Here is a 269842-nt window from a genome sequence, read left to right as displayed (position 1 = left end):
GTGCAGCGGCATATTACGAACCCTCGGTCGCAGAGCTGGCCTGGGAGGGTTTTGCACTCCCCAGTCCACGTCCTCCCTCCCAGTTGTTCCATTCAGCTGTTCCCCTGGCCGCTGTCTAAGCAAAACTGTTGCCTCATCAGAGAAGGGGGGAGGGGGGCATTTGTTTTCTAAGGGACTGGTTTCATTTTTTTTTCCCCAAAGCAGATCATTTCTCAGAGGCCGTTTAGAGTACAACTACATCAGCACAACTGAAGGTGCAGTGAGCTCCTAGAGAGGCCAGGAATGTTTCTGCTCTGCTCCAGTGACAAGAAAACGGGAATTTCTTAAGCCCTCTATGCCCTGGGAGGATTCCTATCACAGCACCATGCTTGGATCATGCAAATAACCGCCGTAAACCAGTTTATATAGCATGCATCTAAATGCAATAATCTCTCAAATGGTGGGTAGGAATCTAGGGGGCAGAAAAGTGGAACAAGTTTTTAACCATTGTATTTGTTGGCTTCCTGGGGGACAGAACTGGCTCTCTGAAGAGCCTGACTTCTGCATTTTCCCCATGAATTGATCATGCTGCTGGGACTGAGCTTTCCAGTTGGTACAACAGGGAGGATGAGACAAAAAGCAGTTTCTCTGCTAGCACACCACTTCTTTCTAAGCTAACAATTCCAGAATGGGCTTCTACCATCTCTTCAGACTTTGTGAAGAAATCAAAGAACATCCTGAAGTTTCTATACAGTTTTAGCTCTCTAGCATCCTTTCCAATACAATGAAAAAATGGAAAAGAAAAAAAGTGTTATCCAAGCCTGATAAGGAAATAGAGATCTTTTAAATTCTGACCTTTCTAGACAGGATTTATATCTGATAGACAAGAAGTTCTGAGGAAAACCGTAGGAGAAAGTATTCTACAGGACTTCTTTCTCATACTGGCTACACTTTAAGAGCTTCAAAGTCCACCATTTCTGGTACTGAGCCCAATTCAGAGATGATTTAACAACGACTTTACAGCAGGGACTTTTACTACGTTTGATCCAAAGAGAGCTCTTGATCAGTCACCCCACTAAGAAACTCAGCAAGGAGAGGGTAGGTACCAATTCCATGTCTGAATTAATGGCCAGAGGTTCACCAATAGAGAAGATGAGAATAAACTCAAGCTGCCAGATGGCTGATTCATTCTTCCAGGCAGGAGATTCATATGCTCATGCCACTTCCTTTTCTTTGAGGGCAGCGGAATAGGAACCCCCTCTGCAATTACGTTTCCTCTTTTCTATTTAAAAAAAAACAAAAAAACAAAAACACCACCAATCCCGCAATTCTTTACCATTCCTTTTATTTTTTAAAAGGATTTGCTTTTGAGAATTGGAAAAACAGAGTTTGTAATGCTGGATTTGTTGCAAGGTGAGGTGGTAACCTTGATGGCCTGTATTAAATAAGCCACTGCCATATTTTTATCTGTTTAGTTGGTACAGAGGGGAAAAGCAGTTTTCCCAGTCAGATTTTGTTTCCCAGATTTTTGAAACTGGCTTAGTCACTCTAGGGAAATCTGCTCTACATCCTTTTGGAGATGAGCTATTACATAAGAAACAAAAATAAAGACCAAAAAATGGGTTACTTTCCCATGATTTGCAGGACGGAGTTTGCACATCAGTAGCTCCTTCGGCCTTTCCCTGTCCTGCGCATAATTTCTTCCTTTTGCGATGCACATAAGTCTCCCCGTACCCCTATTTCTCGCCAGGCCTTTCCAGAACACCCAACTCAAGTCTGGATTTTCTGTGATCTAGTGAGTTTCCGCCTACCGTGCTCTCAAGACTCGTAAGGGAGCACACAATCACGGTTTGTTCCATAGCACTAAAAAGGAAGTAAGTTTTAACTCCCTGTCATTATCAGCTCTAGAAATGAATAAAACCCCAGTAAGTCACAAATGCCTTCCTGCTAATTGCACTATCAGCAGCTTTATTCGCTCGTCTGTGCCACTCATTACCCAAAGCCCCACTGTCATTCCCCTGTTTGAGGTGAGGTGCTCTTGCTATGAGATAAAACCATCTTAATCACGTTTTAAAGTTTTCACCACCAAACTGTGTAAAGGCCACCCCAGATATTGGTAGGAAATAACAAAAAACCTTTCTCCTAGCTTCAGTCAAGAGGAGTTGCTTTCACCTGAGGCATCGCCTCACCTTACGTACGGGAAAGAGTAAGCGTTACCATTCAGGCCACCTCTCGCGGATCCGGGACATGATCTGCTCCAGTTTCCAGACGTAGGGAGGTTTTGGGAGACACGACCATGACGTACTTGTGTCCGGTAGCTAAGTCCAGGCAGGGGGATCACAAATCAAGGACCATTTTATGAGTCAGGCCCTGTGACAGCATCAGTGACAGAGTCTGTGGAAGAAGCACAGGAACCAGGGAAATATATTTCAAGCTGGGTAAGTGGAAGGGCACAGTTAAAGGCAGGAAACTACAGACTGTGTGACAGAAAAAGGGCTGGGGTGAGAAGCAGGCAAGAACTGCAATAAGGGCAAGCGGGCAAAACGGCAGCAACTAGCACCGAGCAGGGGGAGCAGCTTTAGCTGAGCGACAGCTAAAAAACAATCAGTGAAACTCCATCGTACTCCTGATGTGCGGGGCAGCTCGGCTGTCAGGAGCGTGCAGTTCTCGGCTGGGTGGATTTCCTAGGGCCTCCAGCCCCCCCAGACTGACATGGAGCCAGGGGAGGAGGCTGGCTCATGGTTAGGTGAGGTTAGAGTGGAACTGGGACAGAAACGTCGTTATTCAGCTCAGCCTCTCCCCAAGATCATATATCAAAACAATTATAAACAATAAAGTCAAATACATTTCTGTTTAAGCTTTGAAGAAAATACTGTCACATGGATGGGACAGCTCTCTGCTGTATTTGCGGGCAAACGCCAGGTTTGGATGATGACGATGGATTGGTTTATCTGGGTCTTTTCCCCACAAACTACCAAGGCTAGAACTAGGAGGGTTAAAGTGGGAGTAGTTACAATGGGGGTTATTTACATGACAGATAAGGTTAAGGAACAGATTACTCTTTCAGATAATAAGCTTGCAGGGTTTTCTGGGGCAGACCTACCACATTCTCAAGATCCTACATTATATCCCTAACATGGTTTCCTTTGGTTTAGATTTCATCAACAACTAACTTCTGAGAAGTCTGAAAGGATCCTTGAAGTCTCCTCCTTCCAGTTGTGTCTGGGGCTCAAGGCCATTCCTGCTGCCTCAGCTCTCCGACACAGTGGGAAGTGGAAGCAAAACAAAGCGTCATCTTATCATTAGCCATGATTTAGGGTTTTTTTTGTAAGCGGCACGATGCATAACAAGTAGCAAGGAATACAACAGTTTATGACATCTTGGTGGCGTGCACAGATGTTCAAAACCGTTACGATAAAAATACTTCTTTTAGACCGTAACTTCCTTTAGCATGATTATAGAAGTCCTGCAGAACCTCAGTGCCAGCAGCTGTGACCAAAGTGTTTCCCCTCCATGGCAAAGGGCACTCCCGGGACGCTCGCCGTAAGCGATTCCCAGCCCCGCTCCCCGCCACGTACCCTTACCTCTGTACCGCTGGTTCCAGCCCTGAGCCCGGCAGAGGCAAAGCTTCCAACCTGGAACGTGGGCCTTCCTTACAGAAACTTCCAATTCCCTGTTAAGCCTTTACAAAACAACTTTTAACAAAGGTATAAAAGGACTAAATTGCGATGCAGAAATAGGAGTCAAATTAATGTTATTTTGGCATATTCTAATTTGCAAAACACAAAGAGACATTTGAGGCAACAGTTATTTTTCTGGTGGCTTGTACCCAACCAACAGAGCTCCCGTACTGACTCCAGGAACATCACACGGGTTGGTTACGCAGGAAAGGGAGGTAAAGTCAATCCTAGACTCAGAAACCTCTCTCTGTTGCGCAAGAGTTAAAAGGAACAGACTACTGTAGCTTGACACCCACTTTTTAAAAGCATGTATTCAGAAGATTAAGTATTTGGCTTAAGTGATGACTCTCATCGTACTGCGCAAAACTAAGTGACCTAAGAGAACTTGTGTAAGGAGTTTTATAGCAAGATCTAACTTTGTAAGATCAAAAAGACATAACATGAAAAAATTTAAATACTCAGGTAATTTCTGGAAGTTAGATAATTCATTCTCCAAAATTTGCAGGTGACCATTTGCATTTCTACTAAACTTGGCTTTTCAGCAGTTATTGTAACGATTCTCCCAGATGTTTTCACAGTGCAACTGCAAAAGCGTATTTCATTTTTTGATAGCAAATGCCATTTTTCAATCTAGGAGCAAACTCCTAATTCAAGTCTCTCTTCAATATGTCTCTAGCAATTCTAAACTTAACAAGCATTTTATCTCAGCCATCATCAATAGCTGTCCAGGCTATCAAACTGTAATTTAATAATTATCCAAAGGTAACCAACTAGTTTTCACCTACCTTGAAATACTACATACTTACAACGTGATCAATACCATTTTTTTCCCCAGGTTTTCCTCGGGGTTTTGTTTATCCAAGCCATGTATAACTGCATCTGTAGTCTTTCCTGTCCTAGGAAAAAGCAAGTTATCAAAATAAGTTGGTCACAGAGCCATGTTCTCTGAATTAATGCTTGTAGGTTTACTGTAACATCGATGTCAGCATTGCTTAACAGGAATTCCTGGTTTAAAAAAAAAATTAAAATCTGAATTTCAGCAAAGGTTCTTTATTATCACAGGTCATTTGCCTCTTCACAGAAGGCCACGTTATAATTATGGCATACTGCTGTACGGCAACACATCTCTTGAAGCAACGTGACGCAGTGGCATTCGCAGAGGTGGCAAGATACTTTCAACAACCTGAATCAGGGCGAAGGCATGGCAGGGGCAAGGGGGAGAAAAGATTTTATTTTCCTGATCGGATTTCCAAGCTACTCAGTAAAACACACACACACCAAAAAAAATCGTAAGAGGGAGAGTATTGACTCCTACTTCAGTTCCCTGAGGAAGGAAGCCGACCTCACTAGACTGGGGAAGACGGCCATCACCCTTCACCAGCAGGTTCCAGAGCGAAGGCGAGTCCGGCCGTTCTGCACGAGACGGGCAACGAAAAGCCTCTGGGCAGCAGCAGAAGCGCTTCCCTGGCCCACACCTACCCTTCTCACTCACAGGAGTCCGTCGTGCACAAAGCGGAGGGTAGAAAAGAACACCGCGCAACAACTCGCTGTTGGCATGCTTGCCGCCGCAGGAAAACACTGCGAAAACCAGAAAAATCTCCCACTCCTCCTTCACCCTGTGAAGGGCCGACCTTCCCTTCAGGTAGGCCTTAGGCATCATATGCTAGAACTCGCACGCCTTGAAAGGCAGAAGAAATTCTCTTCTGAGTAGTTACTAAACACTGTGGCAGCAAATGTCACCGCCCCTTGTAACCTTTAATCCCAGGATACACCACTTCAGCTTGAGGTGAACGTGGTAATCGCTGACCTGAGCATTGTGGTCATAACTAGCCAGGCAATATTAAAAGGAGTCTTTAAATACTCTAACCTGGAAAAAAAAAAATCTGTAATCATTGAAAATATTTTTATTGTGCTATGAGCTTTAGATCAAGCCCCAAAATAAAGTACAGACAGCTAAGTATCTGTGGAGCGACATGCTACAGCAATCAGAGGAGTAAGTCAGTATTATGTTTCAGGCCCCATGTTTCAAGACAGTGACAAAAAACCTAAATGCATAACAAAAACAAACAAAAAAAAATTGATCTATGGGTTTTCCTTATTTTAGCCTTCTGTTCCTAAATTAGATATGCAATTTCCATGTTTTCTAAACAAAACAGTTCCAGAACACATTATTAAAACCCCTGGTAAATCTCCTACGTATCTACAGCAGCAAATAGTTCTACTGTTGCAAGTAACATGGAAGAAAGAAATATTTTACACAGAAGCTACTAGAAGGAAGTTATTGAGTACTGATACTTGAATATACTCCATAGCTCTTCCTTCCAGGCAATTCTTTTATACAAATCAACTCCCAAGGAATTGCTGTCCTGCTACTAACCTCCTTTTCAGAGCACCTGTGCTTCTCCTCCCTTTATTTGCATCCTTCCTTTCCATCTCTTTTAACACTCAGCCCAGGATCAGTGTCCATGGATTTTCTTTTCTGTTTCTTTAAGATACTGAGAATCAAAGTAATTTGGAAAAAACATCTTCCTAATTCAAGCTGTCAGAATTTGATGACTATGCTAATTATTTTTTCACATTTAGTCTGAATAGAACTCTGATTATAGTTTTTTAAAGAACCTAAACCTACAGAACACTTGTCGTCTCGCTAACAGGCTTTTAACCCTTTAATGTTCCTTAGTGATTAAAATTTGAATTGCTATTATATCTTGTATAACATTTATCAAAAAGTTACAATAAGGGATAGAGTAGACCTTTTAAAAGTTAACAAGCTTTAACACAAAGCCTGTATGCTATTTGCTTGCATATTATTTGGACCATGCGTTTGCTCTCCATTTCAGTTCAGAAGGTACAATTTGTGACCTACTCTCAGGCTCTTCTCGGACAGTTTACATACTCTACTTACATCCAAAAATCATCTCCTTACTAGGATTTAGTTTTGTAACAGTTCTAAGGAAAATTCGGTCAATCTCTTTCCCAGACAGGGCTTTGTTGAGCCGCACGCCAAGTCCTGTGGCCTCGAAGCTTGATCCAGCTCACCCAGATCCTTCCCTCACGTGACTTTGGTCAAGGTTAGGTAACAAACCATGTGCTTAAGCAAGGCAGTGTAACGTGGTTCACAACACTAACTAAACAAGCTACTTCAGGCAAGGTACACCAGCTCAGAAGCAAGCCCCCCCCCCTCCCCAATTTCCCTTCAAAAGTGAAGAAACTGCCCCCTGTAAGTGAAAATGGGAGCTGGGAAGGAGCCTGTCGACTGCCAGTCTGTGTCTGTCCTGAAAGCTCCCTGTATGCATGAACTGCCTGGAACACTGAACTCTTCACAAAGGCACAAAAAGGCAAAATAAAACCTTTCTGTGCCGAATTCTTTATGAATTTCTAGTTATTATGTATTCCTAAGAACCAAATTCTAATTTATTACAAAAAATAGCAACATTAACATATTTGAATTTTATAATTGACAAACTTCAATTTATACAAACAATGTATTTTATTTCCTCTCCAATTAAAATATATGTTATCCTTAATAACACTCAGGTTAAATTAGTAACGGTTGAGTTACAAAACAAAAAAGCCACAGAAAGCAACCTTCTGTTATGATTTTTTTTTTTTGCATGTCAGAATCAAATATGCTGATCAAGGATCAAGTGGGTTGCAGTTTATTTTAAATAATCATAACATTACACCGGCATATAATCACAGCACATGTATAAAAAAATAGAGAAAGTAGACATTACATTTCTGTTTATTGGATTGAAAACTTTTATCATGTGAAAAACTATATTCTGTTTATTCTATATTCTAAATCTATTAGTGTGTAGCACTCAAAGATAAAAATATATACACAGAACACATTAGTAGCTCCGCAAAATAAGGAAGTCACATAATTAAGTAGAGTGATCGTAAACCAGCTATACTTAAATACAAAGCTGTGATGCATTTTTAATTGGAGAACAGAGGATCAGTCCAGTAAGAAATAGTTTAAGTATTTTAAGGTGAATCTCACTAGAATAGTTCTTAACTTTTGAATTTAAATGCCTCAAACTGACAAGAACAAAAACTAAAGATTTCTAACATTACTGGTGAATTATAAAAAAATAAAAGCAAGCATTTTCATGGAGAGAGTTTCATCTTCTCTTATGAAAAAACAGACAAACAGAAGCACTGCAACGTATTAGCAGAAAAATTACTTAGGATAATGCTAACTGTTCAAAAACACAAGAAAAGAAAATCAAACAATGAGCACCTTTTTCTATAGGGGGGTGATTTTAAAATGAGACCGCTCCTTTCATGAAGGGCACGATGTACGTAAAATCTCCTTCATTTCTGTTGAGTTCTCTTAAGAAATTGATGTACATTTCACATACAGAGGGATTTTTGTGAAAAATGGACGGCTAAAACCAGTTTACTGAAGCCAATTTATACATCCAAACCAGAAAACAAAACAAACTGGGGAGAGACGAATTATGTATCAAACCAGACCAACTTACAAAGTAGCAGTAGCAAACCTAAGGTGAAATCTTTCAGCAGCAGGTTTACGCATATTCTCTGAATTATGTCACATCCAAGGTCCCAGAAATAAGACGTTTTCAATCTTACGTAATGTTTTGGAGAAGCTAAAATCTCAGATATAATATACATGTATATAATACATTTTTAAATTAATTTACCTATTTACAAATTTTATATAGAGCCTAACTCTTTATACAAGTCTATTTGCATAACCTTCACTTCCAAAGTGAAGCAAAGGAATGATCACATAAATAAAGCTTTGCCAAATCAGGTCTATGAAGTTACAGAATATAAATATTTGCCTTTCAATACTGGTTTTTACATACATATTGGTTTCTATATTGGTTTTTACATACAAAAAATTCACTTAAGGAAAATAATTTTTAAAGTGTTAAAATGTATGTAGAGTTTGACAGCAGAGAAATCTAAATACTGCCATATGATTACATCCTGGAATTAACTACATTTTTTACGTTACATTACACATAAAGCAATAAAGCAGGAAACATTTGCATTCACACACTGTATATTTCACTAATACATAAAAATTTCCTGTCTTTTCACAATATTTGTACGACACAGAGGGCATTCATTAAGTCCTTGAGCACATTCCTTACAGGTAACTAGGTGACCACAGGGAATGAGGACGACTGATATGTCTCTAGCCATACAGATTTTACAAAGCTTTTCTTCCTGCAAGCGTCTTAACTTCTCTTCAGTACTAAGATCTGAGGAAAATAAACACACAAAAAAAGAAGTTAACATACTTAATACCATTGAATCTCTGGGGTTTTTTTTCTTTACACACAAGGACAAGGTTTTCTTCATATGATTTAGAGGTCACACCTTTAAAAAAATTACAAGATGGAGAAAACCAAGCTACAGCATGGAATCCTCCTTACTTTTTTCCTGTCTCATCTCATTACATCTCCCAGGCCAACACAAGCAGGGAATTCAGCTATTTATATTTGCAAGAGCTTGAAATATCCATAGAATTTAGGATATGCATATTTCAATCACGAACCATTCTTTTCACAGACTTCCCATTGACAGCTTTCCCAAAACTTGTACAGAAGGTAAAAGAAAGGCTCATTGATACTGGTGAAGTAATCTGGATATTTTCCCCCCCCAGAGTGTCCCCCCACTGAAAATTATGAGGATGTGATTTCCTTCCCTGCCCCCCATTTTCAAAATGCCCATATTTCAAAAGCTTAAAATTTTCTAATACAGGATCGATTTTGCATTGTACATGAGCTCTTTGTTATTCCAGTATGCCCCATTTGAAAATGCAAACTTCGAAAGCCTTCCCCTGCCACTTGGGGAAAGCTCTGCAAAGCCAACCACAAAAACAATGTTCATCTTCATTGTAAGTTCTTTTTACCCCATAATGTCCCTTAAAAGTCTTATTAACAAGTCTGGGCTGCTAAGATCTCTGCCTATCATGCCATCCAGATGGTCTTTTCCCTCCCTATGAATTCACCCATACGCTTGTCTTAAAATACAAGTCTCCTGAGTTAGAAATCTTGGATTTGGTGTATTTGCAGAGCGTACCACAATGGCTTTCTGAGAATAACTGGAATACAAATAATTGAAAAGAAGCACCATCTAGAAGTACACTGTCGTTTGGCCAAGAAGGAAAATGCTACTATGCCATGCAAAATTTTATACTGAAAAATAAATAATCCCCACAAAGATTTTTCATTTTGAGCATACTGAATATTTGACAATATGTTGCTGTGTCCGTTTCATTTTCATCTATATTCTTTTTTTTTTTTTTAATGTTGTTATCACAATAATTTCGGCTTTTTAGTTAGCATGTATAACCTCTCCCAGAAGCATGAGTATTTCAGTATTATACACTTTTGAGGTTTCAATACTATTTTATATATATTTATAAATGCTGCTACTCAAATATTTTTAACACCCTCTTTGTTCAGCTTTTTGATGTCCAAAAATAAATCTCTTGAATTGTAAGTTACAATACTGTAACTTCACCTTAAGTAAGACTTGGATCAGAGGGTAGAATAAACAGAAAACAGTAAGATATATTTCACAGACCAAAGAGCCAATATGAAAGTACACACAGAGGTTTTGTAATCGAATAAGCTGATCTTGCTCAACTGGGATTTCATTTGGTTCTTCTTCCCTTCTATCTTCTTTTTGAGCACTTAAGTCTGCTACCAGATCCTCAACAGATGTGTGACTTTCTCCAGACATCTGCAATTTCTTTTCCATGGTATTCCTAATCTCAGACAAACTGAAACCCATGTCTATGGCACTTTGTACCAGAGGATTCTGTAAGAGATGATCTAAAACAAGAAATTAAAAACAAAGAAACAACAATTTAACAAGGATTAATCTGATTATCAGACAGTATTCACTACAGTATTCTAAGACACCTTTGCAACTATTTAGCCATAGGAACTATATTTCCGATTTGAGTATTTTGCTAGTTGTAAAAACTTGCATTGTCAAAACACCCAAAACTGCAGATTTGCGATGTCTCCCATCCTAGCTTTCCCAGTCTCCCTTCATCTATTTACAATATAGAAACTCTCCTAGATTTGCTATTCAAATCAACTACTTCAACTTCTTAAATAAAATGTCTTCTATAATTAACATCACAAATTCCATAACTGAACATTAACTGAAATTAATTCAAAATTCCAAGGCACAATAGATACGTAAGCATTTGGTAACATTGCATGAATTCCAATTCAGTTCAGGGAAGAAAAAAAAAATCATACATATGTAGAGAGAAACCAATAAATAATTTGAATTTACAAAACCAAAACACAGCACAATCAGCAAGCAAGTAAGCCTATCCATGATAACATACAACACTACTTTGGGAAACCATTTTCCAGTCTGTTGGACCTCACCCTTCCTTGTTTCAATGTAATTTTTTTAATAGATTTGTCAGCAATGTGTCTTATTTCCAGTTCTTCTATTACATGTAAATGACTAATTTCTTCTTTACTTAACAAGATTGTTCAAAGAGCAAAATTTTTTAACCTAATTTCCACTTTCATAAATGAGCAATGTGTGAGAGATTTCTAAAATAGGTTTTGTGTAACCACTTTTATTAGCAACTGCTATCATTCCCTGTGTTGAAGCTGCTTGACTGTCTTCCTACTACCCCTTTAGCTGTCTTGTCTTTTTTATTGCTTGGTATTTGTGAAAAACATTGCAGGAATGTGTAATACTGGAAGACATAACAAGCTATTTAAGCTTTCTCAGCTTCCTAGTCCTTGCTGTTTAACAGACCCACTCTCCCTGCCTCATGAAAATCAACGATTGTTTCATTTCTTTAACGTTCATCCCACAGCACTACTAATTCAATACTCAATGCATACTTAGTAGCTATAAAACTAAGACCACGTCCTATATGTACTTCTTTGATGGTTTACAATCTTTACGTTACAGTATTTATCTAAGCATGATTAGATTTCCCCTAAGAGAAATAAAATTCATTCTGCTGTTTAGAAGCAATGAAGCAATAAAAAAGTATCAGCCAACAATTTGTCTGTCATGCTTTATTTAAAAATATACCAGGGTTATGTTTAAAATTAACTATTTCCTTTACTATACACGCAAATATGGATATTCCAAAATAGGGGAGTTGGTTCTTATGGTGTTTGGGTTTTTTTAAGCAGATACCTTTAGGAAGTATTGTTCCTTCAGCAGCTTCTGTCTGAAAGTGAAATATAAACAGACAAAATTACAATTCTGAAGAAGGTAGAAAGAAATCTCTAGGGTTACAAGACAGAAAATAGCTATCTGACCTCAATTATTTTATTGACTAAAACTATTAAATCTGCTCTGAACAACTCCAAAGGGATCACTGTTTTGTTAAGTCTTTCATATTGTTTTAAATTTTCATTTTAACACATCTTTGCTATAATCATATTTACATGATTCTTAAGTCTATCAAATAATTCTACAATAACACGTTTTTTTATGGTTTTACTTTTTTAGTGACTGCATACAAGTTTAACAATACTCTACCAACAAGAAAAGAAAAATTATCTACTACACTTGAATAAGGAAATTATTCATCATAAACCTCAGGCTCCCAGGCTATAAAAAACCCAACACTTGTTCAGTACCAAACACAACATATACAGGGTACCCTACCTGTGATCCATAACCCAACTAAGGAGAACTGTGAGATCTAAAAATCCTAAATGACAGAACCAAAACATACTTCAATGTCATTCACTTTCTGCCAATGAGAGAAGCAGCAGGAGGACTAAATGATATGCAGATAATTAGAAGAGTAACGTCATAAGAAAGTTATGTTAAGACTATTTTCTATATTAACAAAATATTTGATAAGCAAGACACTTACTGTTGAATCCCTACATCCATCTCTTAAGTGAACATTATTTATAAATTCTAGCCCCTTTTCTTTTCTCACAAATCCGCACCTATAAATAAAAATATTTAGTTATAATAAAACTGCATAAGCAGCAAACAAATTGACCACATAACTTTGGAAAGCTTCAGTATGTTTCCCACATCATACAGAATGCTTGCATTTGAAACCTCTAAATGTTTAGTCAACATCAGTAATGTCATTTGAATATTTCTAAAAACATCTTAATCACTTCAGCAGTCCTTATCTTTTTCACATTTCTGTTGAAACAGAAACCTAAGACTTGTTGGCCGTGACAGCTGATGCCACAGGTTTACAGAAGTAAAGACTCCAATGAAAAACAAACAAAAGGTTAAAATGTTGGTTCTTTTAGAATTTTGCAATCAAAGAAAAGCAGTCCTGCTCAGATAGGTGCCTTACGTGCTTTCTTTCACTATTTTCTATTAACAAACTATTCTATTAACAAAAACTGTTAGTGATCTGAGAGGAAGCAATAAATTCTGACATAATTTAAGCAAACTAAACCAAAATCATACCCATATAAAAACAGGAGTGAAACGTAGCAAGTAAATCTGTCTTAACCATTCACTGCACCAAGCCAAGGACTTGGAATGGCATGTCTTTCAAGTGGCAGAGACTAATAATTAAACGTTGCCTGTACCACTATTGAAAAATGGATCAACTAATACATAAATACTAACTTCCAGCTTCCAGAGAGCCTTCCACCACAGAGGACAAATTTGGCAGTTAACACATAAAAGACGTTGATAAAATCAATGTTATACGAGTAAGTCAGTCTTTGGACAGCTTTTATCCACCTGTAAGAAACATGTAAGTCATGTACCTGTAAGTCATGTACCTGTAAGTCATGTACCTGTAAGTCATGTACCTGTAAGTCATGTACCTGTAAGTCATGTACTATTCTTCCTATCCTCAAGATAGATTCTAGACAAAATTGGAAATCTTTCTGAAAACTACTTCTGGGTCTGGAATCCTCAATCCTTTAAAATTATGCAGAAGTATGCTTTGAATTCAATACCACTGCAGGCTTGTTTGCACCATAACAGAATTTTTGTAACTTATGTCAGGATACAAAAATGACTAACTTTGGTATGTATGAAGCTAGTAAAATAACAATTAGAATGCAGCACTTGAATAACGATGAAAAAAACAATCAGATACGTATTCACAAGTCTGCTGAGACATCGGTTAAGTCCAGACACACAAATTTTCTCTTCCCTTTAATAATTCCTACAAACAAGCTGACACACAAACAACACTGACTTAAAAGTTATTCAGAAGGTGCAATTTCAGGGCAACCTTTCAGCCCGATCACCTCTAATGAGTTAGTTGTGCCCTCAGCCTCTTGAGATTTAGTTCTTTTTCCCACCCTCCTATCTCTCAAAGACGACATTAGGTTAATTTGAGGCCTCCAATATAACTTTAAAGCATATGTTGATGATTATACAGGACTACAGAAGGTAGAACAGATGGAACAACAACAATAAGGAGCAAAAAATTCCTTAAAATCTTTTCTACTTATTGAAAAGAAAAAATATAAACCATGGAAGACAACTGATAATCCTTTGGTGCCTACGTGACAAAAACGAAGGACAAGGAAATGGAGAAGGGCAACAAAAAAGTTATCTTCATAAATCTAAGGAATGTTAAGCCATAGGCAACCTTCTGAAACCTTTATTAGTATGCTGTCATTACAATGTAGTATACTGTAAATAAGACTCAGACATGCAACAAGAAACCAGTAAAAATACCTTACCCAGGAAACCATTTGGCATGTTGATCCCACGGGTCTTCGTTTTTCTTCCATTGTTGCAATCCACCACCACAGTGGAAACACACAACATGATCACCATTACCTGAGGAAACACACAAGAATAAAGTTACATACTTCTAGTAGGCATAACAATAAGTTTTCAACTAAAAAGTGACATTATTAAGAAAAAAAGCCATTTATTTTATTGATTAGCAATTGTAACTAAAAAGAACTCGGTTTTAAAGGAGGACACAATACATACAATTTGAAACAAATGTTCAGGAGAAACCTGAGCTTAAAAAAATAAGTCACATGAAATATTCCTGAATTTTATTTCAGCAAGTAATTATACAGATAAAAAACAAAAGCTAAAAATAATCTATTATCAAATAGCTCAATTCACTGGTAAACAAGCCATGAAGTAGTCTACCACAAAGCATTAAGGATCTTTATGTGCCTTTTTGGTCCTCCATTTCACCATTAAGATTAATGGGCTCTATACAGGAGTATAGCCAACTGAGGAGATGTTAGGAGAAATTGCATTCTGTCTGTTCTAGCACTATGCCTACTGCAATCAAAGACTGCGCCAGAAACTACTTAGATATTGTGTTTATGGAAATGAGAGGAGGCATGGATAGATTTTTCCTACAGAGCTAAATCATTCTCAGGCCACAGGAAACACTTTTCATAGAAGTCACTTGAACAGCCATCACATCTGATAAGCCGGTGCCCCTTAGTACACCTACACACTGCAGGCCTCACTTTGGCTGTGAGAAGCTAGGTACTTTTAGGAATCCAAAAATAAATCAATACAAACAGTTCTACTGGGTACAAATATTGCCCATATATCACCCATACAAGGATATATCAAAGGTTTTATTTATGGCCACAAGTAGAACAAATGGGATCAGATTAAAAAGTTCTTCTGAGAGCTACTAAGAAAGAAACCAATTAAGATGAGAGCAAGAAATTATCCTGGATAATCCCCTTTTCTTTGTGACCTAATAATAGCAACACTTTGCACTCATACAGCATCTCTCGGTGAAGAATTTCAAAGAGCTTTAACAGCACTGTGTGATTCAATCTAATTGGGAAACCAATGCACAAACGGAGTCTTATCCAAGTCACACACTACATGTCTAACAGTAAAAGCTCTTCCACTAGAGTCCCTGTCTCCATGAAGCTTTTACAGTAGGTAGTAATGGCATTTGCCATAGTTTCGAGTGTCCAAATGCTGTGACAATGCAAACGTGTTAACTAAACAAAATGGCACACAACCTGGATCGTCTTGTTCACAGGCTTCTGTACGGGACACTGGCCCACTCCTTAGACCTAAGGTAGATATCTGGAGGACAGCACTTCATTTAAAAAAAAAAATATTAACTTCATTCATTGTCATTGTGAGAGATGTATCATGAGGGTTTTAGTAGGCAAGGAAAACACACTTTAATGTTTTACTGCTAAAAATGAATTTATGACCAAGTTTATACTTTGCTATTAAAAATACTTGATCTAATGTATATCATTTTACACAATAACTATGAAAAGTAGTTTACAGAGTAAAGAAATTCTGGCAAATCATTCCATATTAGAATAACAAAATGCTTAGTTTTTCATAACAAGACACTCATATAAAATTTCTTTGTAAAGATATTAGCCATTTTAAGGTCTGGCTCACCTATGCTATAGAACCCAGCTGCAGCAAGTTGCTCCTTGTCGACAGGATATATCCAAGTGAAAAATGTTTGTAAACGTCTTCCATATTTTGCCATCGATGGATTCCTTGGATGCTGTGCATTGTTCAGACCACCACTTGTCCCAAACTCAGCTGGAATAGATTCACTTGGAATATTTCCAACATCCCGGCCCAGGACAAAAAGGCATTTGGGAAAATGCCTCTTGTGTTCTGACCAAGCTCTGTCACTGGGTTCCCACTTTTTTAGTTTTCCACCACAACAAAAGCATGCCACTTCATCACCAACACCTGTATAATAGAATCCAGCATTAGCTAATTCCTGTGGTGTCAACTGGCTGTTGAGTGGCCAGTTGTGAAAAGACTTTAATCTCGTCTCTTCGCTGCACATGGCAGGGTTTTTAGGATACAAATTATCTGACATATCCACAACCTGTCTAGTTCTCAAAAGGTAATCTGCCTCCAGATCAGATGGGTCAGCCAGAGTACACGGGAGGGTTGAATTGCTGGAACCGTTTTCAGTTCTATGCTGGTAGTTCTGGGGGAGAGGATGTACATTATTTTCCAGAGAAGTAGATTCAGTAATAAATTTGCAATTTGGAGAAAGGTTTTTGTGTCTCTCAACTGCAGAATCCCCAGGCGCCCATCCTTCAATAGTCCTATGGCAACTGAAGCACTTCACTTTGTCACCTTCTCCAGTATAAACAAAGCCAGCTCGTGCTAGTGCTGATGCCGAAACCGGACAGTCAAGTGGAAATTCAACAAAAGTTCCTAGTCGGTAGTGTTCTTGTGCCCAGTCCTGGTCATGGTCAGTGTCTGGAGTGGCACAAGCTTCCAAATTACTTGGGACATTACACATCATCTCTTCATAAGGATGGCTCTCCTTTCAGATTTCCTAAACAAAGAATAAATGTTTTAATTTCACAGACAGAAGAATAGATCACACGCATATGCAAGCCTGAAAACTGGCTAAATGAAACTAGCCATCTTTATGCATTAAAATAATGGTTCTTCCTTCCCTGCCACCCCTGCTATGCAGAGGCAAACACCAGAACATTATTTAAAAAAAAAAAAAAAAACCACAAAACAAATCTGTAAAGGCAGGCAGGAAGATCATGAAATTTTACAAACCAATAAAAATTTACCTGGAAAACACACAGGTTTACACATTTATAACTTTAAAAGTATGTTCTACTTGTTAACAAACAAACATTGCAAGAATGAAATCAACAAAATACTTAACAAAAGCTCTGGGCAAAACCCTGCCAAAGGGCTTCCAAGCCTGAAATACAAAGTTACTGAATTTAAAATACTGATCTAAGCCAGACCACATTTGTAAGATTTTGCAACCCAGGTCTGAAACACAACTATCTTTATTTTTCCCCAAACGAAGGCCATGACCACCCCATGCCCATTACAGACGGGTATCAACTGGTAAAACGATCATTAAAAAGAAAAAAGCCTTTGGACTTGTGTTATATTGTAAAGACATACATCTCAGTTTTCGTCTTAGCAAAATACCTTGTGAAGTAAACTATTAGATGCTTCACTGGGGCATTTTACTGAAGCGCTGTGTTCTGCTTGTAAGCTCAGTGTGTCTGCCTACCCAGCACTAGCGTTCATGCCCAGCATGCTGCTTCCACTTTCCCATGCCCTGCTTACACGCTCTATCCCAAGCTCCTGTGCCTCTGCCATCACCTCAGCTTTTCCTCCCCGAAGGAATGCCATTCTCCTTACTACCTGTCCCACATTCCTATTCCTGCCTACGCTTTTCCAGGGCGAGTACCGACTGCTAGCCCTGCCCCGCACCTTCCTGCGCCGGAAGGCTGCTAAGACCACTCAGGTGAGCCCCTTCTTTGACGAGGATGAAAGCAAGCAACTCTGTTCTCACAGGTGCTGTGCAAGAACCACAAACTGACACAGTCATCACCTTCGTCCCAAGACAGATGAAGTCAGAGCACAGTAAAAAATTTATCTGTTGTCCTGACAAGTGCAGTGATAGTATTGACTTAGAAACTCTTGGGTTAAAACACAGGCTACTGCTGACAGACATCTCAAACTCCTTTATTAAGTGGTAAATTAAATTATGATGAGACTGCCCAAATGGACTTCTTAACACAAAGCAATAATAATTCAGCAATTTACAAAAAGAAATGCATACAAGGAAGAACAGAATATGTATTTATTTGAACAAGTGTCCTCTTCCATTTTCTGTATGAACCCTGAAATGTATCTATATCCAGTCCTCACCTTTATAAGGTAGGCCATCAGGCAAAAACTTAGCGTCCTCAACACCTGCATTAATATTGATTATACTTTCTGTAACATCAATGCAGATGTTACAATTATAATAACTGCTTATATAATATCAGATTTAGCTTCTACAGGAAGGACAAAACCTTTTATAAAGTTCAGAAGGGGAAGGGCAAAATTAAAATGACTACGCATTGCAGGATGGCTGCATCCTTTGCCAAGATGACAAAGATAATTAACCTATAAGCAGGCTGAGAAAATATGACGTTAGAGACCAAGCACGCTTGCTTCATGTAATCATGGATATAAGACTACTTCTGAGCACCAGCTTTAATTCTTTCTGTAAGTCAGGTCGTGACTAATGTAGTGACACTATAAATTACACTGTGGTTTTCTGTTTTAGCTTAGCACATTCAAAAATAGCTTCTGAATAAATTACATTGACTGACCTACAAATCTGACCTATATGCTTGTTTTGACTTTGAAGGGCAAAAAAACCCCCCAAAACAATCAGTGATTACATGTGGTAACATGAAAGCTGTTACAATGCACATATTTTTTAATACACACATGTATATTGAAAACAATTTTTATAACAAAAGTTTAAAAGGTCATGTTTATTTCCTTTTAAAAATCTTATTTTAAATCCTCTAGGACTGTTTCTTTAAAGATCGCAAGTGACCTTATGGGTCTATAATCCTTACTACTACAGTGCATTCATAAAATAATTTGTATTACTCAAATACTGTCACCTGCATACTAATTTTCTTATCTGCATGCCTAAAACAGTTTCTTCAAGAAGCTAAACAAAGCCTACCTCACATCCTTCAGAGACTCCTTTTCTAAACATCCATTGAAAAAACAAAATAAACATATACGCTTTCAATATATCGATAACAGTATATCTTAATTTCTCTTTTATTTATACCGAAACTAGTACAGAAACAGTGAAAAAACAACTCATCCTATTTAAACTTTTACATATTAACTTTTTTTGGTTTATATTTACTTTAAAATCAGAGGAGAGCTTCTACATCCCTCTTTGATCTGTTGCATACAAAAATAACTGCGGCAAATCAGAGACGATCCACTCAGCCATTCTGTGTAATTTGCCCTCCCCGTCCTTAGTGAAATTGGGGATAAAGACAGACCAAAGTTCAAGCCTGACAGATCTCAAGAATTTACCGGAGACTCAAAGATCACCCTTGTTTTGTGCTTTTTTGTTCCCTATGCCATAAGAGGTGACCACACATTACAATGATGACTATGATATATGAAATTAAAAACCAGTTAAGAGACAGAATTAATCATGCCCCCACTTCTTGTAAACTACCTACACGTTCTAACCACCACTTAACTGCTCCATTATCAGAACTCATCTTAAAATCTGCCATTCTTAAAAAGAAAAAAGTCTGATACAGTGGTATCATACACATAAAGAATAAAAATAGATTAATATATACCAGGTGCATACATATCTATATTTATATAAAGCCACCTTCATTATAACATGAATGCACTGCTTACAGTAAGTCATTATTTTTCATAGGCTAAAGACGACATTTTACCAAAGCAATCTGAACAAGTACTGTATCTTAAGTAAGGCCCAGATTCTCCAGTGCCCTCTGACAGGGATGATTTTCAAATCATACTTACACTGCATGAGCAAGACTGGATCTTGCAGTCCTTTTTTGGACTCTCTCACTAAAACTCTCCCCCTCCAACATCAGAAAAATTAAGAAACCTCTTAACATTTTTTTTTTTTTGTAAATAAGCTGAAAATTCTGAAAATATTTATTTCATGCAATTGGCAAACATCTACTTTTTAGATAACTTCATTCCAAAGATACCACTTCTTTTAAATCAGGCTTTGTTTTCAGAGTGCCTATAAACATATAATGTTTAATTGTGCGTTTTCTCCTCTTCTCCCAAAATAACTTCTCACCTTTAAAAATACCAGCTGCAGAACTCAAAATACCACGTAGGTGGTGCATCTCATATATGACAGACTTTCTTAACGGAAATAACAGCCTGAGTTTTAAACTATTACTTAAATCAGTTTGTACTAGTTTTACTCCACTAACTCTGTTGATCCTCTTGGTGTTTCCTGGAAAGATATGTGTGTGTTTTAATGACACTTAGGAACTGAAAAGGAAACACTTGAGCAAAGACACAAAGAGGGAAGGAAAAGGATCAAAGACTAAACTGAAATACTAGAAATCAGGATGGAGATGCTATTCAATTAACCAATATGTTCTCGGTTTTATTGATTACTTTTAATTACCTGTGAATGCCAGGCAAAAATAAACTAACAGAACTACCTAAAATTCAGTATCTGTACCACCCTCAACTGCAATGGAAATCACAGGATAGTGCTTTTCAGCCAGATCAAACAGCAGTATCTGAAGCAGAAAAAAAAAAATAATCTCTATGTACTGTACTGGAAGTTCTAACAATTGAGGGAAAATATAATTGGAAATAAGCATTAGGATAAAACTAAAAACCCCTATACCATAATGCATTCATCACTCAGAACACTGAAATTAGCGCCTTTATTCTTTCAAACAGTTTTTTCTACGGTGCTATGAATACTTCAATACTCCTGCTGTTAACACAGCAGGTTAAAAAAAAAAATTATGTCCTCAACATGGCAATAACCAAAATATCTACCACATTTGGATTCTCTGGAGGTAACCAATCTATCTCAGTCCTCACAACCAAAACAGCGTGAAAAGCACATACCAAGAGAGCAGTAAAGACTGACAGAAGGTCCAATTGCCACAGATCAATTTCAAATTATATCAACCACATTATTTAAACTTGATCTTTCGGAGCAGAAAGATTCAACCATCACTCTAGAAGCCTCTCAAAACCACATCTAAACACTGCAATGACAGAAGCAGGACAAATCCCTCGCAGGTATCTGCTAGCTGTAACAATGCTCCATCCGCATTACAAAGCCCTTTCCTTACTAAAGCTCCTCTAAACATATTTGGTGTACATTTCAGTGTAATTTTATCTAAGAGAAAGAAAACACTAGCATATTTATTAAGCATTGAGGCAAACTCTTCACCCATGTAAGTACTGCTTTAAATACAACATTAGTACTACTTTAAATGCAACATCAAGTTTAATTATTTCTATTTCAAACAACTCTTAAAAGCAATTGTTCAAAGTGTAAAATTAGAACTAGCTTAGGAATAGTACTTCTACACAGGCATTTTAACAGTTGCCTTACTCCAACTAACTGGAGTAATGATTTAGAACAATATCTTGCACCATAACAGCATTCAAACATTAATTGCAGAAGAAAAATAACTGAAGGTAAATTTTTGAATAGTTTATGGCAAAGAAACATAAATCCATAAAAAGCAGCTAAGCAGAGTACATAAGACTTTACATACCAGCAGCAAACCCGTGTTCAGAGAGTATACTTTATGCATACGGAAGTTAATTAAGCCTTTCTGCATAGATTTAATTAATCACATGATTTAAAAGTAGAAGGTCCAGAAATGCTAAAGTTTATCTTCACTTATAAAACCCAGGAATTTTTTTAAACTATTATCGAAGCATTAAATATCTTCTTATATACATAGTGAGCAAACAAAGCCTATTTTAGCCTTAAAGACTTCCAGAAGCTGAGCCAAGTTTAATCCTGCTTTTAAACATCTCAAGGTATTTGTCACAAGACACCTCCCACTTGCAATCTAAAGTACTAATTTATGTAGCCTATTGATTACGTTTCAGAAGAAAAAAAATAAAGATAAGAATTTATAGCAAAAATGTTAACTTACTCAAAATGTAGAATTGTACACTGTGGTTTTGCAAGCCAAACATGTTCATTTCAGCTTTAAAAATATTAACAGGTATGATTTTATGCAAAAATACAGTATCGTTGCATTACCTAGATCTGAAATACTTCAAAGGCAAAGTACAGAACTCGCTTTTCTCTTTCAAGTAAATTTTATTGGACATGATTATTTCCATCCTTAATCCTAAAACAGATTGGCATTATAAGGAGTTATTTTTAATTCTTCCGCATGACAAGCATGGCAGTAACCTCCAAGTCAGAAACCCACTTGCACAGCCTCGTGGTCCTGACCAAAGGGTACATAAACACGGAGCTTCTACTACTTGACATGCTGACTATGAGAGCAATGTTAGTGTTTGCTGTTGACTGAATTTTGAAATGTGAGAGTAGTGCACCAAGCAAATATCAAACAGAACATACTGTACCAGCTGACACACAGATTATGCATATGTCACTTCACTGAACTTCACTTTGTGCCTGCTCAGCTCCAATTAGATCAAGGAAGGTGCATGCTGCTAACTAAAAGCATACTTATAAAGATTAAAACCACAAGAAACATAGCATTTATTTAAAGTGTTTACAAATTTTAGCATACTTACATCTAAGTATCAATAGGCATTTTAAAAAAACATTTTTTTTACTTTATAAAGAGGGTATGTATCTACACAACACCTTTTTCATTCAGCACCAAAGCTTACATAAATTCATTAGCTCAGCTTCATTTGTCTGTTTTTCAAACAGGTCCTGCTTAGCTTCCCATCAGGGTTTATCATCATAGGAAGTCAGTCAGCTGCTCAAGGTTATAGTAGGCTATCAGATCCTCCTAATTCTTGAGTCCCATCACAAAGACTTTTACACACTTTCCATCTTAGAAATAAACAGGCCGATAGAAACATACCATTTGAGTATGATTTTCATAGTGTATTTTTCTTCATGAAGAAGTCATATGGGTATGGAATAGAGCAATAAACAAGAAGAATGGCTTCACAGCAGTGTGCTCAGTACATGAGTGGGACAAATTTGCATCTGCCAAGGGCAGAGAAAAAAAAATTGTTTTTGTGAACTTCCAAGATAAATGTCTTCAGAAGAACTTCAGCTGTACATATGAGAAGGAGTAAATACCAGCTGCTATAGAAAACACTGGCATGATGCAGCCTGAGTACATGGTCCTACAGAGATGTCAAAAGTCAAACATAAGACATAATCAATCAGAGCCATTAATAAACATATAAATCAGTGTTATTCAAAGTGAGGAAGGGCCAGGAGTCTGGAGAAAAACATTTTAGCTCCACCACACCTTGCTAAGTGTTTAGTACAAAGCAAAGTGTGAAAGATGTTGGCATATTTAATTTGGACACAGGAAAACCTATCTAAAGCAAAGGTTTAGTTCTGACAGCTGCTGTCACTGAAATGAATTGCCTACAGATGACAGTACCTAAAAATAAGGTGGGGACAGGATGACACAAACCCAAAAAAAACCCACCAAAAAAATCCTCAAAACCAAACAAGAAAAAATCCTACCAAACCCAAACCTCAAGCATACTGAGGAAGAGGTGGAAAGAGGGAATAAAAGTAGAGAACAGGAACATCAACACCAAGAGCAAGAGACTTCAAATAACCCCCCACCAAAACAAAACAATTAAAAAAGAACAATCCTGACAGTCTCAAATTTCTGTGGCAGTTCCAGTAAGATGAACGTTTTATTCATGGCATAAGCAGGAATATAATGAAATATTTTTCATGAAAGGCACTATATTCCTGTAAATCATACAGAAGTCTGTGTATGATTTAGCTATGAATTTTTAATTACAAGGTCACTTGAATTGTACCATTTAAGCTTATTGAGATTCTGTAAGTATTCTTTCAGTCAAATCACAGGGAAAGAAAAATTGAGTAATTTTTACATTTCTGGCTCCCCTCCCCCTCCGACACTTTGGAAAATCAGCCTATTAGTTTTTCCATCCTGTTTCCATATCCCCTACCAGTATCTTACTTTGCTTAATTATTCTACTGTTCCCCATCTTAAAGGCTTCTTAACACAACTCACTGTGAAAATACACTTCAAATTCAGTACTGCAACACTACCATATAGAGGGAACTGGAAAAATCAATTTTTCAAAAGATTCTTAATTTTTACATTATACAGTTACATTTTAGACATGCAATTCAAGTGATAAAATCTACATTTTATATCTTTTTATGTTTTAACTTAGGACATTTAATTAATTAACTACTGTATTATTAACAGAAATTTGATTTAGATTCAAATTCTTCCTTAAGAAATTGAGGCTAAACTTCCAGAACTTTTTCCTCTAATAGGAAACAGCTTGGAAGTTGTACTTCATACAATTTGAAGCATACTTGCATCCATGAAAGCCTACCAAAACGTTTGGGGGGCTATGCAAGCTATGCAGTTCCTACTCTCCTAAAAGTAGAAATGACAAGCTACTTTTGTCAACTATGAAGCAGATGAGCTAAATGAAAAAAGTTTAAATCTGTGATTATAAATTTAAGTGTATCATTATAGAAATGTAACCTCTACAAGTTGAGTTACTGCTGTTTTGGTTAAGAAACAAAAGATTACCCAGTCACTGGAGGTATATTAAATAGAATAGCCAATAGTAAAAAATGCCTAGCAAAACCTGCAGTGCCCTGGGATGCACCTCCTTTCCTGAGTATGAGCTGTGCTCCAGCTTTTAGTGTGACATCCTTTTACAAATCATTTAAACTTGTAATTGTAGAAAAAAAAAATGGAAAAAGAGGGCATTTTTCATCAAGGAGACATGGGATACAGGACTTTAGCTACAGTAACATGATTAATACCACAGCAAAACTGCTGAACCTTCTGGATTCTAAAGAAAGAAGTTGTAAAACCACGTAAATACAGAGCACCTGTCACCTCCTGCCTCACCCACTGGTGAGGGTGTTCACCTCCACCCAGCTCATACTCCCGACCGCACCAGCACCACTTAGTTCATTAGTCACATTCATTTAACGCAGCCTGATGCAGAAGCAGCATCATGATACTTTGATATCACTAGCATGAATGTTTTGTATATATCTATTGTTACATAAATGCACGCAAACATATATGTACATATATACACACAAAACTCATCTTGTAAACTTGGAAATCTCTCTTGAATTATCCTCTGTATTTTAAGTTTGTTCAGAAAATTGGGATGACTTGGGGATTAATTCTAATTATAATATTGTACCAAAAGTGAAACATGAAAGTTGCACCTGTTGAAAACACTCTGCTTGCCTTTCTATTTAATAAGAAACTCTCCAAAACATAGGAGAAGGACACGAACTGTAAGATATGTGCAGCTTCATATTACATTTTCTTATAGGAGTGACATTCAATTCAAGTTTTGCAGCATGCCTTCTTCAGCCTTAACATACTTTCAACCTTCACGCACAGCTACTTTTTTCCAACCTTCATGCACTGCTACTTTTTCTCATGTTCAAAATTCTTGCTATTTCTGGAGTCTGACTCTCAATCATTATGTTCAGGATATTTTGGACTATAACTCTGCAAGACAGATCATGTGCTATGAAAAATAAAAAGCAGCACTGTACACTGTTAACTCCTGAAACAAAAAATTGCAAATAGTTTTGTCTCTAAGAAACTAGTATCCAATCAGTCCAAGTTTAGTAATAGATTACTCAAAGCAGACACTAGTTTCATCTCTATTTTCCACCAATCTTTAGAACAAATTCCATATTTACATTCCTGTTGGCAGAAAAGACAAGGTTAAAAATTTTCCTTTTCACATAACCTTCAGCATAGTTTACGAAGGCATGACTCCAAAACTACGATTAAAAAACCCCCATATTTTAAAATTGTATGCTTTGGCCAAGAAATCCAAATTAAAATATATTCTAAAGTCGGAAGAGTCCGAGGTCAGGGAAAGTCTGAAATTCAGATGTTTACTGAAACCAGCAAGGGACCTAAGATTGGGAAGACTCCAGAAGATCCAAAGAGAACAAAACAACATCCTGGAATTAAAAACTAGAGGACAGCAAAAAGGAGAAAGACTGTACAGCAGATGGAATAAGATCCAATGATCCAGCATTCTCTCTCCTAGGAAATTCTGGATCTGATTATAAATTGGATTTTCTGAAACTCTGCAGCTGCCTGCAGCTCTGCAGCTGCCTCACCCACCCTGGGAGGATGGTACCAGATGTAAAAGCACTATCACAGGTACACAGAGACCTGAAATTAAATCCATCTTCATACTTCAAAAACTGAGATATGAGCACATATTTTCTCACTGTTCTGATAACAAACACAAGTCTGCCTCATATCAGTGGGAGCAGTCAAAAGAAAACCACAGCCAAACCACAACCATCATCAGAATTTTTTACTTTTGCTTCTAGTTACAAAGGGCAAGGTCAGAGGAGGTACAGAACAATCATTAACTTGTTCCTTTGCCCTTTTTGGCCAATGCTGTAGGTGCCAAGTTTTCTACAGAAAGAAGTAGTTGGGTGTTCTTTAGAGGGCCTCAAAGAAAATTGCAAAACCATCAAGTAGGTAGCAAATTGAAGCACTTAGGAAAATGAAAAATATCCAAATAAACGCTTAATCAACAAGCCCGTCACATTAAAACTTTCTTTCTTAGAATACTTCACCTTTGTCTTCTCTGTTACGTGGAAATTTGTTTAACAATAAACAAAGAGTAGATTAAGTTATTGTATATCCTACTGTTCTTTGTTGAGGTATTAGAATAACAAAATATTGGACAAAAAAGTGATTTTTTTTCCCCCCAGTTGGTTGCTTTTCCTTCCAAGGAAGGATGTTGTAGTTTCTAAGTGTTCATTTAAGAAACAAAGTCTTCCTACTTAACTATATGAAATATTGAAATCACAATGTAAGATTGTGCCAATGAAGGGATAATGAAAGCAGTTCTGCAAAAATATCTAGAAGCAGTTTCAAAAACAAATCTATACTTTTTAGCAGATGCAGATTAATAACAGTTAAAATGACAGAAACTACCAAGACTAAAAATAGTTCTTACACATATTATAGGGCTTCTGTCAGGAAGATGGGAGCATCAGATAGACAACAGTACATAAATACACTGAACTGTTAAAGAGAAATATAGCAGCATAAATACATAGCTGTTATGCAAAAGAGAACTGCTTGAAGTTTGAATTACAGCTGAAAAAAAATGAGTCAAGTTCTTCCTGTAGAATTCTTAATAACTACTGAATTCTTACTGTAGAAAAACTAAAAAAATAAAAAAATTTAAAAGATGCATTTTTATTAACAAGATGCAGAAAGAGCATTCCAGAAAGTGATGGGTCTATTAAAAAAAAAAAAAAAAGAAAAAAGAGCAGGCAAGGGGAGACAAGACACTATTCATATATGTCTAAAGTACCAAAGACAATCACAAAAGTGCATATGGGCATAGCAATTTTTCCTCGTATTTATGTAAAGAGAACACAACATTGAATGTTCTACTCAGAGGAAAGTCGCTTGTGGACTTTCAAGCTGGCAGCCCTCTGACTTCACGTTTTATCCGTGCTATTAACTCACTCAAAATGTAGTCCCAGGAAAAGCTGTGGTTCAGTATGACAAGCTGCCTTATCAAGGGCACTCTTACACATCAAAAAATAACCCCAGATCAACAGACGTTATCTGACTGCAAAATCTCCGAAGGTTTATCAGGCACTACAGAGCCAGACTTTTCAACAGTAAGATAAATTTTTGGTATGGCAGCTCCTTGTAAGGTCTTCACTGAGAACGCCCACACTAATACCGAATTTCTGGGGGCCTTTTTGGAAGTACCTCTACGACTGTAGAACAACGGAGATGCCTTAATAAAACCCCAGCTGGACCGCGGTACTGCCGCCAGCGCAGCCCCAGGCAGATCAGCGCTCCCGGCTGGGCCCGTCTCGCCAGGAGCCCACGGGAAGCCCAGGCGAAGCAGCTACGGGGTGGCCGGCGGTACCTCCGGGCGAGGTTGCAGCCCCCCCGGCCTGGCAGGACGTTGGCAGACCCGCCCGGAGGGGCTGCAGGCTCCGGTACAGGGTGACCCGGCGGGCGCGCCCCCGTTCCCATGGCAACGCCTCCTCCGGCTGGCGGCCGCCGCCACCTGCGCCACCGCCGCCCGGGAGAGGCCAGGGACAGCGGCGACCCCGCCAACCCCCGGCACCCCCGGCACCACCTGCGTAAGGGGCGGGAGGGTCCCGGGCAGCGCGGAGGGACCGAGCCCCCCGCCCCGCGCGGGGAGCCCCGCCGAGGTGCCCGGGCCGGCGAGAGCCGCCAGAGCGGGCAGCCGGGGATCCCGTCCCACCCTCTGCCCCGGAGTACCCACAGCCACGACCTCGGCCTCCTGACAACTCACCGCGCCACGTCCCCCTCCTTACCAGTACCGGCTGCAGGAACCGCTCAGTGGCCACCGCACGCCGAGAAAATGGCGGCTCCCGGCAGCCTCCCCGGCCCCTCTCCGCGCCCAGAAGAGAGCAGCGCCCCCTGGCGGTCTGGGGGGGGTGGGCGCGGCAGGCCGGCTCCCGCCGGCGGAGAGCGGCCTGTAGTGGCAGGGGCCGGGAAGCGCAGAGCGGCAGCGCCCGCCGCCGGCACTCCTCGCCTCAGCCCTGCTCTTCAGTCGCCTCAGGTCCTTCGCGTCTCCATCCCCTCAGTGCCTCAGATCCCACCGCGCCCCGGCCTACCCGGACCGGCGGCTCCCTCTCCTCCCTCAGAATCTCGAACAGCCCCTTCATTTCACACCGTCTTCTCCAGACGGTTTCTGGTCTCGAGCATGTTAATCCCAGCGCTCTCCTTGCTCGCACCCCTTCTCCCCGCCATGACGGCTTGTTTTGACTTAAACCTGTCGAGCCCAGGGCAGTGCAATGCGGCGGGGAGCTCCCAGTCGGCCTGACACGGCTGGTCTGCAGCCCGCGGGCCCTGCGATTCTCACGGATGCTGTTGCCGTCCAACTGACAGGATCGATACTAATAAAGTCACAAGTTTGACCTAAATGAGGTGTGGTTCTTAAGAACCACCTGGGCTGAAAGATTGCATGACAATACAGTTATTTATTCTGAAATTTATAGGCTTAACTGGCTGTGTAAGGGAATTGAGAAATCATTCAGCAGTCGCTCATCTTCTGAGCACTTAGAGAAGATGTGAGATGCCTACGGGCGATGCCTCTCAGCATAGCTTGGGCTGTGTTATAATTCTTTCTTAATCTTTGCTCATAAATCATAGGGATATTAAAGCAAAGCAGGTAGTACTAGTTATTAATAAGTTTGCCAGGGACTGGCCTTTTTCTTTCTTCAGATTGCGTTCTCACTAGCTATTATAAACTTCATGTATTTGGACTAGATTTTACCAAATCAGACAGAAACCTCGGGCTATTTTCTTTGGCAGCTGTAGCCAAAATCACCTAATCATTTTCATGACTTAAGATGGTTCTTGTGCAAGATTAAAATACTCCATTAACCTTTTTCTCTTTTTATTAGAAACTCTGGTGCCATCATGATTGATCCAACAAATTTAAATGTAGACAAGATACTTGGCTTTATGTAGGGAACCTGCTTCCTGCTGTCCTCAAGAAAAGTCCGCTACTTGGAGTAACGTTCTCAAGCATTGGTTTTCCCATTGTGCATATGATCAGTAGCGACTTAGTTTTTTCAAATCATACATCTCCAAAGACTTGTGGCAGATAGTTTGGGACAATTTCAGGAGAAGCAGTCTAATTATACATTGTGCCAGAATGTTTGCAGATTCCAGGGCTTAGACTGAAAGTCCTTTTGGATAAGGATTGTTTCTCACTTTAGGTTGTCCAGCACCTACCAAGACCCCAATTTGATTCAAAGCTTCTAGTTATTATAAGTAACTATAGTAACTTCCCTTACTATAAGTAATGAAATAGTAACAAACTCCCTCTGGTTGATTAGAAAAAAAATCATAATGAATATTCAGTAATCAACAACAATACTCAATAACTTAGGATGGAAGTCCACATACCACTTGCTCTTTGTTCAGTAAAGAATGACCCACAACCTAAAATCTCACATTTACTGAAGCAGCCTAATGGTGATGCTGAGCCTATATGAAATAACATAAAAAATTTCCCTGAACTAAAGGAAAACTAGTTCAAAAGGTCTGAGGCTTTGGAAATACATTGAGAGTAATGAAAACCTATCAGAAAAGATATCACTACAGATAGGTTCTTGTTAGTATTTCTCTTAAAGAAAACAACAATTTGACTGCAGTGCTATAAACCTTTTGTAATTTGTTATTGTAAAGATGTGGTTATGACCATGATTAACTTCAGGCAAAGCCATCTACTTAGCTTACAGTCTAGGTTAAGTCCTGTAGTTCTAATACTTACACTTGTTGTTCTGCAAAAATAAAAAAAAGATATATCTTTTACAGTGAGTCTTAAAAGTAATTGTATCCTTAGACTTGTTTCCATACTTCTGGCATCTGGTGAGGTTACTATGGCCTTGACTCCTTCATGAGAATAAATGACTTTTCCAGTCCCTCACTGGTAATGCCTGGGCCAATTCCCAGGGGTTTGGCATTTCTCTCAGAAATCTTCAGGGTATCTGTATAGCGTAAAACCAAGAAATGGAGTAATGTCTAAACAACAAAACTGTACTGAAAAGGCAGACTGTTTTTCAGGGAATTACTACAAAACTATTATTTAAGTATTTCAGGGATGTTTTTTTAATATGAACAGAGATGGCCTCAAGAAATGTGCTATGGAAACAAATTGCTTTAGACACACAACTGACTGAAATTTGAAAACACACCTCTCAAGTAAATAGTCTAAATCTCTCAGTCTCTTCTGTAATGTATGCGCATACTATTTTTCTTTTTTCATTTGTATTCCCTATTTCCTTAAGAAAAAAAAATCAAATGTAAACAGCTTGAGCATTACAGGCAATATTTGTACGAGCCAGACAGAATTTGGATGCCTAAAAATGCCAAGATGATAACTGTACATGTTTCACTACCTGAGAAATAGCTTTACTGCAGAAATTCACATCAATCTAAACTCATTTCACATCAGCCCAGAGCAAGATCACTTATTTAAGGATTATGGCATAATGTGATACAGTAAGAGGTTTGTACCTTAACACCGCAATGTGAACATGAATCTTATCAATCCTTGTCATACCGCATTATTAATACATTCATTAGTAATTATTTTCACAAAGGACATTGCTCTGTTAAAGTTTTGCTATTTGTCCAAATGAAGCAGATTGTTTTCAGAGGTCACAAGGTGTTTTTACAGTGACCTACTTACAAGTTTTGACGTCTAAATCGAAAACTTTGATAAAACAAACCCAAAAAACTCCAGCACCAATACCTAGAAGAACTAGAAGATAAGAAAACATAATGGAAAATAAAAGCAATAAGGACAGTTAGGCTCATAAAATGTTTATTTTCTAAGCAAGCTAGTTCTTTGTTTTCTGTTGAGTTTAACTGACTTAAAGTTCAGTTTGAATAAAATTCTGAATCAGCCAGTGGAACTATAAGCCAAAGTACGGGCGTACTGCAGAGCCAACACAATGCCTCTGGTGACCCAACAGCATTAAACCTAATTGCATTACTTCAAAGTACTTTTGATTGCAGATAGAATTGTACAACAGCGGTACCTGAGCTACAGAGAGTAATTAAACTTTGAAGAAAATTTCAAACAGTATCTTTGTCAACACAAAGTGGACGTAGACAAATGTTCGTATTTGCAGTATTCCCTCGTTCATTTGAAACGGAATTAACAAAATTGTTTCTAAAATTTATTGGGTAGTCTGTATGAAAACAGAGAAAAAATTGAGTTTACTGACTTCATATAGATGTAGCCTCGCTAAGCTTTCCTGCCTGCTTTTTCGTGGAAGGACTGGTAGCCACTACATTATGGACCTTAACTGACCACAGAACAATTTCATACTTTGAGTATCTTTGTCTTAGTCTTGTATTTTACTCTCAGATAAATTGAATTAAAAAAAGACCTGAAATTTTACAGAGATGCAAAGAACCTTGAGTGAGGTAAAGAAATGCCCCTTGCAATCTGATTTCTATGCTTCATTGAATTATAATCAATGGATATAGAAAATCATCTGACCGTGTAGAAGTGCACATATGCACGTGCACAATGTAGTTTCTGTAGTGCTATGTCCCTGCATGATTATATTTTTTTCAGCTCATGTAATTTATGCTATGGATAAGTAAAGAACCAAGCCAGTTAGCTTGAAAAGTACAAGCTATATAGTGTACATGGTGATAATTTACATACTGTTCTCCCAAGCCCAGTACTGCACAGCATGCTGGAATCATAGTTGTATATATTACTACATAGGGTTGATTTAAACTGCTGTTCTTTATTAAAAATGTCATTTAAAAAAATAAGCACAAGTCAACCCAGGAATCTGAGGTGTCTGGAAATGGTGGTTTTGGCTGCAGCTCATTTGAAAAGGCACATTTCCTTAACGAAGGGCAGTACTTGGAGGGATAAAAGGCAACTTCCAACCACTGCATGTGTCTGGCTAAGGGAAGTCCAATAGGTGGATTTGGGGGGATTTTCTGCAAAGTGAGATTTCAACATCCTTCTGCTTGGGGGTTTTGGCGGTTTTGTTTTGGGGATTTGGTGAAACATGAACATTTTGTAGCTTGGACAAATTTAAAATTGGACCATTTCCAAATGTTTCAAATTGTTTCATGCAAAGATGATCTTTTAACATCCTTCTGGGGGAGGAGTTGGTAACATTTTCAAGATTAATGTACCTTCTACTAAAATTTCTAGTACAATTAAATAAAAAATTATTTTTAAAGTACTATTCCAAATCTTTAAATATATATTTTGGAATAATGTGGAGAATTTTAATTACATTGCAGAAAACTTCATGAAATTCAACCAGGACAAATGCAAACTCCTGCATCTGCAAAGGAATAACCTCTAGCAATGAAAACCGCTGGGGACCACCTGCCTGGGGAGCAGCTCTGCAGAAAAGGACCTGAAAATCTTGGTAGACATGAACCAGCAGATGGAGATGGAGAGGGGCTCTTCACAGTGGTGCATGGTGGAAGGGCAAGGGACAATGTGCATAAATGGAAACAAGAGGTTTTCAGTGGCTATAAGCAAAACCTTTTCAACCATGAGGACAGTCAAGCAGCCCCCCTCCTTGGAGGGCTTCATGACCAGACTGGATAAAGCCCTGGGCAACTTGATCTGACCTCACGGCTGAGCCTGCAGGAGGTTGGATTAGATTGCCTCCTGAGATCCTTTCCAGCTTGGATTATTCTATGAGTCTATGATTCAAAAATATAAGAAATCATATAAAACTGAAAGATCATACTAAAAGTATGATCTCTTTGAAACTTTCTTTACACAGTCGTGCTAAAGATTCCGACCAGTTCAAAGCTGTTTGAGTCAGATAAATACAAACTGGATCTTTGCAAACAGTTCTTTGACACAAACTGTTTAGTCAATAATGGGTCATGAGTCACAGAGGTTCATATGGCAAACCGTGTTTGTTGATATATTCCCTAAGAAATTAATGTAATTTCTTATTTCCTACTAATCTCATTGACTCATTAATCGGTCCATTACTATCAGGTTAATGAATATAGTGAAAAAAACTGTGAAATCCAGAGCTGGAATTTCAGAGGTGCAGCAGAGAAAGAAAATCATATGCAGAAAAATGACAAAACAATGTCTTAACTAGGAACATTTTCTTATTAATATGACAATAGAAAATTGAATAGCTGATAAGTAACAGATGCCTGAAAGCTGTGTTTTTCCCTTGAATTGCATCCAATGTTCTTGCTACCATTGGAAGAAGAGATGCAGTCATTTGATGGGAATAGGAAAGCCTTGCATTTGCCTGCTGGTCCACAGAAAATAAAATCTGATTCTGTCTTCCAAAAGAGTATGACACCCATTCTCTTTCTCCACAGCACTTACTATTACAGCACATTCTTCGTTTCCTTTCATTGCAAGCAGGTGATATCATTCTCATTCCATTTTAGTGAAGGTAGTGGAAAAGTCCGAAGGGAAGTTAGAGATAACTAGAGGTTTCATCATAGTACAGAAATAGGAAAAGTTGAAAAAACATGATGAGCTTTTTCAATTTCAGCAATGAAATCTTAGGCAAGACAAACTTTCCTATAACTCGCAAATCCATTGCAGATCAATGCAATAAAATACCTTCTCATTAAAATTAAAAGCATCAAATAATGGTGGCAATACTGAAGCCAATAATATGTGGCCTGTGGAAAAGTTAGCATTCAAGCATGTAAAAACCCAGTCTTCTTTTGATGTCTTGGTATATTGCTAGCTGAAACTACTTCTAAGTTCACTTGCACGTGGTGTCAAATCAGGGACAAACACAGAGTGTTTACTTTCTTTCACAACTCACTGAGCAGGCGAGCAAAGATAAATGCCAAATTTAGAGGAAAATGGTAAACATGCAACTAGTGATTTATTTTAGTTCTGTTTGAACTGATTAATGCAAGAAATAATTATCTAGAGCTGGGACTTTGGACTTAGCAAGCATGTGGCATACAACCATGTACATGGTTGTCTATTCATAATTCCTTCATGTTGGAATATTAGTGCTGGCACACAGGTACTATGTAAGTCTGTGATATAATAAGTAGACAAAGTTCAAGACAATGCTTGCTTATTCCCTGCATGCTTCCACATGTTATCTTCATGGGAGAAAAGAGGCAGAGAGGAATGAAGAGGAATGCTATAGTTAACAAATGTGTCCCTTTGAACTGATCACCTTGGTCATTCATTTTCCCCACATCCCGTTGATGATGTCTGAAAATTATTATTTATGGAGCGAAGTCAAAATGATCATCCAAATCTTAGCAGGGCAAACTTTTCTGTATTTCTTAAATGCTTTATATTGCTGCTTAAGTAGAAGGTTAAAATTATATTCTTCATGTGTCAAAAGCAGGTGTACTTAATCAAGTATATTCCAACTTTGGATTCACTCAGAATCAAAGTACCAGAAGGAGAAGCAGCAGCAGAAGAGAGACCAGTGGACAACGTGCCACCAAACTACTTTCCAGGTTGGGATCTAGAATGAAGAATCAGGACTGACAGTTTCAGAAAAAGCTTCTTTGCTCCTAACAGTCTGCAGACCCCAAGGTTTGGTCTCTGATCAGAAGGAAATACACACTGAAGTAGAGTGAAATGTATTGTCAAACCAGTAACTGCTCTGCTGCTTACCAAACCAAGTTCCAATTGCGTTGCTCCAGGCATTGCTCCCAGCACAGTTTTTAACAAACAAAGCCCCTTCTTCACAGGCTTTGTGTGGAAGAGCTTACTTAGTCTTTCTGCCTTCCATTCTTCACCAGCAGGTGCCTGAACATACACAGAACCAACAAGTTAAGATGAATGTGACTGTTCCAACACCGTGACCAGAAGACTTCCAGGCCAGCAGGGTTTGGAAATGGAACCTCGATCTATGGTTGGCTCTTGCCTGTGTTGGAAAGTGGGTAAGAAAGGCAAACAGCAAACAACTCTTACTGAAACAACCCTGCTTTCTGCTAGCTGAAATCAAGCAAATCTTTCCCAGTGTGTTCCTCCACATCCACTGTTCTTAATTAAATCTGGTACAGTTTATAGCTCAGGATGATGAAGCGACACTGAGTTTAGCTATGAAGACCTCCCCCCAAAATTGTAAGATCTGTTTGACAATCACTATCTGAGAATGTTTCTCCTTTCACTTGCCAAGCTGAATAGAAACAGCTGGTACTAGATAATCTTTAGGATTCTTACTTGCCTGAACTGTATTTACCAAATAGAAATCATCTGGAAAATGTGGAAGCAGGCCTTCTTTGTACCCTTTTTCTTCCATGTGAGAATTTAGGAAACGTACCCAGAAACAAAACAGGAACAATCGCCAAACAATGACTGATTTAAAAAAAAAAAACAAATCAGGAATTTAGAGCAAGTAATTCTTTCATGACATGATATAAAAGTCAAGGAATAAAGGACATTTTATTCCAAGCAGTCATTCTTAAATGTCTATGTAAGAAAAGTAAAACACTCAGAGCAGATAATAAAGTTGTGCCTTGTCACACAAATTCATGGAGTGGGTTAATACAGAGGAAACAAGCTGTTGGACATTTTATCTCTTCTGCTTTTGTACGTTCCCAGCTCTCCTAATTGGTGTCTGTAGTATTTATTTAGAAAACCAAGAATAAATACATTTTTATAAGATTAACAGTAATTTTTTTCTAACGATGTACTTGCTGGATAATACATTACACCCTTGAAAACCTTGTCTTTGCTGTTAAGCTAAATAACTTCCTACTGCTGTCCAGCTGTTACCATAGCACCCAACGCAGGCATTTTCTTTAATGTAGTTGGCACAAAACATTCAGATTGCTTCTTTATTCAGGCAGGAGGCACCAGTAGGTGACTGAAGACTGCAGTGTGACATATCATGCCTTTGCAGTCATCATCATTTTTCCTTCTTTACAAAATTTTATTTTATCCCAATATTTAAGAAGGTAAATGTCAACCTCTGGAAATAACAGAAGGAAAGAAAAAGCTGTCCAAGCTTTTAACAAGGGTCTCTGACTCATTTATAGCAATCTTAGGATGCCTGTGACACTTTTTATGGCACACGAAAGCCTCATGAAAAGATGGAGAATAAACCTTAAAGGCTGTTTTATAGAACTAAAATATAGATCTTACTTTTTAACCTAGGAATTCCTCACAATTCAGCTAACACCAGGTAGTACTAAGAAAGCTGTCCACCACATAAGCAAGCATAAGACAAAATTAAACATGATTGTATAGCCTAGGAATGAAGACTAGTCTGTGTCAATAACATATTAATCTGAAGAGGAATTGGTACATACTTATTTTCAAAATATTTTGCTTTGCCTGTATTAACGTATTAAAATGTATGAGTGTCTATGTTTTAGAGATTATATATCATGCATCTTTATTAAGTAGAGCAGATTTTTTATAAATCCTATCACAAAATGCTTTCTATAGTGCTATAGAAATATTGTGGTATCAGACTTTTCTCAGAGTAGACACCGGTTGCAGCAAGGAAAATTCCAGTTTGACTCAAGGAGAAAACGCTTCGATGCTCAATCACCTCCTTGGAAGTATTTACAACTCTGTGAGAAACCTACTGAAGTTTTTAGGCCCTGCTTCAAGCAGGGCTTTGGAGCAGGTAGCCACCAGAAGTCCCTTCCAGCGTAAAAGTATTCTAGGATTCTGTGACTGTAAAAGTCATAAAAAATGTAAATGGCTGATATAAATATATATACATGTAAATTCAATATCTAATAGGAAATGTGTAATAGCTAAACTATCCACACGAGAATTTCTAAAATATATCTAAAATACATTTTAGCCAAGTGCTAAATAACTTCATTTAGGTCTTTTATAAAGATCTGTATCTGTTTCTTCCCCCTCCCATATCTATCTTAAACTGTATCAGTAAAGTTAATGGAAAAATGGCAAGCAATTTGAGTCTAGAACAAATATATCTCTAAAACCCAAGTACATTTCATTTGTAGTGTTATACTTTTACATATGCTTATCATTCTTTTTTTGTTATGCTGTAGTTCTAAATATGAAATGGGAAATATTTAGTCTTTCTTTTGATGACAATTTCTGAGAAAAGACTTCATTTGGACTTATAAGAAAACTGTTTCACTTCCTATGCTTATTTAGTATTTTTAATTGTTTATACTAAAAACCTGAAAAGAATGTTTTGGAACAGAGAATTGCAATGTGTTGGAAAGTGTAAATAATTCTGAACTACAAATCAATACATTTACATATGAAAAAAATGTAATATTTTAGGATATTACTTTGCAAACCTTTATATAAGAGTAAAATTTTACTCATGTCTAGTCTGCGCAAGCCTTGGCAGGTAAAATTACTCACCAGCATAAATGTTCACAAGAATAGGCTCTAAATGGATTGTAAATAACTTACAAAATATCTACCACACAAAAGAATTGCAGCATATCAGCGCCCACAGCTGATGCGTTCCATTTACTGTAAAAGCTGTACCATTCATCACAGTTTCGCTATCCCATTTAGTTAGTACAAATGAAATGAATAGAAGACATAGAAAATGTAGTAATGCTGACTTGGTAAAATTGTTTGACAGTAGTTGACTGTACTTTAATCCTAGGCCTAATTATTCCATAATTATTTAAGTATTTAATAAGCTATTTAATTAATAGCCCAACCCTTACAATAACAAAATACTCCTTTACTGAGTCACTGTTGAATGGTGGATCTACAACATTCACAGGTTTTCTAAAATTCCTTTCAGTGACATTCACTTTGTGAAGCTTTAGAAAACATGAAACCACTTAAAACTCTCATCCTTTAAAAGCTGAATCACACTTCAATGATATTTTAAGGACATATATTCTAAGATTCAGATATCTGAATATATTTGTAGGTTTCAAGTCGCAAGCGAGTGCCTGTGAGAGAAATGTACTGAACACAGTTCTGAGACCCACCGAAAGCCACAGGAACCAGGCAGCTGACCTGCTTTTGCAAAGTCTTTTTATGGTCCCAACTGCATCTTTAACAGCTTTGAAAATCTGTTCTCATGTCATTAATTAATGTGGTCAGGAACTAAACTGTGAATGTTATAGAATATTACTTCTTTATTAGAGCTACGTGGCACTCTGCTGCTGTCACAGATCCAGACCACAGGCATTTGCTACAAAATGTCACTGACTTTGAAACAGTAAAAATTGGCGGTGCACTGTATTGGCATGCTATGAAGTCAATATTTAAAAAAAAAAAACCACACGGGATCTTTAAAAAGAACGTCATAGCTCTGGCCAAGAGAGAAGGAAGACAGTATTTTTGGTGAAATGGCTCTCAGTGATAGTCGAGGGATCTATGCATTTGCAGAAGCAGTTAGTATTTTGCAACATGCAACACTGAATGTTTGTCTCTTTTTACAACTAACTTGTCCACTTCAAAACCAAATTTAATTATGTAACCCTATATTTCAGTTTACAATGCACTAATTTGTGTCTGTTACGTTGTTCTATTGTTGAGTGACAAAATCCAAGTAAAACAGAAGTTGGAGTTTTGCAATTTATAGTTATGACACTGCTGTCATGTTGTTTGCATTAGCATATGAAGATACAAACATCCCTGTGTTACAATGAAAAGAAACATGAAGTTGCTATATTGACCTGAAATAACTTCTCCTACACTTAGAACTCATGATCAATGACATTTATACTGAAGTGATTATTTTATTGAAGCAAAAGTACATGCTTCTCATAGATTTGATAGCTATTATTTATTACTAGGCTATGCTCAATTAGATTTTCAAATTGTTTCTGTCACATAAATTTCTACATTGCACATAATAGCTCCCTTTCTCTTCAGCCTGTTCCAGTTTGTTACTTCACAAAAGAAGTCGTTTAGTTTCCTTGAATAAACTTGGGATCTAACCTTTTGGTCCTGCAATGACTTGCCGGCTTTATTCTTCAGTATTTCTCATGAGTGTGCTTTCATCCTTGTTATGAAGGGAAAATTTCATATGTCCAAATTAAGACCTTGCATAGCTCTGTGCCTACATAAATCCTTGTTCCTAATACTTTTTGCTAACTTCTTGTTTTCTGCATCTCTTAGGCTTATCTTCTCAATATACCTATTGCAGTCTCTAGTAATACCTTCTCGTGTTATTCCTTAGGCTTGTAATTCTGTACCTCTTATCATCCATATGTCTGGTTTTAAATATATTTATTTCATGAAACTTTTAAAAATAACCCATCATAAATATATTACGCACTTTTAAACTGAGCTTATCTTTTATCATACTGCATACTATATGCCTGAAATGTAGTTTTTGTCTAATTTAAAATCTAAGTACTAAGATTGTCTGTCTCTTCCTTTATTACTCGTGTTACTGGAGAGTTTAGGGGCTGTAACGGGTCCCTTTGTAGCAGGTGGTGTAAATACAGATCAAGAACAGCATTCTGTATAGCATACAGCTTGCACAGGGACTGGCTGTGAATAATAATTAAAACAAGACTGTTTCTTCTCTCACTTATATGGAACTGCTGAAACTCTACTGACTTTCTGGTCAGGGCTATTTTCAAAGCAGAACAGCACTTCTACACAAAGTCGAGTGTTTCTGTGAAATGTGGAGAATGCAGCATGCAGCAGAGAAACCACAGCAGTGCCAGCACTGAAACAGGCACAAGTGCACTTAGGCCTCATCTTTTTTTTTTTATCTTTTTTTATGTCAAATTTTCCATTTTCTTCAGTTTCATCATATTTGTGAAATGATTTACACTTCAATAGAGGAGGAAGCATGTACAAGACTGAGAAGACAGATGAAATAAAGACTTCTTGACAGGCAAGAGGAATTTCTGGAAAGACTAAAAACACGTGCTGCCTGACCAAATGAAGTATTTCTTCATTCTTATATCCTGATTAGAAACTGAAGGAAATGAAGAACAGCTTGGAGAGACTTACAAAGATGAATAACATGTAATAAAATGGGCACATGTATTAGGGATGATAATCAGAAGACATCCATATAGTTGTTTGTCAAAAGTGATTATATCTGTAATCAAGAGGATGTACCATCTGTGAAAAGATCAAGTGTCAAACATAGTACAATGTGTCACTGATACTCTGAATTTCTGATATCACTGAATTTCTATCAGAGGCTGTAATAGAATAAATAATGCAATATAATCAATCAAAGAAATGTGTACTTGCAGGTTTAGGGTTCAATACTGTATCTTGTTTCATAAAAAATTACCCCCCAGAAATGTTACATTAGTGTGATCATGTGAAAAATGTTCAAGGAAAGTTAACACATAATTAGAGACAGCTTAGATTTTTCATAGTAATTTTAAATAAAACCTTGTTTTTACAATTTTTATTAAAAGAATTTACTGAATTTTCTAAATGTACTTAGTGTATTTAATAAATAACAATTATTAAATTAATAGTAACTTGTCGGGGGTAATGAAAAATTTTTTGATTTTCAAAATATTACCTAAATCACAATTGAAAAATGAATTTGATAATTGTGTTGGGTTTGCATGGCAAGGTTTTGGTAGCGGAGGGGGCTACAGAGATGGCTTCTGTGAGAAGCTGCTAGAAGCTTCCCCTGTGTCTGATAGAGCCAATGCCAGCCGGCTCCAAGATGGACCCACTGCTGGCCAAGGATGAGCCCATCAGTGCCTCTGTGATAACATATTTAAGAAGGAATAAAAAAAAAAGTTAGGGAGAGCTCTTGCAGCTGGAGAGAGGAGTGAGAAGATGTAAGAAACTCTGCAGATACCAAGGTCAGTGCAGAAGGAGGGGGAGGAGGTGCTCCAGGTGCTGGAGCAGAGATCCCCCTGCAGCCCATGGTGAAGACCATGGTGAAGCAGGCTGTCCCCCTGCAGCCCATGGAGGGAGGATGAGGGGGTGTAGCGATTCCACCTGCAGCCCGTGGAGGACCCCACGCCGGAGCAGGTGGAAGCACCTGAAGGAGGCTGTGACCCCGTGGGAAGCCCATGCTGGAGCAAGCTCCTGGCAGGACCTGTGGATCCGTGGAGAGAGGAGCCCACGCCAGAGCAGGTTTGCTGACAGGACTTGTGACCCCGTGGGGGACCCATGCTGGAGCAGTTTGCTCCTGAAGGTCTGCACCCCATGGGAGAGACCCACACTGGAGCAGTTCGTGAAGGACTGTAGCCCATGGGAGAGACTCACATTGGAGAAGTTCGTGAAGGACTGTCTCCCGTGAGAGGGACCCCACGCTGGAGCAGGGGAACGATGAGAGGAGTCCTCCCCCTGAGGATGAAGAAGCGGCAGAAACACCGTGTGATGAACTGACCGTAACCCCCATTGCCCGTCCACCTGTGCCGCTGAGGGGGGCGGAGGTTGAAGCCAGGAGTGAAGTTGAGCCTGGGAAGATGGGAAGAGTGGGGGGAGGTGTTTTAAGATTTGATTTTATTTCTCATTCCTCTACTCTGTTTTGCTTAGTAATAAATTAGATGGATTTCCTCTCTAAGTTCAGTCTGTTTTGCTCGTGACGATAGTGAGTGATCTCTCCCTGTCTTTATCTCGACCCATAAGCTTTTCGTTATACTTTTTCTCCCCTGTCTAGTGAATGAGGGGAGTGATAGAGCGGCTCTGGTGGGCACCTGGCCCCCAGCCAGGGTCAACCCACCACAATAATTCATTGGTAAAAATGCTGTGACAAATGATGAAGAAAATCTGCTTTTTATTTTGAGAGATAAAACCTCTTTATCTTGCAACATGGTTCACATGGGATGCTGAGGTAGTTCATCATCATGGACAGGGGTGTCTCAAGTTTGAATGACTAGGGTTGGATTTTTCGCACTTCCAGATATTTAGAACAACCAAACACATCTGTGCACCCCCCTGCCATGCACTGTTTTGCTTAATGCTTTCCAAATATGCAGAGCTTGAATTACAAATAAAATACTCTGAAAGACTAGTTGAAGGCCACATGAGCTTCAGGTGCATGATGTTCTGAAAATCATGCTGTCTTCTTTATTTCTCTTGAACTCTTTTAAATTCTAGTTTGGTGTGTTAGCTCTCTGTTAGTCAGTCTTAATGTTGGCTCTGCTGCTTGGGTGGCAGTTGCTCACACATCCATACGAAGCTACGCACTACTTACACGCTGCCATGCTTTGGGCCACTGTGAATTAGAGGAAGAAGTTGCTTCCATGGGAAGGCAACATCCCAAAAGAGTTGACGCGTTTTCTACTTTGCGCTGTTAGAGAGGTGGCAGATCAACAATGGGCACATGCATGCTGTCTGCTTGTGCTCCCCATTAACTCTCAATCTTAAATGGAGACACTTTGGCCATGGAGTTAGAGAATTTTACAGTGGTTTTTGGAGAACAAGTGATGCAAAGCACCACAGGATTTGGGGAAAGAGCAGGGCGTTAATGCCAGTGCAGAATCTTGCTTTTTTTTTAAAAAAAAACAAACTCTCATGGTTTTCAAATTGTGATGCTGAGAAAAGGCGGCTCCGGGGAGATCTAATTGCAGCTTTCCAGTATATGAAGGGGGCCTACAGGAAAGATGGAGAGGGACTGTTTATCAGGGAGTGTGGTGACAGGACAAGGGGTAATGGGTTTAAGCTGAAGGAGGGTCAATTTAGATTAGATGTCTGAGAGAAATTCTTTACTGTTAGAGTGGTGAGGCACTGGCACAGGTTGCCCAGAGAGGTTGTGGAGGCCCCATCCCTGGAAGTGTTGAAGGCCAGGTTGGATGAGGCTTTGGGCAACGTGGTCTAGTGGAGGGTGTCCCTGCCTGCAGCAGGGGGGTTGGAACTAGATGATCTTTAAGGTCCCTTCCAACCCAAACCATTCTGTGATTCTATGAATCTGAATTGTGACGTCAAGATTTGAAAAGTAGCAAGTTTTTAACTGTTCTTAACTGTCAACATTCTTCTAATGGATTGAAATATAATTAATGAAGTTTCATGTCACATACACATTAAACATCTCACACGCTCAAGCTATCTTGCTGTTTCTTGAACTATGCTTTTATAAAAAGTATTTGTAAAAATCCTTCCTCGCAGTTTTTTTTTTTTAACAAATTTGGTGAAGCGAGCTGCGTGACGAGCTCCCACCCAGCTCTGCGCTCCATCCCCCATTACAAATCCCGCCCAGGTTCCCCCAACCCACAAAGATTGTAACCCGCAGGCTGGGCTCACCCCACTCGGGGCGATCAGGGGCTGCCCCGCCGGGTGGCGGCTGTGGGCGACCTGAGGGGCACAGCTGGCTGTAAGGGAGGGGAGGGGGCGAGGGCCTGCCGGGGCACCGGGCCGCTGAGGCGCCCGACGGCGGCCGTTGGAAACGGGCGACTGTGGAACCTGCCGCGCGGAGGGGGAGGGCGGGGCTAACGGACGCTAACGCGCAGGCGCGAGGGAACGGCGCGCGCCGTCTCCCAGGGTACGGCGCGTCCGCGTCCCGTCGTTCCTCGCGGGCCGTTGCGTCCCCTCTGACCCGGGCCCGTCGCTCCACCATCCGGGCTCTCGGCGCCACACGGGGAAGATGGCGGCGCTGGTCCCTGCCGAGTGGATAAAGAATTGGGAGAAAGGGGGCAAGAACGAGTTGTGAGTGCGGGGTTGTGACGCGGGAAGGCGATGGGGCGCTGCAGGCCGCCGGCCTGCGGGAGGGAGAGGGAGCCTGGGCCTCACCGGCCGAGGGAGGCTGATGGGGGGGCGACGAAGAGGTGGGAGCGGGCGGGGAGGACGTCGCTCGAGGCTGCGTCCTTGCTGCTGCGGCTTAGGGACGAAACCCTGGCCGGGCGGAGGGCCCGGGCCGCCTTCCTATCCGTCTCGGCCTCCTTTGTCGGTTGCTAACCATCTCCGCGGAAACTTGTTCCCGGTAGCTGGGCCTAGCTCTCCAGGCGCCCGTTGCCCGCGGCCCGAGCGCCCCCTTCCTGCCTCTGGGTCAGGTTTATCGGGTGTCGGGCTTCCCTTTAGCCGCCCCCCCGGGGTAATATAGAGCCTGAAGCGTTCTTGCTTCACTGGCTCCACGGTCTTCACCCTTCTGGCAGAGGTCGCAGCCCCCGTTCTCACCTTTCTGCCTTTTCCGGGGTGACTAGCGCTGTATTCTTTGATTCAGGCAAAGTAGGATCAGCTAATGATTGCTGTTCATCCTACAAGGTAACCTTTGTGTGCTGAGGGTTCTGGTTGCAGCTTCCCAAATCAATCCAGGTGTGCTAGGAGCTTTCCCTTTAGGGCCTTCTGTGTATCTGTTTTAAGCAATCTTAACTTGGCAGATTCACTCTCTGTGCTGCCTGCTGTGTTTCAGGAGTACACCATTTTGGGGGGTTACTCACCAGTTTGTCGATTTCATGTTACTATGTCAGCTGGACAAGGGTATCCTGCTACTAACTGTATGTTTTTAAATGCCCATATTTTAATTCTTTGAAGCGCTTTTGGTTTTTGTTGTAACTAAAAAACCCTACAGTTTCAAATTTGGGTGTTTGGGGGATCACATTGAGAAACGCTTTTTGATATTCACTCTTTTTTGTTATTTTCTTTTGTTCATTTATTTTTAAAAGGTTGTGCAGCTGATCTTCCCTATGCATGAAGGAAAAGGTAGTGAGGTAGAGAGCAGAGAACATAGAGGCACCCTGCATAAAACACTGTTATCCCCAGACCCTCCATTTTGTAGTGAAGGGCCCCCCCCTTTACAGCCATGTCATTTTTGGCCTTGAATTGTGCTAGGACCATTATTGCATTAGCATGTAATTTTAACATGTTTTGATGTGGATGATACAAGGCCAGTGATAATTTCTTATGTACTTGCATTTCCAACAATAATAAAAGCGTTCAGGAGCCCCCAAACAATGCTGAGGTTTTTAATCTCCTGCTTAAGATTTTATGGCAATAGCTGAATTTGCATCCAGCATAGCAATATTTGTGCAATAAACAGTGACCTTTTTATTGAACTTCAGTGTTTAGAAACTTCTGTATGCATAACAAAGAATAAAATCTATAAACATTTACTGATAGCTTTCAAAAATGCACAAATGACTATAATAAAACAGATGGGCTTTTTATATGTAACATTATATACATGTAGATGCACTTGCTAGCTTTTCTGTAATGGTTATTAAGTCATTTTTGCTTGAAGTAGTCACATATGATTATGATATTTGTAACTTACCCTGTTATGATCCCTGAGGTTCTATAGAGTTTGCACAAGGACAGAAATTTCATAGTTGATCGTATAATGGCAACTGCATTGTTTGCACTGAATTCTCAGAACTTTTAACTGTGTAACAGGCAAGTTAGCTTAGCTTTTGACCATGATAAAACCTTTTATGATTCTCTGCTGTCCCTAGAGTAGTACTTCTTAACCATGATGGCAAGAAAGTGTTACTCTGCCATGGGACGGATAAAACAAAATGATAGGCTAAATTCCTGGGGTTTTGGCATTTACACCTCATTGGGAATACTACTTAAATAAAGTTCTAGGCATGATTTAGAGTAGTTTGCAAAAGAAGCCATGCATTTTAAAAGAAATGTGATTGTGTCTGGTTAACAGTTGTTTTTGCAGTGATAGCTTTGTAAGCATGTGGAATATGTATGAATTTTCTTCCTAGGAGCAAAAGAATATATCTGTAGCCAATATCTAGAGAAATTTTTGGGAAACTAACTTTTTTTGGGGGAAATCTTCAGTGTGTAATTTTGGTTTTTTTTTCCCAAAACTTCCTATCTCCTGTTTTACTGGAGGAAAATACAATTACGATGTTCTCTGTCCAAAATAAAACACATGAAATATTTTTAAACATTACATTTATTCCCCTTTTACTTTAAATAATGATACTACTTATTTTTATTGAATTATTTATTTAATACAAATATGCCCAGAAATATAAATTAGTTCTAGGCCTAAGTCAGGGCCACAATTCCAGTCTCAGGGTTTGTGGTTCGAAGTTAAGATAATGCATTATATTGATAAACGAGTTAGAAAAGTGGGGAGGGGAAGGATACTGCAAAAGGACAAAACTGACAATTCTAGCAAATATAGGACTTTCAAAAATTTTAGAAGTGGGGGGTTTTTTGTTGGGTTTTTTTTTTATTTAGTCTTTGGAAGCCTGGTCTAATAAAGGCCACATATGAAGTCAGAGTACATTCACTCTTTGTTTTGTTTTTTAAACAAAGTGGTGGACTTATTCACAGGGAGACAATTACCAACTTTGAAAAGTGAAGATTACAGAAAAAACACCCCTCGTAATTAGCAGAAAGAAAAGTTTAGGTCTTACAGAAAAAATATTACTTGCTGGAGCATGAAATGGCTTACATGATCTGACTAGATCAGCCCAAGATAATATTTTGGCAGTTACTAGTTACCTAAATAAAACCACAATTTTATGTTTTGGGGAATATGAAACTGTATTGAGAGAAGTAATTTGTTTTTATTTGGCATTTCAGCTTCTACTGTGATTAATAGTGGATGCTTAAGATGATCGCTGTATGTTTTCTTCCGTGGTTCTGAGTGGTGCGGTGGTGGAGTGCCTATGCTTGAAAGCATAGAGGATTTGTAATATTGGTGTAGCCAGTGGGAGATGCTGCTATTGGGGCAGGGGAAAAAAAAAAGAAATTTTTGATTGCTTTGTAAAGAAAACAATATAGAGATTTTTAAAGAAGTCCGGTAAGGACATCAATTTTAAACTGACATCTTTTGCTGTGAAAAATAATGAACTTTATTTTTGCTGATGTGATCAGTTTGTCATGATATAACAGTAATGTCAAAAAAACCAGAGGGTAAGGATTTTGTTTGTCTTAGAGTGTCATAACGTTAATTAGTAAGGCAGCGTCGTAGAGCTTAGGTAGCAGTGACCATTCACTTCCTAGAAATTGTTCAGAGGCCTTGTTCAAAACTGTATGTGCTTTGAATTTAATCCAGCTACTGATGTGTAATAATACCTAATACAAATACATAAATGTACATCAACTGGTAGTTTCAAGTGTTCTTAGCTGCCAGAACTATAAATTGGTCAGGATGTCGTCATCTTATCTGTCATTTTTTATTTTGTTCAGACCCTTCTCTGTCTAAATAGAATTTAATAAACTATGTGCATTTGTTTTGCTACTGCCAGATATTGTGTAAAAATTGAGTTGGAATCTATGTGTGACTGCTTATTATGCTGATCAGTCTAGACTCCTTGTAGACCTATTTGTGTGTTCATATACTGTCCTTTGTAGCCAAATTGTATTGTTTTGTATAGTGTCTTTCACAATAAGATGCTGGTCTATGGCTGTAGCCCATATGGACGTTTATAATACACATAAAATGGCAGGCACTTACTATTAGACTGATACCTTACCTTGTTTTGCAATAGATTAAACACATCAAAGACCCTTTAGTGGGGAAGTAATGCTTTAGTAATGTACTTGGCTGGCAGTTTATGCAATATGTTAATCCTCAAGATAAATTGAAGAAGCTTAATGTTCTGTGAATGTGAAATTGTGAGACTCGATCTTTCAAGTGCTCCCAAGATGTTTGTTACTTTACCTGCACCAGGACTGTCACAGTGTTGAGTAAAAGGGCTGAGCGTCAGGAAAAAAGAGTTGTAGTGCTGCCATCCCGACTGCAAAATGCGATTGATTGTACTTTATCTCAACTAGAGAACTACCCACATCAGTTAAATTATGCATATACTTAAATGTTTGCAGAGATACGCACTTTGTGATAATTACTGCCATATACTATGTGTGGGAGTGTAATTGAGGATATAGGACGTTGTGTATGAATTGGGAGGCTTAGGTTCAGTTGCTGGCTCTGCCATGCAAACTTGTTTGATAGGTGCTCAACGCTGCTTTGGAATTTGTTGTTTAAGCAAATCTATCCCATCTTAGTCCAAAACAAATTTAATTTTGAAACTTTGGTTTTCAGAAATGATTCTGTGATTTTTTTTTTAGCATTATTTTTACTTTCTAGGTTATTCTGGTTTTTAAATTGTATTTTACATGTATTGCACAGTTTTATCCTCAGATGAAGGGATGTAGGTTTTAGTAGAGTAGGGAATTTCTCTTACAGCAATGAACTAAACGATTAGAATAATAAAAGTTTTGAACAAACTCTTAACAAACAGTTTGGGTCTTTTGAACTGAAAAGTGGATGTGATAAATTTCCATTGTCCTGTTTAAGTATTGTTGTGGCTTTTTTGTCATACTAATGTTGACATTTTTATTCTTGGGAATGCACAAGTATTTTGATTTTAATTTATGATGCACTCAGTTGAGACTAGATGAGCTAATCTGACAGTTTGGTGGTACTGGAAGGGGAGAGCTTCTGCCTTGTCTTCATTCACCAGGGCTTTCTTTACTGATGCTTATCTGACCTCCTCGTAAGCTGCTTCAACTTGCAAAGTTGGCAGAAGACTTGTGTCTTGACCAGTTTTGTTAGTTTTCTGCCAGGTTTATCAGTTTATTTAACCGATTTGGCTGACATGAGAGGGCTAGAACGGTGTGGCCAAGAAGGGAAGAATTATTGGTGAATGTGTCCATTTCTGCAGGCATAGGCCATTAAATCAGCTCAGCTGTACTGCCTGACAGCACCTTCAGAAAACGTCATCCTCCTTTGGAGACAGAGCACCTGTATGAAAGAATCTAAGCAAACAATTATTAATTTAGATCCAGAGTAATGCCAACATCTACTACTACCAAAACTTTCCCATGTAGACTTTCACAAAAAGAAAAAAAAAATATTTTTTTTTCCAATTTAATAATTCAGGGGTTTTTAATTACAAATATAAAGCAAATTGTTTTACAGACTGATCTTAAATAGGGTTTCTTGTTACATTGATCAGACAGATTTGTGTCTTGAAGTAATGTGAAGTTGATAGTACTATTTTGGTATTGCTGGAAAGAGAATTGGAAGAGGTTAAAGCTCTTATTTTGTCTTAAGATGTGCTTAAGAGAACTTTTCAGTCCAAGCAGACAGGGTTGTTGTTCATGTAACCTGGTCGATGATATCACCTTATGACATAGGGGTCAAAGTATGCATCTCAGTAGATAATTTTTTGGAATCAGGTAGTTTACTGTTATTTATGTACAGCTTGTAGAAATGAGTGCTTATAGGGTAACTTTATGGAGGAGTAGTAATTAAAATTTAAGAAAATCTGACTTATATCAAATTCATGCAGTCTTGAGGGACAGCTGGGGAAAAAAAATCTATTGCTTCAAAAAAATGCACTTCCATTCATGAAAAATAAAATAAATTACCGATTTCCCTGTTTTGCTGTCTCTGTTCTGGTTATTTCCAACTATACTGCATTTTCTTCAATAGCATTTGGAACATCTTAGCCATGCTATTGCTTTTTGCTGAGCTTGCATGTTTCTGCTGATTATATTATATGTGAAACTGCCTGTTTTCCAGTTGTCTTTAAAGGGTGCATATACCTTGTATTTGCTAATTATAATTATTTGATTGCTGGAACAGCTATTTAGTCCTGCTGGAGACATAATTATCTGTATAGAATGCAAATAGAATGAGTAACTGATTGCTACAGAATCCTTTTTCACTGTTTATTTTTCATGATAGGCCTCTGCAATAACTGCACATACCTGCTTTATTTGAGAACATGCTTAAAAATCGCTCCCACAGGAAACTGTAATCTTGCCATCTTATGTAGGAATACGATGTAGCTCTGATACTGTCTTCAGTTTCTGCACATGAAAGCCTTTTTGATGAAAAGCATGTGAAACTTTTGGTTGAAAATTTGCAAGTGTGAAGACAGTTCTTAAGATTTTCATTGGTGTCTGTTACAAGATAGGTACATCACTACCTTTTTCAAAATACTGTTGCTTTTAAATGTGAAACTGCTTTTGAAGCCTCATGCTGGGGTGACAGTAGTAGAGGAGAGGGAAAATCCTTGTAGCTTGGAAGGATGTCCATTTCTAAGCTGTCAGTGTAGTGGAGAAGCTTGTTCTTTAAACGTTTATTCTATAACACACAGAACTATTATTTTATTTCATGGAACAGTCTGTACAGTATTTAGTGTACTTTTTACATATGGCTGATTTGGTTGAGGGAGTCACAGGAGTGACTAAAGACAACGTAACATGGCAGGTCTTTGCATCCTATCCTGTAGAGTCTTAGTGACTAGAATAGATAAAATTCTGTCTTACCATTGATAAAACATTGCATCAGGAAACTATGCACATAGTTTAACGTTAAAAATTTTTTACAAGCCAGAGTTTAAAAATGATCATAGTCGTAGTATTTCTATGAGAAGCATTTCCTCATTAGTTAATAAAAGTAGATTAATGCTAGCACTTCCCGCTTCTTTTCACATACTAAAATTGCCTAGTATCTCACTTTTCTCTGTGTAAGCAGGTGTAATGTTAGGAAGACTATTTTTTTTAAGTGTATGATATATATGTGAGATCTATTGGGACTGTTGTATTTCTTTGTGTAACTTCTGTGAATTAGTGTTTACTCTATGAAAATTGAAATGTAGTCAGCCATTTAAGCTGTCCAAATTTAAAGTCATTTCAGCCAGAACAACAACAAAAAGAGTCCCCAAAAATTTGTGTGCTAATATCTATTTATATGGTGGTTTTAATTTTTTTTAATATTTCTTTTATTTCAGTGTGCAACTATGTCGCACTCTCAGTGAAAACAAAAGCCATGATAATATGGGTTTCAGAGGTAAGTTGTGTACTTTTTGGTTGGTTTTTAATTAAATTTTAAAAAGCCTGGAAACCATTGATGATGGTACCTCTGCATGTATCTTCTTGGAACGTTTATATACAGTGACCATTAGTGCATGCTAAAAGTGGATACTGCAACTAGTAGGGCAATACAAACATCCACAGCTAGTTTTGTCTTCAGACATACAGGTGAGAGATTTCTTAGGCAGCAGTAAGTGGTGGCAGAATAGTCCTGTATTTGGTCTGTGCTGTAGAAAATGGAATTCCATTTTGCAAACTCAACATACAACTAGATTTTATTCTAAAAGTTAAATATATGCACACCAATGTATGCAATTATGATTGTATTCTGCAGAAAGTAATTTTTACAACAGTATCTGAGTTACAGACTTTCTGCTTTGTTAGTGAAAGACACTGCTGTCTTTAAGTTTTAAATTCTCACTTTAAGAAATCTTTGGTGTTTAAAGAAAATTTAAATTTTTGTTTGCTTTGCAGAATCTGTTGGAAGAAAAGGTTCGATATTACTAAGGCCACAAATGTGCTGTGCTCTTTAGATGGTGTTTTGGATTCTTGCTAAAATAATCATGAGAAATTTGTAATGCAGAAAAGAAACTAAAATATTTCAATGTAAATTATAAGTAATATTATTAAGTTAGAAGAATTTATTGTTCAACAAAGCAAAATCAGTATTCTCAAAGAAAGGTCACCAGATGTCTGTTCTAGGCAGAGGCTGACAATTTCTATATGCTGTTTTCTTTTTCTTTTTCCTTGCTGTCAGGATCTAAAAGATCCAGTGGGAATGACTAGATAGATACATGCAGTGGTTATATTGGAGGAATTAATAGAAATAGTTGAAGTCCTTCTGGTGATAGAAAAAAACCTCTCAACGTATGGATAATCTGGAGTGAGGTACAGAGGTGCTGACTGCTAAGAATTTGTTTGAGTCCACATGACCTGCGTCGTGTTCTGAAAATTGCTCTGGCACTTGCATTTCTGCCTTTTAGTTCCAGAAAGACATTTATTAAGCCCAGTATACCACAAGCTTTTGGAGACAGGTCAGACAAATTCTCCACAGTGTGGAGAGCCATTTGCAGAGGGAAACCTGAGGCTATGCTTATGGCTGGTTTGGGTTCATCGTAAATTATGAAATTGGGTACTGCACCAAACTGTCCTCTTAAATTGGTCTTCAAAGTAGTTGTGTTTTACATAGAATTGATGTCTAAACCAATCCTGCTATATTTAAGTCCTTAGCAGTTAGTGTTTTTTCTCAAAAAAACCTGTGATAGGTAAAATTAACCTGCCCATTTAAGAAAAAAAATCTGCTTTTAATTGACATACAGTGGTTTGCAGTCACCAAGTTACTGAGTACTTGTTTTAAGTCATTAAGGTCTGTAACTTGTGTACTCATTGCGAATAGTGCTTATATGAGCAAACCACATGGTACAAATACAAGGTGAAAACATGAGATTTTACTATTTTTCATATACTAAAAAGTGTGGCAACATTGTGGTGTATTATTTAAGAAGAGTTCCTTACAAGTTTACCATAGCTGTTTTTGCAACCACCATGTTTAACACTGCAAGTTTTTTCTCAAATGCAGTACCTCTGTTTAATATAAGCTTTTGTAAAACATCATTCTTCAGTTATGGGAGACTTTCCTTAAAAAATAATAATAATAAAAAATCCTTGTTAAGCATTTTTTCTCCAATTAAATTCTACTTTCTCCTAGAGGAACGGTTTTTGAAAGCATATCTGTGATGAGATATGGTTAAGGAAAAAGTACTGGAATGTTTTATATTGCCACACATGTGTGTGGGTATGTATGTTTAATATGATATTTATGTGAGTTATAAGTTTAAAATGTCTTTGTTAAACCAACTGCCAAGACTCAGGTTGTTACGTGCGGGACTGTAGTCTTCCATCCCATTTTACTGTTATTCCATAAACTCTCTAGGGAAGGTGGATCATCTCTTTCTATATGCTTGTGTGAAGTCTTAGATGAAATTTGAGCATCAATATCTATCAGTAGTAATACAGTAATTCTCCTCATTGGTAAGAGAATCATATCCTCTTTACTTGCAGAGTGTCTGAAGTCTACAGCATTATTGTAAACATTGCTTTAAAAGTTCAACCAAGGATTACCTAATATGTACTTTAATCATTTGTTTTCTTTCAACAGATATCCAACAGGCTTTGTATGAGCTTGCATACCACGTTGTCAGAGGAAACTTAAAGCATGATCAAGCCTCCAATGTTCTTGGTGATGTCATAGTAAGTATATATTTGTAATACATGCATAATTACTAAAGTTTTAGTTTGTTATAAAAGTCTGAATGAAAATCAAGCAGGATAATATTCAACAGACTGGTTTTTCCATGTCTAAAAAGTCATTCTTGTCAAGTCCTTTTTCTTCATTTGTGTGCACTTGATATATATTTAGTCTGTCAGGGTTTTGTTTTTTCCCCTCCTTTTTGTGGTGAGGAATAAATATATTCATTTCAGTATAAATTAAAAATCAAATAATTTTTAAGGGCATATGAAGACTGAAGTTTTTAATAAATGCTAAAAATAGATTTCACTTGCTTATGCAGCATGTCTGTAATGCCACCTACTGGTTTTTGTAATTTACATCTTTCTTACAGTAATAGTGTGCATGTCTGCCATTTTATTATTGAGATGTCTAAGTCCTATGACTGCCTCGAAAACAATGTATTAGACCTAGCTTTTGTTTGAAAAATGTTTTTCTTAAAATGCTTCGAATAAATAGAGAAAATAGGGAAAACAGTATTTTCCTCTAAACTTCTAAGGTTACCAAATGTTGGTGTTCCTAAACAAATACAAACAAACAAAAAACCCAAACAAAAAAAAATTAAAAAATATTTTAAAAATTATTTCTTCTTATTCTTGTAAGTTTTTAGATTGCTGTTTTGGCATGTATAGAGCATTAAGAAAAAATACCTTTTTCAGTAATCTATTCTAGGATAGACTTTTTAGGTTTTTAAACTTCTCCATTGGATTTGAGAGAAGTCAAGGCTGAAGTGCTGTTGGGGTAGCATGTGGTAATGATTGGCCTTTAGTTACTGTAGGAAATTGTAATTTGTTTGGTGCCCTGTACGGGGTGGTGCAGCTCTTCAGACAGGGAGTTCCAGTGTGCTAGCGAAAGGGAGGTAGTAACCAGAGGGGTTTGTCCCTGGCCACGAGACACTCTTTTAAATCACATTAAAATGTTATCTTATTTCATTACATATCAATAATTAGTACAGCACTTATGCTAGATATTAGTCAATAATTGACCCTCTTCATTATTAATTCATCCAAATTATTAATAATATAAACCAGCATTATTAATTAATCTGAACTTTATGATGAAGTGTTATTTTACGTAATGGAGTAAGAGTTTTCTAAGTGTAGCTATTGAAATTTCTGTATTCACTAAGCATGTTCCTTTTTCTTTTTTAGGAATTTCGGGAAGACATGCCTTCCATCCTAGCTGATGTATTCTGCATATTAGGTAAGTTGGGTTCCCTTCCTTTCAGCATTACGACAGATTTGGAGAAATTCATGCTTTGTGCTTTTGCTTGTTCACTTCAGGAAATTTCATTAAATCTGTAAAGTGTGACTTCTCTTTACAAAATACATGTTGATTCTTCCTCAGTGTATCTGTATCTCAGTTGTTAATGTCTTTTCATTCTGCTTTGTTCTGTTATAGTTTCCAGAAGTTTACCTATTAAAGGCAGTGGAAATTGATCTGCTAAGAATAGTTAAAGGAGCTAGCTTGCAAGAATGTTGGATGTTAGCTAATGGAATCAGTGACTAGTGTTGTTATCATTCTTCTAATTATTTTAAATAAAAGTTGACTTACTGGTAGGTAGATACTCTGTTATCAGAATGTATTCTGTGAATATTTTTATCTGTACAGTCACTCTTAGTGCAAAGGAGCATGTACTAATTGTCTGGAAATCTAAAGGCAAATGACATCATTTGCCAAGTTATGTTCTACAACGTAAAGCCAACTGAGCAGGCTTTAAAGATGTGTACTACTACTTCTGGTAATAACTTCTGGATTTTTATATTGTAATGTTGATTCAAAGCTGTTTTCGCTCATGTTTTTAGAATTTTAATCCTGAATACTTTTTTCCAGATCATAGTTTAAACTGCTTGCAGTTTCTTTCTTGTTCTATATGTCTGTTTATTGGGGGGGTGGTTTTGGGGTTGGTTTTTTTTTTCTCAACAAATTTCAGCAAATTCATTTCACAGTCTGCTTGTTGGAGATTCTGGTTGGTTCTGTATACTGAAGGAGTGTGACTTCTCTGCTGCTGGTGCAGAGGCACCTAGTTAAGTTTGCACATGCAGCCTCATTTCTATAACATCTAAATGATGAATTTTGACTTTATTTTATTGATAAACATTCATTCTCTCTACTTGTATCATCTTTTTGTAATAATTAGTTTTTATAATGCAGTGTTATTCTGATAACTTTTGGTTTTTTTAAGCTGGGTTAGAAAACTTAGATTTTGCTTCTTGAACTACTTGAATAACTGAAACTAGTGTATCTGTCTGCCCTTTTATCTCTCCTCGCCCCCCCCCAAATTAGTATGTTGCCAAATGCCGTGCTCCACTAGTAGCGGACAAATAAGGAGCTAGGATTCAAACTCTGGGACAAAGAACATTTGACAATTTCTTTCTTCTTTTTAATGAGTTTTCTCTAACACTTTTTCCCTCTACCAGTATTTGCTACTACAAGGATTTTTTTTTTCCCCTAATGTTGTCATCTTATAGTTAATATGTTTCAATATGTGAGAATTTTTTGATTTATCCACTTAATCCACTCATCCACATTCCCTGGACTAATTTTTTTTCTGCAGAATCCTCTTTGGCTGAGAGTCTTTGCTGCCAGGGTCCAGCCTGATCTGGCAAGTCTGCCTCCATGGCCGCCCTGTTACATTATGGGTTTTCAGTCTGTTTGGGGGCTGCTTTCTCAGATTTTTGTTGATGTTTCCTCTATGGGTCTAGTTTTCATGTGGCTATGCGTGGGGATTTTATTGTGTGTGGGTGGGTTTTTTTGGTAATGTCTGCCTTGCATTCTTTTACTGAGTTTTCCGCTCCCTTTGCAGCTCCTCGCTTCCTGTCATGATGTGCTTTTTTTAACTACTTCAGACAGGTGTGCTTCCTTTGCCATTGTTTTATGGCCTGTCTTCCCACAGGAGTGAATTTATGAATTGCATTCAGTAGTTGACAATGCAAAAGAAAAGAATGGCAATACAGAATGATAGCTAGTAAAAAGACTGCAGACCAGGCAGTAAATGGTAGTTACTCTGAAGACACAGGGAACGAGACTAGAACATTAAATTAATGCTAGGAGCACGCAGATCTTTTCAGCGATTCATATGTCTCTTCTTTCATGCTTATTATTGATTCTTAATGCTTGCCATAAACCTTATTGCAACAGAGTGAATGACAAGTAAAATTATTATGGCATTCCTCTGGTTTCTGTTTTAACTTCTCATGAGATTTGTGGATGTGTGAGAATTGTCATCAAAATATTATGTGAACCTCAAGGTGGATGAGTAGTCGGAAAGTGGCAAGAAGCTATCATGTTACTAAACAAGCAGCTTTGCATTGTGTTATCATTAGCATTTATTGGAATATTTATAAAAAAAGAAACTCTTACAAATTCCACAAGTAATGATTTCTTTTTTCCTTTTTTTCCATCTTCTTTTATACTAGATATTGAAACAAGTTGTTTAGAAGAAAAAAGTAAGAGGGATCACTTTACCCAACTGGTATTAGCCTGTTTGGTAAGTTGCGCTTAGAAAGTCTTCTGGTAAAAGTATACACCAAAATCTGACAAGCAAGTTTTGAAGCTTGTTGTGTTTTGGTTTTTTTTTTTTCCCCTTAGGAAAAGACTATTAGAATGTTTTCACAAACTCCCAAATAATTTAAAAATGCATATTCAAAGCATTATGGTAAAGTAATACAGTACAGTTGTTCCTTGAATTATTTAAAGAGTTTTGAGAGAACTTAAATTTTCACTCTCAGTTCAACAGAAATTTTGCTTCTGAAGTATGTTTCAGGTTGGACTTCTCCTTTATGCAACCTCCTCTGTCTTTAGAAATGTCATTCCTAACCACATGGAATAAGCCTGATTTGTAGGAAAATTCAGCATATGAAAATAAAGCTTTTCTCCCAGAATCAGAGAGAATGGGTATAAGCTTTTTAAATACATAGTTCTTGGTAAAAATATCCCTAGATGCTATGCAGTGTACGCTTTGTAACCAGCAATTAGGTTCTAGCGCTTGTTTCTTGAAGGTGCTCTTGTATATGAAATCTACCACTGCAAAATTCCAATTTCAGTTAAATAGTTTCTCAGTTTTGCCCACTTCAGTGTTTGAAGCAGAATGCATTTGGTATCATGGTATATCATGATATTTTAACTTTTTTCTTTCTAGTCAGAACATATATGTAACCTAAACTAATAATCAGATGATTTCTAGGTCTTTCTAGTTGACAAATTTGATGTATGTTTTTGGTGTTTTTTAGTACCTTGTATCTGACACTGTCCTAAAGGAGCGTTTAGACCCAGAGACACTGGAGTCATTAGGACTTATCAAGCAGTCTCAACAGTTCAATCAGAAATCTGTTAAAATAAAGACAAAACTATTGTAAGTTTTGGGGCAAGGGTGGTTTGGGGAGTGGGTGGGGAGGGGCAATGGTAATTAGTCTGGTAACAATGTGCAATGTTTCTTTTCATAGAAAACTCATTCTTCTTTAGGAAATGTGTTTTGTTATACTTTAACTTGTCACTGACAAAAGAAACTCATTAGCCCTCTTAGCTTTCAAACTCTTGAGGAATGTAAAATCTTTTTTAATGTCACCTATTGCTATGGCTTTTGGTACAGTGATTCATATGTGCAGATTAAATACCTAATATTTAATTTTATTTGTGACAAATGTGAACTTACAGAGTATAGGAAAATTATTGCTCTTGCATCAGTTAAGCATAGGCATTTGTTTTCATAAATAAGCAAATGTAGTTATGTTAGTTTTGGCAACACAGTTTATATTTTTGTGGGGTATGTTTGGTTTTTGTCTCTGCATCCAATGTTTCAGTTTCAATCTCGAACACCACTTGAACTTGAATAGGTCCTTAAGCACGGACTGTTACAGAGCAGTTCTCCAGCATAGTGGAGAACAAGCTTTACTGTTAAGTATAAGCAGACTCTTACTTTTAAATGGTCTGCATTTGAAATAAAAGAAGAGCTGGATTTGTTTGTAGAATGCTCACTATCTTGCAGGTTCCATTGTACTGCATTCCATTATTTTTGCAGTATCTCGAGTAAATTACAAGTTCTTAAAAATGTGTTCAAAATTAGCAGTCTGTATAACAAATTTAATATTGATAAGAGCATAAATAAGCTTCACTGTGGATGTGTGTTGCACAACAGTGTTTAATTTCTGTTTATTTGCAGTTATAAGCAACAGAAGTTTAATTTGTTAAGAGAGGAGAATGAAGGTTATGCAAAGCTCATTGCAGAACTGGGGCAAGACTTATCTGGAAATGTCACTAGTGACTTAATCCTTGAAAATATCAAATCTTTAATAGGTAAGGAATTTGCTGAAGGAATATGGGCACTGGTTTTCCTACATGGTCTTAAGACTACAGAGAGTGACTTTAGACTACTGTTTGCGATCACCTGTGGATCAAATAATATGTCATGCACACGTGTAGTGCGATAGTAACATGTATTGGTAGATCACCTTGGATAGAATTATGACATTTTGAAGTTCCTGTTTTTGTGGAAAAATTAATTTTGGGAATGTTGTGTAGTTAGACTTAATTTAGATACTGAATTTACGGTACAGCTTCAAATATGCATGCTGTGATTTTGATTCGTTTCAGCAGCATTTTTTGAGGGTGTGCTTGTCATCTCTTAGCAGGCAGATTGGAGCGTAACAAAGTAATGCTTTTTGCTATTTAAGGTACTCAATTCAGTGCATGAATGTTCTTTAAAAGAAGTTGAACAAGTGATTCCTTAAGAAGAGAAATGAGAAGTAGTAAATGTTCTAGTTCTGTTTGCGATTTGTCTGTATTTCTAAGTTGAGTCTTGGCGAGAGTGTCACAATCGAAATGCAAAATACATTAAAAACAGGAAATATCTGTAATTCCCCATGTTTTACACTTTCTTTTTGAAGAAGGAGTTTTATACGATATCTTGATGTCTGCACCAATGCCTGTTACATGTGGTGCCAGTGTGGTAATGGTCAAAAGGCTAATTTCTGTCATAGAATCTTGTCTGAGACTGTCAAATCCCTGTAATAATACTACTTGTTTTGGAAGAGAGCTAGAGAAGAGGATGGGTTTTGCTAGTTATTACAGTAAAAAATACACACTCGATTTGAGGAATTTTATAACAAAACATTTTTCTGTATTCTAGAATTTTAGGAATTGCAAACAGACTTCCTATAAATGGTCAGTTCTTTTAAAGTAGATCCTGGTGTAGTGGAAATGGCTTTTGGGAAGGAAAGGCTGATGCAATTATATATCTGCATAGTGGATGTGCCTGGATAAAACTTCTTATGGCACAATGAATAAAACAGCCTAGGTGTGAATTCTTTTGATATAAGTAATATTTCTGTCTCAAGCATGTCTCACGGAGTTTGGTGGAAAAGTTTATACAGTAAATTACAGGTATGATTACAACATTGGCTTAAGCTGATCTGTATCCTTGCTCTTGCCTCCCTCAAAATAAACAAACCATTCTCCCTAATGATAATAATACTGAATTGACAGGACAGTACAACCAGCTAGATCAGGGTCTAGCCCAAACCAGAACAATTTTTGGGGTGTAAAATAATTTCTAGCTGGCTGGTTTGTGTGACTGCATGAATGTGTGTGCCAGCACCAGGGGAGAGCAAGCAGCCCATGCCTTTTGCTGGCACTGTGATATTAGTGAGGTTGGGTTTTTACTTATTAAATGTTCACCTTAAGATGGTAATTTCTAGTTTTTCTATAACCTGAATTGAAAGTCCTATTTAGTATCTGCCTAATTTAATATTCAACAGAAGTCAAAATGATTGATGCTGTATTTCCAAATGATCCAGATTATTTTGCTGTAGATAAATCCAGGCTCAATTTTAACTGACAAGAATTCACTTTCATGTATTTGTGTTTAGTTACAGAGTGAAGATGAAAAGTAGTAATGTTAAGCTTTTCTACTCTGTTCTTCTCCACTAGGATGTTTTAACCTTGATCCTAACAGAGTTTTGGATATTATCCTAGAAGTCTATGAGTGCAGGCCTGAGTATGACGACTTCTTTGTGCCACTGATAGAGTCTTACATGTACATGTGTGAACCTCAAACTCTATGCCATATCCTTGGGTTCAAATTCAAATTTTATCAGGTAATGCATTTCCATTCTTAATTTTTGGTTTTAGTAGTTGGTTATACTCAGTGTTGAACTGCAGTCAGCGATAACAGATTTTTGCTGCAGATTTTTTTTTCCACATAGAAATGAAATTTTTAAGTTGTAAAATTCCAGTATTAAAAGCAATAATTTCATGATTTGAGTGGAAGTCTCTAATGTATTTTAGAGGAGAGTGCTTAGCATTCTCCGAGACAGACAGCTGAAAATAATCTTGATCTCTTCCATTTGAACTTGTATAGTTATACAAGTATATACAAGGCATTAACAAAGAGATTGTACCTTATCAACAAAAGGCTTGTCCCCAGGAGTGAAGAGCATGTTTGCAAGGGAGTCATGGTTGATATTTGATAAAATATTCAAGTTTTTTTTAAATGTATGGTTAGGAATTGCATATAAGCACTATAAGGTGTGAAGATAATTGAATGGGATTTTTCTGAAAATTCTGATTCTGTATTGCAGTTAGGTCTAGTGGCTTTGGGGTAGTAGCAGTTAAATAACATGATAACAAGGAGAACTGTGGGTTAATGTGCTTCGTCTGAACTTTGAGCAGTTTCTCTTCTGTTTCAAGACTTTCTGCAGTGGTCTGTTTGCTTTTTTTCTTAATTTTGCAATCTCATCCTTTTTAGGATCCGAGTGGCGAGACACCTTCCTCCTTATACAGAGTTGCTGCTGTCCTTTTGCAGCATAATCTCATAGATTTGGAAGATCTTTATGTTCATGTAAGTGACGGTGCTACTCAATCTAATGCCAAAACTAAGAAAATTTAAAAAAGAAAGCCAGCTATTTTACCCTATTCCTAAAACTTCAGATTTTCAGATATTTCAGGATATACTGTGTAATACCTGCATATGTACATCTTTAATATATTTTAAAATTTCCGGTGCTTTCTAATGCCGCATATTCAAATAAACACACACTGAAATATGAATCACTTTTTTTGAATTATCTGTATTGCAATCTCCAGATTGTTTACCTCCTGCTTGGATGGGAGATAAGAGGTAAATGCTTGAGTATGCTTTAAATGCTTGAGTAAGCTTCCTCAAGAACTAGACCCTTTCAGTGTTTTGCTTTACAAGATCAATTTTTGAAAAAAGTGGTAGGACAGTCAGCTCCTAACGTTCTTTGTTTAGTTTAATAGTAGGATATTTTTTTTAAAACTCTTTAACATATTTTTGAATAGGCCTCTCATTCCATCTACAAGAATTCTGACCATTTGTTAGGTTGAAAGAGGAAAGTGGAGTTGTGTTGAGATTTAATCAGAGACACTTATCCTCTCCAGTCTGACAGTCTTATCAACCAACATACCAATTTGGCAGATGGTAAACAGAATGTTACAGTTAGAAAAATAATTTTACATTATACACCAATTTTTAACTTCAGAATATCCATAGATATTTTAAGACTTAACCCTTCCACTGCAATCAAGGAAATGAACTCTCATTACAGCTATGGAAATTTTGGAACCTAGTCCTGCCATTAATTTGTATGGCAGTTGATAGCATTAGTCACAATCTGACTTGTCAATAACTGTCTCTGGCTTCATAGGAGTAATTTGGCTAAAAATGTGTTGGGCGGAGCAAGAGTAGGAGTGCATATCTTAGGTAATTGGTGTGAAGGGATGACTGTGTGATGATAACGCTAGTTTGTTAAAGGAATGTTTGTAAGCTTCCAAAACAAATGCTCAGACTCGAAATTACAGTGGTCTGTGCAATCTCAACTCAGACCGGTATAGTATGGGCATGTGTTCTGACAGTCTCACAGCTGGAATGGTCCCTGCATTCATTTATGCTGTTCACCTTCATCATGTTGATTCTCAGTCTCATTTTTAATCTACTTTCATTCCAAAATCTCTCTGCCAGTCTCTCTGTCTTTGCATTGTTGGGATGGCACTTTTTTACTTTTTTCAATTCAGCTTAATTTAACTTGCTATGGGAGTTTCAAGAAAATAATTAGTGTGTAGGTGTTGAGTGTTAAGTGGTATATATTGTGCGGCTCCTATACAATAGCAGCTGTCAGGATTATTGTTCATATCAAGAATGTTCTCCCCCGCCCTCCCTTCCCCTTCCAAGCCTGTAAGATCTGTTTCCTATTTGTGTATGTATGCTGGCTGCCATATATAATAGGTATTGCATCCTGAAGATGTGATTTACCCCTTGAAATTCCATACTAGGTATTATTTGGTGAATCTTAGTAGATTACTTGTGTTTTCAAATGAGAACAGTGTAGGTGCAAGTAGGATTCTTTGTTCCCCAAATTTCTATAAAATTGAGGAATTCTGTCTTTTCTCTGAAGAAGGTGATGCTTAGTCTTTCCTTTCTGCTGTCAGTTTGGGAGGAGTGAAAACAGTAAAAATCTTCCCTTGTTAAAAACAATAGAAGATTACTGTATCAGAGGTCATGACTCTACAGTAAGTTTTGATTGCTTATATACAGTTAAAGTTTGAGCCCTATTTTAGGAATTATAGAAGTTTGGCTTTGTCAGAAAAAGAGCTTTTCTTCTGTCTCACAACTTGACCTTTTAATTTTTGAGTAGAGCTAGCTTCCTCACCCTGATCATTCTCGAGTATAAGACTATGCTGAGGTTTTAGCATCCTAGGTGTATCTCAATGTAAACCCATCTCAATGGGTTTTAAGGAACAGATGTTACATGTGTTTAACCCATGGTGCTGATAAATAGGCAATTTTGCTAAGTTTTAAATGGTATTCCTTTAAAATAAAGGGCAATCAAAATGTGTGTCTAAGCTGACCTGGTTTTCCTTGATGATGATTTTTTTTCCCTTTATGTGAGCAAGTGAAAATTTATGCTTTTGAATATTCACTTTGTTTTAAGGCACTGAATTCTGTAAATGTTACCATTAAGTATGTGCATAATTGTCACCATATAGCCACAGCTGAATGGTAGATTGGAGAGGGGAAGGGGAGCTTACACAACTACTGGTTGTGAGGGAGTAGAACAGTATTATTTCTCATGAGTCCTTGATTTCAGAATAGTCTGTTAATATATAGTCTGTTACTTCCTTGTTGGGATGATGGTAGCAAGGAAAAGAATCTTCCAGAGAGCGAGTTTATCTGATTAGTAACAAGGAAGGAGAAACTTCTGCTTCGAGCTTAAGTGATCAAAAGTGTCAGTAGGTCACTTTAAATTTCAGATATAATGTCTGTTCTGTTTTTTTTTTTTTTAGCTTCTTCCAGGGGATAATGCCATCATTGAGGAACACAAGCGAGAGATAGTGGAAGCTAAGCAAATTGTCAGAAAACTTACCATGGTTGTCTTATCCTCTGAAAAGACTGAGGAAAAGGAGAAGGAAAAAGAAAAAGAGGAGGAGAAAACCGAAAAGGTTTGTGTGAATAGTTTCCAAGAAAATTATTTTAAATTATTTTGAACTAAACATAATAATTGTTATGAAAACATTTTTATATTTATTTGAAACATAGACAGGTATGGACTTCTTGGAAAGCTTTTGTCTATTCTCTGATTACACTTCCATTACATTGAATGTGCAAAAATGCATGGTTTGGAGTTTCTTCTGGATTTCTCTAGGTTTAATGTTCTTGGTTCAATGGCTAATTAATCTTTCCTCCCTTTTTGTTGTGTCAGCTTCACTAAGTATGTCCCAGCATTCGTATACTTCAGTCTTTAACAATGGTGTTTTCTAGGACCTGTGATAGTATAATCCTAGTTGATTTCTTAAAAATAAGGATGTTAGTAAGAGCTTGTTCCCTATTTCTCTCAATCAAGAATTGGGATGTAAGGAATTGTCAGACTTACAAATGCTGGTGTAATTATCCTGCATCGTAGAAAACGGTTTTAACTGAACATTTTTAATTGTAACTGTCAGCTGTGCCTTCCATTAGATCTGTATCTTTGCATGTGTAAATGAATATTCTTTATTTAAGGTGCTACTATGTCATGTATCGTTCATCTTGCCCTAGGTCTGACTTGTTTCAGTGTGTCCAAGCCTTACTTTAAAACCAAAATTATTTAACCTGTTAGCAACCTTTCAGTTATCTTCATTTGAGTGTCTAAGTATTGTATTGTATTGCTCAAACATCTTATTTAAAACAAAAAGAGTAAAATAAGAGCTTGCTATTTGCATTTTATAAATGGTGTACTAGAGAGAGGGGAGGTGTCCATCAATCTTGACAGCTTCTGTTCTTAATTTTCTGTATCCTCCTGGATTCATTGTATCAGTCTGTTTTGTCTACTAATTCCTATTTGTTCTACCTCATCTTGATTCTGTACATCTCTGCTCTTCCTTCCTCCTTCCAGTTTTCTTGTCTAGTTTGAAAAAATCTAATTTCATTGTTTTCCCTCAGGCAGGTGATTCAGTCACTGCTCTCTGCTCTCAACTGCAGCCACATCTGCTGCTTAAACCGATTCCTTTCACTAGCTTTAAGTTTCTGACCTCCCTCCCACTGGTTATTTCAATATCCCTTTTGATTATACCACGTTGCTTCGGTCCACCTTCTCTGCAGTCAGATGAGGCTGCCTGGCATTCTCTGAAGCTTGTGCATCACCACGTCCTCATGGAGAACTAAACTCTTGATGGGACGTGGGGAGTGTATATACTGCACGTAATGTCAGAAGAATTAAGACAGCTTTTATGGCTAAGCTTTAGAATTAAGAACTAGGGAATTTTAAGCTCTCGCAGAAACTGCGACATTTTTCTAAACGGTTGCTATGACAAATAACAAAGTTGAGCTTGTGATGGGAAAATGGAGAACCGTACTTAAAACCAATTTCTGTGACTCTTTGCACACTGTTGTGCAATGCCTGCTGTTTCTTGAAAAGCTTGTTTCTGCATTAGTATTTTTGTATGCGATTAGCTGTGCAATTCATAGCAATTAGTAGAGTAACTACATGTGAAAGCTGTTGACAGTCTAAATTTGAGTACTTTGTATCCAGTATGCAGTTTTAATGTACAATTTTTGATACGGTACCTTGGAATAAATGTCTGGATAACAATAGTGTTTAACAATTCCTGACTTAACTTTTCTTTTAAATCCACAAAGTGCTTATTTTGTGTGGTTAAAATGTATTACTGTCTCACGACTCAAATGCGAATAATTTCGTATTGGCAAATGCATTATCTACTTTTGCCTTTTAAGATGCATTTGACATAACTGAGTAACAGGGTCACAGAACTCAGCAGTATGACTAGATTTGACAGCAATTCCAGACCAACGTGTCTCTGTGCCATGCATGCTTTCGCTCTTGGAGAGCATGTTGCAGAAGAGCTTGCATACCTAAAGAAGACCCAGTCAAGCAGTGTGCATGTGTGTGAGCAGTGACTGCTGTGGAAGTGAAATAACATACTAACACATAAAGCCTAGAAAGACTGTGTGAGTAGAAACACAAATTCTAATATAGTTAGTAATTGCCTAAAAAACCCAAATCAAAAATTTTGCGTTTAGCATCAAACTTTAACTGGTATGTTCATACCAATTAATTGTTTTCTGATTTTTTTTTTTTTTTTGGTAATAGCATGACTTTAAGAAGTCTATTGTATCGAACATGGATTTCAACCTTCCTGCACTTACTGCACAACTAAAGTTTTTAAACACTTCAGTAGAGGATCAGCATACACTTTTGTTAATATATTGACTTAAAAAGACAATCTTTGGCACAAAGGAACTTGAAGTAGTTACATGGTAAAACAATGTTAGTGTTTACATTTCTAATTGCACATGTATGTTTTTAATCTTTCAGAGGCTTATCTTGTTCTGATGTGCAGATATATAATAATGGAATTTTAGCCTTTCCTTCAGAGAAAAATATAAGATAAACATGAATATAGAATAGTTCTGTGCATTTAGGTTTGTTCTGAAACTTTCCTCTGCGTGTTACTGTGTACTAGAGTGTACTAGACTGTTTCCTATTTTCAAAACTATCAGAAAAATAACTGTAAGTGTTATAAAGTTTTAAAGGGGAAAAAAAAATTAAAAATCCATACAAACTATATAACCACAGAAGCATCTGCTTTGTAATTAATTTTTGTTCTTGTCAGTCTGTCTTGTCTGCTTGCATGATTTAAATAAAACTAGGGTTTTTTGCCTTAAAATGTTTAAACTTTTTCTCCTAGACTTGTAATCTTCCCTCCCTTGGTGTAAACATCATCTTAGGCTTGTAGATACAGCTGGTTTGCAGTCACTATTCCTTACTATTAGTTGTTTACTAATAGACTTTTGCCTTGAGAATCAGGGAAAACCAATTTATAATGATAAAATATGTCAATACCATGCAAAAATGCTTCAAGGCATGATCTTAATTGTAAAACTATTTCCTCATGCCTATGTTGCAAAATGGGATATTTGGAAAACTTCCTGTAGACTTGCACTTAAAACTAGACTTTCCTAGAGTAGGTGCTAATGTGAAACTTAGGACACAGGCAAACAAAGAGACTGGTAAAGGTTTTGGGTTTGGTTTGGTGTTGGTTTGTTTTTGTTTTTTAAACTGATTTTGCAAGAGGAATTTGTGCTTTTAAATTCAGAACAGCACACAACACAAAGGATTCTTAAATGCTTGCATTGTTCTTAAAATGTCATGTAAAGAAATAAGCTGCAATAGATTGTGCCTTTTAAAAAGTACATGATCAGATGTACGTCAGACAACTTTATAAGCTTCTGTTTTGAACTTTATTTTCAACTTTTTTCTTCAATCCTGACACTAGATTCTATGTGGACTGGTTTCTTAATGCTTTTGAAGTGTGCTTATTGTCTAAATAGTCTTCTTAATATTGCTCCTTATGAATAGACTTTTTCATTGATTGTTATCTTGCAGCCTCCTGATAATCAGAAGCTTGGTTTGTTGGAAGCTTTATTAAAAATTGGTGATTGGCAGCATGCACAAAGTATTATGGATCAGATGCCTCCGTTTTATGCTACTTCACACAAGCCTATTGCAATTGCCCTTTGCCAGCTTGTACATGTGACAATTGAACCTCTGTACCGCAGGTAAAGTGAAAAGTAGAATTCTATTGCTACGTAGGGGGAAACTACTATTTATTTATATTATGCACTAATAAGCCTAACTGCATTGATACAGTTCTAAAATTTTCACTTCTGTTTCATGTCAAATGCCACACATCTTATTTTTCAGAGTTGGTGTACCTAAAGGAGCTAAAGGGTCACCAATTTCCTCTCTGCCAAACAAACGAGCACCAAAACAAGCAGACAGCTTCGAGGACTTGAGAAAAGAAGTGTTCAACATGCTTTGTTACCTTGGTCCTCATCTCTCCCATGATCCCATTTTATTTGCAAAAGTGGTGCGCCTTGGAAAAGCATTTATGAAAGAGGTTGGTATGACAGAACAGCTTGTCAAAATTTGAAAAATAGCATTTCCTCTGATGTTAAGAAAATGCTCAAGTCTTACTAATTGTGTATCTATTCAAATACTGAAACATGAAAAATTTCTTTGACTAAGGACAAATTTGGAGAGTATTATTTTAATTCTTGATCATTTTTATGATCAATAAACATAACAAACATTTTGATGAACAGCTTAAGGTACTTTAAATATTCCTGGTTATAAACCTAGTGATAACTAATTTCTCATTATGGTCTTCATCTTTTAAAACATTATGTGTATGGATATTCTTTAAAAAAACTGAACATATGATACTAACTGCATGGAAGCTTTTACACTGTTAGAGCGACAGTGTAGACAATGGGGAACAATAACCTAATACATGTCCAGTACTTAAAATAGTACTTTCTATTTCACCTGTCAGGTTACTTGGGAAGTAGGGGTTGTTGCATCTTCTTAATTAGTGGAGTGTCCCTCTGTTCTGCCAGTTGAAATGCTGCTATTCTTGACTTTGTGTCAGTGACAAATCTCTGGATGCCACTGAGGATGACTTCAGTGTGAAGATCTAAAACACCCAATAAAGCCTCAAGTCGCCAACTTTAGAAATAACACGGCCTCTTGAGATTTGTTATTGTCTTTTGACCATATCTTTACCATGTATATACTGAAAGATTGGTAGTGTGACCTGTTTTAAAAGGCTGCCTGTTGAATTTATATTCTGAACTCCCTTGGAATGTACTCAGCAGCTCAGACTGAGGCTAGTGATTTCTTTTGCTACTTCTCTGGTAATTGGCTATTTAACTAGCAATTTTTGTTTTATTTTCGAGTCAACAATAGAGGGGTTTTTAATTTTTTAAAATAACAGCCCAGAGAAACATTGAAGTTAATAGTTTTTGAAGTAATAATAATAGTAATCATTATTATTAACAAACACACACGCACAAATTAAATCACTGTTTTTGTTACCTAGCTTTTTATTTTAACTTAAAAATGAAAGTTGGAGAGGTTGGTTGATCTAAATGGTACTGACGGGGAAATTTTCGGTTTTATAACCATTTTTCTTAAGACTGTTTTTCAGCTAGAACTAACCAATATTGGAATGTTCAAAATTTACTGTATCACCTGAGGGGAAGCTTTCATGTCCAGCTGCATTTGATGATGCAGAGCTAAGAACAAAGATCATTCTTGAGATTGAAGATTTTTTTTTTGTTTGACTTAACAGATTTTGGCAAGAGAGTTTGCTCTCTTCAGGTTCCAAGATACAGTGATAGGGTGACAGAAGCTATGATAAGTTTGGCTTCCAAGTAGTCTTTGTAATAAAATCACAGTAACTCAAGCATTTCTGTCTTCCTCTACTTCCATGTCTTTGTAGGAGGTACAATTTCTCAGCATCTTCTCATCCAGAATAGTAGATTTCCCAATGATTAATACTCTTGCTTTATAGCATGCTTATTTCTTGCTGGCCTGTGAGAAGATGATAGTTGAGTGATACACTACGTTGCACTGACAATGCAGTTAATTTGGAAATTATAATTTCAAGGGAGTAATTCATTTTACTGCTGTCAGCAGACTGTTAGGACTACTTTGTAATTAAGTTCAAGTACTGAAGGTTTGTGAGAAAGCCCTTGGTTCTGTGGATACATACAGTAAAATGGAGATTACTTGGTTATAGGAATCTCATAGAGTTTTACTGTAAATATATGAATATAATAGTTTAATGTGTTTCTGACAAGAATGAGCAACATTTTAGCTATTTGCTCTAGGTTGGAACTGTGAAGAAATTCGTCAGTGACAGAGTGGTTAAGGTAACATAGGGAAAGTTATTTTTAATGCACTATTGCCATCAGCATGTTCTAGTTATGAAACTACATTTAACACACAGTAGAAATACTTATAACTGGAGGTGATTTGACTGTAAGTTAACCCATACAGTAGTTTAAAAGTTAGACTACTAACATTGCACTGCAGCTTTCATGCTCAAGTGTACCTTTAAAATAATTGTGCACTTACTGGTGTGATAGCTTAATATGCTTTTCATGGTGAATGGAGCAAGAAGAGAGAAAATAAAGTAATTTAATAATGAAGACTAAAAGCTTAAGAGGGAAAATAATCTATGGCTATTGAGAATTGGGTTGGAAGTCCTGGGGTTTTTTAGGTAGAAGGTGAATGCTTAGGGCATTTTTTTTTCTTCTCTCCAGTAAGAAAATTCAGTATTCCATATACAATAGTAAGTTTCCTTGATATTTTAGTTATTACCTCTTTTAGACCAAAAATGTACAAAGCCCCTATATGTATAAGCAATGCATTCCATCTATGCATTTGAATTTTTGTTCAAAAATAGTTTAATGTTGACAGATCTGGAAAACTGAACATTTACTAGACATGTGGCCCTTCAGGTTTATGCTTTTGCTGAAGTAGCCTTGTTCTGAAACTGTGTTAATTATACTACAATTAACATGATTGTCTTTGTTATAGTTTCAGTCTGATGGAAGCAAACAAGAAGATAAAGAGAAAATGGTGAGTTTATTTTGGAGGAAAGTGTTTTTATGCGAGATTGTAATTGAGACCAAATGTTTAATAACTGTATAACTCTTCTTTCTCTGCAGAGTTTTATGCTTTAACAAATGTACGTTACAGACCTTGAGTTTTATAGGCAAGTTTGAGCTAGTCACAGGGTTTTTCTTCTATTCCTGTCCTCTTTTTTTTTCTTTCCTGCATTCCTCAAACCTAATCTTCTTGTTTTAGTCCAGTGCATTCTACTTCTTATTTGCTCAGAATCAACTGGAGTACCTCCAGCTATTTATTTTATAAATCTACTTTTCATGGTGGCACCTTGTATCTTAAAGCATTTAAGAAGTAGGGGAGGTGTTTAATAGTACAAAGGCTTGGTTTTTCTTTATTGGCTAATTTATTTCATTCTAAATTTTCTAATTTATTGAATTACCAAGATTGGTCACAATGAAACCCGAGTGTCCAGTTGAGTTATAACTTACAAGAACAAGTTTGGTTTGTTCGGTTTTTGTAAATCAACAAGCAAACTTTCGATGTGAAGTTTGCGAAGTTTTCGTTATTACTTATTACTCCTCTTTCTCACTTGTCGTGATTTTCTGACTTCCTGAATCATTGCAGAGAAAATTAGTCTCTTCTGGTTTGGGGAGGTTTCTTTTGAGTTTTTGTTTTTTCCTGCTAGGGTTATTCTAACATAGCTCAATGGATAAGAGAAATGTTTAAGAAAGGGCGAGGATGGGATACTGAAAACGTGGAAATTGGTACTGTGCCTTGGGAACATCTATAATGTCTTCCGGTTTTAATCTGGAATTTTGAAAATGGAAGTAGTGGCAAGGAATCCCTTAATACGTTGAAAGTAATTGCCAAAATCTACTTTCTCCTGTTGTGCTTTATGCAAGTCCACAGGATATGCATTTTAAAATGATTTATTTGATTTAAAAATATGGGTGCAACTTGCTGAAAACCTCAGCAGCTTTGCTCAAATACATAGGCAAATAAAATACTGACAGTATATATGGTCCATAAATTATCTAATAAAAGTCTTATGATGGGAGATATTTTTAAGTCCTGTTTGTTTGTTTGTTTTTGTTTAAGAAATCTTTCTTAATCTTGTGCCAAACTTGTATTGTGTCTGCTGAGATGTGCAATTCATGCATATCTGCATAGCATGCATAACATTACTTCTGATATGCTTACTTGATAGTTACTTTGAGTTTTTTGTCTTTATCTCAGGAGATACTGTTTAGCTGTTTGTTGAGTATTACCGATCAAGTCTTACTTCCATCTCTTTCTTTGATGGACTGCAATGCATGCATGTCTGAGGAATTATGGGGAATGTTCAAAACGTTTCCATACCAGTACCGGTAAGTAGAATAATTTGTTTTTATTCTTTGGCAGTGGTTTCTTGAATTGTCAGTATTAAAAAGAGTTTTCCTTTATAATCTTTCAAGGTACCGTCTGTATGGGCAGTGGAAGAATGAAACATACAACAGTCACCCACTTCTTGTGAAAGTTAAAGCTCAAACCATAGACCGAGCCAAATATATAATGAAGTAAGTTGTCTAATTCCATAAATAATTATCAACTGTGATACAATGTATTGCATGTCACCACCTGAAAAAAAACTAAACTTGACAAATACATTCCCTTTCTAATGGCTCAGTAGTTTCACTGATAATCCTTGTTCATGAAGTATTTAATGTACTGTGATTAAAAACTGTCAAATGAGTAAGGGTACAGGCAAATATGTCACTGACAAGGGTATTTCATCTGTGAAAAATGTGCCATTGAATTATTTAAAACCTTTTCCATGGGTATGCTGTTGTTTGATAAATTGGTTTGCTTATGGATATGTCAGAGTGCAACATAGTTTCTCTAGGTATGGAGACTCTTCAATCCAGAGTCTGAAAAATCTGGTCCGAGTTGCTGTAGGTTTGAAAATAGGGCAGTAAGTTGAATTGGATGATTCATTCGCATCTTCAAGTGGGCTCACAACAATTTCGGATATACCTCATATTTAACGTCTCTGACATCATTATCGGGGATTTGGGTTCTCCATTTGTTGTTGCCAAAAGCAAATGCTATGGTGTTATAATGTGGATAATTAGAACCTTTCTACATAGACAAGACAGAATAATTATTAATGGGTAAAAGGCTTTGGACTTGCAGATGTGAAAGCTAGAAACAACGATTTTGATTCTCTTCTTGCTTGCAGCATAGCTAGCATAGCCCATGAAACTTTACATCCCTTCTCTTGTACAGTGGTTTTCAGTTGTGCAGGTGAGCCCCAGTGCTGTCAGCTGTTGTGATTGCTATGTGTACAGTTTCCTTTTGTGTATTGACTTCAGGTTTCATGTTAAGCTCCTATCTTCAGTAGGGAATGCTGTGGAAGTGTAACACAATGAAATTAATATTGTTTTTCAATGAACAGAATGCAACAAATGCAAAATGACTGATCTGTGGCTAAATTAAATTTGCAGGATTGATAAACAGCATCACATGCTATTTTTATATGTGGTATAGGTCCTGCTGACAACTTCAGAATGCAAAGTGCTCCAAGTTGAAACCGGAATACAGTCCGTAGTAATATAGGGACAACTGGTTTGTTTGTACTGTCTGCAAGTTATAGGATCATACATTTCAGATTCCCAGAGGAGTGATATTTCTGTGCCTAGATTTCTTAAAAAACACGTCTGCTAGTGAGAATTTAACCTCTGTGATGACTAATAAGCTGTTTCTTCAGTGGAACTAACCTATTGTTTTAGTATTCTTCTGGCTTGTCTATTGCAATAAAATATGTTCTTTTTTACAGGCGCTTAACAAAGGAAAATGTTAAACCCTCTGGAAGACAAATTGGGAAGCTCAGCCACAGCAATCCTACAATTTTATTTGATTATGTATGTAGTTACACGTATTTCAATACTATTTCATCCTAACAGTAGATATTAAAGTATAGGAGGGGACCTGCTGTCTTTGTGAGAGGGCAGTTCAAACTTCATTATTTTTTACTTTTGATGCAAATGTTAAAATATGGTAATTTGCTAGTAGTGCACAGGTCTGAGATTAAACATGACAATAGCTCTTGAATAACCACAACTGCACAGAAAATTACATCCACTTGTAGGAGTAAAGTATTTCATTTGAGATAGCTGAGGTGAGTCTCAGATGTACAGGGATGTGCTGATCAGGTTATGCAGAATGCAAATTCAAGTTCAGTTGCTCTGGGCAGTTGTATATTTGTGTGATGAAGATACATCAGGTTTGAAGTCCGAAATACACCTACGAAGTTGGGGAGAATTTTTAAGATTATTTGGTGCTACAGAGTGCATGAGAGGTGTAAAAGTATGTTGATGGACCTCCAACTTATTCACAAATGTGACTTGTGATTATTGTAGATGTATGTGATATCTATCAGGTTTTAGATTTTACTTGGAAGAAATTTATACTGCAATACACACACCCGCATGCGTCTTGTATCAATGAGAACACTCTAAAATTTTATTAATACAGTTTACTTGTATTCTTTCATGACCTAGGTTCATCTTTTTTAATAGTGTTTTATTGCTATAAGTAGCAACAAAAAATAATTATACAGGTTTGGTTTTACATGTTAGAGACATATTTCACTGATATCTCTAAGGTACTAGATAAATTAATGAGATTTGCCTATTTATTTGAAAGTGGTTTAGGACCTTCTGAAAAATTAATTTCAAAGGATGTTTTGTGTAGATTTTGAAGACAGACATTGTTAAACAGTTTTGATTCATTATGTGAAAGATAAGGAATACTGTTCCTGTTTAGCTGAATGTCTTTTGTAACTTTCAGATTTTATCACAAATACAAAAATACGATAACTTAATAACTCCGGTTGTTGATTCACTGAAATACCTCACGTCACTGAACTACGATGTCTTGGCATGTATCCTTTTATGTAAATAAATACATCTAGTTACTGATAAAGTTGCAGTTGTAGCCAGATTAAATATCTGTGAGTAAATATCATCTTCAATTGTTTTTTATTCTTGCTGCATTTTGCTGGAATTTTTAGTGAAGTTTGCAAATACCTTTGCACTCTTAGTGGATTGCAGAACGCTCTATTTGTTCTTTCACACTATGAAAATTATACTTTATTTTTAAGGGGTTTCTTTACTTCTTTCACTCCATTCTTGAATGCATAGTGATCTTGTAAATAGTGAGGTAAATACTGCTTTTTAAGTTACCATCTCTTTCTTTTTTTTTTTTTTTTTATATATCATAACTATGTTAGTGGATCCCCAATATCATGCTTGCTATACTTGGATATCATGTTCATATATTACAAATTGTGGAGCTGGAAAAACAGGTCTGTGTAACTTTTGTTTTTACAAATTGACAAAAAAATATTCTCTTTAACTCCACGGAAGACTGTATTATCGAAGCTCTGGCAAACCCGGAGAAGGAGAGAATGAAGCATGATGACACTACAATCTCGAGCTGGCTGCAGAGTTAGTATTCTTGCTTTTTTTTTTTTTTTTTTGTAACATTAATATTTAAAATACTTCACCTTCCTTATGATCCACCATACTGTTGATCACTATGATCGATACTTCACTTGGACCTACCAGCTAATTTTTTTAAACAAAACAACTGGCAAGTTCAATCATTAGGAAAGTATTTTTTTCTTTGTATTACAAAAACACATATATTGCTAATGTTCCACATGTACTTTGTTAATGCTTATTTAATGATCAGTATCTCATGAGGTGCGGTTACAGCTGTTTCTCCTTGCTTCAGGTCTGGCTAGCTTTTGTGGTGCAGTTTTCCGAAAATACCCAATTGAGCTTGCTGGTCTACTTCAGTATGTAGCCAACCAACTGAAAGCTGGGAAGAGGCAAGTATTGCACCACTGATCTTCATAAACTCAATTTTTATAATGTATCATTTGGGTGTTTGCTGATACATGGGCACTCAATGTAGTAGTTAGTCTAGTAGTGGTAAAACTCCATTCATTATAGCAGGAAGGTTAAGAAATTTAAATAGCAGAAAGAATAGTATCCTCTTTAGTACATTATTTTTCCTCTTATTGTATAGCTGTGACATTTATTTTTTGAAATACTGATTTTTCATCTGTAAATCATTTTAATACAGTTTGCTTAACAACTAACCAGATGGAAAAAACCCTGCTGGTCTGTAATATTGTTTTAGAAATTATTGTACATTACTTAAAAAATAAGTATCTGTGATATAAAAGGGTGTGACTGTTACAGTTTTAGTTTTTTCTTTTTCATGAAGTCTTCTCTGCAGGGATGACTCTTAACATTTTAATATTATGTTAAATAATTTGTCCAATTTATTTAATGGGAGTTGAATTGCTTCTTTATAGCATCGATGTTAATCACAACCCCAAAAAATTTTTTTAAGCAAGGTTTGCAATTTGAATCTTCCTTTTCCTTTTATCCTTCTGTTGTCGTCACTTAGTAGTATTGTTTCATTTATTTAATTTTAATGTGTTATTTTTATCACATAGGTGAGTATCAACTTTTTTCTATAATGAATCCCCATATGATTACTGAAAGACAGCTTACCAATGGAGATAACGCAGCATGTTATTTTAGGGTATTTATGTTGAGAAATCTAGTTTTTTCCCTTCCCTGCAATGTAGACACTCAGTCTCATGTGCTCCCCTGTCCCCAATTTGTATTGTATTCTGATGATGGTACAATCACATTGAGCTACAGAGGAAGGGTAAGTAATGATTCTTGTCTTTCCCCAGGATTAAGTATTTTGAAAAAAGACTTGAAGTATTTTGGGAAAAAAAAAAATCAAATTATTTTTAATATTCAGTTTAGTATTTAGGATTATAGAAATAAAAAGGGTTTACCACTATGACCAGTTCCATAGGACTGGAGTATTCAAGTGTTGAATTGGAGTATATGCTGGTATTGCATAGTTTCTAGAGAAAAAACATAGCAAACAAAAATATAAACAATATAAATTCTTTAAATATAAAACTTTGTTTTGGAGGGAATGGGTCAACACTTTTTATAAGTAGGTCACACAAATTTCAGAAGTTACTAGAAAATATTGCTGATTTTGAATGATCATGATACAATTTACTATACTTCTGTTGAGGAAAAGTCATTGCCCTTATAGAATTCAGCAGGAAGTAAAGCCTAGTCTCTGAACGGGATGATTATTGGAGTGTTTTAGGTAAAAAATGTTTTCCATGTTCCAAATAACCTCTCCATACTAATTTGCTAGTAAATTTCTAAGACTGTACTATTCTAGAAATTTTTAATAAAATGTAACATATTTCATGTTCATGAAATAACTGTATAGATACAGTATGATGCATGTAAAACAACAAAAGGGAGCAATAAATGTTACGATTCATTTGTTGATATTTAATAGCACCACACTCACTATTACTTTCAAAAATAATAAAACTGTTCTGAAGGGGTTCTGAAATGCAGCTGTTGAATGCCTGCATTGCTTTTAAGTACCAACTTTTTACTTGCAATAAAGAAATCCTTGTGTGCTCAGCATACTAGTTTTTTAATTAAAAAATAAAATGTTATGTGGTTTAACTTGCATCATAGTGTTGCTTTGTACTGTGTATTGAATGCAATAGCTTCCATTTCTTAAACAAATTGTCTTGTTTTTACCCCACTTTTCTGTTTTCTGTGCAGCTTTGATTTGCTTATTTTAAAAGAGGTAGTACAGAAAATGGCAGGGATAGAGATTACAGAAGAAATTACAATGGAACAATTGGAAGCCATGACTGGTGGAGAACAACTGAAAGCTGAGGTGTGTTCATGTTAAGTTTAATTAATAATAGCTATTGCTTATTAATGGTGGTTCTAAAGACTGTGATTCATGAAGTCTGGCAGCATAGCTGAGAAAGGTGGTACTGCTTTCATCAGAGACCTTCCCACTCCTTGCAGACAGGCAGCCAAGCCAATGTATACATGAGCCTTAATTGTTGTGCTTCACAGCATCTCGTATTAACCAAAGCAGCCTTCATTATCCAGAGTTATATGACAGACCTGCAAATTATAGCAGCCAGTGAGCTTGTACATTGTGCAGTCTTCCTGTTTTAGCCCCGCTCAGGGGGGGAACAACTCCCTGTTGAGTAACATCTTGAACCATTTTAACAGCTAAAACTGTTGCAGCCTTGGCGCCAAAGACCTAGTTGAGTCTGACCTAGACTTGGCCCTCTAGGGAGTTGAACAGCTGTAATCAGAACTAGAATCTGAAATTCCTGTATTGAACAGAGAAGAGACTTTGAGCAGATCACAGCAGACCGAGGTCTAAAAGGCAGTGTTACGATGCCTGAGCTGAAATGTCCTTCTTCGTGTGTAAAAGACTAATTAATAGCATGCAAGACTAGCTAGTTTCTGATTCTTAGATAGAATCATAGAATGGTTTGGGTTGGAAGGGACCTCAAAGATCATCTAGTTCCAACCCCCCTGCTGCAGGCAGGGACACCCTCCACTAGACCACGTTGCCCAAAGCCTCATCCAACCTGGTCTTAAACGCTTCCAGGGATGGGGCCTCCACAACCTCTCTGGGCAACCTGTTCCAGTGCCTCACCACTCTAACAGTAAAGAATTTCTTTTTAATATCTAATCTAAATCGACCCTCCTTCAGCTTAAACCCATTACCCCTTGTCCTGTCACCACACTCCCTGATAAACAGTCCCTCTCCATCTTTCCTGTAGGCCCCCTTCATATACTGGAAAGCTGCAATTAGATCTCCCCGGAGCCGCCTTTTCTCCAGGCTGAACAATCCCAACTCTCTCAGCCTGTCCTCACAGGAGAGATGCTCCAGCCCTCTGATAAGCTTCATGGCCCTCCTCTGGACCCGCTCCAACAGCGAGCATTATACATACATTGCAGTACAGGATCCAGAGAGAGACTTTCATTGATAGACAGGAAACTGTAGTGATGTTAATTCATCAGTATTTCCTTAGTCAGAAGCACACATGGTTTCCGTTTGTGATGCACTATTTCCAAACTTGGGTAACTTTTTCTCTACTATGCAGGGTGGATACTTTGGCCAGATCAGGAATACAAAAAAATCTTCTCAGAGATTAAAAGATGCATTGTTGGACCATGATCTTGCCCTTCCACTGTGCCTGCTTATGGCTCAACAGAGAAATGGTGTGATCTTTCAAGAGGGAGGGGAAAAACATCTGAAGCTGGTGGGAAAACTGTATGATCAGGCAAGTAAAAACACTTCCATTTATAAGAACCCCTCCTTTTCTTTGGTAACTTCTAGTATATCGGCACAATATATAAGAATTCAGTGCATAAATAAGAATATGTAAGAAATTTTCAAAATTAGTTGCAGTGATCTCATCATTAAAATATGAATGTATTAAAGGTATATTAACAAGTGACTTCTGAGTGAAAGATTAAAACATGATTTGTCATAAAAAGTTCTTATTTCTCAAGTCAGCTATTACCTTCTTGTGATCCTACTTTGGTAGAGGAACTTTCTTTTTTTTTTTTTTTTTTTTTTAAAGCAGCAGCCTGAATTCCTTTGTTGCCATAGGCAGTAGGAATTAGTTTCATTTCATTCTGGTAGAACAAAATGCTCTTACAGTTCTGCTGGCTTTTGTAGGGCTTTTTTTCCCTCTTTTTTTCTTTCCTTTTTTTTTCTTTTTTTTTTTTTTTTGCAGATAGAGTTGAGTCAGCACTGAGTGACAGAACTACGTGGCATGGAAAATTTAGCACCTACTCCCCCATGAGAAAATTCTTGCTTTACTATGTGGCGTTAACCTTTTTGAAAAGGGGGGGTGGGGGTGGAAAGCTTTCAAGTTCTCCCTAACTTCACTTTCGAACAAAATAATACTGTTTGCTAACTTTTTGTATCTTTCTCGTGTAGTGCCATGACACTCTGGTACAATTTGGTGGATTTTTAGCATCCAATCTAAGCACAGAGGATTACATTAAGCGAGTGCCTTCTATTGATGTTCTCTGTAATGAGTTTCACACACCTCATGATGCTGCATTTTTCCTCTCAAGACCCATGTATGCACACCATATTTCAGTAAGTAGAACTCTTCTGTTTGCTTGCTGTTAGTTCTGCTATATTATATGTTATCAATATGTGTGCTAGGTTCCTGCTAAAGTTGAAATTTGCTAAATAAAACTTGAGGAAGCTTTATGAGTCAAGGTAGAAAAGAGAAGCTGTAGGCTGGAACAGGCTGTCCTTTGTCTTCATAGAAAATACTGCCCAAGTGTCAGCTTTCACACAACTGACAGAAGTCGTAGCTTATGAAGTCACCTCTTCTGATGATTTGGGTGATCAGTAGGAGTTGTTTCCCCCCCCATTCCCCCAAATGTGTAAGGTTCTTCTGCAGATGTTTTAAATGGATTTTTGCTGCAGAGGAAAATTTTGCAGCTGCCAAAGGTGTGGTATCTCAGGAAGTGTCAGAAATAAATTTGTCCCTGCATCTAAAATGTTAAATATCAAGAGCAATTTTTACTTGGCGTAGTATAACGTGTTACTATAACAACAGGTAGCAGCATCAGTGAAGGAAGATAAATCCGTCCAATGTGGATGAATGCTAAAAGTTCTGTACGATGTTCTTCAGTGCTTTATGTATATAAATGATATTTCACATGTGTAAATGTTTGTTATATAGAAAGATTTTTGAGAAAAGTTAAATTATATTGTTTGTGTACAAAGATTACAAATTTTTCTTTTTTCCTTTTTTTTTTAATCCACAGTCAAAATATGATGAACTGAAAAAAGCTGAGAAGGGAAATAAACAGCAGCACAAAGTTCACAAATACATTACATCATGTGAGCTGGTGATGGCTCCTGTTCATGATGCTGTGATTTCTCTGCACCTTCCCAAGGTTTGGGATGACATCAGTCCTCAGTTTTATGCTACATTCTGGTCTCTGACAATGTATGACCTTGCTGTCCCACATAGTAGCTATGACAGAGAAGTTAATAAACTTAAAGTCCAGATGAAAGCCATAGATGACAATCAGGAAATGGTAAGTTTATATAATTTTATGGTCCAGTTTAAACTGTCTAACCTTGAAAGACTTTTTTTTGTGTGTGTGAAATCTTATATTAAGGTCATTAGATCTGGGAGGTTTTGTCACCTAAGTCATCCATTCTGATTTGTCCCATTCACATAATTTGGATTGACTCTTCCTTACAATTCCTGCATTAAAAGTACCAGTGACTTCACTAAGTGAAAATTAGTGGGAAATCTGTGTTTCAGAAAGCAGTCTTTGACACCTGTATCTGTGGTTTAACTGTTCACTTTTGTCTTAACTTTAGTCAGCCAGTGTTCATAAAATCAGTTGATTACTATAGCTGAACATTGTTTAGTGAAATAGAAAGCTTTTCCAGTATTCTTTAGCATTATCAGGAATTTAATTGCTCTATCTGTAGCAAGTGTTAGTATACTACTAATTGAGTTGCATTGACATTTTATAGCCTCCAAATAAAAAGAAAAAAGAAAAAGAACGTTGCACAGCTCTTCAGGACAAGCTGCTTGAAGAGGAGAAGAAGCAGTTGGAGCATGTGCAGAGGGTTCTACAGAGACTGAAACTAGAGAAGGATAACTGGCTTCTGGCAAGTAAGTGTGTGTAGGGGAAACTCTGTGGATGTTTTCGTAGTCATCACTGTCCCCAGCAATAAAAGTTCAGCTTGTACTAATACCATTAATGTTGATTTTAAAATTTGATCTCTTTACAGGTTGAGGTCTGTTAGCAAGGTAAACTTTTAATTAGAATGAAATGTGTTGCTGCAACTGCTGAGTAGTTGGTTTTCAGGGAGATGTTTTGTTTGTTTCTTGCAATGTCAAGACCTTTTAAATATTGACCGATGTAGAAAATAAATAAAAGATTGACCAATTAATTGGAAAGTTGAACTTACTGTGAGTCCTGTGATTAGGAGCAATATGCCAGTATTTGGGCAGTAACATAAACCCTGTTCAATGACAAGTATTGTGCTAGCCTAACAGCACCACGAAATGAAACAGCATGCAAATGTTTCATATTTCAGATATGCAGGAGGCAGAACAAACATTTTTTTCTCCAACAAAGCCTCTGTAATGTTTCATATTGATTGTGAACTCTACTAGTATGGTTAATCTGAAATGTTTTTCTCTGGTCAGTTTTCTTCTCTGGAGGAACTTTCAGTTTGTAAGTGGAAGTAGTTGTTCGTCTGTCCCAAGGAGCCTAGCATAATCCAGTGGAAAAGCGTTTTATTGTCCGACTCATGTAAGATATACCCAACTGATTTAACGAAGAAACATTGATAGTTAAATCAAGAAAGGGTATTCCCTATTATAAATATTGAATGTACTGGTATGGGCAGCTAATTAGCTACATGAAATTACTGGTTTAAAATTTATTACCTGACTGAAACTTGGTCTAGAGCTGACTGTTGAATTTTTCTGCTTAAGGAAGCACTCAAAAGCATGTAGAAAATTGTTTGTGTAGATATGATCTGTGTGTAAACATGTAATCTTAATACAGGCATTTGTGGGGCATGGGAAATAGCTTATAGTTGGCTCTTGTGTGCTCAGGCTTCAGCTGCAAGAAGTTTCCCAGAATTGTTTCCAGAGACAAACTTAACTTTTAAAGCAGTTTCCTCACTGAAAGAAATTATCTGTCATTGTGCTATATGAGGAAATTGAACAGCACATCCACTGTAGTAGTATTTGTATTATTATTATTATTATTTGTAAAAAAAAAAAAAAAAAGTTTTTTTAAAGACTGGCTTCTTGTGTAGATACTTTTGATAGGGTGGTTATATCATTGAGAGTAGGGTAATTTTTGGCAGTAGTAATCGTAAATCGTAGTTACGTTTTAACAATCATAAACTAGCAATTCTGGCTGCTTGCTTTACTTTGACGCTTTTGAAGTAAAACTTACACATTTGATTGTTCTATGAGCTGTGATTCTCTTGGGTTTTGTTTGGTTTGGGTTTCTTTTGGTAACATGTCAAAGGCTTGTTACAACCTTTGAGGGGTAGATACTAAAATTAAATAAAATCAACTTAAAAATTTTAGTTAAGTAGAAGCTAACAGTCCTTTCTTGAACAAGCTTTATTCCATGAGCATCAGGGAATCGGAGCACAGTAAATCCTGGGTCTTATGACTTCTGCCCTGCAGCCTGTGTGAGAATCCCAGTACAAAACCACCAGTTGCCTTCATGAGGATCATGACGGTTCTTCCTCTGAAGGCATCCATTTGCAGTCTTCAGTTCTGTGCTTTCATCCATATGTTTAGTTTCTCCCTACCTTCCTTTCATGCTGTGCATCCCTCCCAGCTTGTTTGTATGCTCCTTATTAACTGGGCAAGAGCTGCCTGAGTTGCCAGTGGTTAGTCAAACAGAATGGGTAACTGTTGAGCATACAGGACAGTCTTAGTGGTAGAATGAAACTTTCACAAAATGCATGTGTAATAGGTTGGTAGTTTACTGAAGACTGTTCCTCTATTTAAATTCCTGTAATTGTTTGGTTGATTGGAAGAAATGATCGTTAAGGGATTGTATATAGAGAGTGCGGTCTTCCATTGCTATAGAAACTGAGCTGAAAGTCAGCTCTGTCTAGAAAGGAGAAAACAAGCGTTCTAGAGAAATAGCAGATGGTGTGCCTTTCGCTAATGTGCAGAACTTGAGCAGTTGGAGAAGTTTACCAAAGTTTTTTCTGAGCCTGTTTCCCCCCCCCCCCCCATTGTGTAATAGAAGAATTTTCCCTATAAGAAATAAAGATTTGCTACAACCACCCTCCCCCCATCCTCAATCAGTGAAGCTTATTTTGACTTTTTCTGAGCAGTGCCAAAGATGTGTCAGGAATACAAGCGGCCTGATGTACAAACTCGAGAATATGGATGTGTGATACTGAACTTCTTGGGAAGAGAGTAGCTAAGTGTTAACCCATTAACTTTCTTTATTTCTTCCTCTTTTTCTCTCAACTTCTTTGTTTTTTAAGAGTCTACCAAAAATGAGACTATCACAAAATTTTTGCAGTTATGCATATTTCCCCGATGCATTTTTTCGGCAATCGATGCAGTTTATTGTGCTCACTTTGTAGAACTGGTGCATCAGCAGAAAACACCCAACTTCTCCACACTTCTCTGCTATGACAGAGTAAGTAGCTAGAACTGTGTGTGTGTGTATGCACTGAATTACTGTTACGAGCGTGCAAAACCAGTAATCCCCCTTGACTCCCAAAAGAGGTAAACAAAATCATTGCCTATGTTTAATTCTGGAATCTCTGGCAATCAGAAATTCACTTTTGTACTCTAGATTCTACAAAACAAGTTTTCCTACAGCTTCAGGGGTTTATTTTCAAGAAATTTTGGGTTTGATTTATCCTAGTGAGACTAGAATTTCAGAGCAAAGCATTCAGGAGTTGCAACCTTTCAATGGTCTGCATTTCTACAGCCTTATCTAACCCTCCCGTTTTAGCCGTGTGCCCTACTGCTGTAGAATCAACTTTCCTAGGCTTGCCCCCCACAAGCAGCATCCTTAGGACCCTTCTGACCCTGGTGAATGGTACTACAGCCAGTGGACTAATTTGTGTCACTGCTGAGATGTGGGAAGGGACTCCCATGGTGACATGGGGAGTACTTTTGATAGCAGTAGCAGCCGGCATTCCTGGGTCAAATGGGACATTTGTTCAGGTTGTTCTCACTTTTCGTACAGCCGTTCTTTTTCTCCTGTGGAGGAAAAAATGTGGAGAAGATAGATGGAAGAGTCTTGCAGGATGCGTTCAACTCCAAAGTACCAGCTGACTGTACTGTTCTGGGGTATCAGAACCATTCTGGCACTGACTGCTATGAGAAGTCAAATTACTAAATTAGTGGATCATCTGTACAGTTACAACAGATTTGACTGTGAGCTTTGATTAAAAGGATGTGTATGGGGCTGTATTGTAAAAAATGATGGCGAAGATTTGTTTTGATATGAACATTCAATTAAGTTGTCTGGTTTCCTTTGAGATGAGACGTTTGAAGTAGGTATCTGCTTTGATTTCATGGGTCCAAAAGAGCATTCTTACTCATATTCGGTCCATGTTCAAGGTGACAAAAGTAGGCAACTGCACAAGCCTTATCTGATGAACCTCTGCAGGCCAGGAAAAAAATCCTTTTGCATCAGCTTGGCTAGGTGTTTACTTCTACCAGCTCAGATAAATTAATGAATTTGAAACAAAACAGTTACATGCCAATGAAGACACGCTTTAACTATGGAAAGCTGTGTCAGCAGCAGCTATATGCAGTGCTTGGATTCTGGGCTAAGTGTGAAGGACCAGCAGTTGGGTAATAAAGTCTTGAAAACAAACAGAATATTTTATAAGACATCTCCTTCATATTTAGAAACCAGCTTAACTGTGGTTTAGATAAGAGAAATTTTAAATTCTTTTTGGTTCATGTTCCTTTTGTAATTCAGTAAAGTGATTTTAACTTTTTATTACTGCTATTCACAGGTTTTCTCTGATATTATATATACAGTTGCAAGTTGCACTGAAAATGAAGCTAGTAGATATGGCAGGTTTTTATGCTGTATGCTGGAGACTGTGACTAGATGGCACAGTGACAGAGTCATATATGAAAAGGTATGTGAAATTATTAGAGCATGTTTACTTTATGAGACTGTATAATGGCCACTTGTGTAATTCAGCCCAGTAAAAATGGATTTAGTGAAATCATTAGTTAGATTTAAAAACACTATGTGAATTTTTCTAATAGTGTAATCTTAGAATTGGGTTTCTGTAATTAATGTAGTTTTAATAGAAATAATTTTGTATAGTGTCAAACAAATATAGTGACTAAAAAAAAATCTTACATTTCTGATTTTTCTTATGGCTTGTCTTGAAGATAATTTAGGGACCATATGGAAACTCTCATAATACTCCTTGCAAAAGCTAGTTAAGTTGTGAATAATCTTTTCTCTCACCCACAACTAAGATTTCAACATAAATAAGCTTTTAAAAAAAAAGTATGTGTGTAAGTCTTGTAAACTGTGATTGTGTCTTAGTCTTTAGCAGAATCAGTGAAAAAGCTCTTCAGTTGTTATTTTAACTTTTGCAGAATTATTTTTTTATGCTTCCTGAAAAATATTTTTCTTTTTTTTTTTTATGCACGTGTAGGAATGTGGCAACTATCCAGGCTTCCTAACTATATTACGAGCAACTGGATTTGATGGTGGAAATAAAGCTGATCAATTGGATTATGAGAATTTTAGACATGTGGTACACAAATGGCACTATAAATTAACTAAGGTAAATAAAGATGCTGAAAAACTTAGTGTTTTGGAAGCTTTAATAAAAAAACCCCAACTTCATTAGATTTAATTTGTTTTCTAGGCTTCTGTGCACTGCCTTGAGACAGGTGAATATACACATATCAGAAATATCCTGATTGTGCTGACCAAAATCCTTCCATGGTATCCAAAAGTGCTGAACCTGGGCCAAGCCTTGGAAAGAAGAGTACATAAGATATGTCAGGAAGAGAAAGAGAAGAGACCTGATCTATATGCATTGGCTATGGGGTAACAACACCTTACTTTAAGAAAGTGGTTAAAAGTGGATCATGAAAGGCTTCTAAAGACTTGGAACTGTTACAGTCCTAACATTTGATTTTTACCTTATCACAGAAGATTTCTCTATCCTGCATCTCAGGGCTGGCAGTGTGAATGAAAACTTTCATTTTGTGCTGGATGATCACTAATTTACAAGACTCTAGTAAAACACTTTAAATAGTAAAGATTTCCACTCACAAGAGCATAGCTTAATTTTAGAGAAATAGTTTAGCAGCAAGTAGATAGGAGAGTAAAATGAAGAAAGCCAAGGGCTATTGATGCAAGACTGCTTAGATTTTGGGTGTTTTATATGATTCTAAAATGCTTAGTTATGTTTTACATCTTTCTGTGATGAATGCAGAATCATCCATGTATGCATGAGGGGCAATTTGGGTGTCCCTAACAGTTTTAAGTTTTGTCAGTAGGCTATTTCTTCCGTGTGTTTGGCAGATATGCATGTGGTGGTGAAGCGTGTGTGGAGGTAGGGCTGCTTCTGTGTTTAGTGGTTGGTTGGTTGTTTTTTTTTTCCTTTCTTTTGAGCTCATCAATAAAGGGGGAAGAAACTGCATATCAGTTGGGGAAAAACTGTGAAATAAATAACAGATGAACTGTTAGATTAGATCCTCATTTAAAATTCAAGCCATGTTTTGCTTTATGTTTGTGCATATTTAACAATCTGTGCGACTTGCAGCTATTCTGGGCAATTGAAAAGTAGGAAGCCTTTCATGATACCTGAAAATGAGTTCCACCACAAAGACCCACCTGCCAGGAATGCTGTAGCTGCAACAGTACAAAATGGGCCAGGTGGTGCTGGGATGCCTACATCTGTCACAATAAATACAGTTAGACTGGAAGAAGGCACTCCTGAGGAGACTGGTAAACAAACCTATGATTATTATTTATTTTAAGTAGAATTCTTCTGACTTTACAGGCTACTCTCTCAAAATTTGGCTCATTAAACTGAAAAGAAAAGAATCTAAATGTGATGCTAAGTAGGGTCAGTGAGTGTTCTTTATTTTTAGTTTGTTTTGGGAGGGGGTGTTCTGCATTTAATTACCTATTTTAACTGTGTCCTGGTTTTCAGCTGGGATAGAATTAAATTTCACAAGAAGCGGGGAGGGGACATAGCCAAGACAGCTGACCCAAACTAGCCAAAGGGATGTTCTATACCATGTCGACATGCTCAGTATATAAGGGGGGAGCTGGCCAGGTAGGAGGGAACGCTGCTCAGGGATGGGTTAGACATCGGGTTCTGGGCAGTGAGCAAATTGCATTGTGTATCATCTGCTTTGTATATTCTTTTTATTAGTGCTTTTGTTGTTATTTTCCTCTCCCTTTGCTGTCACAGTAAATTGTTCTTGTCCCAACCCACGTGTTCTACTTTTTTCTTCTGATTCCTCTCCCCATCCCTCTACATGGTGCTTAGCTGCCAGCTGAGGCTAAGCCACAATAAACTGTTAGCTACATGCGATCTCACGTGAATATACTTAGGTACTTGTTTAGTTTCAACTAGTAGGATATATATTAACTTGTTGAAATAATGCTGTTCTGTTTTTTGTTGTTTTTTTTTTTTCCCAACAGATAAACTAAAGGAGAAGTCTCAGGGTGTGGTGAAAGTTATTAATAAAGCTGTCAACGCTACACCGAAGGTGACAACGAGCAATGGAAACAGTGCTTCTAATAGGTGAGAAAAACTACTCTGACATTCTCTATTTTCTTCCTTCCAAACCATAGAATTATACTCCAAACTGACCTGCCTTTTCTTTTTTACTTTCAGGTTCCATATAAATTGTTTCCATTTCTTCAAAGTTTAATAAATGAGATTATTTCTTCCAAAATAGACAGCTTTACTGATCTGACACTGTTGTTAAATGCATTCCATTATAGCTAAATAAAGATAAAACAAATGGAACATTTGCTTGTTGCTGTTCTGATAGAGACAGCAAATCTGACAGTGACTGCTTCAGGAGGTTCTAGCAAACGATCAGAAGTAAAACTTTTGTGATAACTAGAGCTGGTTTTGGTTGCATGCTAATTGACTTTTTATTTTTGATGCAGCAAAATTATTAAGGAGAAAGATGATAAAGAAAAAAGTGGGAAGGAAAAAGATAAAGAAAAAAAAGATAAGACTCCAGCTGCCACTCCAGAGATGAAGGCACTTGGGAAGGATGGGAAGGATAAACCAAAGGAAGAGCGGGCAAACAAAGATGATAAAGCAAGAGAGATCAAGGAGAAAACACCAAAATCTGACAAAGAGAAGGAAAAAGTCAAGAAAGAAGAAAAAGCTTCAAAAGAAGAAAAATCCAAGACAGTTGTTACCATCATCGAATCAAAGTCAACTGCAGAAAAGGATAGAGAAAAGGAGCCATCCAGAGAAAGAGATCTAGCGAAGGAAATGAAATCCAAGGAAAATGCTAAAGGAGGAGAAAAGATGCCAGTAGCTGGGTCCTTGAAGTCACCTGTTCCCCGATCAGAAACATCAGAATCTGAAAGGGGTAATTTTGCATATTTAATTTCTGTTCTTGTCTAGGAAAACAGTATGTGTCACTGGAAAAATCACTGAATGTCAAAAAATGCTAGAGATGGTGAGAAAGAATTGCTACATAATAGTTAGCATTTTGGCTTTGCCTTTCAAATACAGTTAGTGCCTAAAGTAGGTAGTCAGGATATCTCCAAAAGGCCGACTCTGTGAATGTGTGAACTTCACGTGTCTTCAGTGAGTGCTCATTTACATAAAGCCTGTCATTTCTTCAGTGTAAGTCTAAATGGTATTTTTACTAAAATCTATTTGTTTAACTGTGGCCATGCACGCTTGGCAAAAATTTAGCACAAAAACTTCAAGCGTGTACTCTGAGAGTTTCATCATAACCTTTGAACTGAAAGGAAACGGGATGTGGAAGATGTAGGCCTGCGTCCTTAAGGAGGACACAGTAAGCTTTGTCAGTTCCTTCTTACATTAAGGGTTAACAAATCCTTACTGTCGATATTTTAAATTCATATAATCTGAGGCTGATGTTGAGTTTTATACTTGCACTACTTAAGGCAAACCAGGTAAAGGAGGGTTGTAATGCTTTTCATTGGGTTCACCTCTTCAGGGTCTTCATAGCAACTCTGAAATTCAGATACAGGCTTACATAAAATGGAAGCTTGAAATGAGCATAATTTTGCAGCAGTTTATTCGCATTACACGTCTCCTGCAAACTTTCATAAAGAGGGTCAAGGCATGCTGGTAACTAGGTAGCTTGAGAAAAAGAAAATTTACGTAGTGGTAAAACTTAGAATTCTAGCTTAAATTATTTTGGTACTTGAGAAAGCCATAGTATTAGATTATGCTCTTTTAAATGTGTTTTAATAATGCTATCATTCTTTTCTTTCCTCAGAACAAAAACGCCGTAAAGTTGATACACATTCTTCTCCATCACATTCCTCAACTGTAAAGGTTAGTATAGCCTGAGGAAGGCAGCACCCATGTTAGGCTCACGAGTTTGGGATGCCAATGGTCGACTTCCTTCAAGTTTTGTGCCAAGTATACACTGGAACCACTGGAGGTTTTATGTTGCATTAGAAAATGCATTCCTTTTCTTTATTGGCGGACTGTCTTTTTTCTATAAAAATTTTTTAATTAACCAAAATAATGCTTCAAGGACCTAGCACAAATTTTGTAAATAGTGTTTGGAAATGGCAAGAGAATTTTTACACAGAAGTGCCTCATTGTTTTAAGCAGTCAGTTTTTTTGGAGTGCAATGGTAGCTACAAGCAAATGAGTCTTTGCAGCAGAGTGGAGCATATTTTTCTGCACTTCTATTGAAGAATCTATAGCACTGAAGATTCCTGGATGATACGGGATGTACGATACCTCTGAATTCATCAGGCTTCTTGATGAGCATCATACCGATATGTGCCTTCTAAGGAGGAGTCTTGAAAGGAGTTCCATTTTAAAGTCTCCTTGGTGATCAGTTCTCCTGTAGTTGTGTATATTCAGTGCGCATGCAGCTTCTGTTGTACCTTCCCTTCGAGGTTTGTTTATTTCCAATGGGTTCCCACCATGTTGAGCCCTGCGTTACGATAAAACCAGATGTGGCAACCAAGCCTACTACCCAGCAAAGAGAAACCCCAAGCATTCAAGCGCAGCACAAAACCATGGGCGTAGCCTACTTGAAGACTCAGGGTAGCCATTCCTTGCTCCATATTTATTTTATTTCTAAACCATCTATGTTCATGGAATCTTTGAATTTGCAGTACGTTGAACATTTAAAACTGTAAGTTACTAATACTTCATCAAGAGCACTGTGATGGATTATGTGGGCCTTTAAACTTCACCATCTTACCAACTTTAGAACAAGCTTTTCTTTTTTCTCTGGTTTTTCAAAGAGTCCATCTTTTTCTATGTAAGATTTACTTGAAAGATTTAGGCTAATTTTGGAGAACTCAAATAGCTGATACTAGTTTTGAGGAAGCAGGTGACATTGATAACTACTCAAAATGACAAAGTTTTGCTTGCCTGTTTTTTGTAAATGGCAATGTAAAGTCATTCTAGAGTGACTTCTACCACGTTTAACTGCAAGTGGAGAAGATACAGGTTTAAAAACATTTTAAACCTGTTTCACCTGTGGTTCAGCTGTATTTAGAGTTGAGACTATTTTTTCTTTATATTTTGTCTTGGTGGGAGAGTGTTTTTTCACTGTTTTATGAAGAATTAGATATAAACACATTTTGTAGTTTACTTAATAATTGGGTCTAGAGAATAGATATGACTGTCTCTTTTTTTTTTTTTTCTTCTTCTTCTCCTTTCTTTTTAAAAAATATTTCAGTTCCTAGCTTTATTCAGTGTACAGTATTAACATAAGATTTATTCCAGAAGGAGTAGCTGGTTTTTGTTTCAAGGGTACGGCCATGCTTCCCAAAGTTCCTCTGGTTTCTGAAAACTATTCCAGCTTACGTGTCATCTCCATTCATTTTCTACAGGACAACCTCAACGAACTCAAGGACTCTTCAGCAAAGGTTTGAATCTTTTAGACACCACCAAAGTTTACTTTCATGTTTTGTTGCAGAGAGAATTTAAGTTTTCATCTTGTGACAAACCCCATCAGAAAATTCAAATTCCATTCCTGTAAATGCTAGTGTAGTAATGGATTTTTTCAGTCTGCTGTATAGAACCTCTGTACAGGAGAAAGAGGGATAGTTATATGGAAGCAACATAATGAAAATCCCCTGAATTTACCATTCTGTCAATATTGTTAAGATATTTTATGGGTCAGTCTCTTTTCTGGTCTTCTCTGAAACTTGTAAATTTACAGAAATGTCCTTATGATTAAGCAATTTATTTGACTGAAGAGGTAATAGAATAGTTAAAATAGTTCTTAGAATAGTTTGGAGGGTTTTTTATACCAATTAAAAAACAGTAGCTGGTTAAAACCAGAAATACTTGAGACATGCCTCTGGAATATCAGTACTCTTTCCCTTTACTACTGTTGTATTCATGATTTAGCGCTATCGTACTATATTTCTAAGCATCACAGACAACCTCCTGAATGATCGTCTTTGTGTGTTTGCTTCCTGTAAACGCACTTCAGATTCAGTATGAAAATGTGTCCTAAAGAATACTTTCAAGAGTTCATAGAATCATAGTACCAGGTTGGAAGGGACCTCAAGGACCATCTGGTCCAAAATTTCTTGGCAAAAGCACAGTCTAGACAAGATGGCCGAGCACCTCATCCAGCCGAATTGTAAAAGTGTCCAATGTTGGGGAATCCACCACTTCCCTGGGGAGATTATTCCAATTGCTGGTTGCTCCCCTTGTGAAAAATTTTCCTCTTGTGTGCAGTCGGAATCTCCCCAGGATTGTACCCATTAACCCTCATCTTTTCCACGTGACTTCTTGTAAAAAGGGAGTCTCCATCTTCTTTGTAGCCACCCTTTAAATACTGGAACACAGTGATGAGATCTCCCCTAAGCCGCAAGGCCGAACAAACCCAGTTCTCTCAGCCTTTCCTCATACGACAGGCTTCTCAGTCCTTCGGGTCATCCTGGTGGCCCTTCTCTGGACCCTCTCCAGCCTGGCCACATCTTTTTTTGTGGACCGGGGACCAAAACTGAACACTGTATTCCAGGTGTGGCCTGACAAGCACTGAGTAGAGTGGGATACGAGTTGAATGACATTTTGAAATACTGTATTTTAGATTCTGCAGCTCTTCTATTGCTTTTTTTTTTTTAAATTCAACCACTTGCATAGTAATAGTCACAAATACTGTAGACTTGCTAAAATATTAGGGTATGTGGCTAATAGGAATGGACCAAATCTTCTAAAGTTACTGTTAAGATTTTTGATTATCCAGTCAGTATCAATGTGTCACTAAATAGCACGGATGTTTATCACTTGGCATTTGGACTTTCTGGATGACTTAGGGGTTTATCCAGGATTACTTACATTCACCTAATTTAAAAATGCATAATGGCTTATCACTTCCTATTTACACTGCTGTTTGACTTGTAGCTCTCTTTACATAAACAAAGTGTTCAGAGCACTTTATATGTTTTAATTGAAAACAGCTCTGATTTTATAATGGACCCTCCGTGATGGGCTTTTTAATTGATTCTTTCCAGTACCATCCATACCTACTTATAGGGAGAGTTGAATATAGGAAGCATCCTTTGATTCTTATAATTGATGAAATTATAGTGTCTATAGATTGAATCCGTATTCTTTCAAAAAACGATTTATCAATCATTGTCATGATATCTTGTATATTTTAAGGTTTTTGAAATTAGAAAAAAATACAGTATTTGTCTTGAGCTCCTATCTATCTGAAGTGTGGTATATGGTAGGTCTATATAATCTTGCTTTTTCCCCTCCCTTACTGTATTAGTCAAGGTTCAACTGGTTAATTGAAACTTCACTCAAGTTTTCATTAGTTAAGCTAAATTTTTATTTAAAACTATTTCTCTTATTAATACATCGATGTGGTAATCAGGCAGACAGCAGAGCTATTTGTAATTAAATGATGAACGAACAGCTTTATTTTTCTCATCAATTTGAAAAGTTTAGAATTAACTATAATGTGTTTGTATAGACTTAGCTGGAAGCCTGTTGCAGCTGTGTGACTTTTCCATGGATTTATTGTTTGTGAAGTGCTTGGGAGAATGGGGGGTTTCCAACCCTCTCCTTCCTCTTCTAAATGCTATTTTCTATTCTCACCTAATGAACTAATTTTCATTCTTCAGTGCCATTCTAACAGACTTAAGGCACTTCTTGACAACGTTCCCTATACATAGTGTAAGACAAGTTCAATGCTTTTCTTTACTGCCCTGTACTTGTTTGGGGAAAGGATGGGATATTCAGAAGCCTGTAAGATTTATGAGTTCAGCTTCCAGTGAAAGTTAGAAGTCTAGTGGTGTTGTATGCCTACAGGCTTCCTTTATTCCTGACTTTGCCAAGTTTCTGGCCAGACTGTTGAAATATTGGTTTACATTGCAGGTTATAAAATAAATGGTGCCAGACTTGAGTTAGGTTTGTGTTTATTCATGGTTTGGCCTTTGCCCAAGTTACATACACCAGTGCCCAAAATTTGGTGTGGTTTCAATTAGCAGCATTTCTAGAAGGCAGATGATAAAGCCTCATGAGCTAAATCCAGCCTTTTCTTGTAAAGGGCGGGGGGTAGGAGGGATGCAGTTTTCCAAAACTTTGCATTGGGATGGTAGAAGAGCAGTGGAATCTGTCATGAACAACCGTGTAAGCTTAAGAAACTGAATAGGAGAAAGCAGAGCTACATGTTTGCTTTCAGACGTGGAAAGCATCTCTGGGAGACATGAATGGGGCTGCATAGAAAAAACGTATTTTCAAGTCACTGTTAAAAGTTGACAGCAAAAAAGGGAGCAAGGATAAATGTATTTGTGGAATGGCAATGTAGGAACAAGAAAAGAGGAGTGAGGGGGAAAGAGCAGAAAGAAAAATATCTAGTAAAAAGACTATTGAAGGTTCAGTCTCTCGCATAGGAGGATAATAAGTAATAAAAGAGACCTACCATTGTCAGTGTGACTTTTAACATAGGACCAGTAACATCAAGTTTTGGTAAGTTAAACATTTACTGGAACTGGAGGAGGACAGGATTAATTTAATTAAAAGAGGAGAATTATTGGAAACAGTATTTGGTTTGGTTCAAGTGATTTCTTGACTAATCTTTCACTTATCTCTTTCTTTGGTGTCCTTTTAAGTAAGATGTCTCTCTAAAGGAAATACAGAGAACATTTTTATTAGAAGATACTATTTTTTCCCAAATAAAATTGGTAGCTTATGGAACTTGGGGAATGATTAAAGTATACTGATTTAAATCTGTGTGTTGCTGTAACTTAAATATAGAAAATACCAAGGAAAGGTCTTTTTAATTTAAAAAGTGCTCTTACTGGTATTTTATGAAAAATATTCCTTAGAAAGATCTAGCTATATAATTGTATTTAAAAAGACAGAATTAGTTACTGTAATGCATTGGTATTTATGTAATACATGTGCTACCTTATATATATTTACACAGTAGCATTTAAACTTTGTCAAGTGTTACACTTGACATTACTGTGACTTGTTTTCTATTCTCCTCTGCGACCCCAGTTTATATTAAAAATATTCAGCTTTGTGAAACTAGTATATCTTAGAGTTTATCAAAACTTGTTAGCAGAGAGTGTGGAATAACAATCTAGAACACGTTACACAGCAAAACCAATTCTTTTTTTGTGTTTGGCTGCTTTTATCACTTGAAGTTTAGGTGGAGTTTTGTATTACTTTAGATGAAAAACCACATTATTCAAAGTATTGGTTTAAATACTTTGTGAATTATGATTATTCTTTAAAAATTAATTAGAACCTGTTTAAGCAACTGTTTCCATTTATTCATCCCTGGCAAGATCGCAAGTGTTAGTCCAGGAATCTGCATGTGCCTTTTCACTAGTACGGTAGTCTGATCTGTTTTGATGAATCAAACAATACTGGTGAATGATGTTGTGTGTATCTGATATAAGTGTTTCAGTTAAGAGAAAGTGTTCTTGAATTTCCAGTGTTGAGAAAAAAAGCTTTAGGTTAAATTATAGATGACAAGTTTGAAAGTGTCTTCAGCCACTTCTTTTTGCTAGTAAAGTATTAATGTTTCATTTTGCACTTTGAGCTACATCTGTTATGTTAGAGTAAGACTTTTTATTTACACATCTAGGAATACATATTAATATTTGGTGATATTGCCTTAATTTAACAGCACTACATTAACCACACTACTCCAACACTGTCCAAGAGTAAGGAGAGAGAAGTGGACAAGAAAGATTTGGACAAGTCAAGGGAAAGATCCAGAGAGAGAGAGAAGAAAGATGAAAAGGACAGGAAAGATCGAAAAAGGGTTGGTGAAATTTTTATGAACTAGTTTAGAAAGTTGGTTTATACTTGGAAAGCTTTCTTTTCAAAGTCCTTGCAGTAATAATTGGTTGCACAGCCTCTCCTAGCAGAAATGATCCATATCAGGGTGGTTTTTCTTTTGTTCTGTTACTTTTTCTAAGGTCGATTTGATTTATGTGAAACTTTTTCCCTTCAAAACCAATCTCAAGAAACTTTACACAGGATGTAATAACTCAGTTACATTTTAGGTAATCAAAAATTAGTTCTCCAAAGTAACATTATAAGCAGGTGCTGCTTCAGGAGGATATTTTTAATCTGCTAACATCTGCATAATTGTATTTGGTGCCAGGATCATTCAAACAGTGACCGAGAGGTACCACAGGATTCAACTAAACGACGCAAAGAGGAAAATGGGACAAGTACGTATTTTATTTTGTGCGTGTGTGTGTGCATTAGGCTTTTATGTGTTGTGAATTACAACTTTCTGTTGTGTTTTTAGCTGGTTCTTCAAAACATAGTAAAAGTGAAAGTCCTTCTGATTCCCCTCGCTTAAATGAAAAGGAGAAGGAGAAGAACAAATCAAAATCTTCTGGAAAAGAGAAAGGTGATTCAATTAAGGCAGAAAAGATGGAAAAGAGCTCCTCTGGTAGCAAAAAGGTAAAACAAGCTATTCTCATTTTGTTGATTTGATTTTGTTATTGTTGACAGAATAAGGCAATTCTTTTTTTCTAAATTTTATTGCTGTTTTATGGCCTAAATTAAAAAAATACACTGTGAACGTGTAGGAAAATGCTTATGGAAATTCTGGCATCTTGTGACTCTAAATATTTCAGCAGTTGCTCCTGGCAGGATAATTTGGAGGAATAGTTCATTTTGACAGTAGCCAGGAAAATTCAGAACTTACTCTGTAGGTTTTGAATAATCGAGAATATTTGCAGACTGGTTTGGTGAGCAAATATGTGAAAGCAGGGTTAATTTCCATATAAACTAGTCTGCTTGTATTCAGATTTTCAAGTGCATATGTCAGCACAGCTTTTTTTGGTGAAAACAGTTAAGTATGTTGTAGGCTTATTTGTAAAAGACCAAACAATAGTTCCCAGTTATTGTAACTCTTGAGTGATAGCGGTTATCATAGAACTGTAAGACAAAGAATAATTTCAGAAATCATGCAAGCTGATTACTGTTGTTCTGACTGAGGTTTTTTTTAAGCTGTGGCCAGTTATAACTTTAAATATGTATAATCCCTCTAATCAGACTGTACAATGTATACTCTAATAAACTACTTCCCATATGTGTGTATTTTAAAGGAATCAAGGCATGATAAAGAAAAAACAGAAAAGAAGGAAAAACGAGACAGTACTGGAGGGAAAGAAGAAAAGAAACAATATCCTTTCACACATTAACATTTCAGAAAAATACTGAAAATGAGCTTTCTTTTATTATATGTAGTAAAATATATTTTTTCCTTAACGTTGAATCTACTCATAAATCTTCAGACAAGCACAGATAATGAAGATTGTTCCAGTCAAGGTAAAAATTTTTGTGTTACTCTGTTTGACTTGATATGTCCTGTGGCTCCTTTTGACTGGTAAAAGATATACAAACAAACCAGCCTGAGTGTGAAAGGGCTGAAATTACCCAGGGTGTAATTTTTGGTTTGGTTTGGGGTTTGGTTTTTTTTTGGGGGGAGGGTGGAGATTTTTTGAGGTGGTTGGTTTTTCTTATTTATGGGGTTTGTGTTTGTTTGTTTTTTTTTTAATACTATCCCAGGGACAAAACCTTTCCCCATCATCGGCATAGAGATTGGACAGATGCTCAATTTATTTTTGGCAAAAAAAAAAAAAAAAAAAAAGGGGTGGGGTGGGGTTGGTAAGCAGTGTTCAGTGTAGCTGCATGTTTGGCATTTTTTCCAAGAAAGGTTGTCATACAAAACCAAAGGTGAATCCATGTGATCCTGATAGTCATCAGTCTTGATAATCTACCTCTTAATTAAGAATATCTTGCCTAATATGTTGGAAACTCAAGGTTTGTATCCTCATTTTATCTTTAACAAAAGCACTAGCTTTTAAACCAAGTTGCTATATAGTGTAGTAAGCCAGTTCATTATCTCTGCTTAATCTTTTATCTGATCAGATTTGAGGAGGAAGAATCCAAAGGAAAACTTTTCGCATGGAGGCATTGACTATTTGCAGAAAGAAAAGAAACTTCAGAGTATTTTGAGTCACCCATATTCAGGCTGGAGCTTTTAGAAAAATAATTTTTTCTTTGAATCTGACAGTGTTCTGAATTTTTTTCAGACCTATGCAAATATGCGGAGAATTAAATTTCGTTTTAGAGATATGAGAGTGGGGTTTTTTTCTCCTCTTTGCATCTGGCCATTTTAAGAGTCCTGAAATATTTCATTTTCAGTTATTTGGGAAGGAACGGAAGGTGCCCCAGTGAACTTAAAATTAGTTCACCTGACCTACCCAGCTTGAGTCGCACACCACTACCAGTCTTTCTACATAACACAGTTTTACATTTTAAAAAGTGTGTATGTTGGGTAAACATGAAAATGACTGATAGTGTTCAACAAAGATCAAAGAATATGGCTTCTCTCTCTCTGTTCACAAATTGTTCAAGTGCTTTATAATTCTTATGTTTGTTCTCTATTTAGAATTGATGCATTGTTTCTGTTAAAATGTTGTTTGTAGATTCTGTGAGCACTCAAAGTGAGAATACTGAAGGTGATACTATATGGCAAAACTTACTGGAGAGATTATTGGCCATGAACTTTCAAAATAACATTGCTCCTTGTAGTGGCTGTACTTGATTTAGGTGTCAGAGAAAGATCATGACATAGTCCCAAGTTCTGTTTGCCTCTAAAACAACAGAGATGAGTCTGAAATGCGTAAATGCTTTGCTGTTGGGAATTCTTTTCCAAGAGGCCTAAGGATTATAGGATGGCTTACAGAATACTTTACAGGAGTGTTTTGATGGGGGTCCAACAAAATAAACACCAAAATTTGAATTCTGAAATCTTCTGATCATCTGGAAATGTCTTCTGAAAAAGATCTCCACATGCAGATTGTGGCCTCAAAGAGCAAAAGGGGGAATTCTTGGAAAAAAGAGTCTCCAGTTTCATTTGGTGACATTGCTCATTCAGGCATTGAAGCTGAGGGCAAATGTGTGGAGGCGTTTTGGGTAACAAAGCTCATGCTGATACTGTGGGCTTTTTGGAGAGTGTTGGTAGAAAAAAAGCTAGGACTTCAGGTTATTGCTTCTTAGTACTATTTCTTTTTGGTTTATCTTCTGGAAATAGAATAGAAAATGCTTCTGTGAATAGCTTCCAAACTGTGAAAATTATGAGCACTCTTTGGAAAGAATTTAATGGAATTTTGCTGACTCTTTGTCCTTCATAGTCACTACTATCCGATCGCTGTGGATGGATCCTAGGGTTTTTTTTTTTTCCCTTTAAATTTTACTTTGGGAGGAAAAAAAAAAAGGCAGTCTTGGTAGATAAAGCTCACTACCGAGGACTTGCAGTTTCTTTAGTAATAAAATGTCAGATTTTATCTTGACTGGCAATTCAATATAAAGTGAGGATTGTCATCAATTAAAAAAGCACACAACTGTGTTTTTATGACTACATCATGATTTAAGCAACAAGTGCTTAGGTGAACGTCAGTCGCACAGTAAAACTCACATCCAGCTATGTAACGGGCTAAACTGGAGCATCCGGCCTAGAATAGTGATGACACCCCATCGTTTGCGTAGTGACATATGACAAAATGCTTTTTATAGCAACACAGTTGTGGAATCTAATCCTATGCTCCTGTCTGTTAAATCTTTTATAACATTCTTCCTAACGTACAACGTCTGACTGCATTTATTTCTTGCCTAATTTAGAGATAGTAGTGTTTTGAGGGGATTGTACTTCTAAGAAGAGTTTTTACCTTCACAAATCACTGCTTGTTTCTTATTTGTGTCTTTAAATTAGTGTCTCATTACTTACAATGCAGTGCTCACATTAATGCAGTTTTTGCTGTGGATTAAACTAGAGCTAGGGAACGAATGACTGATGAAAATTGTTTTATTTCCCCCCCTCATTCTTTGAATTGTGGATGGAATAAAATGCTAAGTTGTGAGCTCAGTATTCATTTGAACAACATCTAATTCCAATTATGTATGCCTTTGTTGCAGGTGAGATTGAAATGGAAAGATACCCAGCTGTGACCAGAAATGTATTTTCCTGAGTATAGATTGCACAGAAATTTGTGAATGAAGAGGACCCATCTGCATCTCCTTAAATTATTCAGTTCTCTGCTTTATTTCCCCGTGCTGAGGATTTAATTGTTGAGTTGTACATTACTGTATTTTAACTTGTTGCTTAGTTTCTTACACATTTATTTTCAGTACCTGGCTGAAAGTGTTACCTATTCCATATTTTAGCACAATGTGCTGCAAACAAACAGTTGCCATAGTGCAAATGAGGTTTCATGTGTACAGAGTTCCACTTTAGGTTGTCGAAAATACTGCCTGAGTTTAGTAATTCTTTCAATCTGAAATGCATTCTTTTAGATGTTTGAAAACCACGAATAAACAGTTATTGAACCTTTTTTGGATTTACCTCATTTAAACTCAGTTTTTATTTATTACTTGGCCTGTTTTTAATATCAGTGACTAAAAAAAAGTCAAGTGGGAGCACTGTTTTCATGCAATGCTTAGGGATTATTTGTATATTGTGTACAACGTTGACTTGTTTAAAGAAACAAAAAATGAACCCTGTCCCTTCCATCCCACCCTAAACCTGTGCTCAGTTGTCCCTCGCCACACCTTTTGTTTGTCATGTTGTTTTTAGATTGATTGGAAATGCTCTCTTCAAAACTGAAATAAATTAAGTTTCAATTACAGCTACAGGAGCTTTGTATTGCTGAACTTTAGTCTGAAAAGTTTCACAATGACATTTTTAAAAGAAAAAAAAAAAGAATTTTTTTATCTGCTGAATTCTACCAGTGTAACCTTTTTTCTAAATAAACAATAGTTTTCTCAATGGGTCGTAAATCATTCTCTGTGTGGTCACTTTATTGCTTTATGTATTGTTACGAAAATGTAGCATCTCTTGTGCTCTTTGTCTACAGCCAATTCTTGTTAATCATGGTTCATTTAATTTAAATCATTATTTTAAAAGATGAGGTCATGCAAGTTAAGGACCAGTTTCTTGGAGGGGGTGTGGAATCTAAGTAGCCTGGAAGATTTAAGTGCTGTAAAGTGATTTTGATAACAAAGACTGAGATTTCTTGTAGTACTTAGTACAAAAACTTCTTAGTACAAAAAGGAGTGTCTTTCAGTTTACACAATCTCTAACAGGAAAGGATGATCGTGTCTTTCAAGGTTACGCTTTCAGACTGACAAGCGGAAAACTCAGTTTGCCTGTTGGGATGCTGTGGTTTGCATTGCTGTCACCACTGCACCGTGCTGGTTTCCGTGGTCTCAAGTCCGCTTTCCTTTGCAAAGCACTGTGGTTGTAGCAGCAATGATACTTTCTGTTGGCCGGATCTTCCCAGAAAGAGGTTCACGGAGGCTTATTAGTGAAATTAATACAAATCAACTTAAGTTTACGTGGGGAGATCGGTCCTTATTGAACGGGCTTGGGAAATGGGGTTTGCTCACGGGGAAGTCTATAAATTACAACTCTGTCAGAGCAAACTAATGTTTAACGACTGCTCTGAGAAACATGCTAACAGATTTAAATGTTCAATATTCTGTTTAGCTGAACTTTTAAAATAAAAGCGCACAAGGAAATAAGAGTAAAGTTTAAAAACTTACCATTTAAAATAGGATTTAATTGCTGTATGCTGTGTTTAAACAACGCTTTTGCTCTATAGTGTCACACCTGTATTGTTTTTTCTCATCCTGCTCTCCCCTTTGTCCAAAAAAATCATATTTGAGGAGCTCAAGTTTCTGAGGGTCGGTTCTTTGTCGAGGAACTCTCCTTGGTGAGAGCCAGGAGCCTGTCTGTGCATCAGCAGCAGATCAAGCTGAGGCAGGCAGTGTGGTTTGGCTCCAGAGTCGGGGTTGCTGTGGAGCTCCATCAGTGTTTGTTTAGAATTTGCCTATAATGACTATTTTAAAAATAGTAAAATGCGTAAGGTACGTTCTGCGCTAAAATGATAGCGCGTTTAACAGTGTCAAGCCTAATAAAACTTCATCATGAATCAGTTCTTTTAACTGGTGGTAAAAATAATCGATGGTTCACAAAATATGTGACAATAGGGAAAATGTTATGCCGAAAACACAAAGACCTTTTAAATAACTGCAATACAGCAATTTCTTTTCTCCTTTTAGAATTTTGTTTCTGTTTAAAAAAAAAAAAGTCTGTGCCTGATGTGATGAGCCTGGGTGTTTTCAGAGGTGATGGGGATCTGCGCCGCGGCCGTGCACGAGTGCCTGAGACTGTTGACACCAACGTAGATGATGGGACCGAGAGGAGCTGGAGCATGTGCTTAAAATCACTGCCTCGTAAGGACTTGTAACCTGACAGGTTCTTAATTGCAGAAGATGATCTTGGTGTACAGGTGCTGTTCACAAAGCAAATTAATTTGTTTTATTCCCAGCAGTGTTTAGAAATAGATTTAATTTTTTTTGGACGGATTCAATATTAACAAAAGCTGACTATGATAAAAACCTAACCTTTTTGCATCAAGTATTAGTGCTATTAAACTATTGAGGTTTCCTTTTCTTTTAAATATTGTAGGGCTTGGTGGGTTTTGTTGGGGTTTTTTTTTAATATTTATTAAATCCAGAGAAAGGGAACTTGAACCAAAATTGGAGCATCCCTGGTCTGTGGTCAGTTTGTGTCTGCAGTAGTTTGGGACTTGGGACAGAGGGGTGTCATCGTGGTGGTTGTGTTTGAAAGTACCGAATGTTAAGAAATTGTAGTGCTTATAGATTTGATCAGTAAAACTCTTCTGATTAGCTTTGTCCTTATTAATTAGAGGTTATCTCTGAATGAATCAGAGAAGATGACAAACCTTTTGTCCTGCAGCGCAAGAAAGACACAGACAAATTGGGAAGGGAATCAGGTAATAGTTACCCAGCTAATTAGAAGTGAGGCAGAATTACTAAAAGGGAGAGTAACCAAGCTAAATACTTAGGTGCTTTTAATTGACTCATTAGGGCAGTCTAAAATGAAATACTTCCATCAAAGTCACTCTAGTCCTTGGGATTTACTGCAGCACAAATGAGATGGCCCCCGGGGAGCTGCCGGGGCGCAGGGCTCTCGCACCAGGCTGGGGTGAAAAGGAAAAAGGGCACCCTGGGGTCTCTGAGCATAGCGTAACTGCACACAAACCAGGAGACTATGTCAGCCCACACACTTAAAGGGGAGTTGAAACAATCATTCAAAATTCGGCTTCGAGGAAGCACAGACCTGCCCTGGCCGCCTGCGATGCCCGTGAGCAGCGGTGGGAGAGGAGAAGGGATGCAGGGGATGCTCGCGCTGCCCCTGTCCCTGGTGGGCCAAGTGCAGGGATACACCAGCAGCGACCTGCAGGAGCCAGAAGGGCGTCACTGAACTTTGTGAAAGCACCTGCTGCAGCTGGGCTAACAGCCATACTCTGCCATGGCCTCGTTTCCTGGCGGGGGCCATAGGAACAGGCTCCTGCCACGTTCGTGTCTGTGGGAAGGTTTTGTTCCCCGAGAAAACTTCCCCAAAGCAAGCTGGTCCCCTTTCTCTGTGGGGGGGGGCTGCAGGCATTCAGCCACCCGTGTGGAGACATCAGAGAGGGTTTAGGGGTGTTTGGCGATGGGACATAAGTAGATAGAGCACAGCTCATGGCGAGGGGGAAGGCCAGAGACCGTGAGTGGAAATTGGGGGGGGGGGCAGCGAGTCCCAGAGGGCTGGGGAAGCGCAGAGAGAAGGGGCTGCGTGGCTGTGAGCGGCACTGGCACCCTCATCGACCCCATCGACCGAATTTGAGAGGGCTGCGGGGCGAGGGGGAGGGCAGCCCCCACAGTGAACCCTGCCATGGTCCTGGCCCGCAGCCCTGGGGAGAACCTGTACCAAGCACCCGTTAATTAAGCCCTGTTTCTGGTGTGGCCTGACGTGATATTCTAATCGCTCTGCGTGATCTGCAGCATCTGTGATAGGTCACAGCTTCAGCTATTTTATAATAAGCTATTTTGCCTGAATATGGCAGACTTCCCTTGTTTAAAGGGCAGGGGAATATTAAATAAATACCATTTATATTTATTTGCCTCAGATCAAACTTTGGCTCTAACGTTAATTTTGTAGGTTTTTTTTTTTTTTTTTAGTAATTAGCCTGCTCAGCCCATATTTGGAATTCAAATCCAATATTTGTTGAAAAGCTTCAAATGATATTAAAATCTGCTCCCTGAGCACACAGCAAACACCTCTCCCTCCCAGAAAATGCCAGCCCTGCGCTGAAAGCTGTCATGGCAGCATGGGTGAGAAAGAGTTGGTGAAATGGAGATGGGTGCAAAAACCAGGGTGCTGCGGAGCCAGAAGGATGGGGCTGGCTGGGACCCACCTTTCCTATGGGGTGCTGCTGGGCTGGGGCTCTTCCAGCGGGGTACGTGTGCTGGGTGAGGCTGGGGGGCACCTGGGCTGGTGGAGGGGGGACCCCTCAGCTCCTCGCAGGACACACACAGCGGTCCCCGAGCTGCAGCCTGCTGGGGACCAGGTTTGGATGGGTGAACCCCCCCGAAGGGATGCCGCAGGAAAGCACCGCTTCCCCCCGTGACCGGCCGCTGCATGTCAGTGTTGCTCCGAACAACGGCAGCGTGCAGCAGACCACGTCCTGCAGCTAAAGCCTCTGAGCTTCAAAGTGGCTTTCCTTGTGCTTTTCAGTAGAGGGACACCACTGAAACTCGTCGCCACGTTCTCATTGCACCTGCAGTCTCGGGGCTAAATGCAACCACGCTGCTGGGGTCCCAGACACCCCCCGCCAGCCCGTGGCTTTCTGGCATGTCCCCCTTCCCTCGCAGTCTGCTGTGTCCTGCTGTCTCTGCAGCGGGGACCAAACCCTTGTGTCCCCCCGGTCCCTGTGGCCTTGACCCAAAACGCGCCGTGCGGCAGCTCGTCAGGGGCCCCGGCACAGACCCTGCTCCTGCTCGCCCGCGCAGGCTGCAGCTCCGCTTTTGCAGTCCTTTAATCAATCTCTTGCGTTATACCATACATTTCCCTACTCCTTACAGCGTATCAAGCATCTGCCATGCACTCATTAATTGGTCAATTACTTTATTTATATGCTAAATGTTATCTAAAGCACCCGTCATTACCAGCAGCATGGCTGTGGTTTGTGTTGCACATTTTTTTTATAGGCTTTATGAGCCTCGCCCTCGCCTTGCCACCAAGGCCTGGGGCGCTTGCAAGGACCCCGTTAACCCTTTGTGGACCAGCCACCAGCTCAGCCCCGTTCCTCGGCCCTGGGCAGCCCCGGGGTGTCTGGGCAGGTCCCCGCTCTCAGACAAGTTTCCCAGAGCTGTCTCCCTTGGCTTTAGCTTGTTTTCCACTGCTGTCTTTGGCTCCTCACTGCTCCTTTCACATCACCTAAAACTAGAATAAAGTAAGAAAGACCTGAAAGTGCAACAAAACAGATGATGGGAGACTCCTGTGTAACTATCTGCTGGGGCAGGCCAGGTGCCACCGCTCATCCGGGTTTCAGTCTTTGTCTGCTGCTACAAATTGGCTCCGCGGTCACCTTTGGGTGTCAGGTCTGCCTGCTTGCTTGCTTGCAGGGGCCAACAGCCTCTTCGCCAGCCGGGAACGGTGCGCTGCTGGAAAGCCTCTGCTCTCCCTCGCCCCGCGCTCCATCGCCTCTCACGGCCCCTTCCCTGCTCCTCCTGCTCGTCTGATTGCAAGTTGCTGCCGAGTGGGAGCTTGTCCTCTTGCTCTTCTGTAAGATGTTCTGTCATCCTAAAATGCCGTTGCCATCATAAATAATTCAGGGCTAACACTTCAATGCTAGAAACCGCAATAAATAAATACTTGGTGCGTGCATGAAGGTTTCATTATCCTGCCCTTCGTGTCAGCCCGTGGAGGCACCACCAGTCCCCCCCCAGCACATCAGCCTGCCGGTGCCGTGGTGCCCAGCCCAGCGGGTGCTGCGGGTGCTGCCAGCGAGCGTCACCAGCTGCGCCAGGCAGCAGGCAGGGCTGGCGAGCCGGGCAGCGGGGATGGGGCACAGGTTTGGCTGTTGTGCCGGCTGTGAGGCGCGTATGGCGGCTCCTTTGCTCAGACTCCGGGTACCGGCGCGGTGTCCGGCTGCTCCTCGCCTCGCGGGGTGGCTGCCACCGATGCCCGTGCCCGCACGCGGGGGCAGCAGGAAAGCACCGTTGTTGGTGAGGCTGCGGCAACGCGGCCACGTTACAAACCAGGCTCAGCAATGCCGCGATTGATGAGCTAAAGACAAGAAAGCCCGAGCACAGAACCAGAGCAGGACTGGGGTGTTGGGGGGGCTGAGATGGGTGGATTTTAGCCAAACCTGCCTCTCCACGGGGCGCCACAGGAGTGTGTGTGTGTGGGGGGCTCCTACTGCCGTGTTGGGGCTCCAGCCTGGAGGGCCTGAGCTGGGTGTGACACGGCAGCAACTGCCCCGACCCTGCCAGCGTCAGCGCACGGTGCGATGCCAGCCCGGGCCTGTCCCGCCGTCCCGGTGCCGCGGGGGCACCGAGCGCAGCTCAGCGACGTGCCGGGGTGCGGGCGCTGCTGCTGCCGCCATGGGCACTGTCCTCCCTGGTACCAATCTTAGATGTATTATGTTCTGAGCTAATATTACTTTGAAATTTATAATATCCATGGAAATATTATCTCTGTACTTAAATCCTCTAGTTTAATTGAATAGAGCTATCATTATCCAGAGCTTGTTTATGTATTGCTGCCTGCAAAATACAGTCCGTTTTCCAGACTGAGATGGTGAATATGAGCACCAAAGAAATTTTGTAATTTAATTTTAATAGCCATGACTTATTATTATTTTAATAACCACAAATAATAATTATTTTTTTTAAAAAAGTGACACTATGTTGCACAAAACCTTGGAAGGATAACTATTCTAGAATAATACAGTGGGGGTTGTGTTACAGCTTGTTATTTTTTTATTTTATTTTATTGCCAGATGTGCCCTTTGCTCTGAGGAGGAGCTGCTAGGGGTTTGGGTTTGTGGGGTTTTTTGGGTTTTTGGTTTTTTTTTTTAGGTCTGTACTTGAACACTGTTGAGATCCTTTTGCTCCCAGTGATGGTTCTGGAAACTGGATGAATGACTCTGAATTTTTCCTTCTATTATTTTCCCCAAAAGTCTAGAGGCAAAGTCACTTTGGGGCGTGTTAGAGCACTGCGTTCCAGGGCTGTCGCACTCGCCCCGCTGCCTTCACTGCAGTGTATGTTGCAAAGTCCAGGTTTTGGCCCAACACGTGCCCTCCGTGCACCCCAGGGGCTGGGGCAGCAGCAACATGGCCGGGACCCACCGCCGGGCACCGGGCCCTGACCTGGGAGAGGTACCGATGCGATGGCCACGCACGTTCTGCCCCGCAGCCAGAGGCACCGCTGCGGGCACGCTCTACACAGCTTCTCTGGTTGGGTTTCAGGGTGCGCTTTGGCCAGCGGGTGCCAAGCCGGTCGCTCAGGTCCCATGCCCGCCTGCTCTGCAGCGCCGCTACCTGCCTCGGACCTTCGCTGTTGGATTTTTTTTCTTTTTCAGGAGATGATCTTTACATCCCCAGCCATCCGGGTGAAGCGTTGCGCTGCTCCGGCTCAGCGCCCAGCAGGTGCTGGGTGCTCACAGGGTGGCATCACCCATGGTGGTCCCCGGAAGGGTGGGAGCTGGTGTCTGATGGGGACCACCAGGCTGGTTGGGCCAGGGGTACCCCCAGAGGGGCTGCCCCCCTGCTGGCTGTGACTTGGGGGCGCGCCGGCTCTTTAATACCAGGATTACTTCCTATGGTTCGCAGTTTGTGGTGACTTGGAAAAACCAAACTGTGGATGAGGTAAGCTCAATAAATTAGAGCTGGGATTAGCTGCAGCGCTGGGCTAAGTTTTTGTGGGTTGTTTTTTTTTTTCAAAAAGCATTGCTGAAAATATGGGAACTGCAGGAAAATACATCCGTATAGTCAACAGTTGAGGAATTTATTTACCCACACTGCTGCCCACGCCAGGGGCAGGGCACAGCATCTCCCGCCCTGCCGCAGCCCCCCAGCTCTCCCCTTCCTTCCCCTTTCCCTTCGGACCTGGCCAAAATCAACCAGCTTCACTCAGCAAGAAAAAAACAAAATTAGGAGGCGTTTGTTTGCAGGGTACCGAACCAGAAATACGCATTTCCCGGCTGCGTCCCTGGCTCAGTGTTGCGGGCGAAGCACCGGCGGCACCTCCGATGGCACCCGAACTAAATACCCGTGGGACACCCCACGTCGAGACAGACAGGCCAAAGGGACATCAGCACGTAGGGACTCGCTCTGCTCCGGTGAAAAGAACAGCGGGCTCTTTATTTTTTTTTTTTCTTTACAGTTTTATTTACAAAATGTATTAAAACTCTTTGTACAACACCTCATTAAAATGAGGCTCAGTAATTGACGCCCACACATGCAGTTTATGCTTTTACAGCCATTAGTTTGCTTGGCAATTTATCTGCTCACTGAAGTGCAGTTTCAACGACCAAAAAATAGGAACTTAAATTACAAAAAAAAAAAAAAAAAAAAAGAAAAAAGGAGGGGAAAAAAATAAAGAAAAAGGAAAGAACCCCCAAAACCCCCAAAGCAAAACAAATAATAATAAAAAAAAAAAAACCTGAAACAAATCATCGTGAGACTACTGCCGAACTTCCGATAGCTTGAAGTTGGTAGCTGGAATTGGTAAGCACTCAACACATTTTGTTTTAGCTTTACATGCAAGTTTAAAAAATATCGAACCATTTACCAAACTCCCTTCACTGGTGTGAAGCCTCCACTCTTAAAAATTGATTTGATAAACATACATCTTTTATACAGCTTTTAAGAAAAATGTTTGTTTTAAATACAACTCATAACCGCACAGCTTTAGCTCGCCCTTGCTGGGGACATGATCGCGTTCAGAAGTTGAAAAAAAAAATAATCACAGTTTCATGAAAAGAAAATGAAAACAAACCAACAAATTTTTGTCAATATCTTGTTAAAAACTCGAACAATAAATTATTCTCCTATGAGCTTTTAAAATTATTTTATATTACATTTTGTTGGAAATACTTATTTTTAACAAGACTTTCCCATATAATCTTTTTCTTTTTTTTTTTTTTTTTTAAATCCTATTAAAAGTTCAAATCTATCATCAGCAAACTAAACGCCTAAGGGTCAGACTGGTTTAAATGAGCTTCTTTTTCATTGTATGTTACCGATGAAATAAAACTCTATAGTAAACTACAGAAAATACATATTGTCGATTAGAGGTAATTAGTATGCAGATATTCCATTGAACGTTTCCCATGTGACTGACAATATGTTTAAAGGTTGGGTTTTTTTTTTTTTTGTCTTTTGCACTTTTTTTTTGTTGCTTTTTTTTTTTTTTTTTAAAAAGATGAAGTTAAGTAGTTTCCAGGCAGAGGTTCAAGGCTGAAACGCTGCTGCTCTCTACAACATTGGATGTGAGTAATAGCGAGCTCCCACCCGTCGCGGTGTCGGCAGGAGCGCAGCGTCCTCGTTACGGAGAGGGCGAGGACAGGAGCATCCTCTCACCAGTAGCCACGAAACAAGAGTTGGCAGGAGCTGATATAATATAACAGTACTAGCAGGAGTCATGTTAGATCGCTTAATATTACTCTGGAACTGCAGCTCTAATTTTGATTTACTATCCTCTTTCCTTACTTCTGTTTTAAACCGACCGTTACCGAGAAGCGTTAGCCGAGCACGGTGCTAGTTGGGGTGAAGCGGAAGCAGGCCTGGGAAAAACTAACCTGCGCTTCTCTTGCTTCATTGCTTGATATTAAACAGTGAATTAAAATGCAAATGCACAGCAAGAAAAGAGATATATGGGCTGAACCTAAACAGCAAGTAGCTTTTCTTTTTTTTCTTTTTTCTTTTTTTTAAAAGCCACCCGATGTCATTTTAATAAAGCACCTGTAGGTATGCCTGATGATAGAGGAAAAAAAAAAAGGAATACAATATTTTCTGCCCGCATTTTAGCTACCTTGTCAAGAAATTAATTTACTGATCTGTAAGCAAGACATGCAGTTCCACAAATTACTTTCTTTTGGATTTACAGATTCACAGTCATTGACCTTAACTGGTTTTAATGCACAGATTCTTTTCTTCAGGTGTTACACCTTCTACTGCTTTACAGAATTGCTCAAATTAGCTGGAGAGTTTAAAGTGGCTCAGAAAAAAAAAATAAAAATCACACCACTGGTAAGTAAATACTGAAACATCTTGACATCAGCTCATACAAGCAGTGACAGGCCAGTCCGTGTTCGCACGCAGCAGATTTCTGAGGCTTTGTGTCAGGAGGAGTTTCATAATTTGATACGATTGGGGTGGCTGATGAAACTGGCTGCGGTTTGCTTTCAGGACACAAGTTCATTTACTGTGCAGTGGTATCAAAGAATGGCTTTTGTTGCACTGATTTTTTTTTTTTTACAAGAATTTTTTTCACATACTAGTATCTTGTTACCAGTCCTTTCCTTTTCTTTTTCTTTTTTTAATTTTTTTTCTTTTCCTTTTCTTTTTTCTCTTTTCTCTTTTTTCTTTTTTCTTTTTTTTCTTTTTTCTTTTCTTTTTATCCTTTCTTTTCATTTTCCCTTCTTCTTATTTCTTTTTCTTCTTTCAAGCAAAGCAAGAATATTTCGGTGATGGTTTGCATTGTTGTGAGTCTCAGAGTCTTCCATAAGGCACTGAAGGAAAAAATATCAGTTTTTCCTATTAAAAGTACATTGCACCATCATCAATGCGTGTCATGCCTGACACCTCGGAGAGAGTACGACTGGCTCAGGTGGTCCGAATCTGTGAAGTAGCCACATTCTTTGCTGCTTCTCCTCTTGCGTGCTGTCAGGGCGAGGATCTACAACAAAACCAGAAAGATTTCATCACTGCCCGGCAGCGAGGGGCAGGGAAGCTGAGCCTGGGGAGAGGCAGAGCCTGTGGGTGATGGGCTAACCGGGCTTTTCCAGAGTCGACTTTCTCAATTCAATTCTACTTCTCATGCTTTAGAAATCACAATTTCTAGTATAGATTTTTGGGGGTTTTTTTCCCTATTGTAGAATTTTTTTTTTTGAGGTTTCCTAAAAGCACTTACCTGACCTGAGTATAGCTTAAAAAAGAAAGGGGAAGCGGTCACTAGCAAGAGAGATGTGAATTCTGATTACAGTGCTTTTTAAAGCAATCAACAAAATACTTTTATATGCACTGAGCTAGCACAATGCTGGAGAGAGGAGTTACCCCCTTCAGCATGAGGCCAGCTATCGCTGTTCCTAGTACAGGATGGTACCAAGCCAGGGAAGAAATTTAAATCACTTATACTCTGAGACTGCCACCAGACGATGTTTCAAAAGCCCTTTTGCAGCAGTCCGCTGATGCACATACCAAAATATCACACACAGCTTAAAATAAAAAAAAAGAAATAAAAAAAAAGAAAATAGAAAGAAAGAAAACCCAGAGGGCTTTAGTTCCCGGCCCGTAGCCGTACCCCTAGATTTTCACACTTTCTGTGCCGTACACGTTGTAGCCTTCTCTGTACGTAGCATAATTCTGGGTGTTGGTGGCGGGAGCAGGTTTGAAGTTCTGCGTGTTCTTGGTGAGTTTCATTCGCTTGGACTCAGCCCGAGACTTGTAGCAGAACTCGATCAGAGCCACCATCATGGCCAGCCCGAGGCCTCCCACCAGGATATAGAAAACCCCGGCCACATTGCTCAGGCTCAGAGCGCTCGTCTTGTCCTAAGAGAAACGAGCCACGCCGTTAGTTTGGCTGCGAGGAGCAGACAGACAGAAAGACAACAGGCTACTTTGCCCTTAGTCCTAGCTGGAATAACTACGCTCATGGCATTTAGTGTCCCGCTCACGGATCGGTGCCGTTCCCCCCGTCCCCGGCAGCCCGGGGCTGTCTCCCACCCTTTGGCGGGCAAAACCCTGGCTGGCTCCAAGGCGATGAGACTTTTTGTTAAATTATTTTTTATTTTTTGGTTTTTTGGCCACTGACTTCCCCAGGCTTTCGGTGTCCTAGAGCAAACCTGTCTATGGCCGAGCATCTCTGGTGGCAAAGGCGCCTTGGGAAAGCTCTGACGGGAAAAGCAGTGGCTGCATAAAACAGCGGGTTTTGCAGAAGGCCATTATAAAACTACAAAAAGAAAACCCCAAACCACTACACACTTGGTTTTGGTGAATGTAGATAAAATTATTGAGATGCTGCTAAACTTATCTACCTTTTTTTTTTTTCCCCCAACAGTTAGGGAAAAAAAACACCCTAGGAAGATGGTCAGTTACTTTAAGGTCAAGCAGCAGAGCCCTAAGCTGAACTAGCACCTTCCGTGACTGCGGGAGAGCACATTTCCGAATAAAACCAGTCATTGTAACACAAAAAAAAATTCTGGCCAGGGTTCACCTTCCTTCAATACATGTCAGATGGGGGAAAAGGCTTGCATTTTTCAAATTCTGCAATCAGTAAATAGAGCTGCAACCCTTTTGCTGCTGGGCGGGCCGGCTGGCTGGGTGCAGGGATCGGTGCCGGCGGGCACGGCGCCTGCCTGGGGGGCAACGTGCGGCGCTGGGCCGTGCCCGGGGAGGACACTTGCTGGCGGAGCAGGAACAGGAACAGCAAAACGTGGTATAGCCAGAATAAAGTATCAGCTACCTTGTGTAAGTGTCTGTGCGTTGCACAGGCAGTTTGGGGAGATGCAGTTGTAGCCAACAGCCTGCCGTTTACACTGAAGATACTACTCATTTACACCTCCTTTCAATTATGTTTTCCTTCTACAGCTGCCGTGCATTCAGATGTCCCCTGATCCCAAATTTATCTCCTACAACAGCTACAGGGTTGTGCTCTGAGCAACTTCCAGTCCAGCTGAAATCAATGACTTTTTATTATTAGCTTTGACAGAACTTGAAACTGTCCTCCAACACAGAGAGGGTGCTTCCAAATGATAGTTTTCTGTTTGAATGATTGTAGAGAGCACTTCCAAAGGCACCAGGGGAGTTAGGCACTCGACTGCAACTGATTTCAGCTGGAGCTGGATTTCTCCTCCTCTTGGTGCCTTCGAAAATGTCCTTTACTCCAGCAAGCCCAGCACTTTCTACAGTGTTCTTCTCCTCAATGGCTCTATAAGGATTTAAAAAAATAAAAAAATAAATAAATAAAAATCCTCTTTCTTTTAACTGAATGGTAAATATTTCCTGCAATTTAAGTGTGCAGCTACTGGGTTGATCCACCTGTCACCTCAGGGCTGGCATCTCCACTGGGGTCTCCAGTGGTCCTGCACGAGGAGCTGCCGGAGGCTGGCCCTGCCGCACGGCTGGTGTGGGACAGGGCACTGCAGCAGCAAAATGGTTCAAAGCAGAATAAAAAAGAATATACAATATTTATGTAATGAGTTACCAATAGTATTTCTAGATTTTTTTTTTAAATCAAACCAATTTCAAACTGAATTGGGCAATAGGGCAGGAAGGGTGGTTTTTTCCTTATCATGGGTCTGGCCTGAAGTTGTCCACCCTTAGCAAGCGCGTGACTGTTTCCCCACCTGACATGTAGAGAATCGAAGTCACAAGTTTGAAACAAAAATGTGTTTTTTCAATAAAACTAGAAATAAGAAAAGATGCTGGCCTGAATAATACACATTGACTGTGCTGAAACTCGCACAATGAAATGAAGATACCAGCTTGGGAGACTTTGGGGGCTTCTCTTTCCATGTTTTTCTAGCAAAATACTCAAATAGTAAAACATACTTACAACTACAGTCTGTTACTGCATAAGAGAAAAATGCTGTCAAGTTCAGAGACTTAATTATTTTTTCTATTTTTTTCTTTCAACCTTCAAAATGTAAATATCAACTTTTGAAAGTCATTCTTTGTATAAACAAACAGTGGGTCAAAATGTGATTGCTAATCAGTACAAAAAGACCTTCAGCGACTGACCTTACTTCCGGAGTCCTTGGCTCCACATTCACCCTTATCGTACCACCATTTGTTTTTCAGCTTGTCTAAGATGCCTTGTTCACTGAGTTTCAATACTGCAAGGTTTACAGGAGTTCTTCACGTGGGAAATAACATAAATAACATTATATTATGTTATTTTATGTTATTCAATCTTTAAACTACTTTAAAACTATACAAAGCGATAAAGCAGGGTTCCTGGCCACAAAGTATTTACACTGCAGGCAACTGGATCATCCCCTTAAGTTAACGCTAGAGCAACGCTATATTACCAGGTCCTGCCCATATCGCTTTGAGTAATCGGCACTCACTGTTAAATGCAGGTAGCAGAAACAAAGCAAGGCCAATTTCCCACTTTTCCACGATCACAGGCAGTCACAGTAGCTTTAAGGATTACGGTGGGTTTGATCTAGCAGGACGCCTGGTATTGCACTAACAGACAGCAAGCCCCGCAAACGAGCCATTGCGGCTTCTTATGGTACAACACCGCTTGCGGCTCCAGACCCCCGCGCAGCCCCCCGCACCCAAGGGGCTGTGCGTGTTTGTGCGTGCACACGTCTGCAAAGCGAAAAACCCCAGGGTGGATGTCACGGAGGGAGTTTTTGCCAGCCCTGCCGGCGGTGGTTTCTCCCGCTCCGGCAGTTGCCGCCGCAGGGGCCGTGCTCGGAGGCACCGCGCGGGCGGCTGCTCTCCCTGGAGCTGCTGCATCCTGAACTCCGCCGGCCCAGGGAAGTGCAGCAGAAAATAAGCAAACACAGACCTTTAGGAAACAAATTAGTGAACACAAAAACGCCAGCTGAAAGTGCCCGGGGTGGGAAATGTTGGCAGGATGCCAGGAGCTGCTGACTGGTGCTAAGAGCCCGCAAGCCCGGGGGCCCTGAGCTTGTCCGTCCCTTCCCTGTGGGAAAGCGGCGCCTGAGGAGCCTTCCGTTGGGTTTTGCAATTTCCATTTCCTCCTTGTGTAATGCCTTGGGGTTTTTCCCGCCCATTTTCATGAGACAGGGTCCCTTCGTTAGGGACACCTTCAGCTCCTGCTTGACCGGCTTTGATCTCTGCTCCATGGCCGTGCGGGGCAGCTGGTAGGGAGGAAAGGGATGGGTCCTTAGTCCTCATCCTCGATGACGCTGTGCCAGTTCGCATGGGGTAACACCAGGCAGACACAGGCAGGGCTGCCCTGCACCATGCCCCGCTGTGGGTCCATCCACGCCTGCGCTCAGCGGAGCAGACGCAGGAGCTCAGCCCACGTGTGCCCCGGTGCCTCGCTCCTCACTCTCGCTGCGCTCTCCCGCTCCTGCCCAAAGTCCATGACTCTGCAGAGCTGAAGAGACTCAGGAGAAAGAGCAGCACAACCTATACAAAATACCTTAATGACAAGCTTAATTACATGGCGGCATTTAGGGAAATGCCACAGGCTGGGAGGGCTCACGGCCCTGGAGCAGCCGGAGCGGCCGGGCCCTGCCCTGCCCGGGGCAGGCAGATGCTGGAAGAAGCAGCTGGCGAAGAAGAGCCCCGTTCCCTCATTTGCCAAGAAGCTGCCTCCGAGATGGCCATGAGACCTGTTGGCAGCTGATGTTGAAAAGCGCTGCCCTCGGAGGTGCTACGTGTCCTTCGGGAGGAGAGCGGGCATCAGGTGCCACCCTGGAGGGCAGCAGCTCACGGAGCAGGGGACAGGTAGGTCGTGGAGGCCATGAGAAGAAGGTGCACGCTCAAGAGCCGAATGCCCCATGGGCTGCACCAACGTGACCCAGCGTGGCGTTACCAAGGCCAGCAGGGAGGGCAAAAGCGGGGAAAAGCCATCGAGGTGGGGAGAACCGCCGGTCCCTGGTCCCAGCGGCAGCGATGCCGGCACTGCCTGCGCTGGCAGAGCTTCCCGGCTGGCCAGGCAGAGGCAGCACCACTCTTCCTGGTCTGCACAGGCTCCGTTTGACACCAGCCAAGATTTCGTTTTTGTAAAATGGCAATTTTAAGCAGCAGCTGTAATCTAATGAAGTATCAATCAGGGAAGGCTGTATGCACTCAGCCGGACACAGCCGACGGGCGGCGGTGACAACCCGCACGAGACGCAACGTGTTGCTGGCTCGGCTCTGGCAGCAGACACGGAGCCCCTCCGCCACGAGCCGGCGGCATCGTCAAAAGCCAGCTGCACGGCAGCTACATTTGCATCCACCTACAGGTAGGGCTATAAAATACCAACGGGAGCAAAGCACGCTCCGCAGACACCGCAAACACCCCGGGTGCTGCAGGTAACGCACCTGCCCCATTGGTTTATGCCGACGGGGACCGGCCAGGTCCTGGCCAAGCCACCCCCGTGGACCCTCCTGGGCTCCTGTGTTGTGACAGACCCCCGGTGACACCCGGGCAAATACGCTACAAGAAGCTGTGCATGATTGCAATGCAAGTCGGTGAAAGCTGAGCGCCTTTACCTATCCATTACAAGCCCCAGCAGAAAAAGTGGTGTGGATTATTGCTTAGAGAACAGCGCTCTCATTTTAAATTTCATTTAAAAACTATCCAATTTGGAGAGATTTTATGCAATACATCTCTCTGCTTTGAAAAGCATTGTGCAGCCGAGAATACACAAACAATAGGGAGAAGGTTATAAACACCTTTTCTCCTATCCGCATATTTTATTGTGCAAATTTTCCCCTCCCCCCAGTCCTATTCCAAACACTATTTTTAATTTGCATGCCTTTATAAACCCCATATGGAGTACAGAGAATTTGCATAACATCCAATACATTATAGATTAGCTTTCACAACATTATACAGTATTGGGAAATGAGGAGGCTTAACATGCTAATTAGGGTACTTTTTTTTTTTTTTAAAGCCGAGATTGCAGTTAATTGCACACACGCAACTCCCCCCCCCAAAAAAAAAGTAGTAAACTAAAATTATCTTAACTAAACAGATGGGAATTTGCCTAAACTGGGGTTTTTCACTATAGTTTGTCATGGCCCTATTTGTCAGGTGAGGTACTGCAATACCTCAGCCCAGGTAGCAAAGAGGGGATTTGCTCCGTCCGTCTGTCCCGGCAGGAGGAACAGAGGAGCGGGACGGGCAGACAAGCTCCGAGGAGCCGCTGCTGCGTGCGGAGGCGTCGCCGTGCCAGGGTGCTCCTGTGCTGGGGGGCCGCAAGGCATCCTGCCCGGCGTGGGGGCTGCCTGGTACGGGACGGGCGGGTGGTATAAAGAGGGACTAGGGGAGGAAAGTCCGACACGAAGCATGAGCGGGCGCGTGTCCTCCCCTGCCTTAGCCCTCCCCGTGCCCCCAGCACCTGGACGTTTGCCTGAGCGAGCTCCCGGCCTCCCTCGGCTCCACTATTTCACTGGCCGGGGCACTGGGATGCGCAGCGCGTTCTGGAGCGCAGAAGCCTCTCAATGTCCTAGAAAAGGCACTAATTTGTGCTTCACAGATGGAGCACGAAATGCAGCTTGTTTGATCAAAGTCCTAAGGAACAATTTTGTCTGCTCCCAGGAAATTAATCCCGTGACCTCTTCACGCACGAGCTGCTCCCCCGTGCAGCAGGATCTGAGCGACCTGATGGTGGGGGGAGGCGTGATGCCTCTGCACCCCGGCCCAGCGCTTCACCCGCAGGGATGCAATGCGAGCTGGTGTGGGATGGACTCCTCAGCTCCCAGATTCCCAGGTTAAGTAAATATATTGAAAAGCGAGCCTGGCTGCTGGTACATCTTCCCGTTGCTCGTCTCTGAGTAGCGGTGTAGCCTTTTTCAGTTTCATAGTGGGAGCCAGGCATGGCTTTGGCTGAGATCCTGGTGGAGGTGCAGCAGGGCATGGCTGGATCGTTGTGTATTTCTCACCATGTGCTTAGCAGTGTGCGGTGAACGCGACTCCTCCGTACCGTGCCTCGGCTTGGAAATCAGCCCGTCCCAAAAAATGGCCCTCGGGCAGCGCCACCACCTGACCCACACCGTCAGGTTGAAGGCTACCAAGGGTCAAAGTGTTTGGTTTGCTATTACAGAGGGAAGTGTAGGGCTCTTCTGGGAGTGAGGGCTGTTGGCTGTAGGAGGAGGATTTTCCATAGCTTGCCCTGGCACCATTTGTTTGAGGGGGGATTTTTTTTTTAATTGCCTCAGAGGCAGAGGAATGGAGAGACTAAATGCCTCAGCCGGGTCCCACACGAGGGCTGTCCCCCAGCTGCCACCTGCCTCCCCAGCCAGCTACCCCGCCCCAAAAATGGCTCAGAAGATCGTTTCCTCAGTTTCTGGGTCTCTCTCTCAAAAGATTTCCATTTTCTCATCTTTTTCCTGGGATAATTTTGTGCTTTCCAGCTGCTATTTTAATTAGGTTGCTGTTGTTGGGCTGTACAGGATATCCTATGAGGTCCTTGGCTCTTTCCCGGGTGGCTTCAGCTGTTTTTCCTCTGCCTTTAATTTATGATGGGATTCTTTTTCATCTCTCCCCCCCCGCGTGAGGTTTCCAGCCCAGCTCTCTACTAGTTTGGTTGCTTTTATCAAAGTAAAATGTTCAGAGGTTTGAGAGCTTGTGCTCTCTTGTAGCGCTCTGTATGCCCAAGAAAACAAGCTGAGGCAATTACGATTAGGATGTCAGTGTTTTGGATGTCATAAGATGGTATTCTTGGGCAGAAACTTGCAGTGGTTTTCTTCCTCAATGTAATGGAAGGATTTTTTTTTGTTTGCTTGCTTGTCCTTTTCATCCAGCTGTAGTAGGTTTAGCTGATCCAGGCTTAACCATGTGAGGTCTGTTGGGCAGCTTTACCAAACTCCGCCAGTATTTTTTTTGCCGACATCTACAAATGATGGGAAGACTTGAGTCTAGAGAATCATAGAATCATACACTGGTTTGGGTTGGAAGGGTCCTTAAAGATCATCTAGTTCCAACCCCCCTGCCATGGGCAGGGACACCCTCCACTAGACCAGGATGCCCAAAGCCCCATCCAACCTGGCCTTCAACACCTCCAGGGATGGGGCAACTTGTTCCAGTGTCTCACCACCCTCATAGAGAATAATTTCTTCCTAATATCTAATCTAAATCTCCCCTCCTTCAGCTTAAAGCCATTCCCCCTTGTCCTGTCACTACAGTCCCTGATAAACAGTCCCTCTCCAGCTTTCCTGTAGGCCCTTCAGGTACTGGAAGGCCGCTACAAGGTCTCCCCAGAGCCTTCTCTTCTCCAGGCAGAACAACTCCAACTCTCTCAGCCTGTCTCCATAGGAGAGGTGCTCCAGCCCTCCGATCATCTTCCTGGCCTCCTCTGGACTCTCTCCAACAGCTCCATGTCTTTCTTGTACTGGGGCCCCCAGAGCTGGACGCAGTACTGCGGGGGGCGGGGGGGGCGGGTCTCATGAGAGTGGAGCAGAGAGGGGAGAATCCCCTCCCTTGACCTGCTGGTCACGCTGCTTCTGATGCAGCCCAGGATACGGTTGGCTTTCTGGGCCGCAAGCGCACATTGCTGGGTCACATTGAGGAACGGTACCAGGTGCCTCATACTGAATAGTATTGCCCCCAATGGCAAATTAAGCCATTTGCTGTGGTTGATTTAAGAGAGGCACGACGTTAAGAAGATTGGTGCCCACCTATTCTCACAGGCTTCACTTTATCAGTCTGCTGCAAACATTTTTTTACACCTGGGACAGAGGTGGGTTTTATCAGTGTTTCAGCAGTTTGGTTTCTCTGCTCCCCTGTTAGAAGACCCTGCTTGGTTGCTGGCAGCATTACCTTCCCCTCTTCAGCCATCAGTGACTGCTAGAAAACAAGTTGTGCCAGTCTTTTTCCAAATGCAACGTGGCACCATCTCAAAGGGAACCTCCTCTTCTCTTTGCCTTGTGGCCCTGGGGCCTCCTCCCTGCTGCATTTCAGCCCCTCTTGCCTTGGGACACCAGCCCCAAAAGTCCTGCTGCACCCTTTGGTGCTGGTGGCCCCAGGTGACAGGACGATGCTGACGGAATGATTTTTGAAAAACACTATGCACTCACTCATTAAAATCTCACCCCTGAACTAGGTCCCCAAAGCTTCGGCTTCAGTTTAGAAATCCTGGCAACATCTCCCTCCAAATTCTGGAATCGCTACAGCCCTTCTTTGTCATGAAGGTGATCTTGCATAAAATACAGCATCACTTCCAGGCTGAGTACGTTCCCCACGCTGACGCATGGGATCATCCCTCAGAAGAGCAAGCTGTATATTGCTCTTCGTAGAGCATCTATTTCATTATTATCTATTGTCCATCCACACCATTAATATGGAAAAGAGGGAACACGATGATGCAGAGCCCATCTGCTCTCTCCTCTTACTTGTCTTCAAGACACCCTCACCCTGTCTGAGGGACTTCTTGCCCTGCCTCCTCTCACCACAGCACCAGTTTCAGGTTAGCTGCAGTAATTTTTACCTCCATTGAGAAAACTGGTGGTATTATAATATTTCTTTCTGGCCAGAATGGGTTTGAAGTAGAAGAAAAGTAAATTAATCATCAAAGAAATAGTTCTTTATCAGTCCCAAATGTGAGAAGGTGTAACTTCTGCCCCACTCAAATTACAAATCATAACTGTTTTTTAATTTGATTAATGACATTTTAGGTTTATTTTCACGATTTCACCTGCACCTATATAAAGTAGATAACCTGAAAACAGGTATTTTTATCTAGTGCCATCACTCTAGCTTAAGAAAGAGACGCAGCAGGCTGAAGTCCCACATACAGCAAAAGCAAAAGCTGGCCAGGTTGCTCTTTTGGCAATCTGATTCCAATTACTGGCCACCAAGTTTATGTGCTGGTTCTGCCAAAAGGACCCTTCCCCAAACCAACTCAGACTACGCGGAAGAGCAGGTTCTTGGAAAAGTGCTGTTAATTTATGAAAAGAACATCCAGATCTTGCCAGGCAAGGGCCGTTTTCAAGGAACGAGTGATGGAATGCACTGATGCTACCGGCTCAGTGCTTGGGTTGGTGAGGCCAGGTCACAGCAGGCAATACAGAGAAGAGCTGGCCACCACTACAGGTGACATTTAGGAGCAAAAGTCACTTTGGGACTCGAAAAATCTCACCCAATAATCCATAGACTTTCGTCAGCTGTGTGTAACCGGTGTTTGAGTGGCATAAAGTCTTGGCAACATCGTAGTTATGTTTATTACTTGCAATCAATAAAGATTTAAGTGGCGATTGGAACAGCTTTGGATAATTCACATCCCATTCTATGCTCTAATGGATGTAATATAAATGTTATACCCAAAAATGATCATTGGCAAGGAGAGCAAACAAACACGGCAGACAGCACACTGTTCCCTCAAACCAGACGAACCATTGCTCAGAATTAATTTAGGATTTTTAGATGCAATCTTTCAGAAGGCGGAGCCACAAAGAAAAGGTGCAACAAGTAAAGGCTCTTTGAAGCACTAATTAAAGGGCTTCCTCGGAGTTACACAGGACGGGGTGGGCAGTGCATGGGTTGTGCTGAATCTCCCAGGCCATGGGGCTGACCTGGCACCTTTCGCCACTTGAGTTTTATAGACTACAAACTGCAGGTGTTCCTCCAACCATCATCAGCCATTTTTTGATGTTCCGTAGAATAGATGGTGTACAGGGTATGGTGTGGCATTTTCTCAGCACTGTTGCTTGCAGCATCTTGAGAGTCCAAATGTAGCTTTTTTGGGGGCAGTGGGTGAAGAAGTCACCCATGAGCTTGAAGGAAGACCAGAATAACATCAGCGATGAGAGCTCCTCTCTGGTCTTGAAAATGTCCTTTCTCCGCTCGTGGGCTCAGATTCAGGATAGCAAAGAACAAGCTGCAGAAGAGCTGATCAGCACCTCAGTGCGGGGAGGGATGCCCGGCTGCCTGGGGAGGATGCCAACCGCCGGGCAAGAGCTCCAACCACTGCAGCTTCACTGCTCTTACGAGCGGTCCCCACGCAGGAGGGTTCAGTGGCTTCTGCAGTGCTACACAGGCAGGACACCTGCATCCCCAGCGGCACCGGGGACGGATGTGTGTCATCTCACCCGGGGACAGAGTTCACTCAGTGATGAAGCTAAGAAATTTAAAGCCAGTGGCAACAGGGATCCTCCTCACAAGGTAGCTGGATGCTGGCTCCAAACATACGGTAAACACGGCCAACAGGAGCCCCATCCATTGCAAACAGGTCTGGCTAGAAGGCAAACGCACGAGTTCCCGATGTGCTTAATACTGCATCTGCCACAATGTGAAATCCTGGGCAGACACTAACGTGCCCTTTCTCATTTTTTTCCCATCAGTAACATCAGATGGCAAATAACTCTGGTTGGAGAAGCGCCGTGGAAATGCAGGCAACGCATCACTAGGGATGCGGTATTTACAGCAAAGCGGTTTGTCTTTTAACGTACCCTGGCACTGGCCGTTTGGGTACATCGGGGAGGCAAAATCACAGTGCCAAAGGCACCCCTGGGCTCCGGCTGTGTCACACCGCGGGGACGCAGAACAGCTGTAAATCTGGCCTAATATCTGGCTAGGCCAGGTTTACTGCTGATTTGTGGGATCAGAGCAACAGGAAGCCATAGGAGGTTTCTGGCAAACCTGGCCCTCTGAAGACTGCAAGATTCATGAAGCGTGACGTCCTCACTCCGAGTCAGCCGGCGACCCTCACCGGGTGCGGTCAGACCAAGAGCTGCATCCCTGCAAAGGGGTCTGCACCCTCCTGTCCAAATCCCAGTGACGTGAAGGAGCCCAAAGTCCACGGTGGTACCAGGTCTTGGTTAGTACATTATAAAGTGGTTTTTTTACTTATTTTACTTTTAATCCCTGCTATTTTTAGCTAATCCCTTTAATTTAGGAATCTGACATATTTAGCGCACTCTCACTTCTGCAGCAGGAATTTTTCTCATTTTTTTATGACTGTTTTTCTCTTGTTTCTTTCTTATGACCAAGGCTGTCCTTGCTGACTGGAGAATCTGTGGGATTGCTGACATCAGCACAACCCAACCAACACCATTGTACCATCAAAGAGTTTAGACATCAAATGTTTGGGTTTCTAAAATCCACCTTACAGTGTCAGAGGAAAGACAAGTGGACTAAGATGCAAAGAAACAAGCCAGTTCTTAGTTCAAAATGTTTCCTAAAATCCTCTGGGGTAAAACTACTGGAAACACTGAATTACTTGTTCCTGTTGGTACCTCCGGTGACTCTCCATTAACTTCAGGGGAAGCACAGGGTGAAGTTTGTTGAAGATGTGTGGGAAGCGTCACCTTTATCATGCTCTGAGAGGTAAATATCTGAAGAGGACAGGGAGAACGACCCCAACAACTACACCATTGCTTCGCACCCAGAGTTCGGTCCCACACATCCAGCACCGCAGAGCAACCCCTCAAAGCCAAACATTCCCGAGCGGGCGCGCGGCAGCACAAGGCACTGACAAATGCAGAAATCAAGCCCGGGCACTCTGCTTAATTTGACAGGATACCATAAAAATCTCACTAACAACCATCTTGGTATCATTAAAATATAAAGATAGAAACAATCCAGGAAGAGATACCAAATCCAGCATTATTCTCTAGAGGGCATTGCTTGAGGTTAAAGACCTATCTAAATCAAATAAGGCACTTTATTCCCCCAAGCTCTATAAATCCCAGTCTGATCTGTAACTACTGAATGGACTTTTTGTCAGATCTTGTTACTGAAATAACTTCTGACTAGATACAAAACCTGCGGGTGAAAGCATTGTCCAAGTGCTCTGCGCTCTCCGAGATCAGATCTATCTGCCTGTCATAATTTACCAATTTAGCAATGTCTCCGTGCCACAACTTCATGTTTTGCTATGCACCCACGCGTGAGGGATGGGGAAGATTTCAGATGAAAATGGGCTCGTTAAAACCCACTATGTTTGTTTTTGAGTCTAGAGTTACCTGGTACTTCAAGCAGGATTGAAGAGAGCCCTGAAAATATGGGCATAAAACCATACGGTCACTCACTATTCCTGTTTGTTACCTTCTGCCTCAAAAAGTGATTTCTGTATTTCATACTGAACCTTTAATAGGCATGGAGAAAGCACCAGGCATTTCTTCTTCAAGGCATGAACACCTGGTTGCGCTTTGCTACCATTTCAGACTTGCACCATTTTTTTCCCTGCCCTGCGTTACCAGCGGTTGCACATCTACAAGATTTAACATTTGAGGGATTGAAATGCTTTATGGATGGGCAGAGGAAGGGATAAAAGCAAAAGCCATCTAGTTTGAAAAGACAAAGAGCTTTCAAAATTAGAAGATTAAAACTTGGTGCCTCAAGCCCCATATATCCCCCAGCCACCTAAGAAACACACTGCATGTTGACAGCGGGGATAGTGCTCGGAGGCATTGGGCACAGCAATAAATCCCCCCACAGAAGGATGTTGTTTTTCCTCAACAGCAGAGCCAGAAGCGGTTCCCGTTGCTCAAGGCCCCGGTGCTGGTGAGCAGCACCCCAGGACTACAGCTCCCTGGCTGCCAGCGCTGGCCGTGGGCTCATCCGTGGCCATCACCGACAGCCGGGCCGGGACCCTCCTTCAGGAGGTCACCACACATTTTGCCTCTTTTGTGCCTTTTGGTACTGACCGGTGTCATAGGATGACAAAAATCTTATCTATGAAATAGCACACAAAGGAGTTTTGAAAATTCACTTATGCTGTGATATTGCCTAATCCCTTTAATTTAGGAATCTGACATATTCCTGTGGGAGATGGAGACAGGCGGTGGCTTCTCCTGCCGGACGGCCACGGTGAGCCAGCCTGTGAGGATTGCTCCTGTTCAAAGGGCACCATGCAGGCACACCGGCTTTCAGTTCTGTTCTGATGGCAAACGCCTGTAATCGAGAGGCTTTGCAAGGTGCTGAGCACAGGTTTTGCAACCGCTATTTGAGCACTATGCAAATCATCCATCGGGGTGGGTTTTTTTAGTTACTGCTGAGTGTTTAGTAGCTGCCATAGTTCTCCATAACAGAACCTTGTTCTAGTCTTCATTGCTGTGTTTTTCCATAAATAGTGTTCTTTTGGTCGGTTCAAGGTTTCTTGCTTTTTTTTTTTTTGAAGCAGGTTGGGGCAACCGCTGTATCCTTGTGGAATCTGTGGGGTTCTCCCTTGCAGTAAGATATGCATTTTAAATTCAAGCGTTTTAACTGATGTTGTATTTGCTGCAACGGGGAAGACATACGCAGAAGCACGATGCCATTGTAACACATACACACACTCTGAATACACCTGCACGGAGCCAGAAGTGTTCACCCCTCCCTGGAGGTGTTCCAGGCCAGGTTGGACGGGGCTTTGGGCAACCTGGGCTAGTGGAGGGTGTCTCTGCCCATGGCAGGGGGTTGGAATTAGATGGGCTTTGAGGTCCCTTCCAACCCAAACCAGTCCATGATTCTATGATTCTATGTGTTACCAGCTGAGACGACAAGTTCCTCCACTCTTTGCAGAGAGTTTGCAGCCTGTGTTTGGCAGCAGCAACTGTCTCAAGGAAACTATATTTATATGTTTCATAAATGTAGCTCAAACAAATTAAACTCTGTACTAACAGGATCATAATTTAATAGAAGTGCCAAGTGCTAATGCAATAATACACGCCTATTGGATTAGGAAATGCAAGCCATAACAAGTCACTGTAGTTCATTTACAGCAGTGCCGAGACTCGAGGTACAGATGTGGCGAGGGGGTGGAAGAGCTACCCCAACAGGGAGGCGGAATAAGGCAGGGCAGGTGCTTAATGTCACGCTCAAGCCTACGCCACCTGAAACAGCAACGTGGATCTCTCCTGTCATTGCCTGAATCCTTTCTAACCTGGATGGATATGAGCAAGAGACTCAACTTACCTTGCGTGCGGGCTATCCCCTCACCTTCTCTTTCTCTTGCCTCTAGACACATCCATTTTTCCCCCCGTCTTCTATGATTTATTTCCTCTTGGGATGGCTTCTTCTGCGACTCCTGCTCTCGGGCTCCTCAGCAGGCCGCAGGCAGGTGCTGCCGAGTCCAAAGGTTACACAAGACATTCAAGGAACAGCTACGTCGCTCATACAAAGCTAGAGGTGTCCAACCCATGATTACAGTGCCGGTGAGCGCAGAGCGATCCACGATCCACCAGAGCAGCACAAGTGCCTGCGTCCACGTGAGCTCAATGCTGAAACATTAGAATTACTTTGAAGAAGAAGAAAGGCATTTACTTTTCCCTTTGTACATTAAGTGACAGCAGTTACCATTAAAGAGGAAAGAGGCAAGCCCAGACCCCCAGGGAGATGTTCAAAGGAAGGGCCCTGCTCCTGCTCCCCACTTCGAGCTGCTGGTTTTCCTTTCTCCTTTTCCAGTCCCAAGGAGCTCTGCCTCGGCTCTTCCCATACGGATGCTTACAATGCAGGATAAATGACTCATGCAAGCAATTTATGGAAATTAAGTGTTAAGCACCGCAGGTATTATCAAAATGAACGCACGAGTCACAAGTCTTTCTCTAAGATCTCTTGCGGCCGTAAAGGCAGGACGTAGTGCCACTGCACGAGGCCCGGCTCTGCCGCGGGTAACGCTGCACAAGCACGTTTCCTTGCACACTCAGGTCCAGCTTCATCAAGGCAGCAAAGCTCGTGCCCAGGATGATAAAGGTGATACAGGCAAAACAAAACGGTTCCCAATTCTTCGATGCCAGCCCTGGCTCCACCGGCTCCTTCCCAGCCTGGGCAACCTGCCCATCCCAAATTCTCGTTCTGAGTCTCCTAGTTACATTCCCAGGAAAATACCCTCAAACAATCTGCACAACACACAGACATTTCTGCAAACCAGAGCAGGCTCTCTGCCCTTCTCGGCAATGCGCTAAGCGAGATGCTCCAATGAACTTCTAGAGCATTAAGACTTCATTATTGGCACAAAACATACACAGTATTATTTCCTAATATTCTATAAAGTAATAGCCGTCAATTAAACAAATACTCTGATGTCTTCCTTTTAAAGTATTATTTTGCTTTGTCACTAATTTGCACAATACAATAATTTTATATTACTTTCCTAGCTCTGTGCTACTATCACTGGCTCTGACCAGCCATTTTATCTTTTTCCAGCTCATAACCCAGGCCTATAGAATGGGTGGCAAATAAATTCATGCTGATGAACATAATTTCAAACAAATTGCTCAAATAAATTGTGCTGCATCTTTTTAAGATAGCCATTTCCCCAAACGTTCTCTTTAAAGCACAACACATTTGGCAATGGTGCTCTTTAGATGTCAGGTATCATCTAAAATAACGCGTAACAGATTTCTTCTAAAAATATGCCACTTAAAAAAAAATTACGCTGCAAATGCTAACGGCTGCACTGAAAACGTATCAAAGCAAAATAGCACAGAGAAATGGGGGAACGAATCCCATCTGCTAATGGCCACACTCACAGCTTGGAAGGGCTTGGGAATGTGATACTTTATGGAGCATGGCTCTGAGGGCAGAACTCAACTAGCACGCCGGAAAAGTAATCCTACGATTAAAAAGAAAGAACTGAAAAATGAAGTAGTATTATGTGTCATCTCACAGATGTACTCCAAAAGAGATATCAGCCTAAAAAAAGTATTAAAGAAATTAAGTCAAATAATTAGCAAGGAATCTTGGCATGTGAAGTTGGCGAGATGCTGCATTCAGACAATCTCCTTCTGTGGTGGTTGTCATTAAATGTTACCGTGAAGGTATAAGAACACAAGAAATGCATCAATAGCAGAACTATAGAAATTTATCTTAGCAGAAAATTGTTCCTATGCAACTGAATAATTAGTTTCGCTGAAGCCACTCAGCCTGCTACCGCTGTCTGCATCCCCTTTTGTCTATTGCTTGTTAAATTCCTATTCAGCCATCACTCAGCTCTGAGATGATAGGATTGGATAATAAACAAAATAATTAATTTCCAAACTCGTAATATACTGTAACATATTTCCTGGAATACGGGTTTTTGCAACTGGTATTTTGCATTCTCTCATGATTGAGAACTCGGCTCACATGTATAAGAGAATTTGAAGACGGCATAATTTTGCCATGAATCCAACGGATGAAACCAAATTCACGCTCATTTAGGAGAGCCAAGTGAACAAATTTTGATGCACGTACCATAATGTCTGCACCAGCCAAGTCAGCCCACACATACTGACATGCAGCACAGACAAATTACGTATGGATGGAGCACGTTCCCCTTCGGACTTCTTAAATAAGAACCGCTACCGAAATGGGGTAACTCCCTTCGCCAGGGCAGTACTGACAGCCAAGGGCAGACTGGCACCCTCTGCTCCTCACCAGCGCTGGCATATACTGGTACCACTGAAAATGAGACATATAGTCAGCCGAGGCCTTTAAACAATCTCATTAAAACAGCACAGTCTCTTCAGTCTGAAATTACGAGTGGACCCCAGGAGCATGGGATGCTCACAGGACTAACCTTACAGTCTGCATAACCAAACAGATTAAAAAACTTGCAGAACGTCAGTCGAATACCTTTTCTTTTTCCTGCTGCGAGACTCAAAATCCTCGTGAAATCTGAAGTCACTGTTTCATTTTCCAGTGGCGATGAAGGTACGATAACAAGAGGCGAACTCACAACTCAAGACTCATTCGTCTCCAAGCACAGGCGAACCGCGTGCTACAGCGCAGGGAGGATGAGCACGGGAGGGCATTCTCTGGGTCACTGGGTCCTTCGCGGCACGGCGATGGGCACTGCCACAAGCGAACAGGCTGCGCACTTACCTCTGGCTTTCAGCGCGAGCTAGGGTATCAGAGCACACAGAGGAATCCGGCTTAAGAAGCCGGCACCATCAGCCTGCAACGACTCACAGCTACACCCAGCTTGCTGGCAGTAGGTAGGAAGCGGCTGATTACAAACTCGGGGCAGCGATTTCCCAAGCCTGGGTCTCTACTGGGGAAGCTGAGAGGTGGTCTGTCAGCTTGGCCGGTAGAGAGAGCTGCCCCGAGGGAGTAATGGTCCCCGTGCCGCCCTGGGTGATGGGGTGCGAGGTCTGCAGCTCCACCTGAGGCACCTTCCCTATGCCGTCCTCTCCGATTCCCCCCGGCTACCACCTCCGTTAAGGGAAAAGGAAAAAAAAAGAACAATTTTGAAGTGACTCCTCTGGAACGCTCTATAAATGAAGCCGTGTTCATATAAACAATTAACCGGAGAGATGGGATGAGATGATGAGGGCAACTCAGGCTTCTGGTGGGAGGAAGGAGAGGAGGAGAGAGAGGCCAGCAAGACTGTCAGGGCTGTAGTGCCCGGAGGGCAGCACCGGTGCTCGCCTTCCCCGAGAGGGCAGCGGGGCTCCCGCGGGGCTGGGGCACCCCTGAACTCGGGGTTAGCACCCGACAATGGGGGTGGGTGCTGCCGGGAAGGCATCTGCTCGTCTGCTGCAACGCCGCAGCATCGCAGCCTGTGGCACTCAGCGCCTACAAAACGCTACCTCAGAAGAAAAGCCATGTCGTAACAAAAAAGCCCTTTGATTTACAACATCTCTAGGAACAGCTAACCCCTTCACCGCCTCCCCTAGCTTAGTCTTCTGCGGGACGTCTTCTCCAACCCACGTTCTCCTCCCTGGGGACTTCTGCCAGCTGAGCCGTGACCCCAAGAGCCGACGTCTGTAGCTCAAACAAACAAGTTGTCCTTCATCAGCGTGTTATGACAAACTGCGGAAAGACAGCGCTTTGTGATTTACAGATTAAAATAGCAAAGCAAACGTCGTGGTGTTTGCTCCCCTTCCCTCGTCACTGGACGCCCACCCATGGTATATCACAGCACACCTGCCTCCGCTCCCTGCACGTTCCCTGACCAGCACCCAGGGGTGGTATCGCTCTTTGGGAAAGGTCTTTCGGCACAAGCGAAAACAGAAGGATGGCCCTGCCCTAATTAGGACCATTTAAAAAACCCTTTTTAGTTTCCTTAGGGCTGTACGCATAAGTTGGCTGGGTTTAATTCAATGAACTTGAAGCAATGAAGTTCATTGACACCGGTTTGTACAGAGTTTTCTTTCATGGAGGCAGCATTAGACAATGCGATGCTGGATCCCAGGAGAATATTAAATATTTAATATACCGGCAAGTATAACATTATATAAAAATGGTGCGTGAAGGATGAGCAGCAGAGCTAAAAAGCAGAAAAAGCTCGCGCTCATGGCCAGGCTGCTGCTGAGCAGTGTGGACCTCCAGTTACTGAACAAACCCAAATCCGAGAGCTTTTCCTTCCTTTATGACTACACAGTGGCTTTTGCTAACATCACAGATGAGCAACTTCCTACGTAGCCAACTGTAAGCAACTCTTACTAATAGAACGCAGCAGTAATTTGCAGTAATTGTCCGAAACTGTAGTTTATGGAAAATACTGTTATTATTGATTTTGGACCAAAGCTGAAGCATTTTTATAAGGGAGATAAGGAGTTATTGTTCCCTAAGGAACTGGTTTTACTAGCTGTAGGAGAGTGTCGCTATGAAAATTTATCTCAGTACTTTTCAGTATAATAATGTATTTTAAATTAATTTTCTTGGTAATTCCTGTGCCCAAGGTAACCAATAGTACCCCGCCTTCTCTAGCTACAGCTTCTCCTCACCAGGTTAAAGACTGCAGAAATTGCCAGTTTTCCAGGCTAAGGTTGGCAATATGAAAGCACACTAGTTAACTTTTGCAATACACAAACTCATCAAAGCAACTTCCAGGGTCTCGCTACCGCACAGGCTGCCGGAAGGTCTGGGGGAAGCCCGAGCTGAGCAGAAGGCAGCGACAGCTTTGCCACTGCTGTCACTGGAGCCGGGGTTTTAATCCGCATCTGCACCAAAAGCACAGCAAACACAGACGCAGTGCTCCTGGGCAGGAGGAGTTGTACGCTCAGTGGCGTACAAAAGCTGACATTGGAATATTCTAGGCAAAACTACCAAAACCTCTAAGATTCATTTCCAGTTTAGTGCATCAACACACTTCCCTGTTGCAAGCAACATCTCTCCTGTTTCTGCTTTGACTATTGCAAGCTCTAGCTCCGTAAACGTTGCCGTGACTGCTATTATTGTACCATTAATGGGTGACTACCATCCCTGCGTAACATGATGTCTTTGCTATGACTGTTGCTTAACTCTTCTCTCTTGCCCCCACGCTGCGGTTCGATGAGCAGCCACCCTTCCCCTCCCTGAGCTACAGACCCACCCAAGCAGCCCGTCTCCAGAGACCAGGCTTCCTCCGTGGGGCTCTGGGGCCACCAGTTCAGGCCAGCAAAGCAGCACATGCGCATACTGGTTTGCTTGACCCCTCCCCAAAAGAACAAAGGAGAAGGGAGCCCTCTCGCCTCCGGGTCTGTGCTGGCACGGCTGATCCTGGTGACGAAAGCCTCTCAAACCCCACTCTGCATCACAGCTAAATGATGGAGAAGGACTGAAGCCGTGTCCTCAGGGGTTACTACGGCGGCCAGATGCGATTGCTGCTTTCTTGTACAGTCACAAGTCCTGATTTGCTCTGCGTAGGTCCCACCAATACTGGACTGTCTATCTGTTAGTTAAATAAGGTTTCCAAGCTTGACCAAGCCTGCTGACAATATTTTAAGACCGTTTCTTTGAAAGAGCTACTGGGCAAGCGAATGGCTTTTTTTTTTTCCCCACCACAATTATTCAAATGGTTTTAATCTGGTTTTGGTTTTGGTTTTGTTTTTTTCCTTGAGAAGTAAAATAACAGCCTTGCCGATTACTCTTTGCTAAGGTACCCGATTGTGGTGACATTGAGGCTGACCTTGGAGTCACCTCCCCCGCTGCCGCACTCTCCTTTGTCGTACCACCATTTGTTTTTCAATTTGTCCAAGAGGCCTTGCTCATTCAGTTTTAATACTGCCAGGTTAACAGCATTTCTTGAAACGATAAAACATAACTTGTAAGAAAAAATGCACAAATGCTTAGGAAATCGTAACGTATAAAAAAAGGAGCACAAGAGGACAAATTGGCTAAAATTTCACAGAACGTGGAGCTATCAAAATGTCTGTACAGCAAATACAGGGTTAAATATTGTAAGGTGGCATGGAGGATAACATTTGCTCAAAACTGAAGTGTGCGGGATGGGGAAATCGTCTTTGAGAAAAAAGGTAACAAGAACACCACATCATGCAGTTAACATTCGTCACATATGGCAGGTTAACTCGGCTTTTACCATTTAAATTGAAAAAGCCATTGAACTGTAAAATTAAAACAGCAACAAACAATCAGAAAGGACAACACGAAGAGAACACTAAAAAAATGGATGCATTAAATAAACGAAACCATAATTTACCGTCTTATTTAACTCCATGGAATATTGAAGATTTTAAACTTTAAAGTTACCTCAAAATCCACAAGAAAGAAAATGACAACACAATACATCAGGGTAGGTGGAATACTATAACAACATGGATATTGTTATATTATTCCACCCACCTTAATGCTGAGCCTTTGGGGGTTGCTACACCATAGCCCTTGGAATCCAGGTTGCCGCCAACTTTCATGGTGTCGCAGGGCTTGCGCTGCTCGATGTACTCGTTCATCGTGGACTCCAGCAGGAAGGCAAACTTGCCCTTCGACTTCCGCACCCTCGCCACCCCGTCTGCCGTCGTTTTGGTGAACACCGAGGGCTCGGCCGACTTCATGTACGACCACATTTTCTCGTAGACGGCTATTTTTGACCTCTGGGAGAGACAAAAAAGAGGGAAATGAAGAGCCGCGTTGGCAAGGGCACAAGACTGAGCTGCTTGGGCTTAGTCGCCTTACGGGTATAATTACGACCCTGTAACTGATTAAGGCTAACAAATAAAAAAGTCAAGGTAGCTCGGAGGGAGACACATTGCCCCCTGAACAATGACCAAACCATAAAAATGGTTGGGGAGGGGAAAACATATCTCAGACATTTATTCTGCTAATTGCCACGTAATTGGCAGCCCGGCAGTCAGAATGAGAAACGGTGTGTGCCCGTCCCAGCGCCCCAGCTCCGGCTCTGCCGTGGGTTTATCTGCCTGCGTGCTGCTCTGCTACTGAGCCAGAGGGAGGACGTTAAATCCCAGCTCATCCATCACGGCCAACAGATGCAGAAGAACCCTCTCCTCTTCGCACAAGTCCTCACTCAGCATTGGTTTTCTGTGCTAACTCATAGCCAGGAAACACAGACATTTGCTTATTACAAGTTCCCAGCAAGGCAGGAGTCCGCTTTTCACAGCGGCGATGGCAGGTCTACGATACAGGAGACCAGGACAGCTCTAGTGGCTTCTAATAGCGATGCTCACACAAGGGGTATGAATAGTAATTACAAAATCCTTTATGAATCAATGGTCAATTTTTCAAAATTCAGTGTCAGGTTTTCCTAAAAGATAGCAAACACAAATATTAGCAATAAGCTGACTAAATTGCTGGTTAACTGCTTGCGTGTCATGCATATATGTATTTTTTCTTTTCCCCTGTTTTCCTTGTCTTGAGACTGAGCCAATCCTAACAGCCTCTAGCTCAGCATACAGGTTTTGTAAACCTGGAAACGTTGAGAAATGTGTTACTTCCCCTTCTCCCTCTTCCCCACCAGTAACATTTAAACCACCCTCAGATCTGAAAGCCACCTCCAGACTCTTAAGCATTCATATCCTGGACTACCGGTTCAACTTTCCTGCTTGGTCGACAGAAGGCAGTAATGCCAACTGTATTTCTCTAAAGTCTAGAAATCCAAAGGATTTATATAAGGCTTTCAGTCCAAGCTGCGGGTATCTCGAATTTATACCTCCTACTCCTTGCCAGGTTCCTGTCCACAGCTTTCCTTGCAGAATGGGAATGAGGCAGGCAGTAGCTAAATCTAGTTCAAATTTAACAAACTTGTGGCAGAAGACTGTTAATGTCCATCAGCTTGATGATCGAGACACGTTTCCTCCTCGTTCAGGACAATTTAATGTGTTTTGAATAACGTAATGCTTAACAACCAGCCTCCGAACATTTCACAGGGAGCAAGCCCTGCCTTCACCGTTCTTCAGATTAACGTGCTCAGCTAGTGTCGCTACGACTGATGGAGAGCAGCATGGGCGGCAAGATTTTATTTTAATTATCCTTCCTGATGAGCTGAAAAACAACTGAAAATGCAAACCAATTAACATCAGCCTGATCGACAATAGGAAATCAGAGACGACAACACAGTGCAGCTTCATCAGGAGCTGGCTGGGTGGCGGGTGCGAAAAACAAGCAAGAGGGGTTTCAGCTGAGAGCGTTTCTTGGCTAAAGACGGGCTGTACGGCTTCGGTTGTGAAGAAGCGATGGGAGGAAGGGGGATATAAATGGGGCCTGAAATGGTCCTCGCACAGATAAATGAGGGAACCAAGGGATTTGCCTGGCTTCCCCTGCAACAGCAAACACTGAATAACCTGAGATGCGGACAGGGGCTCTGAGCTGTGGCGGGCAGCATGGTAAGGTGCGTGTCCTTACAAACTTCATCTTCTTTGAACATAAATAACACAAACGCACCTGCCCATTTATATTTGCAAGTGGGCATCTAAGGGACAAAAGGAAGGTAAAAACACAGCTTTACTCTCTCTCTTTATACCACTCGGCAAGCTGAAGTGGTTAGCCTTCAAAAATTGTGCATGCGCTACGTATGCTTTTCCTTGTTTTCCTCTGCAGAGTGTGCCCTCAATTACACAGATAAACCAGAATTCTTTTTCATTTTCTAATTCACACCGGAATATCTGTCTTTAATAAGTTCTTTCATACTCTTTCCAGCTGGCCTGACTACCTAAAAGCAATTGCCAATACATCTGTGCATTGTTAATAATAACAGTTATCTGATGAGTGCCAACAGCACGCTCAGGGCTGCAAATGGTCCAAACAACGCACGTTCCCTGCTCCAAGGGCAAAGGGTGAATATCCTCATTCGTGCTGCAAAAAAAACCCCCAAATTCCACGGCTCAAAACCCCATCTCTTTTCAACTTTAACAAATAGCCTAAGCTTTATAGTTTGCTCCCTTCACTTAACTCTTTTGGATGATGTGGTTAATAAAAATCAGTACATTTCTATATCATCATTGTCTACCTCTTCTTCTGCCAAGTAGGATTTTCATAATATCTTGTTATTATCAAATTAACTAAATGGGTATAGCAGTCTGATCTAGTAGAAGCAGACAAAAATGCAAGCTAGAAATAAAATGCATCGGGCATGTGTTGGTTTCGGAGCGGCCAGAGCCTGGCTGGGGGAGTCTGAGTGAGGACCCACGGACGTCCTGGGAGTAGGGACCAGGGAGGTGATGGACTCCAGCCACTGCATCCTGCTCGGTTAGCGCTACTCTTTGCAGCCGTTCCCCTAAATTCACAGTGAGGGCAAAATAGTGATTTATGATGAGGCTTCTTAGACAAAAGGACAGTGCCACCAGAGGAGCTGGGAAACCTGCAAACCTGCTCAGAAGTGCTTGCGGGCGTTTTCCGCCCCAGGTGCCATATCTTACATCTGCTCAACAACATGAAACAATCAGTTGATTAAAGCTGGTCAGACGCAATGAGATGAAATGAAAGACGGTATTTTAGGCCAGTCAGTCTCACCTCTGTGCCCGACAAGATCTTGGAGCAGATCCTCCTGGAAACTATGCTAAGGTATGTGGAAAATAAGGAGGTGATCTGTGACAGCCAACACGGCTTCACTAAGGGAAAATCATGTCTGACAAATTTGGTGGCCTACTACAACAGGGCTACAGCATTGGTGGATAAGGAAAGAGCAACTGACGTCATCTACCTGGACTTGTGCAAGGCATTTGACACTGTGTCGCATGACATCCTTGTCTCTAAATTGGAGAGACACGGATTTGACAGATGGATCACTCAGTGGATAAGGAATTGGCTGGATGGTCGCACTCAAAAGACTTGTGGTCAATGGCTCGATGGCCAAATGGAGACCAGTGACGAGTGGTGTTCCTCAGGGGTCAGTACTGCGACCAGCAATGTTTAACATCTTTGTTGGCGACATGGACCGTGGGATCTAGTGCACCCTCAGCAAGTTTGCCAATGACACCAAGCTGTGTGGTGCAGTTGACACGCTGGAGGGAAGGGATGCCATCCAGAGGCCCTGAGAGGCGGGCCCGTGCGAACCGCATGAAGTTCAAGAAAGATGGCCAAGTGCAAGGTCCTGCACATGGGTCGAGGCAATCCCAAGCACAACTACAGGCTGGGCAGAGAATGGATTGAAAGCAGCCCCGAGGAGAAGGACTTAGGGGAGTTGGTGGACAAGAAGCTCAACATGAGCTGGCAACCTGCGCTTGCGGCCCAGAAAGCCAACCGTATCCTGAGCTGCATCAAAAGCAGCATGACCAGCAGGTCAAGGGAGGGGATTCTGCCCATCTATTCCACTCTTGTGAGACCCCCCTGCAGTACTGCGTCCAGCTCTGGGGGCCCCAGTACAAGACAGACATGGAGCTGTTGGAGCGAGTCCAGAGGAGGCCACGAAGATGATCAGAGGGCTGGAGCACCTCTCCTATGAAGACAGGCTGAGAGAGTTGGGGTTGTTCAGCCTGGAGATGGCTCCAGGGAAACTTCAGAGCACCTTCCAGCACCTGACGGGGCTACAGGAAAGCTGGAGAGGGACTGTTTACAAGGGCACGGAGTGACAGGACAAGGGGGAATGGCTTTAAACTGAAAGAGGGGAGATTTAGATTAGATATAAGGAAAAAAAATCCAGAAGCCTGTGAAAGACTTTCAGAAAAGGAAAATTTCTTTCCTAACTATAAAGCTGCAAATCCTGTGCTGAAAGAACATTTTCACCCATCTGTCCTCCTCTGCAGACGTTCACGCGGCCCCTCGCAGCCCCCGCCAGTGACTGTGTGCCTCCCCAGGAGTCTGACACCTGCGAGGGGCCAGACAGCAGGAGCAACCATAGAGAAAGGATTTACACTCCAAAATAAGGTAAGATCTGACAGATCTGCACTGCTGCTAGAGTTCAGCGGCAGTAAAACATTTTCCCTCTCATTAAAGTGTTACTTTTAAAGAGATATTTAGAAAAAAACTTAAAAGCAAAGATTTAAACCAATTCAAAGCCCGTAACTGCAGTAACTCCCTATGCTCTACAACTCCTATTTCGTTTCTTTGATATTGCTCTCAAGAAGTCCGTCACACACATTTCCTCAGGATTTCAAGGGGATATTATTATCATTTTTTTTCTTAAAAGCAACATTTTCAGTGTTTCATCTAGGCCTTGGGACACATTAAAGCGTCTTTTCATTATGGCAGCCTTACTGCAGATATAAATAGAGCTGGCCTTTGCTTTGTCAATAGTGCTGGTTTCTTCTTTATTCGGAAATGTTTATGCAGAATTATGAGCCACACACACCTCAGCACAAGGGTGCAGGCAGCTGCCAGCAGAGCCAGTGACGCTGAGGAGTCACTTCACCCGGCCCGTTACTAACCGGTACCTAAATACACGATGCTTCTGGGCAGCAAGGTGTTCGTTTTAAAAGAAAGTGCCAATTCAATCAGTCCACAATTTAAACACTGTCTTCCAGTCTGGTTCTCCTGGTTTTGATGCGTGGTTGGCAACAGTACTGAAATGAAAAATGAAACGAACCCACAGTGTGCCACAGCATCACAAAGTGAGCTGGACGGAGGCAGGTTTACCTCTCAGTTACCGTTACTTCTTCAATCCATTCAGCAACTACGAAACCCCAGCACCCACAAACCTGGCTCCAGCTGAGCAGGACCAGACGCCTGGGTTTCACTTTTGCACATCCCAGCCCGCCAGAGATGCAAAACTGGTTTTGCAGTTTTTTACTGCAAAACCCAGTACATCTTGGACAATTGCTTGACATTGGTTAAATTTAGCTCTAAAATATCTTTGCGACCGAAGCCTTCTCCCATTGACCGAGTTACCTTCCCCCCCTCTGCGGACATCTGTCTCACACTTCTGCTAAAAGTGACATTGCATCACCTCCTCCACTACTGAGTAGCGCTGAAGCTATTATATATAAAAGAAACAGCATTTTTCCTCTATAGTTAAAGTCTGTCACAGGGATGCCCTTTGCCTATTTTAGAATGTTTTGCCCTCTCTGCCACCTTCTCCGCAACCTCCAGGTCTTCTTCAAAATGCCGCCTCATGCACCCCATTGGGGTATTTTATTAAAATGACCAACATGGTCCCCTGGTTCTTATGACAGGCACCAGGAAATTATGTCCCAGCGGTCAAGCTCAAAATGTTCTCTTATAGGTAATTACTGTCGATCACCCAGTCATGAGCCAAATTCACCCAAATGAATTTTACTTTTAAAATTCATTTATACCTTCTCTCTTTTTTACTCTGTATGTTTAAAATTTTAGATTATACTGATGTTAATTTTTTTACCTCTGTCTTCAAAACTAAGAGAGTGATAAACAAGCTTAAAAAAAAAAAAAAAAAAGAGAGAGGAGAGAAAGTGATAAGGTCCCCCCACTAATCCAGGAGCGGGGCTATAAGAAGAACAGGAGAATGTTTCATTCTGGGCAGTATCAGTGTAAGAAATGGAATGGGCATACTGGAGAGGCAGAAGAGCCAGAAGGAAGCCAGTTACAGCTGCCTGGTCTCAGGGCTGGGTCCAGGCTACGTAAACTTTAATATACTCTGGAGTAGCCAGCACACAGTGAAATGCATAAATCCAACAGGGAAGCGCGGCAAAGGGGAGCGAGACAAGGGCAAAGCGGATGGAGCACCCTGCCCACGGCACGCACACAAAGGTAGGCAGAGACGTCGATGAAGGACCCAAAGCAGCAGAGTTAACATGCTCCTCTGCTACACCAGCCCTATGACCACTTTATAGCTCTTTAACGAGGGAAATTTATAGCCCTAAGAAGTCAGACAGATGTTGCTGATACAAAACACAAAGGTCCGTACTAAAAACAGTGCAGGTATTTAATCTGAATAATACATGCTGCCTTTATATAGATGCACGCCTCACTGATACGAACTTAGGTAGTTAAGCATGAACCTTAGCTTCATTACCATCACTCATTGCTTTTCTTCCACATGTGCAATTAGCTCTTCTACAGCAGCTAATGAATCCAGTAGCTCATGAACCATTAAAAAGCAAGTTACTAAACAGGAGTGAGAAACCGCCAGAAGACTGCCGTGGTAGCACCGCTGTTGCCTGGCTTGGGGATCACTTTGAGATCCGTCAGCTGTAGGCACTTGCTTTCTTGGACTTTCAATATGGCAAACTGCGACGGGGTGGCTACCACTGGCTTGGTCTTTCAGATGAGGGTTTGATTTGATGCCTTTCTGCTCTTCTGCAAGCTTGAGGTCGAGCCACCCCTGCCACGGTTGCCTCTGGGAAGAGTGAGGGACAGTGGCTGGAGCCCCCAGCCCAACGCCAGCTCTGGAGCACACGGCGGCTGGCCTACTGATGTTACATTAATAATAAGAACATGATAAATATTATTAGTTAGGTCCCTCTGCCTGAGATTTCCAAGCTTTTTACTGAGAAGGAAAAAATAGGTCTTGCAAAGGCCAGAGGGCACCATTAGTCCCCTTTCCCACGTGCAGACATGAAAGCAGAAATGGCATTTACTGAAGGTCATAGGGCAAAGTCTAATAGATCAATGTCACAGCTTTTAGCCACAGATAACTTGTGATGCCAGCAATTTACTTACCTATATGGACAGAAAAATCAATCCCATCATTACATGAACCTCTTGTTTTTATTACATTCTTGGCGGAAGAAAGTAGGTCAGATGCCTTGAGCATGCACAGGGCATTTCTCTTTTAGCTACCAAACTCTAACCACGGTTTATGAATTTGTGCGATAAGCCAGGTTCAAGCATGCGCGCGTAAACTAGTCTGTATCTTTGCAGGAATACACAAATCTTTGATAGCATATGCATAAACCTAAAAGAAAGGGTGAATTGGTGAATAATATTTCACAGACAAGTTTGCGATGGGAGACATTGTCACGCTGGTTTGTTGTTCTAATTAATGACGTTATAACTTCTGCTTTAGAAATCACATTTGTCTTTCCCAGCTGGGGCAAATGAAGCCCAGAGAGCCGAAGGATCAGGCCAACAAACCCCGCTTTCCTCTGGGATCCCCCAGGTCAGGACTCAGGCAACCCCTGTACAAGGGCTGTGAGGACAGTGACTGTCCTCTCATCCCACCGGCAGTGTCCCTCCCCTCCCGCAGCAGGGACGGCAGTCCGGCCGGGAGCTCGCGGAGGCGGCGGCGGTGGCGGTGGGGAAGGAGGCTCAACGGCAGGGCTGCGCACACAGCGAAGCAGCCTGCAAAAACCCCTCCGGGCTTCAGCAACACCACAGGTTTTCCACACCTGACATACATAGTAGCCCGATAAAAAAACCCCACCTTCATCTTATCAAAATAATACAATATTTTAAGAGTTTTCTTTTCCTGTGGATCGTGGTCATTTTGAAAACGTGAGCGTTGGCTGCAGGCAGGTGATGTGCTGCAGCTGCTTTAACAGGCTTATTTTTTTTTTTCGCTCATACAAACAGACAAGCCAAGAGTCACGCCGGCTGTAACGAGACGTCGCTGACATGTCAGTAACAGTCTGAGTAGCAGAATGTAAATCAAGATTTTAAGACGTCCTTTCCTGGCACAACACTGAACTTCAGACTACGCCTACATTTATCTCCTCGCTTTATTGCTGCCATCCATTCCTCCCCGCTGCAACACTGATCGGGAAATTAAAATGAAAGTCTTTACCAAGAGACGAGGTGTCTGTAAATCCTCTCGTGATTTACAGCCAGGGCTCGCCCCGAGGAAGCGCGCTGCGAGCCTGCGCAGGCAGACGACAGGGATCAGTACGGCTGCGCTTGTGTCCGTCTGTCCGTCTGCCTGGCGAGCAGGAGGCAGCGTGTGCCCGAGCCGGCCGGAGCCGGGGGTTACGTCAGCCTTCAGGCTAAGGGGCATCTTTCCATGTTTCACAGAGTCGTCTTGTCTGGGCAACCGAGCAGCACATCAGCCCCACTCTGGATTTGGCCCGTAATAATTTAAGGGAGAACGGCGTTTCCAGCACACGATCTGAACACTGTCAGGTCTAATGAGCTTTCAGCTCCAGACAGAACAGGCCAATATACGGGCAATGATGGAGAAATCCCAGTGGACTGCAAGAGGGGATGTTTCATATTCACATCATTAGTTTGTAAACCTTTATGTATTTTCTAATTATGCAAAAGCAACAGTAGCAGTGCTGTGAGTAATTTATCAGCACCCATGTATTTTAAATGAATCCCTAACAAGCATGTATTAATGTGACACAGCAGCATTACATAAAGCAGGAGAGACTTGAAAAACCGGGATCCTCGCTGTCTTGAGCAATGTCATTACCATTATCATAGAGCTGCTCTCCAAAAAGTAGAGCGTTCAAACAGCAAGTGATTTTTCCCCCAGGCGCTCTCCGCTTGCCTCTGCGGTGCAGACACAGTTACGGCGTTAACCCACCGCTAGCTGCCGTGCCGGGCTCCACCGCGGGCTGCACCCGCACGCGCTGCCTGACCCAAGGGAAAACGTCACCTCTGCGGCGCAGCCGGCAGCCCTGTTCTTGCAGAGATCGACTTCGGAGCAGTACTGAGACACAGGTGAGCTGGAAAGCCTACACCACAAGTACTGCTGACTGATAGACAAATGCCATCTGTTGTTGAAGATAAAGGAGAGAATTAGTCAAATATTTAAGTGTTGACTGAAAGCTTCGTTGAATCCTGGCTTGTCTGCTGAAATTAGTAAAATGGTTCAGCAACCTTAACCCCAGTTCCATCCAAACGTTTCCTTTCCAAGGAGTGGATGATGGATGAGCTCTTAATTTGAGTTCCCGTAAGGATACATTTTTCCTCTCCAATCCGTAGGCTTAAAGACATCAGATCACTTCATGGGAAACCATTTCTTTTGTAATTATGTCACATTTGATTACCTTCTGTCTTTAACACTGCCTGTTAGCCATGTGGCAGAAAGGAGGTTCAAGAGATTAAGAGAAAAAAGCCCCACAAGGTGATCATCTACCATTCATGCAATGGAGGGGCTGTGATCTCTCTCCACACGTACATTCACCTTTTAATGTTTGTGCACACCCCCACCTCTAGCAAACAGGGAAGGGAGAGAGAATATATAGGTAAACAAGTTTTTCACACTTTGTGTTGAAAAACAGTTAAAACACAGTAATTTTTCTGATTAATTGCTACCATGTTGCCTATCAAAGATCTATACAGCTCATATTCGAAGCTATCACTTTTCTGTGATGTTCTATTCTTTAAAGTCCATAAATACAGCCACACTTCAATACTTCTGTCAGGCATTTGGGATGATGACTGTGTTGTTTTGCTCAATGCCAAGAACACAAAAAGCTTAAAACTGCTAATCACAGTTTTATCCAAAGGCAAAAGCAAAGCATTCGTACGAATGCCGTGTAGAAACAAGTCCTTCATCTTCACTAGCAAAATAAATTTTGAAATTAAAAATCAAAGAGTTTAACTACAGATGAAACCCTGAGTGCTGCACGCACAGAGTTCATTATGGTGTTTTTAATAGGCTCTAATGATGATCTCAATATCGTTTGATCGCACAGAATGCATAAAAATCGCATGGCAGATATTGGTTCATAAATCAAAGCTTTTCCTTACCTAAACCGCTTGCTGGTGGAATTTATTTCCCTTACCTCTTGTCTTCACACAACCTTATCATCAGAGGGAAGCAACGAGCTCTTTATCTTATAACTGGGTGTAATATGCCAGTGCTTCAGGGCGCATGACGGTCGTTACTTCTGCCTCTCTCCCTGACGGGTCTGGGATGATGCTGAGCTCCTGCCTGGCTGCCCGTCCGCAGGACCAGCCTCGTCTGCCGCAGCCTGCCCCGACCGAGGGCCCAGGAGGGACCTAACGGGGAGACCTCTCAGCATGCTGCCCGCTGGGGTGGGATCCAGCAGCTGTTTTTTCAGATAAATGTTTATTTTCTGCTTTGGCGTTAATCTGTCTGGTGGGTTTTTTTTCTTTTCAACAAATCACTTTCTATATCGACTTCAGTTTTACCAGCTAAACAACTTGTACTTAAATTTCCTTTCAAAAGACTTCTCACCAGTCCCCTTACTGTATTTACATGCTGCTTCTGGTACCTGTTTCCATGTCAAAGCACCTTTCCTCAGCATGGGCAACCACAGCCACAGACAGAAATGCAAAGCCTCTGGCCAAGGCATCTCGTGCTTTTCTATCTGCTCTTCCTGACCTATTCAGACTTGATGAAACCAAGAACAGACAAATAGAGGGATCATCTTAGGGGCCATCCTTAAAATGACTTCCTGTGTCCTAAAAACTGCAGCTTTATATACTATTTTATGTATAAATGAAGTCCAGAAAGGCCTCACATCTGAACCTGTTTTGGAAAGAATCACTTTTGGAGAAAACTGAAGAAGAGGAATTTCAAGTGCTGAACATGGCCACAAAGGCGTGAAAGAACAGTATCGCCTTCTCGCAAAACATTAATTAAGAGCAAAATACTACTGAAGTGTCTGGGCAGGCTATCCAAGTGCAATGAGAAGTGAAGCCTTCGCACAGGAGGCACAAGAAAAGCATGTGCAGAATCCTCGGTGTCCTCAAGTCAACTATCGCTCCCATGCGTCCTGACGTAACGGAGACTTTAGCTTTAGCTGGGAATTTCATTCCGTGTTGCAAAAAATTCCTAAAAATAATATCTCAAGTATCTAAGCAGTGCTTGAAGGCTGTCAGCCTGTTTGCCTTCTCCAGGCACTGAGCCCCAAGTCTTTATCGACAGCAGAAGCAATGTCAGCGTCAGACTCTCTATTCAATACTCACGGACATCAGTGCCAGGTAGGAGTAACCAGCTATAAGAGCAGGAACCATTGTGTCCAAAGGATCTTGGGTCTTTCTACTGAAACTCCTAACAGGCCTGGCAATTAATGCCATTCCCAGGAGAAAAAATTAGGGACTGACTTCAGAGCAGCAAGTCATTTCATCTGAGGCATGGGGGAGCCATTGGATAGCAGAGTTGTTTTGTCAGGGACATCCTTGAAACCACTGCTGAGAAAAATACAAAGTTCGACAATAGAATATCCATCCTTTGAGGCCTCCTTTTTCCTTAGTTTTAGTTAACAGCGATTAACTGCATCGGTAACGGTGTGATACGAGTGGCCTTCAATTTCCCACTAAAAGGACGCAAGATCTTGCTAAATCTTTCAACCTGTAAAGCCTTGTCACATGAGATCAACTTTGAGGACAATTTCTGAAATTTCAGGTTTTCAGTAAACTGTTCTAGCTGTGTTTGTCAATGATCAAACACAGACTTTGCAAGTTATTTTACCGAAGCCTCTTAACACAGATACCTGCTATCCATTAAAAGATACCACCATAAATTCAAGAGCAATTTATATTTCTAAATGCCTAGAAACACGTTCTGCTTCTACTGAAGTTTAAATACAGCCAAATTTACATAAGAATTACTAATTGGTTGTAAAGGTCGTGCCTTTTGAATATATGCATATTGGAGGTGTGAAACCTATTAGGCTGTGGTATTATGCTTAGGCTCAGTGCTGAATTTGGATTAAATGGTGTTACATTGATTTGATGAGCTGCTCAGATATGCTGAAGCTGTAATTGAATGCATTAGAAGATGTTAATTCTAACAGATACATCCTTAAAAGTAGTAGCTTAGTGATTTGAAACTGGTTTCTAGTACTTTGCCAGTTTTCAAGAAGGGGAAAGAGGTATTTTGGACTCCTTAATCTGCAACTGTATGTTAATAAATATCTAAGAGGTGCTTTCTTTTCCTTTCCAATATGAATGAATGCCCTCTGAAAGCCAAAAGGGAACTGATGTAATCTATCGATTGCCACTTAAATGCCTTTATAAGCTAATTAGTGCAAAATGTAAAATGTTTCTGAGCAGAAACAAGCAGCGACCATGAAAATACAGGAAGGCTCACTTGGTTCTTAGATATACCGGGGGGACAAATGTCCTGACGCAGAGAGTCACCAACAAGTGAGGAGCGTGGATAGTGCCTGCTGTGAAACTGTTACAAAAGATAATCTCTTGTTGTAACTGAGAGAGCAATGTCATGCCGGCAGCAACGTCATGATGACAGCAGTCATCGTGCGCGCTTGAACCAGCAATGGTGCATCTAGCTTTAATCGACATAGCCGGGATGGCGTCTATCTGGGAGAAATTGGGATGTTTAGGGAAACAGGCGACACTATGAAATAGGTCACTGGCTGGAGCCTGCCCAGGTCTGAAGTGGCTGAAAGTCATTACCATCTGTTCCTCTGAAATGAGGGGCTGGTATCCATCCAGTTCCTAGCAGACAGGTATCCCTGTAAAAGAAACCTTCAAAAGTGATCCTAGTTGGAAATGGGGTTGGCAGGAAGGAGCTGTGGACTGAAGGCTCTCCAGGAGCTCCTTCTAGCACGTGCAGGTGGATGGTGGGTATCTGAAGCTCATTTATGTGCAGTCCCTCTATGATGCAGTAGGAAGCAATTTCTCCTTGCTGTTGTCAATCTGGCACCTTTCACTGACCAAACAGCAGCCATTATGATCAATGTCTGACTAATATCTTTGTTTGAGGAACATTTTAGCTTTACAGCTCTAGGAAGAGATATACCTACACAAGCTTCTTTATGGGATCTTGGAGAGACTCTGTCCTGCACCTCCTGTGCGGAGTCACGGCCCAGCTATAAAGCCAAGCGACTGCTCTTGGTGCCTCTGCACGTGGTCTGACCTCCTCCTCTTAGCCAGGTAACTTCTCCCATCTCTCGGGAAGATGTAGCTACCTCTCACATGCCACAGCCAGAGCGCGCGTCCATATGTATCGGCAATCAGTGTAAGCAAGGATTGCCTTCACCTCCTCACCTAGCCATGCCCTCAGTTAGAAGCTTCCCTTCTCACTGGGTGACGGGCCTGACCCCCTCAGCCAACTGTTGCTTGAACTGGTTAAATGCTGGTGGGGAATGGGCGGCGGAGGACATTCCCCTCGCAGAGGGAATAAGCATCGCACTGTACCCAGGAGAACTCACAGCTTTTTCTGCCTCAGAGCACTATCACTCCCACCGATGCTCTAGCAGTAGTGAGAAAACAGCTTACAGGGAGAAAAGTATCCCAAACCACGGAGCAGGCGTAGTCTGTGCAGCAGGCGCTCAGAAACCAAGTGTCCTCTAAGAGTCCATCTTATTAAGTAGCTAATAAAGACCATACAACAAAGTATTTATGTGAACATATGAATTTAATCTAAGGCAAAGCTTTTGCCCTTCTCTAATCAACTGAAGACGACTCCAATGACAAGTTTCATGGCCGCACCGCTCTATTCAAATTAATTACTCTGCAAAAGTTAACACAACTGAAATTATGTTGTGTGCCTTGAGAACGCCAAGGAGAGAGAAGTACCACTTAGGGCCCATTCTCCTTCCCGCTTGGCCCATGTGGATCAGCCAGAGCAGACGCCATGTCCCGCTCCACCGCTCCCGGGGCTCTGCTCTGCTCCTTCCCTGCCCGACGGAGCTGGCAGCTCCCGACAGATCCTCCTCATTTACAGCCACGCTCTCTCCAGCACCAGGAGAGAGTCACAGCTCATCTCAAGACTATTATTAACGGCACAACAAAGTATTCATACATTTACTCGGCTTTGTACCCTTTCACACGCAACACTCATTCCTTTGATCTCCCCGTGAGAAGGGATTTCCTTGTTATGTCAAACTATTAAGGAAATGAAGAAACACCCCCATACAATCCCTCTCTCTGTATTAATGGTAACAAGACACTCAGAAGATTTTTCTCCCCCTGAGAACTGTACAGTGACTGTAAACAGCACCAATATTTCTAATCAAGTTGTGCTACCTCTTCTGACAGGTCCACTCAACTCGTTTTTGCTGTGCAGATAATACTGCCTCAGGCTGATAATTAAACCGAATACAAATTTTTACACACTCGCGTCACCCTTACAAGGTCAGTGTTTCTCTCACAGGATTTTAATACAAACAGAACCCTTTATAACGTACCAGCCACCACAGTTAATTAAGAACTACCGAGCATCTATTTTTATATAAAGACAATACATATAAGGAAGGCAGAGCACAAAAGCTTCATAAAAATACCTTTGCATTCAATTCTAGCTTTACATCAGATTTATACATACACGTATGTGTGTGTGGGGCCGTGTATTGAAATTTTAAGCAAATCCAAGGAGCCATCAGTATTTATTCAAGGAGCCCTCAGTATTTAATTAGCCTACAGCAGCAAGGGTTTTTTTTTTTTTTGGTCTCCCTCCTCCCTCCCACTTGCACCTGGCCAGCATGTGTGACAGGCAATAATTAGTCCTGCAGCACTGACCACTTTTCTATACAAAAAAATGCTGGTTTGAATGGCATCTGATTGGCACTGCTGAGAGAGAACCAAGAGCTCCCTGAAAGGGCTGAGCGTTTCTGTTTGCCCCTGGAAAGGCCAGAAATAAGAGCTTTTCAGGTCGCAACGTATTTAGATACATAAAAGCGGTCTGAGGCCGTATTTCGGGTTTTTAATGACCCTCACCAAATTCTCTGCAGTTTAGCTTGTGGCTTGGCAAGTGGAGAAAGAAAGGATGATCTTAAATAAAAGCATATACTCCCCCCTACCCCCAAATATTGCAAACCCAGCATTTCCCTAACCAAGGTCACTACACACCGGTGTTCTGGGGTACAGAAGCTTCACCCCTGAACTGCTTGATACAGCCACAGCCAGACGCTGGCGAGCGGTGAAGACACCGCAACAACAATTGCAGCAATCAATGCACCATATAGAAAGGCACGGCAACACACGGCTCCCATCCCCCTTCTCATTCTGGCAAGTGAACACGGATGTCGGATGGCATTAACTGCTGCCAGCTGGGCAAACAGAGCAAGTAGGTCAAGAGCATCACTCCTCCAAGAGTTTTCTTTGCTAAATATTGTGCTAACGACTGCGTTATTGCTCATCAGACTGAGGTTCTGAAACTGGGGTTAAAAAACCCTTTCCCATGACAGCAGAGGTCAGGTTTTCCATCTTGAGATATTTCAGGTTGAGCAAAACCACCCATCTTTGATAAAATGCCTTTTGATATTAAAATCTGCACTCAGGCCTGTCCTGATTGCAGAAAGCAGCTTTCACCAGAACAGCTATTACAGTTGCGTAAAAACAAACGACTGAAAACCGTGTATTAGGCACTTACGGTTTAGAAAAGTTCTAATGGAGATCGAGCAGACTTACTCTAAAGAATTCTTTGGTTGAGCCTGAATCCAAAGTGCCATAGGCTATTTCGGTTTGTTTAGCCAGGTCCTCTGCGCTCTCTATGGGAGAAACCATCCTTTCCACCGTAAGGAAGGCAGCAAGATTAGCAGTGTAGGAAGAGATAATGATGAGAGTGAAGAACCACCAGACTCCTCCGACAATTCGCCCTGAGAGAGATCTATGGAAAAACACACATCATCAAATTGCTTTGAAGACATTCCTTAATATTTTTTTTTCCTTATTGAAGAGAAATTCACATGCACAACAACTCTTTGGTCCAGATCCTCCAGGTATCTGTGAACAGGCGGACTGTGAGCCAGCTCCCGACAGCCCTCCTCAGGAGAGCAAACTCGGCATGCTCCTGGGCTCACCTAGTTCAACTCTCTCTCCAGTGTTTCAGTTGAAAACAAGGACAGTCCATTAAGAAATAATTCATCTGAACCAACCCTATGGGAGGCTCAGAGAGGAACAAGCTCTCCTGACTTCCACAGACCCTTTGCTGGAGAAGTCTTTTGCCAGAAGACTCGTCTTCTCTTCTCGCCCAGCCTTTCCCCGAGGCTGGATTTGCCTGCTGTTATCTCAGCATCGTGTCTCTGTGGGGGCTGCCCAGCTTGGAGGACACGAATGTGCCTTCTACTGCATCGACTCTCAAAATCTAAGATGTAGTAAACTGTAAAAAGGAATCTGAGTAAACGTGCAAAGGAATAACCCAAAAACGATCCAGTGTCCTTCTCTCATCACAACCTAGCAAGAATTACAGACTGAATCTGCATATTGAAGTGAGGAGAGAGGCTGTTTTTTTTATGGTTTACGTTAATTAAAATGTGCATGTTGCACTGTACCAACTGAAGTGTACTCCTGCTTTATAACCACCAGAGCAACAGAGAAGGAAGCAGAAAAAAAAACCAGTGCTCTGTTTTTGTTGTGGTTTTTGGTTTTTAAAAGGATACCATAAGGACTAAAAAAAAGCCGATTTGTAAACATGTAATTACAAAATGCCTAGTGGTCAGGTCTGCATCCTGTCAGTAAGAGGTCTTGATGCTTTAAAGCGATTGAACATCAGGCTCGAAATATTTGTTTGGGGCTGAAGGATGCCAGCGCCACGCTGCTCAGCTGGGTGGGGAATTTCATGGCCACGTACAGTGCTCATTCTTCACACACAGCGCGTTGGCCACGAACCACCTCAGGAGCTGACGCAAAGTTATTCCGTATGTTTTCCCTTAACTCTACTGATACCAGCGGAGAGAATCAATCCCAGACACATTAAATCCGTGGAACCTGGGTGCTGCAGTCCTCAGCTTGTGTGAAGGGAAGAAACAGAAAGCAAGAAAACTCTTACCTGTTTATTTGTTTCCTTCAAGCCCCTCAGTGCCATCCCCAGACAGTGGGTACAAGTTGTCCTACCAACAGATGGAAGAGACAGGAAAAAAGCGAAAGTCCCGTGATGTGCCCCCACCCTCCCAGACTGGGGGGGTTAGCTGGTAAACTGCCTATCTTGGCCAGAGCCCGAGATTGCCTGAGCCGTTTAAAAAATCCCATTAAATTATTACAAAAAAAAAAAAGAAGGAAAAAAAAATATCCATCCAACATTAAAGAACACACTAAAGAAAAAAAAAAATCACCAACATAATAAAACCAGAGCGAGCAATCTGGAATTGGTTAGAGGAACGTGGAGAAACAAACTGGGAGGTGAAGCACTGCTGTTCTCCGCTCTCCCCTGCCCAAGAAACCGCAGCAGCAGCTCCCACCGAGCGGGCAGACGCCGGCTGGTTTCCACAGATCACAGCACGCACCGCTTGCCAGCGCAGTCAGCACCCCAGGGACTGCTGCATCAAGCCCGTACCAACGTGCAAGGCGGTTCCGGTGCTCCCAAAGCTTAGGGAAGCTTGAGGAGTGAAGCATCACCTCTTTGTCCATCGGGAAGCAATGACTGTCGAGGTGTGAACCTCTGAGAGACATCGCCATCGCTCTGGGCTGCGTGCGCTTCCGCAGGGCAGGCACACATCCGCTGGATCACCGACAAGCGGAGGCGGCTTCCCTACCTTTCTTGAGGGCCTCCCAAGAGGATAAAAGGCTTCCAAGTCTGGACCTGGGCTCTGCCGCAGCTGCGCTCACTAGCAGAAGGCTACTGAGTAGCTGCAAAGCTCAGCTGCAGAAATAGCAATCCAGAGTAATGTAGTAAGTCAAGGAATCTCTCTACCTCACTCGTCATTCTTTGTAGGTACCAAGTGAGTATCTTCGGATTTTACAGATGGCAAAAGTCCTTTCTGGCCAGCTCCCTCACCGGTTAGGGTCTTGGCTTTAGCTACTTTGTAAAACTTGATACCCTACACACCGAATCGGCCTCTGACATGGGCTGACGTAATTTTAGCTAACTACAAAGCAGTGCCTGCTGAACTCGTCGCGTTAAGGCTCCCTTTGGAGCCAGCAGAGAAAAGGAGAGGAGACAGACACCCTCAGAAAGAGGTTTATCTCACTTGCCGTAGCGTGGGGTAAGTCTGGAGGTGCCCATCTTGCCTCATGACTTTGGAGGGCACAGAGATGCCTAACTAAAGCACAGCCCATTGCTTTTTGATGGCTACGTCAGGTGAAATTCATCTCCCTTTTGTTCATTCCTTCACTGCATACTTTCCATCTTCAGAGAAGACCTGGAGTTGAATTCCTCCTCCCTGCAGTGAGGTGGATAGGTTCAGAGCCAGACTGAGCAGGGGTCTGGTCAGCAGGTACAGCAGATGAAACATCCACGTGCGCACAGCAAGACCAGCTTTATCCGGGGTTTCCAGGTTCCCGTGGCCCTCTTGCTTTACAGTAGGTCTTGAAACAGGAAGATGAAAAAAAAAGACTTCCCGGGGCGTTTAGATAAATTCAATAGAACTACTGGGAACAAAATAGTATGTGTTCATTCTCCCTATAGTTTCCCACAGGAAATGTCCTTCTTGCACTGGTAGCTGCCCCTTCTGTTAGCAGGACAGGTGGGTGCCTGGGATGAAGATGTGCAGAAGACAAGCATTTTCCAAACCAGTGAAACCTCAAGCTCACACTGCTGTGACAACAAAAGCCTGTGTCAAGCTGCACGCTCACACAGCGTATTACACACAGAGAAAGGTAAAAATATCTTGCCCCAGAGATCTCGCAACCTGCGTGAACTAAGTCAGACAGATACAGGACAAAAAAAAATGGAGAAGAGCTGAGAGGCATGGGAAGGTGGGCATGGCTGGATCCCTTGACGAAGAAGACACTTCCCCGAGGGTCCTACACGCAAGAGAGGGGGCTTAGCTGAGGACCAGAGCTGTTCTCAGAAGAGTTGAGGTCACTTGAAAGAAAACGGGATGTCACTACAGAGTTGTTTCTCCCAGAGTCTTCCAACGAGCACGAAAAGGGAGATTGAACAGCTGCTACTACGAAGCGGTCTGTGCTGACATAGCTGTAACTGGTGGTAGCGCAGGATGGGGCAAAAGAAAAACCAAAACACAAAGCTGACACTGAAGGAAAGACAGACAGACAGACAGAGTCAAAGAAAAGAAGATGGAGGAGCATGGCCTGGCAGCCTCCTTGTCCAAAGGACCCCAGTTCCCCCCAGTCCATCTGCTGATACGAAGACTCCTTATACCCACTGCGGGGGCTGGTGTAGAGGTACGCGGGAGGAAAAGGGTTAGTACAGAAACACTGGGCTGGTAACAAGAGAGTACTTGTACGGTTTGTACTGTGAACCACAGAAATGTTTGTCCACTACTCAGATAATAACTATAGAAAAATCAATCACAGCTTCTAATACCAGCACCACTTTTTCGGAGGAAGACATACCTGTGCATATTGTAATTTAAAAACACACAACTAATGCTTTATGCCAACATGTCGTTTTCCAAATTACCTCAATAAATAGACACTTTGCATGACATTACTTTAAAGTGAATTAGGGTGTTAACAAATGAGAGGAATAACAAAGATCTGGAATAATGGAATTATAACTCAATTATCAAAACAAGGTCAGACAGTGTTTTCAAAAGCGAGTAAACAGGAAGAGTGCATACCTTGAGAGGAAATTTAAAAGGAAGCATGGAGTCAAATGAGAGCAAATTAGTAACAAGAGAAAAACCAAACAAATATTCAAATTCACATTCAGTTTCCAGGAGAATAATGCATTCAAACAAAACCTTATTTACGTATCAAAATAGCTTGAATTTTGTTTCTACTCATGGCCATAAACCATCTACGATTTCCTATAGCGCACAGAAATAATAAACTTCTCGCACTACTCCATTTTTAATTGGGCTCTTCCCATCGACACAAGACGGCTGTTACATTGACAAAGAACCCTGAACAACCTTGGGACCTGGCCCCCCGCTAAGCTGCGAGCTCAGAGCCTTGCTCGGGCGCCCGGCCAGCCCTCTACCTCTCCTCACGCAGCCAGTCGGCCCTCGCCTCCGCTACCGGGACAGAACACAATAAATACCAGCATCTGACTTGAGATGCTTCCATCATAGGAACTGGCAGTGGGAGTTTCAGAAATTCCTAGTTTACCCAGCTCTCTTCGCTGTTTGAAAGTCCCACAAAGTCATTCCCATGGTCTTTAATAGGAGTCTCTGGAGTCTTCTGCTGTGAAAACAGGGAGCTAGAAATACATCCTCTTAAATGACCAACCTCATGAGATAATTTTTAATGAAACCCCTGTCTTTTTCCATCAGCAATTAACTAATCTAGCCTCTTTGTTCCACATGAATAAAGAGCAAAATGAAAATACATGCTCTCATAGAGATTTCAAAGATACTTTCACTCAGAACAGTGTTACCAATTTGACTGTGTTTTCTCCTGATTCCATTTGCTGTACATATCTTACATTAAAGCAAGTTTAATAATCTACTTTTGATCCATCAAAAGTGAATTTTCAATGCTTGAGCTCACTATGCCAAAAACACAGCAGGCTTTGATAGCAGAACAAAACTGCTGGAACAAATGTTGATTCCATCGAGGGATGCACTAACCCCCATCCTTTGGCTGCTATTTGATTCCGTTTAGACGACTCCTATTAAATACAGAGAGGAGAGTATAGGGATATATCCTCTGGAATATCCACACAGCATACTCACCGAGGATAGATCTAACTAGTCATTAGAGGTCACAGCTGTTCCACACAAAGGCAGCTGAAAGAGCCTTTATCAGCAAGTACAAAAGTGATCTCTCCAGACTGCTTGTCGGCATCTCTCTACAAGTGCTGTACGCTCTCATATAAGAAATTTATTCAGACAAAACTCACAATGGAAGAATGAAGCCCCTTTTAATGGCAATAAAATAGTATGAAACATTCATATAGTCAACGCACTGTGAATGGCGGAACCTTACAAAGATACGGATTAAGAATGGGATACTTGGGAACATTCCCTTCTACGGAAAAGAAATTTGACATTTAATCAACTTAAATCAACATATCGGTCAAAGAAACACTGTTTCTGGAATTTAAACCAAGGTATTAAATTTCTCTTTTTTTCAGTAACAATGCACGTAACTGCTTGGAATCTGTTCCCCTGAAAGATAACTGGATGATGTCTTCAAATGAGGGCCATGTATTAATACTGAGCTAATAGCTGCTGATGGACAGATAAAATAAATAGGTTTACTGCTGTCTCTTTTTTTTTTTTTTTTTTTTTTTTGGTAGGTATATCCAAGGCACTTATCATGGTAATATTGAAAAAAAAAAAATAGAGTACGTTCCACTCATTATATAAGGTAAATGGCTGGACATGTCAAAGAGTCACATGAGAGCTTAACAAAAATCCTATGCACGTCTATTTAACTGTCAATAAACAGACCTAGCGGAAACAGTGCAATGCCTGCAGCTTTCCATGTGATGTCCCAGTGCTTATTTCCCGGTCCTTTATATTGGGCACACACATGGTCAACAGCAATTTAAACGTTATCACTACTCATCACCTTTAAGAGCAAGCAGAGAGGCAAAGTTTCGATAGAGAGTTCAGGCACAAAGCAGAAACAGAGTGTACGAACAGGAGGAGAAGGCTAACAGCTCAACTACAGTCAGGCAGCACACCCCAACACTGGTAACTGCAAAAACCAACGCAGGGTCGTGTCCAGGCAAAAACGTGTGCGTGTTTTACGTAGGCTATATATGCATCTGTCGATAAGGATGAAATCTAATTGCTGCTTTTAAGACTTTTAAAACATATGCATGACTTGCATCAAATACGAACAGGCATATGGCAGTATCTGTGGACGTCCTGAATGTCGCTGCGGTCATTAGGAGATTTAAATGTGCGATGACTGTGAACTTCAAGGATCATTATTACATTATAACTGGTAAAATCCTCACCCTTTCTGTGAAACTTCATAGAAGTTTCGTCACTTGCTTCAGTGAGGCTACTCAAGATCCCTACCGCTATACGGACCAGGAAATCCTGGTAACTTTTCAATGATCCAGCTATTGCAAAAGGCACATAAACATGGAGACCGACAAGGTGTATTTCAAATCTAAGTGCTTAGTTAGAAAAGATCTGTCTCTCTCGCTTGGCAACCTTGGGAAAGGAAAAAACTGCATCCTGTTTGTACTAAGCAGGTATTTTTAATAATTAAAATAGTTGTAAACTGGTTATTAAAATGTCGTCATGCAAAATATAGCTAGTCCTCCATCACTAAGAAACTAGATAATTTTACTGCTTATCACAGGCATATCACCAAAGTATTTTACCAGTGTAAATGTAGAAACATTATATATATTATATATATACCATTTGTGGTATGCATTGTTCAGTTTGAGAGAACTTCACTATTCTCAGGTAGTTTTCAAAATGCTTCTTTAAAAAAAGGAATATCAGTCTACAATAGTTAATACCAGTGCTCTCTGTTAAATCGGAACTAATATCAAATATGTTTTACTGCAGCCTTATTCAGAAAGGCTGTCTTCGTGAAAAAGCTTTATGGAAACTGGCAATGCTTATTAGACCGTACTGACTAGGAACACAGGGACAACAGATTAGACTGGATTGAAATAACGATACACGTATAGGGTGGTACGCAGTCACTGTTAGGGGAGCACATAGGGAGACCTGAACAGATGAAAGACGGAGGTAAGCAAATCAGTCATAGATGAAAGGATGGTTCAAGAAGAACAAAACTAGCGAAATTAGGCACAAAAGAAAGTAAAAAGACTAGCAGAAGTCATGACGGGAGTGGAGGTGTTTTAAAGTGCTGTTGCATGTGACTTTTTAAAAGAAACAATTCTTATTTTGCAAAGCAGAATACGTTATATGCAACAAGGAGATGACCGTAAAATGAGATATGCAGCAAAAACACGGTAGCCCTCCAAGCATTGCTGAAAACAGAAAACCCTATGCATTTTACAGCCTCAACATGGTGTATATAAGTTTGGCAGAAATGCATAAATGGCATTAAAAGGCAATGCCGCTCACTCTGGAGGTGAATGTTAGCAAGCATGGTGGCTTGATGATGATGCTTAGCATTGAATGGAATGTCAAAATAAAAAATCTGGAATTAAAAAGAAATTTGAAAAGTAACATATATGCACCATGGCATCAGAAAATGACCATAAAATGCAAAAAGGTGATGGAGTGACATGGAACAAACCTTGGAGAAATATCGCATCCTTGCTGCATAAAGGCACCCAGGGAAAACCAAAGGCTGTTAAATATTCCAAACTCATTTGGAGGGTCAGGAGGATTCTGAGGGTCACGTGGTTCTTCACTGCTGTCTTCCAAGTGCCATTCGTAAGGGCTGAATCTGCTGACTAGGAAAAGAACTACGCTGACGCCAATGTAAGCAAAGACTATACACATCCAAATCTCATAAGCCAAAGGATCCAGGAAAGAGAATACGCCCGGTTTAGATTTCTGAGGCTTCTTGATCATGATGGAGATGCCCAGGCTCATAAAGGGTTTGGAAAAGTCTATGACTTCTTCTCGCACCAGTGTTATGGTGAGGGGGGCAACAGCTATATCTGCTCTCTGAAAAGGGAAAAACAAACCCAAGTTAGTTACAAAACAGTTGCAACATAATCACAATCTAGAGTCTCAGGCTAACGAATCAGATGATAAATTACAAGAGTGAGTAGGAAACATTTTCTTTGAGCCTATTTTGCAGTCACTGAAGTTAAGGACTACACGATATTGATAGAAAACTATTAACAAGAAAAATTACCATCAGATCTATGCAAGGACCTCATGACAGAGGCAGATCTGTACCAACATGTATTTATGTTTCTATTAAGTTAAAATGGAGTAATAAACACTATGCCACCTGGACAGTAAGATGTCAACTGAAACTATGTCATTTTCTAGTAATGGTCTGTATCCATCCATCTTGAAGACTTTGGGCAAATTATGTGTTTCTTATATTTTAATTTTCTCTTTTCCGTTCTTTCAGCAAGTTCTCTTGCCTTACTGATTAGTCCAGGCTCTTTACAAGGAACCTAAGAGAAGCAACCAGACACTGAATTTCGGCTACGTTTGGGCACAACCACTCATCTACCCCTTTGAAACCCCTCTGCAATAAGGGGATAGAAGATGGTAAAACAGTGGGGTGATAGGAACCAGCCAGCCAACCCTTTCAGTACAGATTCGTGAGTCCCTGAGAAGTAAATAGCCTGGGTTATCTGAGAAGAATGCAAAGTAGTCTTTTTCAGTATAACGTATGCTGTCCTATTTTACAGAACTTAGCTCTACAGACCTGTAACATAGACCGCACTCTGGGGCTGTGTCATCTGGAAGCACAATCTCATCCTAGCGTGTTGGTATACCCTGAACCAATACCCTGCCCTTCAATCAATGCATCTTTGCTGGATTCCATAGGAGGGTAAGAGTGTAAAGTAAAAAAACCTACTTAGTTACCTGATCAAAAATAACATTCCAGAATAATATGTTTGCAACATATTTAATTGTATCTGTATTTCTATGCCAGAAAGATTCACGTCGCACTGTTTAGATAACCTAGCCTTGATTCAACCAAGTACTCAAACAGGTGTCAGCATTTGCAACAGAGGTGACTAGAATGTTAAAAAAAAGCCCTTTTCATTTAAAAATTGTTGTTATGAGAGTCTACATACACTTTTTTGTAATCTATTTTAAACACTCTAACTATTCGTGTTATTGATACTTTTAAAGATGGCCTTTCGTTGGTAATTAAGAATTTCAGAAAGAAAAAAAAGATTCTTAGGGCAAGTTTAACTTACAGTACCTAAACCACTGTGCACCTTTTAAATCAGATTCTTGTTCCCTACTAGTAAGTATGCACCTCCTTCTGGTGGAAAAATAAAACCTGATTAAGTAGAAGTTTGAATAAAAGTTAATAGGAAATGTTAATAAGAAGTTATTAAAATCTGTGCCATAAAATAATTGAATATGCCTTTACGTTAATCTGATGGCGATGTCCGTGACTTTCATTAGTATCTGACTTGTCCTTCCTCCTAGATAGCTGGTTTGGGTTTGTTTGGTTTTTTTTTAAAGTTTAATAAGCAGAAATGGCAAAGGCTTCTCATAAAGTTAATCTCAGTATCAGATGCTCTGTGCCAGCTGGTGCCTCAGCAGCACTGTGCAGCCATGCTCGAGGTAATTTCTCAGTGTTTTTAAGTCCGAGGCTAACGGCAGACTTGTCGGACAGAGGACTGGTCCTCTACAGCCCTTCCTGCAGCCAGTCTCCTCCCCGAAGTACCCATCTGCACACACCACCTCTGGATTTGCTCCAGGAGATCTGCTCAGGATTATCTCTCAACAGTTTGTACTGGCATGTGCAACTGCAAGGTACGTGTACAAGTTCTCTGCTTGGAATAATCAGATAAACCATGCCTGTGCGCGTAAGGAGGCCATTCGGAAGTCATGGCCCTTGGTGCACCCTCAGCCCCTCCAGACATTCATCACCTCTCCCCTTGAGTGAGAGCTTCCCTCGAGGAGAAAACCCTCACCTGATTTGTGGTCACTTACTGCAAAAAGTCTAGTTTAACGTGGCTTGAATATAAAAACTGAAAACGCCGTCTGCCTTTGCGCGCTTGGGTGTTCACTGGCTTTGCAGATGAATGTGCTAATCACCTAAATAATAGACACGAGTGGAGTGCGGTAAAAGGACCGGCTGATGTCCTTGCTCACTGATGAATTCCCCCCAAACATCTATTTGTCTGGTAGCTGCTGCTTGTTGAGCTACCGTTAAACATCAGATGTCTGCAGTCAGTTGAGACGCACACAGAATATCAGCTTTAAACTTAGTCAGAGTCCACGGCTGGCTGCAAGACTAAGCACTTTGACCAAGGCTACTGTATTTCATGTTGAACTAATGATGTACTTACAAATTAATCCTTATTAGAGCAAGCTTAATGGATCAGGACCCCTGCAGAGACTCAGCAACGATTCCACGTGAAGTGAAGCTTAGGTGGGAGGCAGGTGCCTTACTGCCCGGCACGTCCTTCCGCACACGGACAGCCAGCCTTGAACAGCTCGTCAAGGTAGGAAAAGGCTGGTTCAGCTATAAGAACATTTAGTTTCTGTAGCGTTTTCCTGGACTTGAAGAAATTTAATTCTCCCAAAGTAATATTTTAATTGCCGAAGCAGACACGGTGGAGCTCTTCCTAAGTGCTGATGCAGCGTGCAATAAAGTCTGTATCTCCTTCACGAGCGGCTGAGTTCATGCAGGATGTTCCTGTGGGGTCTTTGGGGGATGAAGCTGATGCTGTGCTGAAGCACAGACAAATCAGTTTTTAAAGGCCTGATTCTTACCATGTCCTCATTCACATCAGACAGTATGGTTTTCTTTGTCAATGATTTAAAATTGCATTTTAATATTACAAGGGATATGTATATTTATTTTTCTGATACTTTTCTGTCTTCCTGCTTTTCTACCATTTTTTATAGGCATCCAATATATTGGAAACACCAACGAACACACTCATGCCCTAAATGAACATGGCAGCAATTGTTTTCTGCAGAAGGAACAAGCACGGGTTCAGGCACAGGGTCTCAGGAAACCATCAACCAGGGCACTGAGAGGGACCGACTACAATCCAGCACACGAGCCTGGTTCCTCACTGCTTCCCTGAATATTAGTTGCACTAGAGAGGTTAAAAACCAGACTGCTCTTTGCTTATTTATTTAGAGATATAGTATTTGAAATGGAGAGCTTATGGAGAGCTCTAAGCACCCTAAAGTATCATTAATAATTGCAGCACAGTTGTGAATTTCCCTCCCTGTTATGGCTGCAGATAAGCAGAACCCATAAAAATTGAGCTCGATCAAAAAGAACACAACCACAACCATGCCCTTCCCCGTGCAGAACTGGAGGGGGGTTTAAGAACCTCAACAACTAAGCTCTGCTAATCACTCATGACTAATGGCGTTTCAAACATCATCTTCACTGCATTTGAGCCGGGCAAGAAATGTCATGGATTCCTCTGAGGCTTGTTCTGTCGTTGCCTACTAGCGTGGGAGGGACGGATTTAGAGAGGACATGCAGCACAGAGGCGCTACCCACTCTGTTCAAAGCTGACCCCAGGGGGCTGCAAACCTCAAGACTCTTACGAAGAGAAAGAAAAAATAGCGAATGGAAATATCCCTCTACATGGAGAAAGAAAAACGATAAGATGTTCCACCTCTGTAATCCAAAAGGAGGGATCAAATTCTTCTGCTTACAGACCTAAAGATGAGTCTTCCTAACTTCAAAGCTATGCACTAGAGAGAGCAAGAGATACCGGCTCTGCTCCTGCCTCTACGTGCTTCTGCTCATTCCTGCTTGCAGAACCGAACAAATTCTTCACTATGTGTCGCTTTTCAAGAAGTGGGTCTGGGCTACAGCCGCTTTGCAAGACCGTTGTGTGCCAGGAAGCCAGCCAGCACTCGGACTATGTGCAGGCCGAAGCAGAAGGACACTGCCCGATTGCCATCAGGAGCCAAACCTCCAGGCACCCCAGAAGTGCTGAATGCAGGTTCACAGCGGCGTCGGAAGAGACTGCGCTGGAATAACGACTGACTCAGAGCACATGTTAGGACTGCTCAGTGCAGTCTGAGGTTTCCAGGTATCTGAAAAGGATGTCAGACAGAGCAACACATCATCTGCGGTATCTGCTGGTAAAAGCTACCTTGTAAAGAGAGTCCAGTACACCCCAGGTATCAGGGCGTGTTGAGAGGGCAGGTCACGGGGTAATGTGTTTTTAACACATTAGATCACACTTATTTAAAAACAACAGCCGATACCTGACTAGCAACATGCTGCATTGAAGTCTTAATGTGTATTAGCTGAGCAGTGCAAAAAGGTATGAAGGTGTCAAAACTGCAGTTGGCCTTGTCTGCTGTAGTTTGTCAATGTTAACTCCACACGTGCACATGCCCACGATGCCTTCTGAGACACTGCTGTTGTATGCAGATGGAGAAATTAAGGGTCTATCTGGTTTAGGAGCTGAAGACATATGTGTGCTTCCTCTGTCCCTGCTCGGACACAGGTCAGCCCAAGTCTGGGACCACATCGGCGTGACTCCGTGCTGGGACTGCGGTCCTGTCCCCCTGCGCGGCACGGTGGCACCACGGCTCAGAGGCTGCCTGGGCAGGGACCCCGCATCTGCCCCTGCGGGGACAGGACAAGGGTCCGTCTGAGCCACAGGGCAGCAGCATCGCATGGCAGTACCGTCGCACGGCAGTACCGGCACACGGCAGTACCGGCACACGGCAGTACCGTCGCACAGCTGCCCTTGGGCACTTGTACCTGGGCTTCCCTCCTGCAGAAACCGGGGGTGAGGGGCGAAGGGCGAGCTTCTCCCACCCATGGCACAGTCAGGCTCTGCCACAGACTAAGAGCACACGGGACGTTTTGAGGAGAACTAGGAATCGAATTAGTCTTCCTCTCCGCTACGATCCGAAGGCTGTCTATGCCATCCGGGTCCTTCTGCTGCTGCTGGGAGAGCCAGGGAGGCCAGCGCCACGCGAGGCTGGTTCCTCTGTGAAAGGCAGGGAGATGTGGAGGTGGTCCCACTCCGACAGACCGCAGAGGCTGCCTGCGTTGGGGGACTGGCTGTCCTTTACATCCCTGCTTCGTTCCTTTACGCTATTTTACATATTGAAAGGTTTTTATACAGATCTTTTTTAACCTGTGGAGAGTTTTAAAGGCTGTAAGGTCTGGCTGCTCTTTCCACTCCCAAAGCATTTGTAGTTACAATTAAGATCTGTGTTAAACCTACTGTCAATTAGCCTCAGCGATGTGAAAAGCATCAGGCCCAGGGAGGGAAGGCTTTCCCTGGCTGAACAGTGAAGGAAGAACAGCAGCCTGCTTTAAAAGGGAAAGAAATAAAAGCCTACAGAAAGAGGCTTACCCTAAGGAAGAGAAAAGACGACTGTCTAGTGCTCGGTGGCGGGGTGCGCACCGTGGGAGGTGGTGCTGCTCAACAGCCCGAGCGGATGGCACGTCCTCAGCGGGCGGATCGCTGGAGGACAGCACTTGTCTTGCTGGTTTGCTTTGCTGGTTAGATTTAGTGATTCGGTCTCTCAGACTGAGAATGATTGAGCTACTGCCCTCTTCTAAAACGTCCAGGAAAAAAGCTTTACCTATTTGCTATTTTTATTCTGACAAAAGTTTCCACTATGTTTTAGAAATTTGTCTTAGTTTAAAAAATAATAGGGCTTGAATTGGTAGGGGTTTTATGGTAGGAAGAAGAGTCTTATTTTGACACTATCGGAGTGAAAGAGCAAAATGGAGGTTTTCTTCAACCTGAACTGATGGGTTTTCATTTATGAAAAATCAAATAAATTTCATTTTTCTATCAAATTATATATCATTATTAATTATTATTACTATTATTACTACCACTACCACCACCACCATTTGAAAATTGCTAACAAGCCACCAGGATGCCATTAGCTCCTCTCTAACAAGACTTCTGGGTTCTCCTGTCTGAAGCAAAGGAGTTTGGGACTATCGGAGTTTGGGCCTATCCGCTCGGCCAGAACTCCCTGCCGCCATCCCTACGCTGCCAGAGAGTGAGCCCCTCTCCATAGCCAGGTTCATTTGTACAGCCCGTCACCAAGCCACGAGGAAAGGCCCAAGAGGCCACCTGAGATCGCCCCTGACTTTGGGGGGGGGGCCTACGGCACAGCGGACTTTTACGCCCTCCGACCAGTCCTGATATGATATGAGACAGGGGAGGGAGAATTTCTAACGGGAAGTATTTTGCTGCGTCTGTGACCCAGCACCGCGGTTGTTTTGGGGACAGCTCAGTGCACGCTGAGCCCCCTCCACCCCTCCCCACCCCGAGCCCCCCGAACGCGGTGCTCTGGAGCCTGCAAGGACCCCGCTGCACTTTCTCTCACGACTCTACGCTGCATCCCACAGGAAGCAAGAGGGACGGTAACAACGAACTGGCACAAACTAAACATAAATTACAGTTAATTAGTGTTTTGGCATTAAAATGACAAGCCATTCACTTCCTATGACTGTCCTAAGAGCAATTTTAGAAGAGAGCCGTATGCATGGGGCTATGCAAAAAAGGGCATGGTGTTCAAAGCGCCTGGTAAGGCTTCCCAGCAGTGCCAGGTGGTGGTGAGCAGCCCGTTGGGGCAGGAATATGCTGTATTTCAGAAATGACTAGTCACTGCTTATCACTTGAGACAAATGCAATCTAAAAGATTGTGTTTTCTGCCGCAGCTCAGTTCAGCTGCTGGCTAACTGGTACCAAAACCAATCAGGCCCCTTTTATCCCCCTCATGCCTGTCTTCCAAACATGCTAATAAAGGCATTTAAAATCTAATCTCCCTCTTGTCTTCCCAAAATGGAATCCAGAGGAGCCAAATATGACAGTCATTTTGCAGACAAGGCTCACAGGGGCATTAGGGGTAACGTACAGTTTTAGTTCTCTAATAGAGTTTTAAGCCCCTGAGAGAGAAAGGAAAGTCAGCACGTAAATGAGGCGCTTGCTCCAAATAATTAGCACTTCTAGAGCACTTTTCATCTTCAAAGGGCTTTGTGCACATCCTTGTGAGTGTGATACACAGCCCCCTCTCAACAGATGGAGAAAGAGGCCAAGGGTATTTCATGATGTTTGCAAACAGGGCTGGGAAAGGGTCTGGAGGGCTGCTGAGCTTTATACTCGGAGTTCAGGAGCTGTTTTCCCAGCTTACAGAAAGCCAGGTGGATTTCTGTGCGGCTTGCCAGCTCAGAAGTTCAGCTCGGCAGGACGGAGAGCTAGCTCAGCAGCGCTGGGCTGTAAGCATTAACCTGGGTCTACAGTCAAACCTCAAGGGACGCATCTGACCTTTGAATAATTGAGCACTGCAGTGAAGAGGCTTCAGTAACTGAGCTCGCAGCATGAGAAGAGGAGCTGTTGGGGTCGGGGAGGGAAACGTTCCTCAATTTTTCATTAATGAGAAAACAGAGACGAAAACTGTGCTTCAGAATACAAAGGAACGGACCTTTTTGCAGGGGAAAAGCACAATAGCGGGGTGGGTTTGGGGTTGTTTTAAGGTATGGTCTGTGGTGCTTGCAAGGCTGGGTTTTGCTAGTCTGGGAAGGTCACAAGTATGGTCGGGTCAAGGGGAAGCAGCTAGGGCTCAGTTAGACGCTAAGGAGGCAGAGCTCTCCAAGCTAGGCTCGTCCCAAGGGGTGTGGAAAAGGCAGCTGCAGCCAACCTGTTTATCATAGAACCACAGACTGGTTTGGGTTGGAAGGGACCTTTAAAGGCCACCTAGTCCACCCCCACCGCAATGAGCAGGGACATCTTCAACTAAACCAGGTTGCTCAGAGCCCCATCCAACCTGACCTTGAGTGCTTCCAGGGATGGGGCATCTACCACCTCTCTGGGGAACCTGTTCCGGTGTTTCACCACCCTCATTGTAAAAACTTTCTTCCTTGTATCTAGTCTGAATCTACCCTCTTCTAGTTTAAAACCATGACCCCTTGTCCTGTCACTACAGGCCCTATGAAAAAGTCTGTCCCCATCCTTCTTATAAGCCCCCTTTAGGTACTGGAAGGTGCTCTAAGGTCTCCCCGGAGCCATCTCTTCTCCAGGCTGAACAACCCCAACTCTCAGCCTGTCCTCAGAGGAGAGGTGCTCCACCCCTCTGAGCATTTTTGTGGCCCTTTACGCAGATGGATCTTGCATCGTAGAGCACTGCACAGGCTAACCCTACTTGGCTCAAGTCCCAAGGGCAGTGGCCCATGCCACACCTTCCCTCCGCTGGTGCAGACGGTCCCTGCGCCCTGGCTGTTAGCAGTAATTTCAGGTTCTCTTTTGTCATGCCTTTTGCATATGCTATGATTATTTTGTTTAAGTGAATAAACTGTTTCATTGCTTGTCACTTGCAAATATATATGAAAAGGACCCAATTACAGCTAATACTCTTGATATTTCTTGAACCACACTCAGGGAAACTGAGGGTTTAGGTTTCCACTGCAATGTAATTATGCTTGGAACTAAACCAAACCTTTGCTTCAGAGGTTCTTGATGTACTTCTATTCTCTAAGAGAGTTAACACCGGTTTCCCAAATCACACAACTGAGGCATGGGGAGTTCAGAAGATTTGTAAAATGTTAAACCTCAATGCAACGGGGAAGTGAAGATACAATCAAGGGGCCCAGATCCCTGTTTACTTTTTCTAATCGATAGATTTCCTTCCCCTTAATACAATACTACAAAGACATTGTTGGTTGTTAAAATTATTTTGTTGTTAAAATGTTCAAAATAAGTTGAATAGGCTAGCAAGTATATAATAAGGCATCAGGACTGACTCCTCCAGAATAAGAAAACTTTTTCAAATCTAGTGATTACTTTAAAAAGACTGATTCATTTCAAAAGAATTATCTCGCCCAACATTTTTTCAAGACTGATGATATGTTATCCCAAGGAAATTTTGAGGTGACTTTTAGAAATTACACTCAGCCATGGAACAAAAGGAGGCAATGGAAATATTCGCTTCTGCTCAGATATTTTTAATAAAGGAAACCTTGTTAAAAATAAACTGTAAAGAAGATTTGGGTGGAATCACAAATCATCTCATTAGCATTTGGGGAAAAAAAAGCAAAGATGAAATATCAGCTTGTAAAGTCTTTTCTGCAAAGCCAATTTTCTCCCCCTTCCATCTGGTTTATCTGTATTCCAAAATTCTCATTTTCAAAGAAGTTTCTAAAATAGCAATTCCGGACTGTTTTTGTTCTTACTAAACAAAGCAATGTACACCCAATATGGAAATATAAAAAGGAATGCAAAGAATCAGACTTTTTTTTTTTTTTTTTTTTGGTCTGACAGTCGATTTTTAAAGCCGAACCCAAGGCTTAAAAAATATGTGGGTGATTTCACACCTGCATTGCTTCTTACCCTGAAAAGCACCCACGGGGCTGAGTTTTTAGTCTCACATCAGTGGATGTGAGTGGATCACCTCAGTGATCCAACGAGGGCCAGCACAGCATCACAGGATCAGACCTTTAACAGGAGGGTGCACCCTCCCAGCACTTACAGGGCTGACAGAGCAAAAGGAGACGTGGCAAATGCAAAAGCAGCATGTGAGGGGCAAACTGGAAATTCTGCCGTAGACAAGGATTTGAAATTTGCCCAATGCCACTTCTCAACATTTTGTGGACTCTGATTTGGAGAACAGCAGTAAAAAAGTGACACTTTCCTGCAATGAAATGATTAGAAAAGTAGACTATAAAATGGCACTACAAAGAAATATCTAGAATTTTAAAGGCGGTATTCAAACAGGCGATCTTTATTTTGCAGTTTATTAACTTTCAGCATAACTTTTTATAAAGAACATTAAAATGAAGGTTAAGAGAAACTTACCCCATAGACCAGTTCACCCACCATGCCATTCCATATCTTAGTCTCAGGGTCCCTAGCTCCATATTTCCCATCTCCAACAATTGACAGTTTGTATTTTATTCCAACATGTTTTGCTATTTCAGAAGCTAAGTCTACACAATATCCTTCATATCTCTCATTCCCTTCTAGTTGTTCATGGTTTTTCTTATACATTACATATGGTGATTCCTTTGAAACAAAAGTAAAGATCAAAAGTCTATGAATGTAAAATACAGCTTTAAAACATTCAAAATGAGAGCTCTTATTATCCTTTATATTACTGGCAAGTATTTACAATATTTCCTGCTTTGGTACAGAAAGACAGACTTTTGCAGTTTAAAAATCCTTGGCTGATCCTACAGCCACACATACTATTGATTTCATTCCTAGTACGGACCCATTGAAGACAACAGGACTATTCCACGTTAACGAAGTTACACTTTTGTTTGCAGGATTAGGCCTGATTAGACAGTCAAATAGCATCACTGTAGTAATAAACCAGGTTTTAGTGTTTAAAGAACTGACATACCCAACACTTGTACCATCAAAATAATTTCCTAAGGCCCCAGTGGCCTAGAACGGGGCTCTGATGGAGATATTTTCAAAGCAGCCTAAGGGAAGCTAGGCTAAAATCCTCAGCAGCAATTTTTGTCAATAAATTCCCTTAGCCTTCTTGGAAAATTCTAGCTGAAATGCTGATTATATCTCGCTAAATCCGTACGAGTATATAATACAAAGCTTCAGGAAATAGCATAAAATTGGCTCATGCTTAGTAGAACTGTAACAGGCATAAAAGTCACAAACAATACTGTACAGAGCACATCTGCTAGAGGCATTGGGACTGACACGGTTGCTGCTGTTTATGAGACACAGGAAGAGCTTTACTCCTTTGGAATTGCACGGGTATAGGTCGCTTTTCACCCAGTGCTAGAGCAGTTCCAGTTCTCTACAGGCTTCATTGGGCCACCCTTACTCAGTCCTCAGGGGTTGAGTTTACAGGAGCTGTACCTGAGTGAGGGGTGCAGGATTTGACCCTACGGCAGGAAGGCCAGATCCTGCAGTCATTTACATACATGCATAATAACTTCACTTGTGTGAGGCATTTGATTGAGTTCAAGTGTCTGAGAAGCAGCAAAACGCAACATTGAGCTCAGTGAGCTTCTCCTGTGAGCAAACTTAGCGATACACGTGGAAGTTTGAGGGCAAGCCCTCAGCACATCTCTGGAAGATGTTGAACTTTTCAGTCACTTGAAGCCACCCAGTATTCAACATTTGCCTCCTGGCCAGGCGTCTAGCACACCTCAGGAGCCATGCGTCTTGTTTCCTAAACACAAACACACTAAGAACATAAAACTTACCAAGATGGTAGTGACTACTATAGTTCTGTTCTCCACGGATGAAGTGTCGTTAGAGGGCAGCTGATCTAATGCTGGCACAAATCTTTCATATTCGTTCCAATAACCAGCCTATAAAAATGGAGATTGTTACCTCACTACACACGTTTACAAGGACTCTGGTGTGTGAACTTGTAACAGGAACTGTCAAAACATATGGCTTTGTAACGCTTATTCATGCAACGTTTTGCCATGAAAGGACTACATTAGCTTTAATTTAATTTCCTTAAAGAAACAATCCTCTCAAGCCCACGTGCAAATAAATACAACCCAAATCTAAGAGAAAATACATATTAAATTCTCCCTATCTGAATTCACATCATCGTGGTGCCTGTGGAATAAATTCCCATGCATGCACAGCATGAGAATATGCTCTAGACAGGAGAATAAACTGCACAAAATTCTTTGATTTTGTAATTTTTATCCCTACTCTGCTGCAGTTCGGACAGTGAATGCAGTCCCTGCAGACGTGCTTGAGCTAGCTTTAGAGCAGATGCCCAGACGTCGTTAGCAGTGCAGGCACAGCAGCAGCATCTTCAGCAGGGGATACACGACCCTCTGTGAGCAGGAGGTGACTATTTGCCAGCTGGCTTCTGCTGACCTTCGTGGTGCCGTGGCTACATTGCTATGCTGTAACACTGGTTTTTGTATTTCTGCACAACAGAGAAGTAACACTTTTGCCGGCACTGTAAACCAAGCTGAATGGCTGGGCCATGTCCAGAGGTATTTCGTTATCAAATATGTGCAGAAGAGTTCAAGGAGTCGCACCGGTGACTAAGCAGGCTAGGTACCTATCGCCAGGTGAAATCAGTGGGATTTACATCCCGTGGCCACACAAACTCTTCTCTCGATACTCCTGAGACCCTACCTACCTAATTATTTTGGAAAATCTGCACTAAATTTCTTTTATAACAGGGATCTAGGCAACTATCCCACTTAGGATCTATACTTGATTTAGGAGACAGGAGAACAGGTAGCAAATTCTAATTAAAACCAAATTATTTTCTGTTAATTTCAGGTTTCTAAAATACACTGGCTCCAGTTTCACTACAGCTCCAAGGTCTGCTATGGAGAGGAAGGGAAAGATGGAATTTAGGAGACAGGGCTGAGCACAGGACCGTGACAGCAGGTATTCTGCTTGGCAGTGGAAAAACTCCGCAAGAGTTTTAAGGGAAAAAAGTGGGGTCTGAAGTTGACATGGAAACCAATGAAGATATTAAGCAGGGCACGCGGTTTGGTTCAGGAACAGAATAGAACAAGGTTCCTGGGACAGGGAAAACAGCAAGATGGTGGGGTTTCCTCAGGGCCCTGTTATTACAGCACCAGTGTGGTGGTTTTGAGTTTCATTAGTTTGTTGGAATAAATATTTGTGAAGACGTGAAATCTGGATGCGTATCTTGAAACTCACCTTCCGTGATCCAGCAGCTTTCATTTCATACACATCAATTGTGTAATTTGTTCTCCGCCCATAGGTATCGAACTGGATGTTCCCTGTCATTCCTTGAACTTGCACCTTAAGGGAATAAACAGAAAAAACATTTTAATAAAAGATTCACTTTATTTTTCCCTCTGTTACATTTTGCAGGAACCCACTAGCTCTAGCACAATTCTTATCTATATAAGAGACTTGTAGCACTTTTGACATAGCCAGTTATATTCTTCATAACAAAAAACAATCCCAATTCTCTCCGTTTCAGCTGTACATATTCTTTGTTAGTTAGTACTCGGCTGGTGATTCACTACTACAGAGTGAGCTGCATTTAAGCATAAGTGAAATTAGCCCTGCACGTATGTTAAATGCAAGAAAGACTGCTTCTGTCATGCTGAGTCACACTGGGTTACTGATACAGCATGGAGTATCAGCGAGGCACAGTGCCATTAAACCCCTCACAAGGGGGTACAGCGTGATCTGCGATACGGACCAGAATCCCACATCATTGCTCATTCCAGGAAGTGCTTTTATTTTAAGATCAGTCCCAGGGTAGGAGAAAGGAATGAATGTCTTCTCCGAATGACTACAGACAATTGTTTCTACTGGTTATGGAGTTTTGGTCTCAATCTGGATGGATGAGTGTGTAGACGGTAAGTCATTATCATTACCTACTCACATGAATCATCTTAAGGGAAGTATAAAGTACTTTGTTTCAAAGAAAAAAATCTTATTTCCCTGTATGAAAGGGTGAGATATTTCCATTTATCACTTATCAACACTGACAAGCTGTCATCTCAGGCAACATCAGGGGTAACAGTACAAAACTTCAGTTGGGGTAAATTAGCTTTAATATTTAGCGAAATGCTGTAGAAGTTAGAGGAAGAGGTGACGGAAGACGAGTCAAAGGGAAACTGTTCAGGGCTGGTGGCTGATCTGCTAGTTATGGTTTAGAGATGGTGCGATCAAACTTGTTACGGTGGACAAGGCTACAGAAACAGCCAAAATTCCTTGGACCCCAAATTATCCAGTGAGCCAAATTCAGATTGACCTATAAGGAGTGTGATTTTTTTTTATCATCAATAAGTGGATTTGAACCTTTCTTAAAATAGTTTATATCATTTCAGGGGTCTGGAAGAACATGTGAGTTATTCCTGTCTCCAGAAAGCTAGAGAGGTGAGTGGGACTTTGAAAGCCAAATTTGCCCCCAAGAGGTCTTATCAACTCTGGACTGAGCAAATGTATTTGTAGGGTACTTGACATATAACTTGCAGCCAGATGTGAGTGCTGTGCCTGCTTCTGGCACTTGCTGGAAGCTGTCTGGCTACTTTAGCACAGCAGTGACTGTATGTCTCAGCAGAGCTTGTTAGGGCAGCTTCATCCTGATGCGTATTGAGACATGAGCGTTGTGCACTTGACACCTTTTGACTTCAAATTTAATTTGTTTCTATCTTTGGTGGGAAAACTCAGTGCTTTTCAAAATCTGGCTGCACCGAGGCAGGAAGACTCACCAGGACTCAGAACGCTTCTGGTAGCAGCATGCAGAGGCAACCGCAAATGGAGTGACTATTTATAACTGCCCAGATCTGTTCAGGTAAACTGTCTGTCACTGATCTCATGTCTTAGAATCAGCTTTAGAAATACAGACACGCACAGTTTTCAAGGCTTTAGGGAAGCAGACCCAGGTAATGCCTATTTCCATCTGACTATAGTATGGCACCGAACCTTCTGCTGGCACAGGGTATTTCAAGGATGTCTTGGAAAAAATTCTTACCTGAGTTGTTGCTACAGAGTGGAGTGGAACACTGTTAAATCAGGTTTTTTTTCCTTAAGTAAAGATTCAAGATCATTGTCTGAATAGAGGGAGAGAGTGTGATGGACAGGATGGGGTCTGGAAGGCAGTGTGGGATGATCTTGGGTAGCACTTGGTGGAGGTGTATATAAACCTCACTTACATGACTTTGAATAGCTAAAACAATACAAGGCAATCAGCTGAAAGTCAAACGTCTGCATTTTTCGCCAATCATGTGTTTGGCTTTGTGTATCTTATGAATTATGGTTTTTAAATAAATTCTCCTGAACAAGGGAGTGTCCTGTAGCAGTATTGGTTTTCTTTGTTGACATGAATACCTCGTATCACATTCAGAGGAGTTTTTTGTTTTGCTTGCAATTAAGTTCAAATGGACAGTACAAATTCTTTAACTATTGTGAAGGCTGAATTTAATCAACTTGTCTTCAAAAGTGTGTAATGCTACATTAGTGAACGTGCAGTTAAGGCATTTGTTAGGAAGTGACATAATGGCATAAAAAGAGCTCTGGCAATGTGAGACTGAACCATCTCTCTCCCTCTTAAGAGTGATAAAAACTGATTATAACCCTCTATAACTCATTATAACCTTCTGATAGAATCCTTCCAATATGGTAATTGAGAAAAAGCAGTAATTAAGCTAAATGTATGAAGGCTGACCTAGGATTTGTTTATGCCTAACACGGGCTTAATTCTGATCTCACTCATTCCAGTTCTATGCCTGCATTAAAAGAATCGATTCTAACAGGTTTGCTTTAGAGTTATTTGAGCCAGATCAAAAGCAGACCACATTCTTGTCTCTTATATCTGAGAGATATCCAATTTTTCCTGTTGTCACTTGCTTTAACACATAGCAGTCTAAAAAGAGTTAAAAATCAACAAAATTAGAGACATAAGTGAGGTAGGATCCCATGCAATAACTAGTGGTAGGGATAAAAACCAGGTCACGCAGACGGTAATCAGGCTGAGTGCAAAGTTACGCCAGGAATCAGAACTGGTTTGAGGCTAAACTGTGTCAAGGTTCAGGCTGGTGCTGAAATCCAGCAGTAGTGGTACGACCGACAAAATTTTTTCCACTGCTTCAAACCAATCTGAGTTGACTTTTTACTGGCAAATTATCAAAATTGCATACATGTGTTTAAGTTCATAAATACATGTATCCCTGCAAGATCTACAATCCACATGCTGAGGATCCAGTCTAGTTCTGTTAGTCAGATTTGCAGCCTCAGTCAGCCTGACTTTAGAAACCCCCAACACATGCTCGTGTGCAAAATGGCTCACGCTCGCTGTGACGGGAAGGTTGGGTGTTATGGGGGGGTTAGACTGCTCCGCTGTGGACAATCAGGCAGCTGCTGCACCGGTCAGAGAGATGTGATTTTGGCCAAAGTTTTGAGAGCTAATTTCTTATGCCTTGGTCTCTATTGAATATATTTTAGCCATCCTTTGCAGTTTGTCATTGTTTGGTTTTAATTTCTTTTTTTTTCCTGAGGAGCTGCAGCTGTTTGTGTGAGTACAGAAACTCTGTGTACACGGAGTAAGATGCAAGTTAAGCCCCAGAACTGCTGCTATTGTGGAATACACACATTCATTAGGTGGTATGTTTGCCCTTACCATTTTGAGTGCTCTTTCTATATCAATTCCTTGGCTCCATGGTACTGCAGGGTTAGCCAGGCAGTCTCCAGCACTACCTCTCCTGGAGACATCCACACGCTGTCTTCGGAGGTAACGGAAAGCCTCAGCTATGACTAGGACTGCATCATGGGTCAGTGCAGACGTGTACTAGAATTGATGCAAATAAAATAAGGCGACAAACTGAAGTCTTAGACTTCCCCCAGGTTTATCAGGTCTACACCTTCTCTTTGTTAAAATACTCTTAGAAGAATCATGCTTGCAAGCCCTTTTGCTTGCTCACTGTCTTGACATAGGTGCTTCCGTAGTTTAATAATTCCATCTATTTCAATTAACGAATTAAAAATATTTTCATTTGGTAGAGCATACAGCAGCAAAATAACAAAACCAGTTTATAGTTGCATAAAGTTTAAATTTAATTGGAAGCTTAGTCATCTAAATGAGGTCACTACAAAACTCGGCAATTCTATGCTGGCCCATACTGCTACCAATAAAAAAGAAGAGCTCGTATTTGGTTTTTGCCTGGAGTATTCTTTTTCTTTTTAACAAGATTGCCAAGACAGTTTTGAATTGAAGTTAACATAAATCATTTTGGTTTGGACCACAACCCTGATTAGGTAGCATCTGCGGCAAGGAATAGATCAGATTACTTTTCTTAGAAGACAGCTATACAAGCGAGTAATCACAAAATATGCTTTAGGCATTACACCTCCTTGGTAATTCCCCATCTGCCTTCTCTTAGTCCACGGTAAATCTGAGGGTGGTGGTAAGCTTTGTGTAGCAGCAACTCTTCAACAAAACCCCCAGACTCCTTAACTACTTGTTCGTGTTGCTGTCAACTTCATCCATTGCTTGTCGTATGTATCTGGTGACACTCCCAATGCTACAAATTTAGCATCACCTAGGAAATGTCACGGAGGTAGTTTTTTCACATTTTTTCCACATTTATGTGTCTGAAAGTTCTTCCTTCCTAGAGTGCCCCAGGCTTAGCATATGACATCACTGGTTTTCACCGGCACTACAACACACCTATAACTAAAGGTTCTGTGTACAGGAGACCATTTCAACATGTACATACTGGGAGCAATTGAATATACTCAGTGTGTAAAGCCAGATTTCAAACCCCTTGTAACTGACCCTTTGGATTTCCACAGTGTTTGTAAGAGAATGAAGAGCAGGAACAAAGAATGTAAGGGGTATCTGCATGTACTGGTGTGCCTGCTCTTCTTTTGGCTGTGTGATTCCGTAGAGCTCCTGGCTCCTGATGAACCTCACGCTGGAGTTGGTACCAGAAGACAGGCTGCCCATGCGTGAATTAGAAAGGTGGAAATCCAAGTTTCAACAGCACGTTCAGCTACCCTCTCTGTGGCTAAGACTTACTAAATTCAGAAGAAGTTAATTTGATCCTGTAGGGCAGGATAGCACAATTGGTGGGCTGTGTTTCTTAAAAAATGTGTAGTATCTTATTGCAAACTCTTCAGTTTGATATAAAGCCTTAGGAAATCTGCACAGAATGAGGCATGTCTGCATGTGCAGATCAAGAGAACTGTATCTGACAAAAAAGAGTGCAAAGGTAGGATTGTGAAGAAGGCTATACAGCAGTCATTCTTACTGCGTCTTAAATGAGCAGTTTATAAACTCTTACTGGGTGTGTGTGGGGTGGTTCCTGCTCTGACTGTATTCAGGTACAGGCGCTCTTTCGATCCTGCCCACCTTTACCTCCTCCTGTGATGCTTTGCAACGATCACCCTCTCCTCTTTTAGTAAGTTAACAATGGTTATACATCACATTCCACACAACAATATCGAATCAGATAGTAATTTTAAGGTATTTGTTCTTGGATTAAAAAAATATTGTAATAGCTGTCCAATCTAGCACTACATAAAACTTACAGGCTGATAATTTTTTCAGCAGACTGCGTCAATTGTCAGTTACCTTAACGCAGTCCCTTCCAAGTCATGCCAAGAGAGCTATCTAATTTTCTACTTTATTTGAATTCTACTTATAAATGCATGAGCATGCAAAGAGAAAAAAGAGAGAGAGAAGGGAAAGGCTGATAAAATACAGAATAAATTAAACATCAGGGCTTTAATCTCTAGGCAATTTTATTTCCTAATCAAAAATATTGTACATCAATTTTTAAGTACGCTTTTTGTCTGATTGACAAATACTGTGCACGTTTCTATAATGAGTGCTACATTTGTGGAAAGGTAATGTAATCTTTGTGTTTGTATCGTATACTTGAGATTCTTTTTTAAAGATGGAGAATAATTTTTCCCTCAAGGTAAATTGCTTTCAAGTGGAATAAAATCTTCCCAGGTTAACTTTATATATTTCAGAGCTTTTAAGATTAGTACGATACTTATCTTCACTTCTGCTTGACTGCTAGGAAGCTTCAGAAAGCAGGCCTAGGTCCTAATCAACAGGGAACAATACATTAATCCGAGTTCTGTGGGCCTCTGCTTGCCTTTTCTGCCTCCTCTGAAATGCCAGCAAGGCTCTGGCACAGCGTGGGATTAAGATAATTTTCCTTCCCCTCAGAAATGACATGATCCCAGGGATGGAAAAAGCATGCATCCAAATGGTATTGGCCTTCTGGCAGCAGAACCTCGTAACTGGTTCCGGTTCTGTCTGCAGTACGACACAGTGCCAGCGCCTGCCCTGGTATCCCCCCATGCACTGGGCTGGACTAGAATTTTCCTTCCTACATAGTCTTTTATGCTTCCCTGAATTTTGTCTTACTAATGTCAAGACATTACTCCAGTTTATCAGAGTAATTCTGAATTCCAAATCTGTTCATCGATTTGCTTGTGAGTCTCCCAAATCAAGCAGGAAAGGCATGAATTATCTCATCATGGCTGTGGTTCTCTGATAGGTTTGGCTTCCCTGACACAGTCAGTACACGTGATATGGAGGACTGAACTCCCAGGAGTGACAGAATTTAAGGTCCTCTCATCCACCACCAGTCCCAGGTTATATTCACCTATGCATATTGATGAAAAAGAACAGGCCTCACCAAAACAGGAAGAGAAAGAAGGAATGTAATAGAAATATTAATAATATGCAGTGGTCCTAGAAGATTTTATGACTTCCATCACCGGACAGAGTATCCTTGATGCACTCCTTGATTGGACACTGAATAGCATCCCCTTCTACTAGAGAGATGCTGAGGCAGAAAAAAGTCTGGAGGAGATATTAATAGGTTGCGAGTCTCCTAGTAACAGTATCCTTTAGTTCACCCAATCTATGAGAGTTTTGGTGAACCTGGGATTTTCAATCAAAAAAATTTGGAAAATTTTATTGGTTGCAGACATAACGTTCAGAGTGTTCAACTAAAGGATGGTGGTCCAAAACACAGGGTCAGATTATGGGGGCAACTGTCAGCAGTGACTAGGAGGTGGCAGTGGCTCCTCAGTGAATCTAGAGCTACTTTATTTTGCACATGAAATTCTCTATTAGTGTTAAAATGGTCTAGTAACCCACAGTTTGCATCTAAAACCTAACCTAACTAGCCCCTACCCCAAGACTAACTCAAGAACTTCAAGTTAAAAGATTTTGTATCCACTGCAAAATGACAGGCTTTGCAAGACCAAGCCTTTGCCTCTGAGGAACTCCCACCACGGTGGGCACTTGTGTCCAACTAACAGCCCCTGCCGCCTTCTCTCTTCTAGAAGCGCAGTCAATGTTGCAACATACTCTAATCAGGGACCTGTATCATACACATGCACACACCTAGGGTTAAAAAACCCCAAGTAATTGTTAAAAGCAACTCATATAATATGTCTCCATCACTGTCAGGGTAAAATAAATACCTTTAATGGTGAGTTTTTGGCTTCAGGGAATTCCCTTTCATCGAGCCTCACCCAGCGTTGTAGAAACTGTTGAACCATTGGGTTTTCATTATTGACAATCTGGAATCCAGTAATATTGGCACCTCCGTGCATTACTCTCTCCAGAACAATGTCTGTGAAACCCTGGGACGACACATGTAGAAAACAAGAGTCATTGCCATGCAAAGTCCCTTTTCTTTAGCTCAGTTTTACCTGCTATAAGCGTAGCACAAAGGAAATTGATTAATTTCCCTCGTTAGCTGACAATATTCTACCGAGGAGACAATTACTATCACAATTGGGATTGTGAGTAGAGTTTAAAATGTCTTCTTTTCAGATCTTTGCGACAGAAAATTGCCCTGTTGCGTTGTGGCAACGTGGTACGTAATATTCACCGATCAGAAAGAAAACAGCGGGGAAACTTGAAGTACTGTTTCCTCTTTTCTCCTCATCACGGTGAAAACTGGTCAAAGACCTCGATCCCATTTGTACAGCAAAGTGCACGTGAAGGTTCAGCGCTGGGAGTAGAAAACCACTCAACACTCATCTTGTTCTGTGGAGGCAAAGCACGCACCGCCTTGCTAGGCAGTTCTCCATCACGGCATTACTTAACATTTCACTTGCAAACAGAATGGTATGATTCCCTCCCACTCTGTTGTTATTTATGCCTGAGCCAGTAAATTGGTGTCTTTTTTGATTAGTATGACTTGATTGCAGTCATGTTTATCTGAATGTCAGTGGTTACACACGCTAAAAGGTAACCCAGAGTAAGAACCCCTGTATTTCTATGCACACGCTAATCAGTGAGATCATGACTGGTTCTTATTATGCAAAATGACACTTCTTAAAGTCATACAGTACTTATACTAAATAAGAGTATTTTAAAATTTGTCTTTTCTGCTTTAATCACACCAAAACACGGATACAGACAATTTTCTGCTACATGGGATTGCTAATTTGGAAGTGGGTGTTTTAGAAAAACACTTTTCCACTCACAGTAGACACAGAACCCAAAACCTAGTCTGCAGGATCAATTACAATGCAGCATCATAGACTGGTTTGGGTTGGAAGGGACCTTAAAGATCATCTAGTTCCAGCCCCCTGCCATGGGCACGGACACCCTCCACTAGCCCAGGTTGCCCAAAGGCCCGTCCAACCTGGCCTTGAACACTGCCAGGGATGGGGCATCCACAGCTTCTCTGGGCAATGTGTGCCAGTGCCTCACCACCCTCACAGTAAAGAATTTCTTCCTAATATCTAATTTAAATCTACCCTCCTTCAGCTTAAACACCTTCATGTAACACTTTTTCTAAGGATCTCTAGCAGATGGTGTTTCAAAGGCATCATAAACTTCCCTGAAAGTAAATTCTAGAATCCAGAAGAAGCTCTGATACCTATACAAATGTACTGTCTTATCCTGGTAGGTCAACACATACACAGGCATGACCCTACACTCTGAAATAAAAAAGAACAGCTAAACAGCTGTTTACTTGATGGAATTGTTCTAATTTGCTGCTTTCTTTCACTTATTTTATACTCTAATATGCTATAATTATTTTTCCTGGAGCGCTTAAATTTCAAATATGTTACATAGATGATTATGGTTATCAAGTGTCTTATTTATGAGGATACAAATTAGTGGAAAACATATAATTAAATTATTATTTTAAAATTAGTGGAGGATACGAGCTTCTTAGACAAAAGAAAGACCATAATTGAGTACAAATGACTATAACATACCAGTTGTAGTATTTTCTGAAGTAGTTTCTCAAAATGCGAGAACTCATTCATGCATTTCTTCTTTTGCTGATTAAAGTTGACACAACCTGAACAGAATATATTACCCTCTAAAACATAGCTCTACTTGTAATGAAGGGAAGTTCTTACCAGGTTAGCTAACATGTAGTGATAGCCTCTAGAATGTTTGCCAAGGATTACAACCTGTGAGAAGAAAAAAAATACATATTATCCAGTTGTGAAAGGATGACTCTCAGCTAATGCAAACCAGCCAGAGAATGAACATTGTAATAATCATAAAATCATAGACTGGTTTGGGTTGGAAGGGATCTCAAAGCCCATCTAGTTCCAACCCCCCTGCCATGGGCAGGGACACCCTCCACTAGCTCAGGTTGCCCAGTCCATGGGGAGCACGAATATTACTGACCTCTGACTTTACAGACCCGATGCAGTCACTTGTGGTTTTAAAACACACGGGCAGAGTACAAAGAGCAACTCACAAGGCTGAGAAGACTCCACTTGTGGAGATGACCTTACCTGGCAAACTCACCCCTGTGATGACAGTGCCTCCCCTGCTGACGGCGGAGGGGTTGATTTTAGTTATCAGCTCAAGTATTTCTGCTGTGAAATGAGGTAACGCTGTACCTGTTTACTTTGTTCCTGGTTTGTGGAGTGTATGAGAGGTGGGTGACACAGCCCAGCCACTGTCTTTATTAATCTGTACTGGCACGATGGGGCTTGGTAGGCTCCAGGTCGTACGGGGGGTTTCCTGCCATGAGAACCCTTGTCATATATGAACGCTTAAATTCCTAAAGTTATAAGCAGTGACCATCATTGCCTTTTGACAGCTTTCAAAAGGCCCCAAAACTTGTCGCTTCCAGCACATCTAAACGAACGCATTTGACCTTACATGTTTAGCGAAAATTTATACTAAATGTGATGTTGCATGTTCCACTAAACCAACATCTCCCGCCCTCCCTGACCCCACTTGGGCATCTCTCTGTACAAACGGAGTCATTAAATGGAATCACTACGGGACAGAAAAGCAGCAGTTGGATTCTGTAGGGGTATAACAGGGAGGAGAGCTTGCAGATAACTGTCTGGCAAGCCTCAATTCTGCCATCCTGTGTGTTCATCACCACTCCAGGAATACTGCGCTTTTCCAGAAAGGAGCAAAAACCACAGTTCCCACGTCTATGCAGCTGGCTGCCGGCTCACCAGCAATACCCCTTGTGCGAGATTATGCCACTGCACTTGGCACTATTCCCTTGCCTTCAGATTATAACTTCAGTAACGTCCATCCAACCCCACAGCCATCAGGTGGAAGAACGTCCAGTAGTAAGAATTTAATTAGTTATTGTGGTGATTACGTGTGTGTCAGGACAGAATCAAACTTACCCAGACTTGCTGAGTTAAACTAATAGAAGTTAAAAATAGTTAACAGAATGCTGGCGATACACCACAGGTATCACTGACTATACCCTACGAGCAGCTCAAGTGAACAGATGATGCTTTTTGATGGAGAATCCTCTGAAAAACTATACGTACCACAGCGATGTACTTCTCCATAGTCACAGATAAACACTCCAAATGCCATAGTCTAAAAGACATCTTTTCAACATGACCACTTACGTCTTTGCTAAAAACAGATGACATTTGAGTCATTGACTTTAGATATACTGCTGAGCCTGTTAAAGTTCTTGATTAAATTATTAAGTTCCCAATTGCCTCTTTGGGTTGTCTTGTCCTTAATAGATGCCATTTCTTTTAAATTCACATTTAATTCTGTAGGAATTTGCATACTTCCAGCAGTCTGAAAATAAATTGCTGTTCAGGTTCTCTTGAGAACTGTATGTACACTCTGTTGGTAGAAAGCATCTGCTTTCCTACGCTCACATTTGTTTTCTATGGAAATGTGCACGCTTCCTTCAGATCATCTGGTGTGCATGCTAGTTGCATACTGAATTCTCTGTATGTTTTAATTTCACCTTAAAGGCAGCAATTTACTTTTAAAAGGTTAAAGACAAAGAACTTCTTTAACAACAACGATACTCTGTCATTTTAACCTTAGTAACAAATAAGAAAGCTTTTACATTTCTATCCAGAAATGTGCTCGTTTAAGAGAAAAACACCATGACAGATGAAGTCAGAGGCTGTAAGATAAAGATACATGGAGCTGGTACAGGCATCAGGAGCAATACTGCAAATAGGAAATGTAGGGCTCATTAGCATAGATCAGACTCAACTTCCATCTCATCTGTTGTCACGTCTCCAAAATGACCAGAAATAATTCTGTTTAGTCCCTTAGAGAGGTCCAACATACTACAGTCAAGCTTTAATTCATAAAGCATCTTTCAGAAGTGACCTGCCAGTATTTCTGCTCACAGAATCAACATGTTAGTTCATAATTATTTAACTGGATCTTAACAATGTTTTTAAAATTCTCTACACATGGTGTCCTGTATCTTAACAAGCACAACTCTCCTCCTCCCTCACTTTCCACCCTCTACCAACTGTCCAGCATCTTGAATGGAGCTGCTGGATTAGAGAGCCCAGCAGAAACAATCATCACAGACATCAGTGTTACTTTTAGAGGAGCGAAGGGATGGATAAAGCTTTTTTATGAAGGAGGAAAACAGAGGCATAACAAATAAATCTCATCAACTGCTTATATATTGCGAAGCTTCTATAGAAAGTGGGATATTGAACAGTGGTGGTGAATAGAAAGCCAGGATTACAGGACAAGGATTTCAGAGAGCTACATGTCTTTGCTAAGTTTCACTTCCAAGACTTAATATTGCTTTCACCTTGACTGAAAGAAAAGCTTATAAGATTTTATATTGAACAAAGGAGGAGGGAAAAAATGGCTGTAAACTAAAATGAATAATTCAGACTTCTGACCCCACATAATTCTTGCCTTGTAGATAAAAAGATCATAATGTCAGGTTTGATATAGAATCAAACAAAGTTTGTATTTTTATTAACTCTTCGGATATTTCCAATTAATTAAGAGAAAATCCAGAAAGAACATAATTAAAATGTATCTGGTTTTAAAATAAAAATAAAATCTGCTGGCCAGCATCAGCCTTACTGGAAGTACAGACCTATATGCCAGATTTGAGAAATGAAGTCAGCATTGCCAACTTTTTATTTGCCTGGGGAAGTTACTTTTTGAATGAAAGCATAAAGACAACTTGGTTTCCACTGTTATCAGTCATCATGATAATGAACAGGCAACTACAATTTTTTGCCTTAGCTTTTACATTTTTCTCACAGTTTTGGAAGGCAGCATTGTAGAGATTAACTGGCTAATATTAAATTGGTATGGAGCATCGTGGTATTTCTAAAGCAATAATGATGATTCTCTCACGATGTAGTTCAAAGGCTACACAACACCTAAGAGGAAGTACAGTGAAGAGGAAGCAGAATAACTTTAATACTAACCTCGCAATTACTCTGTTACCTTTTGACTTATTCCCTACTCAAATTACAACCACAGCTAGCTCCTGGTCTAGAGCACGGATATGGGTTTTTTGGCCACAGAAATTAAATGTTGGAGTTAAGGGTGAAGGGAACATTCTGAGGAGACTGGTGAACTCTTGGATGAAAGTCAAGGCAGGGGAGATGTTTTAAACAGTATTGATGGAGACAGACCCGGGATTTCACTGGAGTATTTCTCCAAGGGCTTGATGAGGAACTAGAACGGTAAGAACAGAGTGTGCAGGCGAACAGCAGTAACAGAGCAGAGACAAGGAAAGGACTGGTTAAAGAAAGACAAGATTGTGGGCTCAAAAGAAATCAAGTAATGGAAGAATAGTGCAAATTTGGTAGGTGGGGCTGAGCAGTCCGATTTTGTCTTTTAAAAATATCAATGGTTTGTCTCTGATTCATAAAAGGGAAAGATAATTTTTCTTTTATGGATGGAGGAAATCACAGAAGAGGTGAGGCTGGCAGGGGCCTCTACAGATTGCCTATTCCAACCCCCTAGCTCACAGTAGGGGTAGCTAGAGCAGGCTGCTCAGGACCGTGCCCAGTCAGGTTTTGAATATCCCCAAAGACAGCAATTCCACAAGCTCTTTGGGTCAGTGCCTGACCACCCTCACAGTAAAAATGATTTTTCTTACGTTTAAACAGAATTTCCTGCATTTCAGTTTGTGCCCTTGCCCCTGGTCTTGTCACTGGGCACCGCTGAGACTCTGAAACTCAGTGAGACTCTCTGAGAAGAGTCTGGCTCCATCTTCATTCCTTCCTATCAGGTATTTGTAGATGTTATTAGTATCCCCCCTACACAACCCAAGTTCTCTCAGCCTCTCCTTGTACATCATGCTCCAGTCCCTTAATCATCGTAGGGGCCCATCACCGGACTTGCTCCAGGCTGTCCATGCCTTTCCTATACCAGTGAGCCCAGAACTGTACACGGCACTTCAAATGTGGCCTCATCAGTGCTGAGTAGAGGGGAAGGATCACCTCTATTGACCTACTGACCACACTAATTCTCTGCAGCCCAGGATGCTGTTGGCCACCTTTGCTGTGAGAGCGCAGTGCTGGCTGGTGCTCAATTTGTCTGCCAGGACCCCAAGACCCTTCTCTGCAGAGCTGCTTTCCAGCCAGGAAGCCTCTACCCAGTCAGTACTGGCACATGGGGTTATTCTTCCCAAAGTGCAGGGCTTTGCACTTCCCTTTGATGAACTTCATGAGGTTCCTCTCTGTCCATTTCACCAGCCTGTCAAAGTACTGCAGCACAACCACCTGGCTACTATGAAGAAAATCAATCCTCTCAGCTGAAACCAGGACAGGTATCAAACACTCCTCCTAATTTGGTACCCTCTGCAAACTTGCTGAGAGCGTGCTCCATCCCATAACCTTGAGATCATTAATAGAGAGGTTAAACAGTATTAGCCCCAGTACCCTTAGGGTACTCCAAATAGTAACTAGCCTCCAGCTGGCCTTTGTACTGATCACAACCCTCTAAGCCCAGCAATTCAGTTGCTTTTAAATCCACCTGACTGCCTCTGTGGGCTTTGATTTTAAAGAGTCATTGAAAAATACAAGCGGAGAGGAGATGCTTGCACTTTTACCTAGGGAAGTAGCTATCACGATTTTGGCAGCAGTGAAAAGAAAACTACTGTGTCCAATTAATAACTGTTTGGAGCTCATCCTCCCTTCATTTGAATCCACTGCCATATGGTCAGTTTAGTCTGTCTAACCAAAGTTATTGATCATCCTTTATTTACAAATGAAAAAAGAAAGAAAAAAATTAGATCACAAAAGTACAGACTACCTTATCTATAGCTCAAAACCCTGATAAAGTCTATTCGATCCTTCCATAACATAAAATACTGATGCTGACAGGCAGTATTGCCACAAAGAAGGCCTAAAGATTTTTACTGTGCTTTTCATACCTGACAAGTGGCAGAAATATGCCACTTAAATGGAACGACAGGCAGAGATCTGACCTGCTGTAATGCGTCTTTCCATTTCGCCCGTATCTGGGAACAATGAGGCAGTTTAACTCTAGAACTCTTCTTTCCTAGGTTTTAAAAAGACAGCAAGAAAAATGAGATTTCCTATAAGCTCAGAGTAAAAAAAGGATTTTGTTGTCTTTGTTGAGGTTATTCATGCATTAATTTAGGTTCCACTTTTGCAAAAAGCCCACATTTAACTTCAAGCATTTCTACTGATTGTTAAGTATACGTGTAAGCTTCTGAGGACAGGAGAGCTTAGCTACCTCCAGTTGAGCAGTAACGTGCCTTTATACCTCGCTATAGAAATACAATTATGACACCTTTGTCTTCAAAGCAGTGTGCAAATGCCAGAAACGATGGCAGGATTCTTTCTTTTCAGCAGCAAACAAGGAAAACAGATAAATGGATTCAGGTCTAACAAAAATTTCAACAGCATCCTCAGGATCAGCTATCAGCGTTGATTGCACTTCGTGGGAACAGCAGGGGTATCAAGCTCAGCAACAACTGTCTGGCAAGCCTAAATTGTTGTGGAGCACACTGTCTTCTCCCCTGAGTATCAGGTCAGGTGTTTTCTAGTTTCTGTTCCTATTGATAGCGTTTCTGTTCTGAGGATGGAGTGAGTTACAGCTTATCTCAGATCTGAGCAGCTTCTGCCTGATATTGGATTGAATGATTGGAAAGTTGTGCCCTGTCATGCAGCACCCTATTGGACCAGTGGCACTGGCTAATTTGGTCTTCAGGACACACTTAAGAAAGGAAAGGAACAGAATATCAGGGTGACAATCCAATTAGTTCAATAAAAGCTGAAGTCAAGGGCCAAAAAGTTCTTGTCAGCATGGTAGCAAGGATGTTTAGCTTATCTTGAGCGGCATCTGCAGCGTACTGCATCTCAGCTCTGTTTCTACCACTCAAGAAAAGGAGAAACTGAAGAAGCCCTTTGGCTGGAAAAGAGAGTCCTCTCTTGCTGCAGTGGGGGAGCTGCCCATGGGGCTTGCAGCCGCTGCAGTGCAGTTCTTTGGGCTCAGCGCACTGCTATCAGCAACGTGCGGACCTTCTACAGTGTTATCACAGGAGCAAAGGTGCAATAGCATTTGACAGCCATGCATAATCATCCCTCGCTATGTTTACTTTGCACAGGTCACCCCTTGTCATGTAAATTTTCCAGATAGGAGTAGGATAAATAGGAGGAGAACAGAAAATAAAAGCTCTCCTGAAATGTGAACAGGATTTTCCTCATCTAACCAGATGCCACAGTAAAAAATAAGATCCCTTGTCACCTCATCCATTGTACCGGCAGCTTGCAGCGCCCACTCCCCTGTTCTCCAATTCACACCCGTGCTCCTGCGGAAAGAGCAAGTTCTCCTTGAGGATTATAAACACTAGATAAGGCTCGATCTTCTCTCGGTAAATTTATAAAAGAATAGCTTTTTTGATGGCATGATTTTGTCTCTATCACACTAACACCAACACATGAGGTTCCAAAGGAACCGCAGTCCTGTGGTGGCAAAAGATATGACACAGCTAGTGGTGGTCTGTCACAGCCAAACAAGTGATACTCGTCCTGCCTTGAATTCCATGGAAATAAAGCCATTCCTGCATTCGGTAGAAGTGACTTCCCTCATACAACGGGTCAAAACCTCATGATTGTTTTTGTAGTGCAAACCCAGGGAAGGCAATTTATTTCTTCACTTAGTATTAATGGGATGGGAATCTGGCCACCAGGGATTGTGGTGCTGTAAAATATGCAGTAAACAATGATTTCATTTATATGAAGAACGAGTACTATATTAAATTTGAGTTAAATATTAAATGAAGAATGTATTAAATATTAAGATGAAGATTCCACACACATATTATTTGTTGCAGATAAAAATAACTGCATATACAGTTGAGATTAATTCATCCACCATTTCAGAGGCTTCATGTCCTCTAGGGACTGTCACAAATCCAGGCACAGTCCCAACTGCTGGATTTTGTATTTTTGTGCAGTATACGGACCTAAGAACTTTACTTGTATGCAACTGCAATGTTATACATCTGTGACTACACCTCATAACCAAAATCCTGCTTTCCTCTACAGCACATTATCAAGATCATTTGTTTGGGCTTATAAAACATTCTTCAAATGGCTTTGGGCTCTTCTGCAATGTATCTCTCATGGGAGATAATCTCCAAGAGAAGAGGAACCTCCTAGAAGAAGGGGACAAAAATGTGCATGGTGTAAAGCAAGGATCAGAGATGCCTCTGAAGCATTTTATTTAAGATTTTCCCTCCCCTTCTTGTGCCCTTCTCTCCCTTGCCTCTCTCCTTGATGACAGTCACATCAAGAGTGAAATTTTATTTTTAGGCCATCTCCAGATAGATGATGGTTGTGCATGTTAGTCCTTGGAGGGTAATTAAACGCAACATCTGAAAGCTGTATTGTACTTCGTTCTCCCTCCATATGGCTAAACTTTCTTTTCCCGTAACTAATTTGACATTTGGTGACTGAAGATTGTGTAGTGGAATATGCATTTAATTTGTGCATAAAAGGTTACATTAGAAATTACTTAGGAAAAAAATTACAAACAGCAACATAGGTTCTGAGGGCATGATACTTTCTCCTAATTTCTTTCAGTGTGATGACAAAGTTTTCTGTGAATTTTCTGTGCCCTGAAACAATTTTCCTAAATTCATTTTCCTTAGCGTGACTTAGCAATATTGTCAGATTAACTAATCGGTTGGCACAGTTGCTGTTAAAGGACATATTCTACTGCAAAACATCAGACCCTGGAGGACACTGAGATAAAAGAGTTTTACGATCCCTGGTAACTGACATTCATAATCACAATTATTTACTCTTTAAGCTGAACAAAATTCATTAAATAAACTTATCTTTATATCAAAATCTCTTCTTTGTTTAGACAGATGAGAACAGTGTTATATCTCTCAGGACTGCACTGCTCTTCACAAGTCACGTCCTTCAATGCAAAGGACCTTCACGTCAAAATCAATCAAAACTTAAACTACCCTTCATCACTTGAAGCTATTTCACTAAAAACAAGATCAGATCTGGGGGGTTGTTACAATCATAACAAAAATTGTTTGTAGCGTATGAAAGGGATACTCAGAATTGCCGAGACCTTTGCCCTTATTACGCCAAGATATTCTCAAGAGAAAATACTTGTTCCCAGAGAGCTTCCTTGAAGAGATGTGTTGTAGAACTTTTTAATTAGTGAATTCTTTAGCTTATTGAGTGAGATTAATAAAGTAAAAATCCAGTTGTGTTCTGGAGGATTTTTTGCAGTTGTATTTATGGGAAGTAAATTACTTAAATACATTACTCTGCAGCAGTGATTTCCACACACAGGTCACTTTAGGAAGAAGATAGTATTTTAATTGTCTATGGAGTTCTAGTATATTCTTTGAGAAATATCCTCTCTTGAAAAATATTCATAACGGAGTGATTTTACTTTCTCAAACCTCTGTGAAATCTTAAGTTCAAAACTCAACTGAAATGTCACATAGAGGCTTCAGATCTCACAGAAAACAACCAAAACCCAAATATGTACAGGAAATTTCAAATCACAATAAGCTTTCTGAGTGCCAGAATTGCTTTAATTCGACACTGACAAACCATGCTATGGTACTCTCCTCATTGGTTTCATCTTCTAGATCTGCTGGTTCAGTGTTCTGTCTTCCTCCTCTTTGTGGGCTACAACCCTTCTCAGGTCAGACACCACCAGGTCAGCAACGATGACATCAAGGGATTTGGGTTATGTTCTCTGATCTGACACCAATTTTTGGTATGATGTTCAAAAATTACTTGGGTCTGAAGCTTTTTGATGCACTGTTGTCATCAAAGCTTGAACAACTTTTTTGAAGACAATTGATTTGGTAGTGTATTTGGGACTCTGCAACTTCTGTTTCTCTACATGGATCTTCCAAAGAGTCCAGGGAAAATGAAATTCATATTAGCTGATAGGAAAGGTACACGAGAAAGTTCCTGGTTATATTCTGTCTTCCTACTGCTTCTGATAGATTCTGAAATACTAATCTATCTTGCGTCTCACCCTGTCAAGGGGCCACTCCTGTTCATCAGTCAAGGTCCTGTGGAAATACATCTTCTGCTGCTTAAGCCTCAGTTCACCACCTCTGAGAAGAGACATGAGGTTTTGCTAACCTGAGAATGAATAGGTGCCGCTGCTATCTCTGCTCTGATACTCTAGAGAGCCCGAAAGAACAGGAATTTCTGTTCACTGCTCAGATGGGTAAGCTTCTCAGTAGCCATCACATGCTTTTCACTGACACACAACCACCTTTTCAAAAGACACCCGTATTTCTTAGTCAGTTCTTAGCTCAGAAAGGTTAAGCAAGCAAGTGCACCTGGCTGTACTACTAGAGTTGATTGCCTTTCCCAAGGAACATTCATGGTTAAGTTTCCTTCAATCTAAAATGCAACCAGCTCCTATCCCATGTAACATGGCCCCATCACAATAACATCCTCATTTCCAGCTTCACATATGCTATCTTTATTTACGCTGCCTCCTTGCTTCTTGGCAGTTGTCGATGCTTTCGCTGTAGACTTACAAGTCCACATCAGGTATATCAAAATCAGCGCTATCAAAACTGACTTCCAGACTAGCATCCTTCGCTAAGTTTCACAACACCTAAAGTCACTTTCACAAAGACTATTAATAATAGTAACCTCACATTTATTCTTACTTGTCCAAACCTGCAGGAATCACAAATGCTTCAGCACTGTCATACACTTTGAAGGTATATCCATATCATTAACCGACAATTCTTTAGTGATCTTTGCATCGTGTGCCTAATCCTTGTGACACAGAAGATGATCTCCAATTGTCCTTTTTGGTTTTCAATACTGTGAAACTGTATGTTAAACATTCTCAAGACTACGCTCTTGCAGTTACAACTAAACATAAACAATGCTCCTTTCTTCTTCTCATATCCTGTTGGGAAAAATGAAACTCCTTCAGACTTAGCTGCTCAAAATATAGAAAGATGCATATGCTTTGCGGGAACAGAGGAAGAAATTAGGTAAACTGAGACACACAGTTTTAATTTTAAAAATACATAAATTTCCCACTTTCTCCACACCTCTCATCAGCATGTCACAGTAAAATCCCACTACCACTCCCTGAAATTGAACAAGAGTCCTTGGAAACAGAATTCTGCTTATATAAACCATTACTGCATGTCAGGATCATTTCAAACTATTATTTGGATATAACCCAGAAGTGTCGCAGTAATTCAGTCCCAATGCTCACATGAGAATTTTTTTTTGGAAGGGGTTCTGTACTGCAGAGCACTGCCTTCAAGTAGACCAAAAAATACTGAATAGTAGCCTTCCCCCCCCCCCCCCCACCTCCTTTTGAGTGTTTATTTTCCTTTTTAAATGCCCTATGAAATTAAGAAAAAAAAAAACACATCAGTGCAACCTCCTCTAGGAAAAACAAGGTTACTTTTTCTTATACTTTTTATTTTAAATGGAATTTTACTGTGACTAGAACTGCATTCAATTTGCTCTTTTCAATGCTTTGAAGGAGTTTGAAAGGTTTATTCTGCTTCACTATAAACAGCGCTCTGCAATATTCCTCATATAACTTGGTGCATAAACCACGAACCAAAAGAGATTACGAAGAGTTAATTTATTTTTACTAGACTTAGTCTATGCAGCAGGGTAGGTTGTTTTACTCACATGAGGTAATAAAGTTATAGCAATATTTTTCCTTTCTGATTCTTTACATGCATTCTCCCAGGACAGAAGATATTCAGGGTATTTTTAAGGGTCTATGTATATCATTGATAATTTTATTCATTACATGTTTTGGAAGAATGAGCTTCCAGTAGTACATATGCCATTGTACCTACACATGCATGCCCATGGTGTGACACAAATAAATGTAATTCAGTAACGTGGGCTTTTTTTAAGTCTGGGAATATTAACTTCCACTAAAACTGTTATGCTGTTTTCCATCTTACTGGCTGAAGACTGTGGGATGAGTTTGTGTTTGAGGTTTAGCTGATGACTTACAGGGCTTGATTCTTCATAAATTCAGCCCAGGCTACCCCTAGTAGCTTTAATCTGCTCCACAGAGGCCACTGGAATTGCACTGGTAGGAAGGTGGGACAAGAGATAGGAATCACGTGTGGATGTACAATTACAAGCAGTCAGCGATTTGCACTGGGATGGCACTTTGCCATATTATGGCCGGATCCAAACCCTCCTGTAGCCCAGAGCAAACGCACCATAGCTCTGGATCACACTTAGGGACCCTATATTTAGGGAGTTGCCCCTGCAAGGCTTTAGCTATCAGTTGCTAGTGTCTTATATACCGCACCACCAGCACCTGGGCTGAGAAAGCCCAGGGGGGTGGTCCCCACTCCGAAAACCCTGCTATTTCAACTATAGCGTACAGTGCTCTACAAAATGCACTTGGGAACATCTTGGTGCATGAGGGGCCCTGAAAAGCACCAGTGGTTCTCTACCTCCCCCAGATACGTGATTCATATCGCACCGAAGCCATTAATCCTTGCTTAGTCAGCTATGAAAAAAAGACATACGTTCTTGTGCGGCTTTTCTTTTACTGAGTTAGGACTTCTTCCCTGGTAAATGAACTTAGGAGACACCAGAACGATCACGCTGTCTCTGGTGATGTACAACGCCTGTTTGCACAGTGGTATTGTGCTATTACTATTCATTTTGATAGTGTGTTTCCTTCCTCTCCCTGCAGTTGGTTCATCTGAATTGTCGCCAAGATGGTTGCCTTGGAAACTAATTAAGGAAAGCCTTTGGTTAGAAGCAGAGTTTCAAGCATTAAACTATTTGAGAGACAGATGCAGAAATTAAGGTAACGTCTGCAAAGATGAAAGGGTTTATCCTTTATATGGAGAAGAAAGAGCCAAATTAAATGCTAGGACTGTAACAAAGCAACTTGTATACAACAGTGATTTTTAAAACCTGGAAGAGATGTGCGAGTGAGGGATTTTAAAACCAGTCAGGGGCTTAGAAGAGGTGAAAAAGACTCACAGAGCTGTTAGGGACGGGGAGATGGACAAATACAGTGGGACAAAAAACTCGGGAGATCACATGTTGAGCAAAATATAGCCAGCTCTCCCCTTCCCCCAAATACTCTGTACCTTTAACAGACTTCCTGAGAATGTTGGTTTTGAAAGACACCGGTAGAGCTAAGGAAAGACCAAATCCTCTCCCCACAGGCCAGGTACGGTATGAGAAGCACCAGCGCGTACATTTGCTTCCAAAGTACATCAACTGCAGGAGCGAGAGGCTATCTCAAATGGCCCTTGGGCTCAACTTTTCTACTGAGACTGTCAACAAGGGTAACAATTAGTGCCAGCTGCGGAAGCAGCTCAGACGATGTGGACACAGGCTAAATAATGAGTGGGACCCTCCCAGGGCTTTCTAAGGGCAAACACACACGCACAAATTCTGCGCACTGAAGAGCTGCAAAGAAAGGCGAACTATGCGGCAAATTGTGCTTTTACAGCTACCTATTAACTGAAGTTCAAAGCAAATACAATCTATGAGCACAATGGTATCAATTTAAATATTGTCTCCAGGTATTGCTCAGGATAATGGTTGACTCTACACTTGCAGCAGCGTTACTGAGAAAAGATTTTGGCTCTCTGTACATTTAACAGCAATGCAGAGGTTGCCATATAAACATGCCTGTAACTGCATAAAAGCACACTACAAATGTCGTGGTAAAAATATGCAAAATATCAAAAGCAGATGCATGTGTGTGCATTGGTGTGTGCATTCATGAATTATCATAAAACATATAATGAGTAATTGCTGCCATCACAGAAAAACAAAAACTCTAACGGTGACTTCAGGTTCATACGCCTCTGGCATAAGAAACCAGAGTCGCTTGGCAGTGGTCTTCTACATATAGCAGCTTGCACATTTATGGTGAGACATTTTGTATTAATTATTATTATTACTGATCAGATACATTTAAAACTGTGCTTTAGTGTCTTTTGAACACTTTTAAGCTTTGTGTGCCATTACCTCAGTCATTCTGCAGGATGACTAATACTTTGTTAAATTCCTGTCATTTGGAACCTGCCTTGCTTTATGCAGTCTGGATGACGGCTTTGGAGAGACATTACTATTTACAAGCCAGAAATTCTCTCCTCAGGTATGTGTGAAATGTGCTATATGTGGGGCAGATTAACCCAAGATGTGACTTCTCTCTGCTTTAGGAGTCCACCTCTGGCCCTTTAGTAGTTTTACAGCTGAAAGGAGCAGCCCCTTTAAGGCAGATACAGCTGTCGCTTGTGACATATGCCCATTTTTAACTTACCTTCTCTCCGCTAGCTACGGTCCTGAGGGTGACTGACCGAAGTAATTCCCCTTTCCTCCCCACACGCCCATACGGACCTGCAAGCTGCTGAAACTCTGGATGCGAAGGGAAAGAAGCGACCTTTCATTCTGCTTTAGATCCTGGTTTCAACAATACTCATGGGCACCTAATGAAGAAACGTCCTGAATTTTAAGTTTCTAGTTCACTGGAAACGTGAAAAAGAACTGTACCAGTTTCTGAGTGACGTTACACAACACCGCAGGTATCAGCAGAAGCTGAAGCTACCCACAGCTCTGCTCCCTCCTTCAAGCGTCCCACTGTGTTTATAGGCAGTTATTATATTTTTAATTGCTACAGAGAACACAGGCAAACCCACACCAGACTGTTTCTATTGTAACACATAAACCAGGAAGCTTACATGAAAGCGGTGGTGATTCTTTCACTTACACTTCTCCTTATTGCTGTTGTTTTTAATGACTATTGGTCAACCGAATACTGCAGTTTGGTATTTATTCTTACGACACCCCAAATGTGAAAGCTGTTGTGCAGTGAGCACGCTGCTCTGAGATCTGAACAGCTCTGCAGAGGGATGCAGCTGTGGCTGTACTAAAAACCTCCAGACCATCTTCCTAATCTCAAACTTTCAGACTCAAAAGATCAAGTCACAGTCAGTGCTTGCACTGGACAGAGTTCGGTCAATCAGATTACCCTTCTTAATCCTACGGACGCTTTACTTCAAGTCTTCTTTGACAGTTTGGCTGTTATTGTGAAATTTTGGGGACTGCATTCTCTACTGTAATATTGCTTCTGCTTTGTGAGATGCCTCCACTCAATACAGAAATTGCCTTGGAGCCTAACCTTTATGACTATGTTTGGAGATAGTGTCCTTTTGATAAAAGCATGCAGTCTCTGGAATAAACAGGTCTTTTGTAAAGTTTCACCGTTTTGATCCTGAATGGAGTTTTTTCCTCCTTATTTTCCCTCAGGAGATTTTCTTCTAAATGGACATAAAGCCACTCTAGTCTGAAATACAGCTTGTTATCTTGGGAATAAGAAAAACATATTTCTTAACTCAAAAACATGTCTCTAAATACACGGTTGAACAGGCTAAAGCTTACTGTTAGTTCTCAGCAGAGAATGTTCTTCTGTGTATGAGAACAAAATTTTATATCTATCTGTGAAGAAATACTGGAATATTTTAGTATCAAGGGACAAGAAGTGTGGGGAGCTTATGAATTTTGCATGACATAAGTGCTGCTATCTGTATATTTGAGAGGCCACTAGATGATTAAATTGGATATAGCTTTGTTGTGCAAGGAAGGATATGGATCCACATGCTCAATGGTTATAGAACTATAGGGCAAGTGAACAAACAGATGGTAACGAACAGAATGACTATTAATCTTTCTGCCTCCCCTTACCCTGCAGCTGAAGACAGAGCTAGAGGTGGTTTGGGCAGGGTACCCACCTCTAGGACACAATATAGAGCCCAGCACAAGATTCTCTGGAAGGGGAATGAAAGCAGATGCGCTGCAGAGTGAAACCTGGCACAAAACAGGTTACCCAGGCAGAGCAGGAGCTGAGGTGCCCTCTTTCCCCTACCTTACATTTACATACCAGGGGGAGGCAGCTGGGAGAGAACCTTTCTTGGGTACCACTTGGCCCTGAGAAGACAAATACTTCATATGACAGGTTTCAGATCTTGGAAGCATAGGGACATACAGATGTGCCAGATGCCAAAGGCATATGGAATACTCAAGGTCATTGACTCACATGTCTGTGTGTCGCTGGAGGAAGGTACAGAATATTCCAGCAGGACCTGAAGTCTCTGAAGAAAATCCTCAGACACATAATTGTCTTTAGACGAGCCTATACTTTTGGAAGAGAGGTATACCCTGGTTTGAACTGGTTGAAAAAAAGCATCAAAGGAAGAGAACTGCACACACTGACCAGCCTGATACAGGAGAAGAGGTCGCTCTTATTTAATCCAAGCACTAACGCAAAGCCATGAAATGCTGTTTCTGGAGCAGAGAACTGACAAGCTTGCTGAATGGCCTGGCCAAGAGCCCAAAAGTCTGATAGCAAACTCAGCACGTGTGCAGACTGTTTAGTGGTTCACAGTCTGTTTATTTCTGTTATGACTTTTGTTCTTGAACAGGTGCTACTTAAGCTTCCGAAATCCAGGGTCACTGGCAAATGCTCCTGTTGTCCCTGAAAAAATGAAATGGCAGGAGCCACACACCCCCACATGACCGCAGTTAGCCCCCTCTCTGGAGGGAGGCACCACTAGCAGAAGGTGATGGGAGAGTTGGCCTCTGAAGATGTGCCCCTGAGGAGGCCAAAAAGGGAGAGGGACAGAAAGGCAGCTGGGCTAGGGCAGCCTATACCAACCCTCTGTGGGACAGAGCTTGTCCATCACTATTCTGCCGTAACAGGTAGAGTCTTGGCTCCCCTTTGCTCTCACTGGGAAACAGCTCTTCAAAAGCCACCTGCGGTTGTGCAATCAGCATGCTGTTAACATGCTCAGATGTTACTGCCTCTCAGCTGAGCAGACCTTCTAGATTCCACACAAAGCACCGATTTGACTTTCTAAACCGCAATAAAATGCTAGATTTGAAATATGCAAACCCAGAGTTATCTCTCCCCTCAATGGTATGCTATCAGCAAACACAGTTGGCTATGAAGAGGCCCACTCACCACTCTCTTAAGCAAACTGGCTGGATGGATTTAAGTACCACACATATTTGTGAGATTTTTTAACTACTTTATGAGAAGATAACAAGGTAAGCAGAAGAGATGGAAGGAAAAGCCTAAAGCTGGTAATTGCTCAGCTATCAAGCTGTGGTCCACCATTACTGACTTTCCCTACAGAAACACAAGTCATTGCTCTTCAGTATCAGATAAAAAAAAAATCTGGAAATTGTTGTCAGAAGGTACTTTTAGCATCAGAGGCACCAGCCTGGGATCTGCTTGGGCAATTCTTTGTCAAGTGAATAGTCCCAGTAAAATAAATGGGACAATACTCATAAGAAAGTGCTGCATAACCAAACTTCTCTTGTTAGACTGCTAGAAAGATGTCACTAGTACTATTTATCTCAGAAGGCATGTGTAGCTTGCTTTACCATCTGACTTGGTTTGCTAAACAAAAAGCTCTAAATCCATTTTTGATACTGCAAATTCAAACAATCTTGCTCATGAGTATCTTCAATAAAATTACGTAGAAATAGCCATATTACAACAATGAGGTGACATATATGACATAGTATTTATGTCTGAATATGTCTGCAGGATTTGGTTGCAAAACAATGGACTGACAGTGTTCAACTTATTGGCTAAAACTGATTGATACAGTCCTAAAACCCAACTGCAAGAAAATTTTAAGATCTTTTAGAAATATCTGAGATAATTTGGGATAAAGATTTAATGGAAATGTCACAATTTTGTGTAAATGAAGTTCAAAAGATGGACAGCAGGCATAATACAGAAAAAGAGTCATTTAACAGTACAGAGCTGGGCTATACACAATACAATAATGACAATAGAAAGGCTCTAATCATGCAAAAGTGTGAGTACTGTACAGTGTGCTGTAGAGTTTGGGGAAACCTGGAGGCCCCAATAGCAAATCTAGAGTTACACTGATGCTAATTACATAAATAGAAACCTGAATCAAACATCTAATAAAATTACAACTTCACTAGGTTTGAATTTATAATGCTTGCAGAAGAAAAGAGTTCAGCACTTTTTTGCTATATGGTTTGCTTGGTATATAACTTTCATTTTAGATACTGGAATGGTTTATTTTTTTTTCTCTTACTTGCACAATAAAAGAAAAAGAGAGAACAAAATGTAAATGGAGTTAGAAGATGAAACAACAGGCCTGTTCCCCAGCTGAAAGTGGGCCCAAAGGGCTATTTCAGCTTGGCTCAGGAGTGCTCTCCTGCATCATTTTCAGAAGAGTGGGCTGTGGGTATGGTGTTCTGCATCTTTTGCAGGAACATGAACAAATGAAAGGGAAAAAAGAAAAGACAAAAAAAGAAGTTTCTTGTACTTTGCTCTCTGAATTTCCCTAAAGACAGCACTCACCATAAAAACACACTGTAAAATGCAAAGCTGCGTATCAGCATCACAACCATACGGGCTGTCAGTTACGGACCAGCATCGGCTTGTGCTAAGTTCTCTCGAGCGCCTCTTTCCCTCCTGGTGCCCTCTGTAACCAGCAGCTACGGGCTCCGGCCGTGGCTGCAGCGATTCAGTCCCCGCAGACTGGCCCTCAGTGATACACCCCAAGGCTTGACAGGAACTGAATATTTTGAGAAAGAACTCAGCAAATATAGCTTTTGCATTTCCTCGGGTTTATGGGTGTGAGGTCAGTTTGCTACTAGTTTACAATATAACATTTCTAAGAGATATGCTAATGCTTCGTGAAATTTAAATGTTACTTTTGATCTATTCCATACTATAAACCCACAGTTAAATTTATGAAGTGGCAATAATCAGAGGGTTTTTCAGTCTTAATGTAAATGAATTCCCACATGCCCACGAGTAAACAAGCAGCATGGATTTGGTTCCGTACCAACAGCAGCTTTGCTGCGAGCCCAGGCAGCAGGGACCTGTCCTGCTTCTGCTCCCTGCGATGTCTATCTGTTACTATACCTCTTCAAGCATGATGCACAGCACAGCCAGTGGCACAGGCGTTCTGGGTAGCACCCTGGGATGGCCAGAGGGTCTGGCCGTTCCCCTGAGGCAAAGCAAACACTTGGAAGGCCATGCAACAGTGAAACAGTCACCCAAAAGTGCATCTTCCCCAATAAAGGTGTTTAGACTCTATCACCCACAATTTAAGCCTGTCAACAGCACTGGCTGCGCAGAGTGAAGGGCTTTATGTACCAAAAAGTGCTAATGAACCTTTTGGACTACCAGCTGAATTTTTCATTAGCAATATTTCCATTTGGGATTTCTTCACTATGATTCAAAACTACTTCACCGGCTTTTTATTTCGTGTTTCGTGCTCCACTCAACAAACTGCACCTGCCTTGCAATCCCTACAAGTAGCCCTGATGCCAGTAATGTTACTGTGGCAGCTGAGGTTTTAGGTTCTTAACCCACTTAAAAATAATTCATTATTAACATTTGGGAAAAAATATCGCAGAGACATTTCCTGGTAGGTTACATGTAAGTGCTGCCACCAACTATGAGCATCGCTGAGGCATTTTAATTTTACTAGGGAACCAGCCAGTTGTTGGGACTCATATCTCAATGGATATTTAATTAATTTCTAGAAACAGACGGTTCTGGAAACGTTAACGATGTCTGTCACAGAGAGATCACAATTTCTGAAAAGCATATACCTGTTCCAAAATGGTGTTGATTCTGTCTACTTCACAGTCAATTAAGTATCTTTTTTCTTGCCGCCTGTCCATCTCCTCTATAATTCTTCTGAACTCTTGAACATCCTTTATGCTTCCTACAGATCTGGCTGTCACTTGCCAGTTGTTCTGTACTGCTGCTTCCATAATTGCCTGAAGAATGGAAAATCCTGTAGGGGGAAGAGACAACGCAACCATTTAAAAACAGAACACAAATAAAACCTATTTTGAATGTTTGACAAAGGACTCACAAAAATTTGCATCATCTGAAGGGGCACAGACTAGCTAATAGCTTGCAAGTGCTTCACTTCTGGAGAAAGCAACAGCGTAGGGACCAGTTTCTTCTGTCAGCTACGCTACTGCCGAAGTCACTGACTTCAGCAGAATCGCTCAGCGGTATATTACTGTGAGGCGTATCAGAATCTGTCCAATATATCATATTATGATCCTCTCAGGGATGTTTATGGTCGTGCTGGGGTCCGTGCCAGCTGAGAATGGGAGCCTGCAGCCATTACTTGGGCAGAAGTCCATCAGCTTGAAGAGCCGGACAGAAGGGGTAATTTGCCTGTGCAGACTGCAGCGATGGGTCATTAACTGGCAAAGATCCAAGCACCACACAAGAATGCCAATTAAGTCATTGTACTGGGTATCAGAGCCACGAACCACAGGAGAATATTTTACTGATGTTCACTCTGATTTCAAAAAATGTTTTTAAATATGGAGTCTAGCAGCATTAACCACACTTCCAATGCTTTCATTAAGGTAATACCAACTCATTTAGCAGCCTCAACAGAGGAGAGAAGCAGCACAGAATGACCAAAGACTGCACAGTGGGAAATTCCACAAGCAAACAGCATTTCATTTCTTGTGAACAGCCGTGCCTGGGCGCAGACAGAACTCAAGTCAAGTCCCCAAGCAAAAGGTGGTGGAACTGGGAACAGAAATCTTCAAGTCATGCTACGTAGGAGTCATCAGAAATTGATTTGTATCCCTTTATTACAGTATATAGCTGGGAATTTGGTGAATTCCCTATTTTGATTCAGAAATTAAAATGTTTGCATATTTCTAATTGTTTCAAATCTGGGCAGATGCCAATCAAAGAGAGAGGTCATCTACTTCAAGCACACACAGTGGCTTCCAGTGGAGTTTCTTTGTACAGAAGCATCCATGTGAACTGTATTTCTGTGCAGATAATTTATTTGCAAAACTTTCAGTCCAATCATTTAGTCATACTGTGGATTTCTTATCCACCAGCGGATTTCAGAGCTCAGAACATCTTCACACACAAACAGATAAACATATAGGATCAACAATCAATTAATTGTGCTCTGTGATAACCAGTCCCCTACACTTCTAAAACTGAAATGAGTTTGGGCTACAGAGGAACAACATGTTCACTGCTTCAAATTATACCAATAGTTCTTCTGAACTCAGATATCATTGTAGGGGTACACTGATAACAAAGAACTTGTGCTGCAGTCTGATCTTCCGTAGCCTGCTGTAAAGCTGTAGTGGCTGTCTGAAGCCAGAGGAGCTGCATCATTACCTCATTACAGACACAAACAAGGCAAGAGTGTGATTTTCTAGATTGCAGTTAGCTTATTGTAATTTACCATGTGACTTCCTTAAGTCTCACTCAAATGCCCTCACTTTCCCTGTGCAGCCTCCTTGATTCTTAATGCTTTTCTTTGTATGAATGCACTCTACTATGCCGTGAAACGTGGTGACAATTAATATGAATACTGGTTGGGAATTCTTTCTGGCATCTTCTTTCCCCTGAGACTATTGAAAGGGAGGCCTTTACATATGTATAGTACAATGAACTCAGTCTTCCTTAACATCATATTTTTAAAAAAAATGGCTGTGATGTCTGTGACAGCATTGTGATTTCATTACATGTAGGAGGAAGATCTAAGCCTAAGATATTTGGCTGGCTGCAAACAAGGAATTTTGATGTGGGAACATAAATGCCACTAATGGGGATTTACAAATGCTTTGTGTACAAAGATGTGCTTTTAAAAAAATATGATTCCACTAAGTAATGAATATTTACAACTTTGTTTCATCATTCATATAATGTCTAAGTATGAACCTTGAGCTTGCTGTAAACAACAGAAAACAGTCCATTAAGTCTTTTTTTTCACTCCAAATCAAACACAATGGTTCAACACACTAGAAAAAAACACGACACACTAAAAAAATCTATAGCTCTTTTTTTTTCTAATAACATACACAAAACTTATGAATTGTCTCAGGGAACTATGAAAATGAACATGCTGGAGAGCAGATGCCACTGGTTGACTGCCATGCACCCGGTTTCAGCTAACACTGCTTGAGTCAGAGCTCGCTTTGTCAAACCTGGAATATCTCAGAAGAAAGCTGGGCAATTTTCCTAATTTTGTGCAATTACATGTTTGTATGGGTGCGGGGGTGTGTGTTTTTGCATGCATGTGCATTAGTCAGTGCTTACCATTTCGAGAAAGAGAAGAGCAAGGTTACTCAGCAGCCTTTCTTCTATGCATGAAAATACAATTACAGTAATCTTAGCGTGAACAAGCTCCAGTGCTTCATCATTTCTGTCTTCTCTACCTCCTGTTTCTCCTTGTCACGCCAAGTCTTTACAGTCACAGTCCCCTCTACCCTTGTCAGTTCTTGAAATCCTCCCTACAGCCCCCATCCGTGCTGTGCCCGCTCGCCGCTCCGGGGCCCCGTCCCTCTCCCGTCCTCACTCGCAGACGTACCATTTGCCCTTCCTGCGACGGCTCGTTAGGCCAGTCCTCTGAGGACCTTTGCAAAGCCCATTCCCCTTGCTTTACAAAAGCATGCTTCAAACCTCCTGCCCTCAGGAAGGAGGCACGCTCGCATCTTCGCAAACGGCCGGTCGCTGTTCCCAACCTCCAGCCTCTCTCGACGCCCACTGCCTTCAGCCCCATTTACTCCATTTTACGTTGTCACCCATTACGTGATATTTCTGTAAACAACATGTTCCAGGCTCCAGCTGTACTTTACCATCAAGAGAGCTGTTACATAAGCAGTGTGATTGTTTAACTAAAAGGACCGTTTTATCTTCAAATGTGAACTTTTCTTTCTCCTTAGCATAACAATGCAAGCTGTGACAGTTCCGGGGTACTGCCTGGGCAATGAATGGGGAAATTATTTTCGCTATTTTGTGCACGTCAGTGACCAGACCGGTACACCGAACTTTTCCATTCCCTACCCCTCTGTAAACACGCCGCGTGAATGCTTCACAAAAGATGCTTGCCCCTGAGCACCCCGGAGGTGCTGAACTCCCATGGGTGCCTCTCATCTCGTTCGCCTCAAAGGAAACCAGCCAGTCACGGCAATTATCTCTATTTTGTAGTTTTCCTATGGTCTGCATCAGGTCTATCCTGAAAGACTAAAGGATTGATAATTCACCACAGGTCTGTGAAGAAGCCATGCAGAAAGGCTTTCATTAATACTGTTGCTGGCTTATACTACTGCAATCAATACAAAATACTAGATACAACAAGAAAAACTGACATCTTCCTAGAAGATTACAGCAACGAGATCATCTCAAAACAGGTTCATAATACCATTACTAAAATTCAGTCTCATTAACACAAATATAGACAACAGGAAAAATTCATTCAGACCCCAATCTGATCTTTCAACCTCTTTTTTCTCAGTCATACCTTGGATGTGACAAAGCAGCAGGACGGAAGGCACGCATTTTTCCAGAAGCTCTGCTTCTGAAGCTAGCTCGTCTGATGGCACCGCATCCGTTCACTGCACTATGGTATTAACATGTTGGCATTACCGATTTACAAATGAGTCTGGTCGCACGATGGCGATGCCGGCACTTGCCAGGTGCTGGAACAGACCTGTATTATATTTTGGTCCCTTTTCGCCAGGTACTGGGGAGGGGTTGCTCCTGTGATCTTTGAATGCAATCACACGAGTCAATCTGATCTCCACTTACTAAAAGCTTAGACAATCCTGGCTTTAATATTCAAATGTGTCATTGTACGACTTATTCTTAAAATACTGATGATTTAGAAGAGCTAACCCTCATCTAAATAGTCTACAAAATGATTGGGCTGGAGGCAACTATAGTAAGAAAATTAGAACAAAACAAGTGCCCAGCTTACTACTCAGTGAGCTGAAGCAAGTATTTTGAGTTTTGCAAAGGTTGCAAAAGAGGGAAAATATTCAATATAAATTTCCCTCAAAGCAGGGAAAATATTATTTGTTGCAATGCTGTCTCCGTACTTCAAACAACCCAGACAGGATTACATTCTAGGCAGTCCTCCCTGCAGCTGGACTAAGACACAAATTCACCCAGTATCTTCACACCTCTGCCAGGGAAGCAAAGCCTGTATCTCAGTCTTTCAGATCACCCCTCTGATACAAGCATCTCTCAACTGACCCTACTAACACAGGTGAAGAGGACATTTCACTCTTTTGCATCTACAAAAGCTCAGGAAACTTTTTCCACATCCATGTAAGCAAAATTTGTCTGAGCAGTTTGCTCAGCCAGATGAAATTCTATGGACTAAATCATCAAACTTACTCATTTTAAATAACAGCAATCGTTAATGTGTCATGAGTAAATGACCACACTGGAACATCTGTGGCATCACGTGAGCCCTCGCAATTGGCACCAAAGTACTTAGTGAAAAAAATTACCCACTTATGTAAATCACTCTTTTCCTGAATGTTCCTGATAAGATCTTGGACCTTAGCCTCCTATTGGAAATGAAAGAGCATTTGCTTGCAGTCCCTCTTTCTTCTGCCTTGCTCAGTACCAAAGATCTTTGCCAGGTCTATTTTCCTGGCACGCAGCACGTTTGTGTCAGCTGAATGATCAGCTCTGATCTGAATACGTGTGTTTTGAACTACATATCTGGGTCATGATACAAAGAACTAAGATTCTGGCCTGTGAGTCAACTCCAGGGATTTAAGCGTAGAGTTGTGTTTGACAACGGCACAACGAACTCACCAGAAATGAGGTCGCCAAGGCATGTGCTTCCCCAAGACAAACACAAATTCTATGACGCCAGCTTACATTTCAAGCGTACCAGAGATCTGTAAGTTGAGATACACTTGGATATTCTGTGTGTTTGGCACTGAGCCTAGCACTAATTTAAAAGCAAACAGATCAGCATGTTAGGTGTGAGTAAAAAACAACTACCCAACTCAATCTAAACACGTCAGGCAAGTATGCTTTGCATAACCTACGTCTGCTTAACAATTTTACAGTAGCAAGGAACAAGCTATTAAATTAGTCACCAGTAAGAGATGCAGCAAATGACACTACACTGGAGTGCACTTTCAGTCTAACACATGTAAGTTCAAATTATTAAATAAAATAGAATAACTGCATTCCGTCTGTTTTTGACCGGATCACTTCTGTCTGGTAACCAGCGTGTAAAGTGTTACACTCTGCTATTCTGGTAGCAAACAACCTTCTAGACCAAGCAGCAAACACATTCTGATGTTATTTCTTTCTTTTGCTTTTCCTGTTCAGTAAATCTCTAGTTTCCCCTGTACATATATTACATTATTGCAGCCTCTCTTCCATAAACAGAGAAATCTACACAAATAGGTATGTCAGCTGGGTTGTGTGAATGTGAACTTGCCTGGCTCTACAGCAGAATTTACAGGAACCATCTGGTCCGCATTTGCTTGGGATGGGACACAGCTAAACATGCAAGAATTCAGATCTGCTGAATGCAAGACTTTTTTTTCTTCTTCTTCTTCTTTCAAATGGCTCTTTCTGAACGCATGTCACCTTCATCTGTTCTTTCATAACAACCTTGCTTCTCATTCACCCCTCATTTTACTCAAGTTCTAGGTCAGTGCAACTCAGTGTTTTTGAATGAAGCTGTACCAGTGTAAAATGAGAGTAATGTAGTAAGGGACCAAAGAGTACAATAACCAAGGGCAGACATAAGATGCCGTAAGCAATGCTGTCACCTCTGTAAGGGGACTTTTACATATGACTTTCACAATGACGCGGCCAAGTCTCTTGGTGTAGGAGAGAGAGGTATACCTCAATACAACAATATGATCCAAAGCTTATCGAAAGACCTGTGTTCTAGCTTGAGCTTTGCTATGCAAATCTTTATTTAAATATCTCCAAGGGAATAATAATTGAGTGATTATAGTTTCTGGATGCAGATGGGTAACAAAACAGATGAGATGGGAACACTTTAAAACCAGAGCAGGTTCTGCTTGAGGAGACTGTAACAGGTAAACAGTTTTGCAGAGAAGGCAGAAGAACTAGCACAGAAAACCAGAGAAAGGAATAATGTATTCTGAGAAGTGACAGAAGGTGAAGAGCATTGTGCTGACCAGTGGGCATGGGCTGTAGGGTATCCTCCCTGTATTTATTACCAAGAACTCTTGATACTGATGGTATCAGAAAGCTGACAGAGGTAGTGGTGAGGGCATTCTGTCACCAGAGGATGCTGAGATCTCGGAGACAAGCGCCTAGGGGTAGTGGAGAGCCCTCCCAAATGGAAAACTTTTTTACATGCAAATGGAAAAATGGTAAAACTACATTAGAATTAAAAATAACAGAAAATAGAGACATGAAGTTGTGTAAGGCATCATCATGTAGGTATCACTCCCAACTTTTACCTGCATTTGAGAAACTCAAAGAGAACAAAAATCCCAATGTGTTGACTAGCACTCAACTGATGAGCCTAATTACTGCACGTCAAAAATACATATCTAATTGTGTTTACATATTTATCTCAGCAAAAAGATTCTAATTAGGAATCACAGAGTTAGCAATTATCGGCTGGAAAAGAAAACCTAACTTGTCTGCAAAACAACCGTAGCACATTCCATGTGAACCCAGTTCTCAAAGGGAAAGCTTACAAAAACCGAAATCAGAGCATACGTAGATGTTGCAAGACGTGGTGAATTCAACACATCTTTTGTTGACAATACTGACTTTGAGGAGATATATTTGGCCTATCGTATGACTTGCAGAAAAACAGAAAATGAAAAGCCACCTGATAAATAATGCACCAGCGTGCTGCTGCTCAGTGATGAGCCAAGCTGTTGAACTACCTTTCTCAAGGCTTGACTGTGGCTGGTCTGAGCAAGGTGGTGCAATGAACACTGTCTTCATTTCAGAAACAAAAGATCTGCTCTAGTAGTATACAACGCTAACGCTGGACTTCTCCCTGGCATTGATTTCCTATATGGATTTCCTTCCTCTCTTCAATGAGTCTGCAAAACTCCTGATGAATCTCTGCCTTAATGACACATTTTAGCCCAGCTTCGTTGTTTCAGAAGTACATCATACCTGGGCCTGTATCTCCTGCAGAGCGGCCTACACGTACACAAAGCAGTGCACTTCTCACGAGATGTTTTTGCGTCATCCAGTTTTCAGCAAATTCTTACAAAAACATTGACAATGTTAACAACAATGCTAAATAACACTCAAAGCAGTGCAAGTTAACATATTTATTATCAACATTCCCATATGAAATAGGCAAATAATAAATTCAACATAGAATGAAAAAAAAAAAAAAAATATTTGGCCTATCCCATACAGAGAATTAGTAATAGAGTGAATTTTCAAATTCAGGTTTTCCTGATTCATATCTAGATTTATTTTTATTTCAAGCGGGATCATAGTCGAACATATACTTTTAACGATTTCTATACTGCCTACAAACACACTAGCCACTGAAATTATACAGCAAAAACATCAGTATGGGATCTCAGAATACATTTGCCTCATCTTATTTGCTAGAGTAAACTGAGTAGCTACCTAGCTCCCAGTGAACTGGGACACTGATGGAAAGCGTTATTTATTATTTCAGGTAAAGCTGCGCAATTGTGATACAATTACAAATAGAGTTGAAAAGGAGAGTATTGTGTGGAATTATCATGTGAGAAAGGACGTAAAAATGAATTCTTTTTTAAGCTTAAATAACTTTTTTAGCCAAAAGAGAACATTAGTGCATTTATTCTGCTATAGGCAATAAATCTTCTGGAAAAAGGAAACTTATTCACTTATCAACAGCAGAAGATTTTTAAAACAGCTAAAACTTGGCCTCATATATCACTGCATTCATCTGAAGAGCTAAAAATGTAATTTCAATGTATGCTGCAAACTTAAAATTATTGATAACACAAGTTCATTCTTTGCCATGATATGTGGAGGGTTTTTAGCATGAGCACGCAAAAGTATTGCTGACTGCCTTCTCTTAAAAATATGTCTGGAACTGCTGAGTCTAAAAAATGATAAACATTACTCCTTTGAAGAAACAATCACAGGAGATTATGGTAATCAGACTATGAATTGAAATACATATTCATCACAAAAAAACAACTTGGATTCACCTCAGATAAATGTCTTGGAAAAAAATTATGCTAGTTGAATTGTCCTCAAACATAGTAAAATTATTCTTTCTATCTGACCTTCAGTCAATCATGTTAGGAAAATATTTATTCCTCTCCCTAACCTTTATCTACACTTGCTGTTTCTCAAACTACCTGAGCAAACAAATCTTTTGCCTCTGAGAATTTTCATTAACAGATGCTATCAGCCTTTCAAAGTCTCTCTTCATCAACATCTCACCCTTTGGTATCCAGCATTTTAATTGCCCTTGCAGCTGGAATGTGTCTCATGTCTCAACCCATAAGTTAATTTCCTTTTATTTATTCTGAACACTAAAAAAAAAAAAATAGCAATCAAAGGGTGAGTACTGATTTTAAAAATATTCTGAAATTTAAATGAGTTTTATGATAATATAAATGATAATTTATGGATCCATACTCACAGTCTGCATGTGTGTTTCTTTTTAGTCACTCAGTTATTTCTGCCTTTTTTTTTTTGCCAACAGATAGCAAGAAGGAGCTTTTATATAGTACTATTACCTGCATTTTGTCAGTACAAGCACTTCTCTTCATAACAATGATGTATTCATTAATCACAAGGTCTCATATTAATTCAAACCAGACCTGTATACCTCCTAGGCCACTTGGCAATACAGACTTGGTCTGAATTGGGCTCAAACATCCAAGTGTATGTTTTGATCAGAGCACAGAATGTGCCATCTAACCTGCTTTATACTGATTCTTCCTGTAGCGAGGCCACAGGACGACAATTTACAAAGCTAGCAGAGAATTAGCATGGCATCAACAGACAACACCTGACCCAGCATAAAGCTTGGGGGGTAACAAGTTACATTTCCCACAGATGAGGTGGCAGAATGAGGATGCAGTGGGTCAGCGCTCTGTATCACTGACCTAACACCGTTACTTCTTGCACCATGACGTTCTGTGTATCAGAAAGACCTGGTTTATTCTGCAGGGTGGTGACACACAACAGACACACAACTCTCTACAGAGTAGAGACGACCCATTGCCAGTCAGGAAATTCCTGGGTCTTTACCTGCTATTGAAGAAAGAGACTAAAGGGGAAGCAATGCCTTGCTTTCATTATTCAACCTTATAAACCCATTTGAATATTAGAGGTGTCTTTCATTGTATCAAAAATCATTAAGACTGTTAGCATTAGCTATCTCTTCTCTGCTAACACACAGAATATTTTTTGGCTGCTGCTTTGTATTTTGCAACTTCTAAATACAGCGCTTGTAGCTAGATGAGCTTACATGAATGCAAAAAAAACCCCAGATTTAAACATCCGTGGTCAGTTACTGAATATGCTATTCTTGATTTAGCTCAGGAAGGCAGCTCAGATGAAATATTAGGCTGCATTATATAGAAATGTGCAAGCATTTCAGCATAAATATTTGCTAAGTAGAGACAGGAATGTGAATCAAAAGTTTAGCTCTGGCCTTACTTCTCCAAGTAAGGATCCAGACTTTTCTACACACCCAAGATAGTTTGTGACTACAGCACTCCCCTTTCCAGGACATTTTTCCCATGGACTGGATTTTTTTCCCCCGCCATGGTGCCATCCCACTCGTTTTTATGCTCCACAAATGGAATTCGCACAGGAAGGCATAATACAATTGTGATGCATCAAACAACAAAAAAAAGAGGTAACAATACCTGGGCAAAGGCAGAGTTGGTCTAATTGATGGTTCAGAAATACCAGTATGATGGGCTTCACAGAGAAACCAGACTCAGGGAATAACCTATACAACTTCAAAGGCAACTTCAGCAGAGGCTCAACCTTACCATACTTGACCACCTTGGACAAAAACTTGTCCTGCATATAAATGACATATAAAATATGTCCCAAAATTAGCATAATGGGAGCGTACACTGCTGGATCACCCTGAACACGGAACAGTATCAATAAAAGGTTATGCATCCTTCAAGAACTGATGACCACTAGATCTTTGTTAAGTGCTGCTGGACTATACACACATATATATCCATGACTATACAGAAAAATCACTGAACATGTAAACTACGTTTCTTAGTTTTATATTATCAATAAACATTAAAAAAAAACCCCTTTTTCTTGCATGTGCACATGGCAAATGGTAAAGATTCTGTTAAATGATGGGAATGGTAATAACTGGAGTACCTGAAACAAGTAATACTGTCCTGGTACATACTTTTGCCTATGATCCTCTCAGAGCTCACTTCACAGAGCAGCATAGGTAAAATTTTCACAGGTATCTGTCTTTCATTTTCAAAAGTGACTTGGGTAGGATGGTAGGAGTAGGTTCTCAGAGGCAATGAAGATGCAGATGCTGAAGAATCTCAGCAGGTGGGGTACCTGCACTCCGCTGACTTAAATGGCAGCCAGGCACATATCTCACTGAGGTGCTTTTCGCACTGTGACTATGTGTATGTTAAAACCCTAAATACCTCTGAAAGACCTGTCCTGTGTGCCTTTGGAAATCACTTACGAAAATAGGGTATATGCTTCTCAGAATATGTACTCTGTGGCCTGCTTAAAAAGTGGCACAGAATTCTCTACAGAATCCACTGTTAATTAGTTATTTCATTGCAACATGTCCAACAAGTGCACAGATAAGGACTGCCTGACGAAATGGGATGTACACATATCTGAGACAGACTATCAATTATTACCTTGAAGAAGAAAAGGGAGTTAGAAAATTCCCTTCCAAGGTTGCAGTGTCTATTCCAAAAGGAAGGGGTTGCGCGTACACTGCAAACTCCCCGTTTTCATCGTTTCAAACTAAATTGCTCTTAATGTTTCCTCAGAGTTGTTTCGTAAAATTGGGAAGCTGTAACAAACACATCCTTGGGAACAGTCAGCCTCAGTACTCCAATTATGTTGGGTTTTGCACCCAATTACACTGCCAAGAGTTTACTATTATTTAAAATGTTTATATGCTATCTGAATATTCAATCCAATATTCAGTGAAACAAGGAACTCGCCCATTCCATTTGTTTTGATGTTATACTGATGCATGACTACTCTTCCATGACTCCAAAGCCTCACAAATCTGATTGCATGGTTTGCAAACTACAATGATAAAATATGCAAAAAAAAGTTTAGTATTATCTAATCGGAAGGAGAAAACATACAGTGACTGGTACACACAGCTAGAAGCACAAGCACTGATAGTCCTGATCACTCAGTTTACAATTACTGTAATCGTTCAGGCAGAGAAAGAATTCACAGGAGGGAGGTCCCTGGTATATAGACTGGGAAGGTTTCAGTGTTCTGTGCAAATCCATATTTAAACCAAAAGGTTTTCATTCCACCACTGCCCTCCTTCAGTGGGGTGGCACTTGTTTAGTCTTATCTTTTCCCCTCAACTAAACTAAATAAGTTTTCTTTATTTTAACACTTTTTGCCACTGTAATTATCTTTGTGCAGGTAAGAAAAGCAAGGGAAAACCAGGTCGGTCGCGCCTGTGAGCAAATGGAGTTGACTTCAATAAGAAATTTCCATCTAACCTTACTAATTATTAATGTACAGATGTTCTAGGCTCAAAATATAATGCCTGTGCTTACTCCAGGGAGCTGGTCCCCTCTGACTGTACTCAATACTAACTAACCCTCCCAACCCTCCCTCTGCAGTGAAATATCAAGCCAGCATCTTTCTTTTTACAGCAAAAAGTTCTATTATTGTTGTTTCTGGGGAAAAAAAAAAAAAAAGCAAGCATTTGAAAAGCATGTTCTTTAAACACTGGATTATTATGATGTGCTATATACCATAGTATATCAAGAGGTCAACAATCACATTCTAACTGTACTGCTACACTTAACAGCTCTCACTGAGGTCTTAGCTCTCAATGCACGTCCCATCACTTCACTGATTCCTTTTCTTTTTATGCAGCTGAAGTTTTGTTCCTGTTTTAAAAGGTCTACACTGTGCGTCTCTGTCCTCATTCTTTGGATAGCCCTTCTGTCTCTGCCTTACTGAAAGTCTTGGTGTTTTCATTCCTGGCTTTCAGAAATAGCACTGTTACCTTCCCTGCTGCGCTTCATGGCTTCTACTCATTTACTTCCCCCACTGAGATTCACCTCTATCACCTTGGATGATGCGGAACTGAGGGAAGATGAAAAATAAAAGCATGCTGGCTGAAGGACGTAGGGCTGAGACCATGGTCCTACCACCACGCAGCTGAGCATGACTTATCCATACCTCCACTGACTACATGTTCCTCCAGTGGTTCAGGTACTCTAGGATTAGCCACTTCAGACCTTCAGCCTAACTCAAGCACACCCCCAAATGTCCTCTGTACTCAGAACTCCGGAGAGGAGTGGATTTATGCCATTACCTATCCTGAACAGCAGAAGAGAAACAACTTGACTTTCCAGTTCCTCAGCCTTCCACACAACACCACCACCTCGCTTTCCACATAGAGCAATATTTTATTCTCCCTCTTACATCCTTACATCCTGGTGTTGACCTTGGGAGTGAAGCAGGAAGAGAGCTAAATTAACTGTCTGTTAATTCCAGATTAAGATGGAAAAGAGCTTCCAGATCAGCTCTTTTCCATCCCATGCAGAGAGTTTTAAAACACTGGCAATCAAAATTAGCCTAAATGTGCTTCAGCTAAAGCCATGTGGAATTTTTGTGGGAATTCAGAGATCACTTGTGACCATTCCAGCGATATTCCTGAAGAGATCAGTATGTGTTACTTCTCCTACAAGAGTTCACAGAAAGACTAAGTTTAGACCTAAGCATATAAACCTGCATGACAGGAAAGACCTCAAGCCATTCAGAACTTAAAAGCCAACAATTTGCAATATTTTTCATGTAATTCTTTGCCTCAGAGATCAAGCCATGGCCACAGAGCCTGTCAACAGCTTTAAGAAGTCTTATTTACAGTCTAGACCTGCAAATACTTCTTTTGAAGCAAAGTAATTCACCTAATCCAAATCACTGAATGCCTCTCCCACAGCACAGTTCCAGGGAGTTTTGCCATTCACTCTGGAGGGAAGAGCAGCAGGCGCGGTATCAAACTGCTCGCATGGTTAAACACACATCAGCAAGGAGGTTCTCTGATTTTGCACCGCACGCACCATAGTTTTTCCACTGTGTTGGTGGCTTATTATCTCTGGTTGAACACAATAATACGGCTCATCTCCTGAAGTTAAAAATTAACTTGTACTGGCCAACTGCAGTAAAGTATTAACGATAAAACAAACCAATATTTTATTTTGTTATACATAAAAAAATTGGAAACCACATCTCTTCAGCTCTATTTGTCAGCTTTACATACTTCAACTTATCTTTCTTCTGATGGATGTCTTCAATCACCAGGACTCTAATTCTTATCAGTAGCACGTACCAAAATGGAAACTCATGTCTGTCGACAAGAAATGAGTATGTAGCTCTCACAGTATATCAGGAGTAACTTCGGTCTTTTTTAAAAGAGTTGATTTTATCATGGACAACGAAGAGAGAAAGGGTCAATCTGAATCCAAATTATTATCTTTTAGGAAGTCAGAGACCAATCCATGGCCTACAGACATGAGATTCAAGCAGTATGGAAAAGTCGAACACACTAGACATACCTCCCATTGACTTCTCTAGGAATTTTGCATGGAGCTGAACATCTGGCATGGCACAGGAAAGCTCTTCCTTGCTATCAGACATTCATATTTTCTTGCTTGATTTTTCTCTTAAATAAGCATTCATTATTGACAATGTGAGAAAGGTTTCACTCCCTCCACTGAAGCTTCAGTTCCTGTACCCTTCACATAGTTCCTCAGAACAACAATGTTGAGCATGATCTTCACACTGGATCCACTTTTAACACTCCGGTGCCATGGGATTGCCTTGCAATACTCAGTAAGCTTCTGCACCAGCAGTCATCTTTCAAAGAATGACTTAAATTTTCCTCTTGGCATCTGAAGACCAAAATTGTGGCTGCTCTCCCAGGTGTTCCAGAATATCGTTACTAGCACAAAGGGAAATGGGAGATGAAGCCTCTGATGTGGCAGCACTCGGACCGTGTTAAAGCAGTTGTTCCACACTCGGATGGAATGTGGTGGAAGCCACATTCTCCTTACTTTGCTGGATATACAGGCTGCATCCCTCTACACTGCATAGTAAATAAAACTGCAACACCTGTATCTGACATACACATACTGACCCTAGTGGTATACTGCTAAAAGGCTATTTCAAATATTCTTTCTCCCAGAAATCATGTGGATAATACACTTCATTTCTTTGGAAAGAATCCCAAGGAAAAAAAGGGAGAGATCCTAAAAGACAAAATATTGCTATGGTGCCCTTACTATTTTTTTTTTTTTTTTTTTTTTTTTTGCCAGAAGCCATGTAATTCTTTTCTGGCTGGCTTGTTCTGTCACAAACAGAATGACCTTTATTGAACGGTCAGCAAATGTGACGATTTTAACAGAGCTACTGTTGCAGTGAAACTGATGCACCATGATTGTACCCTCGCCCACAGAAGGTAGAGGCTCCGCTGGGTATTGCCAAAGCGACACATAGCAGCTAAATGCAACTATCCAATTAGTGAAACAAGCACAGTTCATGCACGAAGTCACTTCCAGGCATCATTAGAAAACAAGACCCCAATGTATAAAGGCTAGCCTTTGAAACTACATGTTTCTATTAACTGCAGAGGAAAAAAATTTGGGATTACCTTGCAATTTGACTTCATCTAAAAAGATCAGAGGTCTGGACGGGGCCACTTCTCCTTATAATGCTGTGGCAGAGCTGGTTGCTACAATACAACAGTATGCAGTGGTCCTTCATGATCAGGGCCACAGCTGATGGAAGAGACACCAACTTCTCCGTCCTCCACAAGGAGTACAAAAAAGCTTGTTTTCCTGGCAGGGTAATTTCTTGTTACTTAGCTGAATGGATTTTGGAGCCTTTATCCTGTTTCTTAGGATTTTTGCTTTGAAAACGGAATAGGACAAAGAAAAGCTCTCATCAGCTTCAATGGGATTTTTATCATGGTATTTGTAAAGACTAGTGTGTAAATGAACGATACCTGCCATACGGACTAAAGAGATAAGACAGTCTCAACATTAGATTTTGTGTAGGTTCATCTACTCCACCCACAAAAATACTCTCACCACTAGAAGATACAACTATGTACCACGGCTTCATTTGACTCCTGTGGTGTCACAGCACTATTCACCTTCTGTATGAGACGAGACAAAAGTAACAGAGATTAGGCTGACTGTTGGGACAGTACCACGCAAGAAATAGGACAGCAAGCAAACCTGACTGCTTCTTGTCCGATGCTTCTTGTGTCTGGGTAGAACCTACTCTCAATAGCCTTGGCTCTTAAATAGCGCTCTTATTTACATCAATAAAATAATATGTTATTATTCACTTTGCTAACTTGTTGCCTAAGTGAACAATGTTTAAGAAGTCTACAAGGATAATGCGTGATCAACACTATACAACAGTATGGACAAGACTACACTGAGCAGAAAATAAATGTGAAAAAGTTTGCTCTGCATCTGAACAATTTTAATCAAAACCTGTTATATTTGTCTCAGCAAACTGTGTTAATGATAATTTCATGCTCTTTACTTAGGACATGTTTATAGATATCTATAAATGATCAATGAATGCCAAATAATTTTATAAAATGCAGAAGGGCAATAATTCCGTAATTTAATGATTCAAAAATCATCACTAAATATCTGTTTTGCTTTTGACCAAATTTAACACAGGAACATATTTATAATATGTTTACAGTGTCTTAAGCCGATTTATTATTATTAAATAGTTATTAATAACATAAAACAAAGTGTGGATGATAACAATTGAAGGGGGGTATGCAAATAATTCTAGTTTCAGCAAAATTATATCCTCGTACAGAATAATATAATCTTTAACGGAGATGTGGAGAGTGCTAAAATAATGTCCTGGCACATTTCTTTTTGGCAAAAAGCAGTATGTTTATCGCTGGCTGGTTTTCTTCTGCAAAGTGTGGCCATTGGCCACTCTCAAACAAATTAAAAACGTTCTTCGATGCTCTGCACGAGTCACATATGTGCATATAACTTCACTTACCGTTTAGGGAAGCGTCCCCTTAGCAATTACAGCTCCATTAATTCAGTAATAGAGCTGGTGAGGTTTTTTTTCAATTAACCCTACATTTACAGGAAGAAAAGAGCTTTACAAGAGGAGGGGACCACAGCTACAAGTTAATTTAGGTCAAACTGAATTTGTAACTCTGGCTGAAAAAAATGGAGGAAAATATTTTTCAAAATGAAAGTTAAAGACTTTTACTTTCAAAATCTGAACAAAGATCAAAATTAAGGCTAATCTTGAAATAACACGGACCAGACTTTTTGCACTTAAACTAACATTTTTCAGCTTGGTCCAAAATGAATTTTGTAATTTCTGTTTCACTCAACATTTCCCACTCCTTCTCAGGTTCCCCTTGACTTTGACTTGAAGAAATATTTTCTCTCTAAGCTTTAATTCTGTCAGGCAGGAAAGAAAATATACATTTGTTACTTATGGTGAAGAATCTAGTGCTATATTATCACAGAATACAGAAGAAAGCCCTGGAAGGAAATGAGAAAAGACTACGAGTAGTAACTAGAGAAGAAGACGCTGCACCAAGGAATATTCTGTAATGGACAGTCATTATAAAAGACTAAAGCGAGGGAAATAAAACAGCTTTCAGCTTTTCTTTAACAAATATGTCCCTAAAAATCCTTGAAGGATCACACGGAAATCATTAGAACATCATTTTTATTAGTTTTTGGAAAACTAGTTTCCCTTGTGACACAGCGATTTCAGTTTTTTTATTGCTTCTAGACTCTGGTGTCTGTATGACAATGGAGGCTGCTATTCGTCTTCCTGTAACTCATATAAATATACCTCAAGTAATAAAACTGAAGCTAGTTCTCAATTTTCTAGCAAAATGTCCACTGAAGCCTCTCCATTTCCCTTCATTCTAGTGCAATAGTCAGCAATTATTTGTTTAAAGTAGTTCTCAAGAATCCGCATTGTGGTAGATGCTGTAGAAGCAGAAAAGTAAAATGTATTCCCTCCCCGCTTTCGGTAATGACTGCAGGTTAAATACAACAATTAAGTGGATTTCTACCATCTGACTTCGAGACTAGTACAAAAAGTGCCAATCAAAATATTTCAAAGTGGCCCACAATAAAACTTCTCATTATTGATACAATGAACTCATTGTTCTTAAGCAAACATTTTAAATAGCATCCATTATTCATGTGAAGTCCTAAAAATTACCTATCTGGGATTTGGAAAAAAGAACACATTTGAATATCAAAATATGGGAGAATTTTTCATCTTCTTTTACAATAACCATTTTGTACAAGTTTTTATCTCTGTGTTACGATTTTGTTGTTTCATTTGAAACCTGTCAAGAAATTATTTTTAAACGCATAAGGTCAAATCTTCACCTGTGAAAATGTGCAAATCCGCATTGCTTCACTTCAAAGAAATGCAATGAATGGCTTTTGCTACGCTCTGAGGCATATTCTGATTTTTACACAACTGAACCGACTTGGTTACGTTCAGTAGCAGTCTGAATTCCCTGCAGTAAAAGTTTTAATGTTAAAAACATTTTGACAAAATCCAGCTTTACTGTCAGAGGGAGGTCACTAAAGTCACAAAAACACTATCTGCAGAAAAATGTAAATGAATATCCCATAAACCAAGACCATATCTATGCAAAATGAATAGCGCTTAAAACTTAGCAACAAATAACATCATTGCTCCCATTATCTTTTTATCCATAACTTTCATAGGAGACCCAATAAAGTGTTACGAGGATGCAGCTGGCATGTAAAATTCACTACATGACGGACGACGAAATGTTTATCTTGCCTACTGTGGCCAGTTCTTGAAGAAGGTCAATCCAGAGATTACTTAAATTAAATCTAAATTGTAATGGCCTACAGCTGCTTGCACTTAATATGTTTGGCTTCATATATATTATTAATGGAAACTCAGTGTAATTCTATGCACTTCAAACTTTTGAAGCCACTGTTCTTATTTATGCTTCCAGATGTGTACTTTCACAATAATTGTTAAACTAATGGAAATTACTGCTATATAAATGGGAATTCATAATCAAACAGCCAAGCTGAATACTTCCTTGTGAGGAAACGGTGGTTTAATGCATAAACGTTATTATATGGTTCATGCCAAAAGGGAAGCATTGTTTGGACTTGCACGTTATGGGTGCCGCGTGCAGCTAGACTTTTCTCTGATTTGTAGCATAAGGAACACATGCAAACCAAAATGGTCATTATTCAAATGTATGCCATTCACATCCATTTTGTTGCTTTGAGAAGTGCAGCAAAATGGTTCCAGAGAGGACAACTACGATAATAACTACACTAATACAATACACATGCATCATCTAATGCCACGTTCGTCAACACATCTACGACCAGACAAATAAGCAATGAAACAACCCTGAAAAATCCTTCAGGGCAGCCAAATTCACATTAAAATGTGGAAAATAACTACCCTTTTTATACTACCAGGTTTTTTCCTTCCTGAAACAGGACAACTGCCACACTGTGATGAATGCGTTTCAAATGTTTGTGTTCAAACTGTCTCCATCATGTGGAATATCTCTAAAACCAACACATACGCTAATGTAACAGAGGCAGTTACTTTGTAAGGCTTTTTTAAAATAGCATAGCATGAAACTCAAACTGTCAGTGCATAAATTACTGCTGCCTTGAGGCTGCAATAACTTATGCATCCTTGTATTCACCCCCTCATATACCTCCCCTTTCAGAGAGAAGCTCAGATCTCCCCTCCCGCCCCCATCTCCCCACCTCTTTCTGGCAACTGCTACAACGTCATTAAAAATACGGAGGCTTGCCCATCACGGGTGTAGGTGAGGAAGGCTGAGAACTGCACAACAAATGGCAGAAAAAAACAAAACAGGAGGGTTTAGGGTTTTATTTTCGAGAAATCTCTGCAAAAATGTTATTGCAATAATGATGTGTTCATATAACTCATTATTATTTGTCTACAGCCAGGCATAATTTGATTTTATTTCTTTAATAAAAACTTGATCTAATTTGAGGTTATCATTGTCAGTTCATGGACAAAACCAACTGATCGATAATGCTAGTACTACTAAGCAATAGGCAATTCTACCCACAGAGCAATTACTGACATCGGTGTAGTGAGCTGCAAGGTTTGATCTTGCTGAGCCAAACAATGCCAGAAGACTGGCTTCTTAATTTTTCATTTCCCTCTTTTTTGTCCTTTTTCTTTTTCTCCCTCCTTAAAGAATAAAGCCTTATCTTGCTAACAAAAGATGTGCTAAACTACACAAACTACAGACTAATATTTGCTCCTAAAATCGTAATTTCCCCTTTTTTAAGCCGGGGGGGGGGGAAAGCCAGTAAAGTAAGAAATAAGATTGCAGCAAATAGCACTCCTTGATCTAGAAACACAATTACAGTATCTTTAGTCTTAGGAGCAGATCACGACATATCCAGTCTAGACTACAATGGTGTTATATGTATATAGTGCTGGCAAAATAATTAAACTGCACTGACAGAATTTTATACTGCAGTTCTGACTTAAACTCATCAAATTAAATTCTTCATGAATTAATGCACATTGATTGAGGTCAATGTAGTATATGACTTTGACATTTCATAAAGATGAGTGAGAATTATGGATTCTTTTATATATTTTAGATGGCTCAGCAGAACATAATGGCAACTGAAAATTATGTCCAATAGAGGAAATATATTGTTTATATCATAACTTTATCCAACGTTTTAGTTTATTTGATGTACTCACCCATTGGAACCACCCATACTTGGGTATTAACTACACCATTCATACTGAATTGAAGGTACCCAAGAGTTTTAATAAATGCTTTCCCATGTTAATTCTGAGACTACATCATTATTTTTATATCACCAGGGGGAACACAATATAAATTTAGAAGGCCATATATAGCCCTTGCTACAAAAATGACAGTATTATGCCCTTAGAGCGATCAGCATTGAACACCTCGCTAAAAAAGACACCGGAAAGCATCTGCACTATTTGTCATATTTACCTGATGGTTTCAGAGTGTTTAAAATATTCTAAACTATCCTGAGAAAATCTTTAATGATCACTGTCATGCATCTTCTTCTCTGGAAAAGTCTTCTTAACTAGGACTGAGATCCAGACAACTTAAGAACAGCTCAGAGCCGTTGTCTTTGAGACTGCTTTGTACACCATGCCACAAGAACATGAAAGGAGCAAAAAGACTTTTCAGTGATCAGCTGCCATGTCATTAGGCTAAACTAGAATAGCCAGAAGTGGCTTTTACTTTACAAAGGGGAAAGGAGCCTCAGTTAAATGCTCACAACACATAAACGTTGATTAAAAGAACTGCCACAACTGAACAAGGTAATTTGGATCTGACTTTGGCCTTGGGTAGTATGGCTCAACGCAGCGTGTGGAGGGGCCGCACTCCTTTATAATCCCATTCTCAAGTACAGTTGGGCAGATGATCAAAATCTGAGCTATCAAAAATTAATTATTGCTCTCCTGAACATGAACAGAGAATAGAGAAATAATTCACAACTTCATAAGCAGTAGAAGATATGCTATAAAAATATTAGCACTTTACGCAAATAACAGTAGTCCTCTTACATCTGGCATGTGCACAGCCCTGGCAATTCATTGCATATTATTATCAGCATTGACAAAAATATCCCCAAAGCAAACGACACCTCAGGAGTTCCTAAGAAGCCTTAACAATCACTGCTTGGTATCTGTTAACCTTTGCAGACCGATGCTGTTTCATCACGTCAGCATGGAACTGCGATGCTCATAGCTCACCAAGCACAGACCATTGCGCTGGGGCAGAGAACAGAACTGGAGTTGTGTTTCCAGTAGTCACAGCTCCAGCTTATGGAATTCTTCAGTTTCAGATACGATGCATTAGCTCACTGCTCGCTAAACTACTACCACCTTGCAAGAGCACCTTACTCAGGTTCCATCCCATTCACCTGGAGGGAGCATGGATGTACTTCACGTGCAAATCCAGACTCCACGGCACACCTGCTTCACAGAGCAGTGCCTGAGGAATCTGGCCCTAAAAACTGAAGGAAGATCACTGCAGCAATAGAGGGGATACTTTGCTGTTGCAAGAGATGACAGCTCTGCGCTTAATCACTTTAACAAACCGAAGAGGGGCCCTAACTAAATGCTGCTATGCTGTGCAAATCACTGACTCGTGATTTGCTTCTTTGGGCTGTTGACAACCAAGGTAGGTCAGAAATACTTCTAAGCGCAAAGCAACAGGCTGTGAACACGATGAGCTCAGGATCGGGAGGAGTAAAACCTTAGGTCACCTTTCTCTCCTGATGATTCTTTGTATCATGAATCAAAGCAAAAGAGGTGGCCAGGAAAAGCTATGCATCTAGAGCTGAAGAAATGAGTAATTACTTGTTACCAAGTATAAAATTCATTGTCAGGAACTTTTCACTTTTTTTTCTTTAGAGATTAATACTTAATCACTTTATGGAGGTATTTTTCATTCCACTATACTACAGGAGAACACTGTACTATATAGCTTCTGAAATGCATGCTCACAGTGCTGTCATACTGTGAATTGCAAGAAGGAGAGTTTAAGGAAAAAAAAGAAGAAAAACGAAAAAGTGTGATTTTAAATGTCTCATGAGAAACCAGAGAAAAATCTATCTCTGTAAGAGAAAAATCCTTTAAAAACTCCTTAACCTAAATACAATATGAGGTCATTTTACCTGCTAGCTGAGTGGGTTTGTCATAAATGCATTCACATTTATTTTTCTCCCACAAAGCATTTGAATCATCTTTATGCTTACTGGGACAACTGATATTTTCTGGGAAGAAAAAGGTATGCAGTCAAACTGGTTTGGTAAATTCTCTGAAGCCTGAAAGAAGAAGCTACATCTAAAAGGGCCAAGTGTCATAGATGAAGGACAGCATTGAAGCTATAACCAATGGATTCCTTCATATAAACTCCATGGCAAACACCATTTAATTAACTACCTTAAATGCAAAGCTTCTTAGTAATCCATTGTGAGTTTCTTCAAAGGCTCAAGTTTTTTTCTAGATGAGAAGGGAAATTCATGGTAAAATTTAAGGGAATTCTTGTGTAGGAATATGAAAAACTGTTTTTCATTAGTAACCATGGCCATTGGCTTCCAGGATGACATTCTGCATATCTCTTAAGTCAAAGGTCACTGTGCTTTCAATTCAACAAAGGTATTTCCCTACACGTAAGTAAAAGATCAGGTTGTTAACCTCCCATATCTTCCATCTGAAAAACAGGACTGAAAATCCCTGCACGCCCCATATAGATCTTGTTGATCTTCATTCATTGTTGATTGAGACCATCAAATGAAAATCACTTCAAAAGCACAAAGCCTTTAACAAAGCTAAATTCTTACACACCATTCACCCAGCATGCTATACAGTTCTGTATCAAAAGAAAGTCAAACTGCATATGAAGCCTCTCTTTTGGTAGTGCGAAAAGAACATGTCATTGCTTAGCTGAGAACCTGCTTTGGAGTATCTGAGGCCACTCCATGAAAGGAGAAGCTTTGCTTTACTGACTTGTTGAGATACTCCGTTTTACTCATATATTCCTCAAGCACTGGAGAAATCTCCTTTGTGTTTGGCGGTTTTTACCACTTGCAACTATTCTAGTCACTCCATTAAGCCACACCACCGTGTGCTCATTCCACAGAAGTTCTTCCCCTGGTGAACAACGGTTCATTTGCCTGGGCTGAAGATCTACTTCTCACTATCACATCACGCTCACAGAAGTGTGAGGTCTCTCGTAGCATATATAGCGAATCTGTTCCCTCACTGTGAATGAGAAATAGCCATTGTTCCACAAAATACCATGGGCCACCAATAACAGCTGTCACTCAGGTTAAGAATGAACTATTTCCAGGTGAAGAAAGATGGACAGGAAGAGCAAAGATACAGTCAAGATCTGGTGAAGGGTGATAAAATCTGCAACCTTGTAAGAATACTAACATGCTAAATACTGCCATCTTAACTGCATTAAGGTAGAGGATGTCAGAATGTTCTTCCTTTGGAAAACACGTGATAACCAGAACACGCTACTTCACTGAAATGCTAATGCTACGTTATACCCCTCTCTTCTTGATACATACCTGAAACTGCTTCATCCTGATTCCATTACTAAACAGTGCTGCTTCCTTCAGTCCCAAAGTACCAATCCCCTTGCACAGACTTTATGTCAGCAAGACAGTTCACTTCCATGAACAGAATCAGCACAACTCCCCAGGTGAAGCTAGCCTGCCTTGCTCTGGGCATCCAGATGCCAAAGACACCAAAAATTTCCAGTCTTTAAAGCCATGCTGCATATCCAGATGCAAAATAATAAACTCAAACAAAGTAACTTTAAGTAAACTCCTAGATCTGTTGGGTGAGACGGGTTAAATAAATAGGTTCAATAAAAATTTACTTGAAGTCCTTTGCATATAGGTATTCTTTTCTACAGCTTTCCTTCCTAGTCTAAAAAGCTTCATCTCCTCCCCAAGATCAACAAATTCCACCTCATCTCCTCTGGTTCCAGGTGAAGCCCCTCCATCACCTCTAAGGCTTGGCTTTGTTTCAAGTCCTTGACCTTGTCTCAGAGCATAAGGGTGAACAACCTCTCTCATGTATCTTTTCAGCCCTTCCCCTATCTACCTGCACTTGGAAACTGTCTTGAACTTTATCTTTGTTTCAAGAAATCTAGAAATGTGAAGAGTCTGACCATTTAAGCCTTGCTAATACACACATAAAATCAACTGAGAACAAAAGCTTCCGCCACTTAAATTACTTGTGCATACAATAAAAAAAAAACGTTATGGCTACACTAAAAGTTGATAAAACATACATATTTATGAAAGCTAAATATTTAAATGCATGCATTTATACAAGTCATTTTATAAATACAATCATTTGCAGACTTCATCTCTACAGCCTGTGTGAGCGGCAATGCTGCTAGTTCTGTTTACTACATAATCACACAACCATAGAATGGTTTTGGTTGGAAGGGATTCCAACCCCCTGCCATAGGCAGGGTCACCCTCCACTAGACCAGGTTGCCCAAAGCCCCATCCAACCTGGCCTTGAACACTTCCAGGGAGGGGGCATCCACAGCTTCTCTGGGCAACCTGTGCCAGTGTCTCACCACCCTCATAATTTCTTCCTAATATTTAATATCTCCTAATGTCCACCCTCCTTCAGCTTAAGGCCATTACCCCTTGTCCTACCACTCCATGCCCTTGTAAACAGTCCCTCTCCAGCTTTCTTGTAGCCCCTTCAGGTGCTGGAAGGTTGCTGTAAGGTCTCCCCGGAGCCTTCTCTTCTGCAGGCTTAACAACCCCAACTCTCTCAGCCTGTCCTCATAGGAGAGGTGCTCCAGCCCTCTGATCATCTTCCTGGCCTCCTCTGGACTTGCTCCAACAGCTCCAGGTCTGTCTTGTGCTGGGGCCCCCAGAGCTGGATGCAATACTGCAAGGGGGTCTCACAAGAGCGGAGTAGAAGGGGAGTATCACCTCCCTTGACCTGCTGGTCATGCTGCTTTTGAGGCAGCCCAGGATATGGTTGGCTTTCTGGGCTGCAAGCACACATTGCTGTGTCATGTTGAGCTTCTTGTCCACCAACTCCCCTAAGTCCTTCTCCTCGGGGCTGCTTTCAATCCATTCTCTGCCCAGCCTGTAGTTGTGCTTGGGATTGCCTCGACCCATGTGCAGGACCTTGCACTTGGCCATCTTTCTTGAACTTCATGCGGTTCGCACGGGCCCGCCTCTCAGGGCCTCTGGATGGCATCCCTTCCCTCCAGCGTGTCAACCGCACCACACAGCTTGGTGTCATTGGCAAACTTGCTGAGGGTGCACTCGATCCCACTGTCCATGTTGCCGACAAGATGTTAAACAGTGCTGGTCCCAGTACCGACCCCTGAGGAACACCACTCGTCACTGCTCTCCACTTGGGACATCAAGCTGTTGACCGCAAGTCTTTGAGTGTGACCATCCAGCCAATTCCTTATCCACCAAGTGGTCTATCAGTCAAGTCCATGTGTCTCCAATTTAGAGATAAGGATGTCACAGGGCGCAGTGTCAAAAGCTTTGCACAAGTCCAGGTAGATGATGTCAGTTGCTCTTCCCTTGTCCACCAACGCTGTAATCCCATTGCAGAAGGTCACCAAATTTGTCAGGCACGATTTGCCCTTAGTGAAACCATGTTGGCTGTCACCAATCACCTCCTTATTTTCCATGTGCCTTAGCATAGTTTCCAGGAGGATCTGCTCCATGATCTTGCCAGGCATGGAGGCGAGACTGACAGGCTTGTAGTTCCCCAGGTCTTCCTTTTTTCCCTTTTTAAAAATGGGGGTTATGTCTCCCCTTTTCCAGTCAGTAGGAACTTCACCAGACTGCCATGACTTCTCAAATACGATGGATAGTGGCTTAGCAACTTCATCTGCCCGTTCCCTCAGGACCCACCGATGCATCTCATCAGGTCCCATGGATTTGCGTAGCTTCAGGTTCCTTAGATGGTCTCAAATGTGATCTTCTACAGCAGGCAGTTCTTCAGTCTCCCATTCCCTGCCTTCTGTGACTGGGTGGTGTGGCTAGAGCACTTGTTGGTGAAGACTGAGGCAAAAAAGTTGATGAGTGCCTCAGCCTTCTCCATATGCCAGATAACCTGGTCTCCCGTTTCCTTCCAACGAGGGCCCACATTTTCCCGCATCCTCCCAGTTCATACTCTCTATCTTCGAACGTTCTGACTCATTTTTACAAGCTGATTTCACAGAAAGCGAGGTCAGATTCTGATGCACTCTCAGCCACAACCAGATGCACACTTAGCATGAGTGAGGATACCATAGTATCCTATCACAACACCATTATGTGGGGATGGAAGAATGGACAATATCACTGCATCAGCAGTATCGGGGCTCTGTCATACCACACTCTTGCTCTGGTGTTTCTGCTTTTCTTCATGAATGGGCTGACATGGTTCCTTATTCTCAGGGGCTCCACGAAACAAGACAAAAATTTGTTGTGCATGTGCTGTCACTCCACTTGTTGGTGGAAAATACTGCTGACACTAGCGTGTCTTCCAACAACTTCAAGGGACGCTCGGGCATTTTGCCTGGGCATCTCAACACTAAACTGAACCCACTGTGTGTACACACAAAACTCGTAAAGAGGCACAAAGCTGCAGTACAGAGTATCGCCATGAACCCTATCCTGTTGGGTCTTCAGCTGCATCTTAGTCTTGCCAGTATGATACATCCTCATGCTGGATGACTTTCAAAGTTGATTCACTCCTCTTGTTCATAAGCTAGAAAAACGGTTTAAGTGATTACCAGGGGTAAGCTAAACAAATAACAGCTAATGGGAAAGATCAGGAGAAAAATGCTTAAGGCTCTCAGTCCACCCAAAAACCAGCCAACATCCATTCTCCCACACAGGGTCTCAATGTTTGTTTGGGGAAGGATCAGTAAAAGGGCTTTCTTCTGTATCTGTGTACCGCAGAGACCAAGATAAAAGGACTCTGTATGAGACGTTAGAGATTTCAAAGGAAATAAATGGAGGATGATTATCAAAAGCTAGATTTAACTGTTCAGGCTCAGATTATTCCCAAACACTTTTAGGCAGTAAAGTCAAACAGTAAAGCAATCCTGGAATATTTCAGTGAAGGTTCTGGCATGTTTCCTGAATAGTTCATACATTATACTGCTGAAAGCAATGAAGCAATGTGCCCTAAATAAGAATGTCAAAATTTGCCTCTTTGTCAGCGTAAATTACTTATATTTCATACAAACATAGCTATGCAGTATCTACAATTTTCCATTCCATATAAATATAAATTCTAAGCATTATAAGATGATAAAATCACTCATTCCCAAAAGGCTGATAGTGAAAGAAACAGATCATTTTCTTACTGCACATAACTGTATGGAGTATGATTGTTCTTTAAATCTGAATAATGGACTTTCTACCGCAAGGGTCTTTACACTGTGTGTGTTCTCTGTCATACCAGAGCTTGAAAACGTGAACCTACATCATATCCTTTCAAACAAAGCCATGCAAAAGATGCAACATTTTGTGGCCATCCTGCAAGTTGCCTTTTGCCAAGATCATGACTTAGAAGAAAATTTCTGGATGGCAGTTACTGGGGCACATGATTCTTCAAATGTACAGACCTGTGACGCCTCTTCCTGTGATATGGAGGCTGATTCTCAGCTCAGGAGGTCTTGCCAAGATTTTATTCCCTGTTGTGTATTTCCCAGTATGTAAAGAAGTAGGAAAGGAGAATGAGACAACTCATCTACATAGCCACCTAAGTGCTAGAAATTGATGTTGTCTACATGTCATCCCCATGATCCTGGGCTGCTGTCCAAAACACTCCTGTGAAAGAGCCAAAAGAACTTGGAAGAATCAAGGTTTGCAGGAACTCTTCCCCGTTTTGTCACCTTTGGTGTTTTATAGGCTTCCAAACATGCTTTGTATGTTCCATTATTCTTCACCACAGACTGATATTTACAGAAGATAATGTCAAGATTTTAAATCCTTTCATACTTTTCAAAGTGTAAGCAAAATACATCACATCAACCTTATAGGTGCAACTGAGAAGAATTAAACATGTATAAACATACTAGCAAACAAGAATCATAATTTTAAAATGGAACAAGCCCATGTTTAATTCTGAGAAAACTGTGAGCCAGCATTAAGTCCTTTTTCCTTCATGCAATGGATTCAGACCAGTTCTTCAGCTAGTGGAATAACTCCCCTGCTCTGAAGAATAAACATGTTAATGAACAGCTCAGCTATTGATTCTTTTGACATTTGACTGTTCAGCAGGTGCTGAATTCAGGGTTTACTAATGCTGGTGTAGCTGTTACCACCAGTCTCATTTTTCCCCTTTATTGAAAAATGATCTTTATAAATGAAGATGTAAGTTCCTGACATGCAGAAAGACAATACAGAGTTTAACAAATGAGCTACGTGGAAGGAAGAGTTCTTTTGCACCTGTCTGCTGATGGAAGGTGCTTATAAACAGGAGTCAGTTACTCTGTATTGGATTACATTTAAGCAGAGACTCAGTCCACCAGAATCCGACATTCCAAAATCCCTAGGAATCCACCAGGTACTAAAGCGGAGTCTTTTTAGACTCCAAAAAAATTAATCTTACCTGAGATGTCTGGGAAAAAAATGTTATGTTCTACATATCAGTAATTTTCAGTGCAACTCTTATTTCATCAAAAAAAAAAAAAAAAAAAATCCATCCATTTAATTTTGTGGAAGATATAATGTCCCTGGTTCTACATACCGCTTCTTTTATCAGCTCCAATCTCTCATTCTCCAGGGAAAGCAGTACAGAAGTGTCTTGTCCTTTGAAAGCAATAGATAACTAACCTCATTTTGTAAAAGCAAAACTAAACAGAAGAGTTATTCTTTGTCTTCAGCAGAAGCAGTGAATCAGACCTCATTGCCTTGTACTGAACCCAATCTAAGTCAATTCGATGCCTTATGCATAATCATCAAGAAGCTTACAGTTGTACCATTTTTTTCTTTCTTTTTTTTTCTTTTCTTTCTTTTTTCTTCTTCTTTTTTTTTTTTTTCCCCCCCTCTCTTTACCAGCATTTCTTTATGCAACAGGGTACCAGGAGGTTTTATATTTAAGAGGGACAGGACGGGTCATATTTTCTGAAGCTGTATTTTCAGGCCTTCTGCATCCTTACCCCATCTGTTACGTTCAGGTCAAACTTTTGCGTTTCTGTGGCAGTAAGGATTAAAGATGTCATTGCTTTTAAAGAAGCTATTTTCAGCTCTTCTTAGCCACATAACCTGGGGCTTTAGACAAACACTTCCATGCCTCAGCCTTCATCTACCCAGTGTTAACCAATTAAAAAAAAAAATTAGCCAATAAAAATCCTATTTACCAAAGCTTTTTTTTTTTCTTCTTTTCTTGATTTTAGGTATCGCTAGATCCATACCGACAGACTAAATCAAAACCAAATGACTGATGAATTTCAGATTTACAGAGGTATTTGGTTACAAGGCTCTGATCTATCCGTACCTCTGGCTAGACTGAGCTCCCACTGTGTAGGTAGGCATTACACAAAGCCACTTTTCCTGTCCTGTGATGACTCCTATGATCTGAAGGAAGAGGAAGACGACTTAATGCACATCACAGAAATCACTCAGTGTGATTCTGTTTAAATGATCTGCATGACAGAAATCAATGCCTTTGTGCACAGTAGGTATGACAAATCAAAGTAACTTAGGACAAAATGCCTGTGTTATACTGGCAGATGGAAAGTGAACAATCTGTACAAAACAGCGTTTCTCAGGCAAAAATAAACTGAAACGTTACTTAAGAAAGATTATGGAAATTTAAATAAACAAAAGCTTCTGTATTACAATCTACCATGCCATTTTTATAATTAAATGAGATGTGCTTCGCACTTTCACACAACATTAAGATGACTATGAAAACCACCGGCTTACCTCTCCACACGTTCATACTAGTGTTACTCTGGTCCACTGACTTCAGTGGAGTAACACCTGATTTACAGTAATATAAAGCAAGAGGAGAGACAGACCTGAAGACTGGAAATAAACTTGAGGTTTTTGATGAAACATAATCCTCAGCATGAGATACAAAAGGTGACTTTCCTGACAAGTGCTACCCAAATTCTTAATAGGTTTCTGCATGTAACCCCACCTCATTTCATCCTGACATAACCTTAATTAGTCTTAGTTCTACTGCAGAGAAGCCTACTGAGGCAGTTAGCACCATATAATTAATCAGACATTTTGCACGCATCACAGCAACCAACAGTGTCAACTTACTGATGTGAGTTAATACAAACAGAAATCAACCCTGCCTTTCCCTTTCACATGAACTAAAAACATGTGGCATGGAATGAACATACGACTATTTCTTCTATACACTGCTGAACGTCCTTTCTTCCCTTAGCAGCCATCTCCTAATGCATCATTACTCTCTGCAAAGTATAATTTATTTTTTCTGCTGGTACTAGGAGAAGAACATGCAATTTGATATTTCACTTAAATTTCAGTTTCTTCACAGAAAAATAAGTCCAGCAACTGAAATAAGCAATGATAAGACATAATTCTTGCTACTGGAATTCATAAATCTCACATTTTATTTTTCTTTCAGTCTGCTTTAGCAGTTTTTAAGAAACTGCACATAAATATATATTTGAGAGCACAATCTGCAACATTCACTCATCTCATAGCAACAGAAAAAAACGTACTTACAAATACAAGCATACACAACGTACACACAAACTCACCGGATTAAAAGCTTCACCACCTATCTATGTAATTGTAGATCTTAACTTTATTCTATTGTTTGAGATTTCTCTTTTGTCTTCATTGCTGGAGGCAAACATCACAGTATTGTGACTAATGTCACCAAGTGGGAAACCATATGATTATATGATTTGATGGCAAAGAAGAAAAAAGCCACTGCTTAAGGAAAACAATTTTATAAAGCTGATTCTCCATTCTCCTAAGCTTAAGCTGAAACAGTTCAATAAGCAGTATAAAACCACAAGAAGGTTTATTCAGTTTTGTATGGCATCTGTAATATGCTGTGGTATTTATTAAAAGTAAATGTAATGTTTAATACATGGCAGTGTTTTGCTTCAGCAGAACACTGTAAAACTACCTGCAAGAACAATTTAGTCTGTAACTAATATTCAACACAAGAAATAGTAGTCCAATGTTTTGCAATTTCTTAGATTCTCAGGAAAAAACAGTGAGATAATGATCTTCATAGAAAGGTAGTATTTAAATGATAGCTTATTTCAGAAACTGACATTAAACTGCTTAACACCTTCTCTCTACAGTGCTTGTGCCCCAAAGCAGTCAAGTATCTAAGATAGGAATTACTAAAAATTGTGTGTGGTGGGTTGACCCTGGCTGGAGGCCAGGTGCCCACCAAGCCGCTCTATCACTGCCCTCCTCATCAGGACAGGGGGGCAGAAAATAAGATGAAAAAACCCCCTCATGGGTCAAGATAAAGGCACTTTAATAAAGCAAACGCCACGCATGGAAGCAAAGGAAAACGAGATTTATTCTCTACTTCCCATCAGCAGGCGACGTCTGGCCACTTCCCGGGAAGCAGGGCTTCAGGACACATAGCAGTTGCTCCAGTAGATAATGTAAATAACAAATGTCCCCCGTTCCTCCTCCTTTCTCTTAGCCTTTATTGCTGAGCAGACACCATATGGCATGGAATATCCCTTTGGTCAGTTTGGGTCAGCTGTCCTGGCTGTGTCTCCTCGCAAGATCTCGCCCACCCCCAGGCTACTGGTGAGGAGCACAATGTTGGAGAGCCAGCCCTGACGCTGTGCCAGCACTGCTCAGCAGCAGCCAAAACACCGGCGCGTTATCAGCAGCTTTCTACAACGCAGAGCCCAATGAGGGCTGCTATGGGGAAAATTAACTCCATCTCAGCCAGACTCAATACATCCTGACAGCTCTAGTGTTTCCATTTCCAATGGTAGCTCAGCATAGGAACGTGCACAGCCTGTTCACTACCCGACACAAGAAGTCATTCACCATTATTATTGTTCAACCCCTTAGGATTTTTTTTTTTATTTGAAGGCCTATCACAAGAAATTAGGCAGCCTACTGGAATTGCCAAATGTTTCAGGTGCTGTCATCCACGATTACTGCTCATCAACTAAAGGAACCTAATGTATATTTCTCAGTACCTAACTGACCTGCCTCTCCCTCTTATATGAATCTTCTTAATTTATTTTCATGCTGGAAGAATATAGCAATTGTAACTCTGGTAAGACTGCTACCAAGTTTGTTTCAACCTAACTAAACTAGCAGTAACTGAAGATAATCAACCGTTCATTTTTGTTCCTGTTTCAGCAGATGGCAAATATGTTACCAAACAACAGCAAGGTGGATATATGTACAGGAAGGAAAGATAAGATGAGGTAAGTTTATCCCAACCAACTCAAAGCCCATCACATCAAGCCACCTATATGCACTGATGCCTCTTCCATCCTAAAGACGAAGCTGTCCGTTATCTTCCAACCCTGAGACACATTTTATAATCCACAGTTACCTGCACTGTCATCTAATTCAGATTTCATGCTCTGACGCTTAGTCTGAATGTCTGATGTAACATACGGCTAGCATAACATGCATGCGGGCCACAGTAGGTTCACAATGTGATTTTGATTAATAATTGTAAGATTGAGCAGGATATGAATGGGAAGTCAAGACAAAGGGCAGAAGGCAATAGGGGGAAAGTCAGATTCCTGGGGCTAATTTCGCCAGCAAGAGCTGTGTTTTAACCTGTGATTAAAATCCTGGTATGAACAAGGCAAAATGAAGCCTAGACACAACCTAAACTGTTCCAAAGGGATTAGTCATCATCATAAGCTCGTGATTAGACTGTGTCTACCTAAAGATTCTACACACCGTGAACTGTTGAAAAATGCAAGTCTGAGGAGACATCATGACTTCCGTTACTATTTCAGCCTGATAGTTATATCATCTAGACAAGTTCTAGTGAAACTCCCACTGTTTTGGATGATTTTTCCAGTCTGGAGTGCCAAATTTCTTAGTAGGCATGATCTTGGATGACTGATGCATCTCCTTCCAAAGCAAACTTTATTAGCCTTAATCATGATAAGTTTCATCAGTCCTGGAACATATGATGTTTTACTTTATCACATGCTGTAAGCTTATCGCACTTGGTCACATCAAACCTTTCTTTCTCAGACAAATGGCATATTCACAGGAGCTTTAATTTAAAAGTGGACTAAACTAGAAATATGGATGTTTGGGTAGTGGTTTTAGAAGATTTAAAAACTAATGGTATTCTTAACTTCTCCATACTTTCCTACTTGATCTCATAGCTAGCATTTTTCAACACTAGAAACATTTAACACCTCCAAATCTCTCAGAAAATCAAGATTAAAATGTACAGTATGTCCCTAATTGGGTGATGCTTCAGTGTGAAGATTGATCTTTACCACTATGCAGTAGCCTAGGGTATCAGAACTTTGTCATGGGAGCCGGGAACGGAATCTAAGCTTCTTCGGCTCTAACCCAGACCCCTTTGATCTTAAGAATGTCTTGGAGTTGTTAACCATAAAGCTGGTGAGAAGGGCTGTGATGTGCACAGCCTGATTTTTGCATCTATGTGATGCAAAAAATGCTGCCCAGATGAAATCTGTAACCAAGCAAATTCCCTACACTCAGAGCAGGTGCCAACACCTGCTCCACAGAAATATGTAAGATTCCTCACAGAAAATGGTTTCTGATGCTTAGAGCTCTTTTTGACAGGATTTGCTACCTTTGGTGCTTCTTAGTAGTTAACAACTGGCTTAAGCATGGAAACATTGGTTTTACTATGTTTTCATTTAGTAAAACATATCTCTGGTCATTCTTGTCATGTATCTAAATTCATCTCTGGATATCCATGTGACATATCTAGAGCATCTTTTCTCCAGCAGAGCCCTAAAGCATATTATGCGTTATATTCTTAGACCGTTATTGATGCCTAGACATCTCCAGAGTGTATCTTAGCATGGATTGTCTTTGTCCAGTGACAGGAGAAATGCGCATTTATGTAAAGTGGTGTGGGATTTGCAATGTCACGCACGGTGGAAGGTCTTGCTTAACAGCCTACTTCATATTGTCGACTTTATTTATTTTGCAAGGACTCAAAAACCCTAGCAAGTGTTGAGTCTGCGGTTCCATGGAAACTGGGTATTCCAAATTGAATGCTTACACCGCTAACACTATCCTCCAGACAATCTCTTTACAAATGATCAGTAATATGAAGATGCCTTCTTTTCATTCATCCGTTCATTTTAGTTTTTTCAGAATAAACTTGTTTTCCATCAAAATGTGTTACCTGCATCCAGAAGAAAATTGGGATGGGCTGCACATACTGATTCTGGTAATACTTACAGCAAGTTATGAAATAGAAAAATCACTTAAAATGATGGTGCTTACCCCGTTCTGTGTCATACAGGTACACAAACTTTTCCCACTTATAATGAGCCAAGAGACTCAAGATGGCTCCTTTTAATGCTGGCCGCATCTGGATGACAAACTGCACATCTGCATCTGTTGGGAAGCTGGGTGTGACGAAGGATGTGTGAAGGGCTCCACAAAATGACGTCAGTGTGTTCATTGACATCTGGTCATAGAATCCAAAGATGGCATAAACTCCTCTGGAAAACTGTGAACAGACTAACAAAGACAGACAGGAGTGTTAAAATCTGACATACAATGAATGCAAACAAACTTTCAAAATATATTTGAAGTAAGCCTTCTAAGCAATCCTGAAATTATTCTGTATGATGTAGCAGGTGGAATGAATTCATGAGATTGTATATACTAATCTCAGCGTAGCTGTGAGTTGTACCAACTTTGTCACAATTAAACTGGCCTGAGCACATTTTTGATTGTGATTTGTCCTGCTATATTGTTATAATCCACTAATCTCTCCATATTCTTTAAAAACAAACATGGGATTACATTTCTTGCCTGTAAAATACTTTCCCTCCCTTGAGTAGCACCTTGAGAGCTCTGTTAGCAGCTACGTAACAAATGTCAGGTCTGCCTAAAAGTCAGAACATTAAGATGTAGTTTTCCCTGGTATCCCCACCTTGATTCAGATCTGATTCAAAGAAATCTGGATGTTTTATTCCTTTATAGTCCACAACTCTGAAATCTCTGCATCAACTCTGGGTGTGGTCTTTTTCGGTGAGAAATTATGGTGGCTTCTTAACGGAGTGTTAAAATCTTTCAGAAGCAATTTGGAAAGTATATGGCTCATCGATGACAACACAAATGAGGAAATACATATTGTTGCTTCATGGAACAAAAGCTGATATCCCTTGAGCTGGAGGCTTTTATTCATTAACCATTCTGGTGTCCCGAGGAACTCATCTAGTACCAGAAAATAATCAAAATGCAGTCAAAGGTGTTTTGTTTCACATGTACTTATCTGGGGAAACACTTCATTTCCGATACTTTATAGAGATCGAACAATGACCATTTTGGACAAAAATTAAAGTATTTCCATTTATAATCATGGTCAACTTCATGGGAGTTGCAGGGAAAAGATTTTCTTTATTGCTCAACTCTGCAGGAAGAGAGCAAACTTGTGGGTTCTTTCCATGGAGGACGACTGCATCAGAGCCAGCGAGGGAGCCTGATACGCGAGATGCTGGGGCTCCGGTTCATAATAAAGATCGTACAACTGAAATACACTACAGCATAGCAGCACTTCCAAATCAAAACATTTCTGGACTGAGATGAGCAAGTCCCATTTGTAATGAAAGTAAGTTTCCCAGAAAAATGTTCATTCAACATTAACAATTGCGCTTGTCAAGAACTGGATTTAACAACAATTTTCAGCTAGCCCCATTAACCGCTTTTGCCAAAACGCTGCATATTTAACTCCGCAAAAAGCAAGGGGAAGTAATTACCGGTAAAGAAGACATGACTTCTACACAGAAATACGCAGCATCGTTACTTCCGCAAGTACCATCATGAAACATTTCCTACCATAAATGCTACGATTCAGAATCACTAAAGCCTGTTAAAGTAATTTAAAAAAGGATTCTCCATATCAGCTCATTGACACAGCATCATGGATAACACCTCAAATAGGTAGTCAGGTGTGAAAATTCGATTTTCTTCCTGGAGATCCAGATGCAAAAATAGAAATGCTATTAAGGAATTTCTCTAAGTGTTTAAGCCACTGTAACAGGACATGACCAGTCGTGGATACCAGCAGCAAATAACAGCTGGTGTAGACAGAAAAGAGACACACATGAGGCACAGAGAGGGAATAAGAAGTAGTGATTTCCGAAAGAAAAGTTTGCGGAAGTTCTCAACCACAGTAAAGAAAAGATATAAAAGAAGTTATAATGCAGCAAGAATTTATTCCCAGAGGCATGACTGAGGAATTAAATACACTGTTCCAAAAGGCATTTTGTTAAACTAGATACCAGCAGGATATAAAGTAGAAAAGCTACCATAAAAATTATCTGCTGAAGTAACAAATAAAAGGCACTAACTTACAGGTGAAAAAAAAGGGAAAAATAAAGACTGCATAGAAAGTCTGGCAGTCTCCAAATCATTTCAATGGCACGTAAGCCCCCTACCTCCATGGGACTAATCACTGAAGTGGGGCTAGCAGAGCTGGGCGTCCTCACACCCACTGAGTCAGTACCTCACAGATCAGGCTCCTTTTACATATTTATTAATGGCCTGGTTTACGAGTTTTTTTATGTAGATTCTCTACTGCAGAGAAAGCAGAGAAGAGCAAGTATTCCAGGAAACATCCCTTCTTGCAATGCAAACAAAACACGTCCTCAAATATCTCCTGACCCTAAAAACCCAGCATATTTCAAATGGCCGGGGGTTCACCCGTTGGTTCTTACCAGGTGTAAGGCTCAGGAATACTTTTGAACTGTGACTCCGCTGAAATCTCTCAGATTTACAGGGACACAGTATCTGAAAAAAAAAAGAGTCACAAGGGGGCTCAGCAAGCCTACCACGCTATCTAAGGGTGGGATTGTAATGAAGAATACAGATTAGCTCTTATTAGGACTGCTAGTTCCTACATCCTGGGGAGCCAGCAGAGAGAATAGGTGCCGTGCTAAAGGTAACCGCCAGCGGCTGGCTCCAGCACGGACCAGCTCCTGTGCACGGGGAACCAGCTGGGAACTGGTCTGGTTTGTGCTCTTTCTTGTTCTTAGAGATAGGGCACCTAGGCACTGTGGTCAACAGTCTGAAAATGGTTCAAGGTCTTTGTCCTTTGGACAAAATTCTGTCTTGCATGACTATTTTAAAACAGCGAATTAAGGTGCATCTGTTTTCATAGCAGAATGTGCTCATTCACGCAAAGAACCCATTCTCAATTTGTGAGTAACATGAGAAAAAAAATCAGAGTGCGTGAACAACCTGACAGTAAGCAGGACCTCCTCCAAACAACACCTAAGTGCCAACATGGAGCTGCTCCTTGCATGGAGCATCCCAGCGCAGGCGAGAGCTTCTGATTTGGCCTTTCAGATATTTGCAATTTTTTTTCCTAAAAATTCTGGAGGACCACCAACAATATCTAACAAGTGCATTCCCCTGCACAGTCTTATTTCTCCTGATTCAGGTTTGTATTCACTGCAGATCTTTAAGATTTAACACTTTTACAGACTGTCTTCTATTAATTTTGAAAAATCTTCATCTCTGAAGCTCCTCTGCTTATTTCTTATAGCTTATTCTTCTTGACTGTCTATTCTGCATGCACTGTAGGGTGCCAATTCAATTTCACTGGCCCATTCAAAAGGCAAACAAACCTTTGTTTTTATAAGGAGAAGCTAAAAGGCCAATTATCTTGACCCAAAATGTTCATTTGCACTTTCAAACTCACAATTTTATTACAATATTGTAACATTAGGTCTTTTGTTTAGTTTGTGACCTAATCTCCTATGTGATCAGATGAACCTACTGAACATCCATGAACCCATAGCCTTATTGTTACTTGTTTTCCAAAAATATAATTACATTCATTTTAATTACATTATTATTCTAACATCACTGAGCCATAAGCAAAATTTGGAAAAAAGCTAACTAACAGTAGTTTTAACAAACTACTTTCTATTGACAATCAGAACAATCCTCATGTTTGAGTAAGAATTTTGGTATTTTTCCTAAATTAATCACAGTTGATTTATGTTTGTTTTTCCCTATTTGAAAAATGCAGATGGTCAAACACATACTTTGGCTGTTAAAGAAGCGATTTGGACAAATCCTGATGCAACCTCATTCCTCTAAAAAAAAAAAAAAAAAAAAAAAAAAGGCAATTTTTTTTTTTTTTTTGCTGAGCTATGCATTTATGAAACTGCTCTTAATTATAGTCGTTAATACTGTGGATGTGCACCCATTTCCAAGGACAGCACATAGCCAAGTGGCTTTATAACCTGATCTGAAAAAGCTGCAACCTCCACGAAGAAGGAACAGAGGTCCTGAGCAGCGGTTATCCGATGGGGGATCATAACAAGCCGTTATTTTGGGTGCAGTGTGAGTATTTATTAACGGAGACTTAACCCTGGGCTTGTTCTCAGTGTAAGTTAGCTGCCACATGCCATCATTTTCAGGAGAGGAAGGGATGGTGTGACAGAAGCCTACGAATTCTCAAGCATGTCAAGAGAAGGTAAGGAACTTCCAGGTCATGAGAGACTGAAGCGTTCCCTGCCCAGGAAGCCAGAGCAATCACAGTGGTAAACAGAATTTGCTTTACAAAAAAAAAAAAAAAAAAAAAAAAGCAACCAAAAACCTCAACCTAAATAAAGAATAGTCTTTGTTTCTGCACTGAAGAGCAGCTGAGCCATCCTAACATCAGTGGTGTAACTCAATGAACCCCAGCCTTCTGTTTTACTAGCAGTTCCATCTTCCCTCCAGTCAAATCAGCCCCACCACAGAAACTTGCTAAGATTAACCAGACATGACTTTTTTTTTTCCACTCAGACCCCAGGAAGGCTCCAGGCCAGAATCTCAAAAGAGGCCCCATTTCACACAAGTTATTAGATGTTTTGTGTCTTTTTAAAATTTATTTTTTGCTTTCTAATGGTATTTAGTTCTCCTACCTTTTAGTGACTGTGAGTATTCCTGACACAGCAAGGTTGTATAGGCTCTGACATTTCTACTGTCTATTGCCTGGAAGCTAAAGTCAAAACTTCTCCGACACCTTTTTTTTTTCCCCATCTTTTTTTTTTTTTTTTTACTTCCAGTTCTTACTATAAACAACTGAAGTGTTACTAGGAACACTTACAAGTAGGTTTGGATTTTGCTTGTTTAAAGAAAAGATATATAAAGCCAACAAAAGAAATGTGTTAATGGGTGGATCTTAATCCACCATTTCCACTAGATTATATCATTAACGACCGACTTGTCGACGTGGGCAGGATCCTCCCAAGCATGGCATACAGTGCGCTTCTGCCCAGGGGTGTACCAGCCTGGTAGTTTTGGAGTCAGGGGTTGGAGGTTACAGCACCTCAGACACTAGTCCTTCTTCATTACTGTCTGTATGGACAAGTAATTTCCCCTTTGTTCACAGCAATTTCTTACAAAATAGGTCTGACAAAATTAACCTATGTCAAAGGGGCACCAAAAGGCCTGCTTTATTGATAATTATACAGCTCTTTGGGATGAAAGGCGCTGTAGGAGCACAATCACAAACGACATTATTGCGCATTGCTCATACCAGTTCCTTGGGTTTGTGCTCTGTGTTTCCCTCAGCTGTGAAATAATTTTATTCCCTCCACTTTCCTCTGCCAGTTGTCTTGGATTCCAGACAATTCTCACTGCCAGCCTCTGCCAACAGACTAATGGGACTACTTTATAATGGAATAATTCGCAGCATCTCTCAGAGCAGTTGCTGTTTTCTATCTAAGCCTCCATCCCATGACTTCCTTGCTGTAATAATACAAGGGTTATCGTTAACGTCACTTCATACAGTAAGCATACCGCCTCTTAGAAAGACTGACAATGCCTCTACTGCTTTCTTTCCCTTTCATTTTAATACGCTGACTGAAAAGATACACTCTCTCTACCTTCAGCCCTGAGGAGTTCAGCACAGCAGTGTCCCCAAACGCAGAATGAGCTACTTTTGGGGGGGCTCCAGGCAATCAGACTTGAGAGCTTCCTTTAAAGACAAACTCATCATATTAAAAATTACAAATTAAGTGAACTGCGTTTGCCTATGGCAAATAAAACTAGCTTTTACATTGAAATTGTTAATATATTGAATTCTGTCACGAAGAAAATATTCCACTGAGTTGTTTAAAATTCAGCTGAGAAAAGAAGCATTTCTGAAATAGTTAATAGTGAATATTCTTAGGGGTAGGAGGGAACCTAGGAAGTTTTAACTTGGAACTGCATACTATAAAATCACTTCTCATCCTACCTAATAAAGGATGTGCCCTTACAAATAGAAAAAATACCCCAAACCAAAAAAAACCCCACAACCCAAAACCTCACAGCAGAGCACAAAACAAAATTACTATTTACTCATTACTTCATTTATGCCAACAGTTTTCTCAATCACATAACTGCAGTGTGTTTTATCTACTTCTTTTTATAAAGAACTCCTCAGCTCGCTTCATTCTATCTAGCGCCTTCTTCAAATGTATGCACTTTCTTCAGTTTGCGTTTCTTTTTAGAAGAGCCAATAAAATAAAATCAGTACGTTCCAGGCACTGGGAGGATTTTTATTAAATTTTAAATGAAAGGCATAAGGATTAATCCATTCATATTTTATAAACCGTTTACTGGAAAGCAATCCAAAACAAATGTCCAGATCCAGCATCCCCAAACACACTCTGATCAAGATCCCATTCAAGATGACTTTTGTCACCCTATCACAACTGCATTACGTATTATTAAATGAGTTTTTACTTCTCATCCACTTTTCAGAAGGACTTTAGAATTCTGATCACAATTGCAGCTCCTGGGTGCTGGGTGCTGTACAAATACATTACCACAACCTTGGTCTCCTTCAATATGCCCAATTATTTATGATATACATGACTCGACTCATTAAACTTTACACATTTTGGCCTTTATAAATACTACTACAGTCAAATAAAACCCTAACAATGTACATGAATTTGCTGTATGCTGGATCTTCTCTTCACACTGAAACATTTGTGTGAATTTTATGAGCGTATGAAAGATGCCAGCTTGCAACAATAAAAACAGGCCACTTAGTCTCTAACAGTGCTGGTAGGAACACCAGCAGCACAAAGTCTCACGCACACCGTGATGCCAATAGGTGCTTATTGAGACCTGCAATGACTGCTCATGAGAAAGAAGTGTGTATCTGAGATCCCTTTAGACAGAAAGGCTGACGAGAGGGGCAGTTTCAGAAAGCAGAGAAAGGTAGCCGAAATTCATTCAGATCTGATGTATTTTGTCCATTAGCATAACTTTACTCAGATAAAAATAAACCTGGACCAAAACCCAAACTGCCAATTTGATGTATATGCAAATAAAAGCTTTGGTATTTTAAAAAAAACCTAGCTGATATATTTAAAATGTCAGTAACAAGGACATCCCTGAGCACCAAACTAAGACAGACAGAAAGTCAGGCTGAACATCACCTCGATCATCCTGAGAAAGCTGCGTTTAGCTTTCTGAAAGGTGGTGTTCTTGTAGTCAGAGAACATACTGCAGGTGGCCCGAGTGGCTTTTGTAGAACGTTGATGAAACTCAAGCACAAAACCCTAACAAGTTATAATGTATCTTTCACTTTCCATTTAAAAAAAAAATAAATCTCTATATTTACAATACATTTCTGATGGTGGAAGAAACCTAGGACTCAATCCACCCATTTCAAGAAAAAGTGTTGGCCCCCTATCAGTAGGTCCAAATTATAAAAAGATTTTGTTTAACTGTGATCACTATTACACACTGATTTTTTTAAATCATCACGGATTCAGAGTTCTGTAAGAACATTCCTTCTGAAAGGGCTATGAATCAGATTATCATGCTCAATTTGAAGTATAATCTATTGGAGTTCGAGGGAAGCAAAATAGAGGTTTAAAGCTTAAAATGGATTAAAGGTGAGAGGAGGTATATACGTGCCATACAAATCAACTGGGTTTTTTGGAGGATGACTGAAAAAATGTTAGGTATTTGTGAACTTAAGTCTGTGCTAATCAGAATACTACATTATCTTGCTTGTATCTTTACAAGACAGAGTTCAAGCTCTCAGATCAGGCACCACAAATTATAGCCACGTTTTCTATTTTTAAACCCATCCTGGCAATCCATGATTTTCTACTGTTAATAGACCACTTTCCATTCTGATCCCACTTGCCCCACAAGCTGCTCACAAGGGAAAATTCCTTTTCATTTTAAAGGGAAGACCTCAAATACATACCATGCAGTTTAAAACAAAAAGCTCTTAGAAAGAAGCCTTTGTAACACTGTTGCAGAACTCGGATTTAAATGCTGTGGATTTGTGTTACTTGTGAGCTCTTCCACTTCCTGCTGGTCCTGACACCAAAGGAGATACTTGGAGGAGGAGCAGCAAGAGGCTTCTCTTCGTAGACAGTAAAACTCGCTGCTGGAGAGGAAGGGAAAGGCATCAGTACCTGCCTTTTGTGCTGTGATGAAGAGATGTTTCTGCTCAGGTTCTCCAGGATAATCAGTGCCTTGCCAACCACAGCAGAAGTGTAGTGCCAAGACTTTGCTCCTGATGGGCACCTCCACGATCCTGGATGCCACAGAGTTCAGGCACTGGCCTCAAGGTTAGGGAGTGTTAGAGACTTAACGTGCCAAAGCAAAGCAGTTCATTGAGCTTTTTGTCCTTGGAGAAAGGGCTTAGTCTACCCTGTACACATAACCACACACTCCTGTCTCCCTGAAGCACGGAAGATGAGCTAACACCTGTGTGACGGAGCCAGAGGACCTGGCAAAGTTTTCCCCAGGAGACTCTGAATATATTCACAGGAAACAATGATCGTTTGTGTTCTTCACATCCAAGACTCCAACTCCTGTTTGATGACTAATCTCTGCAGAAACACGGACAGTGTGCACGCAATACAAATGTTACATACACTTGAGTTAAATAACTTGTTTCCATCTGCTGCACCATTTGAAATGCTTTTCATTTTAATCTAGTATGTTATGCCAGCATGCTGTGATCGCTTTGGATTGTAATTATCTTCTGAAATAATTTTTCTGAAAATGTCGGTCAGAGGAAAAATATGAAAACCCCTATTCTTTCAAAAGTTATTCAGTTATAAAACACAAGGAAATTTAGCAGCCAATACACTCGACTAATATGCATATTCTAATGAACACATAGTAACAGTTAATAGTTCAACATAAAATCATGAATGTTTCTATAATTTTATTCAAAGTAGTAAGAGTTCCACAAGACATTAAGCACTCTGCCTTGGAACAAAAAGACATGCTCAAAAAAACGTTTTTAATGCGAATTTGACAAGATGTGGTAGACCAGAGAGTATCCAAGTAGCCATCGTTATCATCTTCAGAGAGGGTCTCATGTATTTCATCAATACTTTAAACAACAGGCTAAGAGAAAAGCAAGCATTTTGTGGTATGAAGGAAAAAATAAATAAGTCACACATCAGAGAACGGCAGCATTTCACAGTTGAGGATGTTAGGCAGAACGCAGGGCTGAATCAAAGCGCAGCAGTTAAAGGCAATGCTGCGCCTCGGAGCTGTGAATCATCACCAGCAATCTCCAGCACTCCGATACTCTGAAGGGATTTCTTCTTTCATTGGAACATCCCAGCATGGAGGAAGTAAAAATGTGGAGGCATATTATTAAATGTATGCTTGTTCAGCAGTTCCTTCCCTAAGTGATTTCAGAAGTTGACTTCATTCTGGGCCACTGTGGTGAAAGGCAATAAATCAAAACAAGGCTCTGGCAGTGTGATGAAAGATGAGCTGAGTCTGCTGAGGTGGTGCCATTTACAGGCCTGTGGGGATATATTACAGAGGATGAGATAGAAGAGGCAAAATGGCAAACACACCTGGAATCACTGAACTGGGTAAAATTCACCACGAGGTGAAGGCCAGGATTAAGGTTGTCCAAGGAAAAACGCGATGCGATCGCCAAAACAGCAGCTGTGCAAGCAGCCTCCAGCTCCGGAGGGTTTCCAGTTGGCTCTATGTATGCAGAGCATGGTGCTGGCTGACACACGGCCGAGTTTACCCAAAGCAACAGTCCTTAACGCTTTCCGGGAGGATCTGCAACAATATTCCAGCAAGCGCTGTCACTGCGGGTACATCCCGGACCAGCGGACTGATTTCACATTTCTGTATCTCCTCCCCTGTCTACTCAAGGTTCATGGGGCTGTGCAATTCTCACCCCACTCCTCGTGTCCCACTGCTCTCAGCTTATCAGTCTGAGAGACTTCAGATCAGTTAATGCAGAAGAGGAAACAGAACGGCTGTGAAAATCTGGCTCCAGCAGCCAGGGAAATCATTTAAAGATTCTCCTTAGGGGTCCAATCAAGCACTCACCAACGTCACTGGAGAAGCTCCCATGGACTTCGGTCAGAGCTGGACTGAGGCCTCTTCAGTATATTGAAAGAGCAAACTACAGAACTGCAAAACCAAAATCCCATCTCCCCTTACCAAGGCAAAATGATACCCCCCCTACCCCCCTCTAGTTTTATTCTTGGTATCATTTCTATCTGCCTCACAGTCCAAAGAGTCCTTCTTGCTACCAGCCTCCTGGACCCTCACAACCACATCTGACAGTAATCACAGAGCAGTACCCTCAGCTAAGCCAGTGCCTTATTTACAGGGAGCAACAAGAATATTATTCTGTATAAATTATGCATAATCACTATTTATCAAGCTGGGTTAATTGGCATATAACAAAAGAGTTGTCTGGTGCACAGCTGAATAATGTGGAAGCCAAAATTGATGGAAATGGTACAGCAAAAGCCTGATTGTGAAAAAAAAAGAAGTCACATTGCTTCATGTTAATTCTTAACTGACTGCTGCCCTTTCAGATGAGGAGGGGGTGGCCAAGTGAAATAGGCCTAGTTTGAAATTATTTGTGAATCTCGGAGGGTTTGGACAGATTGTTGTCGCTTTAAATACTGGTTCAAAGTCTGCTCTCAGCCAGCTGTAGAGTGAAATGTTAACCTGGTGCAACTCCATTGCTTTTCTGTGCTCCATGAGACCCTGCTACATTCAGAAGCAGGGAATAACCCCATTAATCATCAGCAACTGCCTGAGACTGTGGCCTGCAGGGGTACGTGTGATGGTGAGCAGTGGGACTTTTCCCACGTCTCTTGACAGAGAAGAGCTACATGCCTCATACAAAAGCCAGACTAGCAGCACTTTGGTTCTACTCAAGAGGTCCTAGAAGTCCTCATTGGAAACCTAGTGTGTCATGAGACAGTGGCAGTGTGGGGCAGCACTTGCATTTCTCTAGACTCTCACACATCTGAAGAACCACAGCCTTGTCAGCCTTATCCTACATGCACAGAATTGCTTCACTGACACCAGCAAGGTTTTACTAAACGTCCTAGATCCCAAAGCTGTGTGCATAAATTTAAGCACAGGCTTAGGTGTTTTGATGAACAGACTGATGCGCACAAGACACTGAATCAGAGCTGAGGGTCAAACTACCAAGAGACTCACCCTGGTAGGAGATCCCCCTTCAGTGACGCATTACAACCTAGCTGTACCAGGGGTATTCAGACGATTTAGTCTGATTTACACCATGGCACTTCCACACTTCCCTAGTCTCTTCTCTATGAACACCTACTAGAATCTCTCTGAGCAGAAATACACCTGCAAATCGATGACTTCAAAGAACAGCCCTTTCTCCCATCTCTCTCAAACTTGCTAGTAGAGTTAACAGAAAACGAGACGAGTCCCATAACTTCCAGTGCTATGAGTTTGAAACTCTTTTATTCACAACCATCATCCTGGCCAGAGAATATTGCTGTGATCCCATCGTATCTGTGGTCTCATCAGCATAAGTACAAATGAATGCAGAACCACAGATATTTAAAAAAAGTTTTGGATTATGTTATCTCTATTACAGCCTCTCCATATTGGAAACGTTTAACAGACATTAGATTTCCTCTGAAAATATTCTGACATTTACCAAAGTTACTAAGCTACACGCATTGTTCACACCATGGCTTATCATGGAACGATAGAATCATTTTGGTTGGAAAAGACCTTTGAGATTATCAAGTCCAATCATTAACCTAGCACTGCCAAGTCCAACCACTAAACCGTGTCCCTCAGCACATCTACATGTCTTTAAAATAATCATCAATAGGTTACAATTGATGCTTTGCATCCACACATCCTACCTAAGGGGCTCCTAAGCCTTAAATCTTGGTGCCCCTTGAAAAGTCTGAAGTGACTAAAGGAAGAGAAGTTTTATGTGCAAAAAGCATCTTCACTGTCCGTTTCTTTGGGGTTTTTTTTTAATCTTTACTGCAAACAACATCTGAAGTCCCTGGCAGTTCTTTTGCTTGAAAAATTGGAATTTGATGTATGAGACTGCATGTGCTGCATATCAAACACTCACAAAGGTTAATATCTGATGTCATGATTTTTTGTTGTTTCATATGTACAGTTAAGCAGTCTGCTCACTGCAAACTTCTTGGTATTTTCACATTATGAGTTTCTGGTATGTCATTGGATTTAATAATTTGTACTGTATTTCAAACATAGTCCTGTTTTTATGTGATGTTTCTTTGCATGTAAATAAAATACATACTTCAGCAACTTTGTTGCTATTAAGTATTTTTTCAACCCACTCTTTAATCATCTGTATCAGGCCTACTTTCCAACTCATTCCTTAGCCTCTTCCTTCACAGATGTACTCCATCCTCAGAGATGCATCAGCATCCTTAATCCGCATCCCTCTGTAATGGTAGCATTTATTAGAAGTATCTAAAAAATTCTCCTCTTTGGCTTTTCACAAGCATCACTAAATCTGCTAACACCTTGCTTGCATACACCAAGAAATTCCAAGCATCCTGCAAAAACACTGTGTAAATGCAGGAGGAGGAAGAAAAATGAGGCGGGGGAAGTCCCAAACAACAAAGGAACTGCAATGCCATCTGAGACTTTTCTGGTCTTGGGAACAAAACCTCTGATCTTTATGGCAGAAAATAAGCATGAATTTCTAAAGAGCCATGCACGGTGGATCCCTCCCTCACTGAAGTAAGACACTTCAGTGAACCTTCCACAGGTCCCAATTAGTCCTTGCCATACCATAAGGAATTAGCCCATTTAGGGGGTATTGTTCAGCCAAGGAACAAGCAGATGAGTCTCACCAGTGCCTCAAACACAACTGTGCAACAGCCAGATCAGTACAAAGTTGGGAGAAACAGCCTTACAATGGCAGTGTGTATCTCTGACAGTAGCCCTATAGCCAATCTACCAGCCCCAAACAGCTTAACCGTAGCCGTTTGGATGACAGGTGGCAATAAACTTCTCTGTCTTAAGGGAAGTTCTCACACGGCTGTACGGTTGCTCTAGGTGTGCCGTAAGCTGGAGGATGAACCCTTGCCAGAAGACCATCGTCACCCCGAAGGCCTGTCCCCGTCACTGGTTGTCCCTCGTTTGCAGGACCTGTTCTGGGAGGTCCCTGCTGAACAAAACTGCGCTAAGGATAGGAAGGATCTTACCGAGAGGTGACAAACTGGAGAGAAACACTGCCACATGCAAGGAACTGTCTCATGAACACAATGAACTTGATTAATTTTTCAGCTCACTTTCGAATAACCTTTAAAAAAAACCCATTGCTTTGCTACGCACAACAGAATAGAAACCGGTATGTGACTCCAGATAGAGACTGTAAATAACGCCTTACTTTAAAGTAAACGTACCCGTGTCCTACAAATATAAACCTATTAAATTTCTGCTTTACTAATTTCTCATAAATTAATTCACAACATCTTCCAGGTTTTACAGATTAACGACTCTGAATTTTACCTTGCAAATGTCAGTGTCAACTTCAGTTTAAATTTAAAATAAGTATTTTGCTTTTGTTAAACCAATGTAATAGTCATCAAGAAAAGCATTCACCTCATTCAGCAAGAAGCAGCTCATCACAAACTTAGGTTCCAAATCAGACAGTATCTCTCTCTCTCCCCACACACACACATATATACACAATCTTATGTAATTCCATACTGCCTATCAAAGTAGCAGACAACAGAAAGGACTATGATAATGTGTCTTTGTATTTGTTTAAACTAATACATCTTATGGAGCTAATGCTAGGCTATTATTACTGAATTTTCCTCGTCTGATTTTCAAACAGACTCCCTGACAGTGTCAAACTTTTCAAAGCAGCCCATCAACAGATTATTTTTGGACTTGAAAATTTTGTAGGCCTTGGAATAGATTTATTTGGTGAACTCAGGTAGTCAAGCTTTTCAGATAGATTAATGGACTAAGTGAAGTGTCTCTCCAGACTATAATAGAAGGCATAAGAGACCTCATTTTCCAAGAAATGTCAGTTATAGGCACAGAAGACTTCTTTGTACTCTGATTTTCTCCGTGTATTTTCCATTTACAGGAGCCGGTCCAAGCCCTCCTTCCCACTGGCAATGTTATCAGTGAGACAATATCTTTCTATAACAAAAATAGCACAGAAACTTGCATAAGAAAAATGAATTTGATAACAATAAAATTACTTTCTCATAATAATTTAATAAATTGAAGACATGAAGATTTAAATCCTCCAGTAGAGCTGCGTAAAAAGGACTGATGAATTCATCAGCTCTTCCAAGCTTCCCAAAGAAGCCTAGACAGTATTTCTCACGGCCTGTTCTGCCAAGATCACCTATAAAAAAAAAAACCAGACATTTAAGTCCCTCTATTATGCCATTCTTTGGCTCTGAGGCTAAACTCACTGTTGAGGCTGCAGTAAGGAAATGTGAAATATTTAAAATTATTCCAATTTGTTTCTAATCTTTCTCATTAGAGTAATATACGTGTAACACTTTCTGGTTAGGAGCACGGTTGTGAACCCTGAAGTTACAGTATGGACATATAGCAAGCTAACTGACATTTATAGTTTTCCACTATAAGAAAAGTCTGCAAAAACACGCCAGAAATGCAAATGCAGTTGGGCTGTCACTAGCTTTAGTTAAGTACCGTCAGTTCAATATTTCAAGAAGCCTTCAGACCTACAGAAACCACATCAAATCAACCAAATGACAAACTCCGTGAACTGAAAATTCTCAGATTATTTTGTAACCATCAAAATAATTTAAAACCAAACAAAACCACACATTCCTGGCTCTCCATTTTTCCATAGCTTAGTGCAACTGGTCCTAAATTAAATCCTATTGGAGCCATCTTATTAAGGAAATCAATCAGGATTTGAGTTACTGTATTGGAGCAGTTTATTTTTCTCTGTTCAAGTAGTAAATTTGTGTTATCCCTGCTTCTTCTTCTTATCTTCTTCAGTGTATTTGTTCCATCCTTAGCTGGATACAAAGTCAGTTTTTAAAGATCATTTTTTGAGGGAGTTTCAGGCTCCGCACTTGGCCCAGCTCTCTCAAAAATGTTTATGGATTTAACAGCATACTTTTATATACAGCTCTTCCTCTTTTGCTTGTTACTGTGTAAAAATTGAAGACAAAGTGATGGGACTAACTAACACAGGGATGCAATCCTGCAACAAGTCAGAAATTGCTGCTACTTGCAAAAATAGGTGAGAAAAAAAAGAAGAAATGTTTCTCCCAATGACAGTCATGTTGGTTCTATGAGTAAGGACAACAGGAAAGAATTTTACACAGAGTATACGTAATCCATACATTCACAGTGTCTCTTTAAGCACAGAACCTTTGGGATTTTATTCTGTTTTAATCTACATTCGATAAAAATCTTTCATCCCATCAAAATTCTTGGGTTTTACATGGATTCAGATGGTGACCAGCTGATAGGAACCTCCTTACTTTATTATGGAGGAATCAAAATACTCTGAATCTGTCCTCTTAGTTTGTTGAGGGACTATGGGAACAGAAAGAAAGACTGACAGAAGCAGGATAATTCAGTAGGATACACACTACACATTGGTTCCACAAGAAGTATGATTTAATTTCTGTTGTTCAGAAAGAAAACTTCCCTTCCATAAAATCTACCGATGATACGGTAATTGAAAATCTTTCAAAACAGCACCAGCAAACACATCAAGGTGGTGCCCTAGAAGGGAGTACTTTCACGCAATTTCACATCTTAGAAAGAAGCGCAATTTAACTCTTTTGGCTCTGCTTCCTTTTCTAAGCTGCGGCTTCCCTCCACTTACTTGGTCCTCTCCTCCTTCCCTCCCAGCCCCCAGAACTATTACAAATAAAAAATATCCTGCTATCAAACAATTAACTTTGAATAAAAACATAACGTGGAGTATACTACTAAGGAATAAAGAGAAACCATCAAACCACCACCATAAAAATATTTTCTTTTACAAAAAGGACCGTTCAAACCAACGTCACTAAGTACGGTATCTAGCACTACCATGACTTCAGCTAAGCAGAATAAATGTGCTGGGTCAAGCCAGTAAGTGACACTAACCACGCTGTACAGAGCTGTAGTCTTCTGGCGAGCCGCATTCTGAACTCTCTTTCTAAAATTGTTCTCTCTGCAGAGTGCATTCAAACTTCCCAAATGAAGGAGAGAATCCAAACCATAGCAGTTAATTAGAGCCAACGATGTGGGCAATGCAAGATAATTTAATTATTCTCCAAAAAGATTTATTTCTGAGTATCAGTTTGGGAGACCTGGGGGGAGCAAGTGAGAAATTCATCCCGTAAAACTTAACTCACCTTTGTGAGACTCTTCTCAGGAACCAAGTAATCGTATTGTTGTGTAGCTTATTAAGAAACATTACTAATTACAGTAATATTACACAATGATGCCACTGTACATATGATTTTAAAATTTTTGTCCTTGATATGGATGTTGTCTGTGCAAACAGGAACGTGCATTTAATCTCTGACACAACTGCAGTGGAAAAGAATAAAAACAAGTTTTATCTGAAAGGAAAAAAAAAAATTTAAAAAAAATCAAGACTGTTTAAAAATAAGGAAAATAAACCATGAGAGGAAACTTGATTTAGAAGGTAAGGGTTCTTCCTCCAAAACACCCTAATCAGAGTTTCTGTGTTTAAAAAGTTAAATTGTTGCCTAAGATTAGAAAAAGCTACTTGAATAGATGACCCTGGAAAGATTGTTCAGGTGAAGAACTCAGGCTTGTGATTAACTAGATCTGAAAAATAACCAGTTATTTAAGCTAAGCAAGCCCACATGTTTGCACTCTCTTGCAAGACAAAAAAAATCCAGAATCAGAGATTTGACTGACATCTAATGGAAGATCATGGTGGAGACCACACATCGGCACATTGGCTCTTGCAATGGATATTGCTACTAATGACAAACAAAGTAGGGGCCTGAATTAGAATATCCACCCAGCATTTTACACAGCTGAGCAGACTGTTGAAAGGCAAGTTTGGACATTATATTAAAGTGCTGAATTTCAACATCTGAGTTCTTCACCAGGCTGTTAATGTCTTTATGGAGAAGTGCACAGAATATTGAAGAATATCATACATAAAGCCTTTTAGCTACGAGCCATATACAAGCATCCTCTCAAATGACAATATTGCCCTTCCCTATTTCCTCCTCTGCCATTGTTTTCTTAAGAATCCAGATAAACATCACATGTAATCCTTATTGTCATGATTGATCTTGTACCTTTAAAAGACAAGCAGGACAGAATCAGTCATATTGCAGCTCCACAGAAAAACGAGAAAATACTGCTTAGGGAAGGCCACCTTTCCTTAGGATTTCCAGGAAATTTTCCTCTTTACTCTGAAGTCAACAGTAGAAAATACCACAGTTTTCCATAATTAAAAACAAAAAAGAAAAATATAAAAAGAAAAAAAAGAGAGATTCACCCCCGTACATTTTTTCACCCTCAAGCTGTCCTTTCTGCTGCGGAAGTCAGAAAAGCAAAGGTATTGAGAACATGTATCAAGCAAAAATACCTGCTTTCCAACTCCCAAGTTACCTTTTTGAGTACCTTGATACTGCAGCTGAATAGTCAAACTTGCATCCGTGCTTTAATTAGAGATAAGGGGAGCACCTACTGTTTGCATTTACAGTATAGCCGCTTCATGAGCGGCAGGAGCAAGTTCAGCCACACAACTGTTCAGCTCGTGCTGCTCTGATGCATCATTACAGCAGGGGAGGCTTCGCTAACAATTAAGCGGAGCCATTCCAGCTGAAGAGAACCCTAAATTTTGCCAAGTGCCTGTAGGTAATGTTTTACCCTTGCTATCGTATCTTGTCAGTCACTGCACTACACAAACTATCAACAGAATTGACAGCGTGGGGATGGGGGGGGTCTATTCTGCCATAAACCTGTAGGATGTTGATTCCACTAACCCATCCACTTTTATAGAGAATGAGCATGTAAATATCCTGCCTTGTAACAGGAGATTAAGTTTTTAGAGAAAGAATTTTAAAATAAAACACTATCAATTAATGTGGTTGCATTACAACAGCTTCATTGCAGAGACTGATACAAGGAAAAGAAAGCAAAAGTGTTGAGCAGAAGGAAGCAGACAGATAAAAACTGGCTTGCTAGGATCTGAAAAAAAAAAAAAAAGAGTGACAAGAGATGTTCAGATGAACCTTTCTCATGGTTACAAATGGATTACTTACTGGTAAAGAAAAATCTCAGACTATGAAGGAAAAAAGAAAGAACAAGAGAAAAATTGTTTTCCTATTTAGGAAATTCATAGTTTATGCCACGGAAAATTGAAATTATGACAAAAAATATTCCATTTGAAAGCTATCACAGGTAACTCAAGCTGAAGAATAATATAATCCTTTTGCAACTGAACAACACACAAATTTGTAAAGACTTCTATCCACTATACTACCAAAAAGAATTGTTAAATACCATTTTAAGAGTCATGCTGATGAAAATTAGCTTCTGTCCGCTTATATCAGGCATCCTAAGTCAATCTACTCCATCTGTGATCTGGACTTACGTATTTTACGAAACCTTCAATGCAGTTATTGAATAAATTCACTACACTTGCAAACAGGCGTTAAAAACACACCCAAGCATTCTACAGTTAGACCTGTCACCGCTGTGTACAATTTGAGTTATGTTCAGTGTACCAACGAACCCAAGTAGATACAGGGAAAGTCTGCTCCCAGGGCAACTACTGGTTGCCAATATCAGACAATGGTGTTATTTCAGATGTAATCAAGAAAGCATTAGTAAAACTTGGAAAAAAATGCTCTGAGCACTTTAATCTATTTTTGATCACTCATGACTACAGAGCAAGACAATGGAAATTTTCAAGCACAGTACTTAAAAATCTATCTAATCTTTATTTAACGATCATAGTTTTTCACATTATGAATCCTTCAAATCAATGAAAGATCACATCCTCTAAAACGTGAGATGGGGTTTTATTTCAACTTTTGGGGTTTCTTCTAACCCATTTTGAGTTAGAACAACAGATTGTTGCAGTGAAGGGACAGAAGCTGCAGCCTAAGGGCCACGAGCTGAGCTTCTCCCCAGTGAATCCCACAGCAAAAGGCGACGCGACGGAGCAAACCAGGCGACTGGGACACACACCATTAAGTAAGAGACAGAATGAAGGATGGAAAACTTTTGAGGGTAAGTGTAGACGAACATGATCACTGCATCACTATATTTTTTAAATAAAAAAAATAAAATCAGAAAGATGAAGGATTTACTACAAAGCCAGAAGGCTACTACTGTATGCACTGCAAACTGGGATTGCCTCAAGGTTTTCTTTGATTTTAAAACAAAACTGTGGTAATAGATTTAAACAGTCTCTTTTATATCTGCATCTTATTTAATAAAATAAAATTTTCTCCCCCTCCACAGCAGAAGATTGTTTAGACCAGTTAGCACCCATTGAGGTTTCACTGTGTCAGCTCATTTCAACATAAATTTGTTAACTGGTTGTTTCTAACAAAGGTATAATATTCTTCAGTGTCTGATACGCCGTTCTGTATTCCTTCAAGTAACTTTTAATAGCTCTGATTTAGGATTAAGAAAAGTCTATGTATACACTGCCTATAAGGACATATAATTCAGTGTATCATTTCATAACCCAGCTGTCAACAGAGACAACATTTTTATAATACATGTATTGTATGCGTGCCAGTATGAGATGAATAGTCCTGTAACTATAATCAATACCGTTCATTCAAACAACTGGCAGTAGCATTTCAGACAACTGGCAATTTCATCAGTTTCACTGGGCTGCCCAAAAATAAACAGCTTGAGAGGAATAAATGATCTCTGTGGTTATCTATAAATAATACTAATCTCAGTCATTTGTTTTAGCGGGTTCGTCACCGGGAGCTGCAGAAGGCTCACGTTATGCAAAAGGCATTGCAGGCTTCAAGAAACTAAAAGGAAATGCTGAAGAATTATACTGTTGGGTTTTCATTCCCCCAGTTACTGTATTTACGTAGGGGTTCCACCGAAAGCACCAGGATCCCTCCAGTGATACAGCAGTTCCCGCTCTGCGGTGAACTCACACCATCTCAAGGATTCGTAACCACCTCAAAAGTCAAACTGGATTCCAAGAAAGCTCCAGTGATCTGAGTAACCCTACCCTGGGAATAGCTAATGTCAGTTCTGAGGAAACGTGAGCAAGTTTGGGATTTTTAACCACTTCAGTGTGAAACGTGCCCACTCTCAAAAGAGTTTTTGAGAGCGAAACAAACCCAACAGCTCCACGTGAACGAGACTAAGGCTGAGGCTCATGGGTGCGAGGTGAACCCAGGCAGACGGGGAACAGAAGGCACCACTCGCAGGCCTGTTCACTGTCTCTGGGAAGTGAAATAGCTCTTTTTTTTTTTTTTAATTACAGTCTATCTGCTCCTATCTATGAAAGCAAGGCAAGAACAGAGGAAAAGGAATAAAGACAACTGACTAAAGGGAAAAAACCCCGCATCTCTGCAGAGTACAGATCCCAAAGAAAACTTCCAAAGCCCTGAAGTCAAAGAAGATCCAGTTGCTGTGGTTGAAGTGAGTCTCTCTCCCTGGCAGCCCTGCTGGGCTGTGGGCTAGCACAGCACCGCCACTGCTGCCCAGCCTGCAGACCAGTGGGTCACCACTCCTGAGGCTCTGAAGGTATCTCCTGCTTCTGCAGGAACATCTCCTAACCACTGGGAATTGCCATTAGGTTTTCTACCCTATTTCACTGGTTAGGAATCACAAGATGCCTGGTGTGCGCTCTAAGGAAAACAGAGGAATGGTAAGCTGTCCCAAAGACCTAGAGGTTGGCACTCATCTGCTTCCAGGCAGGATTTGTGCTGCCGTGAGACATCACTGCAGAGAGCTCAATACACCAGCAGACTGCAGCAATTTCTCTCTTGCGGCTACCATGAATGGGAGCCAAAGCCATCACCTCAGGTCCTTCACGCTGACGGCAATGCTCCAAAAGAAATGCCACCAAACGAGCTCTGCAGAAATGCCCAAGCCCTCTGAACAGCCTACTGAGCAGGAAGCAACAGCGTACGTGCGTACATCCAGGTACCCAAACTGCTGCTGCACCAACTTTAAAAAGCCACTTTGTTCTGTCTTAAAGCCTGTTGCTCAGAAAATTTATATCCTGGCAATTAAAATAATCTTCAAGTTGTAGCATTATCCAATTTACAAGCTTATTGCTAGTATAATACGAAGGACGATCAGCACACCCAGCTGCACCAAGAGAGCATTTCAGTGGGATGTTTCTAGCATAACAGCCAACAGCAAAAAGATTAATGGCACCAACTTCCTCAGAGAGAGGACCCTCGATTTCCAGGGGACAAACAGGGGAAGCTCACAACCCAGCCAGTGCCTCTATACCTCTGAGAAATAAGGCAGGCTGTACTCTGGAAATTGCCTTTGCAAACAGAAAACAGTGGCTGTTTTAAAATGAAAGCCTTGATTATATTGATAAAGTAAAATTGTCCACCAGATGTTCATAGAGAAAAGCTAGCTTTTAAGAATGGGTGAATTTATCAAGCTGCAGATCTTTATTGCTTTGATCACCAATATTTTAAAGTTACTACTGTTTATTCTATATTGGCAATAAATCTCTACACACTTGAACCATAATCATCACCAGCACAACATGACTTCTCTCAGATTTAAAGTTGGACTCAGTCACAAAAAACCACCCCAAACAAACTGGGTAGGAGGATGGCTACACTGGTAAAATAAAGTCTCTCCATTTCAGGTAAATGATTAGGTAGCAGCATACACTGCTATTAACCTAAAGTCCATAATGAGAGCTTAACCGCACAGTTCTAAGTGGACACAGGCCTTTGTAACGGAGCCGCACTCCTGCAGCTGGCACTAATTGACCCTTTTGCTGGCAGGCTCAGCGGAGAAGGCAGTCAGCAGCGTCTGAACTGCAGGCCCTCCTCCGTCATGCAGAACAAAGTCACAGTCCTGATTATCCAGGAGGTTTGATCTTAATGCTTTACACTTCTATAGCATCTTTCATGCAGGAATGAGGCAGGCAGGATAGCAGGGGAGAATCTTAAACTGCTATTGCCCTTCCCACACCCATTTCGCAGGAGGAGGTCTCCTGCCTTTGGAGCTTTCCGATACTTTTTGCAAGTGTACTTCAGACACATTGAATTACACAGCTGAATTTCTGAGAAACTGAAATGATAGATTCATATTTCACAGATAGCTTCACCCAGGCTTCTGGAAAACACAATTAATAATCGATTTTGATTAAGCTATTTGCAAGAAGATTTTAATCCCCTTACAGAGAATGTTGCAATAGATTGAATTCAACCCAGCATACACAAGAAATACCCAGGGCTGATGTAAGCGTTTGTAGAGACCACATAATAAAAAGGAAGAATCATATTAATCCTGCTTGCAATTTTGTCCAGAAAGATGCCATTTTTAAATTCATGTGAAGATCTTGATTGAGACAGACTATTCCAGAGCAGCAGATTCTGGAATCAATTAACAAAACAATTCTTATTAACACGGGGAATCTCCAGACATTACCAAGGAAGCATAAATTCTTTTCAGAAAAGCCCACAAGGAAAATATACTTTAATATCAAATTGTATCCTCCAGCGTATGCAGAGATTGCCTCAACTCAAATCTCAAATGCACCTTATGTGAAACTGGGGCTAGCACTGCAGAACAACACAATAAGAATTTAAGACAGGAAGTGCAGATAATTTATCTGAATAAAGCTTCCAGGAGAATAACTGATTTATGTTGATAATGATCCAAGCTGGAACCTGACCAGGATGCAGGAGCTAGCAGCATCACTACCCACAATAGGTTCACTATTCATGAAAAATAACGGCATTTTTACAGATGAAAATAGGGTAAAATGTTAGCTTTATGCTTCAGCCAAAAGACCCTGTTTTGCCAGAGATCTGTTCTTGAATTACCTTTAGAGAGACTCGGAAAAAGGTGCCGTGTTTTTCATGACTATCACTATTCATGCAAGTACATAAGAGACACAATGAGTTAAAATTCACAGAAGACTCTATGGTTTTTAATGTCACACGGCCTCTTTTCAGACAAGAATTGAAAAATCCATAAACTGATGCAGAGAGGGAGAGAAAAGTAGTGAAAGGTTCACAGCTACTAAAATACCTATGTGGGGTGAAAGAGAAAAAAAGAAAAAATGAAAATCTGAAAGTAGAGATGGTATAAGTGACTCCTGCTAAAAGCAAGGTCAGCACTTGCCACTGGAGACTATTTGATTTATGCTATTTTGTTTCAATTGAAAAACAAAATCTTTCCTTGGCAGATTCTGCTCTACACAGTCTATTACACATACTTCTGAGATACCCAGCACCATTTATAAAGGGATGCTTACTACTGCTGAACGTGAACGTTTTGTTAAATTTCCCAAAGTTCCAAGAGGAAATATGTGTGACGCTACACAAGGGAGTATTCAGTTAGTTGTTGAAGTCAAGAGCCTGGACAACCTGGGTAGTCCTGGAGGAGAGGTGCGCTACTGATTAAGATGCTCCGAGCCTCCCTTGAAGAATCCATTGGCTGTGCTGGACCCACATCCCACACTTATCCAAAGGCTTAGAGCCAGGAATACCCCATAAGGGACCACTCTGTTCTTATCCTTTACCAGCTTCACTCCTTCAGAGCCCCACAGAGCTACTCCAAATTTACCCTGGCATAAATCACACCAGAGGAAGACTCCATTATGTATCTTGACTGCCCATATTTGTCTAATGGGATACAAAGAGGCTTTTTTTTTTTTTTTTTCCTTTCTGTTAGGTTAGAGCAATGAAGCACTATAAACATTTAGGTCCCAGTGGTCATTGCAGATACGCACAACTACATGTCACTGCTTGCAATTTCTTTTTGTGTTATATAGCACAAAATAACTGGCAGTAAAGCACATCTGATGCATATGAACGCCCACCTTTGAAACAGGACAACGTGGTTGTAGAAACCATCACTACATTTACTACACTCTGCATGTAGTAAAGCTATACCAATTCACACTGTTAAACAAGGCAACTTCTGCACCTGGAACACCAGAGTAGTGGAAAACTTCAAGAAGGTTAACTGGTCTCATTTTGACCAGTTTGGGGCTTACCTCACTGCCCCTCCAGGTAATTAAGTTGCCTGTAGATGGTGTGGAAAGACATGCTATACATACTGTAACTGACAAAAACTGTCCATAAAATCCGTGACAAGCACCTTGAACTATATACCCTCAAAAATGCAGACAACTTCTTTCAAAAACACAATTTTTTTTTTTCCACATCCATCATCTATATGTCATTGTAAAAATTGGACAGAACAGGTGCTTTTACACTGAAAAAACCAGATTCATGTCTGCAGAAACATATTGCTAACTCGGACAGGCTTCACCAAATTGTTTCAGTCAAGGAAACAAAAAAGTACAAACCCCAGAAATCATCATTTCCAAAACATTTGGCTTCAACTGAAGCTAAGTCAATTTTTTGACTTCTGAAACTATTTTAAAAACTTTTATTTTTAATTCTCTAATGTTCTGGTTGATCCCAATCTAATATTCAAAACCTTTTTGGAACTATATCTGAAATGAAAGATTAGCAAGTCACACAACTCCCATCATTTCCAATCATAGTGTTTTTGAAGTCATGCAGCATGATGTTCTAGGATATAGAATCCGTTTCTGGGATGCGCAGAACAGCAGTGAGATAATGGTTCTATGGAAGAACTCAGTCTGAGCTGGCCAAGGCATTGAATATAAATATATGAAAACTACCATTAGTCATGAGAATTGCCCTGCTGACGGCTGAAATAGGAAAGAAACAGGATTAGTTTGCATAGGACAACCATATTCATTTTTTCTCTTTAGTAATATTTTATATTCATCCAGAAATTATAACCAAATAGGCATAAAAAGCAACGTTTTAAAAAGGAAATTCAAAGCAGGACAGCAGGTATTATGCTAACTGCTCGCTCATTCAGCATTTCTTTAGGTCCAAGTCCTTTTGACATACTCCACAATGGTAGCAAAGCCACTCTGGAGATTTTACCTGACCACTGCACAAATAGGTTGGGGAAAGATGGTCAAGTACATTAAACTTGCTAGACAATTTAGAATCCCCCTAACAGTTTCGATTCAATGCAGGGTTAGACCCTGGGTCAGTCCTTTGTAAATCAATGGACACTAATTAGCTCTCATCCAACTGCTGGGAAGAAAGAATGCACATGAACTTGAGTTTTCTGACCATCAGACTTCATTAGAATCCAAACTTGGTGACACAAGTGGTAAAGCCTAAGATAACAAATCCCCTGTAAATTGGTAAAAAAACAATGTCTTACCATGTACTGCTGTAGAGAGGTGATGGAAAGTTCATCACCTGAAAAACTTATCAATTACCATTTCTCCCCAAGCCATCTCTCCCCTGGCACCTCCCTCTCAGAAGAGAGCCACAAAAGAAAGTTTTACAGAATTTGGCATCCACAGCAGGATACAAAGTCCAACCAAGATGCGTGTCGTGATGCAACAACCCTGCGATTCGCAGGACTTGATCCACGTTCACTAAGTGGGCTGCAGCACCTATCTCAGACTAAGATCTCTGAAATGGAAATCAGACAAAGAAATCACGGAAGGCACCAATCCCTGAAACGCACTGCCGCTCATCTCTTGGAAAAGCTGGCAGCTGTGAGATACCAATTAGAGCATGTTCTATAGACCTCACTGGGAGAGATCAACAGGCAACACCGCTTCTAGTAAAGACGGTTCTTTCCCCCACCACTCAACTAAGCAGTCTGAGCGTAGGTCAGGGAAGGCAAGAATTGGGCACATGCTGTGCCACAGAAGTGTGGATCATACTTATAATAAAGATCCAGGGTGCATAGGAGACAAACAACTTTCCAATATTAAACTTGCTTTCTTTCCGACGGCTTTGCTTATTTCAGGTAAAGAGCTGAAAATTTCACCTTTGTCAAGTGACAGGGGAGCTTGCTGTACAGCTGTGACACATGGTCCATCAGTGGAAGTGTATGTTGTTTTCTGGCAAGGACAACAACTTAGTAAGTGCTAATTTCAATTTATTTTTCAGATGCATGAAGAGTAGGCTGGTTTTGGTGGGTTTCTTTTTTTGCCTTTGGGGGGTGGGGGGGGGTGTTGGGGTTTTGTTTTTTTGGGAGCGGGGGTTTGTAAGGAAGGGAAGTGGAGAAGTGAGCAATAAAATGAAAAAGGTACTGTTAACCAAAGCTCTCCAAGTTTTTCACTGCAAACAGCCCTGCAATACCTGTCTGATACAGGCAAATAGCATCACCCTTGTGTAAGAGACAGCAAAATTGTGCTACCAAAAGTACAAACTTACTTATTCCAAATCATGCTAAGAGCTATCAGAAGAGTCTGCAATTTCCCAGGTTCAGTCCCTTTACCACATGGGCTGGGCCCAAATGCTTGATGTTTGCACATGACAAAACTACTGATGGTGAAATCAGCAAACACCATTACACACATCAATCCAGGAGAAAGAGGTATGAAAATAATGAAGTATATATGGAATGAAGTAAGTATGCATGGACTATATACCATCAGAGAGTGGATATACCTTTCCCAGATACCTGCATATCAGTTTAAAGACAGTTCTTGTATTGAAAAGGACTGAAGAAAGTGAAGTCACCATGCAGCCCTGCATTTATTTTTTTAAAAAATTCTTGATCAGAATTTCAAACATCACATTTCGATAAAGTCGAAGAAACACAAGCCCAACACAAGGGCAGGACCAAGCATCCAAATACAATCATGTAACTTACAAGCGGTATGACAGTGAACATGTTGTAAATTGTGTTTGAAAAAAAAAAAACCAACCCAACTTTAAGCATATCTGAAATGTCCAAATAGTCTAGCAAAGTAATTACATACAAGTGACCAGATAGGTCGCTCCATTCCAGCACAAGAGTGCTCACCTGGGCTATTATCCAATTCTCACAGAGCAATTCACCCTTTTTACAAGTGCCAGGGCAAGTTATCTGCAGCGCAGTGTCCCTGCAGGTTGATCCCCATGCGTAAGGGCTTCTGTGCCCCCTGCGCAGTCTATGTGTGAGGGCTGCACATTGCCACCAGCTATTTTAGAAGCAGTTAGGATGATAAAACAGACCCAGTGCCTCAGGTACCACAAGGAGGACGTGCAAGAATGACTGCTAGGTGAATTCATTCACGTAACTCCTTCCCACGTTCACTCTTCCTCTTCACACAGAAACCTTATCACCTTTTTCTCTCTTGCTCTGTGTATATGTGAGTTTTACCCCTAATAATAACATCTTGGTGAGATCAACTAAAAAGGCACGCACTGCCTTCAAATCTTTCACATATAGCTATGTGCTAATAAATGACTTCTGAGTTTTGGGTGCTATAGAAATAGCTCCAAAATCCCTGATACGGTCAGGCAAAATTACATACTGTGAAGCTGTGCAGTATTTATTAGTGTCCACACTGCAATGGCTACCAACAGCTGAACACGAGGGTCAACTTTAGGGTCTTCATCAGATGACCGCACACAAAAAAATTCCAAGATTCCAAGTTTGAGGTTTCTGGGGCGTCCGATATTCTGAAGATCAACAATAATATAAAGCAGGAGATATAATGGAGGGAAGCACACCTCTGCCTCTGACGGGAAACATAATACACACAAATTTAGAAGAAAAAGAATCCCCATGGATGAAATCTGGAAATTGCTTCACTGCAGCGATCATCACAGAATTTCACAGAAACTGGTTTGATCTACATCTATCATTTTTATATTTCTATTTTTAGATCGCCACATTGTTCAGGTGGAGGTACAAGCCCCTGTATAGCAAACCTCACAACAATAGGTATAGAATCTTTAGGTTGCCTAAGAGCTCCTGTAGAAAGGGGGTCATGGCCTTCCAGTGATCTACACTTCACAGCAGCACAGAAAGTACTCATCTTAGGCTGCAACTTACATGCCAAATACAAATTCAACAAACATCTTTCTCACAATAAACAAACACCAATTTTCAGTGATATGGTTTGGCTTAGTTTGAAACTGAACTATGAGACCAAACTGTTGCTGCTTTAAAAATAACATATTCTAAGACATTTTAAGGATGCCTAGCTAAATCAAAATTAGCATTCCAAAATGGGTAATGACAAAATATGTACTTTAAATGGAAAAATGTTAAATCACTGGATTGTGACAATAAAGAATCAAAGATATACCAGCTCCCTCATTTCACACCTTCTTGCATAACAGTCCTACACTTGCAGTAGGACGGCCTCCCACCTCCCAGACACTGAACACAGCGAACCCAGAGGAAAGAAACCCACTGCATTCTGTGGCTCTTGGACAAGCTCTCCAGTCAGCCTTCAACAAAACTGCGGGGTTTTTTTGTTCTTAAAAGCTACTGTCGCATGCTTGTTTCCCATCATCGCATCTCCATCTCCTCCTAGAGATAAACTACAGACGTTACACATTTCATTGGAATCTGTAGTTAATCAGTAGCTCTCCAACCTATGCCAATAGTCTCATGGGTCCTCCAGGCCCAGTGCTACATAGGAAAAGTGAACAATTTCATCTCTGCTTCTGCAGAAAATCTTTCTGAAACTGAACAAGTAAATGGCGCTCTTCATTGTGCTTTACTCTTCATTCATTTGGTGAATTCAGAGTTTCTCAAGAGACTATCCATTCATATAAGATTTTTTTTTCCCACCTCTACAGTGTGAGTTAAATGGAACCCTAACATCTAAACAGCATGTAAATGGTATGTATGCAACAGAGGAGGAGAGAAAGGAGAGTCAGCTTATTTTAAAATTAACTTAAGAAATAGAAAACATACTTGAAAGTAGTATGGTTCCTTCTGCTAACACTGAGATCACATTCAGCTTAATGACAAATCATCTGCTCTGCCATGAAGTGGAAACAAACTTCAGCTGGAACACACCCTTCACCTTTCTACCTAGCCCAATATTGCAAAAGCTTTGGCCCCTAAACTAAAGCCAGCTGATTGTCACACAGCAATAACGTACAGTATTTGAGAACGTTCCACAGCATTTTCAGGGATCTGTAATGAGTTGAGTCATGTAGAAAGCACATTTCCAGGTGTTTTACCACAGAACACTGGGGAAAAACCACAGCACATTCCTTATCAGGAGAGTGAGGCATCTACCCTGTGGTCTCTACTCACCCAAAACCACCAGCACACAGCCCAAACTTGGCAGGACTTTCAGTGAGACATGCCTATGCTTTTGGCAGAAGGGACCTGACCACTTTCAGCATCAGTGTCCTTTGCCAGCTGGCCAAAGAGTACACAGATGCAAGAGAAGCAAATTAGCTGCCCACTGGCAAAAAGAAATGCTGAGCAGCACTACGGAAAAAGTGTGTGCGTGTGTGTGTGTGCGCACGCGCATGTGTGCAAGTGGGTAGGCATGTGAGTGCATATATATATATGCATGCACCTGTGCTTTGGGAAAGGGAGCAATACAGTTAAACTGGAAAAACTGTCTGCTACTAGCCCATCTTCTGCAACATTCTCACAACAACAAACAGGCACTTTTCCCATTAAAATCTACCAAGTTGAATTAAAGATTAAACACAAGGACTTCAAGGATGCTAAAGAAAAAATTTCTAAGTAAGTCTGAAATCAGACCCCTTCAAGAAAGTGTCCATACAATCACTTAAAGGATTTTAGCAAGTTAAGGTAAGCAGGTCATTGTATCTTCCTTTTTTTTTTTGGTCTCTTAAAGAACGAGTGCCTGTGGAAAAAAACACTACACATCAACATTTGGTAAAACATAAAAAGCCTTCTCAGTTCAGAAGAGATAAGAAAAATGACTCAGAAAAATTAACGGGACAAGAATTTGCAGCTGATAGGTTAGATTTAGCTGAAAGAGAGAATCTGCCTGTAGATTAATTAGATTCTGCAATCACAGCCCCTTTTCACCCGTACACATCCCACCACTATCATTACATGATCAACAGATTTTAATGAAAACTAATACTTTCTTTTGAGAAATTCCATGGGGACTACATATAAGGTTGAGTTTACTTTTCTAAATATTTCTTGCAAATTGTACGTAACACAAGTGCACATTTGTTGGCTGTAAAGGTGTACAACAGCAATTTTTTGCAATGACAGTGCAGAGAGGGAATATGAGATCTGTGTGCTAATGAGCTGACACTGCAGAGGCTAGAGCAGTGTTAGTATAGTGCACTACAAGTGCAGAGCAGAAAGACATACGCAGGTTATTTCTAGGGAATAGATCTAGAGAACTGTACACATAATTCAACATTAATACTAACATCCTTCATCAGAGTTTATAAGAAAAGCATGAAAGACATTTCAGTGATGAATTTATGCATTGGAGCTGTTATATTCACATCATTCTGAAAAAGCCAGCTCACTCCCTACATGAGCATTTTTGAAGAAAATATAACATCCATGTTTTACTTGATTTTATTCATTCGCAAGTCAAGTTAACTCCCTTCCTTCCTGGTTTTTTTTTCTGATGGCAAAAAGCTGCATATTTTAAAAGCTGTAATAAATTCCCCCCTCCAAGAGCCAATTGATAAACTTCAGTTCACCTTTAAATACACTGGAATTTTCATCTGTGTTTGCATTTGCTCTCTGCTAAGATATCATACAGCTAAATAAATAGGTGGGCAGATAAATACGGAGTGAATGAATACTCTATGCATGCATGTAAATTAAATATACAGAGAGGGACTCGGTGCCAGCAGTGAAGCAAGGAATACATGTACATGAATCAGATTATGCATCATTTAACTGAAGAAGGAATGAGAGGGAGGGGCTTAGGGCAGGAATTTTCTTTTGCTTCTAAACAAGTTTGCTCCCGTGTTGGGATATTGCCAAATCAGCCCTACCAGAGGTGGGCTTTTTATCTCTGGCTCATGAGGATACTTCAGAAGAGATTTTTTCTCTCCTGCCTCTGGAATGCACCAGATTGCACCAAGCAGGATGTGCAGCTGTACAGTAAGAACATAAGTCTTTCCTGAGCAGAGCCCCCCTCAACTCCTGCACACATGAACGCTTACTACAGCCACTATCATATAAATCAAAGCAAAGGAGAATGAAAAGTAGTTTTTTAACAGATACTGGCAGTACAGGTACTAGGCTCAAGCTACACATGCTACTTTCTCTGATTTCCCTTCAGTTCCTTCACCTATCCCACCACAAAGTCAGTCCCAGTCTCCCTCTCCAGCAAAGGCAGTCGGAGTCACTGCAGGTTTCTCTCCTGTGGATCCCTGCCAATTGCAAATATTGATCAAACGGCTGTGTGACAGCACTGGAGACAATTTATGCGTCTCTCCAAGAGAAGTGAAAATGTTGTGGAACGAATTCCTTCATGGATACGGTGGCAGCACCCTGAAATTATCTGCCACTCCACTGGGAAGCGAGGATGTGATTAAGGGTACTTAGGCCAGAATGTTTTACATGTTAGCCTGGTAGCAGGGAGCTATTAGTTCATCCTAACACATCGATACGTATGAGCATTCTGACTTCCAAAGACAATTGCTTGCAGATTCAAAAAGAGCAAGTCTTCTATTTTTTTTTTATTTTGAGCTATTGAGACCTATATGACTGGTGACTTGGACTCACCCTATTCTTCTCCTACCAACAGTATTACCAGATGGTTGACACAGCTATGGACAAGGTCACCTTTTCATTTTCCTTCTTGTTTCTTTTTTCACATCTTCTATTTTTAAATAGGTTACTGTAGGCTGGTGTGCTCTGGTCTACAGTTTCTCCAGAGATTTAAGTTCTCCCAATTTTACTACCCGGGTAATATGTGTGTTGGAACATGCAGCCCTATACTACAGAAAACCATCTCATCTTTCTAAAATCGCCACAGCTTTCACTAAGCAATGACAAAAATCATTAGATGTCAGAAGATGAGAAGCACGCTGACTAAATAATACATTGACTGCCTCTGAACGAGCGCGTGGTTCACTTGTCTTGGTGGGATTGGTACAGAAGTGCTGGTAGAACTTTTAAAAAACAATTAATAATTAATCACCCAAGCAGTTTAATGTATTTAGTTTAAATCCATATAATTGATATTTAGGAAACTGTGTTTGAGATACAGCCTCTTGAAGGGATTATACTGATTAAGGATTAATAGTCTGATGTTTGTTGTAAGAACTGTTGAGGCTGGATAGGATTAGTAAAATAAGATGCAAAGTACAGACACGCTTTTATTTACCATTTTTTTCCACTTTACTAAACATTTTTATTAGATATTATATAATTAACCCCCTTGCAAAAGTTTTAAAGGTCCTACTTCAAAGCCCTTTAAAAAGCGTAACGCTGCACTAGCAAGAAGCAGTCACATGGGGGATATGTTGGAATATCAATCCAAAATTTATCCAAATATTTCCTTATTGTATGTTTTCTAACCATCAACTTTCTCAAAAAATACCCAAAGTCCTAGAAGAACAAAGTATCTACTTGTCCAACCTTCCGATTATATACACAGTGTGGGACAGGATTATAAGAACTATCATATCCCCAACAAACAAAAAAATTAAAGACATCAGATATTCAAAACATGAAATCATTTTAAATCAAGAGACACTAGTTTTCTGTACTCCAACACTTCATTATTTTAGCACAATGCTTCCTCTTTGAACATTTTATACTGTGAGTACAGGAACAGGAATCCTGTTCATAACACAAAGTTAGTGCATTGCACTCAGAGCTCCTTCAGATCACGTACAGACGTATTTCTCTATACTGCGAAGTGCATGCAAGTACCTTGCAAGAAGACTGCATTCATTTTCAAAAGTTTACAATAAAAACTGTATAAAACTGAATTTGGACACATCAGTAAAACAAATATTCAGGAACTACTATTGGTAAAGGAATGCTTTTTTTTAAATGCAGAACACGCACCAGTCTTTCAGAAAGAGATTTCGCATTTTAACACCACATTAACACTACTCAAAGTTCTATTTTGCTTCTTCTGTTAATAAAAGCTCAAATTATACGCATGCACTGCTTGTGCAGAGCTATTTCTCATAATGCTAAGCATTCTGATTCCATTTTCTCTACCCTCATCTCTAACGGTATTTGTCAGTTTACAGTCTCCTCAGCCTTTAACAGGACTTCCACTGTAAGAAAACAACCCAGTATTTCAGAGCAGAGGAGGCAAGTAAGCCCCTCTAGCTTTGTTCCCTCAAGGTCACTTGTAAACAGCTGTTTCTGTTTTATTCCTACATGGTATTATTTGCAAATCACGCTGTTTCACACGGCTAGGTTGTAGCCTCAACAGAAAAGGGACATTACTTCAACGGCAATTCACTGATCACAGCTACACAGCGCTGCTATATAAGTAACATGGGTTTTTTGCTGGAATAAAAAACCACTAAAGGGGTGAAAAGAAGCAGTGAGAGAACTTTTCCGAAGGTATTATTCAACCATATAATGCTGCAAATCTACAAAACCTCATGTCAGTACACACATTTATTGCACTATGTTGTATAGACAAGAACTCTAGGCTACCAGGGAGAAATTGAATGTAAGGATAGGTAACAAACAAATATTTTTTAAAAAAGCATGTATTTACTTACAAGCATTTGTCACTGAAAAACTGTTGGAAGAGTCCAAGTGATCTACATGATAGTTCAAATGGAAGGGTTTTTCTGTGGTATTTTGGTTTGTGTTGTATAACTGCACAGCAAACCGAAATGCACTGTGCTCCTGAACAGTGTTCCTCATAAAAAGTCCACCTAAGATGGAAAAAAAGAGAAGGAAAAAAAAAAAAGGAAAAAGGTATTTCAGACTGACTTTTGAGGAGAAACAGCAGCAGTAAGTTACGGTTGCATACTGCGCATCTCAGGAAAGAACGAACAGGAGCAGGCTGAGCCTGGGCATTTAATTCTGACAGAGCACGTACATGAAACACATACTCCAAGTCCAAAGTTAGGCTTTTAAAGCCACACGTCGCATCCAGGTGCCCCCCGAGCTATCACGAGTCACTGTCAGCTGCAGGTGCACCTCGAAAACCAGGCCACTTACACACGGATGCCCGCACACAGATTTAAAAGTCTAACTTGGGGAACTGTGGCTCCTAAATTATCTCCAGACTACCTAAATAAGGTCTCTGTAGAGTTATTTGCTAAGGACGCTGGTGGCGTGCAGCGTGGCAAACGTGCGGTTTTAAACGGTCTGGTGGAGAACACGCACAGCTGAGCGCTGCTCCCGGGGAAAGGCAGGGGAAGAACCCAAGTTTCCCTCGCATGCCCTCAGCCTTACGGCTCATTCGGCCCCAGGTTTAGGGCACGTCGTTACAGATTCCCGCCGTTACTCTCTCATATTATTCGCTACATGGGATGCGCTGCTTCAGGGCACGATGCCGCATGAGCACGGACCAAATCCTCCCGCCGTTCCCGAGGTGCGCGGCCAGAGCAGCAGCCCGGCGCCGCTCACAGCCGCCCGTCAGCGCAGCCCCGGCACCGTTCCTGCCTCTCGCTCACAACAACGGGCAGGAGCCGGAGCGGGGCTGTCCCCGAAAGCTGCCGGGGCCACCCGCACCCCTACCCGGCGGCGCCCGGGCTCGCCCCCCGCCGCCCCCCCCTCCACACAACTTCCCCTCGGCTGGCGGGGGGGAAGGAGCGGGTCGCGGTGCCGCGGCGGGCGCTTACCTATACTGATGGTGTTGGGGAACCCTGCCAGAGCCTCTCCCAGCAGCCCCGCCAGCAGCAGCAGGAGGGTCCGGGGCGCGCTCTGCCCCATTTTCTTGAGCCCCTGCGGTTCAGCCCCTAAAACGAAACTGGCGGCACAGGCATGGGCGCAACTGGAGGCTCGGAGTAGTGTCAATGGTGGTGGCGATGCTGGCGGAGGCAGTAGGGAGGACGGTCCCCCTCCTTTCTTCCCTTCTTCTTTTTTTTTCTTCCCCAAATCCCTCTCCTCTTGTCTTCACCCCAGCCTGGAAGGGCTCATTGGCTGCGAGGTTGCCTTTCTCCCCCCGTCTCCAGCAGCTCCCCCCCCCCCCAGTACAGGGACTTCCCCCAAAGATGGTGGGTAGCGGAGCCGGCGAGGCTGCTCCCCCCGGGCCGGGAGGGGGTTATCGATCAAACTTGTCGTGAGGCGGGCTGGCAGCCGCTCGGCTCGGCTCGGCCCGCTCGCCCAGCCCCGGCGCTGGCGTCTCCCGGCCGCGGCGGCAGCGCTCGGGGCTGCGGTCGGAGGGAGCTGAGCGGCCTCACGTGGGCCGGCCCCCGGGCTGCAGCTGGCCCCTTTAAAGCTGCATCGCCTCGGTGTGTGTGTGAGCGCGGGTGTGAGCGCCGTGCGTCCGCCTGTCTGCGGGCGGGGGAAGGGCGGGGAGCCGGGAGGGCGGGGGTGTGAGGGGGATGCGGCCGGGGTCCTGCCCGCGCCCGGCGGCGGGGAAGGGGGGCGGTGCAAGCGCCTCGGGGCCGGGGCTCGAAACGCGGCAGAGGCGCCTCAGGGCCGGGGGCGAGAGGCCCTGGGAGGGCTGGGGCAGCCGGGTGCCGCCGGGCCTGCCCCTCGGCGGGCGAAGGACGGCGCCCGAGGAGCGGGAGCGGCTGGGGGCGAGGACCCGCGCGGCGCCCGCGGCCCCGCCTGAGGGGAGAGGGCTGGCGGGGAGGCGGGAGCGGGGGGGCTGCCGGAGGGGGGGCCGGGAAAGGCCCCGGGGCAGCCAGCGAGGAGTGCCGAGGGGCGATGCACTTTACCGGAGGGGGTGTCTCCCCTGCGCCCGAGTTCTACTCATCCCTCCTCCAGCGCTAGCGCCTGAGGGGGGAGGCTCCCGCATTCATCCGCCCACAGTGCCATGAGGTGAAGAAAGACAAGAACAAGTTTATCCCGGCAAGGGAATATTAGCTCCTTCCCAACCTCCTCTAAAGGAAGGAAATCCAACAAAGTCTCCCTGTTTCATCCTGTATGCTGGAGAAAGGGAACATCTCTGTCAGATGCGGTGTTGCCCCACCACAGAGCACAAAGCCTGGCTTACCCGATGGTCGCAGGGGAGCGGGCAGGTGGGTGTTGGACATCCCGCGTGCCTCTGCTGCCCGCCTCTTCGCTGAACACCAGTCTTGATGTGCACATCCATGGGGAGCTATTGTGCTGCTGCCTGAAGCTTGGCTCTCTGAGGGGTTGATCTTGCACCCGTCTCCTTGACACCTCGCTACATGGATCCTGCAGCTCCTTTCTCTTTTTGCTGCTTTGAGGTTCACAAAACTGTACAAAATGGAGACAGAAAAGAGATATTAGGTCACCTAGTCAATCTCATAGGCCCCAGGAAGATTGTTCTTCGCTTAATGTTTCCTTTTCCTCTGATTTTAGCAGGTCACTTTCCCCTGGTCCTCCTCTTCCCCTTTCTCTCAGGCTCTGGTGTTGGGTCTATGTTCAGTTGTGTTACGAATAGTATCAAAAGCAGTTGGCTTTGCATTTGCAAAATAATCAACCAGTGTAGCTGGCTGTAGCTTCATGTAAGTACTTGAGATGTAAGATGGTGGCAGATTACTGCACATGTACTAATGAGTAACATCAGAGATTCAAACCTCTACTCTAGAAGGAAGCCAAAGGCACAGATGAAGAATGGGGCATCACATTCATGACGCAGGAGCATCACATATGCCTTTAGCAGCATATATGTGATTCCTACTCACTATTAGGTGCGTGCGTTGGTTGCTACATGTTGTGTGTTCCTTTATGAGAATCATGCTCAGAAGATGGAGTCTATTCCAGTTCAGGCAGCGGCAGGGATCAGGCTACGGGATGGCCAGTAATGTTCCCTGTTTAGGTGGAGATGGCAGTTGTCACTTTATCTCTCTATTTAAAGAAATGGTTATCTGTAGTGATAGGTGGGGTATAAAGTCCATCTTTATAGCACTCTTCAAGCTCAAAGCACTCTACAAATATTACCTATGAATTCCTGTAAACATCCCCATGAAGCATGATTGTATTCTTCTCTTACGGATGTAAAAACTAAAAAATTGAGCAAAGCAACAGGCCCAGCTCACCTAGGCAGGAACTTTCAGAATTCAGTTTTCAGAATTAAGATCATGAGCAACAGCCCGGCTTCACCGTAGAGCACTCTTCTCTCAAATGTCCTTTGGTAAGCATAGGAGATCTGAGAGCTGCAGGTACGTGACATTTAGACATTCAAGATAGTTGTGGAAAGCGTGTTCCTACAGGCAAATAATTTCTGGTTGCAAACTACTTATCTTTCCCCATTCTACCTACCTCCAGCCCATTTCTAACATTCTTCAGAAAGTCCTGCTGTCCTCTTTTTTGTGTCCTTTCCTAGTGGTCCTACTTTCTTCCTGTTCACTTGCTCTCACAAAGTTCTTCTGTCCATCCCTGCAGCTGTATATTCCAGGCTGACTGCCACCTGCCACACTGACAGCTGATGATGTACTGAAAAAATTATGAAAGAACTTATGTTTAACATTACGGATGTTAGGACAAGAGAAGACATAAAATTGCCATGAATGAAGGTGGCATGTGTCATTTTCATACACAGCCAGTAGGGTGGGTACCTCATCTCAAATAAAATGGTGCTTCACAGCCTCATCTCCAAATGGAGAGTCTTGTTATAATCCAAAATATATCTGTGCTAAGAGACAAATTTTCATTATCACCCACATTTTTCCTCCTGAAGCCCCTAATATACATGTTGTTATTATTAGCATTTTCAATACAGACTTTGCTTTTTGCTTAGGCAATTAATCTCATGGTACTATTTGCAGATACAAATGGTACAGCAGCCATCCCATACGGATTTTGGACAAACACAAAGAGACCCCGTCCCAGTTTATCTTTCTTACAGTGAACCCAGTGTGTCCTAGGACAAAATGATAGGAGATTAGTTGGCTTTATGTGGATATTAATGCCATGCAAATAGTTTATATACTTTGCTAGGGATGCTCAGTGACTTAAGTTAATGAGTTCCATGGTAACTGAGGTCATACCAGATGCTTTCCCAAACCTTCCCTAGCTAAATAGAACCAAGATTTTGCAGGATAATCAGAGCTTCATGTTTAGATGATTTATAGTGTTCTGGGACACTAGGGGATTCTGAGTACTATCTACCTGAGCAGGAGGAGGTAATGATTTATAATTAGCTAATGTGTTCTCATTGTAATGTCTAATAGTGGATTAGAAAAATGCTGTGGAATTTGGGGCATGGCGTTCTCACTGAGCTTTCTGATGTTACTAGGCTAAAGCCATAGTGGTAGCATAGAGTCATGGCAAAATCTATGCCAGGATTCTGTGGTTCAAGCTTCACCCCAACTCCACTAAGCTGACTTTATAATTTTTGTCATTCCTATTTCTAATTGCAAGAGAGAAGCTCAGGCAGCGAGTTTCTAGAAATCATTGTGCTTCTCCCAATATCAACCAAATCATGTTGTAATTGCCAATAAATGTGTTACCAATTGTGTCTTACAGCCTTTTTTTTTGGTGTTTTAAACTGGTTATTCCTTCATAAAAACAAAGGAGACACAATTAACTGAACTTTATGTTAATGTCAGCATTTTGATTAGCTAAACTGATTAATTCTACAATAGACAGTTAACTGATAGAGTGATAGTGGAGAGAGACAGAAGCAAAGATGAAAAGGGATTCAGGCAGAAGATGAAACTACAGATAGAAGGAGTCAAGGGGAAAGGTAGAGTGTCAAAAGAGGGAAAATGAATACAGACATTATACCTTCATACATTTTGGAAAACAGGTCAAAAGTACATCTAGTTAAGATTTGATTATATTATGAGTGGGCATAGAACAAACTATTGAAGCTCTCCTGTTTACCTTTCATTACCATGCAATGAGAGAGACATAAAATGAAATTAAAAGGCAGCAGATGAGAGACAGTTTAACAGAAATATTCTGCTGTGCAGTTTATAGCTAATCTATAAAGCTGTCTTCTACACAATATTCTTGGCAAAAATAATTGTTTTTAAAAATTTCAAATTTTATGCGAATTAGCACAGTAAATGCATTAGACTAACTAGTAAAAAGCTGTTGGCATTAATACTCTGAATTTATGGCAAAAAGTAGC

General features: G+C 40.8%; 3 protein-coding genes across 16 annotated transcripts; 1 reads left to right on the top strand and 2 right to left on the bottom strand.

The window, feature by feature from the left end:
• Positions 1 to 7304: 7304 nt before the first annotated feature.
• On the bottom strand, positions 7305 to 28542 carry XIAP (X-linked inhibitor of apoptosis). Of its 8 annotated transcripts, XM_075763588.1 has the most exons (9): positions 28456 to 28542; positions 16860 to 16911; positions 16002 to 16307; positions 14327 to 14426; positions 13251 to 13367; positions 12523 to 12601; positions 11832 to 11865; positions 10256 to 10480; positions 8568 to 8899 (listed from the first exon to the last, which is right to left on the bottom strand). In XM_075763588.1, exons 2-9 carry the CDS (start codon positions 16876 to 16878, stop codon positions 8706 to 8708), a joined length of 1074 nt encoding a protein of 357 aa, XP_075619703.1. In that variant the 5' UTR covers positions 16879 to 16911; positions 28456 to 28542; the 3' UTR covers positions 8568 to 8705. The 8 variants fall into 8 exon arrangements, with proteins under 8 accessions (XP_075619696.1, XP_075619704.1, XP_075619697.1 ...); XM_075763581.1 differs by having other exon boundaries at positions 7305 to 8899; positions 16002 to 16911; XM_075763589.1 differs by lacking the exon at positions 13251 to 13367 and having other exon boundaries at positions 7305 to 8899.
• A 15441-nt stretch (positions 28543 to 43983) lies between these two features.
• On the top strand, positions 43984 to 100404 carry THOC2 (THO complex subunit 2). Its single transcript, XM_075763576.1, has 40 exons — positions 43984 to 44159; positions 51161 to 51219; positions 53401 to 53492; positions 54681 to 54732; positions 56949 to 57019; positions 57762 to 57883; positions 58691 to 58824; positions 60457 to 60623; positions 61274 to 61366; positions 63829 to 63984; positions 67428 to 67600; positions 67746 to 67941; positions 69716 to 69757; positions 70428 to 70469; positions 71694 to 71824; positions 71912 to 72013; positions 73273 to 73357; positions 74286 to 74379; positions 74864 to 74944; positions 75234 to 75330; positions 77129 to 77246; positions 78484 to 78663; positions 79329 to 79493; positions 80177 to 80452; positions 80904 to 81045; positions 83409 to 83566; positions 84906 to 85034; positions 85569 to 85700; positions 85785 to 85969; positions 86691 to 86875; positions 87581 to 87683; positions 88058 to 88494; positions 89380 to 89438; positions 90965 to 91000; positions 95239 to 95376; positions 95722 to 95791; positions 95872 to 96029; positions 96680 to 96756; positions 96855 to 96902; positions 99555 to 100404. The coding sequence occupies exons 1-39, from the start codon at positions 44098 to 44100 to the stop codon at positions 96880 to 96882; spliced, it is 4827 nt and encodes a 1608-aa protein (XP_075619691.1). The 5' UTR covers positions 43984 to 44097; the 3' UTR covers positions 96883 to 96902; positions 99555 to 100404.
• A 9649-nt stretch (positions 100405 to 110053) lies between these two features.
• GRIA3 (glutamate ionotropic receptor AMPA type subunit 3) lies at positions 110054 to 266118 on the bottom strand. Of its 7 annotated transcripts, none has more exons than XM_075763570.1 (16): positions 265470 to 266118; positions 264396 to 264554; positions 230749 to 230988; positions 196339 to 196526; positions 177346 to 177399; positions 175441 to 175602; positions 171611 to 171778; positions 168172 to 168276; positions 166728 to 166835; positions 165352 to 165558; positions 155181 to 155557; positions 147567 to 147765; positions 131817 to 132064; positions 131143 to 131257; positions 111019 to 111266; positions 110054 to 110394 (listed from the first exon to the last, which is right to left on the bottom strand). In XM_075763570.1, exons 1-15 carry the CDS (start codon positions 265558 to 265560, stop codon positions 111021 to 111023), a joined length of 2667 nt encoding a protein of 888 aa, XP_075619685.1. In that variant the 5' UTR covers positions 265561 to 266118; the 3' UTR covers positions 110054 to 110394; positions 111019 to 111020. The 7 variants fall into 7 exon arrangements, 6 of the variants coding, with proteins under 6 accessions (XP_075619685.1, XP_075619684.1, XP_075619688.1 ...); XM_075763569.1 differs by lacking the exon at positions 131143 to 131257 and adding an exon at positions 113457 to 113571 and having other exon boundaries at positions 265470 to 266087; XR_012837301.1 differs by lacking the exon at positions 110054 to 110394 and adding an exon at positions 113457 to 113571 and having other exon boundaries at positions 111126 to 111266; positions 265470 to 266087.
• Positions 266119 to 269842: the final 3724 nt, after the last annotated feature.

This window comes from Balearica regulorum, chromosome 11 (genome assembly GCF_011004875.1).
Source record: "Balearica regulorum gibbericeps isolate bBalReg1 chromosome 11, bBalReg1.pri, whole genome shotgun sequence".
NCBI lineage: Eukaryota > Metazoa > Chordata > Aves > Gruiformes > Gruidae > Balearica > Balearica regulorum.
Note: the sequence above shows the minus strand (reverse complement) of the source record. Positions and strands in the feature narration are given on the sequence as shown.

Bases quoted from the DNA above. Each gene is read 5' to 3' on its own strand.
- XIAP (XM_075763581.1), bottom strand. From the start codon at position 16,878: ATGATGTGTAATGTCCCAAGTAATTTGGAAGCTTGTGCCACTCCAGAC. The intron at 11,866-12,522 runs GTAAGTGTCTTG...TTTCACTTTCAG, and splicing joins ATGGATGTAGGGATTCAACA to ACAGAAGCTGCTGAAGGAAC. The intron at 10,481-11,831 runs GTATCTGCTTAA...TTCTTGTTTTAG, and splicing joins AGGAACAATACTTCCTAAAG to ATCATCTCTTACAGAATCCT.
- THOC2 (XM_075763576.1), top strand. From the start codon at position 44,098: ATGGCGGCGCTGGTCCCTGCCGAGTGGATAAAGAATTGGGAGAAAGGG. The intron at 57,020-57,761 runs GTAAGTTGCGCT...GGTGTTTTTTAG, and splicing joins AACTGGTATTAGCCTGTTTG to TACCTTGTATCTGACACTGT. The intron at 88,495-89,379 runs GTAATTTTGCAT...TTCTTTCCTCAG, and splicing joins AACATCAGAATCTGAAAGGG to AACAAAAACGCCGTAAAGTT.
- GRIA3 (XM_075763570.1), bottom strand. From the start codon at position 265,560: ATGGGGCAGAGCGCGCCCCGGACCCTCCTGCTGCTGCTGGCGGGGCTG. The intron at 165,559-166,727 runs GTAAGTTTTATG...TTTGTTTCAAAG, and splicing joins TAGTAGTCACTACCATCTTG to GAATCACCATATGTAATGTA. The intron at 132,065-147,566 runs GTAAGTCTGCTC...TGTCTCTCCCAG, and splicing joins CAACCAAAGAATTCTTTAGA to AGGTCAAAAATAGCCGTCTA.